Source organism: Bemisia tabaci, chromosome 3 (genome assembly GCF_918797505.1).
Source record: "Bemisia tabaci chromosome 3, PGI_BMITA_v3".
Taxonomy (NCBI): domain Eukaryota; kingdom Metazoa; phylum Arthropoda; class Insecta; order Hemiptera; family Aleyrodidae; genus Bemisia; species Bemisia tabaci.
This window is the reverse complement of record NC_092795.1, coordinates 61,701,005-61,950,009: the sequence shown is the minus strand read 5'-3', so window position 1 is coordinate 61,950,009 and position 249,005 is coordinate 61,701,005. Positions and strand designations below refer to the sequence as shown.

General features: G+C 39.1%; 10 protein-coding genes and 1 long non-coding RNA gene across 21 annotated transcripts in view; 3 read left to right on the top strand and 8 right to left on the bottom strand.

The window, feature by feature from the left end:
- Window positions 1–9,585: 9,585 nt before the first annotated feature.
- On the bottom strand, window positions 9,586–44,957 carry LOC109034484 (JNK-interacting protein syd). Of its 8 annotated transcripts, XM_019047677.2 has the most exons (24): window positions 44,813–44,957; window positions 42,431–42,588; window positions 41,748–41,839; window positions 40,418–40,453; window positions 38,896–38,940; window positions 36,769–36,786; window positions 35,935–35,992; window positions 35,003–35,059; window positions 32,167–32,314; window positions 30,436–30,626; window positions 29,748–29,930; window positions 28,534–28,780; window positions 27,371–27,544; window positions 26,820–27,003; window positions 25,404–25,607; window positions 24,018–24,179; window positions 23,005–23,164; window positions 22,409–22,625; window positions 21,661–21,832; window positions 21,086–21,199; window positions 19,885–20,064; window positions 18,901–19,032; window positions 17,828–17,888; window positions 9,586–14,209 (listed from the first exon to the last, which is right to left on the bottom strand). In XM_019047677.2, exons 1-23 carry the CDS (start codon window positions 44,912–44,914, stop codon window positions 17,830–17,832), a joined length of 3,093 nt encoding a protein of 1,030 aa, XP_018903222.2. In that variant the 5' UTR covers window positions 44,915–44,957; the 3' UTR covers window positions 9,586–14,209; window positions 17,828–17,829. The 8 variants fall into 8 exon arrangements, with proteins under 8 accessions (XP_018903222.2, XP_018903217.2, XP_018903226.2 ...); XM_019047672.2 differs by lacking the exon at window positions 17,828–17,888; XM_019047681.2 differs by lacking the exons at window positions 17,828–17,888; window positions 24,018–24,179.
- Window positions 44,958–46,275: 1,318 nt separating this feature from the next.
- LOC140223798 (JNK-interacting protein 3-like) lies at window positions 46,276–48,640 on the bottom strand. Its single transcript, XM_072298989.1, has 3 exons — window positions 47,918–48,640; window positions 47,099–47,219; window positions 46,276–46,496 (listed from the first exon to the last, which is right to left on the bottom strand). Exons 1-3 carry the CDS (start codon window positions 48,209–48,211, stop codon window positions 46,291–46,293), a joined length of 621 nt encoding a protein of 206 aa, XP_072155090.1. The 5' UTR covers window positions 48,212–48,640; the 3' UTR covers window positions 46,276–46,290.
- Window positions 48,641–50,209: 1,569 nt separating this feature from the next.
- On the bottom strand, window positions 50,210–67,059 carry smid (nuclear valosin-containing protein-like smid). Its single transcript, XM_019047689.2, has 15 exons — window positions 66,872–67,059; window positions 65,911–66,037; window positions 64,517–64,692; window positions 64,061–64,140; window positions 63,015–63,165; window positions 61,656–61,835; window positions 60,569–60,703; window positions 59,819–60,038; window positions 57,921–58,203; window positions 56,772–57,492; window positions 55,929–56,096; window positions 54,980–55,102; window positions 54,159–54,365; window positions 53,333–53,566; window positions 50,210–52,607 (listed from the first exon to the last, which is right to left on the bottom strand). The coding sequence occupies exons 1-15, from the start codon at window positions 66,956–66,958 to the stop codon at window positions 52,503–52,505; spliced, it is 2,997 nt and encodes a 998-aa protein (XP_018903234.2). The 5' UTR covers window positions 66,959–67,059; the 3' UTR covers window positions 50,210–52,502.
- A 1,114-nt stretch (window positions 67,060–68,173) lies between these two features.
- Window positions 68,174–152,493, top strand: LOC109034480 (uncharacterized). Of its 4 annotated transcripts, none has more exons than XM_019047665.2 (10): window positions 68,174–68,400; window positions 103,419–103,578; window positions 109,018–109,126; window positions 109,701–109,774; window positions 143,548–143,796; window positions 147,023–147,230; window positions 147,938–148,085; window positions 149,033–149,174; window positions 150,422–150,617; window positions 151,767–152,493. In XM_019047665.2, exons 1-10 carry the CDS (start codon window positions 68,372–68,374, stop codon window positions 151,913–151,915), a joined length of 1,464 nt encoding a protein of 487 aa, XP_018903210.2. In that variant the 5' UTR covers window positions 68,174–68,371; the 3' UTR covers window positions 151,916–152,493. The 4 variants fall into 4 exon arrangements, with proteins under 4 accessions (XP_018903210.2, XP_018903211.2, XP_018903208.2 ...); XM_019047666.2 differs by lacking the exon at window positions 68,174–68,400 and adding an exon at window positions 92,875–93,020; XM_019047663.2 differs by lacking the exon at window positions 68,174–68,400 and adding an exon at window positions 96,107–96,359 and having other exon boundaries at window positions 103,132–103,578.
- On the bottom strand, window positions 127,641–137,419 carry LOC140224340 (uncharacterized). Its single transcript, XR_011899638.1, has 2 exons — window positions 133,732–137,419; window positions 127,641–132,098 (listed from the first exon to the last, which is right to left on the bottom strand). It is a non-coding gene; the product is annotated as an uncharacterized lncRNA (long non-coding RNA).
- A 2,187-nt stretch (window positions 152,494–154,680) lies between the features above and the next one.
- Coq4 (Coenzyme Q4) lies at window positions 154,681–160,321 on the bottom strand. Its single transcript, XM_019047667.2, is given in 7 exon segments — window positions 154,681–154,998; window positions 155,469–155,562; window positions 156,724–156,802; window positions 156,804–156,854; window positions 157,631–157,733; window positions 158,286–158,382; window positions 159,970–160,321. Coding segments are annotated over 7 exon segments (816 nt in total). The 5' UTR covers window positions 160,181–160,321; the 3' UTR covers window positions 154,681–154,817.
- A 2,962-nt stretch (window positions 160,322–163,283) lies between these two features.
- Window positions 163,284–169,311, bottom strand: LOC109034477 (uncharacterized). The gene is made up of 2 exons (XM_019047661.2): window positions 169,154–169,311; window positions 163,284–166,961 (listed from the first exon to the last, which is right to left on the bottom strand). Exons 1-2 carry the CDS (start codon window positions 169,196–169,198, stop codon window positions 164,652–164,654), a joined length of 2,355 nt encoding a protein of 784 aa, XP_018903206.2. The 5' UTR covers window positions 169,199–169,311; the 3' UTR covers window positions 163,284–164,651.
- A 3,552-nt stretch (window positions 169,312–172,863) lies between these two features.
- Window positions 172,864–178,084, bottom strand: LOC109034478 (dolichyl-diphosphooligosaccharide--protein glycosyltransferase 48 kDa subunit). The gene is made up of 6 exons (XM_019047662.2): window positions 177,846–178,084; window positions 176,602–176,766; window positions 176,093–176,229; window positions 175,362–175,550; window positions 174,493–174,786; window positions 172,864–173,395 (listed from the first exon to the last, which is right to left on the bottom strand). The coding sequence occupies exons 1-6, from the start codon at window positions 178,006–178,008 to the stop codon at window positions 173,009–173,011; spliced, it is 1,335 nt and encodes a 444-aa protein (XP_018903207.1). The 5' UTR covers window positions 178,009–178,084; the 3' UTR covers window positions 172,864–173,008.
- Window positions 178,085–178,138: 54 nt separating this feature from the next.
- On the top strand, window positions 178,139–241,698 carry LOC109034472 (RNA-binding protein 42). The gene is made up of 6 exons (XM_019047643.2): window positions 178,139–178,314; window positions 179,952–180,121; window positions 180,648–180,945; window positions 182,372–182,730; window positions 183,562–183,756; window positions 240,488–241,698. Exons 1-6 carry the CDS (start codon window positions 178,262–178,264, stop codon window positions 240,610–240,612), a joined length of 1,200 nt encoding a protein of 399 aa, XP_018903188.2. The 5' UTR covers window positions 178,139–178,261; the 3' UTR covers window positions 240,613–241,698.
- LOC109034474 (retrovirus-related Pol polyprotein from type-1 retrotransposable element R2) overlaps window positions 185,722–249,005 on the bottom strand; it is a 72,069-nt gene continuing 8,785 nt past the window's right edge. The window contains exon 3 of the mRNA XM_072298984.1: window positions 185,722–186,495. The gene's annotated coding sequence lies outside the window, so the exon portion shown is untranslated. The remainder of the gene's footprint in view (window positions 186,496–249,005) is intronic.
- LOC109034473 (uncharacterized) overlaps window positions 245,512–249,005 on the top strand; it is a 22,908-nt gene continuing 19,414 nt past the window's right edge. Inside the window, exon 1 of the mRNA XM_019047645.2 lies at window positions 245,512–246,155. Coding sequence (XP_018903190.1) covers window positions 246,093–246,155 — 63 coding nt within the window. The 5' untranslated portion in view covers window positions 245,512–246,092. The remainder of the gene's footprint in view (window positions 246,156–249,005) is intronic.

Sequence of the window (249,005 nt, the reverse complement as noted above, 5' to 3'; positions counted from 1 at the left end):
TTATACGCTTCCTACCTCGGGGATTTTCTATCTCTCTCGCACTTATACGCTTGCTACTTGGGCGATTTTCTGTCTCTCTCGCACTGGAAACGGGGCAACCGAGGGTGCAACCACTCTCGGAGGGTCGCGGGGGAACGCGATGCTGCTTTGACGGAAAAACCACCCAAGTCCCGCCTGGCTATTTGCTGTCTCTCTCGCACTTATACGCTTCCTACCTCGGGGATTTTCTATCTCTCTCGCACTTATACGCTTCCTACCTGGGCGATTTTCTGTCTCTCTCGCACTGGAAACGGGGCAACCGAGGGTGCAACCACTCTCGGAGGGTCGCGGGGGAACGCGATGCTGCTTTGACGGAAAAACCACCCAAGTCCCGCCTGGCTATTTGCTGTCTCTCTCGCACTTATACGCTTCCTACCTCGGGGATTTTCTATCTCTCTCGCACTTATACGCTTCCTACCTCGGGGATTTTCTATCTCTCTCGCACTTATACGCTTGCTACCTGGGCGATTTTCTGTCTCTCTCGCACTGGAAACGGGGCAACCGAGGGTGCAACCACTCTCGGAGGGTCGCGGGGGAACGCGATGCTGCTTTGACGGAAAAACCACCCAAGTCCCGCCTGGCTATTTGCTGTCTCTCTCGCACTTATACGCTTCCTACCTCGGGGATTTTCTATCTCTCTCGCACTTATACGCTTGCTACCTGGGCGATTTTCTGTCTCTCTCGCACTGGAAACGGGGCAACCGAGGGTGCAACCACTCTCGGAGGGTCGCGGGGGAACGCGATGCTGCTTTGACGGAAAAACCACCCAAGTCCCGCCTGGCTATTTGCTGTCTCTCTCGCACTTATACGCTTCCTACCTCGGGGATTTTCTATCTCTCTCGCACTTATACGCTTCCTACCTCGGGGATTTTCTATCTCTCTCGCACTTATACGCTTCCTACCTCGGGGATTTTCTATCTCTCTCGCACTTATACGCTTGCTACCTGGGCGATTTTCTGTCTCTCTCGCACTGGAAACGGGGCAACCGAGGGTGCAACCACTCTCGGAGGGTCGCGGGGGAACGCGATGCTGCTTTGACGGAAAAACCACCCAAGTCCCGCCTGGCTATTTGCTGTCTCTCTCGCACTTATACGCTTCCTACCTCGGGGATTTTCTATCTCTCTCGCACTTATACGCTTGCTACCTGGGCGATTTTCTGTCTCTCTCGCACTGGAAACGGGGCAACCGAGGGTGCAACCACTCTCGGAGGGTCGCGGGGGAACGCGATGCTGCTTTGACGGAAAAACCACCCAAGTCCCGCCTGGCTATTTGCTGTCTCTCTCGCACTTATACGCTTCCTACCTCGGGGATTTTCTATCTCTCTCGCACTTATACGCTTCCTACCTCGGGGATTTTCTGTCTCTCTCGCACTTATACGCTTCCTACCTGGGCGATTTTCTGTCTCTCTCGCACTGGAAACGGGGCAACCGAGGGTGCAACCACTCTCGGAGGGTCGCGGGGGAACGCGATGCTGCTTTGACGGAAAAACCACCCAAGTCCCGCCTGGCTATTTGCTGTCTCTCTCGCACTTATACGCTTCCTACCTCGGGGATTTTCTATCTCTCTCGCACTTATACGCTTCCTACCTCGGGGATTTTCTATCTCTCTCGCACTTATACGCTTGCTACCTGGGCGATTTTCTGTCTCTCTCGCACTGGAAACGGGGCAACCGAGGGTGCAACCACTCTCGGAGGGTCGCGGGGGAACGCGATGCTGCTTTGACGGAAAAACCACCCAAGTCCCGCCTGGCTATTTGCTGTCTCTCTCGCACTTATACGCTTCCTACCTCGGGGATTTTCTATCTCTCTCGCACTTATACGCTTCCTACCTCGGGGATTTTCTATCTCTCTCGCACTTATACGCTTGCTACCTGGGCGATTTTCTGTCTCTCTCGCACTGGAAACGGGGCAACCGAGGGTGCAACCACTCTCGGAGGGTCGCGGGGGAACGCGATGCTGCTTTGACGGAAAAACCACCCAAGTCCCGCCTGGCTATTTGCTGTCTCTCTCGCACTTATACGCTTCCTACCTCGGGGATTTTCTATCTCTCTCGCACTTATACGCTTCCTACCTCGGGGATTTTCTATCTCTCTCGCACTTATACGCTTGCTACCTGGGCGATTTTCTGTCTCTCTCGCACTGGAAACGGGGCAACCGAGGGTGCAACCACTCTCGGAGGGTCGCGGGGGAACGCGATGCTGCTTTGACGGAAAAACCACCCAAGTCCCGCCTGGCTATTTGCTGTCTCTCTCGCACTTATACGCTTCCTACCTCGGGGATTTTCTATCTCTCTCGCACTTATACGCTTGCTACCTGGGCGATTTTCTGTCTCTCTCGCACTTAACGCTTCCTACCTCGGGGATTTTCTATCTCTCTCGCACTTATACGCTTCCTACCTCGGGGATTTTCTATCTCTCTCGCACTTATACGCTTGCTACCTGGGCGATTTTCTGTCTCTCTCGCACTGGAAACGGGGCAACCGAGGGTGCAACCACTCTCGGAGGGTCGCGGGGGAACGCGATGCTGCTTTGACGGAAAAACCACCCAAGTCCCGCCTGGCTATTTGCTGTCTCTCTCGCACTTATACGCTTCCTACCTCGGGGATTTTCTATCTCTCTCGCACTTATACGCTTCCTACCTCGGGGATTTTCTATCTCTCTCGCACTTATACGCTTGCTACCTGGGCGATTTTCTGTCTCTCTCGCACTGGAAACGGGGCAACCGAGGGTGCAACCACTCTCGGAGGGTCGCGGGGGAACGCGATGCTGCTTTGACGGAAAAACCACCCAAGTCCCGCCTGGCTATTTGCTGTCTCTCTCGCACTTATACGCTTCCTACCTCGGGGATTTTCTATCTCTCTCGCACTTATACGCTTGCTACCTGGGCGATTTTCTGTCTCTCTCGCACTGGAAACGGGGCAACCGAGGGTGCAACCACTCTCGGAGGGTCGCGGGGGAACGCGATGCTGCTTTGACGGAAAAACCACCCAAGTCCCGCCTGGCTATTTGCTGTCTCTCTCGCACTTATACGCTTCCTACCTCGGGGATTTTCTATCTCTCTCGCACTTATACGCTTCCTACCTCGGGGATTTTCTATCTCTCTCGCACTTATACGCTTGCTACCTGGGCGATTTTCTGTCTCTCTCGCACTGGAAACGGGGCAACCGAGGGTGCAACCACTCTCGGAGGGTCGCGGGGGAACGCGATGCTGCTTTGACGGAAAAACCACCCAAGTCCCGCCTGGCTATTTGCTGTCTCTCTCGCACTTATACGCTTCCTACCTCGGGGATTTTCTATCTCTCTCGCACTTATACGCTTCCTACCTCGGGGATTTTCTATCTCTCTCGCACTTATACGCTTGCTACCTGGGCGATTTTCTGTCTCTCTCGCACTGGAAACGGGGCAACCGAGGGTGCAACCACTCTCGGAGGGTCGCGGGGGAACGCGATGCTGCTTTGACGGAAAAACCACCCAAGTCCCGGCTGGCTATTTGCTGTCTCTCTCGCACTTATACGCTTCCTACCTCGGGGATTTTCTATCTCTCTCGCACTTATACGCTTCCTACCTCGGGGATTTTCTGTCTCTCTCGCACTTATACGCTTGCTACCTGGGCGATTTTCTGTCTCTCTCGCACTGGAAACGGGGCAACCGAGGGTGCAACCACTCTCGGAGGGTCGCGGGGGAACGCGATGCTGCTTTGAAGGAAAAACCACCCAAGTCCCGCCTGGCTATTTGCTGTCTCTCTCGCACTTATACGCTTCCTACCTCGGGGATTTTCTATCTCTCTCGCACTTATACGCTTCCTACCTGGGCGATTTTCTGTCTCTCTCGCACTGGAAACGGGGCAACCGAGGGTGCAACCACTCTCGGAGGGTCGCGGGGGATCGCGATGCTGCTTTGACGGAATAACCACCCAAGTCCCGGCTGGCTATTTCCTGTCTCTCTCGCACTTATACGCTTCCTATCTCGGGGATTTTCTATCTCTCTCGCACTGATACGCTTCCTACCTCGGGGGTTTACTGTCTCTCTCGCACTTATACGCTTGCTACCTGGGCGATTTTCTGTCTCTCTCGCACTGGAAACGGGGCAACCGAGGGTGCAACCACTCACGGAGGGTCGCGGGGGAACGCGATGCTGCTTTGACGGAAAAACCACCCAAGTCCCGCCTGGCTATGTGCTGTCTCTCTCGCACTTATACGCTTCCTACCTCGGGGATTTTCTATCTCTCTCGCACTTATACGCTTCCTACCTCGGGGATTTTCTATCTCTCTCGCACTTATACGCTTCCTACCTGGGCGATTTTCTGTCTCTCTCGCACTGGAAACGGGGCAACCGAGGGTGCAACCACTCTCGGAGGGTCGCGGGGAACGCGATGCTGCTTTGACGGAAAAACACCCAAGTCCCGCCTGGCTATTTGCTGTCTCTCTCGCACTTATACGCTTCCTACCTCGGGGATTTTCTATCTCTCTCGCACTTATACGCTTGCTACCTGGGCGATTTTCTGTCTCTCTCGCACTGGAAACGGGGCAACCGAGGGTGCAACCACTCTCGGAGGGTCGCGGGGGAACGCGATGCTGCTTTGACGGAAAAACCACCAAGTCCCGCCTGGCTATTTGCTGTCTCTCTCGCACTTATACGCTTCCTACCTCGGGGATTTTCTATCTCTCTCGCACTTATACGCTTCCTACCTCGGGGATTTTCTATCTCTCTCGCACTTATACGCTTGCTACCTGGGCGATTTTCTGTCTCTCTCGCACTGGAAACAGGGCAACCGAGGGTGCAACCACTCTCGGAGGGTCGCGGGGGAACGCGATGCTGCTTTGACGGAAAAACCACCCAAGTCCCGCCTGGCTATTTGCTGTCTCTCTCGCACTTATACGCTTCCTACCTCGGGGATTTTCTATCTCTCTCGCACTTATAGCTTCCTACCTCGGGGATTTTCTATCTCTCTCGCACTTATACGCTTCCTACCTCGGGGATTTTCTATCTCTCTCGCACTTATACGCTTGCTACCTGGGCGATTTTCTGTCTCTCTCGCACTGGAAACGGGGCAACCGAGGGTGCAACCACTCTCGGAGGGTCGCGGGGGAACGCGATGCTGCTTTGACGGAAAAACCACCCAAGTCCCGCCTGGCTATTTGCTGTCTCTCTCGCACTTATACGCTTCCTACCTCGGGGATTTTCTATCTCTCTCGCACTTATACGCTTCCTACCTCGGGGATTTTCTATCTCTCTCGCACTTATACGCTTCCACCTCGGGGATTTTCTATCTCTCTCGCACTTATACGCTTCCTACCTCGGGGATTTTCTATCTCTCTCGCACTTATACGCTTGCTACCTTGGGGATTTTCTATCTCTCTCGCACTTATACGCTTCCTACCTCGGGGATTTTCTATCTCTCTCGCACTTATACGCTTCCTACCTCGGGATTTTCTGTCTCTCTCGCACTTATACGCTTCCTACCTCGGGGATTTTCTATCTCTCTCGCACTTATACGCTTCCTACCTCGGGGATTTTCTGTCTCTCTCGCACTTATACGCTTCCTACCTCGGGGATTTTCTATCTCTCTCGCACTTATACGCTTCCTACCTCGGGGATTTTCTATCTCTCTCGCACTTATACGCTTCCTACCTCGGGGATTTTCTGTCTCTCTCGCACTTATACGCTTCCTACCTCGGGGATTTTCTATCTCTCTCGCACTTATACGCTTCCTACCTCGGGGATTTTCTATCTCTCTCGCACTTATACGCTTCCTACCTCGGGGATTTTCTATCTCTCTCGCACTTATACGCTTCCTACCTGGGGATTTCTATCTCTCTCGCACTTATACGCTTCCTACCTCGGGGATTTTCTATCTCTCTCGCACTTATACGCTTCCTACCTCGGGGATTTTCTATCTCTCTCGCACTTATACGCTTGCTACCTGGGCGATTTTCTGTCTCTCTCGCACTGGAAACGGGGCAACCGAGGGTGCAACCACTCTCGGAGGGTCGCGGGGGAACGCGATGCTGCTTTGACGGAAAAACCACCCAAGTCCCGCCTGGCTATTTGCTGTCTCTCTCGCACTTATACGCTTCCTACCTCGGGGATTTTCTATCTCTCTCGCACTTATACGCTTGCTACCTGGGCGATTTTCTGTCTCTCTCGCACTGGAAACGGGGCAACCGAGGGTGCAACCACTCTCGGAGGGTCGCGGGGGAACGCGATGCTGCTTTGACGGAAAAACCACCCAAGTCCCGCCTGGCTATTTGCTGTCTCTCTCGCACTTATACGCTTCCTACCTCGGGGATTTTCTATCTCTCTCGCACTTATACGCTTCCTACCTCGGGGATTTTCTATCTCTCTCGCACTTATACGCTTCCTACCTCGGGGATTTTCTATCTCTCTCGCACTTATACGCTTCCTACCTCGGGGATTTTCTATCTCTCTCGCACTTATACGCTTCCTACCTCGGGGATTCACTCTCTCGCATACGCTTCCTACCTGGGATTTTCTGTCTCTCTCGCACTTATACGCTTCCTACCTCGGGGATTTTCTATCTCTCTCGCACTTATACGCTTCCTACCTCGGGGATTTTCTGTCTCTCTCGCACTTATACGCTTCCTACCTCGGGGATTTTCTATCTCTCTCGCACTTATACGCTTCCTACCTCGGGGATTTTCTATCTCTCTCGCACTTATACGCTTCCTACCTCGGGGATTTTCTATCTCTCTCGCACTTATACGCTTCCTACCTCGGGGATTTTCTATCTCTCTCGCACTTATACGCTTCCTACCTCGGGGATTTTCTATCTCTCTCGCACTTATACGCTTGCTACCTGGGCGATTTTCTGTCTCTCTCGCACTGGAAACGGGGCAACCGAGGGTGCAACCACTCTCGGAGGGTCGCGGGGGAACGCGATGCTGCTTTGACGGAAAAACCACCCAAGTCCCGCCTGGCTATTTGCTGTCTCTCTCGCACTTATACGCTTCCTACCTCGGGGATTTTCTATCTCTCTCGCACTTATACGCTTCCTACCTCGGGGATTTTCTATCTCTCTCGCACTTATACGCTTGCTACCTGGGCGATTTTCTGTCTCTCTCGCACTGGAAACGGGGCAACCGAGGGTGCAACACTCTCGGAGGGTCGCGGGGGAACGCGATGCTGCTTTGACGGAAAAACCACCCAAGTCCCGCCTGGCTATTTGCTGTCTCTCTCGCACTTATACGCTTCCTACCTCGGGGATTTTCTATCTCTCTCGCACTTATACGCTTGCTACCTGGGCGATTTTCTGTCTCTCTCGCACTGGAAACGGGGCAACCGAGGGTGCAACCACTCTCGGAGGGTCGCGGGGGAACGCGATGCTGCTTTGACGGAAAAACCACCCAAGTCCCGCCTGGCTATTTGCTGTCTCTCTCGCACTTATACGCTTCCTACCTCGGGGATTTTCTATCTCTCTCGCACTTATACGCTTGCTACCTGGGCGATTTTCTGTCTCTCTCGCACTGGAAACGGGGCAACCGAGGGTGCAACCACTCTCGGAGGGTCGCGGGGGAACGCGATGCTGCTTTGACGGAAAAACACCCAAGTCCCGCCTGGCTATTTGCTGTCTCTCTCGCACTTATACGCTTCCTACCTGGGCGATTTTCTGTCTCTTTCGCACACTTTAGCGAGCCGCCTGGCTATTTTCTGTCTCTCTCGCACACAATCGCGTCGTACAAGGCGATTTTCTATCTCTCTCGCACTTATACGCTTGCTACCTGGGCGATTTTCTGTCTCTCTCGCACTGGAAACGGGGCAACCGCCCAGGTAGGAAGTGTATAAGTGCGAGAGAGACAGCAAATAGCCAGGCGGGACTTGAGATAGAAAATCGCCTTGCACGACGCGATTGTGTGCGAGAGAGACAGAAAATAGCCAGGCGGCTCGCTGAAGTGTGCGAGAGAGACAGAAAATCGCCCAGGTAGGAAGCGTATAAGTGCGAGAGAGACAGCAAATAGCCAGGCGGGACTTGGGTGGTTTTTCCGTCAAAGCAGCATCGCGTTCCCCCGCGACCCTCCGAGAGTGGTTGCACCCTCGGTTGCCCCGTTTCCAGTGCGAGAGAGACAGAAAATCGCCCAGGTAGCAAGCGTATAAGTGCGAGAGAGATAGAAAATCCCCGAGGTAGGAAGCGTATAAGTGTGCGAGAGAGATAGAAAATCCCCGAGGTAGGAAGCGTATAAGTGCGAGAGAGACAGCAAATAGCCAGGCGGGGCTTGGGTGGTTTTTCCGTCAAAGCAGCATCGCGTTCCCCCGCGACCCTCCGAGAGTGGTTGCACCCTCCGTTGCCCCGATTAAGGGCACCCAGTGCGAGAGATGCATAAAATCGCCGTCGCAACAAAACCCTAACACTGGTGCTTTCTCGACCGGGAGCCCGGGAGAGAACGGCGGTAAACGGTGAGAAGGGCTAAACTTGGATCGGTCAATACGCAGTTATGTCGTGCATCTCTCTCGCACTGTTTTAACAGATGCGGCACGTCAAAGGGGCTTACTGGGCTTTCAATTGCCACCGTTTCGTCGTGTATCTCTCTCGCACTAATTGATCAGGTGCGGCAATCCGCGGCTCGAAAAAAAGGTACCTGGCGCGCGCTCACACACTCGCAAAAATATGGGCTATGGCCTGTAGGTAATTGTGCAGCGTTGTTTGTGCTAATTCCTTCGCAGGAAAACCACTTGTGTAGCTTTGGAGTAGGAGCCCCGGAACGGCACGAAATGGTGGGCAGGGTCGGAACGAGGGCGGTGGCTGCAAGGACTGCAGCCAATTGTGTCGAATATGGGCGGGGGGGGGGGGGGGGGGTCTCAGTTTGCGATGTCCTTTCGTGTAGGTATCAAAAAAATATTTCAAATCCCCGCAAAAAAATTAAAAATAAAAGAGGGCAATATCTCTCATTTTTCTAGAGCATAACATCATAGTTCCTAATTTTAATTTAGATGTCCTTCGGTGTCATTATAGAGAGCATCTGTAACTTTCGTCCAATGTTCCAAGTACGTATGCTAATGTGGACACGGATTTCAAAAAAAGTGCGCCCAAGACAAGTTTATAAACGTGCATGATGCACCTGTTAGGTACCTCTTCTACGGATCTATTTGATGAATCTTATTCATGTTTCAAAACGGACGAGAAGTGGCGGCAAAGTAGATACAGGTGGCCCATGTCTGGCAAATAGGTAAATCCGCCCCTGATTGGGATGTTTGAAAATTTCTGCTCATGTTTCATTGTTTTAAAGAGAAACAGAACAACTTTATGGATTGAAATTCTTACAGAGTAGTCTGCTCAAGGAGAAAAGTCAAGAAAGATTCCAAGAAATTACATGAGTAGCATTCCAAAGAAAAAATAAAGTATGACAAGGAGTCTGCAATGTTGCCAACGGAGATGCACGATTTTGCACCTTGATCATTGATATGTTGCATTTTGCTAGGTCCGATTAAATATTTAAAAATATTCAACTTGAAAATGTTTGGTGAGGCAATGTTAGAGAGCCAGGATACTTGAAAAGAATACTTGGTCCAGATGGAAAAATAATAAGAAAAAGTTTCCTCTTCATCAGTAAATTTTAATTATATGGGTATACAACATAACAGTTACTATTATTTCTTCAATCTCATTTAGACAAATTTTGTGAATTCAATATAAAATCTATCACATTAATAATTAACCAAAGATACAAAAGACAATTTGATAAAAACATATTCACGAATCAATGTTTCATCAATATTAGGTACTGAACAAAAGCCGGCAGACTAACAACCAGGATAAGATATGAAACATTTTTTGAATGATAAGAGTATTGTTTATGATCACAAGAAAGTGATCAAGTAGTAACTGATATAGAGGCTCCACTAATCACAAGGACACTTCCGCACAAATAGTTTTCTCTATCAGTGTTCAGTAAATTTTATGAGACTTTACCCAATGCCATTCAAACATACTTTAAAATATGCTCAAAAACTAATAATTTATTCATTAAAATACTTTAAGGACATAAATGACATGATATAATAACTTAGAAACAATGAGAGAAACGGTTAAAAGTTTCTTCATTTGGCTTAGAATAATGTACAGGACAAAACTGAGAAATAAATAACAAAGAACAACAGACAACAAAAACAAAATACCTAGCCTCTCTGAAAAGATTGCAAATTATTCTTTTCAAAAATAACTTCACCTACAGAAGAGAATCAAACATGACTCAATCTGTAGTGATTAATGAAAAATAAACTATAAAGATTTTTAAAGGAAAAGGAGAAGTATTAGTTAAAACAAAACAAAAATAGTAATGAGGACTGAGGAGAGATGAAAGTAAAAACCAGTGACGATCAGACACTTATAAAAATGAAAGAAAAATGAGACGATTGAAAAAAGCTTTGGTTCAAATTCGTATAAAATTAATATAAAATAAAATAAACTTGCAAGTAACAACAGGTAGAAAAAACAATTCCAAGAAAATGTTTCTTTCTCCAAGTTCGGCATCTCTTACCTATGTATATGTAATGATAGGGTACATTAATTTCAGGTCTTTGTTTCGAAGCAACATAAAGCAGAGGGAACGATGAGTCTTTGAGCTACTTAGATATACATAAAGTGATTATTATAAAATAATAAAAATGAGACATTCTTAAAATAAAGGCAAAATCAGTGAACCATTAAGTACCTTCGAAGTATACTGATAGCGTGATGTACAAAGAATGAAATTGATAGAAAAAATTCACGTATTGCATCAGTAAAATGGTTTAAGAGAGATACAAAATAAGAATACTGATACATTTTAGAAATTTCTAAGAGTACAAATTCTATAGTTTTTGGGAAGTGGATTGTAAAGCAATTATTCCAAAAACATGAGGTGGAAACATTGATTCTAAAGTTGGACAGCATACATGATACATGCAGGAGTAGACATCCTTGAAGGGTAAAAGTCTTTGGATACACTTCTTCCTTTGTTTTTTATACTATTTTTTCAGTTGGAACGAGAAGTCGCAATTCGAGGAAAGAAATTGAAAAAATAGACTGAGATTGTCATTATTTACTAGATAATTTGGCACATTTAATTTTTTACAAATGATACATGCATTAAAAGAAATGTTGATTCTAACTTCTCATCTTAAAAAAAGTGCATTGCTTATCTCTAATTAATTTAGGCGCAAATTAACCAAGCAAAGACATAATACTTGGATAGGAGTCTTCCCGAACTAATAAGACTGCGTTTCAAACTTGTAATCTTCAGATCTTTTGATTATTACTTTTATATGAACCGACTGAATTCTCTGGCACTGAATTTCATTAAAATTGTTTCCGTTTTGAATCTTCATTTGTGTACACCCCACTTTTATAAAGCTTCTTGTAATTTTTTCTACCTGCCTGATGAGAATTATTTTTTGCAAATTCACAAACAATGGAAAAATCAGCAGGTTAGAAAAAACCTAATGTTCCAGGCGAGTTCCAAACTGAAATTATTCACACTATCTTAGTAGTCAATATATCCATGTCTTGATAATCCAGTGAGCCCGACAAAAATTGACAAATTAATGATCAGTAAGTAATCAAAAAAATTAAAAAACAGTCCTGGGTTAAAACATAAAATCCAGTACTCTTCAGCATGAAAACGTAAGGATTGGATTAGTTAATTGTTAAAGATAAAAAGAGCCAGCGCCACTTACTCGTATTGATTTGAAGCTAGCTTAACAACTTCATTCGAAGTCCAATGTGCTTCATCACCCATTTCTGCCGTTATTTTTTTCTGGAATTTGAGCGCGTCTTGAGAAAGCAAGCGTCTCTTTATTGTATTACAATTTGACTCACAAGCAAAAGAAGCCGTTTCTAAAACTTCTAAATTTGACATCTCGTTAATTAATGATATTTCTCTGGTATTGGACTGATTGATTTGAAACAAGTCTTTCTCATGAAACAAACGGCTGCAAGTGTAAGTGATCGCTGACTGACTTTGATTTTTATTCCGATTCTGATAAAATCACATGTTTATACTGATATTACTAGTTAATATGGTTTTAGAGATTCAGAGGGAAAAAATCCAGGAAATTAAAATTAATAAATAAAGAATGTTTTGAGATAAAAGCCCCTAAAAAAGCAAAATTTGTAAGATAAAATCATAAAGAACTAAAACTGAGGCACATGACAAGAAATACCTATACAGCCCTGTACACTAACGAAAAGCATAAAAAATATCTTGAGCTATGAAGGAATAATGCAAATGGTTTATACTGTACAAAACGTTTTGAACATGAGCTAGTGAAGAAAGAGAAAAACTATAAAAAAAAAATTAGTACCACATTTTTTCTACAAGTTATTCCCAAAATTGGAAACTACACCTTCAGCGTTTCATTTCTTTGGTCATTACAAGAAAAAAAACTAACAACCGACAAGTTTGAATGAGAAAAACTAATGACAGAACTGTACAAACCATTGAGGGCTCAAACTGAGTCATACTCACAGGCCACTTTGGATTCTCTTCAATCTTAGAATTTCGATTAATTTATTTCTCTAACATTTCAATGATTACACACAAAAAACTCAAAAGTATAAGACACTGAAAGCAAATGCAAACACATCGTTATTAATTACTCCTACATTCTTGGAATGTTTTTGAACAAGTTTTGACACTGACATCTAGTCTGCTCGGATTGGAAAAGTTGAGGAATAATTTCCATCTCCAGGCCTACCAAAGTGACGTACTAAAGTACTTGTTAAGAGAAGGGTCTGTAAGTTGTGAGACAGCCTTAAAATTACTCCGCCATGGACTCACATTTTGGCACTAACATCCAAATACATAAAACTTCTTTTTGTAATCTCCAATTTGAAACTTTCAGTGTCGCCTACAGGGTAATTATTGCAAAAAAATTGGCCAATTCAAACTGATTAGTGTGAAAAGAATTAGGATTTTGAAATTTTAATGGGAGTTTGACTGCCTTTCAAAGGGTTCTCACAGTTCTCCTCATTTCAGTCATTTTATTTCTAAAGCAGATCAAAAAGCAATGCAACTTAACAGGGCGTTATTGAGTAAAAGTTATCAATCCATACAAGAGATTTGAAGAGCTTTTATCTCCAGGGTGTGCTGCTTCAGTGGATACTTGTAATTTGAAAAAATCTCATCAATAGAGACTATTTTGTTTGATAGCATCGAAATAATTTCCTACTGGAATTCAAGGCAGAAACTTAAAAGCAATAGATAATAGCAAAGCATGACTTCCTGGGTGGCCAAAATCAAGGGACATGTGAAACAGTGCACAGTATCAATTGACAGCCGAGTTTAAAAATAATTATCACCTTAACAGTAAAAACTGAAAAATTTTCTTTCCGTATCTTTAAAGCCGAACTTTCAAATTTAACCATTCAAAAAACGTTTCAAATGTATTATTGATTTGGGTACACACCATGAATATTGTCAGGCGACATGTGAAGAAATTGTGAAAACTGAACTTTGGAAGGTCTTTTAGAAAACTTTGAAAACAATTAAGCACAGCCTGGGAAGTAGAAGGAAAAAAAGAGGACTAAAGAAAATGTTTTCAGCAGGTCTGTTGCTTCTTTGTATCTCATTCCTGAGGTAAAACCTTTAATTTAAATTTTTGCAAGTTCGACACGGATTACAATTACACAGTTGAAAAGTTTAAAGAAGCCAAGAACTTATTCACTGCCCTATCTTAAGTTTAGATTAACATCTAGGCCAAATTTAATGGGAATTCAGCTGTATCTTAAATGTTTATGCTAACCAAGACATTGTGCCATTTCCAATGGAATTAGGTGAATGGAACATTAATATGGTCTTCACTTCAACAAGAAAAAAAGGGTTGAACGATAAACTTGCTTTAAAACTTTTCTAGATCAAAACCAACAATTCTGCTGAATTTGATGTTCAGTAATTAACATTTTTAGCCCTTATGTTGGTACAAACAAACAACAAACAAAATAAGTAAATTTTTGGAAGCAACAATGCCTGAAGAAAATCAACAAATCAGAGCTGGACCTGTGATGTGAAATCGCAAACATGTTAAAGTTGATGACTATGTATCGTATGATTGAAAAATGGCACAGTTAAGTTCTGGCACACATCTGCCACACAATTAAGTAGCTCCGCTCCCGTTTTCCTAAAGTTGGTATTCCAGTTATTTCATCTAGTTTTTCATCCTCAGGATCATCTGTATTGCCTGAAAAATTCAAAAATAAAAATTGTCATAACTTTCAAACAGATTTTGAAGAGAGAAAGGGAGGAGCAGAAAATTAAGTGCCAAATCCGTTTTCTTTCAATTTTTGTAACAGAATTAAAAAGATTATCAGTTTCATGTTGGTTGGCTTAACTTATATTTTCCATTTCGGCCATGTCATCGAATGGACTTGTTATAAAAAATGAAAAAGGTATTTGTAAAACACAAAGTAGGAGGGTTCTACCTAAAAAAGAAGTTGAGAAAAAATGTATTTGTGATTAGTGACGATGATGGACGATGTATGTTGTTTTTCAAAACTTCCTTATTAGTAGGTACACCCTTCTGCTGGGCAACAACCCTCAAACAGTCATTAGACGTGTTTCGGCATCGACTAGCTCACCCTGCATCTACATAACTGTTAGTTGCTCCGACTTGTTGTCACCTGCTGCCGAGCAACTTTGGCTTTTGGCGTTTGCATGTTGCAAGTTTTGCATGGCGGGAAGTCATAATTTCAATTATGCCCATAAAAACCAGAAATAATTTTAGTATGTTTTCTTCTAATTCTCCAAAAATCTGAGCGAGTAGCTCGCAACTAAGACGTGCGGCAACTGAGATATTCATAGTTTTAGGCCTTGTATTAGTTTTAATTATAGAAAAAGAACAAATCTGAACTCCTCTCTCTCATGCAATATTATTATTAGGCTAAAAAATTGATGGGTAAAAGAACTGCAGGCTACATAATTACGGATCAACTTTAGTAAGTGGGTTTCATGCTTCATTATCATTATGTCTAAGACAATAAAAATAAGCAATTCAATAATTATTAATGTAATTATTGTGGAAATTCCTTTGCTTTTAATTTCTTTCACAGAATTAGTTGAAACTGTAAGAAATTAAGGGTGCACTCAATCTGTCCATCGTTTGTCGAAGCGCAACTTGCCTTACTTTTTCCAAAAATTGTTGCGAATGATTGGACTACCTTTTGTAATGAGGAACTATTAGCTCTGGCTTATTTAGGCAAATATTATTTTGAGGTACTGGACTACTTCTGCGCCTTGGCTGCTGCGGTTTAATTTGAGCTCAGAACTTCCAAATTGGAGACTTACAAATCGCAATATTGATGCATCATTTTGGTACCACCTTGCAAGGTGGTCCTAAAATAGGTTTAATCCATAGAAAATTATTAGGTCGGATTTACTGGTAACGGTGATGATGGTTCACTGGAAAAAACCTCCAGAGAAGTTCCAAACTGCAAAATATTTGCCTCTTAAGAGACAGCACATTATGTGCAATTATTTTCCCTGTGAAGGTGGGTTTACGGATAATTAGAGGTTCTTTATTGCAAAATGTGGTCCAATTGAAACTGTGGACAGTTTCGGTTCCAAATCTTAAAAGTGTCGTTTGTAGATCCTGGAATGGTAGGTGAATGAATGACTACCAAAATTTAATTAACAATGGAGAAAATGCTTATGTATGTTATTAGGAAAAAACTATAATAACAATCGATATGAAATGCACAAAATGCAAAGCAATTCTTGAAAGTTGAGGGATGAGGGTGGGAAGGGAAATTGTTAGATTGAGGAGAGACAGAGTAAGAAGTGAATTAGAGAGAGAAAATGAAAATAAAAGGGACTGGATATTATACAGAGCTCCCTTTCATTTTAGGATGCTTTGTCAACTTATATAAGAGAGTGAGATGGTGCAATGCTCATTAATGAGAAAATGGTGTTGGTACGAGAAAATTACAAGTGTTACCTCTCACAGCAGCATGGTACAACATAAGTTTGAATAGGGTACGGACTGGGTAAACTTGTGCGCAAGGATTTATTGTGTATATATATATATATATATATTTATTTTGCATGTTTTTCTTTTTCCTTTTCTTTCCTCCCTCCTATCTACTTTATATATTTCATTTACTCTTAGAGGTAGTGAGCATCAAAAAAGATGGATGGACTTGAGGTCTCATGATCCCAGACTAATGTGTTGACAAAAGGGTTAATCTCCCAAAAAATCAAAAATGCTATGGTAGTTAAAAAAATTAATTAGTTCAACACTATTTGGATTCAGAAATACAGATGAAGAGTAAAAGTTTAGAGCTGAAGAATAATTCCGCTCTTTATTCTGATGTAAAATAATAAATTTAGCCGGAAATAGATAAGATTAATGGGCTGACTTTAATGACAGCACATTAAACTGTTTGCAAAGTTAGTAGTTCTATTGTTGCTTTTTAGGGTTTTAGTTTGAGTAACAAGTAAAGAATTCACTGCAATCTGAAAAAAAAACTTTAAAGAGTAATACTAAAATTTGAGTTGCAACAGGTTTTAGAAGTTTAAAAACAGTTGCTTCGTTATTTTATCTTAATCATAGTTGTACAACTGCTGTTTTTAAAGAATAAACTAGATAAAGAGTTCTAGAAGAGAGTATACACTTTACATGACAGGCAGCCAAAGCAATAGGAAGTCAACGATGCAAACTTTTCATGACTAAACCTCAAACAAGATGTTGAACATGCGTAATAGATGCCCACAGACACATGAAATACTGAATATAGAAATGCCATACAGGGTTATTAAGACACATAGTTAAAACAATAATAAACACAACGGCTTCTAGGAAAGGGATTTCCTTTTTGCTCGAGCCAAGTGGCGAGATGAGATGGTTAGGAGAATATGCACAGGATCAACCTAAGATTTGAGATAGTAAATTGAGGAGCCATTAAAGGACGAGTAAAATAATTTACTAGAAGAGAGTGCAAGGAATCAGGGGAAGTCAGCGAAAATAAAGTGAATTTTGAAGAATTCATCTTGAATTAGTCTTAAAGAAAGGAACATTTACTAAAGCATCGCTGAAGATGGGCAAATTCCTATGAAACTGGTCATGATGAGGCTCAAGAAAAGTGGTACAGGTTTCAACAATGATGCCAAAGTAAAGCAATAGGCCAAGGGGCACAGATTTAAAGAGCTCTTTACTACACAATCCTTAAAAAGAGAATATAAATTTACTGCAAACAAGTAAGAAAACAAAGAGAAACATAAAAGAAGCTATACAGCAGAATAATAAGGAAAAGAAAAACATCATAGAGGAATGCACCTCCAACTAATCTGTGTAAGAAATAGTATTCCCCTAACTTTTAAACACCAGTTAATTTTTACAAGTGTGCAGAGACAGAATTACATGCCCCTTATAGCACTTTGCGCTATAGAATTGCTAGAGGCAAGCAATCAATTGATCATAAAAAACACTGATTAAATTCTGATCACAGATGGGCCTGCGCAAATATTAATTGACGACAAGTTGAATTCATCATGATTTAAAAATTAAAAGTAAAAATTGACAAGGATTTTACTATAAAAATGTGGTATTTTCACCTCAAATCTGACGGATTCTTACAGAGCTTTTCAAATACTTTCAAATGAAAACTAGTTTTATTTCAGATTTATGGCATTTTATGATAGATTATTTGGAAAGACCTTATAAAGCTATATTACCTTCCTTTGATTGGATAACTTAATAAAAACCAAAAAATTGAAACTGGCTGTATTAGTGTGGCAAGAAATGGTACCTACCCCAAATAAAATGGAAAAAAAAAATAAAAACTCTTAAAAGCAAATCAATTACCGTTAGACTCTCCAAACGATAAGGTGACTAGCTGCGTCTCTGGCTTCTTCTTCATCATCAACTATAGCCCCCACAAACATAAATCATTTGTGAACACAAAAGAAACTCAGAAGAGGAAATCATAATAAAAAATAAAAAAGACCAAAACATAAGAAGATTGAGAAAACTGAGAAATTTCATACAAAAATTATACTTTATGCATTGGATCTGAACATTGTAAAATGAATCGTGGCGGGCAGTGAAAAAGTGCAGTACGTAAATTTGTGCCTTTACAGACAGATAATTCCAACAAAAAGATTATTCAATGATTTCATCATCGTGGGGGTCTCTCACTAACAAGCTTGAAAATGGGTAGCCAAACTTTGCTACAGTTATACTTTCGAAAGAAAACTAGGATGAGTGTCAAACATTTAGAGACGATGAACAGGAAAAGATGTCAGCAACATGGCGATGACAAGGATTTTCATTATTGAACTTGGTTGCAGGATCAAAACTTTGTTCCTTTGAAATCTTTCTTGTAAGCTACATAACTTCATCTCAAGTTTTACAGTTTGACAAAACAATTTTGAACAAAATATTTATTGAACTTCTCAAAATTAAAGTAAAATTAAAGTTATTTAATGTGAAAACACACTTTCTAATAGGAACTAATCAAAGAGAATAAACGGATAGAAGTGAAAATTGAAGGGAAAACTGACACAGAGGAAACACATTATGAACACAAATGATGTTGAAAACACAAATGAAGCAGAACACGGGTTTGGGTAAAATCAAAACGATGAAGGACACAGGGTTTGGAACAAAAATGCATGAGATCGACAATCCAGGGCTTATATACTTTCATGCACCCAACATACTAATGAAAGATAAAAGTATTTTACAATTCACTTTGATTCTCTCGATTAGAGTGCATCCAACAGCCGAAGATGGTATTGTTCTGTTAGAAAATGAGGGTTGAATGATATTAGTCTGGGCACACGGGTTAAAAAAAAATGATGACTAATGAGGAGAGATGGTACGGCATATCGATGACAAACCACAAGGACAGCCAAAGAAAGAGCTTGAAACATTACCAATTCGGAAGTCGATGTATCCTTCACCACCAGACAAAATCAGCATGGAAGCTGGGCCATCAGGAGACGAGACATTCTTTACAATTGGCCCCTCTTCTTTCAAACTCGTGGCGGCAGAAAATCCAGCTTGGCCTGAAAAGATGAGAGAGCTTCACATTTAAAAACTTTTAAGGCAAATTATTTTAATGTACTTTAAAAAAAGTAAACATACAAAAATTTGTGATAGGAAGTACGGCTGAGAGTTGATTGAAAATAAATTACACATAATTAAGAATTGTATACAACTCATAATTGCTTTATGTGGCCATTCACATGATACGTAACGCTCTGGGAGGGATGGGTGTTGAAGAGGCCATTAAGCCCATTTGTTTTTGCCGGTTAAAAGATGGGGATCTACGCCATAAAAGCGTTGCAAGGGAGGGGGGTCGAAAAATGCAAAATTTCCTGTTACGTATTTTACGAACACCCCCTACACTTCATGAGTGTTTACTGAGTTTCGTTTCAATTTGAAACAAGAAAATAATAAGAAGTTAATAATAAGTTAAAAAGTAGTTCAGTAATAATAATTTCAAAAATGAATGCCACCAAAATAACAAACAATATTTACAACAAAATCAGAGCCTTTTATAGTCTCTTGAAAATGTATAAACAGCGACAAAAAGTACTTGGAAAAATTGTAAATTTGAGAGCAAAGATCATTGCCTCAAGACGCAGTCAGTGGCTTGGCGTGGTTTGCGATATATTGATTGATCTACCATTTAAACCTACGGAAAAGGATCAATTAAAGGGTGTTTGCAACGAACATCTTAATAATCGATTCTTTACCATAGCTTAAAATGGGGAAATATTCATGCCTCGCCACTGGATGCAGAGGCTTTTATTTTTCATTTTTTGCTTTCCACTTTTAATTTACTGGACTGCATAATTTCAGTGCAGGTTGAATTTAAAACCAAGCAAGGAGATGAAGTATGTGGTATCAATTACCGGGAACAGCAACAAAGAATTTGACAGCATCCCTATGTCCATGGAATGATAATTGAGCTTGAGACATGGAGCAATACGGTATATAACTGGCGGGAGTGACTTGAAATGTAGCAGGATCGGAGAAAACTCGCACCATTCCTCCTGGCGACCGGCTCGACACATAGTTGTTATTTCCTGCACCTAACATAATGCGAGATTTTTATAAGGTGTTAAGTGATACACTCAAATAGACAGAATAAAAAAAAATTAACAGAATATTTTCTTTTCATGATGATGGTTTATTAGGGATGATCTTTGAAATTTAATAATTCACCTTCTTTTTTCTCATTAAATCATTCACACGGAGTAGCATAAAAAAGATGAAGATAAATGAGTAGACTCCATAAAAGTACAACAATCCTAATATCACAATGAGCCAATGGCGTTTCTAAAAAGCTGGCAACACTGTTAAAACTCCATTAAAATCCATTAAATACATTGATTCTAGTTGAGACAGGCTGCCTTGCCTGGAACCAATTGTAGGAAATACATTTAAATTGAGAAAAAACAGTGTTGCCAAATTGCAAGAGTCTCCACTACAATGAGCACATCAAAAAAGTCTGAAATCCACTCGGTAAAATGCAATTAGCGTAGAGTGTATCACTCTGTCAAATTTTCTGGGTCCGCAGGTGCTTTTTTCTTCCTGACCGGCAACAGGGTTTGCCAAGAGAGATATGTTAAGAAACCTGACCTAAACACACAAACAATCTCGTAAACTGTTATCAATCTTTCTCCTGTGTGATTTCAGTCGTTCTTGGCAATCAATTTCTCCTTGAACATGGGAAAAGAATTGGGAAAAAATGCTTTAAAATGGCGGACATCATGCGTGCAAAATACTGAAAACGTTTTGTAATATTGTTCATATATTTCAGTCAGCTTTCTTTTACAACCCATTCTGGGCAGACCTACTTGCCGCCTAAACTTATTTTCATTATTCTCCCAAGCACACTTCCTAGTCACACTGTCTGTTTCTCTCTCAAATCCTTCAAAAATTTTAAGTGCTAACCAGACTATTGATACAGCTTTTTTGCTGGTGATTATGGAAAAAAGAACCAAAAGTGATTCGATGGAGAAAAAATGGCTAAAAGTTACAATTAAATTTATATTTTCTCAAATTGCTGGGGAACATACAGAAATCGATAAAAGTTATGGTAAAACTTACTTTCAGACAGAGGAACAGATATAATAACTCCATTGCCTGTTCCTATCCACAGCCTTTGAGAGGAAATTAGCAATGCTGTTATTCTTACAAGTGAAAATCCTAATTTGCCAGTACCTGCCAAAAAAGAAGAAGAAAAAACATATCTGAAATAAGGATCAACTCAAAATTTTTGCATTACTTTAAAAACAGCAGAGGAAAAAATGCAGAGAATTTTTTTAGGAAAATTTTGGTTTTCCTTAATAACTGACGGTGAGTTGATATTTCAAACAAAACCAAATGGGTTTTTTAGCTGACTAGCAAAAACAGCACTTTAGCAAGATTTGAAGTGGAGGCTCCAGCCTATGAACATTCGAGATTTATAACTTGATTAAACTGAAGATAAGCTTATTTACAGCTGCTGAAACTTAATTTTTCATCAAGTTCTTTGATTTTAGGGACTGAAAACAGCACAAAGCAAACAACACAAAGTATCCTGCCTTTACAGGGTTTTTAAATTTTTGGCTTGCTGCTTCACGACTGAGAATAAATAACTCAAGAAAAAACGATGATGAGGACAGAGAAAAGACTTCACTCACCTAGCATTTTACTAACATAAGGTTCAATGTCAACATCTTGTAAATGTTTTGTTGTGTGGGCATGATAAAGTCGTAGAGTAGAATCTAATCGGATTGAAACCCACACACCATCACCAACCCATGCCATCTGCCGCACTTGACTATCTTTTCTTGGATGCGCAACAAATGAATGCTGCAAATAAAAGCAAAAGAAAATTGACTGATAAAAATTGGAAGAAGATGGAGGTACAAGAGATAAAAACTTTGATGAGAGAAACGATCTTGATGGTTAGTCACTAGGCGGTAGAATAGTGGTCGATGGAAGGGCCCGATGCAATTCTTTTCTTTTTCTCGATTTCACAGCAAGGATGCCGAGTAGAGTCGCATGTTGTATTGACACAAATTATTGATCTCAATCTACTCGCATGTAGTACCTACTCCGTAACATTTATTTCCTTGGGAAAGAGTCTTGTTGAGAAAATGTTAGCATCAATTTCATCATGCTTTCATGCATTGCCTGTGAAATTCTTGATCTAAGCATAACATAGTTATTCAGAGGATCATTTAGTTGAACAGGTTAAACTACAGCTCATTTTGAAGTTGAAAGTATGATCAGTAAGAGAATTTTTACACTTTGGCTCTCTTCATAGTAATTTCGGAGAATAAAATAGTAAAACTTACGTATTAGGATACCCTCATAGAAACTTTCCACAGTTAGTCTTAAACACTAGCAAGAAAAAATACTGAGGAGAAAATTAAGAGGACAAACCTGAACTGAGAGTGATATTGAATCTAGTACATGTATAACATTTTTACAACCGCACCAAATTTTATTATGAACGGCAACCAAACATCTCACTGAATGTTGAGAAGGTCCCAGAACAACAGAATGATATCGACTGAGATCCCACTGACCATCTCTGCCTCTTTTGAACACTGCTACAGTTCCATCAGCAAGTGCACAAAATACGCGCCCATTCAGATGGCTAAAAACAGGATAAGAAAGATTAAAGCAAAAGAAAATTCTTAAAACTGCACTGTTTGATTAAGAGAAATGTTGTCCACCGAAAGAGTTTGATTCTAAAAAAAAAACCAAAAAAAATTGACTTCTATTCTAAAGATTGAGAATCTAGCAGCCTGATTATTGAAACCATGCCAGCACGACAAGACAAGACATAGCCCCATCTTAAAAATGCAATATATCGCATTTCAATGTCTTATCGGGCTACTTAAAACTTTCAGTAATTGACCCGCTGATCAGGAAAGCAAGGCCCTTAGGCACTATTTCTTACTATCTGCAGTCTCCTTTTTGCCCCCCACTCAAATTTATCATAATAAATTTTAGAAGCTGTGCATACAACTTACACTATGCTTAGGACAGAATCCTTCAATTTTACAGAATGCAGACAACGTCTCCACTGTGCAACTGCAGAGTGAACAAAAACACAGCCATTTTTAGAACCAAGCCAGACTGTTGGTAGAAGACTTGACATTTTTTCCATTTCTTCTGTTGCAACTTCATTATCTGAAATGAGAGAGGAAACATTCATTCAACTTTCATTCAATTTTTGGATGTGACATTAAAAATGAGAACAGTTGAGTTTACTATGGCCAATCGTTTTGTACGGTGGATCCTGGCATCTATTCAATAAATCTTCAGCTCATTTCAATTTAGGACTTCATAATATTACTTTGAGTTTTTGAAAGTAAGACACAGATGCTTGTTTCGAATGTAAATTTTCAAATTCTAAAGTCAAAAGCCCCAAGATCATGGTCAAAAAGAGGGCAGAGACAACATAAATGAACATTATTATCAATGGTAAAGCTTTTCTTCACTGTACTTGTACTCTAATTTATGAGTATTTTATCATTGGAATTTATTAATATTGGTCTGCTTCTCGTCCATTGTCTCACATAAACTTTCTCACCTGCTCAAACTCTGTTTGCATAGAAAAGTCAATTCTTGAGTTTACGAGGAAAGATAAGTGTCCTGTCTGCGGGCAGTCTTTGGTAATGTCCGTAAAATTATGATTAGAAGAAAAAGACAAGGAAAGAAATCCTGCTCTCCTTGGAAAAACAACCAAACAGTAACCACACAAATTCAAACCGATAAAAACGAAGTCAAAAAGAAGAATAAAATGTTCAGAAGTATGGGGAAAAAATAATTGTGGATGAAATTTAATTGGAATTATTATTTTCTTCTTTTTTGCAACAATTCCAAGTTTAACTACATCTTTGAAGTGGGGTGGTAGTTGGTTAAATCTGTCCCTGAAAAATAATTCGTCAAAATTGGTGTGCAGAGTTAGTAAACTCCTTAATTTTTATCCTAATAAATAAGTTAGGAGAAAGAAGCAACAAATAAGAACTAAACTACCCACCAACAGTCGATTGAGCTATTCCATCTTTAACAAGACCTTCTTTGATCTCTTTCACAAGTCTCCGGGGAGGAACAGGACTCCCGGAAACAGGATCCGGTTCTGGAATTTCAGTCTTAATTTGTTCTATAAAAATAGGATCTCCTACACCATTGCTTTCACCAGCTGAGGGAATGGATAAACATACAAAATGGTAAAATTCAATAACAAGCAGGAACGCTCACAGAGAAAAATATTTTATAGGCAGATCTGAGAAATGTAATGTAATGGAGTGAGCGGCAGTTATAACAAGACGAATAAAAGTGTAGCTAGTTTTTTTAACACATCTAAAATTCTAATGATGTCATATGGTGCAATTTTGTTTGTACATATGTCAGTCAAAGTTAACGGTGATCCTGATGAAATTTTAAAGATCAGCCAAAACAGTTATTTAAATGCTACGAAAAGTTGTTTTGATTCAATAATTATACATTCCCAAAATTCAATTCAAATATGACTGGTATATATTTCAAAATGTTTCATAGAATTACGGTTCATAATACATTGACAGAACTTGATGAACCTACCTACATACGATAAAACGCTCTTAAAAACGCTCAGTAGGAAAGGAAATTCATCAGCCTGATGAATTTTGCCGATTCTTTAAACAAAATTCATCAGTATTTTTCTCTGTGAGTTGCAAAACACTAATGGAGCAAACGTCAAATTAAGCCAAAACAAAACAAGGGCAGGTGACATTTCACTAAAGCGCAACTTTCAAGGTGAAAAATTTTGCACATTTCTTTCGATTTATGGACGTATCACAGCAAACAAGGAGACAATCAAAGCTTGACTCTGTTTTGATGTTAAACCCAAACACTTTCCATTAAACAACACTGTTTGTTATTTATTACAGTTACTTGAGATTCAAAAAATTTAAAAGTTATACATAAAGCATTTTAATTAATGCAGCCATGTTTGATTATTTGGTATTCTTCACGTGAGTTTGTAAATAATTTAAAAAGAGGCACATTCTTTGGACAATTTTTTCTGAAGGTACCTCTCATGATGGTAATTTACAGCTGTCACAATTCACTGTTTTTTCACAAGATTTCTTGGCCCTGCAGGAAAACACACAAACACACGCTCACGGGCAACATGTTAGAGACTCCATACAAAATACACAGAGTTAAATACGCTGTCTACTTGTGTGGAATTTTTGTTAATCACAACAACAACCCACCACATCTAGATATGCAATGGAAGTTTTACGATATTACTCTGTCAGAGTGGCTTGGTCGTAAATCAAGCAATCCATAAAGACAAGAACGAAATGATGAATTCATGACTTTCAGGATCACAGTTTGAGACCTTGTTCATACAAGAAAAATAAATACAAATTAAACTGACCATTTGTATCATTTTGGCTTTCTGCAATTTTAGATGAGAAGTTTTGCAAGGTATCACTACCAGTTTCACAACTAACATAGGTAACTTTTCCAACGGTTACATTATCATCGGAATCACCATTCTCCATAACCGTCGGATCATACTCTTCTGTTTCTATTTCATTTTCAGGATCATCATTGATGGAGTAATCAATCTCTTTGGCACCTGAAGAAAAACATACACCTTTAGTAACATGAAAACTTGCAAGGATTAAAAGGAATCTTTTTGAAAATAAAATTCTATTTTTATCGCTTGGAATGGTGTAATCTTATAAATCTGCAGGCAAATTTTTGATTTTCAATTTTAGGAGCCCTGTTAACTTTTGAATCAGATCTTTCTCCTGGAAAAAATTTGGCATAAAATTTAAGCTGCAACTTCAACGCACTTTCATAATTAAACTTTTACACGAGATTAAAAACTTCGAAAATGAAGATGAACAAGAAATTAGTCGCATAATAAACTCAAACTTTCAAATTACCTTGATATTTACATAAAGGGACAAATTTGTTTTGGGAGCCTGACTGCTCTCATCTTCAGCAGGTGACGACATAGCGCATAGGGCGCGACATAGGCGCACCCTTTGTCAGATTCCAAAACTAGGACAGAGAGTAGTGGATCATCCAGCCCTTCAAGATCCTCATTCATCAATCAAGCTCTCTTCTTGAAAATGAAAGTTTTCTCTTGCATTGGCAAATCAATTGGACAAATAACTTCAAAGAAAGAAACTAACTAGGAAGAACCTGTGCTTTTAAAAGAGGTTATTCGTCCAATTGATTTGCCAATGCAAGAGAAAATTTTCATTTTCAAGAAGAGAGCTAGATTGATTAATGAGGGTCTTGAAGGGCTGGACGATCCACTACTCTTTGTCCTAGTTTCAGAATCTGACGAAGGGTGCACTGTAAGCGCCTCAGTCGTCACCTGCTGAAGATGGGAGCAGTCAGACTCCCGAAACAAATTTGTCCCTTTTTGTAAATATTAAGGTAATTTGAAAGTTTGAGTTTATTATGCGACTCATTTCTCATGCACTTTCATGAGTCGGGGTTTGTCAAGAGAAACTTTGGGAATTTGGATATTTTTCGGTGTTTGAAAATGGATGAAAGTTTAATTTCATGCTGCTTGAGTAGAAATCAGTCATCCAACTCTCTTTATAAAGAAGACACTCACAAAGTTTGTTAACCTCAACTTGTAACATTCTTCATTTCTTCTACTCTTGCTTCACATGACAGAAGTGTATCTGGTAGATTAAAGGAGGAGCGTGTATCTCAAGTTGCAGAGAAAAGTTAGAAAACTACTCAAAAGTTATGACTATTGGGTTGTAAGATCACAATCTTTTTTACCCTCTTTCTACTAATAGATTTGACGAGATGACAAATATACCTGGTACAGAGGCAATGCACAAAAGATGAGATGGACAAACATTGAAAGCTTCCAGAATATCGGCTGGGTTATTTGCATCAATGATAGTTACTTTGCTAACTGAGTGTGTACTTGTACAAATCCAGACTAAAGACGATAGGATGTGATCGCGCGTCTCATTTTCATTTTGCCGCCGCTCACCTTCCTGACAAGCAAAAATAACAGAAGATTGATTAAAAAATTTAGTAACAATAAAAATATAAGTTTATACTATAATTCGTTAGGGTCTTCTCTTTCAGCCTCTTAAAACAAAAAATAAAAGAAAAAAGAAAGAAAAAATGGTCAGTCATGATGTAGAAAGGAATGTATGCTCATAGCTACCACAGGCTAATAAACTGACTACTAACAAATGTGATGTGTGATCAAAATTTTAAAATATTTATTTGTTTATCGTATTATTAAATATTGCAAACGGTAAACATGTTTTGGACTTTACAATTCCCATCTTCAATTGATTACCAACTGAGAGATAGAAAATAGGTGATGAATGTGATGATCAAGGCAATCTTTACCTTTAATTCATGATTGATTGCAGCTAAAGCTGGATCTAAATCGCTAGGTTCTGGATCAGAATCATTTTCAGAGCCATTAGCATTGTTGTAGGAGTAAAAAACACTGGCTCCGACAACCGATCCACCATCCCTTGTTACGCCACCGGTTAGATTTACACCTGTTGCACACCAAATCTAGAATAGATAGAAGAGACAAAATTATTACAAATTACACGCAAATTGTTTGAGAAAAAAAAGGAAAAACTGTTATAATAGCTGCAAATGTAAATTTTATAAAGCTTCAGATATAATTATGTAATGTTGCCCAATATTTCACTGAAAGCAGAAACTCGAAGAACCACTTATTTAACTCAATACATTCATTTAAAAATGATCTTGATTCTCTTCTGAATGCTTTTACAGTTTTCGGCAAAGCATTCAAAAATCGTCTAAAATCTCAATAAAAAAAAAGAATGACATCATTCCAATATATGATAATCAGATGGAGAATGACAGAGTAATAATAAATTAATGACCGAAAATTGCGTTTTTCTCTTTTAAATAACATTTAAAAGCACATATTCATACTATTAACGGTTTTTTTTTTCCAAAAAAATTATTTTCCAATCAAATCTGACTTCATAAAGACAGCAGCACTATTCTCAAGAAAGGGGGAATAAAATTACAAGTATCTTTGGCAGTAATGTTTCTTCTTGAAAGAACTGAGGAATGACTGTGGAAAAACTGAGGAACCTTCAACTCATCTGAAAGAAGTAGATAAGTAATTATGAATTTAATTAATTTACCTACCAAAAAAGATGGAAAGGAAAGATTTATACATGATTATAGATACTTTTATACAATTTTTGCATACAATTGCTCATAATAGAATAATTGACATTGATGGAAAAGGTTTGTAGATTAAAACTAGACTTAAACTAAAATCAGTTCACCCTAATAAACATCTGAAGAGTTCTGAATTTCCAAGATACTCTCAGCATTTTAGAGTCTTGGAAGTCTAGATTATCTTATTAGAGAGGCGATGATCATAGTATCACATAACTTGAGGGACCTATGTTTTACTTCCTAATGTTTTTAGTCACGATGCACTTGGAAACTACCCAAACAAATTTCAAAAGAAATGACACACTCGTTATAGGGGGTCCTATAAAAAGCTAGTCTACCTTCATTCCGGGTTCTTTTTCCATTAAAGGACGACAGTATACAGGAACAGGGACAGGTACTTGGGAGTTGGAAGTTGAACTAGATTGAGGAATGACTGGTGGAGTCGGGGACGGGCCTGATTGTTTCACCGGCAAACTCCACCCGTATGCGTGAACTCGTCCGTCCTCTTTCGCCACATGCGCTCGCACTTGCCGATACTGCTCTTTTCGCTCTGAGGCTCTCCTCGCACCCACTTTCTCACTGCACCTACAAATGAGAAATAGTAAGTTATAGTCATCATATTTTATTTTAACTGTAATTTTTCCATGAAAACTCCCGAGCTGTACGTGAATTGGGTACATTGATTTGCCTTAATTTTGAGATGATTCCTACAATATCTCAGATCATTGGAGCACTGGAGTACCCTTGGGAGCACTTAACTACACGGGACCTCACCTCCAAAATTACAGCCTCATTAAAGTAGAGGATGCAAGTTTCTCCCCTTCTTTTCTTTGAAGGTCGAATATCCTACTTGGAGAGCTGAGTTACTCTGACAAATTCTGGAGGCTTCATCACTATATACTGTTGGTATTGGTATTACCACTACTTGCATGCATTTTCGCATCATTATCACTTTCTACTCACTCCAGCCTTTCCTCCACTATCGTTCACCCTTCCTACGATGGCCTCCCTTCGGCCTGTCTTTCAGCCCATAATAATCCTTGTCTTTTTCATTTCTTGCATCTTCCTTGATCCTTACTTACTATCCTTTCTCCCCTTACCTCTCCACCCATCCCAGTATTTTCCCTTCTTTTTCCTCCCGCATCAATTTTGCCATTTGCATTCATTTGCAATAACATTTTAAAATTAAGTCTGCATTTTCGAAAAAAGGGACGTAAAGTAAGGGCCTGAAAGTAATGACACTTTTTGGATGCCTCCGCCTATACGGCTCGCCGCGCTGCATGACTGGAAAGAAAAGAGCGTAAAACTGAAATCCCATTTGCAGAACAGATACCTGAACATAAATAAATACAATGTAGCGGACGAAAAAAATTCTTACATCGTCCGAGGTTTAAAAAAGAAAGAACCACATCATACAAAAATTAGTCATACTTTCTAAAAATAAACCTGATCTAGAATTATATTGATAATGATGGTAAAATTTTGAAGCTAATTCATCTACTTCCTTTTGAGAGTAAGACTTTATGGAATTATTGAAAAATGGTTCACTTACAGGTCATTAGAATCGATGTAATCCAATCCTCGTTTCCGCTCTTGTATTTGCTTTTTCCTTAATGATTCCATAGCTGGACTTACATGGTGGGTTGGAACATTGAATTGAACATTAGGATATGATAAACGGCTGATTGATCCATTTCCATCCCCACCAGCACCACCACTAAATAATCGGTCGAAGCTGAAACAAAGAGAATTAATAAATGATGGATAAATCTAATGAGGGGAGCAGGAGATGACTTGACAACACATTATAATGATTTCGGTCTTAAATGAAAGTTTACGTAAAACTTAAGTAAACATGTTTCATCGTTTTTGCCGATGGGCCTTTGGGAAGCTCTCAGATGCCCCAAAAAAGTCCTGTATTGCGGACAGAAGCCATGGTGTGATACATCATGAACTGAATATTAGGTCAAGCATTCAATTCCTGTCTCGATCTATCTGTGACTCTTGAATTCTTTAATAGTAATGTGCACATTTTCATAGGTTACTCCACAAGCATCACTACTAAAGCTAAAACGGAGAAACCCTGCTAAGTACTACTATGGTGGATCAACCATATTTTTTGAAGGGCAATAAATCCCATCAACATTGGAAATACATGAAATTTTGACTGGCTTTTACAAAGCAATTGAGCAGCGGCATGTAAAGAACGTTACAGAAATGAACTGTCAGTGGGTACTTACAACCTCCAAAAAGTATGTTTATTTTTTTTATCTATACTATTTGGATCATTTTTTGAGGCTCGCAGAAGTTCTGACCACCGCACAGCTTCCTGAAGCTCCATGAATTTCTCTTTGTACTGATTCCTCTCCATGAGGACCCTAGCCATCTCTACGCGGGTGAACCTTTTTCGCTGAGCCATAGGCACATCCTCCTAAAACAAAAAAAAATGTGAAAAAATTTAACTTATCACTGAAAGTAAGAGCAAAGGGATCAAGAGAATAAAATAAAATACCAAAATCGCTTCAGTTTTCTGCGGATAAAAAAGTTTGTTTTGTTGAAGATGAGAACTGAAAATATACTTTAAGATACACTTTCACTTTCAGCTGCACTTTCTGATAGAGAAGACTGATACAATACATAGGCATGTGAGACAAATCTGGAACAGGAACTGAAGATTCCAAGAGGAAAAATAGAGTCAATTGAAATCAAAATTGTTGACTCATTTCGATGAGCTGCTGCTGGTCAGTCTTGTTAGCGTATGTGATCCACACAGGCTTCAACAATTTGGTTATAGGACTTTTGGTCCAATTTTTTTTGTCCACAAATTTTTTCGTCCAATTTATTTTGTCCACGACTTTTTGTCCTTGAAATCTGGTCCAAGTTAAATTCGTCCTGGTAAATAGTTAGTCCTTCGCATTTGTTCGTCCAGTGGTATTAGGTCACATTTCTGTGGTCCAGTAAGGTAAAAAAGTTATATCCAAAACTCACGTCCAATGAGGCCGTTTCAGCTACTTCCTTTCAGCTTTCAGCTACTTTCAGTCATCGTCTGAGTCTTCTTCGTCCGAGTCCGGTGGATCTGCGCGTGGCGTGTGAATCAATTGGCGTTAAGATCAATTTATTTCGTAGCTATGGAGACCCTTAAATTTAATCCCAACATCGAAAGAAAAAACATCGAAGAGGTTATTTTAAAATTTTCGTTTAAAATTCAATGACGGTATATATTTTTGTTTTGAAATTTTATTAGTGTGGGTGACATTTGTTGATATACCATCCCCAAATCGAAAGAAGAAACATCAAAGAGGTGATTTTAAAATTGCCAACATCGTCCGAAATTACCAACATTACAAGGACACGAACTCACTTAAGAAGTACATCCGAGCATGTGCGTACCACCTCAAGTTGCACACGCCACGCGCAGATCCACCGGACTCGGACGAAGAAGACTCAGACGATGACTGAAAGTAGCTGAAAGGAAATAGCTGAAACGGCCTCATTGGACGTGAGTTTTGGACATAACTTTTTTACCTTACTGGACCACAGAAATGTGACCTAATACCACTGGACGAACAAATGCGTAGGACTAACTATTTACCAGGACGAATTTAACTTGGACCAGATTTCAAGGACAAAAAGTCGTGGACAAAATAAATTGGACGAAAAAATTTATGGACAAAAAAATTGGACCAAAAGTCCTGTAACCAACAATTTTGTGCAAAAAACACTAATGCACTTCAATTTTTGATACATTTTTTTACCCATTTTAAAAATTATGATTCAGTCCAGAGATGACTGACTGCCCTGAAGAAACCTTTGTATCCTTTCATCCTGAGGAAACAAAACAATGAGTATTTTTTGAAGTGTGAGTGTGTAACTGAATAGACACAAATGTGATACAGTGATTGATGTTCTTGATGACCCTTATGCTTCAAATAAAAGTCATAAAACATTATTCAAATAAAAAAAATACATACCTCATCATCTGATTTGCTAGATTTGGCTAATTTATCGCATTCTTCTTTCACCCTCCTGAGTTCATCCTCTAGATCAGCTACTTTCTGCTTTAGCCTCGCTTTGACTGTGCTTATTGATTTTAGATCATCCCTGAGAATTTCTTGCTCACTGTACAAAAAAAAAAAAAAAAAAAAAAAAAAAAAAACCATTTGAAGAGATGAAAATTGCACCCAAGACAACAATTAATTTGTTTTAAATTACGACATAAAATGCTAAAAATAAGAATCTGAGACATCAAGGGAGTCTTTTAATTTAATGTTTTTCTTTATTCAAGTCAATAATATTACATTGCTAAGGTACAAATCTGTCAAACACAACTTTAGAGGATATACAGGGTGTCCCAAAGTCCCTTCCACCCCCTCTAAAATTTGGAATTGGAAAAAGGATCTGACTGACTTACCCGTTGACCACGCTCAGATTTGACTTTTTGCTGTTCCAAAACAACAAGAATTTTGCCATTCTACAATAGTTCCAAGGAGAAAAATTATGTTCCAAAGAGGGCCTGGGGAGTGGCAGGCCTCCCCCGGAAAAAAGGCAAACAATGATGTTCCAGTTTGTGCAAGTATAACCTATTTTTTGTCAAACCTTCCCGATGATATAAATAAAAAAAATTCTAAGGGCACTTTTTTTAGTCTCTTCTCCTTCCTTCCTAAATTTATAAACTCTAGGTTACTGCTTCAGTTGCTTGCCTGGTAAAAATGGGCACATTGCTAGCTATAAAAACCATGTCAGTGTATCCTAATACAGTAAGAATGCCTTTCATCACAGATTTTCCGTGTTTTTATGCGACACTCAATCAGAAAAAAGGAAGAATTTTCGTTTTTCTGCCAAAAGAAAATGAAATTTTGCACAAGAGATCGATTTTTTCATTTAATTCATTATTTTCTTGGTATTGACTATCTGTAGCTATGGCCACTGATTCAAATTGACTTAGACAAAAATATTCGAAAATAAATAGATAAATAATATCCTTCAATTTTGATGTAAGACAACACGGATTCAGAAAAGGCAAATCTACCCTGACGGCTATGGAATCAGTTAAAAGAATCTATGATTATCACATGCGTAAATCAAGAGGTAAAAGAGGATTACTATGCTTGGTCTCCTTGGACATAAAAAATGCTTTTAATAGCATAAACTGGATTGATTTTATCTCTACTCTTTGTAAAAGAAATGTACCATCATATCTCGTTAGAATATTAAAATCATATCTCTCTGATAGGTTTCTGGTCTTTCCAAATTTCAAAATTAAACTCAATTCAGGTGGTGCTCAGGGTAGTATCCTGGGCCCTCTCATATTCTTAATTATCTTTGATGAAATTGTTAGAATTAGATTTAACCAAGGAACTGATAAAAATGTGTACGCAGATGATACGCTTCTGGCCTTTGAAGTAGAAGATAGGAAAGCTCTTCTCTCCGAAACAGAGAAAACATCAAAAAAATTAAAAAGGAATCTTAGAAAGAAAGAACTATTCATGGAAGAAAGCAAAACAGAAGCTATCATTTTAGACGGTAGAAAAGAAGATACTAAAGCCAAAATTAAAATTGACGAGACTTTGATCGAATCGAGCGAGATTATGAAATATCTTGGCTTTTTTATTACAAAAAATTTAAACTTCTATAAACATTTAGAATTAACTTGCCAGAAACTTAATAAAACCGCTAGTCATTATCGACAAATTCTTCCCAACACTTTCGGCCCTTCTTTCTACAAACGCAAAATTATTTTTCAAGCATTGCTCTCTATAATCTTTTATGGAATTACAATCTGGATCACAGCCCTTCAATGGAAAAAGACCACTAAGCTATTAGAAACTTCTATTCGTCCTCTTAAAAGGACTCTGATTTGTGGATATAAGTCGGTATCTAACTTTGCTCAAGATGTCATCTCTGGGGTACCCCCAATTGATTTGTTGATTGAATTAAAATTCAGAATTGCCAAGAAAGAGGATAGATTAGTAGTTGATTCAGATATTAGAAAGAAGTGGAGAGCAAGATGGAAAGATGAAACTGGAAACAAATGGATCAAAACAGTCATTAAGGATTTAGATGCCTGGTTGGACAGAGACCACGGATTTCCGGATTTCTACGTTACACAATTTATTTCAGGTCATGGTTCCTTTGGCTATTATTTGGAAAAAAGAAAAATCATTGATTCACCCCTATGTTCTTGTGGCCAAATTGACACCCCTGCACATGCATTTTTTGACTGTTTTGTAAATAAGGACAACTTAAAGAAATTAGAAAACGAAGTTAATAATAAGATCACAAAAGATAACTTATTAGATGTAATGTTGGCAAATAAGGAATTTTGGCATAAAGGATATAATTATATAAAAAATATTTTAGATAATAAGAATAAATATTATAAAGATAAGACTAACAATGTACAAATATGTAAACCTCTCCCCGATGTAGTGTCTTCCGACGGTCCCGGGGCCTCTTCCTCGGGACTTCCGTAAACGCCTCTATTTTATGTGTGATATATATATCTGTAATGTAAACTTAATTAATACTTAGACTCTTTTTTATACATCTCTAACCTGGGCGATGGATATATCCTTGATATTTGCCGTCCTTTTATCGTATATCAAGTAATTAAGTTGTTATTTATATGCCTAAATATCTTTAACAATACTTATCTTATGTTATATACTTATCTTATGTAATATATGTAATATTTAAATACGATAATAAAGATAGAAGGGGAGTGTCCCTGATATAAAAAAAAAAAAAAAAAAAAGATAAATAATAATCCAATAATGGATGATAAAAACAATAAAATAGGGAACCTACCTAGTAAGTTCATCAACTTTAGCGATTAGATCATCCTTCACGATGTTCAGTGCATTTCTGAAATGAGAAGACAGATTTTCAGTCAAACAAGAGTAAAATGGATAACAGCAGGCCATTTTTTCTATGGAGTTTTCCTCAAAATGCAATAATTCAAAGAGGTTTGGTGCTACTATACTTCTTTTAGTTTCAACATTGCCTTGCTTTTGCAGAACTTCTTTTTTTAAAAAATTTCGATAGTAAGTTTCAACAGGCTAGGCTTGACACTTTCACATCGGACTGTACTACTATTTGAGTTTGTAATGCCTATTGCTTTTATTACTCCCGTATTCATCACTAGCCATAAAACTATATGGGCTGTGTCTATCTGGTAAGAGAAAGAGATTGAAAGTGACACCTTTTCTAGGGGCTGTCATAAAGTTTGATACAATTTGTACCAGCTCCACATGTAAAAAAGGGAAAGTCTTTTCACAGAAATTAAGATAGAAAATTTTAAAATTCTTTTAGGCTAGGCAATTTAAACACAAGTTCAATTGAGAGAAGCAAGTCATATGTGCGGAGTACAAGGAGAAAAAGCAATAAGTAACACTAAGCGTTATCAAAGTTGTGCAAGTTCTAAATTCATGAACCTTGTAAGCAGAACTTCCAAAATATTCTTGACAGAAATTTTATTACCTAGCTAGAAACAGGTATGTGTTGAAACAATTATAAACAATTTAGGCTGGAGCTCTTTGCATTAGGAAAATTTAGAGCTTGCACGATTTGGATAACACCTGATGTGACTTACTTCCTTCTTATATCCTAATACTCATGATGGAAATGATACTTCAGTTTCACTGAAAAAATTTAATTTTTGATAAAAAAAACTAATGAAAAATCCTGAGTTCTCAGTAAATTTTACAGATTTTGCAATGGGTAATAAAATTTATACTTACTTGGTAGCGAGGAGTTCATTATTTTCCATTATTAAGTTCTCTATTTCTTTACCCATACCTGAAAAGATTTTAAAAGATCAGATGCCATGTGAAAGAGCAGAGAGAGTACAGAAATAGTAAGTTGACAAAGAAGTGCTTTGTAGAGGACAATTTAAGTTAGAATTTAATAATCCTTTGTCTGTAGATTATTTTAGGCAAAATCAACAACTCATTAAACGCACTCACTGACATCCAGTTATGTTTCAAATTAGGAGCACTGTCAAACAGTACAGCAAGTGGGACTCTAAGGTACAATTTGTGAATTGAAAACGATGTTGACCAACAAGCTCGAAGTAAGAGATGAAATATATTTTATGACTTCATATATTCTTTTTTTTTAAAAAAAAGACAGAAAAAATCGATGTGTTAATTGATTTTCCTAGGTTTGATACATTTATGACATAGTAACTTTCTGCAAACTGCCTCTGACGCTTAATTCATCTTTAATGCCACAATAAAAAGGACTCATTAATTGCATCAGGAACGTATCCTGTTTAACATTTAAAAGTTTATTGCATAATAAAAATGATTCTACTGATTAGATACTTCAGATTGATAAATTGATTGTAGGTTAGCTTGCAAGATTTTTGAGAAAAAAATTGTCCTACAAAATTATGGAATAACTGATTCCACAGTTACAGAACTCTGAATAGTCTTTCAGAGCAGCTTTGTATGATCTTGAGCTTGCATGTTAATTTAATTATTATAGTGAGTAGTTAAGCTTTTAAGAGAAAAATTGAATAATTTATCATTCTACTGAGGAGAAAGAGAGTTGGTTAATTTTATAATCCTTACCGAAGAAGGTATCATTAACTATGGATTCGAACGACACAGCAGAGATGGAAGCGAGTTAGAGCATGACAAAAACAAAAGGGAAAAAATTCAACGTTAGTAAAACAGTAATGGAGACAAAGGAAGTAAAAGTTAGAGGATAAAAGAGATGAATACAATACAAGTTTGATTTCTGAAAGCAGAAAAATTAAATAAAGTGCCAAATAAACATATGGACGGTCTTCAGCGCTTTGCTCATTTCAACAAGAACAATTTTTGACTTTCCAGAAGTTCAATCTATTACTCAAACACTGGATGTTCATAAAATGGTTTCTTATTCCGTAATAGGTTGACAGTTGAAACTCAGAAACTTGCATGCATAATTGACTGTAATTATTAAATATTTTTAAAAGCAAAATATGAATTAAATAATGTCCTATATAAATAAGAAATTTCAGAAATCAAGTTTTTAATTGCACACAACTTGCCACAAAATACTGAACTATCATACTTCCTTATTAGATTCTTTGTGAAAATAATAATATTGGCTTGATAATGGCGGATATGATAAATTAATATAGCATTCAGGAGAGAACAACAAGTCTAAAATATAGATCTATGAATCGACCTCAAACAGACTATTTCAGAATTACGATCAAGCAAAAGCACTTTTATTTAATGATAATTAACAACGTATGTACAGAACTACTCAGGGCAATACAAGCAAATAAAATACTAGAAGAATTTTCAAAACTTTAGACTTGACTCCTCTTCAAAAACTATTTAACAGTGCAGATTCTTGACGAAGAATGACTTCCAAATTATCATTGTAACAGTGAGGTCCATACCATTAATAACCAATCAATAACTTCCATATCTTTCTATTTTTCCTAAAATCTAATAACGGTTAAATAAACTTGGCAATACTGAGATTTATCATGGATTGAACAATTAAAGCAAACTAGTACTCAAAAGGACAATTGAGGAGGGTTCCAAAGGCAAAGCCCATGGGAATCCAGCTAGGCTCATTTCTCCGAGGAGTGGCTGTTTGGGCGAACGGCAGTGTAGCTGAGAGCATTACTACCTGATTGTCCAGATAAAACAGATCGGAGAATTGAGCTTGCCAATGCTTCTTGGATCCTTTTGCTGGAACCCTTATCAATTTTTGTGCACAAATATTATTTATCTACAGACTAACTATAGCTGCGCAAAAGCTAAGGTAAAAAATCGAAAGCATAATCTAATTAATGGCTTGAAATTGAAAGAGTCTGCAATTTGATTTAAGTTATTCAATATTGAAGATGAGAAACAATCATAGCTCATATTTCTACTTCCAAAAAATACATATAAAATTGAAAAAAAACGAACGACACAACATTCACAAACACATCATACTGTTCAAGAAAATTCCATAGCCAGGAACAAACTCCGCTTTAAAAGTGCATCAATGTGAGAAGAAGTAACTACGGAAAAATTTGGTGCTCATTGGTGAATAAAGAAAAAAATTGAAGTATGTACCCTCTCCCTTACCGTTTGTGAAGATAAAGATAATTATAGAATTAAAAAGGATTATTGCAGCCATGGTTACTATCAAAATAAATAAAATATGTGACCTTAAAATAGACTTAAAATCACATTTAACTCTGTAATTACTCATTGTTGTATGAATGTTTGCCTTTAAGGCATAAATATGAGAGTTTGGTCTGAGTCTCGCAACTCGTTAAAATTCATCTACTGTGCTGAGTTTCATCTTATTCCTCCTGGCAGAATTTTTCAATTTCACTTGTTGAGATAACAAACAAAAGGTGCAAATAGATTCCTAAATACTGAATTCGACTTAATTCGATAGACAATTGTAACACAACTCGCTTCAGTATCATTTCATGTTATGTATCGACTCATCAAGGCTGAATAAAATCTGCTCACAAGCCATTTAATTGTAGTTCAAGTTTCATCTACTGTGAAAAAACTAAAAACAGTGGAACCACCGTGCCTTTTTGTTTGTTTTGTAGTCAGGCTTGAACTAATTTTTCACAATAAAAGAAAAACTTGAAAGAGAGACTTATGAACCATTTAGTCTTGGGAGAGAAAAAATTAGCCTTTAAAATTAGTATAAATCAAAATATAAGAGAACTAAAAGAAGAGGTTTACCAGATGAGGGTTGTGTTTCGCCTTCTGCATCACTTTCATTTTGTTCTGAAAGACACATGCAAAAAAAATGAAAAAGCTAATAGATAAACAACTTTACTCGTGCAAAATACGATACGAGAACAATAGTATCTTCAAATCTTGTTGGCTACATATGATTTCATCTCATGCTATGAGAGGAAGAGAGAGAAAAAGCGGACGGAGAGACAGACAACTAATGGATATATATAAAAATGAAGAATTCAACCAACTACTTTCAAGTTTTGCCATCCCATTGCTGACAGGTTGATGAACTCAAAAAAAAAGTATCGATATTAAAGACTCTCAAAACTACTTGTAATAAAATACAGGGTGATCCAGACCACCCGTCCACCATATTTTTCTCGAAAACGGCGGAGAAATGAGCTTCGGGACCAAAACTTTCATAGGGTAAATCGACCCCAAAGAATCGAATGAAAATATTTTCAGCCCCCCAAAATGGCCCCTTGGGGGGGTTTTGGGGGGGAGCCCCCAGTTTCTCGCAATTTTCAAATGGGAAGGGTATGTTTTGACTTTGGTTTCGGAATCTACGGTAAAAAATAAGAACATTTTGTTCTTTGCACTTTTTCCCTAAACCCCCATTTTTTGGAGTTATGGGGCATTTTTGGGGCAATTTTCAATTCGACGCTGTAAGCGGCCAAATCACCCAAATTTCAAAATCTAAAAATGCCCCATAACTCCAAAAAATGGGGGTTTAGGGAAAAAGTGCAAAGAACAAAATGTTCTTATTTTTTACCGTAGATTCCGAAACCAAAGTCAAAACATACCCTTTCCATTTGAAAATTGCGAGAAACGGGGGGGCTCCCCCCCCCAAAACCCCCCCAAGGGGCCATTTTGGGGGGCTGAAAATATTTTCATTCGATTCTTTGGGGTCGATTTACCCTATGAAAGTTTTGGTCCCGAAGCTCAATTCTCCGCCGTTTTCGAGAAAAATATGGTGGACGGGTGGTCTGGATCACCCTGTATATATGATTGAAGACATTCTAGATAGGAAAAAACACTACCAAATGATCAAATAAAAAAATAGTGAAATGAAAATTTAAAAAAATAAATAGCAACATGAGAGAATTTACAGACCAAAAATAAAAAAAATGCAGAATTATTTTGATAACTTAATAAAACCCCAAAAAAGATGCAAAAGGGATAAATGAGATCTAATGATGCTGCTACCATAAACAATCAAATTGGCAGTGATGACTTGGTTTTAAAACGGAAAAGTCATAAAATTAAGACACCAGGGCGTTTAACGGATAATTATTTTTGCAGGTTAAAACCCTCGGACCAAAATACCTAAAAACTCCCAAAAAATTTATTTTATGAAGTCTCTCGGCTTTTTAATTGCCCCTATTCAAATTCAACAAGAGAATTGCATCATTCTGATACCAATTTGTCTGTTTACAGAGAGTGCAACATTTTCCGACACAGAAATATACAGCAGGCTACAAGTGTGACTGCGTATCCCTAAGATAATTTTTAAGGTACAAACCAGATGATGCGTAATCTCCAGGATGAACCCAGTTGCCTAAACAAGACGAACAAATTATTTGTTGTAGGGCCTCCGAATGACTTATAGGTCTAGAGAAATTTCAAGATAAACCAACAAGACCCCCCTGTCTATAAGAAACACTTAACTTCAGGGCGGTTACAGTTTATTTCTTCTTCCCTCTTTAAAATGGCAAGTATATTTAGTATAAAATCAGACGCTATAATAGAGGTTTGTGTCTCATTGAGTCCCCTGTCAAATTTGTGCGTTGCAGTAAAAAAATTAATCATTCCTTGAATGAAGTATCTTCTTTCATGGTCCAACATTCTCTCATAGATTGGAATTTATGATTTTTTTGGTTGATAATTTTGCAAAAAACTGACCATAATTTTAAGGGTTTTGAACAGATTTGAAAAACAGATAATCAGCAATCTCTCTGCGATCAAACACAAAAGGGCAGCAATCAATTCATTTCATATTTCTCACATTAACAGTTTGGTTTACTCAATTAACGACTCAATACAACTTACGACACTTGCTTTAACACTGTGGATCTATTACTGAGACAATAAGATCATTTTAACACCTTTTTTCTCTTCAATTGCCGATGGTGGATTAGTTCTGTCTGAAGAGCTGGCAACCGGCCGCCAAACAAAATCAAAGCCTTTGACTCCCAGCTTTCAAGGACACTTACCGTCATTGATGAATGTTTCAAAGAAAAATCATGTTCTCTACATGAGCTTCTTCAATCTTTTCAGAAGTTTGAGCAGCTCTTAAACCTCTATAGACACAATATCGAGTGGCAAGCCACTGCTCTTCTCTCAATTCTGCAGGAGATGTGGTGCCAGTGGCCATGAAAAAGTCTTGTGGTCGCTGACTATCTACAGTGCTAATGCTTCCGGCGATTGAAGAGGAAATATGTGTTAAAAATGTCTCTCAAAGTCATGAGTAGTTAAAAATTCTAAGAGTTAAAAATCTTTGGTGCATAAACCATCAATGAGTCACCGCCTAACAGGCGGCGCACTTACATAGGGGACCAAAATTCCTATACGGGTAAAATTCACATGCTTTTGTAAAATTGTTGTAGGATCTTAAATTCTCAACAAAATTAGCTCATTTTGGTAATTTTTTGAAGCTAATAAGTTGTTCTAGAGCCTCTCTGGTAGGGCATGCTGATATTTTTTATCAAGGATAATGTTGATGGACGGTTGTTTTGGGCCAGCCGAGGTATAATTGGTTTTTTTTCCTTTTCACAACATAAGTGCGGAACATTGATGATTCTCTAATTCAAATAAATAATAAATGCTCTTCATGAAAGACAAAATGATCTTACCGGTGATTTCAGCACCGTCATCCACGTCACCGAGAGCCTCGTTATCTTGAAAACTCAGTTCTTGATAAAGTGTATTGGCACTTCTCTTTTCACTAAAACAAAGAGCATAGAGGTACTATTGATGACAGTCCAATCTGAAAATGTTTATGAATTGAAACATAGCACATAGACAGCAGGCACTCTGTCGGGAAGAGGTATTTTTAAGGAATGAAGCTTTTTTATACACATTTGACAGTTTTACGAATATTCTTTGATCCAGAAATGGCTGAGAATCACGTAAAAGTGTGATAACTACATGAAGGGAAAATTCTGAATGTTTTGGGGGACAGGGAAGCTCTGAGATTAGGCAATACTGAATTTGGCCACAATAATCCCTGACGCTACTGGTTAGCCCATGTTAGTTAACATAAGAGTGTCTCTTAGATTCAATAGGAGTGTCTATAAAGTTATACATTTGGATTTGGGCGTGAAAAATATATACAGTCAATAAAGCGAAGACGCTACGTCAATAAGCGAAAGTCAATAAAAGACTTTACTCCCTTTAAATGGATATTGATTTTTTTTCTTTGTGAAAACTTGCGGGACTCTTCCATTCTTTAAAATTGGATTACTATTTGCTCATTAATAAGAGATTGAACTAAGTATAAGGACCAATGCACCCAGTCGAGAGGGTGTGAACTCACCTCTTAGTGTGGCTGCGACTGACAGGAGTTGCAGCAGCTTTTGAAGGAGGTGGAGTATCTTCAGAAATTTCTTCCGGACTATTATCTTTACTTGCAGCACTGAGTGTCTCTGACCATCTCATCCGATTGTCACCATTGGCTTCAGATATAGAAAGATCCTACAAAATACATTGATAATATACTATTAGGAAGAAGAAAAAAAACCCTACATGTAAACCCTCCTGTCCATCAAACATACGAATAGAAAGAAATTAAGAAAATCTGATACAATTCTTCATAGACAGAATTGTCTAGTAAATTTTTAGAATCTCTTAGACTTCTTCATATGTAGAATGTTGTTACCAAAAATGATAGACTTACAAACATTTACTTTAGGGTTTAATTGATTGATTGGTTAAGGTTAAAAATTATGCTTGAAGATTAAATTTTTATTTTCTTCATTCTAAGATGTCAAATCATTTGCACTCTATGATAGGAGGTGAAAGATAAGCTATTCGCCTATCTTTCAGAGTTCTAACTTCGGGATAAAATTTTAGGAGCCATCTTGGTAGACAAGCCTAATTCTTAGGACCAAAAATCACAAAAAACAGTCCCTGTTTAAAACAGTCAACAGTATTTGGCTTAGTTCAGCTATACATACATACATTCAAGTCGCTTTTACAGCACGCCCGGGCGCTCTGCGACACCTAATCGCCACTCTTGTCTATCGACCCAGAAGTCATCTGGTAAATGGCATCTTGTAATTTCATCTTGAATGCCACCTATCCACAATTTTGCTGGACATCCCCTACGTCTCCTCCCAGGAGACAAGATATACAAGTTCAGATATACAAGAGAAGAGGAAATATGAAGTTTTAATATTATCAGCTAAGAAAAAGAAATCAGCGCAAAATAATCGAACAATTAGGTACCTAAAAAACAAAAATTCAACATACAGGGTGTTTCAGACCACCCGTACCAGGCCTTTTTCTCGGTTGGTTTAGGTCGTACGAAGTCGGAGACCGCGGGGTTGAATAGGGAATTGACCCCAAGGAATCCGAATTTCGTGGTCCCGAAACCCCCCCACCCCCCCTCGGGGGGTAAAGGGGGGGTCACGATGCTAAAAGTCACGGTTCCCGACCGAATTGCGGATAGATCGCATCAGAATTGAAAAGCACGGAAAATTTCACGTGAAATTGACCCCTAAAAATCCAAAATCGGACCATCCAAGGCCCAAAAATGACCCCTAAAGAGGGGGACAGTACCCCCCTCCATAATTTCTCTTTGGTCTCAAAATTGACGTAAATTCTCCAGAAAAAGACGGTTTCCCAGGTAATCGACCCGAGAAATCCAAATTTCATGGTCCCGAAGCTCCTCTAGTCCCCCTTGGGGGGTAAACGGGGGGGCCCAATTTTAAAAATCGGGGCTCCTTTCCGAATCGCAAATTGATTGCATCCAAATTGAGGAGCAGAACACATTTACATCTTAAGTGACTCCTAAGAGTTCTAATAGACCCCCTGAACGGCAGAAAGTAACTCCCTGAGGAGGGGGGCCTCGCCCCCGCCAAAAATTTCTCAGGATTCCTCTTTGGTCGCAAAATTGACGTCGATTCTCCAGAAAAAGACGGTTTCCTATGTAATCGACCCCGAGGAGCTCAGGGAACATGAAATTTAGAGTCCTCGGGGTCGATTACATAGGAAACCGTATTTTTCTGGAGAATCGACGTCAATTTTGCGACCAAAGAGGAATCCTGAGAAATTTTTGGCGGGGGCGAGGCCCCCCTCCTCCGGGAGTTACTTTCTGCCGTTCAGGGGGTCTATTAGAACTCTTAGGAGTCACTTAAGATGTAAATGTGTTTTGCTCTTCAATTTGGATGCAATCAATTTGCGATTCGGAAAGGAGCCCCGATTTTTAAAATTGGGCCCCCCCGTTTACCCTCCAAGGGGGGCTAGAGGAGCTTCGGGACCATGAAATTTGGATTTCTCGGGGTCGATTACCTGGGAAACCGTCTTTTTCTGGAGAATTTACGTCAATTTTGAGACCAAAGAGAAATTATGGAGGGGGGTACTGTCCCCCTCTTTAGGGGGTCATTTTTGGGCCTTGGATGGTCCGATTTTGGATTTTTAGGGGTCAATTTCACGTGAAATTTTCCGTGCTTTTCAATTCTGATGCGATCTATCCGCAATTCGGTCGGGAACCGTGACTTTTAGCATCGTGACCCCCCCTTTACCCCCCGAGGGGGGGTGGGGGGGTTTCGGGACCACGAAATTCGGATTCCTTGGGGTCAATTCCCTATTCAACCCCGCGGTCTCCGACTTCGTGCGACCTAAACCAACCGAGAAAAAGGCCTGGTACGGGTGGTCTGAAACACCCTGTATAGGGTGAACGTTCATGAAGACTTACTTGAGGTGAATTGAATTCTTGCTGTAAACTAAGTTCATTTTGAGAGGGCGAACTATCCTGCGGTGAACCAGATATAACTCCAAATTCTCCAGGATTAGGCATAGATTTTAACGCAGGCGGGCCTTGTTCTAGAGAACTGAACCCAAATGAACGGAGCGCATCGGCAAAGTCTGAAATGCACTCATAACTTCACAATCTGCGTAAGAAATTTGCGTTTTTTTAAGCTTCCCGCTTCAAAAACGATACTACGGCACAAGTGAACATTTTGTTAGAGGAGTCGCTCCATCGTCGGCGATATTCATCATGGCCGACGCTTGCGCGCAGTTCCGCGCGTAATTCGAGGAGAATTCAAGGTCAATCAATTCGGGCGTGGAAAACATGAACGTTAAAACACGCCGATTGTTATCTGGTCTAATCCAGTTCAGGTATTATCTCGTCCCATCACACGTGTTTTGGCGGATTGGCGTCGGCCATGATGAGTATTGCCGACGATGGAACGACTCCTTTTACAAAATGTTCACCTGTGCCGTAGTATCGCTTTTGAAGCGGGAAGCTCAAAAAACCGCAAATTTCTTACGCAGACTGTGAAGTTATGAGTGCATTTCAGACTTTGCCGATGCGCTCATCGTGATTTTTGAGGCATTATCTAGAAGAAACATCTCTTATTTTTGCTCTAGCAAAAGTTTGCAACAGGCTCATTGTTGCTTGAGACGTGTTAAACATTTTAAAAAGCAAATAAGAAGAATTCAACACTTCTCCCCTGACATTTCCCGGTTTTCATAGGCATATTAAAATTCTCTGACATTTCCCGGTTAGCCCTGATTGTGGCAACCCTGCTCATTTCATGGCATAAAAATATCTCATACAATGATTCACTTTCACAACCGAGTCTTGATAGATCATATCAAAGGCTGAAGTTGAAAAATGCATACCTCCGATTACAACGTTGAAAATCGCTGCACATGTTTTCTTGTTTGAAAAGAAAACTAACGGAGGGTTTTCCTTAAATTTTTTTGCGGACTAATGTATCTTCACTCATTCAAAAATATTCAAAGAAAATTTTAAGGAAATATTTTTGTTTGATTTCTTTTGAAAGAAATAAAACATACTGGAGATGTTTAAACATTACGATGGAGGTACTCATTTTTTTTTCTTAGTGATTGATATAAAATAAAATATAAAATGAGATGTGAGATAATTCATACCTAGGTTCTTTTCAATAAGATACACAGATAGATCAGGCACGAGTTTAAATGCACACATCTCATATCATTCAGAGCTGCATTCTTACCACATGCTATTCTGTTTTTCAACTCTTGTGATAATATTTTTCAGGAGAAAAAAGTTATCATACTGATGACACAAAAATTCGAACTGATGACAAATTATTGTCCCCCAGTAAAAAGAAGAGCAAAAATTCAGGGGAGCATGTGAAACAAAGATTATAGAAATTGCGTTGAAATATTAGAAAATTGACTTTAAAATTCAAGTACTAACCTGTTCAGATGCGCAAGACTCATAGGCATTCTTGTCCTTCCAGGAAGGTCAACTCTATCAGAGGAGCCCATTAAAATCTTGGTACGCTCTATGTGATCCATGTGAGTTTTAAATAATTCCGTGTACCTTTCATGGAGTTTTGAATACTCCTTTTTCATTTCTTGTTCTTTCTCTTCCAGTCTACAGACTAAAAAGGAAGAAAAAGAGAGTGATTAATTAGCATCACTAATTAGATTAATTGAATTGAATTGAGGAAAACAAAAATACAGACGAATTAAAAAAGTTAAGCGTACTTGTGCCCCATGCGTATTTTTACCGTGCATTCTTTTCGGCTGTTTGGTCGGAACCGACCAAACACCAATGAGCTTATACCCATGTCAACATTGCTAGGATTGTGCGTGTATTCAACTGTTCAAATATTTTGGCAGAGAAAGTTACAATGTGGGTGATTTTGGATAGGTACTTGAAAAAAAGCTGTTTTGTAGGAAAGATCCTCATATGTTATGTCCTACCCTGGGGACTCTACTGGCAGATTCTGTGGGTAAAACCAGACAGTTTTATAATAGAAATACTCAAGGTTTCTTATCATGATGTTACCTCATACCATCTTTAAGTTCAAGTGTTCCCATTTCTCATTTACGCTGAATATCAAGATAAGAGAGTCTCGAAGGCAAAATCATACCTCTTTGTTTTACATCTATTTTATTGGAAAAATTGTTTTGAAAAATTTACATAGAAAGAATAGGATTACGCAGTTATGAATATACTTGTTTTTACTTAGAACCTTACCATGATCTGAAGAATTTTTAAACTTTAATTCGAACATTCGAACGATTGATTCCAGACTTTCGATTTTACTTCCCATAGTTTTCTTTTCATCCTCAATGACATCTTCCATCTCCAACAATTTCTGTAATAAAGTTAGAGAATACTGATAATCATAATATTTAAAAAATAACTTTTGTAAGTACAAATGAAGACCATAGATTTAAAATTTCTTAAATCTACGGTTTGTATTTATTCTTTCAGGTTTATCCTCCTGAAACCTGCGATGATAAAGAAAAAAAACAAAACCGGATATGTAGATGCTAAATCGTCTCAATGAACTCACTGATCTTAGAGAAAAATTTACTGCTCCAACTGTGTTTAATCAATGCAGTAATTTCTTTTATGTTTGTTAACTGCTGTGCGTTCAATTAGATTGAGATCGAGTGATTCAGTAGTAAGTACTGTTTTAATGGATGATCCAATTTAAACTTTCCTTGTTAGATAGATTCTCTTGAGAGGATATAATTCTTAAATACTCTATATTCAAAGAGTGCCTCTATTAGAGAGAGTCTAAGAACCAAGTCAGCAAGGCCAAATAAAAGAAACGTTTACATAACAGTTTAGCCTATGAATTCGCATCAAAACTTGACATACCAATTGCAAAGTTTGGATGCTTGAACCATCTACAGACCAACATGTAAAAATATGATAAGTCACGAGAATGCATATGGAATACAGCAGGTATGAAATAGATTACTTTGGGATCGCAAGCGCTGGGCCATCCTTTGTTTGAGCTTCATGTTTCCAAGGACCACAGTTCGGAAAAAAATGTAAACATACCTGCTCAGCAGATCTACGTAGCTGTTTCTCTCTTTCATATTGGGTGACAAGTTGTTCATTATCTTCTCTTAAAAGTTCCAGTTCCACCTCCTGTTCTTGATTTTCTGTGTATGAGAGATCCAGACACTCCAAAACATTCACGACGAGAGGCATCAAATTTTGAACAACCTCTTCATCGTACTTGCCAATCATTCGTTCGAATTCTTGGTAGATACTGCCAGCTAAGGAGCGTACTTTTTCTGACATGACAACATGCGATTCGTCATGCGAACTAAACACAACTTCTTGCGACATATTCAGTGTGTTGTAGGCGATGACAGAGATAGAACAAATGTTTCAGGAACAGATTTGGGAGGCTATGTGCACAAGATCATGGTATCATCCTTCTTCACCAGCAAGTGGTAGGATATTCAAAATGTAAATAAAATTTCTTGTCAAATGAAGTATTTGCCAACCTTGCCATTGTTACAAATTGTGAAAGAGGGCTACTTATGACAAGGTTTATCAGGAAGGGAGAAAGTAGTTATGAATGTTGAAATTGGTGATTTCCTTCATTATCCATGAAAAACAAAACTGATCCTAGTAAAATGAATAACGAGTGCTACACAGAATGCTCAAATCTACACTTTCAAGGAAACTTAAAACACAAAACTTGACAAAATTCACAATCAGACCTTATTATCTTACATAAACAAAATACTGATATGATAAGTGAAGTCTCGTTGTCCGAATTTTCCGCACCTTAGCGCTAGTGGTGCCACCAATCATCTGCTGTGTCAGCAGTTCACAGGCGCGAAATTTAAATGAACGGAGAATCTTTCTGGACAGAATCGGTGGAATGACAGCACATCCATTATGAACAGTTCTCAAAGATATATTTTCTCATATTTTAAAGGCAAAAAAAGTCGCTAAACCGCTTTTCAAAAAATAAAGTTAAAATTCTTATGATAAGTACCTTGTCTTTATCTCTGTGAATAAAAAAAGATCTGCACCCTAAAATTCGCTGGACGCTTGATAGATAATCCTGCGTTCCATATGTATTTTGGGGCACTGAGTCCGAAAATACCCTAGAATCATCTCCCACACCGCCAATTGTCTAAAAAGACGGGCTTTTTCAGTGAAAATACGTTTATGAAAGAATTGCTGAAATACGCGGAGAAAAAAACCCAGGCCATTAATAGATTAGGCAGCCAAAAATACGTGTTGATAATAGGTATTTTGTCCCATGGAAGTGGCAGAACCTGTCCACAAATCACTATGAAAATCTACTTTGTTTGTTTTGGAATTCTTAAAATCCTGGAATGGAGACCCTGTGTGAAAAAGTGAACTGCTTTTGTACAGGTAAATATAAGTCGAAAATGTGACACGCTTCAGAAAACCACTCATGTGGGCCTAATCAGAATGCCATAGTTCTCTGAATGAGGAAAAATCTAGAATGGGACCTTTTTAATGGTACCTACGTCATTAGAGAGAGTCATTCACCCTGTGAGAATCTTCTTTTCAGCGGGAGTCAAATGTTCCTCGCAAAAACTTGGGAAATTATGATATCATTTTATTAAAAATTGAATATGATTTGACCTAAGAAAGTTAAAGTTATTGAAAGTATGAAAGTCAAGAGGCAAAAACTTATTTCTTTCCATAATTTCTCATATTTGACTTTTTTTCTTTCATTTTCCGCTATACATTCCTGAGGGCTGATTGTTGAAACTTATTGGCACAATATTCAGGCAAAGCTCAATCTGTGCCACTCACAATCAGTATGCACCACTTGAAATTCGATGTCGTGTTGTATTAGCACAAGTTTCAACGATCCACCCGCTGGAAAAAAACTAACAGTTAAATAAGTTGAACCGTTAAATTTCGCACATATTCAATACATAGGTACTCATTGAAAATTAAATTTTTCGTAACAGCTTTAAATACATATTTGAGATTATTTGATTTTTTTTGGTGTTCATTCCATCAAAAATAATCAATAGATAATCAAAGTACCTACATATGTAAGAGAGGGGGACGTCAAATTTGTGAAGCTAATGGAGAAATTTTCCTCTGCTATACTACTCTCTTTGTGCTTTAGCTACTGAAATCTATGGGAAAATTATCCAATCTAATTAAAAAAAACTCATGGTGCTATAACACCATACAAGTTAAATTCAACTTGGGAGCAACAGTATTTGACGGTTCATTAGCGTTCTCAATTTACATCAGAGTCGGTTCAATACATGTAGAACTTCAGGTACTCATGCTGAGAAAGAGAGAGAGAGAGAGAGAGATAAGAAAGATGCATATACATAGTGCTTCATGTGAAAAATTTATTTGACTGAGTATTTGAAAAAATTTACAACTGATTGTTTCCAGTAATAATCCCTCCATAAGTTCTAAGCAAACATACATTCAAACATGCTCAATTTGAATTACTTATGGTTTAAAACATGAAAATAGTTTACGTAAAACTAGTGTGGCTCACTGAGCCTGCCATCTGTACGTTTAACTGTCTGCAAATGAATATTTAAAAATAAATAAGTAAAAAAAAATATCTTACACAGTCTGTGGGCTGAAGAAATTTTTAAGGACGACAGGAGAGATTCAATATCAATTCAAGAGAGAGATCTGCAAAAGAGAGGAAGTCCACAAAGAGATGGGAACTTACGCTTTCTCAATTGCCAATGAATCTAATATTAATCACTTTATCATTCTTTTAAAGTTGATAGTTTTCCTTTAAAATAGGAAAGAGAGAAAAAAATAGGACAGCTTTCAGTAAATCTGTAAAAATAGTCAGTGCAGTGTTTCGATACTTTTTTCAATTTTCAAGAGATGGAATGAAAGAAAGGGTACCTGTAGTAAATAAATGATGGAAAACATTTTTCGATACTTTTTTTTGTTCTGTCTACATCAAAATTCTATGAGAAAACAGGTTATTAACGTATCAACAAATCGCAGCATGCAAACGAGGACTGTGCATGTGTTGTCCACCTGGCTGATCAAGCATTGGTGAATCGAAAATTATGAAAGATAAAAAGACATTCATTTCGGACATTATTCGGTTCTCGGATTCCAGTTGTTTACATCACCTTAAACAAAAGTTTTATTAAAATGTGAGCTACACACAGCACTGCCTGCTTTGCAAATTGCACAAACTCCGAACAGGTATATTGCTCTTAGAGGCTCTTGACAATGAAGAAAGAATGTATATTGGGTAGACAAAACTGAGGAAAGTGTCTATTACCTTACAGTACCAGTATCTGTTACATCAGGATAAACTACACCGAAAAAGAGAGTGCACATTATAAACATTTATAAAATAATTATGAAAAAAAAAATAAATAAAAAGAGAAAAATTGAAAAAGAGAAAATACTAAATAGTAAAAATGAAAAAGTTTTAGAATTTCATTACACACTTCATTGGTGTATTTCCCGAAGGAAAGAAATACTTATGTTTTTTTTTCCAATTTCAAAAACTCTTAGAGCTTGATAGTTTGCTTAAAATTGTGGAACAATTTATTTGCGAGTAACAAAAAATTAAAATGTAACTTGAGTTCTCCCTTCAGGGTAAAAATTACAAAAAAGTAAAAATAATCGATCAAAGACAACATATTGGAAAATCCTGGTAAAAATACATATTTCACCGGTAAAAGAATCATGAATACATATATACACGTCTGGAAACAAGAGTCATAGAAACGGCAATTTTATTACTTGATTGAAGATCATTGAGGAAAGAAATTGACTTAGGCATATTTTCTAATTTACAAATAAAATTGAAGCAATCATAAAGAAAGAAAAAATAAGAAAAAAAAAATAACCCATGAATATCCCTTACAGAGTGACAGAAAAATTTTACAGGTAATTATTTCACCAGAAAGGTGTTACATATTTAGTGGGACGGTTTTCTTCCGACTCTCCTTGGCCCCACCATTAAGTAAATTTCTTGAGAATACTTCAATTATATTAATCTGAAGTGGGAATATAAAGTTACTGAAGTAAATTGGAAACACCCTTTCTAAAAGAACTTTTGACCCTATCAATGAATTTAGGTAACACCTCTTATTTGTACATGTAACGAATGCATGTAAGTTTTGCGCGCGCATGATAAAATTAATATTTACATATTTTTTCAAGGTGATTTGCCCCTGATTCTGACATGGTCGATATATTCCTTGCTAGTTCAACCATACCAGACAAATCACCTTAACTCAGGTGATGTTTTAGCTTTTGAAACTTTACGAGAAACATTTTTTCTCACGATACATAAAACTCACATGCATACTTTGGTATTTATTGATCTTAAATCTAAATATTGAAACGGCAATTTCAAAGAGAGACTATGAAATTTAAAATTTATTTGCCACACATTTCTGACACTGGCAAAAGTAGAATTCTTTAAATTTCATTACGATATTGATACTTTTCATTTGCTCGCAATTTACCGAACAATTATTGGTACATTATTGAAGTAGTTCATAATTCTATTGTAAAAAATTAAAAATGAAGGGGAGCCAAAAATGAGAAATCTTTGGTGGATCGGAGAAATTTGAGTTCACAACAAATACTGCAAAACCATGGTATGAGGCGTCTCTTATCCAAGTCAACTTTTAGAGCTTGATGCATTGTCACTTTCGGTCACTTTCTTCTTTGAACTAGCTGATGAGGGTGAATATAGTAAGCGTAGTCTTTCATAATATATTTGATCCTGAAACAGAATATGTAAAAAATAAATTAGGCGGTGAGAATTTTGTCAACATTTTTTGCACTAAAAACTTGTGATAAAATAGATGCTCCAAATCAACTATGCATTAAATATTCGTTGGTGATATCAGCTGATCAAACAATCAGGAAAAATGTATCTCCTCTAAAATAAAAAAATTCCAGAAAATACAAAGCTCCTTAAAAGAGACAGTCCACTTGTGTCACTTTGTGCATTGAAACGGTGACGGCCTAGATAAGTGACAATATTCTTTTCTTTGCAATATTCGATCAATAAGAGATGAAGAGAACCAACCCTTGCCAGGAAAATAAAATTTGGCCTGATTCGAATTTCCCATTAATATGAGCTGGAGGTGGTAATCTATTTTTTGGTATGAAATAGAGAAGAGAATCATGATTTTATTAAATATTATTTTTAACCGTACTGCTGAAATAGTAACTATTAGATTCACCTTCATCAAATCACACTTCATCACACTAATCAAGATTGACATCACTCTTTAATACTTTGGTATACTCAGGGGCAGACAGGCAGGCGGGAAAAATCTTATATGATTTTATTTTTAGAGTAATATTGAACCACTTAATCTCCTTCCCACAGCAAATAACGACTTAATTCAGCCGATTCAAGCACCGATGAGCCAATGTTCCAGGTTACATTTTTGGCCCCAGTGCTTCCCTAAGTAAGTTCTAAGAATCATTCAAACAAACCTTATCAGATACTGATTTTCGTATTTTCTTCAATGCAGCCTCGAAATGCCTAAGGGAAATGGATTCAAGGCCTCCTAACACTGATGATGGTTCTTCTAAGTACTCCCTAAGCGCCTGGACTCCTGCTTCTCGAACAAGGGCAGCAAGATCAGCACCAGAAAACCCTTCGCACAGCTCACTGAGTCCTACTTCATTTAGGTTTACATCCGAGTGCAGAGCAGGACACGTGCCATTCTACAATCAAAACACACTATAAGGTTAATGTGGTTTTTAAAGCTTGCGAGTAGAAATCATCACTAATACACATATGACCATTCCTAAATTTTCAAACCCATTTTTTCTACATTATAGTTTTCCAATGCTTCAGAGCTCTTAACAAGGGGAGCAAGAAAGTAAAAAACACATCAAGGGGCTTGTAAAGGCCGCAAACTGGCTTCGCAAATGCATTTTGATAGCCAAGATGCAATACCACCTACTTGACTTAAATTTTGGCAAAAATGAGTTAGCGACTTTCCCACATTCTACAGTATAAAAGACAGTGAAAAAGACTAATAACATTGAGCCTAAAACCAAATTTCTTGTTCAGCACAGTGTAAGTTTAGGCCAGCTCAGACCAACCATGAGTCCAATGTGAGCTTTCTTCTTGGTTGAGCCTGTTAATATTACAGTTATATTGACTCAATTTGCAGCTGACCATAGCCAATAAGAAAAAATTGACTTTTTTGTGAATTTTTCGACTAGGTACTCACATACCAATACCAGGTGATATATAAAAAAAAAAAAAAAAAAAAACTGCTTACAGATTACTGTCAAGTGAGGTACAAACCTTAGTGAGAGCTTTTAAAATATCTACTCTTCCTTCAGGTGACGGAAGTCCTATGTACAGAATTTTGTCTAAACGTCCCGGTCTTAAGACAGCAGGATCAATCATATCAGGCCTGTTTGTTGCTGCCATTAAGAATACGCTTTGCCTTCCTTCTACGCCATCCATCTCAGTAAGAAGTTGGTTGACAACTCTCATTCCTCCTCCACTCTGGCAGAGGAAAATAAAATTGAACAGTTGTTAAATTTGTATATTGTTGCCATCGGAAAGTGGGCATATGGGTGGGGCACCACTCTTGTTATTGTTTCTCCTGATGCAAGAAATGCTAGAGATACTTTAAAAAATTTTATTTTCCAAATAAATGTTTCTGAATACATGAAGAGACAAGAGAAGAGGTCATAATATTGGCACTGGTCAAAATTTCAAAGGAATAATATACTGCCATTTAATCTCTGGGCACTTCGAAACCTTTACAGTTTACAATTAGACTACATTTTGCTATGAGGAACAATTATTTTTGGCTAATTTTAGAAACAAAATATGTGCCATTAGTTCTCTTTTGTAGATATGTGCTTTCATAGGTGAGCCACAAATAGTGGGTCCTTATTGCAACATGCACTTAGAGTTCCTTGGGGATCATCTAAAAAGTAAGTTTCAAAACTTTGTTGCTCCAGAATGAAGCAAGGTAGGGCAATTTTAAAAATTATTTATAGCTTCATACTTTCAAATAGCGTGTCTTATCTTTTGTACTTTATCAAAGTGAAAACTCAGAGCTTTTCTCTTAAAGATTTAAAAACTTAATTAGATTAATATTGTTCACTTACATCCCTGGATTCTGAACGCTTCGGACAAAGAGCATCTAATTCATCAAAGAAAATTACGCATGGCTGCGAGTTGCGGGCTCTTTCGAAACACTGTCTTACAGCACGTTCACTTTCTCCAAGATACTGAAAATATGAGGTGCAAAAAGAAGGAAAATAAAATTAATTGGAAACATTTGAACTTTTTAAAATAAAAAAAGCAACATGTCTGGTATCTATCTACAATAATTCAGTCAAAAATATATTGAGAGACAAATTGAGAGACCAAGTAACATTGAATAATGAGGATTATGTACAGATCCCCGAATTTTGAAATTCTCTATCAATTTCATATGGAAGGAATTTGAGTGTCATCAAAAGACCGCAACTAATGAAATCAAAAATGATACATACATTTAAATAATGACTTTACAGAAAAAGATAAAAGGAAGTGATATCACAGTTTCCATCAGTATTCAGATCTGAATAAATAATTAACTCCATATGTGATATGTACTAAATTCTGGAAACGAAGATATACAACATCTACAATAAGATCTAACACTATTTCAGTTGCACCAAAATGTTTTCTAACAGCAACTAAACAGGGGCTTTTAGATTAATATTAAAAAAAAAAAAAAAAAAAAAAAAAAAAACCTTCAAAATTTAGGCTAACAACCGTACTTCTGAACACGCCTTTCCAGTGGAGGTGGGTAAGAAACTTTTTATTTTGTTTTTCTCGCTTAACATACCTGACATGGCCCACCTCACCCTCTATCAGTAATTTATTAATCTGCATGTAGGTCTAAAGACGAAAAATTGTTAATGAGATGGAAAATATTAGGAATTTCATCTTTTTCAAAATGGATATTATGATCAGTTTTGATTGAAAGAATGTTAACGCATAAAATCTTCCATACATGGTGACTTTGAATAGTTTTTACAAATTATTGATAAACCCTTTCTCACTCACCATGTTCAGCAACTCAGGACCTTTTACAGATATGAAATTAATTCCAGCTTCATTAGCAACAGCCTTGGCAAGGAGCGTCTTTCCACAGCCTGGAGGACCACATAGCAACACACCAGTTGGAGCAGTTAAACCCAAACGTGTAAATAACTCAGAGTGCTGAACTGGGGCCTGAAACAAAGAGACAATAAAAATGTATCATTGGATTACTTTGAAATACATGACACTTGCATTGCACTCTTTAAAAAAGAAAAAAAGGGAAAAAAAACTTGTTCCATTCAAATTAAACGCAACATTTTGATGAAAAATGCAGTGTTTTAATTTTTGTACAACATTTTATGGCAAATCACACCGCTAGATTCAGAGAATTATTAGAAGACAGAACTAAACAATTCAGTTTCCAAAAAAGGCCAGGGATTTTGACTCTCTGAAAGCATGGTTTTCAACAAGTGTGGTAAATGTTTTTGAGCTGAAACAAAAAATTATGATGCCAAACAAACTAATTTTTCTGAGGATATGGAACATATGAGAATACGGAATGCATAAGCTTTCACAACATATGAATGAGGCTATTGGTCGTATGTTAGTGCAATCCTTGGAAGATGAGATTCTTTAAACTCATTTGGGTTCATCCTACACAGACCGGTACTCCAATATGAAGTGATTAATCAACAATGTACTTACACAATGCACTATTTTAAGTACCTTAAAGTTAATTTATTTGATTTTTACTCAAAAATATTCAAGTTCATTGAGATTCAAATGACAGGAGACAAAATTTTACTTTGCGAAAAAGCACCACCTTTTGCAATTTCAGAAATTTAAATTAATTGGGTCAAACCTTACCAGAATTGCCATTTGCAGTTCTTGTCGAATGTCATTGAGGGAGCCAACATCATTCCAGGTGACATCAGGTACGGTAGCAAAACCTTCTCTCTTCGATGATGGTTGAACTGTTTTTAAAGCTTTCTCAAAATCAGCAAATTCAACAAACAACTCCGATAGTTCTGCTTCACTCAGTGGCGTCTTGTCACGCAACCACTCCAATAGACTTTCAATTGACTCATCGATAGCTTCTTTCGAGTTTAAGCCGAAGCTGCAATAAAATTTACTTTTATCTGATTCCGGAGGAACCTTTTCAGAATCATTTGCTGGTTCTTTCATGTTTGCTTCATTGGTTTCCTCAACTTCCATTGGTTGTACTTCCTTGCTGGAATCTTCCGTTTCTTTTACATCTGACTCCTTTTTGTCGTCTCCATAATAATTGCTAATTGATTCTTTCAACCTATCTTCTGTTAAGACAAAACTTTTCTCTACAATAACATCTTCACCATTCTTTTCTTTAGTTTCACTTTTCTCGGCTTCATTGCTCTTGGATTCAACTTCCACAATATCACAGTCTGAGTTTTTGTCCGATGTTTCATTGGTCTTCTCAGGTTCCGGTAAGATTGTTATATCTTGAGAATTTTCATCGATAGTGATGTCATCATCCTTGCTCTCTTTGTTTTTAGCATTATCATTTGACTGAATCACTTTCAACCTTTTGTTCTTGACATCCTCACAAATTCTGTAAAATTATAAAAAAAAAAAATACTCCATTATAATGGTTAATAAACATTAAATGTCCTCATACGCTGAGAGCAAAACTCTGTGAGAAGACAGTATCGTTTGTGATGTAGGAACTGCAGACAACATTTGAAACTGGTTAGGAAATTAAGGAAATTGGATTCTAATTTGCCTTTATTTGGTCTGTAATTGAACTTGGTAATTGAGTATGAATGCCTACTTTAATGATGCCTGCTAATTATTGGGCCTCGAAGAGCCCGATAAAAGCCAAAAACAGCTGAGCAAATCATAAATGGATCCCCAGATGCACGTACTCTCAGTAGAATGGTCCACAATTGAATCTTTAGGTATTGACATTGAAAAATTGGAACGGAACTGAACAGTCATTTTCACTGGACACTCAAATGCAAAATACTTAAAGCAATTTACCTGCTGACAGCTGCGATAGCTGCTTCTCTTGTCAATGATTTCAGGTCTGCGCCAACGTAACCTGGTGTCAATGCTGCTAGCTGTTCAAGACTAACATTCTTGGAGAGTTTCATGTTGGTCACTAGAATTTGAAGAATTTGTAACCTTGATTTTTTGTCAGGAATTCCAAGACAGATTTCTCGATCAAATCTTCCAGCTCTCCTTAAAGCAGGATCCATACTATCATGCCGATTGGTTGCACCAATGACTAATACTTGATTTCCTTTCTCTGCATTATCTAAATCTACAGAATGAAAGAAATCTTGTTAGCGTATGAGCTCAGAATGACAAATTTAAAAAAAAAAAAAAAAAAAAAAAAAACACTTCATACAGAGATTTCCAATACCTAACTAGCTGTAATGTTTTGTTCTTTCATAAGGGGCAGATAGCTTTAGATTTTTGTTGCTTTTGAAAATCACGTGAACAGCTCTTTAGATGTGGTTGATATTATTTTTTACTTTGAAACTTCTAATTTAGAGGCTTTTCCGTATGACCTCCAACAGATCTGCCTGGCAAATAAATAGAGAGAATCTCTTTCTCCTTTTGAGTGCTAGGACTTTATGAAACCAAGCTTAGTGGTACTGGCTAAAGTAGTTGGCTAAGTAGTGGCTGAAAAGTTGAGAATACAAAGACTTTTCCTTTATAGGGGACGGCAACCCTAAAATCGAAAAAGAAATAGTATTAAAAATTGAAGCAGGAAGGTATAAGAAGCAAAATGGCTCAGTCCCGAATGAAACATTCACAAAATCGGCAGAGATATGAAAGATTGTAAGTCTGACTGGTGATGTCATGCTCTCCCCGTGCGACTGCGGCTCACATGCACACAACTCGAAGTCTGGCGCATTCGCTGTCCAGCGTCGCAAAGTTGCCTTAATAGTTACACCTAAGCAAAGAAAAAAGAGTCAGCCAGGAAAGAGCGAGATTGGGCCGAACTAATAACTTGTCGCGAACACTTGTCAGCCACTTGACACCAGAGACAGAATGCAGAGTGCAGACTGCGAAGTGCAAGACGGAGCTCATGATGTCACTTGTTCAGCTGCTTTTTTGTGACAGCAGCTCAACAAATGCAGATATTCGCAAACGGATTTCGGCATCGTTCATTGCAAACTTTTCTTCGTCGATTTCTAGCCAAACTTGTTTTTAAGGTTGCCGTTCCCTTTAAACAAGAAAAATTGCTGCCCTCACAATGTCTGTAAAATAACCCAGGTTCAGCTGCATACTAACTTCTAAGTAAAGTCTCTGCTTCCTCTCTTCATTTCTCTACTTTTTATTTTTTCTTTTCTCTTTGTGTAGGGTCCAGCGTTTGCAAGCTTTGGGTCAAGCTTTGGCAAATAATGGGTCTGTGGCATACTCGCGGTCCATGCTGTAAATATTATTTTTTTTCTTCTTGCTTTCATTTGATCCTTCGTTATTTTTTGGTATTGCTTTGCGTTACGGATTGTATTTTTCCAGGTTCTAAAGCATTTTAACCCATTCGCATGTATTGATGAGTATGCTCGTCATGGCGCGCCTGGGATGAAAATGCATTGACAAGTTAACTAGGTCCCGTTGCGCCATCTCAGGCGTTCCTAAGCCATTGTTTGTTGTGTTCCTTCAAATTTGTGATAGATAGCGCTATTACTATTGCTCTAAAAATCACCCTTGAGTATTCTGATGCTAATCTGAATGAATCTTAGTGATTTTTTTATTCATATGAAGCAAAGAAGTATATTTATTTAAAAAAATAATTGTATTGCTGTAAGGCTGCAGCATTTACAACGACATGCAAATGGGTTAAGAGACACTCAATGAAGAAAATGCGAAAAGGTTCGAACACGCTAAAAAAATTAAGGCACATTGAGACAAGGTTGAGCACTTACTATCGAGAGAGCATAAAAGTTGCGCTACTATCCTCTGTTCCATATTACGGTGGGCAGACTCTCGCCTCGAACTAATGACATCAACTTCATCAATAAACAAAATACAAGGTGCTAAGGAGACGGCTTGCTCAAACAAATCTCTTATTCTCTCTTCGCTTTCACCTGACACTCCAGCGACTAGTTCAGGTCCAGCAACTTTTAGCAATGGCAGGTCTAATTCCTAGAATAGATAGATGCTATAATTGAATCGCTTTCCTTTAGTGCATTCACTTAAGCAGGTTGGAGACACAATAATTTTCTGATTTAATTTTTGCAGGTGATAATACCTGAGTAAATCAAAAGGGAATCATGGCCAACTATAAGTTTAATTATGGATCAAAGGCAGTAAACATTTTTCAGCAGATATCCTCATGACAACATATTACTCTTGAGAGCCTTTAATCATATTCTTGAGGAAAGGTAAAGCTTTCAGAGGATCCTTCATCAAAGTTCATGATCAAGTTAAACAATAATTAAATATTGATCATGCATTTTTCAATAGCCGTTACTAAATTCAAAGCTTTAAATATGATTGAAATAAAATTTTTTGTTGTTTCAAACCAAAGGACATTTTTTGGATTGCACTTCAGCAATTTTGAATCAACAAATTCTTTCCTTTGTCCATTATTGAAGGAAGAAAGCAGAACACGTGGAATGAATGTATAATGTAAAGTATCAAAAATGGAGGGGAAAAAAAGAAAAAGGATTTACCCCAGCAATTGCATGAGCAAGAAGAGTTTTTCCACAGCCTGGAGGTCCATGAAGGAGAAACCCTCTGGGTAATGTAACTCCTATGGTTTTATACACTTCTGGATGTTTCAGATGAATTAAAAGTTTGATTACTTCCTGAAACAAAACCAAAGAGGCAGATGAAATAACAATAAATCATTTGACGACAATTTTCCGATTCAACAATTTCTACAATTCCGCCAGTACGGTGCCCAAGCTAAAAAACTACAAACCAGTGACAATCCATAGAAAAGTCCCTATCCTCGGGTAAAAATCAGGTAAATCATGATTTTGATACCCTTCAGTGGTACAAAAACCTATGAAATAAAGGCACTTTTGGTAGTATGTATCCTCAAATAATAACCAGACTATTAAGAAAAATAAACTTGGCGCAATAAAGACTGGTAAATTGAGAAATATAATCAAATAATATGCAGTTAACAGGGTCCACTTCAAAATTATAGACTAAAACTCACTTACTCAAATAAAAAGCAAATGAATGTAGCCAACACTTTTCAGGAACACTTTTCGTCTTCCTCAAGGTAGAATGGATCCCTGAATAGATTTAGAGTCTGCCCTGAGTAAGGAGATAAAAGTTCCTAAAACATGTCATCGATTGTTCATTAACCTAGCTGAGGAAATTTGAATTGGTATTTTGATTTTAATCACAATGCTGTTAATGGCTCTTGAATATGAAATGTTCTTTAGATTCAAGAGTTAAAAATTAAAGCCCCGAGGATTAAAAACTGCTTTCTCTATTCCAATATTGAAAAATTTGGGAGATGTTTTGATTTTTTAAAAAGAATAACCAACATGACTTTATGCGTGAAAGGCTGCCATAGTTCCTTGCTAATACATAGGAAAATTTCAAGAAAGGACGAACACAGAGGCTCACCGGCACTCTTTATAAGGTATTAAAAAGATTGCCAAATTTATAGACTGGAGAATAGAGATTGCAGCTTTGATCCTTGGTTTTTCAATTAAAGAGACCTAACATATTAAGAGTGCAAATTTTTGAGCTATAAAAGCTATTTTTTGGAAAGTGAATTGTAGTCATTCCTTCACTTACTTCGACAGTTTTCCGATTTCCACCGACATCTTTCAGAGTAACCGTTGATTTGGTCAGAGGGATTTCTCTCTTCTTCCTACGAAGCAACGATAAAGGTGGAATTAGAGACCCTTCGCCTGCTTTCCGTTTTTGACCTTTGGGAGCAGGAACTTCAGAACTCGGAGGAACCTGAGATGGAAGCTATTAAAAATGAGTTAATATTAATATAAAATTGAGTAAAAACTATAATGAAAGTATACTGTTCTGAATAAAAAAATACATGCTTTAAAACATAAAATTAATACATGTTCTGTTTTATGATTATATTTTTTTGTTTTCAAAATTTAGGGTAGTTTCAGTTTGAATCAGAGACAATCATAGTCATACTTACGCTCGACGCAATATCTGCTTATAAAGTATGGCAGCAGATCAGTTTTCAAAATGTGTGTTCAAAACCTACATTTATACAAAATTCCATGTTACTACAGTCCGCATCCGCAGACTTGGAAGTAAAATGTTAACTTGCAATCGAAAAGTGTTCATTTCGTGTGACTTGTAGTGTAGGACACGAAAAGTGGCCGCTGAGGGACGGAGTCGGATGAGCCGCTAAATCTATTGTTTAAACATAGATTGGCTGCCGCAAACTAGGGCCCTTTGAATGTGCCAATATACCTGCGTTTCTACCCTTAAGCGATAGATTGGGTCACTCACCTGACTCCGCCTCTCAGCCACAACTTTTCATGTTGTAGACTATTGTGAATTTCTACAGATAACCTTTGGGTAGTATATGTCCTACCAGGCAAGGAAAATGCTGCTCTTTTATGCAGGCACAAAAGAAATAGTTTGAAGTCGAGAAATTATATGAAAGCTCTTAAGACAAGAGAACTTTAAATCTGCATGGCTGGACCCAAAAAAGCAGAGTGCTCAATTTTTCAAAACTCTCTGTACTCTGGGTTGAGTTTTGCTCACGATGCCAATAACATCTCAAACTTTCAAAGATGTCACATAGCTCTTTCACCTGTGAAACTGATGGTTAAAGTGCAAGATCATGTTTCTCCATCTGCAATGTCATGGACTTTCTGTCATACTTCATTTATTGTTTTTTTTGGAGGGGGGGGGGGGGGACAAGTCAACATAATTTCTTGGAAATTGCTTTGATTTCTTTCCTCTGTTTGCAGAATATTCTGAATAAATATTGACCTGTAAAGTTGGCTTGTATCTCTTCAAAAAAATAAAATAGGAGCAGAAATGGAACATCGCGATGGAGATACAGGGTTTCGCACTTTGGCCATTGATACTCTATAAATAAAATACATTCACACTGAATTGTTCAAATTACTGGGAGTTTATATTGCTATTAATACTGCTAGAAATTTCTACCGGTTCAGTGGGCGCTGGCGATGTAACAGATATTTCAGTATCATCAGCTATTTTTGAAATTTTTGTGCGTTTCCTTGAATTCATCTGCTCTGAATTGCTTTCATCATCACTACTTAGATTGATTAATTCTTGATCAGTTTGTCCAGGTGTGCTAAAAAAACAGAAATTGTTTGAGTGCTGTTTAAATTTCAGGGAGAATGGTGAATTCTAGCATATTTTGGACAAGGAAGTAAAAAGGAATGCAATACTTTTCTCACAAGAGACAGAGATCATAGACCAACTTTAATTGCTGGATTTGAAACTAAAAATCGCTATTACCCACGGTAAAATCGCCGCCAAATAAGTTTACGCACGTTTAGACTGTGTCAAAAGATTGTCTGACGTCAGTTTAGCATTGAAAGTGAATGCAAGAATCAAGATGGCAGATCTTCTGTCCCAGTATTGAAAAAGCGAAAACTTATTTGGCAAGTACTCTATCCAAATGGTAAAAAATGAAAATAATGATCAGTAACAGGTGTTTTGACCTTGTAATCCCCAAATAAATTGATTTAAAATTAATTTTTTTTTTGAGATGACACTGCATCAGTCACTAATTATTAGCATTTTGTTGTCTCGGAAATAAGATAGAGGCATAGTAGTTTAAAATGAAAGATTCATAAAAATTTGGATTTTTTTGGGTCCAAGTCACCAGTTTCAATTGCCTACATACATAAAATTAAGAGAAATTCTTTTTGATGATGAGAAACTGACACAAAGGTTGAAAAAAATGAAAAATTACGGTGAGTTGGATGGAATTATCATCAATTATGACAAAGATATTTGCCACTAAATCTAGAAAACCAACATTCTGAACTTTTCGTCACTCAGAGAGATGTAGGTGATGGTCGAAACTTACGTCAACTAGTGTCTTAGTTCATCTAGAGACTTATCAGTGATGCTTCAAATTAATCTTGCACAGTAGAAAACAGTAACACATCAGGACCATTCCACTTTCAAAAATTTGCAATTGTAAAAGGATAGAAATACATTGTATGGTTGAATATTACCTTGTATTAGGATTGTTTTTCTTCACATTGGGAGATGATGCATAGAGGTTTGCGAGCTGTTTGTTGACTAAATTTGGTTCCTGAAATAAGGTTAAATAAAATAAAACAGAAATCAGAAACAATTGAAGTCGAAAATTGTTGAAATGAGAGGTAAAATATCATCGTTGAAGACAATGGGTCTTTTGCGATAGTGAACAGAGTTGTTGGTCCGTGCGGTAAATGGCCCTTAAAATCGCTATTAGTTGAGAAAGACTGCAATTCACTCCTCTCTTCACAATCTACATTTACATACTTTTCAGGTTCCTACTTCAAAAAGTATGCTACAGCAAACATGAAGTATACAATTTTACTTTTTACTTTCTTTTTTAAATGTGAAAATTGTTGAGAGCAAAATTACACCCGATGAGAGTTCATGTTCTATTAGTTATAGTCATAAAATAGCTGGGATGTACTCACTTTCTCTGGGACGTCTACAATGATATCATCATCATCTTGATTATCCTCTTCATCAGCTCTACTTTGCCCATTACTAGAATCATTTGTAAAAGAGGAGTTGATATTTGAATTGTTGTGGGATGAGTATGAATTATCTCTTCCGTTATAATCATTTTGTTGCAATAGGTACTGATAAGCTGAAAAAAAGGGTGAGGATTGTTAGAGTTGAGCAGACAACAAATTAAAATGGACAACTTTTTATTATATCTGAAATTACCTGTTCATTGCTTCAAAAAGTTGAAAATATTGCCATGGTTAACTTTACAGTCAAGTCTGTAGGACCTTTATACAAGGAAATAAAATGGACCCTTTTAAAAAGGAGTTTAAATAAAATAAAAATGCAATAATTTTGTATGAGGGGGGGGGGGGGGGGGGCCACCTCCATGGTATTTTGGTATGGTGAAAGGGATGAGGACATGCACTCCACTGCTGACTATGTGAACTATGTACTTTCCAGCACTTCCTCTAAGATATCAACTTTTTTGACCCATGTTGTTTGACCATTTTGAATTTGATTCTCTTTACAGCCTCATCTCTTACAAGGTAGGAAACCATGTACGCAGCTCTTCTAGGCAGCTCTATGCAGTTGTATTGATTATCATTTATTGGCTGTTTCAGAATTTTGAAAAAGTCCACGGTAGAAGTTATGAATTTCCAAAATTATGAGCTAAAGAATTAATGGAGAAAGATGGAATTTAGTCAAAGATAAAAAATAAATAAACCCTTGAGAGATCATAAACGCAACTCTTTATGATGATGAAATTGAACCGACACTGGATATATATAGCTTGTCCCCAAGACTCCGGAAAAGTAGGTTGCATCAATAACTCAACATTCTTACAAATTGCCTATAATGATGAAAAATGCCTTTCCTGAAAAAAATTGTTCTCTCTACCAGGGCCGGTCTGATACTTTAATTCATTCTCATGATGATTTCCAATTAATCACTTGACTTCACCTGACCAAACCAAGTCCACAGATTTGGACAGATATACTTTCCAAGTAACTTGCTTGCTGAGGTCCATTTCCAAAAGTTTGCAGGTCCTTCTTAGATGCTCCTAAGTTCTACTATTCCTTTGTAACCAACTATTGGAAAAGATTTGGTCATTAGAGAATTGACAGAGTTAGTAGGTACAGAAAGGATAGGATCTCTATACCTTCTGTACCCTTTCTACGAAATGTAACTAAACTCAGAGTTGGAGAAACTTTGTTAATTAGACTGCTCCATAAATGTAATCCAGATAGACTTTGGTACTTGGACTGTACTGTTGATCAACTTGTTACTTGTTGTGTGTGTTGACTTCTTTCAACTTTTTGTAGAACCATTGAATAGAAAACTGAAGTAAAGGTCTCACCTCTGCTAACCATTCCACGGAAGGCAATTCTTTTCCTCCTTGCGTAATCTCGAGGATACCTTTGCTGCAAACTATCTGCCATCATTGTAACGTCAACATACTGCCTGTTCCTATTTTCATCGATATACTGCAGAGGAGCAAAAGAGAGCAGATTTGGTTTTGAGACACAAGATTCAGGGGAGTAAACAGACAAGTTTGTAAATGATACTCTTGCATGCAAATAACATTCAAAATCTTTGACACAAGAATAATATGCTGAATGTAGCTTGAATGTGGAAGTCGTTGGTCCGATGTCTGAATTCTGCGCATGCGCGCAAAATTCAGCAACGAGGCTCAGCAACCATCGATAATGTCAGATATTTCTGAACTATTAGAATAGATTGAATACAAATCTTGATGAAAACAACTCAAATTTTTCGAAATTTCAGCCATTTAGCGATGACTGTTGACTTCCATATTCAGCTGCCAAATTCAGCGTGTGATTCAGGCAAATCAAATTCAGTATAAAGTGTAGATTGTAATGCCACAGAAGTACCAACTCAAGCTTACTTCAGGTGAAGTCCTCTTCATTTTCTGTATCATCTAAGAGACAGGGTATAGCATACAAAAAACTTAAACAAGGTACTCAACAAAGCAGGTTTAGAGCATTAATTGGCATTTTGAAGTCACCAGTGGCAAGGAATGAAAAATGATAGCAGAATGCAAACTATTGCCATTATCGTTTTAACATTCAAAATTGAAGAGCTCAGGATCTGCCCATTGGAACACATATTCCTGCGAGCATTTTATTGATAAAATGATTGCATGCATTGTCTGATATATGAGCAGGAAAGCATATTGAAGTCACTTTCGACTGTCACAAAGGCAATAACAAGTGAAACAGATAACGAAGTAAGTACTGTACACAGATCTGTCAATGGTGAATGGAGAGATTTAATACATGTATTGTGAGCAAACTAACCTGCCGCACACGTGGTACAAGTTGAGGATCCGAAAAATGAAAGGGAGGATTATTCGGATGTCTATTTTTCGTGAAATAATTCGGCATATTGCAAGAGCTCTTAACTTACGAGTTTAATTTTAAAATCACAGTCCACTAGCCGAATTCGGCGGGTAACATAACCTAAAACGATGAGGCCATTTGTTTGTTTTGGTTGTGAAAGGCCATGTGAGTCACGTGACTAAAAATACAGCATTGCCAACCAATGCAATTATCTCCGCTCACTCACAAATTCCGGTGGATCAGGAATTTTGAGATATACGCAATAATTTTTCTAATTGAGGAAAAAAAAATTGTTGAATCTGACTTTTTAAAATTGGTTTTAGATTTTTTAACACTAAAAAATTCGCCATTGCAATTTATTTACGCCTCAGTGAATCTGAGTGCCTAGTAAAAAAAGGTCCAGTACTTTTCACTCCTGACGAAGTTTGATCGACCAAATGTGAAGCGGTAAATTTAAAAGAAAATCTGTCTCTTTACGAGCGATACCTAAACTATGGTCAAAGTGCTGATAAGCCACGTATCTTAAAATGCGATGTTTCAAAATTTCCGCCCAGAAAAATAATAGCTGAAATTTTCACTAAATATTCTGCTAACAGAAAAGAAAAAGTAAGAAAGTGTTGAAGTGATTACGTTTACTATTTTCCCGAAGAAATAATAAAGTATGACCGGAAATCTGCAACGTCGCAAACGAAGATACGTGGTTTCACTTTTAAGCCATAAAAATATCTTCTTTTACGGGGCGGGGGGGGGGGGGGGGGGGGGAGCGCCATGGTCATTTTCGCTCTCAGCTGCATTAAAATACCCCCTAAAATGTAGCAGTGATTTCTAAACACAATTTTCTTTTTTTTTTGTAGCTGACCCGCGTACCTAATGAAACTGGCTTCACAACTGACAGTAAGAAAAGAGCTGAAAGTGGTGCAATCATGAAATTAAAAGGCTTCAGCAACGGCGCCTCTGAACGTTTGGAAAAAGACCGTCAATGATTCTTCAATTTACGCCTATTTTGGCGTGAAAAACGCATGGTCAATGAAAGTAATCAATGCTCCTACTAAGATTGACATTTACAGTTCAAGATTCCTTCGTTTCAAGAATTTGAGACACAGCTGCCGCCTGCCGCCGCGCATCAGATAAATCGTGTAAAAATGTGAACATATCGTCCCTACCTGCCAACCCCAGCGCATGGACGTTTGCAAAATTCGGCAACATGGTGTCTGGCCCTGCGTGATGTCAAAAGGATTCACCGCTCGATTCGTTCGGAATCGATACTCCTTCACAGCTGATAAGGTTCGCCAAGTGTAAACATAGCGTGTTTTCATGTGTTCGTGGGTGTTACACTCGATGCAATTTAAATTGTTCTAATAAGTGAAAAATACACTGGTGTTCGTTATTTTTAAACTTTTTACTGCACTGACCCTTTCACGCGAGTCAGTTAGTGTTTGTTATAGTATTGATCTTGCAATGTCTCACACCGGCACGTCTAAAAAAAGGTTAGTTCTGCAGTATTGTTTGTTCTCTCCTCTTTTGACGTTTTTATTTAGCGTGATTTAGCAAGGAGCGGTAGTTCGACTCTTTGTTTCGCCAGTATCTTATGTCAGTCAAGCAATTCGTAATAGGTATATCTTTTCGGTGCTCCATCACCTAAACACAATAAAAACTTATTGTCCAATTGGATATGTTGTATCCAAACTTTGAACCAATTTTTTTTTGTTCTGAACTGAAACTTACCTATCAAGAAACTTTGTTTGGGGGTGGATCGGTAAATTGTCAATTTTACTTATCAGTATATGTACATGTTAAATTACTGACTGCCATTTCCAATATGTTTTGCATGTTTGTTCATGAAAATAATCATGAAGCTAACTGACGCGCTTTACCCTTTAGGCATGCATCCCCCCTGCATTTTCCCGATAATTGCTTCCACAGAGTTTTGTACATGTCACTTTAATATATCATATGTGGCTTTAATATGAGTAATACAATTTATTTTGCTGAGATAGTCAGTAGCTTATCAAGAGTACCTACCCATCATCCCTCTTACAGTTTTTTAAGAGCTGTCATGCAGAGTACATACTTATGTTTGTATCGTTATGAATTTGAGGAAGAAATGTCTTTGCTGTTTTAAGAAGCATTACCTATCAAACAACTATCCAGCAACTTGATTACTACATCCAGAGGATGAGGACAAAATGACAGTCACATCAGAGTTTCAACTTAAGACTTTGAGACCTCTTGGATCAGCGAGGCCTTCCCTACCAGAAGTACAGAAATAATATGAGGAATGAAATCTTCACATATGATCCAAGGGTTATCCCTCCCGAATTTTAACATGAACTGCATGACCCTAATTTTGAGTGCGCGCTAGTTTTGACTGTTGATCACTATTAAGAGGGGGAGGGGGATGAGGAGGTGCATCTCTAATCTTTCAGATGGTAGGTAGACCTTTTGAAAACATTCCTCCTGTTAAATATGGTTGTCATTGTCAAAACGGAACTTCCTTGGTAGAGTTGCAATTATCATGAAAAATAAAATCTTGGAATATCATGTGAAATATTTCATGACCTTTCAGAAAAATATGAAAAATATTTCTCGAAATTAAATGTAATCTTAAATGAGAGGCGACTGGTTTCTACTTTTGGTGTTTTTTAGTGCGTGTTGCACACCTAGCCCCTGAAAATATGTCTCAAATTTTTCACAACTTCGCGAAATTTCATGAAATATTTCACGACAATTTTCAACATTTTATATTTCTCATTTTACCCACGTAACCCTGTTCTTTGCTGGAATGTCAGACATCTTCAAAATGTCTTGAATCGGCCCATCCGCATCGTTTATCCAGGTCTCGGTGTCAATTTTGTGACCAAACACTTTGCCCAAGGGGGGGGGGGGGGGGGGGGGGCTCTTTCCGCCAACGTCAAGGGGCAATACGTCAGACAGGGATGTGGGCTCTTGATATCGGCTTACTTAAGTCAAAATTTTCCATAGGTACTTCCCAATTTTAATTAGAAAATTTCATAATCATGATGGGAACCTCGATTTTCATAGACATGGCCCCCTTTCAGGCCCTAAGGAGGCTGGGGGTGGCATCAGGATGGTGAAAACTGGATCCCACAGGGCCCATTTTCTATTCGCCCCACCGATCCTCGACTTTTTCCGATCCAAAATAACCGAGGAAAAATCCCTGTGCGGGAGGTCTGGGACACCCTGTATGCAGAAGGACAAGGATGAGGAAAGTTTTCAAGTCGCCCCACTTCATCCCTCATCTCAAAGTTTTTCCTGAATAAAATTGATCGGCCCATAAACTCTTACAAATTACATCTCAAAATTCACCTCCTTAATTTTTCAAATAACTAATCGAACATTCATCGTGAAGTGCTGCAAATAGCCTGAATTCCATCTCGGGATCCGAAAATGTACGCATACGACCTCTCCTTGCCCTAATTTTTTTTTTTTGTAAATTACCTTGTTTCGTATTTTCAACCGTTTAAGTTTTGCCTTATCGGTTACCTTAAAACCATCTCACGACAGGTTCATTTTCTACTTGCCAGCAATATAGCGTAGGTTTGGTTCAGCATTCTCAAGTCCAGTTTTGGGTGCTCGTAATTTTTCCTTATTCCATTTATTTCCGTCTCGTATTAAAAAAAAAAAAAATTTTTGGGTTAACGCCCCCTTTAAACGGATTCTTAGCCAGGCGTGCAGAATATTCCCGATCTGTCGCTCCTGAGCAGGCGTAGTATAGGCAATTTGAGCATCGGAGTCGGAGCGTATGAGTAAAAGGTGTAGCGTTTGAAGTATTTCCACGATTTTGAAGGCGCTATATATGGTGCGCGCGGGCGCGCTGTTTAATGTCCTCACTTAATAAGTCGAATTTGCGGCGTCAGCTTTTCGGACAGCTTTGCTTTTTCCTGAAACCACTGCAAGTGCTTTGATTTTGATTAAAATGTTTAAAGTAGTGCGTTTGCGCTAGTATTTTGTCGATGTTTTCTAGGATGCGCTAATTTTTTTGCTAAAATAACCTTGACCGCACAAAGTTTCTGCTGAAATTCTTCGACTGCGCTTTGTAATAGCGCGCAAGGTTTTGTTATTTGCCGATGAAAGTGCACTCTGACCACTCTGAGGAACTTTATGCACTCCTGCAACAGAGCAGTGCTGCAGTGGCGTGGCGTGCCTTGCAATATATCGATTGATATGCCATTTAAACCTATGTAGAAGGATCGATGAACAGGGTGTTCGTTGCGAACACCCTGTTCGATCAGGTTTCGTCGATCCTTTCACAAAGAGGTTGTAGGGATCGATAAAAGGCACACACGCACTCATTGGTCAAGGGAGGAGAGGAAGACATAGGCCAAGTCACTCGTTCTCAAGGGTGGCAATGCACCCTCGCGACGACGCGACCGTGTCCAAAATCTAGATGGCTGGGCTAATGGGCCACTAGACAAGGTACGAATTTCAGCATTCTGATACATGTTTCCTGACCAAAATTTCACGTAGAACACGATACGCACAACGAAAATGATCGAAATCAACTCCTAACCAAGATATTCAATGATTCCTGATGTGTGAATTCAAACCACCCGCTCATGAAAACTCAATGCTCTGCGTGATTCACATCGCGAGCTAAAAGTTATCATGACAGTCTCTTGCGATATAAAAATCTGGCAACCTCAATCTTGACGCTTTGGCTCAGCTGTAGCAAATTGCTTATAGTTTGAACAACACATGGAGGGAAAATGAACATTGCTCGATTGAAAGGCTTGCTGAAACCGTTGTAGTGCGCGATTTGACTCACGTAGAGCTTTGAGTTTCTTGTGAGCGGGCAGTTCAAAATCCGCGTGACCATGTGAAATAAAAAGGTTAATATCTTCGTTAGGAGTTGGTTTCAGTAATTTTCGTTGTGCGAATCGTGTTTTACGTAAAATTCTGGTTAAGAAACATGATTGTATCAGAATGCTTGAATTCGGTCTAGTGGTCCATTATAGAGATGGCGCCTCCAGTAGCGTTACTCGCACTATGGAGTTACTCTGCTTTGTTGAGGAAAAAGGCCGTATGAGCCCTCGGATATTGTCACATTTCCCCTGATAAAACAGTATTCTTCGCGAAAAGTTACGAATATTTCACCTCGAAATTTTCACACACCTGCCCTAGATCAATTTGCGAATACATTTCTCGGAAAAATTAGATGGAAAATATTCCCAAGTTTTCCTAAAATTTGCATTTACCTAAGTAAATTTGGCAACATCCGGGGTTTATTTGACGTCTTTCCTCAGCACGGCAGTACTCTGGCTTATTATTCTGCCGTACCAAGGAAAAATGCCGCGCGAGAATTCGAATGCTGCCAAATTTCCTCTCGGAAAATATTTATCCTCGGAAGAAAGTCATGAATATTTTTCCTTGAAATTTTCAGATATTTTAGATTGAAGTGCGAACGATATTCTCTGAAAAATCAACAGGAGAATACTTTCAAATTTTCCCGAAATTTATCGTTTTGTCAATGGAAATTTGGCAACGGCTGAAGGTTCATACGGCGTTTTTTCCCAATAGAACGGCAGTATACTCTGGTGTCGGAAACGGGTGCAATCGACGCGCGACAGCGGTGGGAAAACGCGACGCGACAATCGCGGCGAGCGTTGCGGTTTTCCGCGCGGGGGAGGGGGGGGGGGCTGCGGTGACGCGCGGGGGTGAAGCGGGCACAGGCGACACGCTCGGGTAGCTCTCCTAAAAGCGCTATTGGTTCAGATGCACTTTCCTCTCCGTTCTCTCTCCTCCCGATGAGCGCTGCCGTGCTAAGGAAGAACGGCGTATGAGATTTCAGGCGCTGCCATATTTCTTTTAATAATTAACAAATTTATACCGGGGAAATTCTGAATATTTTTCTTCCAATTTTTCAGACAATTTCGTTCCCAATTCAATCTAAAATATCGGGAAATTTCGAGGAGAAATACGCATAACTTTCTTCAAAAATACACGTTTTACTCGGGGTAATTTGGAAACTCTCGAATGTCCATAAGGCGTTCTTCCTTAGCTCTACAGAACGGTGCTCCCGCCCTCGCTTGCCAAATCGAGCGGGAATTCCAGGATTTCCGACGGTGGAAACGCGGGTTTAACGGATGGAACTGGCGGGCTCCGCGCAGTGGATCGAGTCGATAGAAGAGGTCGGACAAAATTTGGAAACTTCAAACGCTTTTAACTCCGTTTATACAATACTTCGAGGCTCTAATATAGTGGCAGAGACAAGAGACCCTCCCCTGGCCTCCTAGCGACAGGTGGAAGTTTTTACTTTCGGGGTTTCAACAATTCCTTAAGCCGGCTCCAGACTACGCGGCATTCGCCGAATATTACTCGCCGAATACCGAATATTTGGCAAGTCCCGCGTAGTCTGGATGGAACATTCGCGTCTACTTGGCTCGTGTTGACGCGAGGCGAGTCACTCGGCTCGGCATTCGCCCCAACCCGCTAAAAGTCGGTTTTTGTGACACGAGTCAAAGGGATCGCGAGCGCGAGGCCGAGCGTCCATCGCGACATCGGGGCAACATCGGGGTGCCATCCAGACTACTCGCCCTCACTCGCCGAATGTTCGCTATAGTTTTGTAGGAAGGGGGCGAAGAGGTGCAGCGTTTTCCAGTGTATTTTCTTCACTTGGCGAACATTTGTCCTTTCCCATCAGAAATTCGTTATTTGCCAAATGACGAGCCAAGTACGACTTTCACGAGTAGTGTGGCGCTGTACACTCGTGAAAACACTGGAATCTGCCCGTCGCTTCCCGAACCCCGAATATTCGTTACTCGGCTCGGTACTCGGCGAATGCCGCGTAGTCTGGAGCCGGCTTTATGGACAATTATTAGGGAGCAACAGTCATCACCCTATTTTCGGCTGTTGACTTACCTACATGGTCGATGATGAGCTTCGGGTGACGGTGAGGTCATGAGCCAAACAAGTTTCCTAAACTTCGGCCATTTTCGGCTTGTTTGCGAAACGAAACTGCCAACACGTTGTTAAACATCAACCATGTAGGCAGAGTCGGACTGGCGTAAATAAAGTTAGGCAGCCACTAGGATTTTGGGGCCCCTGACGTAAAAACTGGGCCCTTATGGGGGGTCTGGGGGGTCGCCCCCCAGGGATTGAGGGGGGTCCGGGGGTCCTCCCCCGGAAAATTTTGAAAATTTAACCCCTGAAAATAGAAGTTTTAGGCTCTTTTCGCATTGAAATTTGATAAATAGCGCCTCCGAAAATGTCACCTATTTTTCAGATATTTTTTGAAAAATTCGGCGATTCCTCTTGTTGATAAAGAAGCACATAACCTCCTCAAACTTTTACGCAGGGGCCTCTGCTGGTATCTTTTCAGAGGCCCCGCCCCTGAAGTTACCTTCTCCCGGCTGCAGGGCCAGTAGGGGCGTCTCAAAAAAGAAGTCATTTTAAAGTGAGTAACCTTCAAAGACCGGAAAAAAGAGCTTTCGAGACCCGGAAGGGCCCCTGAAAGTGAAACTTTTTTTTCGAGCCCAGGGTCAGGGGCCCCTGCTGACATCTTTTCAAGGGCCCCAGAAGTGACCTTCTTCGGGCTATAGGGGTCTCAGAGAAAGAGTCATGCTGTTTAAAGTAAAAAACCCTTAGAGGCCGGGAAAATATAGCTTCGAGGGCCGCTCCAGGGCCCTTAAAGCTCATATTTTTCGATCGCTGAGGGGCCCTTGCTGGCATCTTTTCAGGGGCCCCTGAGGTTACCTTTTTCCGGCCGTAGGGGCCTCAGAGAAGGTGTTATGAGTTAAACCCTCAAGGACTGGAAAAAACGAGGGTTTTTCAGGGATTCATTTCATTTATTGAAGAATAAATTCAAGGATTTTTCACTTTTTCATGGATTCATTTCATTCATTGAAGAAAAAATTCAGGAATTGTCGGCTCAGGGGCCCCGTCGGGGCCCCTGAGCCGACAATTCTTAGGCAGCGATCGCTGCCTAGCTGCCTTAGCCAGTCCGGCCCTGCATGTAGGTAAGTCAACAGTAGAATGCTGAAGTCCCGAAAGTAAAAGCTTCCACCTTGACCAAGATACTAGTGGAGGGTCTCTTGTCTCTGAATAGTGGTTCCATTTGGTTTCCTCGTGAAATTTTCATCCAGGAGCACCCCTTTAAGTTTCAAATGCGGTGAAATAAACATAAAAATTTGCAGTTTTAGTGCGAAATGTAATGTCCGACCTCTCTCATTGACTGGATCCTCTGTGCGGCGTGTGATCCGAACCGCGATCATGGCAATGAAACCGATTGTTGGTCGATAAAGCGACGCGAATCCATGCTCCTCCCGACCTGGCTTCTGCCGGCCTGACCTTGAGCCTGACACAGAGGATTCGAGATCCCTGTTTATCTTGCCCCGAACATCCTAACAACGACATCGGCAGCGCATGACAATGATGTTAGCCGTAAAAAACTGTCACAATAGTGTCGGTATCGTACTCGAGTGTTAAAAGCTCAACCCAGCCTCCGTCGTTCCTCCCAGGAGCCATCGCATAGCGCTGCGGTTCAGTGGCGTGGCGTGAATTGCGATCTATCGATTGTTATGTCATTTAAACCTATGGTAAAGAATCGATTATTAAGGTGTTCGCTACGAACACCCTGTTTATCGATCCTTTTCCATAGGTTTAAATGGCATAACAATCGATACATCGCAATTCACGCCACGCCACTGCTGCGGTTCTGCTTTGAAAGGGGTGTGTACTCTACCGTGCTAAGGAAAAACGCCGTATGAGCCGTCAGACGTTGCCAAAGTTCCTCTGACCAATCACGAATACTCGGGGAAATTCGTAAATATTTTTCTTCCAATTTTTCAGAGAGTTTTCCTCTTGATTTGATCTAAATAGTGTGAAATTTTCGAGGAAAAATATTCGTAAATTTTTTCGAAAGTAGAATTTTTCTAGGGGGAAATTTGGCAACTCTAGAATGTTCGCACGGCGTTTTCCCTAGCACGGCAGTACTGCTTGTGGCGAGAAAAAAAGAGCTGTAAACCCCTAGACGCTGCAAAATGTCCCTTTATCAAATGCAAACCTCTCGGGGAAGTGAAAAAACACTAAAAATGTGGCCCGAACTGTAACTAATATGAGGATAAAACAGTGCTGAGTCTACACTATTCTGCGAAAAAATTGAGATTAAAATTTTTTTTCAGATTGAAAAAACTGACGAGTGTGATCTGCTGATGAGGTTTAATAGACCCAAATCGGTGTAGAATTGTAGATCTCTCGACCAAATCCCAGCTCAGTATTCGAATTAATAATACTGCCTGAACTAAACACTCTGCACCTCAGTCTTCCACTGAAACTCATTAGAGTTCAACTTTTTTAATGTAATGAACATTTTTTGCCTTGATTTCCCCGCTGAATAGTGCGGACCCGCCCATAGCACTATTCTACCATCCGGTCTCTCAGGGAAATTTTTGAATAATTTTTCTTTAATTTTTCAGAGAATTTCATTCGCAGTATATACTGAATCGTCTGAAAATTTGAAGGCAAAACATTCACAACCTCTCTCAAAAGTAAACTTTATATTGAAGACAATTTGGCAACATTCGAGTGCTCTTACGACGTTTTCCCTTGGCGCGGCAATGCGTGCATTTTCGCAGATCATCTTGCACGTCAGTGTAAAAACTGAATAAACTGTCTTCTCTTATTTCACCTTGATGAATTTTCAATCCATGTTCAATTCATTCTCTTCAAATATTTATTCGGATTTATTTTCTGTCAAATATTTAATTATGGAACGTGAGTAGAATGATTTCAACGCGTGGCTTCTGGAAAGGAGCTTTTTTTTGACAGCACCGGCCATTAACAGTGAGAAAAACAAATCTCATGAAAACAGACCTATGTAAGTTCAGCAAGAATTTCTATTAGATCAGAAAAATGGTTATGAGAACTGAGCTCCCGAGCTCCCAAGTCCCCCGTCCTGATGTGCTAAATATACAGTAGGGGACCTACTTGCGCGATTCGTTGAACTGAGGCGTCGATGCGCAGAACCGAACCCTTCGGTCAGTGTTGCACGGGTGAAATGAAAAATTTGAAGTATTGAAAATTTCCGTGAAATATTTCATGACATTTCACAAAGTTGTGCACAATATGAAAAATATGAAACATATTTTTAAGGACTGGGTATGCAACACGCACCAAAAAAACACCAAAAAGTAAAAACTAGTCGCCTTTCACTTAATTTTGCATGTAATTCGAATAATATTTTTCAATGTTTTTTCTGAAATTTCATGAAAAATGTTTCATGAAATACAAGATTTTATTTTTCATGAGAAATTGCAACCCTGCCTCGATCCATAATTTTTACGTTACGTTCTTCTGACCGGAGAGGTTGGGCCTTGCGACAAGGAGCTCAGTTCTCTGGAGGGAAAGCGTCTAACGAAATTTTTGATCAAAACTTGACCTATTTTGAATCGGTTAAATGGCGGTGATTGAGAGTTACAGAATGTAAAATGGGTGACCTTATAGTATTTAACTCCTCCCAACGAAGAAACAGTTCGCGTTCTCGCCAGAGACAAGCAACAAACGACGAGACGCGTCGAAGGGGCGTGGCGTGCTTTGCGATATATCGATAGATCTGCCGTTTAAACCTATGGAAAAGAATCGATGGACAGCGTGTTCGTAACATACACCCAAATAATCGATTCTTTGCCATTGCTTCACATGAGGAAACATCGATAATCGATTATTCACTCCTCGCCACCAGGGCATCGCTCGGAGGAGGAGTAGGGACTTGGACGTGAAGACCGAAACGCCTTCAATCATTTGTATATGCGACGCGAACATCCTCTGAGCACGAATAGTTGCTTCAAGACGTTGACATACACTTGGCGTCGTCGCGTCGCGTCGGACAAACGCGCACGGTTTAGTGCTTTGCCGTGCTAATTAAGAAAAACGCCGTATGAACATTTGAGAGTTGCCACATTTACCCGGTTAAAACGTGTATTTTGCAGGAAAAACTGCTTATTTTCACTTGAAATTTTCGGATTTTTAAGATTAAATTGCGGACAATTCTGTCAGAAATATTTGAAGAAAAATACCTACCGTTTTCTCGGTAAATTGGTATCTAATTGAAGAAAATATGGCAATGTTTGAGGGCTTTTGCGCCGTTTCTCCCTGGCACAGCAGCACTTAGGATGTGCCAGCATTTATTTATTTAATGAAAAAAATCCCAAGGACGTTATGCGGGCTAGAAATTCCCTAGTAAAAATTGGCAGTAGAATCTGTGTTCCAAAATACCATAGACCTACAGCCGGCTGTAAGATTTCCAATAGCTTCTATAGCCGGCAACACAATTTCTTATAGCCTTTTATAGCCGATGGCGATTAAGCAACAGCCAGACGATAAAGTGTATGCTAAACGTTACTAATTACGGATACTAGGACTTAGTGAGTTTTTGGACTACCGCTCTCTTTTTGGGCCGTAGTATCTTGATTTATTTTGCGAGGAAAGCTCCGTACTTTTGATGGATGCCTGCCATTCCTAATATATTAGAGCGCCTTCAGTTTCGTATGATACTGTGCAATACCTCTGGTGTGAAATAGTTGCTTCAAGTGCCGTGGCACGCTGCGGCGCGGCAGGCGGGCAGCCAGCGCTAAACGGGCATTGGCGCCTACAAACCTAACAGGGATACTTCACGCATTGCGCAATGCGTGAAGTATCCCTGTTAGGTTTGTAGGCGCCAGTGCGTCGCCGCTCCGCTTTGTGTTAGGCTCTAATATTTAATCTGGCGGAGTCAGCGTTATTCAACTCATGATTTTGAAATGTTTGCACATCCTGTATGGATTATTCTCATTTTAATTGATGAAAAAAAATATGTATTAAAGGAAAATATAATGTGTGTTTTGTAAATATTAAGGTGGTTCCGTATCAAACTAAGTAAATGATTTCCAAAGCACACGAATTTCTACACTATTTCTTATAGCCTTTTATAATCGATGGCGAAAAAGCAACAGCCAGGCGATGAAGTGTAAAGCCCGGCTGCATAATTTTTTATCGCTTCGTGTAGCCCGGCCGTATGATTTTCTCCGCATTCTACAACCAGCTATATGATTTTCTGTAGCCTTCTTTAGCCGGCTATAAGAATTCTTATGGTATTTTGAAACGCAGCTCTTATCGCCAATTTTTACCAGGGTTACTCTCTCTGCATTTCCTTTTCTAGCGTTTTTACAAAGTTTATCGATAGAATTTGGATTTGGTGCTTTTTGAGATTCATTGAAAAAACTGCTCGGCTAAAAGGTTCCAGCCAAACTACGCAGCGCAAATTCACTCGGATGCGATGCGAACTTACTCACTAGTGCCAGGATGTTAACAATGAGACAACACCTACTTTCCACTTAACAGGCAGTGCAAATTACGTAGGAGACCGCGTTCAACTATCAAGTGAATGAGGCACATTCAGACATTATACATATATTGCAAACCCCCATGTTCATTACAAATCCCTCTCATAGTAAAATTGTAGCTTTAAGGTCCAACTTGAATGTTTATGTACCGTACATCGACGGCGTTTAAGTGCGCAACCACGTATTTCGTTTGCGGTGTTTGAAAACGTCCACTCCCTTTTGATTTTCTTAAAAAAGAACAAATCGGCATCATTCCTCGATTAAGTTTTCGCAGAATTTTGTTCGCACAGACAAGAAAAAACACTGCAGTTTTTGAGAATTGCCGATGAGTAGTTTGCCATTCAACAAATGAAATATGAAGGGAAGTCTGCTACGTCGCGTCGCAATCCGAGATACGTGGTTGCGGACTTACAACGTCGATATGGATTATTTTTCTATTTCTTTTCAGCTGTATATTATACATTTTTCCATACTGGAGGAATTTTGAAGGGAATTAACTATGTTTTCGATTCAATCACTTGACCGTTCAGAAAGGGTGAAAAATGTTTTTAATGGCTTGGCGTGCGGTGCGGTGTGCTGACGTGTTTCTGGACGCATTTGTTCTCTTGGCACCGGGGAAAAAAACTCGAACATAGAAAAAACTGGAAGAACTGAAAAGCAGGGCAAAAAAAATTTGAGCCTACGTTTGCCATTAAATCGCAGCAGACAGTTTTTCCGTCAGTTTGCCAGTTCACAGTGTAATCAACCAATAAACGGGGTTGCCTCGTGTTTTATCTCCTATATTAACACGAGATTTTCGTTACACTGTAAAAAAAAAAAAAAAAAAAAAAAAAAAAAAAAAAAAAAAAAAAAAAAAAAAAAAAAAAAAAACACATTGGATCTAGAGTCCAGACTCTTGAAAACATTGACAAGAATAAGGACTCTTGATTCAATCAGATTTAAGCTTAAATCAAAAGGAAATCCGCTCAAATTAAGAGGCTTGGTTCTTAATATTTAAGCTTAAATCTGATCGAATCAAGAGTATTTTTTCTTGTCGATGTTTTTGAGAGTCTGGGCTGATTCAATGTGTTTTTTTTCCTGTGTATTTTATCTCACTAGATTCTTAAACGACAAGCTACCTCGCGTCATCTGATTTCGTACCCAATTCAAGGCAGATCCAAGTTTTATCTTTAATGTTTTGACTTTCTATACTCGTATCTTTGGAAACCCCCCCCCCCCCCCCCCATGCCTTAGATTGCCCACCATCCGATTTCCACGCGACAGAAGTGCGAGCGTAAATGGCCCGCGAAAAATTGGCACGCGCGGAGAGATGCTGTAAAAGCGCTGGGGGGACAAGCACATGGCGCAGGCTGGATGCATGGTGGCGGGATGAATAGCCTAGTGAAAGTTATTGCTTTGTAATTGGGATTTAATATCGGGGAAAATTCTTCTCGCGGCTCAGCACTCAGCAGTCCTAGACTACTCACACCGACGCGACGCGACGGCCCGTGAGCGTCGCGACGCGGCATTCTCCATTACAAAGCGTTGCCCAAAGCCCCCCATTTGAGAATAATTGTAGTCCACCATCGAGAAGAAACAGGTGGGAATGGATTGCTAAAGCCGTTTTCTGCGTCATTGGTTGATGTCATAGACATAACAGGGTGTCTACTAGTCCGGAAATAGTATTAATTTTTAAGGGCGGTCCGTATCAGAGTCCCTTTATAGGGGGAGAGTATGGACAACTCGAAAATATGGAGGTTAGGTTTGATCAGGTCATGTAGCTCTTGGGGTCCAAAAGGGGAGCCACAGCCAACCTATGAACTCGAGTCATCCAGTGGTACCTACTTTCAGAACTCAACTACTCACACTGATCAAAAATTGTGAAAGCGCGTTTAAAACTTTTGATTTCGCTTACATTTTCTCAGTTTTAAAGTTTTAATCCTTAAAGACGCTTGTTTGTAATGCGCTGTCAGCCATATCGAGTAATCTTCCAAATGCATAGTTTGGTCGAGGCACTTTTCTACAGTGATTTGCGTTTTTCACGTTGTCGCTCTTTTGAGCCCTAAGAGCTACATAAATCGAGTTGTTTATACTCTCCCTATGAAGGCACTCTAGTCCGTATGTGCTGAAAAAGGCGGAAATTCAGCACGGTCCGAAATTTTTTCCTCCATACCACACGTGTTTTTTCTTAAAGCCGTGATTTTTAGAGTATTACTTGCCTGCAAGATCGCGATTGTGCAGTCAGATAAAATCTTCAAGCCACCAATGAAATTTTGTGGCTACGCCATTTTTGTCGCAATTCGAGCGAGATTTTCAAATTTTTGAAATTTTTCGAATTTCGTCAAACGGAGGTACTGAAAAAATACGGCATTTACTCCAGAATAATCAACATCGCAGAGATTATTCTCGATCTTGTCGCAAGTTTATCTCTATAAAATTGCATTCGATAAAATCGAAACTCCATCTCAATTTATCAAATTTTTTCGTTCAATAATATTGCAATACATTGCCGTCGATAAAATCGCGATGCATTCTCTGATCAAATCGCAACTTATCGCGATTACTGCTTCTTGGGGAGGGGGTGAAATTGATACCTATAGATTTTAACCATTTCATACGCCAAGTCTCGCGTGAAAGTGTTCGAAAAACGAAGCTGCTATCCGCGTCCTTCGTGGATCTGTGCCTTCCAATGACGGTCATAAAATATCGTGCATCATCTCCTATCATTAAATCCGCGAAGCGTCTCGAGGACTAATAAACGACTCCAGTCACGTGGCGTGCTTTGCGATTAATCGAATGATCTGCCATTTGAACCCATGAAAAAGGCTCGATGAACAGGGTGTTCGCAACGAACGCCTATTGGACTGAGTTAAGCAGAAAGGAACCAACCCACATTTTGGAAAAAATTGAGTTATGAGTGGTTTTGAACTCAACCACTGCTCTACTATCTATCGCCAAAAGTTCAACGTTTTTGTTGGAGCAAATTTTGCAGAAATTGAACTTGAAGTTTATCTTTTACATTGAGTCTTATGCAGGAGCCAAACTTTAAACCTCTTTTTCTCGGTTCGATCCCGATGTGGCTTGGTTCCTTTCTGTTTAACTCCGTCCTATTAATAATCGATTCTTTACCATAGCTTCAAATGGGGGAAATATCGATGATCGATCATTCACGAATCGCCACTGAGCGTCTTTTAAGAATATGAACGGGTCTCCAGCGAATTGATTGTTGAAATTGGAAGACAAAGCGATGGACAAAGAAGACATAAGGAGTGTGGAACGATTCTATCGGTTGGAATGGGTGGTTCTTATAGACTAAGGGAGAAAATTATCGACTAATTAAAGGGCCTCTTGTGGATTGCCGGTAGTTAGTCTATTAACTATCTCCTTTGTCCATCGCAATCATCCGCTTCCACCAATAGGATCGCTGTATTATCAGTTTACCTTCCTTGTCTATCGCTTTGTCTATCAATTTCAATAATCAGTCCTCTCGAAAGTGCCCTCAGACCTGAAATATACGGAAAAGGCGCGTTTTAAACCACGCATGAGTGACGCTACTTGAGGAGTGGCTTTTAGACTCTTTTAGTGTGACCATCGTTATTTTTCCACCATTTTATCTCTTATACGAGTGCATTCGTACGGCTGTATGTCTAGCGTAAGCAGAGCCACTGAGATCAAATTTATCTCTCAAGGATCTCGTGTACCTATCCGAAAACTTAGTTAGTCTTTTAACTACCTCCTTTGTCCATTGCAATTCACCGAAAAAAAAACTCCGGCCGTGGAGGCTGTACTTTCGGGTTATATAGGCATACCTTCCGTGTTCATGGCTCAGAGGCCGAAAGCATCGGGCGTATAGCACCCGGAGCAATCGAAGCTACGGTTCCAGCACCCATGAACTTCCGGCATCTTAGCCCGGAACGGACGGTATGTCAATATAGCCCGTAACTTTTTTCAGTGTAACCGCCCGCTTCCACCAATAGAATCCCTCCATATCCGTTTTGTCTTCATTAAGTGAATTTTATTTGAAGTTCCGAACCTCTTTGGGAAGTTCCGCCCCGGTTTGTCTCATCGATTACCAACACTAGTGGGCACCGTTGCTACCAGATTCGACCGATCAGATAAGTTGGTTTTCGATGAGTCGAACCTTTTTTAGAACCACCTCGCGAGGCGGTACCAAAATCACGCACCAATGCTGCGATTCCCTGGTAAAAATTGGGCGATAGGAGCTGCGTTTCAAAATACCATAGGAGTTCTTATAGCCGACTAAAGAAGGCTATAGAAAATCATATAGCTGGCCGTAGAAAGCGGAGCAAATCATATAGCCGGGCTATACGAAGCTATAAAAAAGTATACAGTCGGGCTAGTTCTGTCGCCGGCTATAGTTTCTATCGCCGGGCTTTACACTTTATCGCCATTGGCTGTAAAAGGCTATAAGAAATTGTGTAGAAATTCGTGTGCTTTGGAAATCAATAAGTTTGATACGGAACTACCTTAATATTTACAAAACATACATTGTATTTTCCTTTAAAACAACATTTTTTTTCATCAATTAAAATGAGAATAATCCATACAGAGTGTGCAAACATTTCAGAATCATAAGTTGAAAAACGCTGACTCCGCGAGATTAAATATTAGAGCCTAACACATAGCGGAGCGGCGGCGACGCACTGGCGCCTACAAACCTAACAGGGATACCTCACGCATTGCGCAATGCGTGAAGTATCCTGTTAGGTTTGTAGGCGCCAATGCGCGTTTAGCGCTGGCTGCCCGCCTGCCACGCCGCAGCGTGCCACGGCGCTTGAAGCAACTATTTCACACCAGAAGTATTACACAGTATCATACGAAACTGAAGGTGCTCTAATAGATTAGGAATGGCAGGCATCCATCAAAAGTAAGGAGCTTTCCTCGCAAAATAAATCAAGATACTACGGCACAAAAAGAGAGCGGTAGTCCAAAAACTGACAAAGTCCTAGTATCCGTATTTAGTAACGTTTAGCATTTTATCGTCTGGCTGTTGCTTAATCGCCATCGGCCGTGAAGGCTATAAGAAATTGTACAGCCGGCTACAGAAGCTATGGGAAATCTTACAGCCGGCTTTAGGACGATGGTATTTTGGAACACAGATTCTACTGCCAATTTTTACCAGGGTTCGTTAGTCACCGAATTTGAAGTTCCGAGCTCTAATAAAATGGTAGCTCGGAAGTTCGGGCGCCAACGTGGTACCGAACAGTGTTCGAAACTCACACAGGTGCCTACGCGCCAAATGCGTCTAAAAAATCGGCCATGATGTCTAGAGAATGAAGGCTCTGCGCCAACGTGGCCCCAAAAATCGACCCCTAAAAATCTGAATTTTCATATCAGGTGATTATTCGAAATTTTCAGCACTACAAGTGAAAGCTTTTTCTATTCTTCACGATTTCATCCTTCAAGCTTTTGTCTTCCCCAAGTTACAGCTACTTACTAGTTCTGTTACGAAAACATCTTGCATCTAAATTTTCACTAAATGCGCCAAAATACATATGCAAAAAGTCAATTTGGCCCCAAAAAAATCTTCAATGGCGCCTAAAAATCGGGCTTGATGCGGCACTTGGCTCTTAGAACTCAAAGGTCAGTTTCGAACACCGACCGAGCCTCTAAATAAAATTCGGTTTTTGTCTATGGCTTTGTCTACGAATTTGAAGAATGAGGCTGGAGTTACTCCAGCGTGGAGCTGGAATCCAAGACGGATCCGAATGTTCCTCTCTGGTGAAGAATGGAGATGACGCGTGCGTTCAAAGCAAAGCGGATGTCGGCGCGCCCATGGAGTCCGTTTCCGGAGCCGAGTTCCGATGCGAGCCGCGCATGCTCGACGGGTTGTGTCGTGTGCGTTGGCTCCTGCCCCTTTCCTCGGCGGATTTTCTCTCACTTCCACGATCTGAAAAGCGTGAAATATTACCGCCGCCGACGCCGACGCCTTATGACGAACGAGTCTATGACCACTGTCTCCGTCGTCCGCCACGCTACCGCGACTCCCTCTCTCCCAAGCCACCGCTGCCAGCTTCTCTACACACTCGGATAATATCCACGGATGCGCTGCCATACTCCCGTGCTAAAGCCCTTGTCATGTCCCACGATCAAATGAGCTCATCAAATAGTCATCAAATGCAAGATGGCGACTGGTTTTCGCGCAAGTCTGCCATCAAAAGTTAGGGGGCCGTCAAATGTTGATGAACCCGCCATCTTGCATTTGATGAGTTCATTTGATCGTGGGACGAGGGCTTACGGAGAAACGCCCTATGAACCTTCAGGCATTGCCAAATTTCCTTCCATAAAATACGAATTTCCTGGTAAACTCATGAATGTTTCCATCCAATTTCTCACATAATTTTCTTCGCAATTTCACCTCAAGTTCCTGAAAATTTCAAGGAAATATCTTCATAACTTTCCTAAAAATAAACATTTTATGGAAGGACTTTTGGCAACTCTCGAACGTTCATACGGCGTTCTTCCTTAGCACGGCAGTATTATCCACGTATGCGTTGCGATAGTAGTGCGAGTCAGTGAATGAGAGAATTCACGAGGAAAGGATCCTTAGAGTTCACGCCAATGGGTCAATCGTGCTGGTTACAAAATCGTGTTCTGATGCTTGATTCTTGTAGATTAGCCAAAAATAATAAGATCTGTTCAAACCGCAACTTTCTACGTTAAATACTAACCGAGATATCGCCCTCTGAAAAGTCGGGTTTTTGACGTCATACACCGCGGTAGTGACACCCTTGGTTTCTTCCATTTTGCTTTCATCCGAGTTTCACGTCAAGTAACCAGTGCAAATGTGTGGTTCCTTGATCGATGAAACCACCGCGGTGGATGACGTCAAAAACTCGACTTTTCAAAGGGCGATATCTCGGTCAATATTGAACGTAGATAGTTGCGGTTTGGACAGATCTTATTACTTTTGGCTAATCTACAAGGATCAAGCATCAACTTACGATTTTGTTACCAGTGCAACTGGCCCACTTAGTAGGACGAAACTCAGCCACATCAGCAATCGTCAAATTAACCGGGCAATTTAATTTCTTACAAGGGAGCATTTGTGCGGATTTTTTAGAAAATCTTAAAGCATTTGCTTTGTTCTAAACAAAAAATTCTCTGAAATTTTCATGAAAATCCGCACAACCTTTTTTATGTAAAAATTGAACTGCCCAATTAAATTTGGCAATAGCTGATGTGGCTTGGTTTCTTTTCTGCTAAACGCGGTCCAAATTAGTTTGCGCATCGTGGACTGAGATGGAAAGTGAAATTTCAAAAGGCCCGAATAATTCCACAAAATTTGAAATTTCTTAATTTTTATCGGAAGCATGAATTAAACCGTCGGAAGTCCGGAAGCGTTTTGGATGGTCTTTCTCGGACTATTGAAACATTTTTCTTAATTTTTGGTCGTTATTTTCCTTTTTTATTTTTATAATTAAAGATATTTTATTTAAATTAATAATTACTTTCATGTTTAAAGAGTAAAGAGAGAGAAGAAGAGATAGAATGACATAATTAATAAAATTTAAGTGCCGTACCAATGAAACAGCACTTTAATATATTAAATTAATAAATATAAAGAAAAATGCCTGTTTTTTATTTTATTTTACAGGCTATATATGTATACTCCGGTGATTAGTTAATTTATCAGATAAATATAGGGTTTTTTACATGAACCAATTCCTGATGCGGCAGTATGCTGCCCTAATGAGTCGCTGTACACGAATGCGTCTATTACAAGCGTGGCAACTCCTGGTGAGTCGTGTGGCGAATGTGAAGGAAAGAAATCGGTACTGATTACCATCATCGGAGCCGAGCCCGAGCCGGGCAGATAGAGCGGACCGATTGCGCAACCGTGAAATACCTGCTGGAAAAACGCATTGCGCGACATTTTATATGATTAAAATTTGAGCCACCATTACTTTTACCATGTTGGCTCCGGGGCCGCTTCAGCAATTTTCTCGGTCCCTTGCCCGGGCGGACTGTGACGACAGAACGCAGCCAGATGCGGAAACTAACACGCATTGATTACTTTTGTAATTGCTTTTATGTGCAGCCAAGCTTTCGCCTCCCCTAATTAATTTCTCCTCTTTATTTTCCCTTCCAATCTGCTTTTCTTCTCACTATATCGGTACCCCCTCCTGGTCAATCGTCATATAATATCATCACTCTAGCTTGAGTTCGTGTCACTGGGATTGCATTTCGAAAAAAGGAACCAAGAGTAGTCCAATGTCGCTAAGATTGTGCGAATTTTTTTACCTTACAAATATGAACTGATCATATAGACAAGTTATATCTCCACTCCCAATAAACCATACATTTGAGACGAAAATTACCTTTGTAAATTTAATTTTTTCCGTGATTTCAGTAATTTAATTGCAAATAATGTATGTTGCACAATCCTAGCAACATTAGAATGCTCTTGGTTCCTTTTTGCAATAAGATGCAATCCATTTAAACTTTGACTTCGACTCTCTGCACAGTAATATAATTCATCATAATTTTCAACATGAAGTTTGGTTAGTACGGGAATTAAAACGCACAAAAAATTCTAGCATTCGGTTGATGATTTCAAGAGAAAATGCCAGCTAGTTTTCTCGAAGGAATTGAAAAAAATACGAGTAGTGGGTAACCAACGTCGCAATCAGAGGAATACATTTCGACGGCGTAAATCCGCAATCGCACATATCGACGGTGAAACTACCAAACCACGTATCTCGTTTGCGGTGTTTAAAAATCTACGCTCGCATTTTATTTTTTTGAGGTAGACCAAATCAATATCATTCCTTGAAATTTTCACAGAATTTTCTCCGCACGAAGAGGAAAAATCACAGAAATTTTCAAGACTGGACGTTAAGTAGTTTTTCATTCAAAAAATAAAGTATGACAGGAAGTCTGCGACGTCGCAAACCGAGATACGTGGTTTGGTACTTTCACCGTCGATATCTTGTTTATTACGGTGTCTGCAAATCTCCGCCTCTGTGTTATTTTTTAAAGGAGAACAAATTGTCATCATGCCTCGAAATTTTTGCAGGATTTCCTTCGTACAGAGGAGAAAAATCGCGGCAGTTTTAAAGAATTGCCGTTGAGTAGTTTTCCGTCTAAAAAATAAAGTATGACAGGAAGTCTCTGCGACGTCGCAAACCGAGTTATGTGATTGCCGACTTACACCGTCGATTTACCCTGTCTCCCATTGTTTTCTGCGCTAAATTCACCGCAAACTGTACCAATATCAACACAAAAATTGTGTTGGTTTCTTTTTCACTTCCTATGCATTAACCAAAAGTAGCACAAGAACACAAATATTTTTATCAGTGTGCAGTACTTTTTGTGATTCTGGTTTTGCATGTAGGCTCGGACTGGCCATAAGGCCAATCTGCCGTTGGCAGATACGCCCCCTTTGCGCGCCGAAAACGGGCCCCCCTGACAGATAGCAAAATAAGAAGAAAAAAAATTACGACCGAGAATATGTGAGAAAATTTTTTTAAATGAACGGAAAAAGAGACAGTTAGGAGTAAAGAAAGGTGCTTTAACGCATGATAGTGATGAACAGAGGTCGAAAAACTACTTTCTGAAGCGTAAACAATTTTCTGTGAAATTTTCACCTTCTTCTTGACATACAGGCGCTTTATCATCCCCCTCCTTCATTCGCTATGTGTTACTCCCTTAGAAGCTATGGTCGGTTCGATTTTTAGACACGCATCCTTTATAGACCTCTTAAGAGACATTTAAACATATGTCCTCCTTTTCAAATGACTGTTGATTTGGACATACCATAGCATATAGCTTTGGCAAACTTCACCTTAATTTATCTCGAAATGCAAAAATAAGAGACATTTAAAATGTAAACACAATACACCTATTCGCGCAAGTAGGATGTCCACATTGTATATGAAAAATGTAAGACGCGATGCCGTGAGTCGTGAACTCGCAATGCTCTGCTCTAGTTTGAAGCAACATTGCAAATAAGACAAACGCAAACAAACACAATATGGAAATAAATCGAGGGAAAGGATGCGCGTTAACGACGGCGCAGAGATACAACTATTCGTACTTGATGGACGTCCGTGCTGCATCTGAAAAATTGAAGGCGCGATGACGCGGAGTGTGAGCTCTCAATGCTCTGCTTTATGCTGTCAATGAAGCGTCGCTCTGATTCGGGAGAAAAGTTAAAAAAAAAAAAGGCCTGAAGGCATCTCTCCCACCTTCCGCTGTACTCACGTAGTTCTTGAAGCACCATTACGAATAAGACAAACGGAAACAAACACAATATGGAAAAAGAGGGAGGGAAAGGATACGTGTTTACGATACGGCGCAGAGATACAACTATTCGTACTTGATGGACGTCCGTGCTGCATCTGAAAAATTGAAGGCGCGATGACGCGAACCATGAGCTCTCAATGCTGTGCTTCACGTTCAATTTTGCAATTTTTACTCCGTGCGATCAATCAACTTTGAACCTGAAAATAGCGTAAACTTGTGCTGAGTTGCCAAAATTTTCTGAACCCCTCTCCACGTAGGGAATGCCCTACCAGGAAATATCACATCACGCCCCTTTAACCAGCCAAGGGTCTACGCCCTCAGATGCGAGCCAGTCCGACCCTGTTTGCATGTATTAGAATAGAGCCCGTGCATGCGTCAGGGATTCTCAACCCAAACGCTTCTTTGTGAGAAAACTTTCGCTAAAAACATGATGGTACCATTGATATCAACTTTGAGAGCATTTTTTGAGCTTAGAAGTCCGTTTCAGAGAAAATCAGTGGCACCATCGTGTTTCGCGTGAAAAAATCCCGAAGTAATGCTTAAATTGCATGTACCCTTGACGCATATAAGAGCTTTCTATTGTCGCGCGGAGCGAGTAGATTTGATGTAATCAAACTTAAGTGCAAATGTACCATACCTGCAATAATGGCGTGCGCCATAGCTCCACAAAAAAAGGAGAGAAAAAAACCGTAACAACATCCCTTGTTGTCCAACTGCCGGGATTTGGATCATCACGCATCCAAAGCTTGGTTGATACTTCGGTTGAAACTGCTGTGGAGTCGACCGAATTTTAAAAGTGCAGCCCAAACTTCCGCAATTGGACCTGAAGCTTTCGGATACACAAGATCCTTGAGGGACCATTTTGATCTCAATAAGTCTTCAACAGACTCTGCTGGGAGGGTATGAATTCGATCGACATAAATCGATCGAAAAATGAAGCGTAAATCGATCGACACCGATTTGATCGACAAATTATTAAAAAACCGGTATCGATTCGATCGACATGAATCGATCGAAAAATGAAAACGTGAATCGATCGACATGAATCAATCGACACCGATTCGATCGAATCGACACGGGTGTTTTTAAATTAACTGTCGATCGAATCGGTGTCGATCGATTCACGTTTTCATTTTTCGATCGATTCATGTCGATCGAATCGACACCGGTTTTTTAATAAATTGTCGATCGATTCACGTTTTCATTTTTCGATTGATCCGTGTCGATCGAATCTATACCCTCCACTCTGTTGTACACTAAAGATGCGCACCAAAGAATGGAAATTCTTGACTTTTTTATTTTATTGTCACCATCGTGATTTTCGCACTATTTTACCTTTCGAACGTCTATAATACACGTGCAGCTGTATCTCTTGCGTGCAATAGACCCATTGTACGTGCAGGAGTGGATTTGAGCCTTTTTTGTTGTGCTCTTCGTGCAATTTCACCTTTTGGTTCATTTATTTATCTGTATCTCTCGCATGGCAAACCTTCGTTCTGGAAAGTTCTGACGGAGGGAATTTTTTCCTCCTCTTGTCTGAGTTCAAAACCAACTTCAATGCGAAAATACATATTCATGGTAGAATTCACGAAACACATTAAAAATGTGGTGTTTTTTTGTTTGGTTTCTGTTAGAATCGCTCGATGACGCATCCTTTTGCTAACCATTTAAAGAGTGAACTGATCCGAAGATGCGCGCCTATTTTTTTTTCAAAAACTGAGGATGACTCTTTGTTCGATGCTCTGATGCAAATTCCGTTTACGCCTCGTTGGTTCCGATTAGTCACCCATCATGGCAGTGACGAGGTATGCTTTGCGATGAATCGATCGCTCCTCCGTGTAAATCTGTGGAGAAGGATCGAGTATCAGGATGTACCTCAATTATCGATTCGTTACCATAGGTTTAAATGGGGAAATATCGATTATGTTGTCAATGATTCACCCATCTTTCGTGCCCGCTCGCATGTTTTTTTGGAGACCGCTTTTTACGAGCATACAAGTATGAGAAAATTTGATGGAACTAACACAGCGGATGCAGCTATGAAATGAAATGATACTCCATTCCATGAATCAAAGGAAAAACAACGTCACTGCCTGACGCTTGCAGTCATGTGTGACAGGATTGGCAGCTGAGGCTGTGGATGCCGCACCCCATTACTGCCGTGCTAAGGAAGAACGCCGTATGAACATTCGAGAGTTGCCAAATTTCCCCTAGATAAAACGTGTTCTTTTGACGACATTCGTAAACATTCTTCTTTGAAATTTTCAGATATTTTAGATTAAATTGCGTACAAAATTGTCTGAAAATTTTAGGGAAAAAATTCACAATTTTCCCAGTATTATAAGTTTTTATCGAAGGAAACTTGGCAACATCTGAATGCTCATACGGCGCTCTTCCTTAGCACGGCAGATTACCCCCTCCCCCCACACCCACGTAAAGGTAATAACTGAAGCTCTGGGTGCAGAAAGGGCATTTCTTGGTTGCGGTGTCTCAAAATCTCCGCCAAAGTTTTATCCGTTATGATTAAAGCAAATGTATGTAATTCGTTGCAACTTTTTCCGCGGTAAAATGAATGAAGTAAAATGGTAAACGAATATTCGCGAATATTCTGTATGATTTTACGATGCTGAAAACGTGAAATTTCCGAAAATTCACCCAAAACCTCGTTTCCTCTCTGAAGTATAAATTAGCATTAGAGATTCTGCAACACCGCAACCAAGAAATGCCCTTTCTGAACCCAACGCCTCAACGTAGGGTAAACAATTTAAATGAATACTTTTGGAAATCGTTTATATTATGACAATCGTGGAAAAAAGGAGGCACAATTTAAGTCCCAACGTTCAGTTCATCGTTTACTTAGGTCCCAATTTTGACATTTCCAATTCATGGGAATTAATTAGTACCCTAACCCAATGCCAAATGTTGCGGTACTACTAAAATTAATCGGATATGTTCACATCATCTAAATAATTGAGGGTAGTACCACAATTTTTTTTCAAAATTTTCTTTTCCGTGATCGCGAAACCATTTGTTGGAGGAACAGGGTTGCCACTTTGAAAAGAACCAAAAAAGACGGAGAGTGCCGCGGAATTTTTAAAACTCATGAAAATTTTGTTAAATCATGTAAATATGCACTTCTTATTAGCACGTGTTTGACGTTTTGAGCAAAAAATATTGCGTGTATGGATATGAAAGTGGTAATTTTTACAACTTTTTAATCACTCCTTATATCTTCAAATGTCAGAGAATTTTCCGAAAACATGTTAGTGGTATCAGTAAAATACCAGAGAGTTTCATTTTCCGATTTCTGTGGCAACTCTGTCAAAAGTGCTCTGCGATGTACATATTATAAGTGCGCAAGCCTTTTGGCGCAGTATAATTCTGAGAGCTTTGAGTTGACGACCGTGCGGGCTTTATCTGTAGTCTGATTTTTAATTTTCGCTGTGTATTTTTTCTGGAATAATCTCAATCAAGTTCTCATTTCGTATCTTCAGAAACTGTCAGCGTGTATTAATAGGAAAGTATGTCTTTTGTGAAGCTTTCCATACGTATAATAAGTGTTTACATAGTGTGCAATAGAGCATTTAAATGTAGGCTGTTGCAGTTAAATGTAGCAGTTAAGACCATTCCAAAGCTGTAGAATATATATATTTTTTTAGGAGTGGCTGATTGTAAGTTAGAAGCAATTTTGTGCTGTCTGGGGGCCTTGACTGAAGGGATAAAAGTTGTACAGTTGTTTAACATAACTTTGAAATTTTTAAAAACTCACGCTTTCTTTTGGAGATAATTTATATCTTATTATCTTATTATATCTTATTTTATATATTCTTCACTGGAAAAAAAAATAAAACACACATTGGATCTAGAGGCTAGACTCTTAAAATCATCGACAAGAAAAAATACTCTTGATTCAATCAGATTTAAGCTGAAATCAAGAACCATGCCTCTTAATTTGAGCGGATTTCCTTTTGATTTAAGCTTAAATCTGATTGAATCAAGAGTCCGTTTTCTTGTCAATGTTTTCAAGAGTCTGGACTCTAGATCCAATGTGTTTTTTTCCAGTGTTATTATATTTGATTATATTTGGAGATTATTTATTATGTTTGATTATAAATAATCTCCAAGTGAAAGTGTGAGTTTTTAAATTTTTCAAAGTTTTCATACAACAGCTTTTACTGTTTTGTGAAAAATTTGATAGTTTTATTAAAATTATACATTTGTTGTTGCACTTTAAAATTTGTCCAAGTATGTGAGACATATTAAGTTTTAGCGTAAAATGTCATTTCTATTGTACGTCTAAACAGGGTAAGAATCCAAGCACACGTGCAATACTTGCTTCTCCACGAAAAGCTGGGGCTTATCGATGAGGGCCCATTTTTATGCCCAACCTAGCTGGATATCCACAACTGTACTATTTTTGCTCATTGAAGGTCTATGTTGTATGGAATACATCATAAGTTGGTCATTTACAATACATTTTTCTTCAGGTCTAATACAGGCCTAAACCGAGGCCGATTTTGGCCAAAAACGCAGATTTTTGGCTTTAGACCACAAACCCGTAAAATTTAACCCCCTGATTAAAACCTTTTATTTAAAAGCCCTGCATTTTGAGTCAAAATCAGCTCTTAGACCCATGCATGTAAAGTTCCCCTTTGACCCCTGCTCTCACCATGTCTGTATTCTGACTTCCTTTGAAGAAGATTAGCGGAGATAGCAGTTGCCCCCTCGGTTGTGGACCAGTGGCAAAGCGTGAATGATTTACTATCGATTTTTTCCCATTTAAATCTATGGTAAGGAATCGATTATTTGGGTGTATGTCGCGAACATGCTGTCTATCGATTCTTTTACAAAGATTTAAACGGCAGATCAATCGATCCATCGCAAAGCACGCCACGCCGCACTGCTGTGGACGGGGGCGGGCAGCGGGACAGACAAAGCAAATTAACGAAGCCAAATACGTTGATGCGACAGTAATTTACAAGCCGACCGCGTAAATTCCAGGGAGGAGACGTAGCGATGTGGCGCGTCTTGCGATAAGTCGATCGATGTGCCATTTAAACCTATGAGGAAAGCTCGATTATCGGGGTGTTATCACAGCCTCTGAAGGGGAAATGTTGAAAGTCGATGTATGATTATTCATTCTAGGGGAGGCGAGTCTCCCTAACGAACGCCCCCGCCTTTCTTTGGACCATATTCCTGTGATAAGGCAGGACGCCGCCGCATGAACTTTCGAATGTTGCCAAATTTCTGCTGATGAAAAATTCATTTTGGAAGAACATTATGCAATCTCTCTGAGAGGAGGGGTATCGATAAGGGCCCTTTTTGGGCCCACATTGACTGAATTTCCTCAACTCTACGATTTCCTGCTCACCGAGACTCCATATTTTACGGATCTCATCATGTCTTTTCCGGTCTCTCCATGTCTAATGCTAACCTTTGAAATGAGCCTGAAGGCCGATTTTGGCGAAAAATGCGGATTTTTTGGCATTCGACAGCGCACCTCCAAACTCGAATTTTTCTTCAAAATCTGTTTTCATACTCATGTTTTGACCAGTATCCAAACCAAACCACGATGCTCTCTGTAAAATATACGTCTTAAATGAGAAAAAAATCGCCGCGTTGAGGAAATGCAGTGTTGCTAAAGAAACGGCCGCCTTATCTATACACCTCCTTTTTCCAATCGAAAAAATAAACAAGGAAGAATTGCGAAGAAAGTTGTGCATACTTTTTTTTTAAATATGTTCAGATACTTTGGATGGAATTACGAACAAACTGTCCGAAAATTGGAAGAAAAATATTTACAACTTTTCCCAAAAAATTGTATTTCATCGAAGGAAAATTGGAACGCGCTAAGCAGGAAAGAACCGAGCCACACCAGCTATTACCAAATTTAATCGGACAATTGCATTTTTCACATAATCACGGTTCTGTGGATTTTTGTGCGAATTTCGGTAAATTTTTTGCATATTGCACGGAGAAAAAAACCTCGCGCCTGGGACCCGAAGTTTAGGTCATATGGATCTCTGAAGTGTTCAGATCTAGCTGTCGAGGTTCGGATCACACATCTGAAACTTCAGTTCTTACATCTGAAGTACTTCAGATGTGAGAACCGAAGTTTTTCGGATGAGAAAACCGAAGTACTTCAGATGTAAGAACTGAAGTTTCAGATGTGTGATCCGAACCTCGACAGCTAGATCTAAAGTGTTCAGATGCTCAATCTGAAAACTTCAGAGATCCATATTACCTAAACTTCGGGTCCCACGCACCAAGTTTTTCTCTCCGTGTACGAAGCAAATTCCCTAAAATTTTCAAAAGGATCCGCACAAAAAATGAAAAATCCCTCGTAAAAAATGAAATCGCCCAGTTAAATTTGACAATAGCTTTAGGTTCATAGGATGCTTTTCCTTAGAAAGGCAGCATGAGAGTCCTAAGCAACCGTCCGGAGGCAGGCGATGCAGCGGCGCAGCGCGTTGTCCAGTTATTAAAGGGGGAGGGGGGTCCGGCCGAGCCGGGGGGGGGGGGGGGGGCGAGTGTCCACGGGGACAACGTTGAAATTATTGCGTCGGGCATGAGCGCGCAACGCTTACCACTCGTGATTATCAAAGCGGATAACGTCAACCAACGACCAGTGCTCGCTTTTCCGCCGCCAGCGCCGGTCCGCACCCGGTCCCCGCTTTCCCGCGAGTCTCCCCGCAATTTTCCGCAGGTCGCGCGTCGAATTTTCCGGGACACGTGGCGAATGCGCACGGAGTGTGGAAATTTTTGTGCGCGGCAAATTCTGGAATTGTGAATCTTCACGAGCGCCCCGCCGCTTCCAGTAATGGCAGCGTGAAATTTTTTTGTGCAAGTTGAAACTTCAGGTGGATTTTTTTGTCACGCTCGAGCTTTTAACCGACCTTTGACATTCATTGTTTTAAGAGTGACGCAGCCTCGATAAAAAGGTGCAGCGTACTATTGGAGGCGAAACTCGTTTAATTCCGAGCGCTTGGATCTGTTTTAGTGCCTCGCAAATTTTCGGCCGGCCCCGCTGAGTAGCGGACGCCGGTTTCGTCAAAAGCGTTCGGCCTATTGTGCATGCATTCGTGATTCTAATTTGCATTCATCAGGGTTGGATGTTTCTGCCGTGTTTGGTCTCGCTGGGATCGTAAAAATTGAACAATACGGAGTAAAACAAGCACTAATTTAGCACGCACACGTTTCGGCCTCAGTTTTGTCGTCATTTATTCAACGTTTTCTGTTTTCAATGATGTCAGATGCACCAGGGCTTATATTACACGCGCGTTAATTCTCGTATTGTTCGATGGAAGTTTTATTTGCGTCTTCTTCTTTGCGCGTCTATCCACGCGAGTCTCTTTATTGGTTGGGATCAAATTTCGAAAGTTACATTATTAACTTCCCTCCAGAGGCAAACGGTTTGAGTGCGACTGTCTAATGGTTTGTTGGCGGCAGATTTTCAAAATTCTTGGGAGAACCTTGACACTGCAGAAAATTTTGCGAATTTTTTTTAAACGTTCAGGAAATGGACGTATTTTAAAGCATACACTCTCCAACCGTGAGCGAATTTCAAATTTTTCGATCTTCATGATTTCATAACGTCGCAGTTTTCCCTTAAGCAACATAGCCGGTTTGATACCCTTAAAAACGCTGCGAATGATTTTCCCTCGCATGCTCGAACTCTTGGAAAGCCAGGGAACTTCGAATTCAGGAATGCCTCTCCCCCCTGAAAAGGATTTTTCAAACACGGGTGTTTTTTACTTGTAAGGAATTATATTGATTGATTAATTTTTTAGTTAAAAATTGAAGGTTTGAGCACGCTATAAAGCCATAAGTAAAACGGACTAACCATGCTCCGTCCAAAAATTATATCTTCGACTGTTGCGATAACAATCCGCTTTTGTCTGTAGTTTGACCGGTGCATCAGAAGACCCTGAGGACATAGCGAGGAGGCCGTGGGAAAAACAACTTCCTCGTGAACTGGTTGATCAAATCTATTCAATTTACGTGCAAATTGAAATTGAGAAAGCGGAAAACCAGTTTCTTACCGCAGATTTTTCTCTAGTTTCATCAGAATTTGTGGAATGATATGGAAACGAATAGTTTCTCAATGATTCCGACGGCCGCTCCAAACCTCGGGAGATAGTTTTTGTCTCTGAGAACTAGACAATTCTGTAAACCCATCGAAAGTAATTGGAATTGAGCGCTTTGTATGTAGAGACGAGCGGTAAGGTAGGAAATATAACAGTAGTAACAAGTTGAATTTGAAATGCTTTCAAAATTAACTGGAAAAATAATAATGCTTTTGATAGAATTACACAGGAAAATATGTCCAAGGAACTAAATTGAAAAAGAAATCGATAAAAATAGAAATTTTCGATAGGCGACGATTACTGTCCCGTGTGAAGATTCTCAGTTTTCGTTCGTATCTTTAGTGTTCTTCGAAAAAAATATTTTTTTAGGAACAATGTATTACCGTGATTAACGCAAGTGGGTCATCAATGAAAGAAAAGGCTTAGAATTACTAGAGCCACTTCCTGGCGCTTCGGATGAGTTGTTTGGCGAAATCACTCAATGGAAAAGTAAGGAAGGAAGGAAAAATATCGAAGTTTAACTGATGAATCAGATAGATGCATCAGATTAATGAATAATTAATGGAATCGTGTAGATAGATGATTCTATGCATGAAATAAACTTTCTCCGGTATAAGAACAAGCTCAACACAACTCAAGCCCTCTCACCATTTCCTAACTACACGCTCCATGCTTCCTCGTGTGATGGAAATCTTTAACCGATTTCGTTTGCTCCTAAGTTTCCGTTTCGCGTATTTTTCGTTCAATGTACGTTGTGGTGTAACTCACAATTAATTGAAACGACGTTCCAGCGTCCGCGTCGGGATTATCAAAATAAAACAAGATGCTCAGTGCAGAGCCTGTTTCATTCTTTGCATAAATAAAGGCAGAGTAAGACTTAGCAGACTAAGCAAGAGGAAACTGGTTCTATTAGCAATCCCTTGTACGCAGGGCCGAGGGCCGGATCAGCGCTCAGGGACTCGCGCCCGCGGTGAAGAGGGCTAAAAGGGCCCGCACATTGCGGGTTGTATACACTGTAAATTGAAGGAGCGTTACGTTTCCAAGAAAAAACGAGTCCCAGATGCTCTCCTTTTGATCCTAGGAGATTCTTTTTTTAAAAAAAAATACTGATGAAGAAGTCTTGAGGCTCCTTTGAATAGAACTTCAGTTTTAAAAGGCCGCACAAATTATAATTCCTAAAAGCCAACAAAATTTCGACCTCAGGTTGCTGAAAGCTCATTAGGGGCCTAAAACCTGGAGTTTTATGACCCTATAACATTGGCTGGCATACAATTCTCGTATAGCCTCATCCCTTCAGAATAATATTACTACGAATCGTTTGTTATTCGAATGACAGTGATCATCGTTTAATTGGTTTTGTTCTCTCCGTGTGAGAACCTACCGATCACCTTCTTCATCACAGTAATTAAATGTCATTATGTTCTTCTACCATGATGCTGGTGCTGTTAGTGCGTTTTCCGCGTCTCTGAGTGCCGTAGTTGTCAAATATCTTTAAAATGTACGTATTTATCGTCTAATAAAAGAAAGTTAAAAAAGATACTTTCACCTCCTTTTTTTTCTTTTTTTTTTGAAAAACCACTGTGACTACAACTATCTGAACCTATTTGAGCGAGAGACCTTGATTTTGTCCTGAAGGTGCTCTCAAAATTTAATCGGAAAATTTCACAACATTAATGGCACTTTCCGCGAACGTTTTTTCAAGACTCGCTTGATGTGATGTGCTCAACGGCGTGCATCCAACGCTCCTATGTCTAATTTTCACTCAACGCTTCGCTCGAAAGACGTCACTCATCAAGGTCGTAAAGCTACACACTTTTTATCGTCTCGTTTTCTTGGAGCTTCTCTTGCGAATAATTTCATGGACTTTTTCATTTTTGATCAATGCTCATAAAGTTACTTCTTGGATTGATGTTTCAACCTTCTTGATTAAGCGTGAAAAACTGCGCTCAACATAAGAAGGATCAATCGGATCGCATTTAGTAGAAAGCAACCACCGCATTTACAGTATGTTTACAAGATCGTGCAACTTCTTATTTAATTCAAAAATATTTAATATGTGTACAATTTTAAAATTTACATAATTATTTTCCTAAAAAATTAACAGGGTTGCCAAAGTCAGGGAAAACCGGGAAATGTCTGGGAAAATCTGTTAAATCACCTTAATTTGCTTTCTAGAATGGGTTTGAGGTTTCGAACAACAAATTTTGCCGGAAAACTATTATAAATTGTGCCTTCTTAACCATCCGTCATACATATATCTTCAATTGTCAGAGAATTTCACCAAAATATGTGTCCGGGAAATCAGGGCATTTCATTTTCTAAATTCTGTGGCAACCCTGAATTAACATTTTTTTGGTGGACAGCCATTTCTATTCTAGGAAATTCTTTAGATAATCATGAAGACGCAACATTTTTACAAAACTGTAATCGAGCTGGTTATTTTTTGCTAAATGCAATCCAACTGTTCAGCCAAATTTTTCCCTAATCCCGGTCGGTGGCAATTTTTGAATCACGCGAGCCCTAAAAAAAAGGCACGCATCGTTCTTTTTAATATGAAATCATGAGAGTAACGCGTGGCGCTTAACGCCGGAAGCGCGAATGCGCTTCAAAGGGGTCGGGCCGCGAAGCGGTCAGGGGGCGCCCCCCTCGTTTTCATGAAAAGGAGGAATGCGAATTGTAATTTGCTGTCTGCTTATCCGCTACTTGCTACTTGATCATCGCGTAGACTTTGGTGCCGCGCGCCGTTCAAATGAATGCCAGGGCGAAGAAAGGCTGAACGCCTTCAATATCGTGCCTATGCAACACGGACATCCATAGAGCACGTATAGTTGCATCAAGGCGCTATTATCAATGTCGCGCTGTGTTTGTTCTACGCAGCACTTACTAGACGGGTCTTGTTGTATTGCTGCTTGCAAAATGATCGGGAATAGTCTTTAATGTCGTTATTGGTCCATATTTTGAGGATTTATAGCATTACACTTTTTAAAAACACCAGTCATTGATCTGTGAGAAGAAAATAATGGAAAACCCTGAGACACTACGAAAAAATCTATTCATTGAATTATTATAGATGGATTGAAGACAGATATAGACGGACTAATAGTTAGACGGATTTAACCACAAACAGCCTAGCTAATTCAGACGTTGTCTAATTTCCACTTGTGTTTTATTTTTTAATCAGGAAACGAAGTAACACTTGACACCTGCAATTTTGTGAGTGTGTACTTCACCGTCTAGGGTAAGTTCATCGACAATTGAGAGGCGTTGAGTAGTTTGACACACAATTAAGCTGCATCATGTTAAATCTCGGGTTTCAACAAGGACGTAGAACGTTTTTGAATGGGTTGTTCTGAATCTCTATTGTTTTCACTTTTGGTCACGCGTTTTGCTTTGAACTTTCGTTGCGCCTTTTGAGCACTCCAGTAACGTGGCGTGCTTTGCGATACGTAGATTGATCCGCCATTTAATCCTATGGGAAAGGATTGATAAGCAGGGTGTTCGTAGCGAACACCTTACTGCGTGATTCTTTACTATGACTTCAAATGGGGGAAAATATGGATAATCGATCGTTTACGCTTCGCTACTGGAGCACACACGTTTCGCGCCTCACAAATCAGATTCTGAGGAAGACTTTTAAATTCGATCCAGCAGCTCGATTTGGCATTGATGTTTCCTTTTCCGACAATTATTGGATTTAACTGTCCAGGCGCACGTAATGTAAGGAGGTTTCATAACAGTTTGACAGTAAGCAATCGTATCGGCCGGTCCGCAGACTTGTTCAGCTCTATTTCGTTTTCGTGGTGTCCATTGTAGTGCAATTATTATCACGGTATCACACTGATAAAATATTGTCCCTCGCAGTTTTTATCAGTGTGATACTGTGATACTCTAATTGATGCTCTTGTCGTTTGGCGCGTCGGGAATAATGCTGCAAGTGCGTCTTCATGATCAAAATCTTATTAAATTGAAGAATAGTTTAATAAAAAAGTCTTTAAACTTATGCTAAACTTTAAAACTAAATTCTTTTGTCAGGCATTTTATGCATCAAGATTTCAAATCAATCAATCTCAAAATTGCATTATTACTCTTGTCACAGAGATCATCGAATCTGCACATTAAGGGAGGAAAACTAATTCTAAGGCAAACAAACCCAAGATCTGATAAACCACGATTATTTGCAAATCGTTCTCTATGTGAAATTGTACAGGACTCTAAAAAGGTAGAAAAGGCTTCTTTAATAGCGGGCATACCATGTTTGCTCGGAGACAACTTCGAATTCAACATTTTGATGAACTGTTCGATTTTCAAATTCTTCGTCCTATGTTTCTGACTTTCATTCTGAGGGTTTATCATAGAGTTTTCGTCAACTGGATAGTTTTCATTAGCCGCTTTATCTGTGATAAGAATTGCTTTTACATAGGGTGATCCGCAATTATATTAGGGTGCGCATTCTGTGCAGAACTAAGTCTATCTTTAACGGTGGCGTGGCGTGAATGATCTATCATCGATATTTCCCCATTTGAAGCTATGGTAAATGATCAATTAATAAGGTGTTTCGCGGACACCCTGTTTATCGATCCTCTTCCATGGGTTTAAATGGCAGATCAGTCGATTTATCGCAAAGCACGCCAGGCCACTGGTCATTGAAGAAAAGAGGTCCAGGCTTTTTTCCGTATTTTCTCTTATCATGGAGATTTCTTGGATCTCACAGGCATTGTCTTCGATCATCATCGCGTCGGTTTTTTGTTTTGACATCGATTCCCCTCGTCGCACGATCATCGAATCATGGCTCTTCTGACGTAAGGGCGTATTTCTATTTCTACATGAGCCCCGGAAACCACGGCGTTATACGAAGATCAGGGCTCTCGTGGAAATTTGAGATACGCCCTTACGTCAGAGCGCAGAGGAACAACGAAATCTACATAACGTCGTCGTTTTACCTCACAAAAGAACATAACTACATTTCAATGTTGCCCAATTTCCCCTCGCTAATTGCATTTTTACCAGAAGAATCATGGGCTTTTCTAGCTGAAGATTCCACTGATTTTTCTTCTGATCCCATGCGGAAATCGGACACATTTTTGACGAAAATTGCATAGGCACACTCTTGTCAAATATTAAACTTGTTGAGTCAATTTTGCAACCTTGGATTGAAGTGCTCCTTCGTCCAGGAAACAACGACGCGTGCTCTGCCGTGCTAAGGAAGAACGCCGTATGAGCCCTCAGACGTTGCCAAATTTCTTTCGATAAAAACCGAAATTACCTGGGAAATTTGTGAATGTTTTTTTCAGACAATATTGTACGCAATTGAATCGTAAATATGTGAAAATTTCAAGAAAAAATGTGTATGCCTGGTCATTGAAAATACATATTTGATGAAGGGGAATTCGGCAACTCTCGAGTGTTGGCACGGCTTTCTTCGTTAGCACGGCGGTGGTGTGCAAGTGACCCATTGCACTTGATTATGTGGCGAGAGAGTGGCCGGATCCAAGCGAATCGCATCCCATTGTTAGCGGCAATTTCAAGGCTTGTTTCTGCACCTCAGGTGGAGCGTCCGCGTCGCGAAGAAGTGCTCAAAGAACCTTCGCAGTCGGAAGTCCAACGGGACGTGCGCGGTTTTGGCTGATGCGGCCGGAATCCAGGCCAGCGAATTAACTCGGCGGCACGCGCCGAACCGCGAACGTGCGCGGGTACCTCGAGCCACCCGATAAAAGACTGATTGTTTCCGATGGGCACCAAAACGGCGTCTTGGTCGTCGGTCAGCGGAGGGATGAGCGTGGGGAGCAGGTCCAATTCCAGCTCAAGCTCAAGCGAGTTCTCTCTGTCCGGCAGGTCGGCGTCGTCGGGGCTGTCCTACCCCTCGGCCTCCATGGACCTGACCAAGTTCCACGACTCGGCCCACGCCCACGACTTCCAGCAGCCCCTCAGCAGGATCGTCATGGTCCGCAAGATGGAGCAGAGGACCTACGTAGCCGCCAGCAAGCAGGGACAGGTAAATACTTTTCACCATCTCAATTCAATCACCTTCGTACATGGCAGTGGCGTGGCGTCCTTTGCGATATATCGACGGTGAAACTACCAAACCACGTATCTCGTTTGCGGTGTTTAAAAATCTACGCTCGCATTTTATTTTTCAAGTAGACCAAATCAATATCATTCCTTGAAATTTTCACAGAATTTTCTCCGCACGAAGAGGAAAAATCACAGAAATTTTCAAGACTGGACGTTAAGTAGTTTTTCATTTAAAAAATAAAGTATGACAGGAAGTCTGCGACGTCGGAAACCGAGATACGTGGTTTGGTAGTTTCACCGTCGATATCCATTGTTATGCCATTTAAACCTACGGAGAAGTATCTATAAACAGGATGCTCCCAGCCAACACCGTAATAATCGATTCTTTACCGTAGGTTAAAATGGCATAACAATCGATATATCGCAAGTCACGCCTCGCCACTGATACACGGTGTCTAAGATCGGGAAGAACGGGAATAACCAAGATCCACCAGAAGAATTTTAGGGTAGATGCTTCTCAAAATCTTCTCAGCCTCTTCAAAGAAATGTGAGGAAATTCGCTAAGTAAGTGCGTAAGACGTATTTTTCATCTATATAATTGTAATTACATCAACTTTAGGGTGGGAGCAGCTCAGAATTAATTCCTCTCAAGACCTCTTTTCAAACTTTCGGGGGAAGGCTTCCAGAAATATCGGAGACCTCTGAGTCCCCCTTTGATGCTAGAGACATCATCCAAACATTCCTTTGGTGCTAGGAAAGTTTTGTGAATTCTTTTCAGCAGAGATTATTTTTATGTCCCTAGACCCCCTTTCATGAGGTACCCTTCTGCCCCTACCACGAAAAGCACCCAGTTCCGCTCATGTCCTCTAGTGTGTGCAATTTCACGCCTCATTTTCACAGAGTATGGCACTTCTGCCTTAATCGCAGTTGTCTCGGAAACTTCAAATCCATCGAAAGCATTTGAAGAGTATGGAAATTTAAAATTTGGTCATAGAGCCACCAGCTTAAATTGGACCGCGTTCAGCAGAAAGGAACCAAGCCACATCAGTTTAATCCTTTACAAGAGAGCGTATGCGCAGATTCCTTTGAAATTTTTCAGGAATTAGCTTCGCACTGTGTAAAAAATTTACTGCATTTTGCATAAAAATCCGTACAACCCTTTTCGATTGCGCCACAGTTTTGCACAGGTTCAGTTTCGCACAAATTTTGTCAGTGCACAATCTTGCAACGTCTCAACGCAGATCAGATTTAAAATCTTTTGCCGCAGCATCTTCGATGACGTCTGTATGTTTTTAGTCCAATTATTTTTAAAGTAGTGGTTTTTAGTACCATGAGATTTTAACCAAAAGTGTTCCTAATTTTTTAAGTAGTTTTAAATGTTTTAAAATGAGTAGTAATTTTACTATAGTTAAAAATTACCGCGGCAAAGACAGCATCTCATATGAAGGCTTTAAGTATTACAAATTTCGCCCTCAAAAGTCCAGTATTCCTCTCTCATTTATTTTGTGTAGAATCGTAATATTTTTCGAATTATTTGACCGTGAAAAGTAGAGGTTCTGCAATGTTACAACATAGTGCACTAAAATATAGCAATGCTTACCTTAAAGAATCAAAAGTGTGCGAAAAAGATAGACTGCCCCCTTTTTTTGAAAGAAATTAAATTGCCCAATTTTTGGCAACAGCTGATGTGGCTTGGTTCCATTCTGCTGAACGCAGGTGGCACAATTGTGCATGGTGTCCTTCTCTGCAAAGAAACCTAGATGTTTTCGTTCTTTAGACGTTTTATTTGAAGAATTTTTCCTAACTTTGATTTTATTATCATGCAGATAGTTTTTACTCTGCATGTATCAATAAGGTAAAGTTGTATCTCGTTTTAACGTTTTTGAAGGGAATTAGAAGTAGAACGTAGTTTCTGGCGAAACTTTATTTCGAAAAACGCGACAACGATAAACGACAGGTTGGGCCTTAAAAAAGGGGAAGTGTTATTTCCGGATACACGTCATTTCGAGAAGTGTCATAACGAAATTCTATTGTAGCTGGATTTCCGTTAATTGATGGAAACGATTGCACGACTTTTGCAACGCCTGATGGTACCTATTTAAGTACCTGGTTTTGAATTTTCACTCCTCATGTATGCAACGCAAATGCTGAACAATTTTATTCTGAGAGTATATACTGAAAAAAAATGACTAAGTGCAACACTTTCGTTAATTTTAATGTGTAATTGTGTACCCCGTGACGACAGCGGGTCGATTTTTGAAAGCTATGGACAAAGCTGTAGACAAAGGAAAATGGAGCGATCCTATCGATGGAAACGAGTGAAGGTTGTAGACTAAGGGGAAAAATGATGGACTAACTGCAGTGTCTCTCGAGGGATACGTACTGTTAGTTAGTTTTATACTTACCCCTTTGCGTCCATTGCAACCAACCGCTTCCACCAATAGGATCGCTACTTTTTCCCTTTGTCTATCAATTTCAATAATCATCCTGCAGCAGTCACCAGTCGCAAAGTGTCGATAGTTGACAATCGATATTATTCCATTTGAAGCTGAGCTGCCGTGCTAAGGAAGAACGCCGTATAAACCTTCAGGCGTTGCCAAATTTCCTTTGATAAAACACGAATTTCCTTGTCAACTTCTGAATATTTTCATTCCATTTCTCAGATAATTTTTTTCGCGATTTCACCTAAAGTTCCTGAAAATTTCAGGGGAAAATATGCATCCCTGGTAAAAATTGGCAGTAGAATGTGTGTTCCAAAATACTATAGACCTAAAGCCGGCTGTAAGATTTCCAGTAGCTTCTGGAGCCGGCTGTACAATTTCTTATAGCCTTTAATAGCCGATGACGATTAAGCAACAGCCAGACGATAAAGTTCATGCTAAACGTTACTAAATACGGATACTAGGACTTAGTTAGTTTTTGGACTACCGCTCTCTTTTTGTGCCGTAGTATCTTGATTTATTTTACGAAGAAAGCTCCGTACTTTTGAAGGATGCCCGCCATTCCTAATATGTTGGAGCGCCTTCAATTTTGTGCGATACTGTGCAATACCTCTGGTGTGAAATAGTTGCTTCAAGCGCCGTGGTACGCTGCGGCGCGGCGCGGCGCGGCGCGGCGAGCGGGCAGCCAGCGCGGGAACGCGCATTGGCGCCTACAAACCTAACAGGGATACTTCACGCATTGCGCAATGCGTGAAGTATCCCTGTTAGGTTTGCAGGCACCAGTGCGCCGCCGCTCCGCTTTGTGTTAGGCTCTAATATTTAATCTCGTGGAGTCAGCGTTGTTCAACTCATGACTTCGAAATGTTTGCACACTCTGTATGGACTATTCTCATTTTAATTGATGAAAAAAATGTGTTTTAAAGGAAAATACAATGTGTGTTTTGTAAACATTAAGGTAGTTCCGTAAAAAACTTAATGATTTCTAAAGCACACGAATTTCTACACAATTTCTTATACCCTTTTATAGGCAATGGCGATAAAGTGTGAAGCCCGGCGATAGGCACTATAGCCCGACTGTATACTTTTTTATAGCTTCGTATAGCTCGGCTATATGATTTGCTCCGCTTTCTACAGCCAGCTATATGATTTTCAATAGCCTTCTTTAGTCGGCTATAAAAACTCCTATGGCATTTTGAAACGCAGCTCCTATCGCCAATTTTTACCAGGGATATCTTTACTCAAAAATAAACATTTTATCGATGGAAATTTGGCAACCCTCGAATGTTCATACGGCGTTCTTCCTTAGCACGGCAATATGGTAAAGAAGCGTTCATAGAGATGATCCTTGAAAACGCCCTGATAATCGATCTTTTTTTGTAGCTTTAAATAACAGGTCAATCGATCCATCGCAAAGCACGGCACGCCACTGATTTATTTTTTTGAAAATTTTAATGTTTTAATTTTTTTCTTTTCTTATATCCTAACTAATTTTGACATATTTGTTTTCGCCGTTATAAATGTGCATTTACAAATAAAATAAATTATTATGATTATAATGTGCAGTCTATCAGCCTCTCTTTTTCTCTACGCTCGAGGTTAACACCCGCAACAACGATGACTACGTGCAAATTTTGGGCAACTTATTTTTTTGATCATGGTTTTAGAGGTTTTTTCCCAATTTTTCATCTTGTGTCTGCTATTTTTTCGTGTGTTTTCTGGCGTCACGGACACAAATACATGAAAGCAGTTGGCATGCACGGAGCATGTTATTATCACCTAAAAGGGAACGCGATGTAGCCAAGCCGGAGAGGAATCTTGAAAGAAAGCTGGTTACAAAATTTGAAGAGAGTTAGCGCTAAAAACTCTTACGATTATTTGTGGAGATTTTGAAGTATTGTTAAGACTTCTACTCTAGGTCTAAATGAAATCTTGAAAATGGGTTGGATTAACTAAAGCTTGCACCCTCGTCGCCGGCCCGTCAATTGGACATATAAATGCGGAAAAGAACTAAGTTGCACAAAAACCCTATGCATTTAGGTACGTCCTTTTATCATAAATACGTTCAATTAGCGGGCTAGGAGAAGCATGAAGTATCCGCATTTCAAAGATCCCATTTTACCGCGTGAAGATGGCCCATTGGAGAGGAGTCATTTCTGCGCTGAGCCCTTCAATTCTAGGCGGCATGGCAGGAACAAATTGATTCCTCTAAAAGATCAAATCTGTAATCGCAAATTTTTCGCTTCTACCTTTTCTGTATTATAATACTCCAAGAGAAAAATTTTCCCCTGTGTAAAGTTTTCACCACTACAATTCATAATGCCGCATACCGCTTATACTTCTTGTGGAATGAACGTGACGTAGAATGAAGTGGCTCCAGATAGAATTGAACCATAACCATTACCAGCTGCCGGACACATGCTTGCTTCAGAGCATCATATAATACACTCAAAATTTGCCTGAAATTTGATTAAGAAGCAGCAAATGAAAATGCGCCCGTAGTTTGAATTTTATACAATTTTAGGCCCGGTTTTTTATGCCAAATTATGTTGGTATTATCAACCACCTAGGGGCCGTCCATAACCTACGTCACCCAATACTGGGGAAGGGGGGGGGGTCTAGCCGTGGATAATAATGGGTGACGGGGAGAGATGAGGGTTCAAGCCAAGGATGAAATAAGCTTTCCTGAAGGCAAAAAAGCTGATAATGTTCGTTTGAAATTTTACCGTATCTACCGATTTTTATCGATTTTCTGCGTTTTCCCCCTAAAAGGGGGAAAGAACAAAACATATATTTAATACTCAATAAAAGAAACTCATCATGTTATTAACGCTGCAGACTATATCTACTGATTTTTATCGATTTTCTGCGAAATTTGAAAAAATGGATGACGTAATTTATGGACGGCCCCCTAACGTGGTGTTGTTATTGTATCGTAGATGTGAATGTTTATCATTGATATTCTGTGTTTGTTTCATCAGGGACCCAAAATTGAAACGCTAACGAAGGAAACCGTTCAAACTTTCAGAGGCAACAAAACAGAACGGAAAGTGACAACGTCGGAAAAAAGAGACGTCTCTGCAGAAATTGGTAAATATTTATTTTAATAATTTTTCCAAGTTCCTGTTGTAGCAATTTTTAGAAAGCTTTTCTGAAGTAAACATCAGCAATGAACAGAGAATGAGGGGCTGATAGTTTCGGCGCTCATTGGGAAGTACACAATAAAAAATAAGCTTGAAATGTTTGGCTAATGCCGTAGCGGCTAGTTAATGTCCATTTCAGAGCTGTTTTCAGCCACAATTTTCAATCCTAAGAGAGCGTACCGTAATATTAATTAAGTCAATCCAACGAAATTGAAGAGGAAGAGTCTAAAAAATTGGTATGAATCTTCAGAAAGTAATATTTAATGTCATCATAAATGTGTCAGGGGAATCATGGAAATGTCAGGGAATTTCATTTTCCAAATTCTGTGGTAACCCTGATTTTTACGAGGAACCCGACTCCACAAAAAATTCCCTGACCCCCGACGAAATTCCCTGATTTTTCCCGGTCGAGTTGCATTCCCTGACTTCTCCCGATCGCCAACCATCCTGAACTTTTTCTCCGCCAGCGTTTAGAAGAGCTGGTCGCCGTGTTAAAGAGTTTCCTCTATTTCCAATTTCAGGAGACGCAGCGAAAGAACTGATCAGTCTCTCACGATCGACCTGTTCCTCCCCGGAGCTCACTGTCGACCCGAAGGTACGTAAGCTCATCATCATTCTAATTGTACTCAATGCATGCTCAATATGCACATCACTGACCGAGACCCAGCGACCGAACGGTGCTGCGGCAGACAGGTCGCCCCCGCACCTTTCCCCCTCGCACCCAGACCCCGCCGGATATCCGTGGACCAAGGGCAGGGACTCCATCCACCCGTTGGCCATTATACTCGGCCCGTACACCCAGCACAGCGTCTCAGACGCCACAGGAATGACAAAGGGCTCGCGCTGCGAAAGGGAGGTGGAAGAAGCTTCGTCGGATGCCCGGGAAACGCAACTTTTAGAGGCGAGAGCGGCCCAGAGAAACAGAGGTCCAAGAGGGAGCGCTGAGAACTTGCCAAGGCGTGTAAGCAGAACCGCAAGCGGTAGAAATAGGAGCTATTACTCGCCCATCAGGAGGAACACCAGCCCGAATAAAAATCAGGGCTTGACCAGGGCGCAGCTTGAGGCAAAACGACGAGAAAGAGAAATTTCACGCCAGCGACAAGTAAAAGAACAAGAGCAAGAAAGGGTCAAGGCATTGCTGCGCCAGAATGAGGCGAGAGAAAGGGCAAAAGCACAAAGAGAATTCGAAGAGGAATTGATCGAACGGAAAGAAAGGGTTAAAAATGCAGAATATGAACTGCTGAAGGAGCAGCAACGGATCTTTGCGGCTGAAATGGAGCGGCAACCGTCCTATCGTACCTATCACCATCAGTATTACTAGACGTCACCTAAGTCAGCATTGTGGGAGGGGTCCAAGTCCAGGAGGAGGCCTGCGCTCATGGTACAGGTGAGAAAGCCTCCCGGCGAAATAATGGACTTCTTGAGAAGTATTGAAACCAAGCATTGCGAAACATGATCAGGGTGTCTACTAGTCCGGAATTTTCGGAAAGTCTGGAAAAAGTACTGATTTTTTAAGGGCGATCCAACGGGATAGAAACTGTGGATTGATGGTCGCCTGCGAAAAGACGTAACACACATGGAGCGGTCGTTCGATTGGCGGGCAGGGTGTCCCTGCTCAAAATGGTGAATACAAATTGGTAGAAATTCAAAGTCATGTGAATAGAATTCCAATTCATATGAATAGAATTTCAACTCATATGAATAGAATTTCAACTAATATGAATAGAATTCAATTCATATGAACAGTATTTCTTCATCCAGTTTTTGCCAACTTCTATGACTAGAGATTTCAACTCACGTGAGTTCAGCGTTGAATATATCGTGTCCGATATCTCAGAAACTAGTCACCGCATCAAAAAAATCATAAGAACAAAATGTTTTTATTTTCGAAATTTACACATCATGTCAGTGCCACCTGGCGAGAAACAGCACCTCTGAGAAATGAAAAAATTGAATTCATATGAATTGAATTTTTCTTGTTTTATGAGTAGAATTTTTTCTCAAATGAGTAGAATTTCTTCTCATATGAATAGAATTTATTCTCATATGAGTAGAATTTCTACTCATGTAAGTAGGAAGTTCTACTCATGTGAGTTTGCAAATTCTGAATAGCCTATACTTGTCATTTAGGAGGGGTGGAGCTGTCCAATTGCTATTCTCGTCTTAATCTTCATATGTATTACAATAACTAAATACGGGAATGTTTACAATAAATGATTTAGAGTTGACAATTTTATCGTAAACTCACTTGAAGAATGGCTAAGTTTCATATCTGCGCGCAGATTTTCAAACAGTCGGTTCTGAACTCGATAGAAGTCCTCATTTAGCAGTCCCATAAGATACCGTGGAAACCGACTATCCTCGTCCTAACCAATTTGTTGCTCCTAGTGTGATACGAATTTCACTGTTGGCCTAGCATAGGATCACCCTATCTATAGTTTTTAGATCGTTGGGGCGTTCAAAAAGTTCTGAATTACGGAAGTTCCGCATGAAGGTCCGAGTTTTCTCCTTCATACCACAAGTTGTTTTCAATAAAGCCTGGGAAGTATGCAATTATTCCCTGCGCGTTGATTCTTAGAGTAATATTTGCCTGCAAGATTGCGACTGTGCAGTCAGTTAATCTTCAAGCACCAGTGAAATTTTTTGTCGCAATTCGAGCAAGAATTTCAAATTTTCGAAAATTTTAAAATTTCGTCAAATGAAAGTACTGAAAAATTACGGAATTTTTATTTTAAGGAGGTATTGAATTTCTGAAGAATGTATACTGAAAAGGTATTGCAAAAGTACTAATTAGCCTGTTTTAGTAGACACCCTGATAATATTGTATTCTTACGCAAAGGAGGGGCTCCTAGTTGAATTTCCTCAACTTCAGGATTTTTTGCTCATTGAGGATCATCATGACATCATCATTTGGCCATTTCCGGTCTATTTTTAGATCTAATACTGACCTGAACATGGGTCTGATGGCCGATCTTGATGGAAAATACGATTTTTTGGCATTCGACCGCAAACTGTGAAACTTGCATTTTTCACCAGGCCCATGCTTAGGCCAGTATTAGACCCGAAAAGAGATCAAATATGACCACATTACAATGTACTAGGGGCCTGTGGCCGCTGCGCGGTCGCCAACTAATGAAGGAAAACTACACGTAAAATATTGCAGAACGACCAGATTCAAGTTATTCAAAACCCGAAGCGTGCACTCGAAAGGAAGCGTATTTATCTCTAATTGCAACGTCATACATTGCAACGTTCTTTTTAATCAATGATGTCTCTAAGAAGCTACACACAGTTTCACTCAAAAGTTTCCGCGAATTTTCCTTATTGATCTCAGTTAAAGGCATTGAAAATTTTGATGCGATATTTTCGTTCGTTCTCCTTTTTTTTAAGTAATAACAAAAAAAAAAAAAAAAAAAAAAAAAAAAAAACGAAAAAAAAACTAAATAACATCCAAGTTTCTGTATTGTTACGATGAGGATATATATTTCCCCTTTAATCATGGTAAAAACCGGGGCAGAGAGTCAAAAACGATGACACTCAGTCCAAGTGGGAAAGTTAACGAAGAGCAGGCAAATATCCAGGATCCTTCCAGGATTGCAGGCTCGCGTTATACACTGGTTGGATACTGTGTCCGCCATACCGCAGGTGGTGGGTCTGAAACCTAGAAATTACAACGATTATAGCGCGCACCGTGCTGTGCATGCAATTCGTGAAGTATTCCTACAGTCTAATATGCGTATTACGCCAATTGACCTACTGCACCGCGATTGGCGCAATGCGAGAAGTATTTACGCAGTCTTGCAGGCGCCAACATACGCCCCACGCAGACTGCACTGTTTGGCGCAATGCGAGAAGTATTCCTACAGTCTTGCAGGCGTTAATATGCGTTTAACGCCGGCCGCACTGTGTTTGGCGCGATTATTCGAACTCACTTTAGGGTATTCGTGGCATCGAAAAATTAGGCTTGACCATGTTGTGTTTCGACGCTGTATGAGCATTTCAACGTTGTATCTTTTCTCCTGATGAAATAATTTTTCTGAGAATAGTTAGGAAAGTTCTCTGTAATTTTCATTTTTTTAGATTGAATGGATCATTGAATAAGGTACGAATTTAAGAACTCTGATACATGATTCTTCACCAAAATTTTACGTAAAATACGATTCCCGAAGCAAAAACTACCGAAATCAACTCTTAGCTGAGATACGAACATTTTTATTGTACGTTGGTCAGGGGAAATTTGATTTGCCCGGTCACAAGAGGAGCAGTTGTTTATCTTGTTTATCTATATTTCAATAATCAGCCCACTGGGTACCTTCAAATCCGCCTGCGCGCGGGCTGCTTGTTGAAATAGACATAGGCGAGTATGGAGCGATCCCATTGGTTAAAATGGTTGGTTCCTATAGACTGAGGGAGGAAACAGGGTCTCTCGCGGGTTGCCGTTAGTTATTAGTCTATTACACTGAAAAGAAAACTCCGGCCGCGGAAGCCGTACTTACGAGCTATACAGGGTGATCCAAAAGTCCCTTCCACCCCCGCTAACTTTTTACCTAATTGAGGTAAAGATTTAAAACTTGGGGATATTCCTAGGTCAAAGGGAGCTACTTTTTGGCCTCCCTAAAGTTTTCAGGGGGGCCCCCCTTGGGGGGGGGGGGGCAACGGCCCCCAACTTTTAATTTTAGAATGGGAAGACCCCCTTTGTGATAGCTCGTTCGAAAGAGCATAAAAAAAAGAAAACTTTTCGCGCAAACCCAAAGTCAATATCTCAAACCGTTTCAAAATGGCGGCCGGTTAAAGTTCAAAATGGCCGAAAATTCACACCGGTTATTTGTCGATGGATTTGCGCGAAAATCGGAATGTAGGGGTATTTAGACACGAGAAAAACGAATTTGACGTTAGATTTTAAAAAAAACCGAAATTTCCAAAATGGCCGCCGGTTAAAGTTCAAAATGACCAAAAATTGATTTTTTTAGAGATCTAAGTTCAAATTTGTTTATCTTATGCCAAAATACTCTCAAATTCCAAGTTTTAGGCAAATCCATCAGCAAAAATCGAGGTGACAATTTTCGGCCATTTTTAACTTTAACCGGCGGTCATTTTGGAAATTTCGGTTTCTTTTAAAATCTAACGTCAAATTCGTTTTTCTCGTGTCAAAATACCCCAACTTACCGATTTTCGCGCAAATCCATCGACAAATAACCGGTGTGAATTTTCGGCCATTTTGAACTTTAACCGGCCGCCATTTTGAAACTGTTTGAGATATTGACTTCGGGTTTGCGCGAAAAGTTTTCTTTTTTTATGCTTTTTCGAACGAGCTATCACGGAGGGGGTCTTCCCATTTGAAAATTAAAAGTTGGGGGCCGTTGCCTCCTCAAGGGGGGCCCCCTGAAAATTTTAGGGGGGCCAAAAAGTAGCTCCCTTTGACCTAGGAATATCCCCCAAGTTTCAAATCTTTACCTCAATTAGGTAAAAAGTTAGAGGGGGTGGAAGGGACTTTTGGATCACCCTGTATACATATGTATAGAAGAACTACCGGCCGCGTTCCGGACTCGGAGGCCGAAAGTTTCGGGCGTAGTAGCCGGAGTAGTCGAAGCAACGGCGCCAGCACCCGGAACTTTCAGTCTCTAAGCCCGGAACGAACGGTATGTCTACATAACCCGTAACTTTTTTTTCAGTGTATCTACCTTCTTCGTCCATTGCAACCACCTGCTTCCATCGATAGGATCCCGATCCCTCCATATCCCTTTTGTTTTCTTCGTCTATAGCCTTGTCTATTTTCAATTATCGGTCCGCAGGTTGGGGCAGCGATGTAAAACCGCTTCCACCAGTAGGATCCCCTTATATCCCTTTTGACTTCCTTTGTCTATAAATTACAACAATTTTATCTTTCTTCTTCGTCTATAGCTTTGCCTATCAATATCAGTTATCGGCCCGCAGGTTGGGGCAGCGATGTAAAACCGCTTCCACCAGTAGGATCCCTTCATATCCCTTTCGACTTCCTTCGTCTATGAATTTGAGGAATGAGCCCGGCTGATAGCCGCTGGACTCGGATGGACGTTGAGTTGCGAGCGAAGGAGGCCAACGGGTTTTTCATCGAAATTGGAGGCGAGTCACGCTCTCACCCGCCCGCGGGCGGAGTTGCTGTCGCCGGAAATCATCGGAATTTTCCCGCCTCTTGGGACGCACCCGCGGCTATCCGCGCCCAGCTCCCTGGCAAACCTGCGCGCTGCGCCTTGCGTCCGCGCTCGCATCCAGCTTCTGGAGCCGATGCAGCCGATGCAGCCGATGCAGCCGATGCACTTGCCATGTCCTTGGCTCCAGATTTCCTCGCCAAGTTTTGACGTCGTGTCGTGCCGGGGCCCCGTGAGACGGACCAGACGCCAGCCAGAGGACCGGCATTCGGCCGTCCTAACCCCTAAGTAAGGATGCCGTATGAGCCATCAGCCGTTGCCTTTCCTCAGACAAATCACGAATTTGCAGGAAAATTCGTCGACTCCGATTTCTCGGCGGACTTCCGTCGAAATTTTATCTATAAAGTCTGAAAATTGCAAGGGCCAAAAATTAATACATACACAAGAGTTGCCCTCGCAGCACTCTCTGGCGCTCTGCGACGCCTAACCGCCACAAAACTCGGTCCTCCCACAAGTCATCAGGGAGTTGGCGCTCCCTCATCTCATCCAAAACCCCCTGTCGCCACCCTTTCACCGGGTGTCCCCTTCGCGTCTCCTCCCAGGAGGAACCCAATCAAGCATCTTTTTTGGCAGCCTCTCTTCCGTCATCCTATTGACATGACTACCAGTCAAGCTGTTTAGTCTTGACATCGAAAACGATGTCGTTTTCGACCTCCATGCCAAAAATTAATAACTTTCCCTACAAATAAATATGAAAGCCCTCGTTTTTAGGGGGAATGTAATTTTTCTGAAAACCCCCATGAAATAAAGAAAGACGCTCATTGCTTTTAGATTGAGCGTAAAAGGAAACCACCCACGCCTAGGATTTGATAGTCAGCAGCCCGAACACACCGAGACCCATGCGGCATGTCGGAACTTTCCGGAAAATCGAGTTTCTCTCAGAAAGCTCTCTTTTAATTCGCAACGTAATAGAGCTCCCTCATCAATTTCGGGCTGAATGTAAAAAAAAAACACTCACAAAAAAAAACGTCCACATCAGGAATACCTACCAACCTACCACATATCGTCACTTTCCGGCCAAAGTATCACAAGCGCCATGCGACATTTAAAAATGTCCGCCTTTTTTTTTTCATCGGAGCTGTCCAAAAATTTCACTGAACTTTCTTTGTGCTACCAATAAAACTCAGTGAAATTTTCAAACAGATTCAACTAACAATTTCTCTGTAAAAAAAAAGTTTTTAAACGCCGCACGGCGCTTGCGATGCTTCGGCCGGAATGTGACGATATGTTAAGCTGACTTAGTTTCAGTAGGTTACTGCAATAAGGAAAGACTAAGAAAATTTCGACTCGGTTGAATTTGAGCCTCTCTAGAGCTACACCCATGAAATTAACATTACGTATTCACAAATTTCAGAGATGAACATTTCACCAGTTGTAATTTGGCAACATCCTATCGTTGATACTGCGTTTTTTCCCTAGCACGGCAGCTTGGTGGTACAGCAATAATTACCCGAGCAGTAAGTCCTCGGGACGGCGCGCTTCTTCCGGCGAGATGCGGTGGCGGTGCCCTCCGCCAGCCGGGCCATCAATCTCCCGTCCTAAGGAAAAACGCCGTATGTACCTTCCGTCGCTGCCAAACTTCCCTCTATAAAACGCGAATTTTCAGGAAAACTTGCCACTGTTTTTCTTCTGATGGACTACCAGATAAGGTGCAAAGTCAAGTAGTTCGACACATGTCGTCACCTTTCGGCCAAAATATCATAAGCGCCATGCGACGTTTCCAAATTTCCGCCGCCATTTTATTTTCTTACAGAGAAATTGTTCGACGAAGCTGTCCGAAAATTTCACTGAATTTTCTCTGTGTTGCCGGCAAAATTCAGTAAAAATTTTAAACAGATTTTTCTGTGCAAAATAAAATGGCGGCGGAAATTTTGAAACGTCGCATGGCGCTTATGATACTTTGGCTGAAAGGTGACGATTTCATCTTAAGCCTGTGAAAATTTCAATGTGAAATATTCACAACTTTTCTCAGAAATTTATGTTTTATCGGGGGAAATTTAGCAACATCCGGAGGGTTATACGGCGTTTTTCTGCAGAACGTCAACATTCGACAGCGGCGTCCCCTGTTGGTTTTCCGGTTCACCGACATGTTTATTGCCCCCGTCACCAGCGCCTTCATTGTCCGCGTCGCCGCAAGTGAACCGTTCGATGTTACTACCGAACAAGTTTATTTCCTCATGATCTCCGAGCTCCATAAGAATACCTGTATTACAGGGCCCTTCAGGTAAGCGAGATGCTCGGTCTCGAACATCGACCGATTCAAGTGCGAGCCTGAGCAATCGGAGTCGGAGCTCATCGCAATGCTGCTAAAGAGAACGCCGTAAGAGCCATCAAACGTTGCCATATTTCCTTCAATAAAAGCCTGATTTACTAGGAAAATTGCGAATATTTTTCTTTAATTTTCTCAGACAATTGTGTTCGCAATTTTATCTAAAATGCCTGAAAATTCCAAGGAAAATCACGCATAATTTTCTTCAAAAGTACATGTTTTATCCGGTGCAATTCGGCGACTCTCGATTATTCATACGGCGTTCTTCCTTAGCACGGCAGGATGGAACTCCCGTCTTTCACGCAGGAATGTGGCGCCCCTCGGCGCGGGGGAGTCGTTAGTTCAGTGGCGTGGCGCGAATGATCGACCATCGATATCTCTCCATTTGAAGCTATGGTAAAGAATCGATTAGTGGAGTATTCGTTGCGAATACCCTGTCTATCGATCCTTTTCCATTGGTTCAAATGGCAGATCGATCGATACATCGCAAAGCACGCCACGCCACTGAGTTCTATCGATCTTTAAAATTCTGAAATGGTATATGATCCTGTAAGAGTCGAGGATTTCCGGTTTGGTACTCTTTGCTTTTAGGCCTCGATACAAGATCAGGTTCCCGAACCAATCCCCATCCAAAAGTCGGAATTTATCAGTCCCGAAATCGTCACTTTGCTTCAATTTCAAATGCAAACTTGGCAGGTATTCAGCCCCACCTATGCGCGAAAAGTTAGACTGGATAAAGAAGAGGACTCTGTTATGGGCTTCAATCGATAAGAGATTTTTTTGGATCATGGGGTTGAACCATTGGAAAAATAGAGAAACAGTGTTTTTTGAGGAATTTCTCTTACAATCAGAAGATCAGATCGCTATCCCTGACTCTTGCAGGAAATTACTTATTTCAGTCAAAAAAGATAAAGTCAATAACTTTGAGCTTTGATGAATCTGACGATAGAATTTGGTCGATCCCAATCCCCATGTTGTTTCGGATTCTCTACTCCCTTTTTCCGAACCTTACCGCTCTGTAGGCCCGTATCACACCATCAAAGTAGAGTTCTCATAGTGACTCTAAATTTTGAATTTCTCAGCCAGTTCTACATGAAATTCTTTGAAAATTTCAAGATCTGATCTATGATGTGTCCCAAACACATTGATCACCTTCAATGATTGTCGGGCCGACGATTTTTGAGAGGCTAACAGTCAACAGTATCAACGAGGAGTCTTTTTAAGGGTTCTACTTCGACCTCTGATACGAGCAAAAATTCCTTCGGATGATCTTCCTTCGAATACTCGCAGCATACTCTGGCCTTTCTCCGTTACGTACCTATAACATCAACCGTCGAATACCCGCTTCAAGCGTCCAGCCCACGTACAAACTGGGGCTCTCAAACTGGCACTAATTCGTCTATTTCTCAGCCATTTCTGCACGGAATGCCTTGAAAATTTCAAGATCTGATCTGTGATGTATCCCGAACACATCGGTGACCCTCAAAGATCGTCGGCCCGACGATCTTTGAAAGGCAACAGTCAACAGTTCCATGGATGAGCCTCTTTGAGGCCCCTAGTTTGTAGATGGGCTGGACGCTTCAAATAAGTGGGATCACAGAAAGCGCCACAGAACCTCCTATCTGTGTGCGCAGTCCATCGAATAACCCCCGTACCCCATAAAAACTTTTTTCTGCCAGGAAACAAACCATTCTCCGAGCTCGGATGAGCGTCGAGTGAGGCCAATAAACCGGGCGCGCTCATCAATGTCTGAAGTACCCGATTCCTGATTGGGCATTGTAAAAGACTCCACTTTGAAACTTGCAGCCGGTCTGTCGTCATTATCTCTTCGAATTGGCAGGCTTAACCGTAAACCCGTAACCCATCGGAATGAACCGATCGAAAGCTCCTATCACTGTTTGGACGTTGCGTTGGTCATCGCGCCGCACGGTGGATCGAGCAGGGTTGCCAGCGACCGGGAAAACCGGGAAAAGTCAGGGGAAAAAAATCAACCGGGAAAAGTCAGGGAAAGTCAGGGAATTTCGGTGTTGGTCAGGGATTTTTCTGATTTTTCGTGGAATTAGGCGCGGGCGGTCTCGAGCTTGCGTGGCGGGATCAACTGGATCAATTTCACTTTAACACACTGCGTCAGATCCATACTTAAAAGTCAGGGAAAAGTCAGGGAATGGAAAAAAATAATTTGGCTGGCAACCCTGGACGAGTCGATGAAAGAGGTCGCACATGAATTCTTTTACTACTGCAAGAGATGTTTATATCTTCGAATTTTAAAGTTTTAGGGGTGCTTTTCAAAGTAAATTTTATGGGGAAACCTATAGGGCCACTTTTAAGACCTCGACGTTTTGTAATAGTGGAGTTATGAGCATTTAAATGTTTTCAAATTTTGTCCGACTTCTCCCATTGACTACTTCCACTGTGCGCCGTTGCGTTGTTCTTGCCTTTTCGTATTCGCTCCGCTCCCTAGCTCGCTTACTATTACTAATAACCATGGGGCTCTTTCCGTTGTCTTCCAAGAAATTCTAATCTTTCAAGATAGTTTCGATGCCGGCGTTCGTTCCTTGAAGGCTTTGAAATATTTTTTTTTTACATTAATTGGACTACATTTTGCAATTTGGAACTATACATTCTGGCTTTTCTGGAAAAACACTTATGTGCATATGGAAACTAATGTCACATACGTTGTTTTTAAACCGGGCTAGAATTTACAGTTCCAAATTGCAGAATGTAGTCCTATCAGGAACTATAGTAGAGCGCACACTGCATACTGCATAGCGTAGCACTAATATTTATTACGTTGTTTCTTAACTGAACCAGAAATCGTTGTTCTTAATTGCGAAATGTAGTCCTATTGTAATAAGATGCTTGTTCCACCTATTTTTTTTTATCAATTTATGCCCGGACCAGCGGGCTGATTATCGAAATCGATAGACAAAGCTATAGACGAAGAGGACAAAGGGAAAATGAAGCGATCCAATGGGTGTAAGCGGGTGCGGTTGCAATGAACCAAGGAGGTAAGTAATAGAATAAATGAACGGCAACCAGCGAGAGGCCGAATAGTTGGACCGCGCTAAGTAGATAGGAACCAAGCCCCATCACATCAGATATAGCCAAATTTATTCGCGCAATTTAATTTTTTTACATGAAAACGTTTGCGCAGATTTTGGTGCTTTCAGTGAATTTTCTGCTTAGTATGAAGCAAATTCCTTAAAATGTTCAAAGGAGTTCGCTTTAACGTTCTCTTGTAATAAATTGAATTAATATTAATGTAGAGACTTTATATAGTCTCTTAGTTATATTTATACATAACTAAGATTTTCGAAAATATCATTCTTTTTACTTTTCAATATATAAATTGCCCCGGTACATTCGGCAATAGCTGATGTGGCTTGGTACCTCTCTGCTAAACGCGGTCCACTTAGTCCATCATTTTCTCCGTTAGTCTATAACAACAACCAGGGCCGGATTAAGGGGGTGGCCACATGGGCCGCGGCCCATGGCGGAAACTTTAGGGGGGGGGGGGCGGCAAATTTTGCAATTTTTTTAAATGTAGGTATAAAAAAAATGGGATTCGGAAAAAAAATTATCAATGAGAGAAAAGGGGACAAAATCTCTCTTTCCTGAGAGTATAGTAATTTCCAATTTTGTTGTTTTTTGGTGATACAAGAGACATCATTTTTAATTAGTCGAGTTAAGAGAGGGACTAAACACGCAATTTGACCTGGAACTCAGCGCAGAGAAGGATGATGACGAGGACTTGAGATGAAAAGGAGAAGCCCTCGGTGCGGCGGTCGGCATGTAACACGTATTAGCGCCTACAAGATTGCATGAATACTTCACGCATTGCGTCAGATACAGTGCGGTCGGCGTGGAACGCATAGCGCCTACAAGACTGTAGGAATACTTTCCGCATTGCGCCAAATACAGTGCGGTCAGCGCCGAGCGGCGGCGGAAGTTAAAATTATTAAACCAAATTTATGTTTGTTCTTTTTTATTTTTTCGTTCAATGCTTACAAATGGAAGGCCTTGTCCACGGAGAGATAGGTTTACGGAACATAACTTTCGCGCGAAGTTCCGTAAACTTTCGCAAAAAATGTGTCTAACACGAATAAACGCGTTTTATGCACCCCTCTCCCTCCGGCACGGTCACTTGATGGTTTTATTGATGTTTCAAAACGAATGAGAAGGGGGCGACAAAATACAGGCGGCCCATGGGCGGCAAGAAGGTAAATCCGGCCCTGACAACAACCCGTTTCAACGGATAGATCCCTCCATCTTCCTTCGTCTTTTTTGTCTATAGCATTGTCTATCAATTTCAACAATCAGCCCGCAGGCTTAAATGATAATAAACCGGGCATAATTGGGGACCGGACCGCACATTGGGCAGGGTCAGGAAGCCTGGGCCTGGGCAAATCATTGTAATCCCTCGCAAGGATCCATTTCCAAAGTTTTACTAAGTTGCAATTGAGAATTTACAGGTGTCTGAAATTTGATGAATTTCGTGTTTAAGTGGAAACTACTGAGTGAACTGAACACGAGGATACCCTTGGTTCATGAACTGAACAATTATTGGAGAAGATAAGACAAAATGATCTAATCTGCTAAAATACATGTGTTTAAGGGGGAAATGCCGCCAGATGACGTTACTAGGCGGTGAATTTTCTCACTTTTAAATCGATTTTTATACTATTTTCCATATCAGAAAATTTGTTTAAAAAATACAGCGAAATCTGCTCTATAAGCACTTGCAGATGAAGCAATAAAAAATTGTCATGCAAAATCTCCATTCTCTTAATTTTCGCGGTGTCGTTCTTTAAAGACGTTCTTTGACGTTAATCAAAATGCTTCATTCTTACTCGTACAAGGAGTCCAAGGGAAGGAGCTGTTTAAGAAGCGACTACAAATACGGCCTACGTTGGGACAAGTATTTCAATAATTTCACAACACAGCTGCCTCGGTCATGTTCCAATTGAAAGTGGGGCTCGTTGAAATTGACTCAAATGAAATGGTTGCACTTCCCTCTATCGCTTGGAGGCTCTTCCCGTGGCGCATGACGCTGCGTCCTGGCGCTTGGCGTCATCAAGTCTCGCTCAGTGGCTTGATTATTCACATCGATAGACCAATGTGGGTTGATTATTGACATCGATAGACCAATATATAGACAAGAAAGCAAAAAGGAAATGGAGCGATCCTTTCGGTTGAAACACGTGGTATTGTTATCGACTCGGTGAAATATGATGGAAGCTCTGACTGCTTACCTCATTTTCCCATCAAAACCACCCGTTTCATCCGCTCCATTTCCCCTTTGCGTTTCTTTCGTTCCCTCATGAGACGTCAGTTGCACAGGTGTTGATATTGCATATCTGCCGTTTTGAAGGGGATTTTTAGACTCACGTCAAGTTGAATGACTAGCGCTGCGGGTGCAGCGAGTCGATTGTTGAATCGTTATCGAATGACCTTGATCGATATATTGCATTGTGAAGATAGGGAGTTATCGATCAAACTAATTCGATAACGATTCATCAATCGAGGCGCAGAGGGAGTTTAGAATATCCGATTTCTAGCGTTTCGCTTTTGAAAAACGGCCTCTATAGTATTATTATAGCACAAAATACAATGACATGAGCTGTCCAGGGTTTTTCCTACCTAAGAAAACCGGGAAACCCCAGGGAATGGAATTTTGACGGAAAACGCAGGAAATTTGACGCTAACTCTGAATTTTGTCCTTTTTCACATATTTTTGAACATTATTTAGGCCCAACATTTTTTTTGGAATCGGATTGTGTGGTAGTGAAGTGAAACAAGAAGTTTTAAAGTCGGAGGTTGGCTTTTTAAGGTCGTCAGCCATCAGAACTTCGGGAGGATGATTGTGTCACACCGCGAATGAGCTGCAAAAGAGTATTTTATGCAACCGATCACTGAAAGTACAGCTACAGGAAAACACAGGGAAAATTAAGTCAAAATAAATTGAAATCCTGGCTGTCATATTCCCAAGTAGCACAGATAGCAATCAATTGCTATCACAAAGTAAAATGAATGCTTGTGCATCGGAGTGTTGTGTATTTTGCCTATCTACTAATTGAAGGAGCGCCTTCTATTGAAATTTATCGCAATACAGGGTTCCCAGCGATCTGGAAAACCTGGAAAAGTCAGGGAAAAAAAATGGCCTGGAAAACATGGAAAAGTCAGGGAATATGCTCCAAAAGTCTGGAATTTTTTCAAGTACTGAGAAAAAAAATTTAATAAGTAAACAAATAAAAATAAAAGAATTGTGTGTGTGTTACTACCAAACCAGCACATATTTTGTCGGCGTTTAGCCGAGGGTAAAACCCTCGTTTCCACCGTCCACCACGAGGAGGAACCGACATCAGACGGCAACGCTTCCATCGTCCAACTTACAACTCCCATGGCATTACGTTAATTTGAAATTCAAAATTTTGAAGAAATTTTGAAGAAATTGAGAAGAAATTTTAAAAGACAAAGGCATGGGGCTCATGCCTTTGTTTCACTCGAGATCGGATACCCTATAGCCGGTCCGGACCGACCAGTTTCCTCCTTAAGATCTCTTCTCCGTTCTGCTTTTTTCACACGGACTCCCGCGCGAACGAAGCACAACGGATCTACTCAGTTCCTACGAGATCAGAGGTTTAGTCGAGTGAGATTTAGTAAGGATAACCAGTGACCTCTTCAAGATCTCATGCCATGAAGAGTTGGGTCGGCGTTCTGGGCGCACCCTCACTCACAACAGTGAACAATTCGCCAGTGACCGAATGCAGGGAACTCCTCTACCACCGTGCGATCCAGCAGTGAGACAACAAACTCGTAGCTGGATACTCTCTACAGAGATAGAGATTGCTGAAACTTTGTCCGGCTTGTTCGGCCCAGGAGAACAGAATACCCTGAGCCACGAGACCCCGGGACTCTCGTGAAGTATTCGGCTCGTCCTGCATCAAAACCTACTTCAATCTGCAACATCGCCTCAACCACCAGCCCGTTTGAGAGGTGTCCGACCCTCCGGTTCCGACTTTGCCTGGTCTAAAGTGTCCCGGGGGGGATGACGGCTTTAGACTTAATGCGCAAGCATCGGCAGATACCGGAGGTTGACCAGTACAGGATTGCCAGGCTTCGATCGGTCACCCCTGCAATTGGTCACTGACGAATCGCGCAAAGTCGGTCACAGATCGGGATTTTCAGACCACTGTGTACCGGTTGATCCTTGCACCTCGCGGTTCAAGGATATGGCCTAACTACTATCAGTGGTCTTCTGAAGATCATCGTTCCCCTCATGTTCCTAAGGTTCCGCTTGATCTCTTCCGTAAGCCAGGGATATGGACTAACAACCAAGGTGTAAACAGCCCTGCCGAAGCAGGGCCCCGAGGTTCCGCTTGATCCAAGGCTGCAATGGATATGGCCTAACATCCAAGGTGTAACAGCCCTGCTGCGCGCGAAGCAGGGCACCGAGGAAGTGGTTGATCCATGCCCGAGCGTATTAGGGATATGGGCTAACAACCAAGGTAATAACGTACCAAGGATGCGCTTGATCCTACATAGCTCGTTACGATGTGTGAAGAGATATGGGCTAACAACCAGAGGCGAGGGAGGGTGCAGAATCACAACAGGTTTGCCGGCGTTTGGCACGGGTCAGAGACCCGCTCCAGGTCCACCACGAGGAGGCTCCGGCACCAGACCCTTTTCTCTCTCTTCTCACGTTTCCTCTCGCTTTTCCTCTCGATTTTCTTCTCACTTTTCTTCTCGCTTTTCCTCTTGCTTTTCTTCTCGCTTTCCTTCTCGCTTTCCTTCACTACTATCCTTCTCGCTTTCCTTCTCGCTTTCCTTCTCAATTTCCTTCTCAATTTCCTTCTCGCTTTCCTTCTCGCTTTCCTTCTCGCTTTCCCTCTCAATTTCCTTCTCGCTTTCCATCTCGCGCTTTCCTTCTCAATTTCCTTCTCAATTTCCCTCTCACTGTTTTACTGTGTGCTTTCACTGTTTTATTCTCTTTTATTATGTTCTCTCTATTCTTCTCTTCCTCTTCTCCCATGTCTCTTCTTTTCTCTCCTCTCTTTTCTTCCTGTTCTTTCTCTTATCTTCTTCCTCTTATCTTCTTCTTCCTCCTCTTTCTATTCTTCTCCCTCTTTTCAAACTTTGATTTTACCCTATACGAAGAGGTACTTTCACGAATGAGCCGTAAATAGTAGTTTTTTTATCGTAGAATATAGTCTATTTGATCCCCAGGGAATCTAGTAGCCAGTAATAGACTTCTAACAGTGCTTCAGAAGACAAACGCACACTCCGTCACCGAGACAGAGAATTGACGAAGGAAGTGATTCGGTCACTTCATTCGAAGTTAGGAAAAGTCTCAAAATGGTGAGCATTAGAAAAATGTTGAACATCTTATTTATAATCAAGAATCTCATTCCTAGACAAAATTCCTGAGGACAGAAGAACTTGCGATCCCAGTGGCGTGGCGTGAATTGCGATATATCGATTGTTATGCCATTTAAATCCATGGTAAAAAAACCCGCTACGAACACCCTGTTTATCGATCCTTTTCCATAGGTTTAAATGGCCGATAAACCGATATATCGCAAAGCGCGCCACGCCACTGCACGAGCCGTCCATTTTTCATCATTTATTCCGGTAGAAATAACGTTGAATCAATAAGAAACTCAATGAAACACAACTACACCGAAACACACTCGTTCATCATATGTATGAACTGATATTAATCAAAATTAATCATTTATCGTCTCAAACTGTGTTTTTTGCTAAGTCCTGACGACGGCTGAGGCCGAAAAGCTTCGACTATTAAGTTCCTGAATTTCAAGTTAACGTGAGTTAACAGTTTATTTTAACCCATAGCACTGGCTACCCAACAAACCAAAAAATACACAAAAACTACTACTATAATGTTGTAAATCAACACTTTCAATACAAATTGTCATTGAAAGAGCAAAATTGACCAAGACGGATTATAAATATTAGTCGTAAAACAGTAACCTCAGGCGGAATTTTTTTCGTTTTGCAAAACAACCTCTAGTATAGCAATAATGAAAGTTTTGGTGGTTCACTTGCCTCGGCACAGCAAAACTAAACTTAAGAGAGCTCATCGTTTCCCGCATGAAAGAACGTAACTTCATTTCAATGTTGCCAAATATCCCCTCGCAAATTGCATATTAAGTAGGAGGATCTTGAACTTTGCTAACTGGAAATTTCATTGATAATTTTCCCCGAGATTTCATGCAAAATTAAAATAAAAATTACACAGGCACATTTTCATTAATTTGTTTTACAAAGTTGTGCCTGAAAATTGCACAGGCATAACTTTGTAAAATAAATTAATTGTTTGAGTCAATTTGGTGACCTTGGAATGGAGTTACATTCCTTCGTACGGGAGACAAGTTTTACATTTAAACGTCTGGTCAGTTCTACTTATATGTGACAGACGAGGGTTAAATGGACTACATTTTGCAATTAGGAACTAAAATTTCTGGCTCATCTTTAAAAACACTTTTGTGCATCGGGAAACTAATGGCTCATAAGTTATTTCTAAACTGAGTCAGAAATTATAGTTCCCAATTGCAAAATGTGGTCCAAATGAGTCTGGAGGCTATTGGAGCGGAGGAAAACTTATTATTCATGTGGAAGCTACCTTTCATAACAATATGCCGGGCCCCTTTTACTAGTGACCAGATCTGTAAGAGGAGACCTATCTTTCTGGGGACAAAATTCCTTTACTCAGGAAATTTGATCCTAAATCTCAAAAACTGTCGTGAAGCTTGAAGACAAAAATTCCTAGGTTGTAGAAAAATGTTGTTCATGTGTTCGCAAAAAGTTAAGAACAATTTTCTCCCGGAGGAGAAGCTCTTTTTACACAGATCCACACACAAATGGACTGCATTTTGCAATTGAGCACTAAAATTTGTGTCTCAAGTTTAGAAACAACGTAAGTACCCATAGTATCATATGCACATAAGTGTTTTTATAGATGAGCCAGAAATTGTAGCTCCGAATTGCAAAATTTAGTTCAAATTAAGTAACGTTGACTCAGACCGCTCTCGGCGCTCTCTGCTCAATCTTCACCAGATTGAAGGCAAGAAGGAAGTAAAGCAGTCGATAACCTAACAAGGTTTAACAGTTAATTTCCACCACGACGCACTTTTAGACCCCGGCTCGTCAAAAATTCTTCCAAAGACACGAGGCACTCTGGAAATTCATGAATAATCATCCAAAATTGTTACATATTGTTACTTTGCTCTATGATGACCCATGTCTCCAGTAAAAATCTTAGCTTGAGGATACGTCTGGTTTTAGAAATACAGCGTTGACAAGTTTCCATATTTAAGCTTTAAAGATTATCGTATTATCAAGTATCTTACTTTCTGTAAACAACTGTCATTGGATGTTTCATGATATTTTAAGACATTTTATCAACAGTCAGTGTACATTTTTCTAAAAAAATACGTTAATAATAAATAATTTTTCTACGTTAATGCTGTTAATTCTGTTGATACAACGTTGCAAACTTGACATCACAGACCTATAAAAATGCTCATTTTGTTCCGTTTTTGAATTAAAAAACGAACTTATTGACCACCTAAAGGTATGATAATGTGGTTTAGCTGAAATTCTATGATAAGATTAGTCTTGTGTAAAAGTTTTACCGCGAGTGTAAGTATAGATTTAACGATACAGCGTTGCAAAGTTTATGTATATAAGCTTTAAAAATGTTTTTATTTTTAAGTTCAGTGTTTGTTTGTTTGTTTGTTTTTTTTTTTTTTTTTTTTTTTTTTATGAAATAAACCATTTACGTTATCTGCAGATGTAAGATTGATTTGTAGTGATACAGCGTTGCCAAGCTTACAATTTTGAACTCAACGAAATATGATTTTTTTCAACATTTTTTTTCCAGTTTAAGATAAAATCAATGGGTATCATCCCTCATATCAAGCCAAAATATCAAGGTCTGATGTCTGTTCCAAGTGACAATTGGTTTTTGCAATAATACTTTCCCCAAGTTTATTCACAATTCTCTCCAAGCATAAATAATAGACGATTTTAAAATAAAGATGCTTCCAGTAGTTCTTTGATTTTGCTTATTTTTTTATTTACATTGACATTTTTTTCTTTCAATTTTATATGACTTTCTACCGTACATTATTTTTCATTTTTTTTATTTTTGTATTTTTTATAGTTTTTTATCTTCTTCCTTCAAAATATTTTATTCATGTGATGCTTCAGTATCAGTCCTGTCTTGCCTTCAAATCTATAGAAAACGCCTCAACATGATGCCAATTTTAAACTTTCACCCTCCAAAAGTCATATTTAAATAATTTTAAAATTCTTTCTTAAGGAGGCGTCTGGGTTTTTTATACATTAACGCAACAGTGATTTAAATATTCTATTTAGGTTTTAAATTATATTTTATTGTTTTGTTGGTGTATTTATTATTTTTCGTTCATTAAATTTACTTTGCATTTTTTTTTTTTTTTATTATTTTATTTCTTTAATATTTTCAAAATCTTCCATTCTTACGTTCAACATACTCAGTTTTTTAAGGCATAATGAATGTATCGTCTGTATCAAGATTTATTTCTACTTAAAAAAACCCAAACGCCTCCATATTCTATGTTAGTTTCTTCATTACACCTAAAAAAGGTTGAATTTGCAACTAAGTCTAGGCAGAATATTTCAGATCTTGAAAGCAACGCTGATGCTGAATCATCCATTGTATTCCAAAAATCCTCTGGAATTACATTTTAAAGTAAAATAACTATTGGAAGAATCCTTATTTTTAACTAATTTTATACAATCGAATGTTAAAAGAAAAGCAGATAAAATTTGCAACGATGTTATTTTAATGCAATTGTCACCCAGGATCAACATAAAGCCTCCACATTTCGCTTCACACTATTAACCATTAACTCATATTGTATCTTGTCTCCAATACAATAACAAGAAAAAGTAGACATTTTCATAGATGAAAGATGTAAACTTTGCAACGCTGTATTGCCCAAAATTATCGTATACTGATTAAATCTATGCTATACGTCTAAACTTTGCAACGCTGCATTGCCTAAAATTATCGTATACTGTTATAAATTTTACTATGAGTCTGCGAGTATCTCTAATTGTATATTTTATGTCTCAAATACTGCTACAAAATACAAAACTATAAAAAATGGGTATTTTTAAAGGGCAAGAATGTAATTTTTGCAACGTTGTACTGCTATTAACGGCTCATCCACAATTTGAAACTTTTACTACGGATTTTCTTATAATTTTTCAGTTACGCGTCATGTTTACTTGAAACTTACATTACTTGTTACTTACATTACTTTGAAATTGGCTTTTGGAAGAAATTCTTCAAAAATATGAAGATTTTTAAGACTCAAACATGCAAACTTTGCAACGCTGTAGCTCCAAAACCAATGGCGTGGCGTGAATTGCGATATATCGATTGTCATGCCATTTAAACCTATGAAAAAGGATCGATAGACAGGGTGTTCGCAGCGAACACCTTAATAATCGATTCTTTACCATAGCTTTAAATGGCATGAGAATAGATACATCGCAATTCACGCCACGCCACTGTCCAAAACCAAACGTATCCTCAAGCTAAAATTTTTACCGGAGGCTTGTCTCATCATAAGGTTTCATTTCGGTCACGTACGAATGAAATCCCCGGGTTTCAAAAAAGGTCGCTCCTCTGACATAAGGACGTATCTCACTTTTCACATGAACCGCAGAAAGCATGGATTTGAATGTGACCCAGGGCTCACGAGGAAATTGAGATTCGCCCTTTCGTCAGAGGAGCGACGAAACGGGGCCACTCATTGGGAGGCTTTTTAATCTATTTTCCTCCCTCAATTCGTCGTTACCTCCCACGAAAGAACATAACTACATTTGGATTACATTTTGCAATAAGGAACCACTATTTCTGACTCTTCCATAGAACCACCGTTTTGCACAGGGAAACCGATGGCATATGCGTTGTTTCTAAAATGAGCCAGAAATAGTGGTTCCTTTTTGCAAAATGTGGTCCATTTCATTGTTGCCAGATTTCGCCTCGTAAATTTGAATTTGTAAAGGAAAATGTTAGGTATTAATTGTACATTTCACTGATTTTTCCGCTGATCTCATGAAAAACGAAAATAAATTTTGGATAAAGATTTCGCTTTCTCGTGTTTGTGAAAAATTGAATTCTTTGAATCAATTTGACAACCTTGGAATGGAGTTACGTTTCTTCGTCCGGGAAATGACAAAAAATGAAGCTGAATCCTGTCGTAGCGAATTCAGTGAATAGTTTACTCTGCAGAATCTTGGAAAAATAAGACAGTTTCAAGGCATTATGTTCCGTAGTTCTGCAGTATTACAGAAACAGAACTTCAGGAAAAACTAAGCACCGTCAAATCGTCGCTCCTCTGACGTAAGGGCGTATCTAGATTATTGCATGAGCCTTAGAAAGCATAGAGTTATACGGAGCACAGGGGTCACGTAGAAATCAAGTTACGCCCTTACGTCAGAGGAGCGACGAAATGTAGTTAAGTTGATTCTACCTAAAATCGCCCGAATGATGACAGCGGCGATGATCAGCGTTGAGGAAGAATGAGGGGCTTGTAGGACAAAGCGCGTAAGTGCAGTTTTTGCTACCTCGAGAAATATGTGTTTGAAGTTTTGAAATTACATGGATCCTTATGGCGGAAAGAAAATTCAAACTGACTTTTTGAAGCTTAAAAATTGAAATTTGAGAGGGAATTTTTCACAAAGTATGCACTAAGACTAGTTTTACTTGAAATCATTAAAATCTGAACTTTTTCCAAAACTGCTTTTATGCGCCTTGTCCTCCAAGCCCCTCAAATATTTTAGCAGCCCATTTCAAAAATTGAAATTATTGACGGTAACCGATTCATTAGAAGTTGAGGTGATTCGATGAACGCCATATTTTGTGCCAGAACGACATGCGAAATATCGCGTCGATTAGTTTCATTTTTTCAGCTACTCGTCATTTTTCTCGAATTTTGAGATCTGAATTCTGTTGTCAGGAGACTAGAGCACTCGCTTACCAATTTTAACAATGAAATTCAACGTAATGAAGTCGTGGGTTTTTTTTATGAGACAAAATATTTCATTCGAATGCAGTATTTTTCCTCTATTTTCCTCACGCCTTTAATACTTTGAATTTGTTCATCAAAATCGGTAAGTGAATTATTTAGTCTCCTGACAATAGAATTGCGATATCAAAATTCGAGAAAAATGACGAGTCGCCGGAAAAATGGAACTAATCGATGCTATATATCGCATGCCGTTCTGTCACAAAATATGGCGTTCATCGAATCACCTTAATTTTCGAAATAGGAGGAAGCTTGAGAGATCTTACCGTGAAGAAGCGATGATCTGCAAGGTCAGGAACAGCTCTGATGCGGAGGGTGAAGATTTCCATCCTCGTTCATCCCCTTCTCGAATGTTGGCTGTAAAGAAAAAAATTAAACCCTTTTAGAGATAAATTCAACGTAACGCATTGTTGCACATTGTCTAGTATATGGAACAGCTTAACAAATAAGTTGAAATAATGTTGAAAAATAGTGGAATAAAACTGCTTTTTTTCTCACATAATGTATTCAATAATAATCAATTTTCAACGATTAAACATTTTCATATCGACGACTTAAGGAGATTTGATGGACGCCATATTTAGTGTCAGAAAGGCTTGCGATATATCGCATCTATTGGTTTCATTTTTTCATCTACTCGTCATTCCTCTCCAATTTTGAGATCGCAATTCTGTTGTCAGGAGACTAAAGCACTCGCTTACCAATTTTAACAAAGAAATTCAACGTAATAAAGGCGTGGTTTTTTTAGAGAGAAAATATCGCATTCAAGTGCAGTTTCGATATCAGTATCGAATGCGATGTTTTCTCTTTAAAAAAACCACGCCTTTAGTACGTTGAATTTCTTTGTTAAAATTGGTAAGTGAGTGCTTTAGTCTCTTGACAACAGAATCGCAATCTCAAAATTGGAGAAAAATGACGAGTAGCTGAAAAAATGGAACCAATCGATGCGATATATCGCATGCGGTTCTGACACAAAGTATCGCGTCCATCGAATCACCTTAAGTGTAGAAACACGCGTTTCCGTCTGCTACTCAACAGATTTTCTGTCATACTTCATTTTTTCTCGGGGGAACTGGTCTGCCTAATTTCTTTAAAACTTCCGTGATTTTTTTTCAATGTTTGCAGAATACTTTGTATAAATTTCAAGCTATGAAGTTTGCTTGTTTCTCTTCGAAAAAATAAAATAAAGGTGGAAATTTTATGACACCACAATAGAAATGAATGATTTTCCACTTTGGCCATCGATTTATGAAGACGTTAGGTACTTCGCAAATGCAAAAAATTGCAACACATTTCAATACGCTGAATACCTCGATAACTCCACTGATTGTGAATAAAATCTCGAGAAAATCAAAAGATTATCGCCCACAGGGATTCTCAAATTATATATCGATGGCCGAAGTGCGAAACCACCTATCTCCGTCTGCGACGTCCCGGACCTCCTGTTACACTTTATTTTTTCTTGGTAAAACTAGTCAACTTATTCCTTGAAAACTACCTCGATTTTTCCTCTCTTTTAGCAAAATATTCACGGGGAAAAAAAACACATTGGATCTAGAGTCCAGACTCTTAAAAAAACATCAACAAGAAAAAGTACTCTTGATTCAGTCAGAATCTAACTTAAATTAAAAACCAAGCCTCTTAATTTAAGCGGATTTCGTTTTGATTCAAGCAAAAATCCGATTGAATCAAGAGTATTTTTTCTTGTCAATGTTTTCAAGAGTCTGGACTCTAAATGCAATGTGGTTTTTTTCCAGTGTTCTGTGAAGATATCAAGCCCAACCGTCGACTTGATTTTCCTCGAAAAAATAAAATGGTAGCATAAATTTTACTGAAAATACGTGGTTTCACACTTAAGTCATCGATATTAAATGTACCACACTTCTCTCGTAAAAGAAGAAAAAATGAAAAAAAAAAAAAAAAAAAAAAAAAAAAAAAAAAAAAAAAAAAAAAAAAAAAAACATTTTGTTGATGACATCAAGCGACTTACCGAATCAACGCTGAGGAATATACGTGAGCAAAATGACTTCCGAAACTATATCCTCAAATCAAATTTCACAGAAATATCGATGAAAAGACACTACCTAAAATTCGCACGATGACAACCGACACGAGTGACAAATACTACTTCCACTTATTGTAAAACACGGCAAACTATTACACTGGACAGAAAAACTAGAGGCTCGCTGACGAAAACTTTCGGCGGATAGAAACTTCGGAAAGTAAGGCTGCTCAACTATTCACTGCACCTTCTATATTCACGGAATAATTCACAGAGAAAAATTTTAATAATAAAGTACCGAACACGAAAATAAATTACCGAACACGAAAATAAAGTACCGAACACGAAAATAAAGTACCGAACACGAAACTAAAGTACCGAGCACGAAACTAAAGTACCGAACACGAAACTAAAGTACCGAATACGAAACTACACTGATGGTAATACACTTGAAGCACACGACTATCACACGCGGTCCCGAGATGAATATATTTCCGATAAAATATACTTCCGATTAGATTATCCTCCTAGGGGTTGAGCTCAAGCTCAACCCCTACGGCTGCGCGACTTCGACTGACCAAAGTACCGAAAGTTCCGAGCCTTCGAGGTCTCCAACTTTTTCCTCGTTCTTCTCGAAAACAAAAGAGTGGCTTCGATTTCCAAAATATCCCTACATTTCGGGTTTCCCAGGTGAAAGGTCAGTGCAAGCACACAAAAGAAAATGTCTTCATTGAACTGAAAACTAATTGGATGTATTTCTATCAAACGGAACTATGTGCGTTAAGACATTAGCCCTGAGACCCATACGAATATGTCCATAACAGGGCTCACGTCATAATGCACATAGTTCCGTTTGATAGAAATAGTCCAATTATTACAATAATTAATGAGCTGGTACCTGGATTTCCCGGATTAATTCATCTCTCACTTTTCACAACTTTCCTTTTTTTGCTGAAAAGTAGTGCGATTTCGTCCATGAATTACAGAACCCATTTTTCCCGACCTTTGACTTCTCCTTCTCCCTTTGTCCTAGATGTCACTTACCTCCACCCCCCCCCCCCCCCGAAAAATTTTTTCATTACAAGCGTGCCTCCCTCTTTTGCGTAGGTGTGGGTCGTCACGAACCCTTGCCACGGGTGCATCACATATGAATTCAAGTGTTTAAATGACTCAAAAACAACATAAATCACATAGGAAAAATCTAGAATCCACTCCTCCTTCAAGGCAGCTCTTGATTGTAATCGACTCGGCTTGAATTCTGCCGTGCTAAGGAAGAACTCCGCATTAAAATTCGAGAGGTGCCAAGTTTCCATTTTTAAAGATTGTATTTTTTACGACATCCATGCATATTTTTCTTTTAAAATTACCGATATTTAGATTAAAGTGCGTGCAAAATCGTCTGAAAATTTCGGGGGAAAATATTCTGTATTTCGCGGTAAATAGGTCAGTCGCGTTGGTCACAAAATCGTGGTTTTATGCATGATCCTTGTAGTAGATCAGCTAAAAATAATAAGATCCGTCCAAACAGCAACTTGCTACGTTCAATATTAACCGAGATATCGCCCTTTGAAAAGTCTGGTTTTTGATGTCATCCATCGCGGTGGTGACACCCTTGGTTTTATTCACCTTGCTTTCATCCAAGTATCATGCTGAGTAAGCAGTGCATCACTGACTGATAAAAGCGAGGTGGAAGAAACCAAAGGTGTCACTACCGCGATGGATGACGTCAAAAACCGGACTTTTTAAAGGATGATACCTCGGTTAATATTGAACGTAGAAAGTTGCTGCTTAGACCGATCTTATTAATTTTAGGTGAACCGCAATAATCAAGCATCAAAACATGATTCTGTGACCATCGCAACTGAGCCAACACTGGAAAAAAACCACATTGGATCTAGAGTCCAGACTCTTGAAAACATTGACAAGAAAAAATACTTTTGATTCAATCAGATTTAAGCTTGAATCAAAACTAAATCCGCTTAAATTAAGAGGCTTGATTCTTAATTTAAGCTGGATTCTGATTGAATCAAGAGGACTTTTTCTTGTCGATGTTTTTAAGAGTCTGGACTCTAGATCCACTGTGTTTTTTTCCAGTGAATCCGGTTTTTGTCAAAAGAAACTTGGCAACATCTGAAGGCGCATACGCCGTTCTTCCTTAGCACGACAGAATTAGACACTAAGACTTGGATTTAATGTGCTAATGTCATGTTGCCTGGATTGTGCTTTGTAAAATCCTCTCGGACCCGAGCGTCCGATGCGTCTCAATCAAGATGATCAGGATGCATTTCCCCGAAAGGGCAATTGCGCCGACACGAATGCTCGAATGCACGATGCGATGACCGCCTCGATGAAGAGATTCTTTCACCTATAGCCATTCATCTCATCCTCATCTCGTACGCAGCATCCTGGGCTCCCGCCTTGCCAGATCGTCATAGACGTCGACCGTCATTTCGTCGCTCCTTTGACGTATGGGCGTATAACAATTTCCGCATGAGTCTTGGAAGCATGGATTTGTATGGAAAATAAAGCTCACGTGGAAATTGAGATGTGTCTTTTCGTCGGAGGAGCGACGATTTGATGCGTGATAATGTCTTGATTCGTCGATCCTTTGATGGAGGGACGTAAGCTCGTTTCAAGGTTGGAAAATTGATCAAGGAATTCGATTTTTCATAGAAATATGACCGGCAATGGCCTGATCATTGCAATTGATCGACAAAGTTAAAGATAAAGAAGACTAAGAAAAAATATAGCGATCCTATTGATTGAAACGGCCGATTATTGAAGACTGCGGTCCGCTGTCTAAGACAGGGAAAAAGTAGGATTCGCCAGGGAATGACAAAATGAACGTATTTCTACCAAACGGAACTATGTGCATTAAGACATGAGTCCTGAGACCCATAAGTGTATGCGCATTACAGGGCTCACGGCATAAATTCAGGGTTCCCAGCCATCTGGAAAATCTGGAAAAGTCAGGGGGGGAAAAAAGGGCCTGGAAAACATGGAAAAGTCAGGGAATTTGCTCCAAAAGTCTGGAATTTTTTCAAGTACTGAGAAAAAAAATTTAATAAGTAAACAAATAAAAATAAAAGAATTAAAATTGAAATTGCAATCCCTTCGTTGTATTTTGAATTTTCCGCCAACTCATCCTCTTTATCGGCATTCGGAACGAATCGGAACTACTCGGAAGTGTTCGGTGGCTCCCCCATATAGAGTACATAGAGTCGTAATGTAAATGGGAGAGCTGGCGCCATGTTCTGCTCGACGAATTCCGAGCCCGGTGTGCGCCGAGTTCGGGTCGCTTTTTCGATACATTTTCGATCCAAAATGGCGGTGTGGAATACGTGGTAATCCCTATCTCCTCTGTTGTTGTTGTTGTTGTTGTTGTCATCGGATGGCCGGGTACCCGTGTATCGCAAACAATCGATTATGTATCGAAAAAGTGACTCGGCGTCACACAGGAGTCTCGAAATTCGGGACATGGAAAATGCTTAAAAGTGGCGCCAGCTCTCCCACTTACATTAAGACTCTATGTACTCTATGGGCTCCCCCTGCAGGTCAGCCATAATGATGGGGGCATCTTGTGCGACCGGTTGCGTCTAATGAAAAAAGAGATCGCAGGAGCTAGCCACTCCTCTTCACTCCTCTTCGACAGAGGCGTAGGAAGGGGGGGCCAGGGGGGCCTGCCCCCCCCCCCCCTAGAATTGGAAATAGTATCCCCTCCCCCCCCCCCATCCCAGAAATTCTGGATGTTGCACAAAGACCTTCTTCAACGGTAAGTCTCTGTCGCCGTGGCCCGTGAGAGGATGCCTATAAATAGAAAAACCTGTTGAATGCAACCATTTCAAAGTATTTTAACCTTAAAATGTGAAAAACTGGGTGATTTTTAGGCAGAAATTGAAGGAAGATTAGCGCCACAAGTGCCTCGAGATGTGCTCAAGTAGAGTTAAAATTTCAAAAAATTCCGGAACCTTAAAATGCATAAAACTGGGTGATTTTTAGGCAGGAATTGAAGGAAGATTAGCGCCACAAGTGCCTCGAGATGCGCTCAAGTAGAGTTAAAATTTCAAAAATTTTCCGGAACCTTAAAATGCATAAAACTGGGTGATTTTTAGGCAGAAATTGAAGGAAGATTAGCGCCACAAGTGCCTCGAGATGCTAGAGTTAAAATTTCAAAAATTTTCCGGGGGAGGCCCCCCGAGCTGGGGCCCGGTGGTGGGAGGCCAGGCCCCCCCTAGCAAAATGACCCAGCTACGCCTATGCTCTTCGATCAGGTAACCCTCAATCTTCAATGTAAAAGTTTCAAGTACACTCACTAGGATATCTTGCGCTTAGCTGAGAACTATGTCTGCATGCTAAGGTAGAGGTTATTTTTTTTGTAACTCTGCCTTTTTTCCCTGGACAATACGCTCATTTAAAAAAATATATATGCATTTCTCAGTTTTTTTAAGAATAATTCTTAATAGTCTGCAGAACGAAGACTGCAGGTTGGATTATTTTTAAAAGAATCTGTTCAGTGCTCTTTTCCTTAGCATAGCAGCAATACCATGATGGGATTTATTTTTCAAATCCAATACTACTATGAGTAAATGAAACAAATTGAAAAATTATTTGCTTTCACCAATGCACGTATCGTTTAAGAAGGCGTTTATATTTCGGCAATTTTTTTTCCAACACATTTTAAGTTTTTTTTGTGATTTCATTCGTGTTATGATACTATCCTAGCCTGGTTCCTATAAAAAAGAAAAAAAAAGCTGAACCAGATAAAAAATTGATGAAAATAGAGGAGTTTTTACAAAAACCGAAAAATGCGCGCGCTGTCTCTTTTAGGGCAAATTATTTGAGTTTTTTCCCCGGAAAAAGGCCTGGAAAAATTTTCATTTCGGCCTGGAAAACCTGGAAAAGTCAGGGATTTTTTTTCCAAAATTGGCTGGGAACCCTGTTAATAAGTTGCAATTTTTCTTTGCATTGCAAATTGCCTACCTCTCTGTTACATAGAGCTCATCTTATTGATCATTTAAAATCTACATTTATTGACTAAATGATGTTAAAGTATTGAAATTTCATGGTAAATAATAGCAATTTTATTGCAGTAATTCGCATTTTTATTTCATTATTTTTATTACACTGTGCCACTTGGGTTCTTGGCGCGATCCATCGACCGTACGGCTCTTGGCCAAAGAGGCGTCAACAAGTTGCTTTGGGTGCGACGAGCGGTGGAGAGACGCAAGTGCAAATTGAATTAATTATTCAGTTTCCTTCTCGGATCTCAGCGACTCAGGACCGGAGCGTTTTTAAACGAAAAACGGATGCCGCGACCGCGATCGGCCGTGCATTTGCCGCCGAATTGAAGCGCAAAGAGCGCGCGTCGACCGATTCGAATCGCTCGAGTGAAAATCTGTTACATCGCTAACCGGCGACAATTCACCCGTCTAACCGTTTACCGTTTTCTCAGCGGAGGTTAAATCCGCTTTACGTAATTTGCTCCGTTGGGTGCGTTCCGAGCCGTCATAAGGTCAGTGCCAGGCACCATCCAGACGAGGATTCGTCAATCTTTACTCTCATTATGCTCATTAAAGTCGCAACTGCAAAAATTAAGTTTGAGAAAATAGGCTCGGGCTCCGTGTCGTGGCATCTGGGTAGAATCTTTGCAGAGTCTTGCACGACAACTCGTTTTAAAGCAAATCTAATGTCATTTCTAAATATCCTTTCCCTGCTCAAAATTGGCAGTAGAATCTCTGTTCCAAAATACCATAGACCTACAGCCGACTCTAAGATTTCCAACAGCTTCTATAGCCGGCAACACAATTTCTTATAGCCTTTTATAGCCGATGGCGGTTAAGCAACAGCCTGACGATAAAGTGTATGCTAAACGTTACTAATTACGGATACTAGGCCTTAGTGAGTTTTTGGACTACCGCTCTCTTTTTGGGCCCTAGTACCTTGATTTATTTTGCGAGGAAAGCTCCGTACTTTTGAAGGATCCCTGCCATTCCTAATATGTTGGAGCGCCTTCAATTTCGTACGATACTGTGCAATACCTCTGGTGTGAAATAGTTGCTTCAAGCGCCGTGGTACGCTGCGGCGCGGCGCGGCGTGGCGGGCGGGCAGCCAGCGCGAAACGCGCATTAGCGCCTACAAACCTAACAGGGATACTTCACGCATTGCGCAATGCGTGAAGTATCCCTGTTAGGTTTGTAGGCGCTAGTGCGCCGCCGCTCCGCCTTGTGTTAGGCTCTGATATTTAATCTCGTGGAGTCAGCGATGTTCAACTCATGATTTAGAAATGTTTGCACACTCTGTAAGTTATTCTCATTTTAATTGATGAAAACAAATATGTAGTAAAGGAAATTGTAATGTGCGTTTTATAAATATTATGGTGATTCCGTACAAACTTGAGGATTTCCAAAGCACACGAATTTCTACACAATTTCTTTTATAGCCGATGGCGAAAAAGCAACAGCCAGGCGATAAAGTGTAAAGCCCGGCGACAGGAACCATAGCCCGGCTATTTAATTTTTTATCGCTTCGTGTAGCCCGGCCGTATGATTTTTTCCACTTTCTACAGCCAGCTATATGATTTTCTATCGCCCTCTTCAGTCGGCTATAAGAACTCCTATGGTATTTTGAAACGCAGCTCCTATCCCCAATTTTTACCAGGGTTGCTCTTTTGGCAAAAATTGGATACTTTTTTTTTGAAAAATGCAAAAACTCTAAAAAGAATGCACATTTTTCATCCCATTTTAGCGTTTTGGGGCAATTTTCCTCCTTTCGATTGTCAAACCGTGTCGAACTTTTAGAATGTTGTTTAGGTAGTATAACCAGAAAGTTTGCCGCCAAGAAAGCTTTCAATTGATCCGGGTCAAACGCTACTTTGACCTTACAAGAAAATTTTATTGAAATCACTAAATCAGCCCCGGTTCATTGTCAAATTACCACCGATCAGCCGAATGACTCTCAAAAATCGTTTGCTCGATAAAAATCGACGATTTTTATTTTTGAGTGATAGGGGAGCACGAATAGTCGGGCTGTATTTTGCAGCAAGGAATTACAACAAGCAGGAAGCTCCAACGCATTCGCGTCGGAAAGCGGCTCTGGCGACGGTAGGTAGTTGTTAGGTACGCGTTTACGGTTTCCTTGGTAACCTTTGTTTGCTATCAGCTGATGTCGAGTAGTATGACTAGGAAGCTCCAACCACGGCATTCTTCGAAAAAACCGCGAAAACTTATAGATTTGAATTTTCAAATTTTAAACGTAAAGTACATTTTTTCCAGTGCGAGATTAAAGCACAGACCCGTTTTGAATTATTGACAGTATCACCATGATTCCAAAAATACACTACACAACATAGCATTCGCTCACAGGAAAAAGATATCAATTAAAATAAAATCAGTCCCCCCTAAACAGCAGAAAATGGCGCCGATTCCCATCAACCAACACGCGGTCTCTCCAATGTAACATGGTCCGTTGATACTCCCCAGCTGGGACCGTCCGGAATAGCAGCTCTAGTGCAAGCACCAGAGCTGCTAATACCTGTCACATCCATGGAAACACTCATGTGCATCATGAAATTAATGGCACATACGTTCTTTCTTAACTGAGCCAGAAAGAGTAGTTCCTAATTGAAAATTGACGTATTTATGCTAAAAGGAAGTATGTTGCACTCAAACCCTATGCACATAGTTCCGTTTAGCAGAAATATGTTCAAATGTAGTCCAGTTACGAGCAGTAGTTTCGTCACTCCCGCTCCGCCCCGGCAAGGAACACACGTTAATGACCTCCTGATTACTGCGTATCCCTAATTCTATCGAGTTCGCCTTCAATAACTGTGATGACTATTTGAGTGGCTTGGGAGCGCGAATAGTTGCATGCAGTAGTTTTGTTTTTTTCATTCAGTCTCGGCAAAGAAACGCACGCCTTATCACGTGTTTCTCATCATGTCGAATTCGCCTTCAAAAAGTGTGATGGCAATTAGAGCGGCTTGGAAGCGCGAATAGTTGCGCACACAGGGCTGGATTAACGATTTTGCCGCTGTGGACACGCGGAAATTTGCCGCCCCCCCCCCCCCCCCCTGAAAAATTTGGGAAATCTGACCACTGTAATATGCAATTTTAGCCCATTTTTTACTTAAAAATGTCCAAAAATGAGGCTGTAATTTTTTTAGCTTTTAATCCCAGGTGGCACGGCGCAGGGAGGTGGTGCGAAGATACAACAGTACTTGCGGTCGCAAAAATTTGCCGCTGTACGACACAGCCCTTCTCCTGCTGACGAGACTGCCTTTTCCTTTGGGGCCATCCATAAATTACGTCACCTATTTGTCCGATTTCTTGATCCCCCCCCCTCCACCCCAGGCGAGTGACGTAATGTTATGGACGGCCTCTTCTCTCTAATTTAAGTTATTTTTTCCGGTCAAATTTTCAGGGGCGGCATTTTTTTTTTTTGTTGTTTTTTTGTTTCTCGATTTCTGCCGCCCCCGAAAATTTGCCGCTGTGGGCACAGGCCCACTTTGCCCCTACGGTTAATCCAGCCCTGTGCGCACAATAGTTTTGCTACTTCGAAAGAGTTCCGGCAAGGAACACACAAAAAATATCGTGGATTTTTCACTCCCTCTTGACCTTTATGTGTTGTGATGTCATCATACTTCCGAAAATCGTGAAGAATCGTGGGTTTTCATCCTCAAAAATGTTTGATTTTTTTTTGAACTCTTGTGAAAAAGTAGACATTTTCTTTGGACGTTTTTATACGAATTACACCATGAGTTTTTAGCTTTTAAAAATAGCCAGTAAGGGTTTTCTGCAGCGAACATTTCTACATTCTTGTCGAGAGTTTTTGAAAATTGCTTTTTTACAGGTAATGAAGAATTCGTACGCAATTTTTTTATTGTCTCATCTGAAAGAGCGTAAAAAGCTGATTTCGCAGTATTTTGTAAAATTTTGTATGACATAAGAAACGCACAGCATGAACATAGATTTAAAAATGAGGAGATGTACCGACAGTGGCGTCACCTGGCGGCATGTCCCGTTTAAACAAATATATTTTAGCAGATTCGATAATATGATCATATCTCCTCCAGTAAGTGCTCAATTTTGAAACCAGAGATATTCTCGTGCTAGCTCAATTCAGTCAGTAGTTTTCCACTTGAACAGGAAATATAGCAAATTTCAGGCACCAAATTTTCTTTTGCCACTAGGGATGCCAAGCACATTTCGCATTGATCGAGTTAAGCCGCCCTTTCCGTCCTAATGGATAATTTGCATGCACATTTTTTACCTATTGCTTCATCTGAAAATGCTTAAAGAGCTGATTTCACAGTATTTTTTAAACAAATTTTCTGATATGGAAAATAGTCTAAAAATAGATTTAAAAGTGATAAAATACACCGTATAGTGCGACGTCATCTGGATGAATTTCCCATTTAAACACACGTATTTAGCAGATCAGAAAATTTTGTCATATCTTCTCCAATAATTGTTCAATTCATGAACCAAGGGTATCCTCGTGTTCAGTTCACTCAGTAGTTTCCACTTAAATACGAAATTCATCAAATTTCAGACACCTGCAAATTCTCTTTTCAGTCAGTAGTTTTCCACTTAAACAGAAAATTTTGGAAATTTCAGGCACCAGCAATTCTCTCTTGCCACTAGGGATACCTAGCATATTTGGCATTGATTAAGGGAAGCCGCTTTTTGCGTCCTAATTTCGCTTTTTGACAGAACGAAAATGTAAATGTTGGGTGCGCCGAGAAGAGGAAACACCTTGTTGACACATGGAAAGAGTGATTTTGATTTGGTGTTAATTGTTGCGCAGGGTGGGAGGCGGCCGCTGAGCAGGTGTTGGAGCAGTGGCAGTGGAAGCGGTAGCGGATCCAGCAAGTCGAGCAGTCTCAGCCGCTTGGCCACGGACACGAGCAGCACCCACAGCAGCGGCACCAACACCATAAACACCACCAACACCATAAACACCATCAACTCCAGCGAATTTGCTAAACTCTGTCTCCAGGCTCACAATGAATATCGGGCCAAACATCATGTACCACCGCTCAAGCTCAACAAAAAAGTAAGACGCGCAGTGAACGTTATTTGCACGCTTGCCACAGTCAGGGAAAACTGGGAAACGTCAGGGAAAATGATGAAAATGACGAAAATATGTCAGGGAAAATTTGTTAAATCACCTTCATTTGCTCTCTAGAATGGGTTTGACATTTTGAACAAGAAATTTTGCCTGAAAGCTATTTTCAATGATGCCTTCTTGACCATCCGTCACATCTTCAATTGTCCGGGAATTTCACAAAAATGTGTTAGGGAAATCAGGAAAATGTCAAGGAATTTCATTTTCTAAATTCTGTGGTAACCCGGTATTTGGACCGCCTGAAAGGAACCATAAACCACATCAGCTATTGCCAAATTTAACTGGGCAATTTAATTTTTTACAGGAGAATGTTCGTACGAATCCCTTTGACAATTTTAAGGAATTCGCTTCGTGCTTTGCAGGGAATTCACCGGAATTTGCATACAAATCCGCACAACCGTTCGTTTCCGCGTAAAAAATTAAATTGCCCAAATAAAGAGCCTCCCAAAAAAGAGGCTGATTTTGGCCCCTTTTTAGGTATTCGATTCGACCATCGGACCAAGGTTTAAATGGAAGCTTATAGTAACAGAAAACTCAGGAAAAAATTTCAAGATGAGTATAGGAACCGTTTTCGAGTTACGGGGGGGCAAAGGGGTCACAATCTGGCCTAATTTTTTGCTGTTTTCTTGTAGAATTGATGTATCGGCGGGGTTCTTATCGTTGTTTACGCATGTGTAGCACATGGATTCCTACGTGTTTTTACACGTAGAATCGATTTTTAACGTTGCCGAATCGATATATTGATCAGTTAAATCGATTTTGAACGATTTTTTAAGGAAAATCGATGCTATTTCAGGATCGAAATTGTTTATTTTCGATTCATGAATGAATAAATGCACCTGAAATGACTGAAGCACATGTAACCCTATGTATTTTGACACGGAGAATTGATTTTTAACATTGACGAGTCGATTTATCTACAGTTTGTATCGAATTTTTGCGACTTTTTACGGAAAATCGATGACTTAGCGGAATTAAAATCGGGTTTGCTCCATCCGAGATCGGAGATATGTACCCAACATGATTGGAGCACATCGACTCTTACGTATTTTTATACGTGGAATCGATATATAACCTCGATAAGTCGATATATCGATCAATTGTATTGAATTGATGCGATTTTTTGCGGAAAATCGATGGTTTATCGGGATTGAGATCGGTGTCTCTCCGTCCAAGATCGGAGAAATGTACCCTTCATGATTGGAGCACATCAATTCTTACGTAATTCTGCACGTAGAATCAATTTTAAACGTCGACGCGTCGATATATCGATCTGACATACACAACTCTTGCGATTTTTTACGGATATTCGATGGTTCTTTTGGATTGGCATTGGAAAAATCTAACAGATCAAATCGACTCGTGGACTTCAAAAATTGATTTTGCGAGAATAATCACAAACGAATCGATGTGCTCCAGTCATGTCTGTTAGATTTTTCCAATGCCAATCCAAAAGAACCATCGAATATCCGTAAAAAATCGCAAGAGTTGTGTATGTCAGATCGATATATCGACGCGTCGACGTTTAAAATTGATTCTACGTGCAGAATTACGTAAGAATTGATGTGCTCCAATCATGAAGGGTACATTTCTCCGATCTTGGACGGAGAGACACCGATCTCAATCCCGATAAACCATCGATTTTCCGCAAAAAATCGCATCAATTCAATACAATTGATCGATATATCGACTTATCGAGGTTATATATCGATTCCACGTATAAAAATACGTAAGAGTCGATGTGCTCCAATCATGTTGGGTACATATCTCCGATCTCGGATGGAGCAAACCCGATTTTAATTCCGCTAAGTCATCGATTTTCCGTAAAAAGTCGCAAAAATTCGATACAAACTGTAGATAAATCGACTCGTCAATGTTAAAAATCAATTCTCCGTGTCAAAATACATAGGGTTACATGTGCTTCAGTCATTTCAGGTGCATTTATTCATTCATGAATCGAAAATAAACAATTTCGATCCTGAAATAGCATCGATTTTCCTTAAAAAATCGTTCAAAATCGATTTAACTGATCAATATATCGATTCGGCAACGTTAAAAATCGATTCTACGTGTAAAAACACGTAGGAATCCATGTGCTACACATGCGTAAACAACGATAAGAACCCCGCCGATACATCAATTCTACAAGAAAACAGCAAAAAATTAGGCCAGATTGTGACCCCTTTGCCCCCCCGTAACTCGAAAACGGTTCCTATACTCATCTTGAAATTTTTTCCTGAGTTTTCTGTTACTATAAGCTTCCATTTAAACCTTGGTCCGATGGTCGAATCGAATACCTAAAAAGGGGCCAAATTTTGGGAGGCTCTTTGGCAGTAGCTGATGTGGAGTGGTTCCTCTCTGCTTAACGTGGTCCATTTTTCTTTGCCGTAGTAGAGAACATTTTTTTTGGTCACAGACATGAAATTTCAACACTTTAAAGTGTCATAAAGGATTGATTATTTGGAGTAGAAAATGTGAAAAAATCCTCGAACCCACATGGGTGATCGGAAGGAGGACTTGACCGGAAAAATCTTCATATCAGAAAATAGAGGGGAATTCTGTACACAGTATATGATTTCCTGTGTATTTTTGGCTGCTGGATCCAAAAATGCCCTCTCTATTTTGCACAGATTTCCTGCATAATTAAATTTCCTATGGAAAAGCCCGTGGGGGGGGGGGGGGGTGATCCGATTTTGCCGGGGCTAATCAAACTGATCCAGAAAAATGGAGGTCATTCGGAATCAGCACTAGAAATCTTCTCGAAAGCAGTCACAGTTTCCGGCAAACCAATTCCTGTTATATTTTCTACATTTTAGCAGCATCTATGAGGATCAAATCAAGTGCACGAAAATCGTCTATTATAAAAGTAGGTAACTTCACAGTTCTCTCATCATCATTAATACCTCAAAAAAAGGAAAAGTTCATTTCTTGGGGATATTTTCTGCACATTAATTTTACAAAATTTAATTTTGGTCTCCGAGAGGTCCAATTACTAACTGTCGAGAAAATGTTTTACAGTGGCCACTGTTGAAATATGTTCAAACCAACTATACATTGAACTTTTTTTTCAACACTTGCAATTAGTTGGAAATTGGTAAAATTGTCTCTTGAAGTCAACTTTTCTGTCTAACTGCCATAATTTTTCTTTCACCAGCTTTGCAAATATAGTGAAGAATGGGCGAAACATCTAGCTAGTAAAGGAATTTTAGAGCATCGCCAAAACTCAGCATATGGTCAAAATATCTTCTGCAGTTGGAGTTCTGCTCCAAGGCACACGGTATGTGGCCAAGAACCAGTCGATAGCTGGTATGAAGAAATCAAATTTCATCCTTTTGGAAAAGAGCCCAGCTCTCTAAAATCAGGCAAGTTTATTTTTTTCTCTCAAGGCATAAAGAAGCATTCACCAATAGCATAATTTCAATGATGCATTGACAAAAATTACCCCTATTTAAATACGTTTAGGTTTAAGTACTATGTGGGAAATAGCATAGATGCAAAAATATAAAACTCCCTCTGGCTGGACATAAAACCTGGAAAAGATGCAATTGTTCTTATTACATAATTCAAAGTGGTTAGGTTTGAGTTCAAAAAATAATTTGCTAGTTTTACAAAGGAGGGCATGTAAACTGGTACCTACATGTTTAGTCAAACCAGCCATTCATAATCAATCTATGGAAAGACATTGGTTTTATGAATAAATTCTGACAGCTTTCCTCTCGAAAACACTTAAAACATCACAAGGATTTAGAAAATCAAGTATGAAAAGAAAGCATCCTCCTGAATAGCTTGCTTTAAATGGGTGAAGATAATTTGAGGAGAGATAACTGGTGTTTTTGTGTGGGAATTTTTTTTAAGTCACCGAGGTCAGGTCATGTTTCTGTTAGATTTTTTGCCTTTCCACTAAATTTACTTTCTCTTTCACTAAAAAGAGCTAATTTCTGGAGAGAAAAATCTACGCAATACTATCAAATGCGAAAAGTGTCCAACTGTCCACCCATCAAATTATTCACAAAAGGAGGTTTTTTAGCTGTTGTAAATTAGCTTACTGTGTTCTCTAATTTTCCCATAGGTCACTTCAGTCAAGTAGTTTGGTTAACCAGTGCTGAGCTGGGAGTGGGAGTGGCAAGGAGTAGAAATGGACAAATATTTGTAGTGGCCAATTATGATCCTCCCGGGAATTTTTTGGGTCAATTCTCTGAGAACGTCCCTCCGCTTGGGTAAGTATTTTTCGTGATCAACTGAGTAATACTGATCAAGTGAGCAGTATTGTCTGTGGTCTGATTTCAAGGCCATGTCTTTCCTCCTCTTTCTTCTCTCTTCTAATTTTGAGCGATTTCCATTTTTTAGAGGTAATAACTGTGTTCTGGTACACACATTAAAAATAATCTTGAGCTCGATCATATTCATCAAAACTTTTCGTACTTGGAACAAATGTCATAAGATCTTCATGAAAGTGTTCTGAAATCCTTTGACTTCTATCAGGATGGTACTTATCTGAATTTTTGTCAGGAGTGTGCCTTGAGTAAAATAATACACCAGAATTTTTGACGAGTTTAATCACCAGAAAATTTACATTTTACTGGATTTTCCATTTGAAAACAGTTTCAACGAAATTGAAGTAATAATTGATTTATTTGATTTAAAATGCCTCGTTTTCCAATGGAAGTAAAGTTTGATCAAAAGCTGATCAGAAGTTTAACTGCAAGTTGTCACTCGAAAAAAATCTCTCCTTTCCAATTTTGATGGAACTATCTAAACAGAATTCATAAATTTACTCATACAAATTGTTTCATCACTTGTGTAGCTTTTAATAGAATTAGCTCAACCACGCTGCATTTTTTCTGATTTCTACTCTTGTCTGATTAATTTCTTCAATAGCAACTGGGCAACTTCCTGCCGCGAAATTTTGTGGAAATATTTTTTGTAATGTACTTACTGGAAATCCATATGCCTTTGCTTTAAGTTTCAAGGCTTCCTTTTTGGTTCAAATATCAATAAGGAAAAATACAAAAGGCAACAAAAAATAGTCAGGCTAATTCAGGTTGAATCATCCCATTTACATTAAGACAAAATTAACAAAAAGAATGTAGTAACTTGATTTTTTCATTAAATTGTTTTTAATAGAGAATCGAATTTTAACCGATAATATTTAATATTGTTTTAGCGGTTTTCCAAAATTCTCTGAGGATTATGAAAAAAGTCTGTTAAAACAATATGATGCCAAAACTTTCACCAAAGAAGCTCTAGACATCCATAATGAATATAGATGCAAGCATCATGTGCCAAAACTTATTTTAAGCAAAAAGGTAAGATCTTACTTATTCCAGCTTACACACAGTACCCAGCCAAAAGCAAACGGGCTGTCACTATTGGTTTTGAAAAAATCAAATTAGCTACAGCCTCAATGTAATTAGTACATTGTAACTAGATGTGCATGCATACTGACTGCCCAGTCGAAGGTGGACCACTAGCAAGAGTCTATTTTCACCACAACTGTCAAGTAGAATGTATATGTTACAACAGTGTATGAGGGGCTCTACATGTGGGAAAAATATAGTGATGATATCCACAGCCAGATGCAAGATCCAGAATTTTTAAGATTGCATATCACTTTGTTAAACCTCTTGGCAGTTTTCTTGTTATGTCTTGAAACAGCAAAAATATAGGCACAACTCTTATACTTTCACTTCTGATACTTATCATGTAAGTTGAGAGAGGAGAGACTTCTACTAATAGTTAATCTACAGTTTCAATACATTGATATTCCTTATGGTTATGTATGTTAAGTACATTCCATACTCTTCAATTTTTTAAGCAAGGCAGATGAAAGAGAATCAGTTGGAGACTTTGGAAAATGAATAAGTTAATTTCCTTAAATAACAAATTCATAAACATTCTTGTGAATCACACAAGATTAAGGATTTGTCACTTACCAAATTTTAAACATAGGACCAGTATCGATAGGGGCCATTTTTGGGCCAGCCCAGCTGAATTTCCTACACTCGTCGATTATTTGCTCATTGAAGTTCTATATTTTATGTAATAGATAATGCAGGAATGGTCATCTCCAGTTTTTTTTTCCGGTCTCTTACTAGCCTAATCATGGGTCTGAAGGCCGATTGTGGCGTAAAAGGAGGGTTTGGCGCATCGAATGGAAAACAAATCCGCATTTTCCGCCTACATCTGCCTTCAAACCCATGTTAAGGCCAGTATCAGACCTAAAAAAGGACTGGAAATGATAAAATTGTGATAAATTCTGAAGAATATAGACCTTCGATGAGCAAAAATTCGTAGATTTGAGGAAATTTAACAAAAATTAAACGAATAAAATTTAAGTAAACCTTGTAAATCCTCATCATCTTTTCAATAACAATTACCCCACATGTATGAGTTAATAAAATTACAAGTACTCTCCAGTGCTCTTAGGCCCTAGAATGGCCTGTATCGATACTCTTTCTTTGAGGGACAAAATATATGAATTCAAGCCAGCCTTCTTCAATACATATTCATCTTCTTAATTTAATAGGGACTTATTTGGTTTGTACATTTTCAGTTATGTGATTATGCCAAAGAATGGGCACTCATTTTAGTTAAAGATGAAAAACTGTCACATAGAGATAGCAGGTACGGGGAAAATATTTTCAGTATGTGGTCCTCCGGTCGAGTTACTGCCAAAGATGCCTGTGAAAAGTGGTATGAAGAAGGGAAGGACTACAACTATTCAGTAGAACCAAGGAATCTAAAATCAGGTATCTTTAAGTATTACAAATAAAATTACTTTTTTCTGCTCGAAAACAGGGCTATGAATACTTTAGCAGCTGGTGAAGAACAGCCAAGAATAGTATTTTTTTTTACTGAAAAGCACCGCAAAATCTATTGTGCAAAAAAATCAAAAGTCAAAATATAATGAATAGTAATAATGGCACTCGATTCCAATGAGTAGAGCTAAAAATTATTTTCAGATATTTCTGGAATTTTTTTCTACGAATGGTTGTAATGTCAAAATGTTGCTTGATTTTTCAAACTTTGGAGAGCTGTCTCTCCACGGTTAAGCAATGGAGCCCTTGACAGGGTACGAATTTAAGCATTCCGATACTTTATCAGAATGTCCTGTAGAACACAATTCTCGCATTGAAAATTACTGAAATTAACTTCTATCTAAGATATTAACGTTTCTATTTTACGTTGGCTATGGGAAAATTGAATTATCCAGTCAAAAGAAATGTAATACTCTTTGTGAGTCCAGTCACGTACTGCAATGATTTTGGCAGGCCTCTCAATCGAGCACTGTCCATTTCCCACCCTGTATCGTTCAAACCATAAACAACTTACTATAGCAGAGCCAAAATGTCAAGATTGAGGTTGCCAGTTTTTAATATCGCAGAGACTGTCATCATAACGTTTAATGCACAATTTGACTCAAACAAACCATTGCATTTTCATGCGCAAGAGATTTGAATTGACGGGTCAAGGAACAATAAACATCTTAGTTAGCAGTCACTTTCAGTTATTTTCGTTGCGCGAATTGTGTCCTACGTGAAATTTTGGTTAAGAAACATGTATAGAATGCTTGACTTCATACCTTGTCTAGTGGTCCATTTTGGAATCAAAATTGGAATTTGAAAATCTTATTATGACCTGAAGAATGAACTCTTGATTTTGATTAAAAATCATCTCTCTTTAACGATCGTGCTTCCATGAGCCCTTGCACTTCAGATTTACAATTGGGAATTTTTTCCCTGTAGTCTTTTTGTCTTCCTCTTTCCCTTTGTTTGGAGTAGTCAAAATAGTGATGATTTCAGGCTTCTGTTTTTAGTATGCTTAGTTTGAGTGAGAGAAGGTCTCTTCAGGAATCATTTTATATTCATATCTTATACGTGTGTGTGTGTGTTTTTCAGGTAATTTTACTCAGATGATCTGGAAAAGTAGCAAAGAAGTTGGTTTTGCAATGATCAGAGGAAAATCAGGTAGAGTTGTCATCGTCGCCAATTACCACCCTGCTGGAAACATATCTGGCCAGTTTATTGAGAATGTCCTCAAACCATGAAACTATAAAAGATACGATTCGGCATATGAGCTAACTTTCCGAGCGCCTAATCAGAAATAATGCACGCATCACATTTAATGTTCAAAGTTCTTTTACTCTTGGAAAATAATTCAGTTTTAACGTTCGCAGATTCTAACTGTGATTCGCTCATAAAAAAAATTTTCTCCTGAAGTATCACAGATAAGTGTGAGTCCTCATCTTGTGGGATAGAGAGGGGGGAAGACACTGTCCTGATTTTGACCATGTGTGAAATGTTTGGTCATGCTCTGTAGGTCTCCTTTAAAGTAATTGTTGCCTTGTTATTATCAGTTTCAAAGTTCCTCTTTCTTAATACATATTTGTGCCTAAAATTTCTTTATGTTAAGTAATGAATTATTCCATATCGAAGACGCTTAATCTTCATGCTTTATGTTATTTTAATTTTAATTCTTCTTTTTTCCCTATTATACAAATAAGGTACTGAATGTTGTTGCTTCAGCTATGTGGAACGCCATACATGTAAATATTTTCTTTTTTCTCCTCTGTTAATTTTAATTTCTTAAAAGGCTGAGTCTCATAAACCATTCCAAGGAACCTAACATTCCTCTACAGTGTACCTATCACACTTGCATCTGCATGTTTTGACTTCCAATCGCTTATCTACAATTTGTCCATTTTTCATTGATCTCAAGAAAATTAAGGAAGTAATTGATTATGTAAAAAAGATAAATGACTGAGTGATTTACTAAAGAGAGTATTTCTTTTCATAACAAATCATACATTTTTATTTATCATTATCACACTTGTTGTATGCATATAGTGTTTAAATCAATGACATCCATGGAAAACTTAAATAAAATGGAAAGTTAAAAAGAAATTCATTAAAGAAAATTTTGATAACAAATTTTAGACGAACTTAAATATACATGAACATCGTGATTTGTTACTAAACTAGATATACAAGCTCTTTGATCCTCTGAAATACTTGAATTTAGGCTGGGCCCATAAGAATCGGTAGCCTTTTAAAGTTTAGAAACGCCTTAATTTAAGGAAGAAAAGAGATGAGAAAAGAACTTTCATCTTCATTCAAGCCAAAACTGAGATTTCGATCACTCCTACAAAAATGAGACCTTTACCATGATTCCAGGACTGACATTTGGAAAAGTTCGAAGCCGTGAGGAACTTGCATTTTTTTAATAATTGAATTCTTAGAATGGAAAGGAAGAATCATAGGGCTATCAGTTAGGTCTCAAATTTCTATAGATCTTAGATATAAGTATTATACACTGATGTGTACACTTTCTGCAAATTGATCTTTGGACTTAGTAATTTAAAAAATTAAACTGATAATAATCTGCTAATGTTCCGTGCGTTGAATACATATCTGGAATGAAACTACCAGCCCACGTATGTCGGTGTGTGACGTTGCACACTTCCTGTCATAAAGTCATTTTTAAATAGAGAACTACTAAACATTAATTCTTGAAAACTTCCGTGATTATTTATCTCTATGTGGAGAAAACACTGTGAAGTCAAGGAACGAAATTTCTCCTTCAAAAAAATAAAATAGGAGTGGAATTTTTTAACCACCCCGAATGAGATGCTATGTCTGGTAGTTTCACTATCGATATTTTTAACCACCTCCTTTTATAATCGTAAAATTTTGCAGAATGCAGATGAGGCTCTTTTCTCATTTCAAGTCATGAATCAAGATTGTGGTAATAAAGCGATGACTTTTACTCTTGGAATACTTTACCATTGACTAGTAGATTAATTGATATTAGTGATTTATTTAGATATGGTGACCAATATCTTGTGATTTAATCTAGTTTTTAAGGATATTTTTTTCCTACATGATGTGACTGACTGCATTATATTGTATCAAAAGTTTTGTAATTTAACATCACAGTTTATAAATACGTGAATGGTATTTATTACAAATTTTGTTGCTTCCTCTGTTACTTATTGATACCATTTTTTTTATATTTAACGAAAATAAAGTTGATTTTCCTCCATTGAATTTGAGGTAAGATTTCTATGTAAGTAGTATTCATCATCATTTGGAGTTTCAAAGAAGTCTCATCCAGATGTAAAACGCATAGTAAAGCTCTAGTACACACAATTGACAAGTTTTACCTTTAAATGGCCGTTTATTCTTAAAACTGCAGATGCAGTGCTTCGTTTGACTAATAACCCACAGACCTAAAAATTGTTTGAACTGAGGATTGACTGCAAGTATTCTTAAGAAACTATTGTGACTTCGCCGGGAGCCATGCGTAAAATGTGCTCGGAAATCACACTCTTGCCCCTAACAGAGCTAAAATATGCTAACTTAGAAACAATTGAATTGCATTTAGCAAAAAGGAACCAGCGCTATTACAATGTTTTAAAAATACTCAGTATATTATACAGTGTTAAAATTTACATGATTATTTTCCTTCAAAATTGAGAATTTTTTGGCGGAAAGAAGAAACTATTTGTTATTCTGGGGGATTTTTTAGAAAATTATGAAGAAGCAACATTTCTACGACACTGTCGGCATAAAACATTTTTCTTCGGGGGACCACCCACCTGTCCATTGCGCTGGGCCTCTGGTTTTCCTTTTTTGCAAAATGCAATTCAATTAACCTTACTACACTATAATTCAAGTGCAGACTTTTCTTTGGCAAACAGCCTGATGTGCAGGCAAGGCACTGTCCGTGCCTTCAAACGTTAAGAAGCACCGACTTTTTCCTTGAATTTCTGGAAATCGAACCGTAGTACGTCGGTTTCATTAATATGGGAGATAATTCATGTAAAAGGTTCTTTTTTTCTTTGGAAGTGAGATGAAACACCAAGAATCTAAGTGGAAATTAGATTTAAAATGTTTGCACCTACACTTTAGAGCTACAATTAATAAAAATAAAGGCTCTTCTTACTTTCATTAATTTTTAGGGGCTGCTGAAGGTGTTTCGATTTTCAGTGGCTGAATGTTCAGTTCTTTGAGCAAATCATCTAATTTCTGCTCCCATCTTTGCTCAAAATATACATTGAGAAGGAAATGACTCGTAAGCCCAGTTTTGATGGCCCACGGCAAATTTTGTGTGACATATGCTAGCCTTTGTCTGAAAGAATAATAAGACAAACAAGAAAATTACTAAAAACCACTATTTAAAATAATATCAGAGTGAAAAAGTATCATTGGCTAGAGTCGAAAAATGCATATCTTAGCTTACGTTGACTCCCCTGGTATTTTATTTGTTAACATGGTTTCTTTCTTCCACCTTAGTTGCAACCGTATTTCACAATAAGCGACCATTGCAAATGAGTGTATCACTGATTGATGAAAAGAAGGTGGAGGAGACCATAATATGCACCACCATGGTGGATGAGTTCGTACGCCGTGTTTCTCAATAGATGATATCTCCGTTCATATTGGTCACAGAAACTGAACGTTGGAGCAGATTTTATTATTTTTGGCTAATGTACAAACTTAAACCTCAAAAACCGATTCTGAGGCTAGTGCAACTGACCGATTGTACTGGAAAATTGTATTAGAGAAGAAAAAACAAGGTATCTGATGAGAGGAACTTACTTTGGTTTTAATCTGACTGCACCAAAAAGTCCACCTCCAACGCACATCGGCAGCCCAAATTGAAGTGCCTCAACCCATTTTACAGTCACCTCACCTTCATGAAACAAAAAAGAACATATTAGCTATTTGAAACACCAATTTCACTTGGCAACAGCAGGATTGAGCAAGAAATTTCCCAAAATCCAGATTAAATTTAAGCTAAATACATCCTTAAAGTAGATAGGTTTAGTTATAAACTGCTCAATGTAGATGAGTTTGTAATGTTAAATGATGTCAGCTTCATTGTCAATTTTTTAGAGTGATTTTAAGTGATCTTGGGACAAGATTTGCCACTGCATTGCGCGGCTACACAGCCAGTGTCTTTAAGAAAAAATAATTATTATCATGCACAAAGTACCTACTGCAAGGAACTGATTCATGAAGTGTTGCAGTATTAAGAAGTGATAGTATGACATCAAACTTGTGAAGATTTATTGAAGATGTAGATGAGAAACTTCCTTAGGGGACATTGCTCATTGACTCAATATGTAAGAGAGAGAGAGAGAGATAATGTCATAATATCCAGTAAATTCTGATGCAAATTTTCCACGAACCCTCACAATTTGATGTCATGCTACTTAGTATTAATGCTGTGGCACATTATGGATCAGTTCCTTGCATTAATTAGTACAATATAATTATTGCCTCAAAAAATACAGACTGTGTGACAGGGTGTAACATAGTGGCGGATCTTGTTCCTAGAGCCCTTGCATGAACTACATGGAAAAAAAAAGAATTGCTGATTCAGCAATTCAATTGCTGAAAGAAGTGAGTGCAATGTTTCAATGTAGATTTTACAACACAAAAATGCTACTTTAACCACCTTTGTGGTTAAATTAGTTTACAATGTGGTTAAAGTAGCATTTTTGTGGTTAAATTAGTTTACAATGTGGTTAAAGTAGCATTTTTGTGTTGTAAAATCTACATTGAAAAATTGCACTCACTGCTTTTAGCAATTGAATTGCTGAATCAGCAATTCTTTTTCTTTCCGTGTAAGAAATGGAAAATGTCACAACCCAAAAATTTTCTGGTTTGTAGAAATATTTCATGCTGAGATTATATTCAACATCATCGTTATTATTTGTATGTTCATCGAAAGTAAGAGCAATGATAGTCCTTTTCTCTTCTTTTCCTCCTATCATTCTTCTTGCTTGTGAGAGTTCCTGTGCTTTGAGTTTCATCACAGCCAATAAAATAAAATAGAAAAACTGTTTACCTAACATGTTGGTGGGCATTCTGAGAATGGCGTGAATGAGATCATGAACCTCTCGATACCTCTGCATGACATATGCTAAGCTGCTCGTCATCTACAAATTGAACTGCAGGTCTCGAGTCAGGGGTAACTTTCTAGAAGGTACGGCAAGAACAACCCAGGTTAGTTTCACTTCAAAAACATGGTTTAGAACTCCATAGCTTTTATTTTTAGCTTTTGGATAGGATCTTAATTTTATTCAAGAAAAAATTATATTAGAATAAACTTAATTTTATTGGCTTTTAGCAAAGATATGAAACCTTGCTGCAGTTTTTAATTGAGTACACTTCCGTTTTGTAGAGCTATCTAAATTCAACATTTGCGTACCTAACATATCTTTTAATTGATTCAGTAATCATAAAAATGAATTGATGGCTATATTCTGAAAACAAAAGCAGGATTCAATTACAGCTTTTCAAAATTTACATTTATACTTTAATTGTTTGAAGAAAGCTGACCGATATTTTAGCTTGAAATTTTGAAATTCTTATTGTGACAAGGTGAATAAAAATTAAAGGAGACAGCTATAAATTATAGCAAGTTTTTTTTTGTAAAAAATAATAAACAAAAGGAATTTTTGGAACATTTCATTCGGAGATATGTGTTTAGAAAACCTAGCCCTTAAAACGAGGAACTGGTTGCACAGACTTGTACATCAAAGAATAGAGTGTATCATATGGAATATGAAAAAAAAAAAAAAAAAACTGTCAAAAGCTGACTAGGGAGCAAGCCTTTGCAAAACAAAGATACCCTAAATTAAAAGAATAATTTTAATAGGTATTTTCCATGCGGCCATCTAGAAAAAGAACACCACAGCATAAAAGGAAAATCAGAGAGGAAAATTGAGTTAACGCTGAGTAAAACAAATTACATTTTTCTGCAAAAAATCTATGTATACTCTTCCAACTGTGCCTTTGGGGAGTGTACTGAGACTCTGGAGATCCACAGTGGATGAATTGATGCGAGGTTGTTCCCTGAAAATAAAAACAATAGTTCAAGTAGAGTCTACACATCATAAATTTATCAACTTTTGGGTTGCAACCAAAGATCTGGGGCAGAATTTTATTGAGGAAAAAAGGCATACTAAAATATATTTTTAATGAGTATCAATTGCTAAGTCTAGTCCAGGGTTTCTAATTAGTCAGCGGAGCAGTTTCAGCTCATTTCCGGGTAAAAAGGCTGACGAAATTCGGTCCTGGCTATGTCTACTCATTACGACATTGACACAAGATGCAAGAATCAAGAGAGGGGACCTTCCCTCACTCTAAAGGTCAGTCCACCTATGTTGTTAAGAACTCTCCTGCAATTGAAATTTTTTTCATTTTTTCTTTGTGTTCTTTCTTCCTTTTGTCTATGTGGTGATTAAATTCCAATACCTGTAAAAGAAACGTCTTCGGGTGGGTAGTGTACAGGGACAGGTCGTCCGGTTTGCTCTGGGTCCCCCCTTGAAATCGACAACAGATTTTCCTAATCATGATTTGAAAAATAGAAAGAAGGCAAGTTGGGAGAGAAAGCATGTTTCTTACCTAAGAATTTGTTGGCCTTCTGAACTGCTCTGCATTTTTTGCAACATGCGCTCTAGAGCTATAGGTCCTGTTGTTTCACCTAAAACTGCAATCATGTCTGAAAAGGGAACACATATATTTCTGATTTATGTATTATTTTGTTAGGATAATAACCTGCTCCTTACGTAATGAGAATCTTTCATCAGGGGGGATACTTTACCCTTTAATTTTCTCTCTGACTTTCTATGCCCATTCTTTTTGGTTCCTCACTTAACTTTCTAATTTTCAAAACGCCAACAGTTATTCATGGAAAATCCTAAAAACAATTAATTTAACTCATCCTTCACACTTTCATATGAAGACTGCGTGAACTTGTGAAGTAATATTTTTCTGTCTATGTCAGGAGAGAGGTGCATAACTACCTACTGCAATTTCATCAACGGTATTGAGATGGCGATGAAGATCCAAATAGAACTTGGACAACATGCTTTCAGTGAAATTAAGTGGGAAGAATTTAAAAAACCACCACCGAACTACTCTCTTGGTGTGATTGGAAATGATTACTGAGGGCAAGGTGCCAGCAGACCTATGCTGCCACTTTATAATTTTTAAAATTCCTCAGCTCCTGATACACAAAAAAGTTTGTACAGACTTTCAGCTCAGTAACCTTGAGTTACTCATGTCTGTGCTGAACCTAAGGTTTGACTTGATGCACCTATTTTCGGTAAAATAATTTGAATGAAAATTAACCGTAAATCAGTAGATGCTAATGAAAAACAGAGGCATTGGCTGCAGAAAAGGCATTTCTTGGTTGCGGTGTTTCAGATCTCCAATGCTGATTTTTATTTTACCTAGAGAGGAAACTATTGGGTAAATTTTCTAAAATTTGTAGTTTTCAGCATTTTAAAATCATATGAAGAATTCAATGAGAGTTTTAACGAATTCCATGCATTTGCTTTAATCATAGTGGATGAAACAGTAACAGAGATCCTAAGACAGCGCACCCAAGAAATGCCCTTTCTACACCCAGTGCTTCAAATATCAGCATTATTAAACAAAAGCTTCGGTCGTTACCTAAGAGAATGGAGAGGCCGTAACTAGTCAGTTTTGTGACGTCAAGCTGGTAGATATTTACCGAAAACAAGAAGCATCTCCAGGTCATCGGTGCATCGATGAATGAGGCAGTCACTGCATTGACCAATCAGAGTGGCCCTTGATAGGCCGAAGTTGCGTAAGCGGCACGTTTGAATCTGAGAGGAGTAACGATTTTCGGTATTAAGCTTTCATTTCCTCAATTATCAGACGATGTCACATATGGGTTAGTTACTTATCTGAAGTAAAATTTGATCTTCTTTCGAAAAGGTTCTTAAGAATTTTTGCATCAAATCAACCCCCAAGACGATATCGGCACGAAAGAAACACTCATCAGGCGTTCTCCTATAAGAACACATATTAAACGGCAGCCGAGTTTCATCTACTAGCGTGACATCACAGGAGCGTAGTTAAGGCCTCTCCATTCTCGTGGGCAACGCTTCAGTATTCACTGTCAATACTATCACATTGCTTACCATATTGTTATACTTACTATGACATTGTTAACTATATCTGCATTGTGATCAAAAATAAATCTGGAATAAATTTACAGCGTTATTGCTGTGGGCAGCACAATACATGCCTAAATCTTGAAATCTCTTGAATTACTTACCGCCTCTACTTGGGTCCAGTAAGGAGACAGATGCGGAGCCAACTGACAACAATAATTTTTGAAAAAGGGTTGTCTGTCTGTGATTTTGGATGAAAGCATGATGAAAGTTTGAATTGATTTCTGTGTGTGGACCACCAGTAGTTGTGGAGCAGAAATGAGCAACGTTCGAGAATTTTTTACTGACAACAAATGATCTCGGCAGAAATGACATGATAAATATCTACTCTTAAAATGAATGTAAAGTCCTTTGAAAGGAACTTCTTTTTAAATTCGAATTTTCGTATTACACAACTGAACACAACAACACTTATCCGAACTAACCTTAAAAATACCTCGCCCTATTTGTTTTGAACGAATAGATCAGCTGAGATCGATCGAGAAGGTTGTAGAACCCGCCACTAGAGCTGTAGCGCGAAATTTGAATTTCAATAACTTTGGAGGCGCGCGTTAGTGATCGGTGGGGGGGGGGGGCTTTTTTTATTTAATTAATTTTATTCATTTTCTCAATTTTATTTTTTTTTTCAATTTCTTCGTTTATTTTTTGCCTCGGGAATGGTTAGAGAACGGTGTACCGGCATTTACTGCTATTGCGTGCCGGAAACAAGCCGACAGCCCCCCCCCCCCCCCCCCCTCCTGGGGGTACGGCCGGGCTACACGCACCCAGCTCAATGAGTGTTAAAATTGTTTGAAAGTATAAATACGAAAAACCACGATTTTCGGTCATCAAAGGGCATTGCGCACCTTCCAAAACTTAAGGGGATGACCCAAATTTCTTTCAGTCTATTCTCGTCACCAATCTTACAGAATTTCTACGAGGAGCCAAAATCCAATACCAAAATTTTTATCTTGATCATTCTAACCGCCCACCGTAACCAGTAGATTAGAGCTGTATAAAATTTCTTGCCAACTTTTCCTCTTTTCAAGGGGGGTTAAACAAATATTTTGACAAATGAAATTTTTAAATCTTTGGTTCCTAACTTATTTCTATCCCAAAAGATAGGAGGAGATCCCCTTTAGCTTCTCACTATTTGGACCACATTTTGTAATAAGGAGCCACATTTCTAACTCATTTTAGAAACAGCATATCGACGGTGTAAGTCGGCAATCACATAACTCGTTTGCAGTGTCTGAAAATCTCCGCCTCTATGTTATTTTTTAAAGGAGAACAAATTGACATCACTCCATGAAGTTTTTGCAGAATTTTCTTCGCACAGAGAAGAAAAATCACGGCAGTTTTAAAGAATTGCCGTTGAGTAGTTTTCCATTTAAAAAATAAAGTATGATAGGAAGTCTGCGACGTCGCAAACCGAGTTATGTGATTGCCGACTTACACCGCCGATATATGCCATTGGTTTCCCTGTGTAGAGAGGTGCTTTTATGAAAGAGGCAGAGATTGTGGCTCCTTGTTGCAAAATGCAATCCATTTCATGACAATACGCTCAGTGTGTGTATCTAGAATTTGATGACAGCAGCAGTTGCAATAGGTTTCCTGTGTTTCGATTGTGCCTTTACCTTTTATTGAATAAGGGTTCTTCACAGGGTCTTCTTCTTTCACAAAAAGTATATTGAATAATCTTTTCCTCTTATTTGAGGTATATTTACAAAGTGTGTGAGGACCAGTTGAGCTAAATTGCAACTTTGTAGAACGTTTAGTTCAATATTGGCAAGACTTTGCGCATGCAGTGTCTGGCGATTGGGTTGAAAGTGATTTTCATGAGCATCAAGTGCTCCAGTTTGGTAACCTAATTGATAGAAATGTGACCGACTGCTCTTTCAACTCTTTATGTAATGTTCATGAACAACATTTTTCATCAAAAACTCAATAAGGTACATGATTTTTTCCCCCTGAAAGAGATAGGTAGGTAATTTATTGCTTGAAAGTTGCGGCCAGACTCTGGGTTCATGGTAAAAAAAAGTTAACAACCGCTTACATATTTTGATAACAAATTCTGCATTAGTACGATGAAACTTTTTTCATAAGTTTTATAATAAATCTATATTTTCTATTACTTGATAAGAATTTGATGTTTTCTAATGTGAATAAACTTGAATAAATACCAAATTTTTGTTGCCTTTCTACAATTTCAAATTCAGATCCAATTTAAATTTCTATTCAATTTTTTGTGTTAATTTTGACTCTTGAGTAATCTGGTATATTGCTCTCATCATTGAGTTTGCTTATAATTTATTTTACAGATCTGTATTGAACCTCAGGTTCAAATTCATTGCTCAGTCGTTTTTATTCTCAATATTAAATGTGATCCTCTGTACTAAGATCCTTGTATTTTATCTCATTAACTCAATTGATTTCTTTGTATTTTTAAAATTTCAAATTCAGATCCAATTCTTAAAAGCTTTTTTGCTGTAGGGAGAGTAATTGCTTACGCAAGGGGGACAAAAACCCCGAAATTTTGCTGTTACGTAGCAATGAATCAAAATTTTAAGTTCTACTGCTTCGAGGCAAAACAAAGTGAAACCTATGTTGAGTACCTATTTGGGTTAAATGGCTACATTTTAGCACATCGAGTTTTGTTTCCCCAAAACTTGTAGGAAGCTGTGTATGGCGACGGCAACATTTTTTAAAATGGACAATTTTCACAAGCAACATGTAGTGCTCGAGTTTTCTATTTTTCTATTTGAAAAAAGTATGGAGAACGCTGCTATTCTTCTATTTTTGTTTTATAAAGAAAATGCTCAGTCAAAAACTTGATGTTGCAAAGGTTTTACTCGCTTTAAAAATTGTGATCTATTGCTCAAAAGTCAGCCATACTCTTTAAAGCTGTTAATAGTTTGAACCGATGGAAATCTGTATAAAAATCTACATATCTATATGCAAAGATCATTTGCAAAAATTTATTACACTTGCAGAGTTGACCCGTGGGTCATGGAACAATGTTGAATGCATTAGTGCAACAAGAGTTGAATATGAGATACACTGCAGCCTAATTTGTCCCTAACTTCAAAATGAAGCCGAACTGTCAATGAATTACTATTCTCCAGTTCACTTTTGAAATAATGTTCATGAGATCCCTGTTACAATGAATTTTGTAGTAATCACACGAGCAATTACTTTTAAATTAGATAAGACCAATAGCTATGAGATTCTGAGAGCAATTGATAAATTAAAAAATAAGGTATCAGTTGGTCATGATGGTAAGAACAACTGGCTTTTGAAAGAATGAAAAGAAGAACTAGTTCTTCGCCCAGTCTAGTTCGCTTATTAAATTTCTCATTGACATCCTGTGATTTCCCAGCCCATTAAAGTATGCCCTCTTTAGAAAAGGTGATTGTAGGATCTTAAGTAACTAAAGGCCTCTGTCTCTTGTTTCATCTATTTCCAAAGTTTTTGAAATTGTCATCAGCAATAAACTAATTACATAAGTACCTGCAGGCAAACAATTACCTTCATAACATTCAGATTTTATTTCAGACAGAATATCGACGGTGAAACTACCAAACCACGTATCTCGGTTTGCGACGTCGCAGACTTCCTGTCATACTTTATTTTTTAAATGAAAAACTACTTAACATCCAGTCTTGAAAATTTCTGTGATTTTTCCTCTTTGTGCGGAGAAAATTCCGTGAAAATTTCAAGGAATGATATTGATTTGGTCTACTTCAAAAAAATAAAATGTTAGCATAGATTTTTAAACACCGCAAACGAGATACGTGGTTTGGTAGTTTCACCGTCGATATGTCCAGTGACGTGGCTATAAAAACAGCAGTTGAGAAAATTGCTGAAAACAATAAAATTAATTGGAGTATTCGATCTTTCAAAGGATCTTGATCCCATTAACTTTTAGTGCTTGAGGTTGCTAAGGCTTAGACTTGATAAGTTTACAGCGAGAGAGAAATAAAAAATAATGCGTTGTAATAAATAGTAAAATTTAGGAATATATTTCCTCTTAGATGGAAGTTCTTTTTGGAGTATTTCAGGGGTCAGTCTTTGGCCCTGTTTTATTTCTTATATTTGTGAAAGATTTCATTTTCCCTTTGAAACTTAAAGTTAGCATGAACAAAATTTTGTCTTCATTTGCTGATGATATTCTTTATGTTATTAGGGACAAACTCCTTGAAATTCTCGAGATTGATTCGTACATTATACTTAACTGTATACCTACTCAACAATAAAACTGACAAACTCTGATAAAATTAACTTCCTTGTTTTTCACAGTGTTTCCTACTTTGATGCAATAAGACAAAATCATTGAAGAAGCTACCTCATTGAAATACTTTGGCATTATGTTAGATAAAAATCTTAAAATGACTGAACACATTAAAAATTAAAAAACTAATCTCAACCTTTAAAAATTAAACTTACTAATAGAGCATTAATTGGACCGCGTTAAACAGGAAGGAACCAAGCCACATCAGCTATTGCCAAATTTGATCGGGCAATTTAATTTTTGACATGAAAACGGTTGTGCGGATTTTCGTGCAAATTTCAGTGAAAATTCTCCATGGTACGAAGCAAATTCCTTAAAATTTTCAAAGAAATCCGAACAAACGTTCTCTCGTAAAAAATTTAATTGCCCAGTTAAACTTGGCAATAGCTGATGTGGCTTGGTTCCTTTCTGTTAAACTCGGTCCAATTATCCTAAATTATTTATCCTAAATTTTTTTATTGTGCGGGGATTTTGCATGAAAGATGACTTACTGACAATGTCTATTTCAGTCTTTTTTCAGTCTTCAGATAAACGAGGGGGCTGGTTTTCCCGGATGGGCCGGCGGCGTTTTGGCCATCCCCAAATAGGCTTTCTCTTCAAAACAGCACTTAAAGCTGCCGTCTGTTCAGCAGAAGAAGAAGTTTCCTCGCTCACGCAGACAGTAGTGGTAGTTTGGACGTTTCTCACTGAAGTGGACACAGGAGAATGAAAATTCGAACTTTTGAGAGGGCTAACCCCACTTGTAACGAGCGGACTAATTGAGGCCAGTGTGGACAAATCTTCTGCGCTTTTGCTCCTCCTTTGCTTGAAGAGATAAGGAAACAGCGATTTGATACCTTTCTTGGCGAATCCTATGAGACCTGTTTGACATGGATTTCCTGAGTCAGACAGACTCCTGTTGAAGGAGACGGACTCATCCAAAGATGTATTCAATCGCAGTAAAGCTGGCACCATTGGAGTGCTATGACAATTGACAAGTTTAAATTGAGAGTCATCAAGATAAAAGTGCGACACATGAGCAGGGTTTGACTTTAGTTCCATCACCTTATTTTCATCTGTACAAAGCACGCTGCCAGCCGCATGATCAGCATTGCAAGATTCAGTGACACATCTGACACTGCTGCTGATTTGATTGCTGTTTGATTTATCTGCCATTGAGACACCTCCTCTTGTCTTTAAAGGATCACTGGAAGCAATCTCATAATCTTGAATATTAGTTATTGGAACATGAATATCAGGTTTTGGCTCCCCATTGTTGTTGACGTTCGGAAGAATCTGGTTCTCTGCTGGTTCAATGTCAGAGATTTGCACTGAATGGTTCTTGACCAATCCTGGGATTTGGGCTGGAGACGGAGTTTTCTCTGCCACAAAAAAGGATTTCCCCTCTAACTCTGAGTCCAAAGGAGATAAATTAAATTCTTGCTCAGAATTTGGATGAATAGGTACATCAGGTTTGATGCGATCACTGGAGGCAACCTCATAATTTTGAATGTTGGGTACTGGAACATGATCAGGTTTTGGCTCTCCATTGCTGTCGACTTTCGGAAAAATCTGGTTCTCTACAGGATCAATGTCAGAAATTTGCACTGAATGATTTTTAACATGTCCTGGGATTTGAGTAGGTGACGGAGTTTTCTCTACCGCAAAAAAGGATTGCCACTCTAACTCTGATTCCGAAGGAGATAAATTAAATTCTTGCCTGTAATTCTGATGGATAGGTAGATCAGCTTTGATGGGATGAGGTGAAAAAAATACTGTGTGATCTGGTGTTCTAGTGTGGGTGTGAGCATTGGTGGAAGGTGATGAGTTCAAAGAATCTTGCCTGTGATTTGATTCCAAAGAGTCCTTAGCTAGAGCAACTACGTTATTGGAGACGTCTATACTTGTATCCATGCATTGAAGGTTAGCTGTTGGCTGTGGGTTGTTTCTGGAAATACTTTCAACAGCTGTGTGATTGGCGTCTATTAGTTGGTCTCTCGAATGAACAAACGCACCGCATTCATTTTCCGCTTCTCCAGCAACATTGATGTCTTCGTTTGAAAAGTTGTCACTTAAGTTAATGCTAGCAAAAGTTGAAGAGTCCCTTGACTTTGTTGCTTCATAAATAGAGACGTGAGTAAAATGAACGTTGTGTTTTTTGGGACAGTGAAATGAAGTGACTGCTTCGGCACAAGGAGTTCCATAGACAGAAATATCCATTGTGTTTTGTGGAGGAGATTTAGAGACAGCATTTTTTACTTCACTTGAAATTAGACAACTTTTTTCAATAGACAAGTTTGGTCTTTTACGCTGAGGTGATAGTGACAGAGTCCGTGAACTCACATTTAGAGTCTGTCTTGGGACCTCAATTTTACTTTTCAGTAATTTCACCCGCAAAGGATCATTCTGGCTGCGAATTGGTGTGCTACTGGATTTGATTTCTTCAAATCGAGGACTTGTTTCAGAGGAATTTTCCTTCATTACTTCTTTTGTGGAGGTTTCTTTGGACTTGAAATCTTTCCTCTTCGCAGTTCTTTTTGCTCGCAAAGGATGAGCATTGGTTGGCATTGGTGTTGGACGCCGTTCTTTGGCTATGTTCATTTGAGCATAGGTTCTCTTATGTACACGATTGATTATTGGTGTGTTTGGATTGATACTTGTTAATGGAACACTTACAATTTTGACACATTCACTTTTAAGGTCTTTGCAGTTACTCACAAGGACATGACATTTCTGGCATATTTCTGGTAACGATTCAACTTCGGATAATTGACTCGGGTGTACTTCAGTCTCGTGAGCATTCCGATGTTGTTTACAGCAGAAAGATTTGACGCAAACTCTACAAGACTGAAACAAAAGAAATCACTGTTGATAGTAAAAATCTCATAGAATGTGAAAATAACATGATATAACACTCCATCACAAAATCAGTAATTAACTGTATAATTTTTCCCTTGCAGCTTCTTTCATTTTGGCAGAAAATTATTACTGGACATGTAGTCGCTAAATTACAAGGCAGGCTTCAAATTTACAATTGAAGGGTATAGCAGTTAAAGGATTTCAATGACATTTCTTTGATTTTCAGAAAACTATAATTAAAGTTGAAAAATTTGAATGGAAGCTTGTGACACAAGCTTCTAACTTAAATACAGAAACATAAAAATAAGCTCTAGTGTTCAATTTACTAACCAAGTATACCCTGAGATGAGTTTTACTCAAAATAATCATTACATCAGTTTTTGTTATTTAAGGTTTTTTTTTTTGGAAGTTCTACTCAACTTGTTTATCCAAGTTACCCTTGAATTAAGCGAATAAGGTATGCACTTAAATTACAGCGCTCCAAAACTTCTGAGGCAGTTTCTTTTTCTTAAAACATTTTTTTTTAAAAAGTAACATGAATACTCTGTTAGCATTCAATTTTTGGGAATATTCTTCGTTGGTAAAGGCCTATCAAAATTGTATGCAAAGGCAGCAATTTGAAAACAGACAACGTTACATTATAACGATAAGTAGAAGAGTTTTGAATTGAGATACATAAATGTCTCTCTAGTTTCATGCCAGATATTTGCATTTTCATATTCGTAAATTTGAACTTTTCGTTGTTGATGTATAATGAGTTGCCGTCAAGGAGGTTTATGTACCTACTTTCAGACTGCAACAGAAAGTGTGCCCTCTGCCATCTTGATTCTGGCATTTATTTTCCATGCTAAAATGACGTCAGACGATCTTCTGGCGTAGTCTAAAAGTTCTTAAACCTATTTGGCATGGACTCATGCATATTGTTTACCAATGATGAATTACTTGCAGTCATAAACGGCATCTCCGTTGTTTATTGACGGAGAGGTATAAAATTTCAGATTTTAATGGGACAGGAGAAGTGATTTCGCTATTTCTTTTCCAAATTACTATTAACTTCTCAAACATGCAATCAAAAGTGGGAATAGCAGACATTTGGGCTAATTGGACGTATTTCTGCCAAACGGAACTATGCGCATTAAGACATGAGCCCTGCAACCCATAAGAATACATCCATAACAGGGCTCACGTCATAGCGCACATAGTTCCGTTTGGCAGAAATACGTCCAATTATCAATGGATTTGGATTGAACTCGATATTTTGGTATGAGAAAATGAATCTTTCATAGGATTTTTGAAATGACAAATCTCCTCAACGTAGAAGCAGGAAAATTGAGGAAAATTTCAACCATTCATCGATGCATTAGCATGAATAACGTAAAGCTCAAAAATTCAATGCAACCTGCAGTTTCAGTTTTGTTGAAGCGGAAGCCCTCCAGCTACTGAGTCTCATGCAAATCAATTAGTAAGTGGCCATAACACCGAATTTACGCCAATATATCAATGGGATTTTGCAGTTCCAAAATCCGTTGAAAGATTCATTTTCCTTCAAGAGCTCCCAAGTGTATACAAATCCAGATCCAGTAAGTTTAATACAAATCCACTGATGCATGGATTTTATTTCCAAATCGAATCTCATCTCCGTTATTTTTTTTTGCATGCAAGAAGGTCGAACGAAAAACTGTTAAACCAATCTAATACACAATTGCATGACTTTAAAAATGTTTAATGGCTATAGTGTCAGCTCCGTACATGTCACCATGGGTAAGGGTGTAAAAGTTTAAACAGTTTCTCTCGCTAGTCAGGAAGATTTCTAAGAATACTATGGTCGCATTTTCAAATTTTAAAGTATCACGTTTTCTAAAAAAATGTGAAATGGCTTGAAACCTTTAATCAATTCAATTATAGTGACTCTATAAGAGAGTGGCGATGCCTATCGCACACATATTCATATTGAGCATCACTTCAGGGTAGACCGTTACAGACAATTAATAAATTCGAGGAAAACAAAGGAAATGGCTACTGCTATATATGTCTCTCTTCGGTTTGTTCCACGATAGTTTTACTCCCAGGATTGGGAGTTGATTAGAGAAGAAAGCAGGAACAGAGAATCAATTCTGGTGAAAAAGAATAACTTAATTCAAATAAGTTCTTACTGTCATTTTAAGTATGAAAAAACTTACACTGAGGGGAATAGCATCTTTCCAAAAAGGTTCTTTGAACTCCATAATGACCACCTTCTTCACACTTGAACTGACAATGAGCACGGGAACAGGTTACAGAGTCCTCATTCCACCTGATTGCAAGAGTAGATGAGAGAGATAACAAATCTGGTATCTGACCTTGCTGGAAACAAGAAAACCCTCTCTTCAGATGTGTGTTTATCAGTAGCTTGATGCCCATCATTTTCTATCAAAACATCTTCTTGAAATGGTGATGAATTGAGGAGATAACTCCAGTATCTCTCTAATCTGAGCAGTGTAATATGCAATGTGGAATTCCTGCCAAGAACACCGTATGAATATTCAAGAGTTGCCAATTTTTCCCTCAAAAACGTGTGTTTGAGGAAAGTTGTTCATATTTTTCCTTAAAATTTTCAGACATGCAAGATTAAATTGCGAAGAAAATTGTCAGAAAATTTTAGAGAAAAATATTCACAATTTTCCAGTGAGTCCAGTTTCATGGAGGGAAATATGGCAACGTCTGAAAGCTCATGTGCCGTTCTTCCTTAGTACTGCAAATTTAGAGAAGTTTCTTTGCCGCTCATTGTTAGTGTAAGTACTAGGTTACACAAAAAAGCACTCGATACGTTGTAGCTTTCTTTAATTAATAGGTAAGTTAAACCTTTCCAATTTGGATTGTTGCTCCAAAAAATTTTCATGAGACTGCAATACCTCTCCCCCCCTCCCCCTAGCAGGCTCAAAGAGGGGGAAGCACATCACCAAAATAATAAAAATTTTAAATGGAGCCCTCCCCTCCACCCATTGTAGCTTTATGAGTAAAAAGAACAAGAAAAAAGAAAACTTTACGGAAAAGTTGCTGGTCTCTTCCTGTCACTGTTTAAAAAATGGCGGTTATAGTCATAAAAGTAGAGGGAAAATCTTGAGGTACCTTCAAGTGCAATAGAGATAAGACAGGATGCATCTATAATATAGCTTGCTTCACCATCATCAATGATTCTACTGACTGCTGGGCTCCAAATGGAAATCACTCGCCACTGGAAATTGTTGGAAGGCTTCATCACTAGTTCCGAAAGCCTGCAACATTATGAGAAGATATTAGGGAGTGAGGTCCCAAAAGGGCCTCTTGGAAAAAGCTTGACAAATAAAACCAACTTATTTTCATTTGTTTCCAGTGATGTCTCTTTAATGATTTTTTTTTAAAATGAAATTTAAAATAGAAAGATGCCTAGAGTTTCTGATAAAAGCATTCTAAAAATTCAAATGAAAAATGGGTAGTGGAGCAAAAACATGTTTTCTTTTCTCTTAAAAAATACACAATTTTTTGCAACACAATCATCACTGGGTATTTGTGGGAATGGGGGAAAGGACATTTGTGACGATTGCCAAAATCAAAAGAGTGATCTACCACTGCACAAAGGTTTGGTCTTAGAATATAGAGAGCAATTTGGCTTGAAATTGGCGAACCAAACTGAAGTTATGACAGTCTGAAGTTGGGAACTGATGACAGTTTTTTTGAGAGGAGGTGATTTAAAGTTTTATTCTGCCATGTCCAGGCTAAGGTAGCCTAAAATCAAAGCGGCTATTAACATTGCCAAAAATGAACTATCCGCTTGGCCACATCGTTCAAAATTATGTGTGTTTAAATGAAAGATGCCAACACTGTGAATCTATTTTTCCATGAATTTCAGTTGGTTTTTCAAAGTTTTATTGATTTAATCAGCATTTTGGTGCTCTGATTTTTGGATTTTCAAAGTTTTGGTAATATAATATTGGTAGGTTTTCCATAAATTTACCTCTAAAATCTGATCAAATTCCTCCAATGCTTCGCTTATGGACTTGTTTTCATGTGATTCAAATCGCAGAGCCAATTACAAAATTGACCATACAGCCCCAATACTTTTTGCCCGGCCATTTGTGGACTGACCATTTTTAGATTGGTCGATGGCTTCTCTGCGTAAGATGCGAATGCGAGTACCCGCTTTGATTCTAGGTCACCCTAGTCCAGGCCTTCAAATAGTCAAATTGTAAAGCTATTTCACTACATCTATGGGTAAAAAATTGTTTAAACCACTTACAGCTCACACCTTTGGGTCTTAGAAAGTGTTATCCATTAAAGCTCAACACTGACTGAAGTCAGCGTTGAGCCAATTTGCTTCCGGACAGACTGTAGTGGCAAAAATTCATATCATCCAGCTTGATAAAAATTAATCCTCTGAAAACATAGGTAGTATCTTGGCACTAGAGGCCATTCTCTTATGGATAGTCATTTAATCTGATTTCTCATCATTCTTATCTGCAGCTGCAAGATTTACATGGGCCACTCTATCTCCTGGACACTCCATAATCAATTATATCTGAAAAAATTAAGAGGAGTACAAATTAAATTGTTCGATTTAAAATTGAAACAAGAATGCTTTGAAAGAAAGAGGTAACCACATTTTGCTGTTGAATTGAACGATAATATGGATTGAAAATTAAGCATAAGTGAGAAGGTTAGAGAGGATGCATTTCTTCACTTACAAGCCAATTCGCCTCCGGATAGACTATGGTATCAAAAATTCCACAAAAAAAAATCAGATTTACTTAAATCACTTCACTGAGTGAAAATCTATAGAGAATCAGGATCTCATAAAAAATATTTACTTGATAAATTGTGCTGCCAAGTTGGAAATATGAGAAATGACAAGCCTCCAAAATAAGTAGTGACATCAGTTTATATAATCACTTCGTTATTTCAAGGTTACAAACAAGGTTTTATTCTGTAAAAATTATTCAAAATATTTTTGTCATTCGAACATACCAAAAATATATCAGAATTTTGAAATAATAAAACTTTATGGAATGACAAGGCAATTATTTAAGCTGATAGGTACTCTGCAGGGACATTGAATAATGAAATAACACTTAAGATCCTCTTAAACCTCACCAATTTCTGTTCGCAAACTTTCAGCTTCGTTAAATTTAGCAATGCAATTGTCATGATCTTGGGTTCAAAATAGAAGCTCTAAACTCTGAAAATATCTGAATACTTACATAATCTAAAGCACTGGATCCCCACGTTGTTTGTAAATTTACATTCTATGAATTTGTGAAGCAAACAATGTAAGATTAGAACACATTTTTTCTCAAAGTTGCTACAGATCGTTTGATAAAGAAATGACAGGAAGTCTGCATTTGAATTCAGAAAACAAACATTTTCTCAATCTGGGCATTACCTTCCGCTTGGAAAAATATATTATCATTAAGAACACATTTTCATGCATTTGGATATTTTGACACAATTTGGCAAAAATATTTAATTCAGAAAAAAAAAATAAGTATTAGATACGTGACAACAATATGACATGTACGCCAATACATGCACTGCTCAGTTTGCGACATCGCAAATTTTTTATTGTACATAATTGAATTTTCTACAGGATGATTAGGTATTTTATCATTATGATTGCAAAAAATATTTATTGATTTTTCTTTGCCTTATGTAAAATATTTTTGTAGTAAATATCTATGAAATTTTCTTACCACAATATTCCAGTGTTTTGAGATAACCTATCGGTAAAATGAAGGAGGAGCGGAAATTTCAAAACATCACAATGCAGAGACATATTTTTGCAGTTTCATTGTAAATGTATCAAATTATTTAGTATTGTTGAGTATGTAAAGTATTGTTAAGTATGTAAAGTATTCTTAACTACATATGTAAATTTGTTTCAAAATTGTTCAGTATGTAAATTTAAAAAAATTAAAAAGAACACACATTTTTTTTAAAAACTTTTAATTACAAAATTTACAAACTTAAAAAAAGTGGTTGCGATTCAAAATTAAAAAATATACAAATATGTGAGACCAATTAGCTTACTCCTTTTTGGATTTGATTTCATCCCTGTGATGTAAGAAAACAATACTAAAGAGGAACACACCGACCATCATAGAAAACGCTGACGTGTAGTAGGGATAGGCACTTGGTATGAAGCGCTCGTATTGTGTATGTTCTAAGGGCCGCACAGAGACAAGGGTTGAATTATGGATGAAAGTGTAGCCCACCCGAACATAGTTCACCTTGAACTGGAAAACTCCATAAATATCAGGAATCTTGAAGACAACTTCGTACTTTCCATCAGCTTTGAGAGGCAGAGATGTCCTGATGAAAGGATCAATGCGGACAAACTCCAGTTGAACATCTTTGGCATTGTGTGGCACCCATTTGTCTCCACTTTTCCTCTCCAATTCCAAAGTGAATACCTGGTTCGTAAAAAAATAATGGTTAAAGAGGCAAAAAATCGAGATAAGATATAAAAAAAAAACAATGAAGGAGGTCACAGGTTGAAACAACCCCAGTAGTACATGACATATTTTACGAAAAAAACATTGTAAGAAACTCGTAAAAAAAGTGGGAAGTAATGTAGAACAAAAAATAAATACATATGCAGTACTTTTTACAAGAAAATTATGTACGGAGTATAAATGACCTCTCTCTATTTCTTAAATCACAAATTTTTTATGTAAAATTCTTAAACTCTTGACGATTAACGACTCATTCACAAGTTTTTTTCGCGTACAATTTTCAAACTTATAAAAAATACCAGTAATATATTTTTTCTCCAAGTTAATTTATGAAGTGTGCTGCTAGGGAAGACAATATTTGTTTCATGATGTATTACATTGTAATATATATACATCATTATTTCAATGAGCCCTCCTACCTTTTTCCTGCTGTCAAAAAATAACTATCGGCAGAGAGCATTTGGGGTTGGACCCAAGTCAAAAAAAAAACCTGAAAATGAAAGGGAGGTTGGGTACATACCTTTTAGTGTCTACACCTGTAGTATTACATTAGCTTTTCCCACAATTTGGTGATTGGGAGAACGAACGAACTACGAATGCAGGCAAACTTTTTAGCCATTTTGCACACATGCTAATAACTTTTGCTTAAGTTCTCCCCCGCAGCATAAAGTCTCTATTTCTCTGTAGTTTGTAGTCATAGAGTACGCAAGGAATATGGTTTACGTTGCTCCTCTTCTTTTGAGAGAGAATCTCTTCTTACCAGGTATCTCCATTTCACTGCTCCCTTATGATGCAATTTTAGATTAGGTTGGTAGTTCTCAAAATCAACAATCAACACAGATGTCGTGATGTCTTGTCTTGTCACAGATGTTCTTTCAGATATCTTCTATTCATAAAATTGTTTTCTTAGAGATTGTTCTGATTCCTTGAATGAGAGTAAAAAAAAACAGGCAGTTGAAGGTGTCAACCTCCTGTCATTTTACAAAAAAAGGGGGGGAAAATAAAACTTAAGAAACTCCTAAAAGAAAAACACTTAAAAAACTAAAAACAATTACCGCTGTATCCATGATAGTATAGGCTGGCGGAGGAGCAGTCTCGCCCAATTTATGATGAGAGACTGACTTGACTCGCAGAACACCAGACTCAGCAAAGACCCACTTGCTTATCGCTTCAGCAACTTGAGCATTTCCAGATACTTCATGGCGCTGCTTGCTTTGAGCTTTCTGTACAGGTGAAGTGAATGCTTCATCGGAGAAGAAATACAGAGATCCAGAGAAGACAACTCTAGCATTGTTTCTTGCTTGCAAGGCAGCAATCAATAAAGTATTCTTTCCAATGGCATGAGGATACTGAAAAAATAAGAGGACAAATGGTGGTAAAATTGGTTAAATCACACGGGAAATTATAAAGGCTATTACAACCTCACTATAAGTCTCTTGATTTATGTATTACTTGTGATTGCACTACATGAAATGTTTAATTATGATACTACTAACTTATTCTACAACCTGAGAATTTTTATCTTGAAACTTCAAGACTCATACCACTTTCAATTATTGAGCTTTTGGGGTCAAACTTGCTCTAAAATTTCCAGCTTTTCTCCTGGAAGTTAAGATCCCTTCTCACAGAACCAGCCACATATCGACATTCAATGTCTCGCCTCACTAATTAAAGTTTTAAAAACCTGCCTGTAGAAAGTGAGGGCTTTCAAACATGACAAAAGATTCATGGTATAGGATACTCAATAAAGAATTTACTAAATACTTAGGTACCTTAAATATTTTTAAAGTCAATGGGAAAAAAAGGTCTTCAATTTTTCAAAAATTTGCTTTCTTTTCAAGGTCTTAGGATGGGTACAATTTCCATCCTTGGCTATAAATTATGCATACTAAAGCTGATATCTGATAACTGCAGTGTTACTTACATCTTTGATAGGCTGCGAGGGATTGTGACAATATGCAGTGCTATCAGCAGTGAGAAGATGAAGAATCAAAGGGTTCTCAGAGTCTGCGATTAAGCCAGTACCTTCGTACAGAAGTGGAGGAATATCACGAGATCCGATGATTACGGGAGAGTCAATTAAGTTCTTCGGATCAGCAACAATCAAAGAATGCTAGAAAAGGAAAGACAAAGAAGAAAGTAATACGTCATCCTAGATAAAAGCACTAGAATGTTGGGATGGCATCTCGCAATTGTAGAAACATACATTTTCAGTTATTAGTTTGTTCCAGTCTCTTCCAGAAATCAAAGAAATAAATTAAAATATGAAATTAAAAATTAACAAAAAAAGGCTGAGACAATTTTGAGAATTGGATCAATAGGTAGTATGATAAATTTTTACGAGTCTGCAAAAATAACTTGATGTTAAGTTGACATCGAGGATGGAACCAAGTTCCACTAGTATTTAATTTGATTATGCGTCTGACTTGTGGATCAAACTTCAGATTTGATTGATGTCCTTGACGAAAACTGGCACTTTTCTTAAATTTTATTTGTCGGAGAATATTTTGCGAAAAGCCTGAGCAATCAAATTGAATAGTTCTTGCCTTAAAAAAAGGCAGCATCATTGCATTGGGCAAAGCAGTGGGAAGTTTCTTCATCTAGCCATACAAGTAAGCAAAATTTATTAAAAAAAAATTAGGCCTGTCATCTTACTTTTCCAGAATCTTTGATGTCATAATTAAGATGGTCTATCACAGCAGAGCCTTCTTCATCAATTTCAAATCCACATTCAGAGGCTAGTTCTCTTAGTAGATCACCAGTTGATGAGCTGCCAGCCACCAACACATTACCTAGCATAAAAAACAAACAAAATAATAAAAAAAAAAAAAAACAAAAATCAAAAAGAGATGCAGGAAGACAACTCTACAAAAATCTCTCATTACAAGAGAAAATCACTATCATTTTAGAAAATTGGTTACCTACTTTTCAAATCTCAGTACCTAAATGCACCAATGAAAGGTTAATTATTTTTGTGTGTTTGCTGATAGTATGTGCATGACTCCTTAATTTTCCTTTATCTACAAAAAACATCTGTAGATGTGCGTGCCCGGTTTATCTTCCATCCGGTTTCCTTGACATCTTCCATGCTACGCCAAGCTCATGGACTTGACATAAATAAAAAATGGAACTTAAGTAGGGGAATGAAAAAAATAAGAACTTACCTCCATTATCAATAAATTCTGTGATTGTTTCAACGCTCAATAAACCACCAAATTCTTCAACTGTAGGAGAAAATATGATGAGATTTTGATACAAAAACTCTCCATATTTTGACAAGACTAAATTTTGATCATCAGCAGATTTGAATGTCAATGAATATCCTCTGTCTATTGAGAGGAAAAAAAAGAACAAGAAAGAGCAAACTTCAATTATATTGATGATGGTTTGGTAAACGGGTATAACTAGCAAAGCAGATGTATTTAATGGTAAGTAATGAAACTATAGGTATTTTAGCAAGAAAAATGATTGAAAGCATAGGGGATGCAAGTAGTTCAAGGCCTCAGAAAATTCTGAAACACCTCGGATCTTTGCAGGAAGGTCAACACAATGCGCTGATTAGAGTTTTCTCTGGTCTTTTCCTTGATTTGCAATTTTCACTGAGATATTTGTGTAAATTTCTATGTTTTACTATTTTTACCACACAAAGTTAGGCCTCTTAGCAAGTTTGTTGTAGTGACTTTAATTTAAATACTGATACATGTATTTTCTCTTATTAATAAATGAATCTGATGATGATAAATTGTATTGCCTCTGTAGTGCTGTATTTTTGTTGCAACAGAGAAAGCGTTCTCTTGCAGTATGTTTACCCTTCAGGCCCCTATAACTAGATTTATATTTCACCTTGTGGAATTCTGGCTAAAGTCATCACTAGCAATCTAGCTAAAGTTTCTTTCACAACAAAGCCACTGTATGAACAGAAAATGGAAAAGTGTATTCTGACTTGCATCTTTAGGACGACAAAGACGAGAGGTTTGAATCCTATGAAGAACTTCCCTGCAGGCATATCGACAGTGTAAGTCGGCAATCACATAACTCGTTTGCGGTGTCTGAAAATTTCCGCCTCTAAGTTATTTTTTTCAAGTAGAGCAAATTAACATCATGCCTTGAAGTGTTTACAGAATTTTCTTCGCACAGAGAAGAAAAATCAAGTCAGTTTTAAAGAATTTCTGTTGAGTAGTTCACCGTTTAAAAAATAAATTATGACAGGAAGTCTGCGACGTCGCAAACCGAGTTATGTGATTGCCGACTTACACCGTCAATATAGTAAGAAACAATACTTGTAATTTATTATAAGATGAAAGGAATAGGGACAAGTAGCATTAATTTAAATCATTAATTAGATTAACAGCATTAATTTAATTAAAGTGTTACCGGCGAGAAAATTGAAAAATCGATGCTTACTTACCTTTGAGAGACTTGAAGAATATTGAGTGAGTTTCTCGAATTGAAAGAGTATCCAGCAAGACGAGAGTCTTGCCGTTGTTGGCTTGAGCAGAGCATGAAGTAGTGATAAAAATACTAATAATAAAACCGATAAATACAATAATATTTGAAGTCATTTTCGGCATTTTTATCACAGACAACTGATATCGGCAGAATTGCTCGCGTGGAGGTTATGGTTGTTGTTGATAGTGACGTGTAATGACGTCTGACGTCTAACGAGTCGGCTGGCCAATCAGAACAGACTCAGAAGCCGGTGTTGTTTATTTACGTTTTTGAGTGAGTTTTGAGGTTAAGAAAGCATTTCCCAAGTGAATTTTTTTAAAAAAACTGTTTGTGTATTTTGTGCGTCTTTTCCCCCTAAAAGTTCTACTTGCCACCATGGCGGGCGTAAATAATGATAAACTGAAAATGATGGAGGATGAAATGAACAGGTTAGTATCTTAATTTTGTAACCTTGTCCTTGCACGAAAGATTTATCTTAGTGCGCCCCTCAATTATTCGCATGTTTTGGTTACCGGATCCTATTATAAGGGGTGTAACTCGATTCTTATGAATGTGAGAGATAAGTGGTGCGTTGTGAAACTCACCGTGAGCTCGTCGGAGGATCGTTGAGCAGAAAGCACGGAGGATTAACCCATTCGTCTCCTATGACGAGTATACTCTTCAGCGCATGCCTCTGACATATCTCAGCTGGCGAGTTAACTTGCGTCATCTGTTTGCGTTGCGATGCTTGAAATGCCATCTATAGGAAAAGTGAAAAAACACGACCAAGAAAATTACGTAGCAATGCTGACAGATGCTACGAATTAACTCGTCAACTGAGATTTGTCCCATGCATGCGCTGACGAGTATACTTGTCAAATGAGGCGAATGGGTTATTCGATGATTTGTCACCACTTAGCTGCATTGTCGCAGTAATCCGCCAGATATTCTTGATTATGTTGCCTCCGATAAAAGGTGAGAAGTGAGGATGTAAGTTACGCAGACCTCACCTCTGTGTAGTCACAGGTATGCTCTGCAGCTGCATGACTGCGAGAAAACAGAGACTTGGAAACCAGTTTGGAGAGTAATGTAGCAGGTCTCGGGGTTATTATTCCAGAGTTTAATAACATTTGTCAAAGAACCCCGCACAGAGGATGGGGTCAGCGGCTCTCTATGAAAGTCAATGAAACTTTAATAGATTGATATAAAGTCATAACTAAGGGAAAGCCAAAAAATTAGCTCACTTTTGCGAGTAGAAGCCGAGATATTCGCGATTGAACCCGAACTATTTTCTGTACGGAGGAGGTAAATTCTCCGTGTCGCCTTACCTTGCTTGAGCACTTCGACCAGGAAACCCCCTCTCCCCACCAGGTAATTACGATGTCGCATTGTTTACACTCGCTCCTTTCATTAGGACGCTCCGTTCGGGCTGTGCGACATGGGGTTCCCTGCTTCTCGCACCTCTACTGTGCCGGCGCCGCCGGCAAGTTTAATCTGAAATGTAGTTGCTGAAACAGATCTGACAGATGCGGGGAGAGGGAGGAAGTACGGTATTCGCACCGGCCGGGCGCATAAGCACCTATCTTCACGTGAGTGACGAGAGGTCTGATCGAGAACACCGAACAACGAGAGGAGAGGGGACTCGGAATTCTCCCGCCATGCTGCGGCATGATAGAAAATAGTCCTGATTCAATTGTGAATATCTCGGCTTCTGCTCGCAAAAGTGAGCTAATTTTTTGGCTTTCCCTTCATTATGAACTTTATATCAATCTATTAAAGTTTCACTGACTTTCATAGATAGCCGCTAACCCCATGCTCTGTGCGGGGTTCTTTGCCCGAACACAGGACTTCATAATTTTACTAAATGTTTTGCCTTTGAAGCTGAAGTGGCGATTCTCTGAGACTTCATCTCAATGATGAGCATTTGCGAGTCACATTTAAGTTTGTTGCGGGAATTTTAAGAAAATACTGGTATCCAATTCTTCACTTTACTGCAAGAAGTACTTTCGCCCCAAAATTATAAAATAATTTATCATGGATTTAAGCTTTTTTGCGACCTAATTCAATTCATTTTGTATTTTTCTAGGTTTGAAGAGGAAATATCAATAGTTCCTCCTCCACCACCTCCTCCACCATTCATTCCTGCTGCTGTAGCCAATCGCATGGTTATTGGAACCAATACTTATAACCAAGTTCAAAATCAACTGGATGCTATGCCACCGAGAATGCCTTTTCCCGGGCCAATGGATCCAATGAGTAAGTGTCGCAAATTTTTTATCTTTTATCTCAATAATTGAAACTAATACTTAAACTTATACTGGTACCTACCCTTCGTAGAGTCTATTCTGACGAATGAATACTGAATCTCATGCAGAGTTTTTCAATAGAAGAAAAACAAAAAATTGAAGGTTTGTGTCAAATTTACTCAGCGATGCACTGCTAATTTGTCTGATCTAATTTATCGACACTAAATTTTCATGTGGATAGAGCACCCCGGGAAAGGGTAGAATCCAACTAAAATATAGTGAAATAATCCATCTGAACAAAAATAAGGCTGGTAGGTAAGCTGCATTTTTTACCTTTAATTTTCAAAAATGCCAATATTTTAATAATCTAATGTCTTGAAGTCAGCCATCTTGCCTGAGCAACATTTATTAAGGAAGTACTCCCCATCCTCTATAGTCTTTAAAATTGAACCGATTTGAAAAAGCTTTAAGCTTGATCTTCCTCAGAATATATCAAATTCATAACACTAAGCATTTAATTTTTCTGATGCCCTCAGGTTTACCACCTGGACCACCTGGGCCACCGAGACCTCCTATGGCAGGTAATTTTGGTCCTGGTCCTCCGCCGCTTTTTCCACCGGGGCCTGGTCCCATGGGTTTCCCTCCTAATTTTCCAGAAGGACCTCCAATGATGCCTCCAAACATGCCTCCCAACATGATGGGTCCGAATCATGGACTCCCTGATATGATGGGACCACCCGGTTTTGGCAATGGACCCCCTGGTTTCTTCCCTCCTCCTCCTCCTGCTTTTGTCAAGTCTCAGATTGAAGAAAAGAAAGCTCCAGTAGTACTAAGGTAAGGGTTTTCATGATTCTTAATTCGAGTTTATTGAAGAAATTCATAGAAGTGGCATTTTTTTTTATTATTATTATAATTTGTTAGGTACTGTAGAATTTTTATTTAGCATCATTCAGACAGAAGATACAATTGGATTAAGAGACTTATGAACCTAAGTGTTTCTGACTTGACAAGATTAGCCTGCATGCATCTAGGCTAATCTAATCAAGTCATATCTAATAGATGCAATAATGCCGAATTACTAGTTCTAGCTTAATTAAATTGTCTGGAATGGATTTACTTTTTTCATAAATGTGAATGTTATTAGAGATATATTTTATTTCACATTGTTTAGTTTGTAGGCATTTAAAATTTTCTAGGATAAATCAATAGGAAAAATAAACTTTTGAAGTACGACACGTCATTCCTCAGTAAACGCTACAGTTTAAGATAATGAAAGCTGAGAAATTCCTGGAAAAGGCCAAAATTTACTGAAGCAAATGTAATTTCCTATTTGTAGGTAGTAGTTTGAATCAAGAGAATAGAGTATTTTGTAGGACAGAAATGTCTTTTAAAATGTATCAACAGCCTATTGGATTTTTTTAAAAGTTAATAATTTATTTTTCTTTTTTTTTTAAAAAAAAATTATGTTCTGTTTAACACTGTCTCAAAATATTATCTCTGGCAAGCCACTATTTGGTGTTTTTGAAATTTGAAAAACTGGTCATAGCCTCCTGTCAAGCTTCAAAGTCTAGATTAGGTGAAGAGAAATTTTTTGATGGTCCACTCCACAAAAAGCTGGGGGTGAGGGTTAAAGTTACGTCAGTGCCTCAGTCTATTATTTAAGAGTAGATTAGCTTTGGCAAGCCTGGGTCATTTGAATGAGCTAATATGCTGGCACCCATGTTTCAACCCCTCAACAACATCCCAAGTCAGCCACTAACTCCAACTCTCACCCACCACTTTTTATGACGTGGACTACAGGTAGACTTTGGTTTGTTTTAATGTCTTGTGGTAATCTCCAAGTAAAGATAGAAGGATCTCATGTGAAATGGGAAACTATTTTTGAGGCTAAGTTGTTCTCATAGAGTCATGCTGGTTGGTGGAAAACCAGTAAGGATCAATCAGGAAGGCCACTGTGGTCATCTTTCTGGACTATTTCGTTCCATTTATGCCCGCTCAGTGCGGACGCCTAATTTTTCTGTCAGGTACCTTGATAAGAACAAAACAATCCATATTTAAAGCAGAGAACTCATGCATTTAACCAGTCATTCTTTTAGAAATGTGTTACTGTGATGTGTAATGTAGGACCACAAGTTAACCTGAATCACTCTGATTTAACTGCAACCTGGAAGTATATGCAGCTGATGGTTATCTTATTTATTTTTTTCTTTCCATGCGCCCTATATTTTTGATCGAAAATAATTATCTTTTTTTCCCACAGTGGCGCACCAAAACTGTACAATGCTAAGTCCAAAGAGACAGACAAAAAAGACTCAGCGGAAAAAAAACGAGCAGGACCAGCCATCGTCCCTAGTCAAGTCATAAAAAGTGATATTGATGGCAAAAAACCGATGAAAAGTGTTCCAAAAACGTCTGCTAAAGAAATGGCAGCTGCTGTGCAAGCAAGTCAAACTGTTGTCACTCAACAAGCTGTGGATGTGCCTGCAGCTACCCCTGCAGCACCCGGCCCTAGTGCAGCTCCGAAGAAAAAAGAGAAAGATAATAAAAAGCAGAAGAAAGTAATTCGCACTGCCGGGGGTGTAACTTGGGAAGATAACACTCTGACTGATTGGCCTGATGGTAAGTTTGTCAATCTTCAATGCAGCATTTCATTACCACAATATTCTATTTTTCCCAGTCAAAGACAGCTTTTCTATAATAAATAATGGAAAAATCTTCCTTAAATCTTTGAGAAAAGTCCAGGAAAGTTGAATCAGTTTAAAAGCATTTTCGGTAAAATGTGTATGAAATGAGTATTTTTCTGCTCATTTTTTTTTTTTTTAATATAGTTCTTTTTTTCATCTTTTTAATCATGTCACCAAGTTAGGGTGTCAACCGTACAGAAAAAGTATAAGTACATTGAAAAAGTACCGATTTTGAAAACTTGATTTGAAGCATGGCAAGCGTAAAAAATTTTCCTAGTAAGGCACAAATATTATAGAAATTTGTGTTAAGCTTAACGAAAGATCGGTGGAAGTACGCAATTTTCATACTCAGTCAATGTCATCATATACCTGCAAAATCTCAGCTAAACTCTGCATAAATTAGTTCATTTCTCTTAACTTTCCTCTCTCCTTGAGTTCTAAATGCGTGTCCAATGAGGAAAAAATTAAGGGAAAGGGCAATGAAAAAGCAAGGGTTTAAGGAAACCTCTGGAAAGAACAATCTTTCGGGAAGTATGGAAAAGTGAAGAAAATGTCATGAAGAAGGAAAGATTACAGATGATGATGTAACAATGATCACGCTGCAAGTCCACAAGCTGTTGAATTTCTCATTTCGGAATCAGTTTCCAGTTTGTGGACAGGTACTAGCTATCTGCAAAGTAAGCTGATTGATTCCCTTCACATTTGCTGTATTTATATAAGTAAGCACTCTAATTAAATCCCTTTAACTTAATGTTTTTGGTTTCAGATGACTTCAGATTATTCTGTGGTGATCTCGGAAACGACGTAACCGATGAAGTCCTCATTCGGGCTTTTAGTAAATATCCCTCTTTTCAACGAGCGAGAGTAGTCAGAGATAGGAGAACAAACAAAACAAAAGGATTTGGTTTTGTAAGTTTCGCAGATCCTCAAGATTTCATCAAAGCCACAAAAGAAATGAATGGTAAGTTTCTTAGAAAATATTTTTATTTTTTGCCCTTCCTAATTGGTACTATGCATCAAAATGAAAACATACAGTGCTTGGGGTTTGCCAAGAAAGGAATTGTGCACTCAAAAGTGGAACAGCATAATTGAATCGACGTATGCAAAAACGTCCGTTGTCCAATATAGGGTTTCATAATTGCGGGGGGTTTCTTTTGTCCCTCGACTTTGATGAATAGGATCGATCTCTTTTGTAAACGTTTAATTACACTTAGGAGATTATTTACACGATTTTTCTACATTCCTAACGTCTTAAACCATCTTGTGTTGTTAATTTACAACAAAATTGTCCACTCAAACTCTAGAACACTGTCTTGGACATCGGACGTTTTCGCATACGTTGATTTAAGTGAAAAGTCTTTAGGTGGATTTTTTACAAATACTTAAGTTGAATTTCTTATTTTTTAGTAGGTACTTATTGTTCTTGGCAGCAGCTGGAAAGAATTTTTACTTTTTAGGACACAAACCACAATTTTTGTGGACAAACTTTGTAAGTCAATATTTAGCAGCGAATACGTAAATTCTGCAAATATTCTGGCAAGGCATGCTCTAGGCATGCATAAATAAATTGTATTAATTGAGTTTGGTAAATTTTGCATAAATTTGATGATATTTAAGAGCAGTATGAATGGAACAAAAATTATATATTGACAAATGGTGAGATAATACACATTTGTGATCATTCATGGAGATGAGTTTTTGACAGAAAACTTCCAAAAGTTTACACAAAAACCATGGTATCATGTTTTTTTCATGCATGTGTCAATTTTTTAATTGAAAAATTCGTGCTGTAGACTTAAAAGCTCAAATGGTTTTTTCGAAGAATTGTGTTTTCTGAACTGCAAAGTTCCAACTTCAGTTGGTCAGAATTTTTATTTAGCTCTACATTTTTTAGTTTTTTTGTGCCCAAATGTTCGCAAAACTTTTGACAAAACTTTAACAAAAAGAGGCCTAGAAATGGCCATCTTCGATTTTGCTGCAGTTTGTAACAATGTATAGCTCAAGCATAGCCAGGCTGCCCCTCAGCTTTTACTAATGGGCTCCTGCTACTGAACCCTCCAAATAATTGTCAGGAAAAGCCTACTGATTAACATCAGCGGTATTAGAAGTAATCATCAGCGAAATGCTTATCCTAGTGGTGGCGCAATGACCCAGTACTCGTCTGTCAGCAGAGAGGTCGTAGGTTCTAGTCTGCGGCTTGGTTCTTATTTCAAAGGCCCTTCTCTTCTTTGATTTCTAACCCTCTCTCTTAGAACTCGGTCCCAGGAAGAGTAGAACTCTATGAAATTATTACATAAGATAGGCTGTCACTGATGAGAAAAAAACTAAACAAAAAATTGATGAATTCTATAATTTTTTTACTAAGTATTTGTTTTACTCAGCAAAAGCCCATTTTTCGTAATAATTTCATGGAAATCTGTTTATTTAGATGGCTGATAGACTTGACTGCTACTGGTATAATTAGTGAAATTTTTTTTATTGGTTCCATTCAGTGAACATTTAAATCAGATGAGTTTAAGTTGGATTTACCAAAAAGGCGATCCTCTTTTTCATGAATTAATTAATAATGAAAAATCTTTCGCTTTCAAAGCTGACTGAGGTCTATAGCAGTGGTGGAACTGAGAAACTGTGTAACTAGGCCTGCGACCTCTAGATTCTCTGTCATATTTTATTTTTTGACGGAAGACAGATCATCGTTATCATACAAAATTTTGTGTGATTTTTCATTTTCTCTTAGCAGTGTTCAAATAATCAAACTACTCAGTAGGAACAATATGATTTACTTTGTTCAGTCAAAACACTTTATTTACAAGATTGCTCCAGAATTTTGGATCTTTCTTGTTCATAAATTAAGCAGCTTCAGTAAGGGTAGGAAATTTTGAAAGGCGGAATTTGCTCGTGCTGAGGAGAATAACTTGATCATGAATTCAAAATACTCAACAATGTTCTTAATGGTAAGAGAGTTTCAATCAATATAATCACAGTACAAATAGGTGGTGAGCTTTTGCCTTTTAGACAATAGAACATAATTTAATTATAAATACAATTTAATTGAGAGATCATACACGGTTTGAGTTCCAACCATAAGAGAGGAAAAGTTGAGGAAGAGTAAGAAACCTTCTGGATGAGCCTTTCTGTTTGACTGGAGGCTGAATTGGTTTATATCCCCTGAGTTCCTCAATATGTGGTGCTGATGGAGGCATGATTTCGCCTCTCGGTTGATCTTGAGAAGAGAGAGGAAGAGCGTAAATTTGCTCTGAGCGAGTGGATACTGGCTTGAAGGAGTTGGACATGTACAGAGCATTGAAAGGGAGACCTCCAGCTCCCCATCCACGTTGGACTTGATTTTCATCTCGTTTGTGAGTTTTTAAGTATTTAGGGTAGTAGACTGGTTCCTCCAGCAGTAACTCTCTATCGAGGTTTGCCAGTAGATCCAGAGGACTATTTTCCTCATCGATCGAGTATTTGTACTTCAGAGCCATGTCCAAGTCTCGATCTCTATCGAGGAGGTTCTCATTCTCTTGTTTCTTACTCATCAGCGTCTGTTTATGTTGCTCTTGCAAAAAGTGATTTGCTTGAGGGAAACATTTAACAAGAGTGACTAATTCTGGAATGAGGATTATCAAGTATATGCTGTAGGTATACAGGATTCGCAGATCGTTTTTCATCTTATTTAAATACGCGAGTGGTTAGGCAGGATCTGAAACAGACAAGAAGAGAGAGACATTAGTCATCAATCGTGGGACCTAGGTTATCAATCTTTCTGCAGATCATCTACAGAATACATTCTTTATTTTGATCTTTTGAATGTGTAATTTTAACATTATTTATTCTCTCCTAAAGATGAGTCTCTAATCGATTTTCTCTATAATCATCCCAAGTGATTCAGTTAAGAACATGGTAGTTAAGTTGGTGTGCTCTGAAAATGTCTCAGTGAAAGATTTTTAGTCAGGGCAAGGTTAGTGGTGAGGCGTGAATTATCGATATTTTCCCATCTGAAGCTGTAGTGAAGAGTCAATCATTAAGGTGTTCGTTGGGAACACCCTGTCTGTCGATCCTTTTCCATAGGTTTGAATGACAGATCAATCAATGTACCGCAAAGCACACCACGCCACTGGGCAAGGTGCTCAAAAATCTATGAAAATGTGTGAATTAAAAATTTGATTCCTAAAGCATTTTCAAAAGTGGGGTATAAATCGCCCGGTCTCGGGCCTCTCTTTTCTTCGGTCTAGTCAAGCTCTAAAGCAACTTCTCATGTACTGAAATATCTCAAGTACATTGGCAGATCAAGCAAATCGGCAACATTGTTTTTCTCCATTTAAACCTATCGAAATGTATCGATTCTTGGAGGGGCCAGGTGCTCTGACAAGAATCGATTATTTAACATAGGTTTAAATGGAGAGAATCCGATGTTGCTAAATTACTGGATCCGCCTCTGAATAAGTATGCATTCACGAGTAGGATGGACACAATTCTACTCGCAGACTTCGATAGCATAAATAAATAAAAAGAGGTATTTGAGACACGGAACATCAAGGCGAAATATTCAACTACTTTCTTACGTAAAAATTTTCAAGATTTTCACGTTTATTTGAGGTTCGGATTTCTAGACGGTCCATGTTGGTAGTATCTGTAATTGACATTACGTACGTCGCATCGCACATCCGCCAAATAATTAAAAAAAAGAAAACAAGGAAGAAGAAAACTGACTTAACACGTTTAAACCGTAAACTCTAAGTATCTCCGAGGTTTCAGATATCTTAATACAAGATTCGTGCACCTCGATAAGGGTCAAAGTAAAAAATGTTGAGGAATGTTGCAAAGCGGCACTACTCAATACGCCCCGGGGAGTGTGCATCGATACCACTATTGCGACCTTCAAGGACGCATATTGCATACCCATCCAAATGAAGGAGCGATCATATTTATTTCAGGAAGAGAGACATTCATTAAAAATTTCCCGACAAAATGGACAAATGAGGGGCCTGGAGGACAAGCAGGGTTGCCACAGTCAGGGAATACCGGGAAAACCGGGAAATATCAGGGAATTTAAAAAGTCAGAAAAAACCGAAAATGTCAAGGAAAATGACAAAAGTGTCCGGGAAGATTTGTTAAATCATCCTTATATGTTTTTTAGAGTGGGTTCAAGGTTTCGAACAACAAATTTTGCCTGAAAACCATTTTCAATTATGTCTCCTTGACCATCTGTCATATCTTCAATTTTAAAGGAATTTCACCAAAATCTGTCAGGGAAATGTCATGGAATTTCATTTTCCAAATTCTGTGGCAATCCTAGACAAGGCGCACAAGTGCAGTTTTTGCTATTTCGAGAAATGCGTTTCGGAAGTTTCAAAATTACATGGATCCATATGGTAGAAAGAAAGTTCATACTGACTTTTTGGTGCTTAAAAATTTGAAATTGGGAGTGATTTTTTCATAGAATATGCATTAAGACTAGTTGTACTTGAAATTATTAATATTTCATTTTCTTCAAAAACTGCTTTTATGCGCCTTGTCCTCCGAGCCCCTCAAATACTCTTACGGGCAAAAATCCTAAAATTTCTCGTTGAATCAGAAATGCACAATGACAATGTTCCTCAGCATATCTTCACCTTACGGCCAAGGTATGACAAGCGCCATGCGACGTTTCAAAATTTCCGCCGTCATTCTATTTTTTACCGAGAAATTGTTGGTTGAATCTGTTTGAAAATTTCACTGAATTTTATCGGCAGCACCAAGAAAATAAAGTGAAATTTTCGGACAGCTGCATTGAATAATTTTTCTGTAAAAAAAAAGAAAAAAAAAAAAAAAAACAAATGGCGACGGAAAACTCAAAACGTCACCTGCAGCCCGATTGTTGAAATTTATGTCGGCACGACAAGAATCGAATATCGATATATTACACAGCGCAGATAGGGCCATGTCTTGTCTTATCTTGCCGACATAGTTAAAGTTTCAACAATCAGGCCGCTGCGCGCTGGCGTTTGTGGTACTTTGGCCGGGAGGTGGCGATTTGCATTGGATACAATGCATATGCGGAAGGAAGAGTCAAATTTTCTTTGCAACATGCGCGTAAGGGCGGGTCCATTTTCAGTCCCTCCATAGAACCCTGCGCTGGTACTGTGTCATGTTTCGAACAAATCTGTTCGGAAGATGGGCCGATTACGAGCGTTCTTTTTACTTACTCGCTCCCTCTGCGGCTAGAGAGAGTTATCTACGTTTTATGATTCCTTTTCACCCAGTCTCCCAACAGTACCCCCAGCGCGGTCTTGGACTCCCATAAAAATCGTCCGATGAAACCACCCTCGATCCAAAAATGACTGAAAATATATTCTTCTTAGCGGGCTGAGCCTCGAATGAAAGAGCTCTAAATTGTTTTGTGAAGGATGTCAGCCTCTCATCCTTCCATGCCTCCCCTCTCCGTTTACCAACTCCACGAGGTTTCAGCCGCTCCTCTATGCTCGGAATTCTGTTAATCTTTGCTTTAATTTCATATCTCAATGAAAGTGTTTCAACTCGTAAGTGGATTACTTCCATTGCCGGCATTCAGTTCTATGTTCACTGCATTTGAAAGAGAACAAATTTAATTTCAGCGTGCAGTATCTATTGATTCCGAAAGTATTTTAGGACTGACATGTCTATGATCCTTTCAATTTATCCGAGGGTAGGATGTGTATCCTTATACATATTTCATCGAGGAACGATTCACCGAACTACGCTATTTTTGCAGTCATGTTCAACTTCCCGCAGTGCCTTGGCGTGCTTCGCAATTTATCGATATTTCCTCATTTGAAGTCATGGTGAAAAATCGATTGTTAAGGTGTTCCTTGCGAACACCCTGTTTATCGATCCTTTTCCAAGGGTTTAAATGGCAGATCAATCGATGCATCGCAAAGCACGCCACGCCAATGACTTCCCGGATTCCCACGCGTGAGTTCAGTATCCTCAGAAGATCTCCGACCGGTGAAAAAACACGTATCTCGGTCCGCGGAGTTGCAAACTCGTCTTATTTTATTTTTGCAAAGAGAAATCCATAAAAATAATCCGTCTGAATTTTTACTGTCGTTCTTTTACCCTGCGCAGTATTTAATATAAATTAAAACGACGAGTTCAGCTCGTATCTCTTTAAAAAATGGGAGAAAATTGGTCGAATTTTTAATACGCTGCATTCGAGAAGCATTTTTCTCAACTTTTTTCTCCGTCGAAGATAAAAAATATAAAAATATCTACGTAGCTAGAGTGCGATTTTCTTCCAAACTTTCCTTAATATTCTAAGTTATTTATCTTTCAAAATTCACATCTGTTAATCCTGTAAGAAATTTTTGTAGAATTTTCTTGAAACTGCTGAAACAATTGACTCGAATTTTCTTAGCAACATAGTTGCTCCTCAAAAATTTATATTATGACAGGAAATATGCAACATGGGGAACTAAGGCACGTGGTATCGTTACCTCACCATTGGATTTGAAATGAAGGGATACGTACAAGGTTCCCAGAATATTTTGTTCAGTAGGCGCAGATTAAATAAATGTCTATTTTTGGAGCGATAAAGTCTCGTTCTCTCAGCAGCGTTATCGACATCATTCGCCTTCATCTCGTAAAGTATGCAACACGGGCTACTTCACGCGTTGAAATATTGTTAGTCAGGCCTTGCAGGGACTGCCATTAGTTTTGGCGTTACAGTCGCGTAGTTAATGGTAATCTCGACAGACGCCTTCATCTCGTTGAGTTTGCAACTTGGGCTGTCTCATGTGTCGAAACAGTGGTATCTAGACATCAGCACTTGCACTACGTAGCGTAAGGAGGATTTGCACATCAAAACTTCAAAACTAGTGGTCATACTGGTCATATGATTAAATCGCAATTTATCGCAATTTTTTATCCGCTAATATTGCAATAAATCGCGTTACATTCGACGTACAATGCATCACGTACAATCGGAACGTCCAATCAAATCGCAACTTATCGTGATCACTGCTACTTGGGACTCGATATACAGACACAGCTTCTCTATATTATAGATGTATTTCTGCTAAACGGAACCAGAGACAGGTGTGCTCGTTCGTTGAGGGCCGTAAGAACGAATGGGAATTCTAAAGCGCCAGTGACGTCAGCGATGACGGATTTGGGATCGGGGACGAGGCTCTTTAATTCATGAGCCCTGTCCACAACGCTGTTGCTTATGCCCACGGCTCATGAGCTAGCACACAGTTAGCGCTTAGTTCCGTCTAAAAGAATACTAATTCCCGCTTTGCCATTTCCCCAAAAGGAATCACACCCACTTTTTCATCGTTCCGTATGCAGCTCACCATGAGCATACGCCATCTTTCTTACACGTCTCCAGTTCCGTCCAGTAGAAATACGTCCATACGATACAGTGCTCTCATTTTCTGGAACTAGCACCGAATTTCAGAACTTTTTTTTTTGTTTTTTTTTTTTGCCTCTATTCCTGTTTATTCAGTATCTTAGGAATCTACAGCCATCTGTAGACATGAGTTTTAACATAGAGATTATTTTATTGTCAGTAGACATCAGGGGGATTTCGGCACATCCTTGCTCCGGCTTTCAAATTTTCAGGGATCAAGGTCGAGTAAAATTTGTTTCTGCAGATCCGCTCGTCAGATCCGTGAAAATTTGTCGCCACTATCGGGATTAGAACCGGGACCTATCGGTCTAGAGTCAGATGCGCTGACCGGTAGGCCAACCTGGCCGGCTTTTTCGGAACCCTCGAGATGTTCCTGAATTTTTCCCGAAACTTTCGAAAACATCTAAAAAGAATCCTGGAACTTGTGCCGGTCAGGGAGCGGTAGAAATTCGACGAAAAAGTTCCTAATCCCGGAACTTTCGACGAACGTAGAACGGGAGAACTGCTACGATAGTGAGATTTCAAGCTCTCCGGATTGTGTTTTCGCTTCTCGTTTAATTCGAAGCTTTTTTTAAATTCAATCAAGGAGTCGGCAATGTGCCCCGCATCGCGTGTTTCCGTTCATTGATAGGATTCGGGTCCGGGCCGGGGCTGACCTTTCATCTCATGAATGAAATTTGTGGCCGAGCCATTCCCGCGTTATTTTTGAACGGCGCGTCTATTTATCTTGCAAAAATATTTGCCGTCCCCCGCCCAAAGGCACATGTGAGAGTCCGAGTGTAGATCGGAGTGACACCGCTCGCCTCGCCATCGCGCCGCGGAGGACGCTAGTTTGTTTTGCTTCGGAAATTGAAAGGTCTCCTCCGATCAGAGAGCTCACTTCCGCCTCCCTCCCGCCTCCTCATTGTTATTTTCAATTTTCTCCCGACTCCTGGACTCGGACTCCCACTCCAGACCAATGACGTGGCGGGCTTTGCGATATATCCATTGAGCTCCCCTTTAAACCCATGGAAAAGGATCGATAGACAGGGCATACCTTAATAATCGATTCTTTAGCATAGCTTCAAATGGGGAAATATCGATAATCGATCATCCACGTCTCGCCACTGCTGCGGACCGTCCAGTGTCCTGTCCTGTCCCTCGTGCCTCATTTCCCGCTCAAATCCCCGCGACACCCGCCTCCTCATGTTTCTCCACCTGTTTCTCCTCTTCGCGACGAGTCAACTGTCTTCGGGAAGTTGAGTGAGTTATCTCCAGAGCATAGAATAAAAGCCACCAGAAAGGTAATTGGCAGATTCTCCCGTAAGATTGCGTATAGTCACTTTTTCGAAGCAGACTTTGATTCGATTCCCCGCGAAAGAAACTGGGGAGAGACGTATCGTCGATTGAGGACAGCGAGAATTTGATGAGCTACCGCCCGCGGCGCCTTATGGTCCAAAACTCAAGAATAGGAAGAAATAAGTTGGATAATGACTGGAAGATCACGAAAGTTTCGCTTCCGATGTTCTTTAAGTCGCTAATTTCGAATTCGATATCGAATTGCCAAGATTCTGACACCCTGACCTATAAATTGTGCGCAAGTTTATGGCACGCTGCGGCGCGGCGTGCTGCCAGCTCGAAATGGCGCCTACAAACCTAAGGGGATACTTCAAGCATCGCGCAATGCGTGAAGTAGCCCCTTAGGTTTGTAGGCGTCAGTGCGCGTCTCGCGCTGGCAGCACGCCGCGCCGCGGCGCCTCCGGCGGGCGAGTGGTGAACGATTTCTGGCGGGGAGAGCTCCCTAGCGGAGAAACTCGTTTATGGTATAATTTTTTTTTTATCTTCGAATTTTAAATTACAACATGTCCCAGTTGACGAGTTCCGAGCGCCGTGTGCGCCGAGTTACGGTCACCCTTTCGGTTCAAAATGGCGATTTATAACACGTAATAATTCTTAGCCTATTTGTTTATATCGGATGCTTATCGCCCGTGTATCGCGAGTAATCGATAATGTATCGACTGGTGACGCCTACGTCGAACGGATAACGCACAAAGTGCGCAGCGCTTCCGGGGATCGGGCCGCGAAGCTGTTAGAGGCGCTACGACCCCCCTAATGACCAAATATTCCATTAGGTTTTAAGTTTTGATGTGCAAATCCTCCTCACTATCTTATGTAGTGCAAGTGCTGACGTCTGGATACCACTATTTCGACACATGAGACAGCCTAAGTTGCATACCCAACGAGATGAAGGCGTCTGTCGAGATTACCATTAACTACGCAATTTTAACGCCAATACTGATGACAGCACCTGCAAGGCCTGGCTACCATTATATCAACACGCGAAGCCCGTGTTGCATACTTTACGGGATGAAGGCGAATTTTGTCGATATCGCTACTGAGAGTCTAGTTATAACTTGTTCCGCGAAACCCCAGTTTGTGGAACTGATTCGCTGAAACTGCACTCGTAACGGTCTTAAAATTGAAAGATTATCTGGACCGCGTTTAGCAGAAAGGAGCCAAGCCACATCAGTAATTGCAAAATTTAATTGAGCAATTCAATTTTTTACAAGAGAACATTTGTGCGGAATCCTTTTGAAGTCGTTAGGAATTCGCTTCACATCGTACCTTGCAGAAAATTCACCGAAATTTGCACAAAAATCCGCACAACATTTTTCATCTAAATAATTAAATCGCCCAATAAAAAAAGCTTATATGGTAACAGGAATAGTTAAAATGTGAAATACCTGAGAAATAAAAGTGCACCAATTTTAACAGGATTTCATTACCTCATTCTAAAGGTATTAAACTTCCTTTTTCCAGCTTTGGCACGCTCTATTTTGATTCAGTGCAAAGTTAAAGTGATTGATAAACAAGCCATTGAATCAGGTATCAGCGCTTTCCGCGGGACTGCTGGAGGTCCACGCAAACATGGCGGCCCTGCCAAATTGTGTCGGTTACGTAACAGACACAGCGTAACCGACACTCAAAAATGTGAGATTAAAGATGATACAAAAGATGAAACTTGGCAATTCTTGAGTTATGAGGTGGAATTAATGCTGCCTTAAAAGTTTTCTAAACTTTGGAGACTTCGTTTTAGTTTAATACTATTAAATTGAGGTTTTTGCGTAGTGAGGAATTAGTGCTACACACGTAAAAATCACTGGTTTTCATAATAATTTAAGTTTTCATTGTAAAAAAAACTGACTTATCAGTAATGGTCTTGGTTCCTTTCTACTAACACGGTCCATTTATCAACCTCCAGTGAATTTCAAGGCTCTGGATTTTCTTTTTTTTTTCGTAAGTTTTTATAAGGAACCACTTGAAGAAATCAACGGCTGATCCACTGAAAAAATAAACGTAAAATTGACGAACTTAGTCGTGCTATTTGCAGTTCGGAAACCTAAAGAGTTGTCAAAAAACGTGATAACGCGAGGAGTTTTATCATGCCACCTACAGGCGAAAACGCACAGGCATGTGTGTGAACGCTACACAAATGAAGCTTTATTGCTTTCATCATGGTTGCTTGCAAGAAAATGAAGGTTAGGGTGCGTTATTTCTGAATAATATTCTGTCAAAAAATCCTCCCACAAGAGATTACGTAGCTCAACGGCCTCCGAACTCATTCCTCATATCTCTTTATTCAAACTCAACGGTAAATCATGTTTAACACGTTTATCATATTGAAAGTCAGTATCCTACAATTTGTTTCGTTTTTTTTATCCAAAATGTTTTAAATAGTTCAAAACTCCTCTAAGAGAGATGACTAATGATTGAAGAACCTTTTCTTTCAAATTTGCTGTCTCCCAAACATTTTTGTCTTCGTCCTTTGAGCTAATTGACGCCGAAACTCCCAAACCATGTATCTCGGTTTGCGACGTTGCAGACTTCCTGTCATACTTAATGTTTTAAAAGAATGGATGTGTCGCAGGCAATCAGTCACATCAGGCGTTTCATCAAATGCCTAGGCAAATAGTCAAATTTTGCCGGATTACGAAATTTTGTAAACTTACAGCGGAAAACTCAAGAATGTTCAATATTTTGGGAATCACGACTCATCAAATCTGTAACCTCTTCTTCTTCCTTCCTTTACAAATGCTTTTCATATATTTTAATGTTAATTTTTTAAAAATCCTGTATTTTACGACATGCTGAAGATTTTAAGATGAATGTTCGTTCAGGAGCTAAAAATCCTTCAAAATACTTTTGTATGATGCACATTTTTACAGAGCATTCATTCTCTCAGGCGTGTGAATTTTTTATCTGTAATTAGGAAAGGAATCTGAGATTATTTTGCAAGTGAGAATATTTGACTATTTGCCTAGGCATTTGACAAAATGCTTGATTTTACTATTTGCCTTCGAAGGATGGATTTCTTAAAACCTTCTGCGATCGTTCCTATCCGTAGACAGTTTTTGAAGTAAATTCAAGGAATGAAGTTGACTCGTGCTCCTTTACAAAAACATAAAAGGAGCCGAGATTTTTAAACGTCGCAAACGAGATACGTGGTTTGGGAACTTTATCGTCGTTATGATTCTCCTGCTTACGTGTGTATCGTATTTGTAGACTTTCGGATGAGCACCTAATTCTAATAAATTGATGAAAAATATTCAATCTTTATAAGGCCAACTTTTCGAATTCTTATATTTTAAAATTGCCTGGAAAGTAGGAAAACAGCGGGAGGAAAATCAATTAACTTTTCTAACGCGGGGCTTATCTGCCTTCTTTTTCAATGCACCGTAGGCTTTGTCTGGTTCGAGCCTTGATCTCGCTTGAATCCTTCTTTCACGCGGCCTCTCACATGGCCCTTGTCATGCAATAAACGTGCGTTTCGAATGAGACACCATACTCATCCTATCAGGGGGGCTTTACATGGGAAAACGACGGCTTGAAATTTTCACTGCGGAGATTTCGCGCCAGGGAACGTGGGCGTGACTTTTAAAGTGAAAATTAGTGGGAGAAAACGATAAAAGTCTATGAATGAATAAATAGCAGCTGACAACTTAGCTTTTTAGGTTCAAATATTCACACCCCCGAATGAGATTTGCAGTTTTTGTGGGAGTTTTCTAGCCTGTCGGATGACGTTAAATTTAGGAACATCAAGTTGGCTCTAACTCAGAATGAATCTTTCAAAACCCTGGCCACCACCTATTTCTTCTCTTTTGGCCTGTAGGTACATAGTTTTACCTGTTTAAGGAACGACTGTTCCTTAAGCAGCTCCTTGTCTTAAAGAAGCCCCATGTGGTTTACCATGTGACTTGAGGAGATCTGAGGAGTTTGCGAAACATTACTTTCTAAAATAATACTTTTTGCGAATTGCCAGTGTAGTTCAACAGTTTAACTCACGATGGAAACAGATTCTTGCAAAAATTTTGCGTGTTTGGCAAGTTGTAATGTAGGTCCATATTCACCTTGAAATTTGTCAAAATTATACAATTTTTTTCTCGCATTTTGCAAATTTCGTAGCAAATCATTGTAATTGAGGCGCTGGGTGTAGAAAGGGCATTTCTTGGTTGCGGTGTCTCAGAGCCTCCACTAACGCTTCATCCACTATAATTAAAGGAAATCGAATCGGATTCGTTGAAACTTTTACTGAATTTTCTTTATTATTTTTCAATGCTGAAAACGAAAAATTTCAGAAAATTCATCGAATAGTTTCCTCTCTAAAATATAAATTAGCAGTGAAAATTTTGAGACACCGCAATCAAGAAATGCTCTTTCTGCACTTAACGCCTCAATTTCTTAAGAGGATCCATCTCCGAAGTTATTCTATTGAATTTTGCTCGAGATTTGCAACTATAATTTCCCCATTTATATCGACGTTTTCCTCACGAAGGAACGTAACTTAAGGACCTCATTCAAAATCGGCCATTACCAACCTCGGTCAAATCTTCGTAATATTTTCATGGTTGATAGAGGACTACTTCCCAAGTCCAAAACACTGACGGTTTTTGAATTTGGATAATTAGGGCGGGAGGGGGAGGGGGTTAAAGTTAAAACTTTAAACGCGCATATCTCGTGAACGGTTTGTCGTAGAGAGATGGTCTTGGTCTCAAAATTTAGAGAAAATTATCAGATTTTAGCTGGTATTCACGAAATTGGTCCATTCTGAAATTTTCATCCATTGTTGCCACGTTGCCGTAGCTCAGATTTTCAATTTTTTACATTTTGAGCCGCAGCGTTGAAGGATTATTTTATGAAAGTAGACCGTCTGAGCTTTAGAAAAAAGCTCAAGATCATCCCGGGGAAACGATTTGGACCGGAGTTATGATTTTTCAAAGTTGACTTGTCGCGCGCAAACCTTGTATGTTCGGCGCCCTGAGATTACCGGCACCTCTGCCATGACAATTTTCTGCGACTTTTCGCATATTCACGCACTGCTGTATCCTTAACAGTAAAAAATAACCCACGAATAAAAAAAACTTACGTCACGGAAAATCTTTCATGGCATTACATCAGTGAGAAAACCACTGTATTTTTCCGCCAGCGACGAACCAATAATCTCTATCTTTTTAACTAGGATGCTAGAAAAACTTAATGCGCCCAATATCATTCAGTCAAGTGTCGAAAAGGAACACTTACTCCGGAGAAATGTTTCATTTGAGCCGATTATTGCCGATAATTTCCAACATCTTCCCGCATGGACTGCGGAAGATTTTCTAGCATTTTGTGGAGCATACCTATTTAGTATTGTAAATACCAGCGATGTTACTTGATGTAACTGATGTATACTGAGTTATGTGATTGCCGACTTACACAGTTTATATCGACGGTGAAACTACCAAACCACGTATCTCGTTTGCGGTGTTTAAAAATCCACGCTCACATTTTATTTTTTTGAGGTAGACCAAATCAATATCATTCCTTGAAATTTTCACAGAATTTTCTCCGCACGAGAAGGAAAAATCGCAGAAATTTTCAAGACTGGACGTCATGTAGTTTTTCATTTAAAAAATAAAGTATGACAGGAAGTCTGCGACGTCGCAAACCGAGATACGTGGTTTGGTAGTTTCACCGTCGATATGTTTCGTGTCCTTCTTACACCCATACATCACAATAAGAGCCATACGGGACCTCTTCGAGAAAAGGAGCGGCAATGCAAACGGATTTACGAGCTGTGAGAGTTTTAGATCTTGGTTCCCTGTAGGAATGAGAGCGGTGTCGTGACGTTGCAAAAATTCCAGGCTCGGAGATTTTCGGTAAAGGCGGGAGTTATCAGCGGTGGAATGTCGCGGCCTCTGTATCGTTCTTTTGTGCGCGATGTATCATGCACTCGGCCATTGTGGAGTGACGCAAAGTTGAAACTTAAGCTCCGATCGCTTCGATTAGCCTCCATGGCAATTACTGCCCAATAACTCTCATTCCTTCAGGAGGAATCATTCCAACACGCTGCGCAGCGCCGATCCATGGCTCCGATCCATGATCCATTTTCGAGAGGAAAAGTAAAGGTGATCGCCATTCAGAAGTCTGTACCCATTACCCTTAACAAGTAAACAAGGGTACTTAGTCTCCTTTTTTTAGATCATATGGACTACATTTTGCAATTTGGAACTACTAATTCTAGCCCGGTTTAAAAACAACGTACGTGCCATTAGTTTCCCTATGCACATGAGTGTTTTTCCAGAAAAACCAGAATTTATAGTTCCAAATTGCAAAATGCAGTCCATTTGATCTTCAAGTTTTATCATTTTTTTAGTGCAACATATCAGTCTGTGGTAGTAACGGTCTGTATACGTTTCCTCTTTGAGTGCATAAACCTTAGTTAGTTAGTTAGTTATAGTTAGTTAGTTAATTTAATCATAGACATTCAGCATCTTAGGCTATTAACATCTTTAAAAAGAAATTGGCAGACGGGTGCATATACAAAAATTCAGATGTTTAAATTAAGGGAGGCAAAAAGTTTCAGACCTTAAAATGTTACATGTATTTATAGAATCACTGTCTCCGAGATATTTGCGATCAAAGCAGTAACTTTAGTGACGTGCAGAGTAACCGCGAGACTTAACTCGTAATAACCTTCTGTTTTTTCTTCGCCATCACGTTATCGATCGTTACGTCGGGAAATATCAGGGAGGAGAAAAGGTTACGGAAATCCGTCGAGATGCTTGAAGAGGTCTCCGCCCTCTCAGAATTTAATGCGGAGGTAATTGACCACTAGAGAAGGCAATAGTGGAAAGCGCAACAAAGAGAGTATTAATACAATCAACATCAGGACCGTTGGAAGGGTAAAATGTCACCCACGCCAACAACAAATTCTATCCCCCCCCCCCGCCCCGCCCCTTCAGTTGACGAGTTAAGTGGTATATTGTAAAGCATGACAGGTGGGTATAATCATCTATACCGAAGACTGTAGGATTGTGAAAAAAAACCTGTCGAAAAAAAGGGCCCTTTCATGCCCCTTTTTGGGAGGGACCAAGGGTTTTGTTTCAAATGTGGTCTGAACGAAACCCTTTGATGAGGAAATCCTCCACTGAAAGTTTTACCTTGAGCTCAAAGCTCGTTTTGGCAAAGTAGCGTTGCGAAGTTTACTTTTCCACCATTGGGGACTGTAAACTTTGGAACGCTGTTTTGCCAAAACGAGCTTCAAGCTCAAGGGGCCGTCTCTATATAGCCGTCTGACAGAAGCCGATTCAATTTTTCTTCTTAATCGCCCTTTGAATTAAAGAGAGAGAAAGAGGGGGTGAGAGAGAAGAGTTGGCGCGAGGAATTGTGGCACCCCTTTAAAGCTAGCACCCTGTGCAATTGCGTACTTTTTGTGTCCCTCGTGACGGGCCTGATAGTGCGGCGAGGCGTGAATGATCGATTATCGATATTCCCCCATTTGAAGCTATGGTAAAAAATCGATTAACAAGGTGTTCATTGCGAACACCCTGTACATCGATCTATTTTCATAGATTTAAAAGGCTGAGCAATCGATAATCACAAAGCACGTCACACTGCTGATCAGGTTTAGTCCGTGCGTGTAAGAACTGCCAGTTCGAGTTTACGCTCCTCAAACGTACAAGTTAACCCGCATCCTTTTTTAACAAGCTTTTCAGCTTCTAAAAATTGATATGAGGGTTCGTAAGCAAAGCCATTCTTACCGAGACTATACGCCTCTCTCCTCTGCTTTGCCGTGCCCAGGAAAAACGCCGTACGAAGATTCGAGGGATGCCAAATCTCCTGCGATAAAATGTCTATTTTTGGGGCACGTTATGAATATTTTTCTTTGAAAATTTCGGGAATTTTAGGCGAAATTGCGAAAAAAATTACCTGAGGGATTTGAAACAGAATGGTCGTAAGTTAACCAAGAAATTCGTATTTTACCGAAGTAAATTTGGCAACGCCTGAAGGTTCATATGGCGTTTTTCCTCAGCACGGAAGTGTTGGCCCCCACCTCACGTAGCGGACGGAGGTGTAGGCGTTTCCTTAGCTTTCCTCGTAACTCGTTCATCCCTCTGTCTTGTCTTTTGCACCTTGATCCCTCGCACGATGCGGTTCATGATAAAAAGATGGATGTCGATATCTGTCATTTTTAGGCAACGGCTTTTTACCTTCTTCGGACCCACAAGCGTGTTTGTACCCAGTTGAAACTCTTGAAATGGGCCAGAAATTGTAGTTCTCAATGGGTCAGTTGCGCTGCTCGTAGAATCGTGTTTTGATGCTTGATTCTTGCATAGATCAGCTAAAAAAATGAGAGCTTTTCAAACAGCAACTGTCTACGTTCAATAGTAACAGAGATATCGCCCTTTGAAAAGTCGGGTTTTTGACGTCATCCGCCGTGGTAGTGGCGCCCTTGGTTTCTTCCAACTTGCTTTCATCTGTCTATGTGAGGTACATCTGCACTGGTTACTTAATGTAAAACTCGGATGAAGGCGGAAGAAACCAAGGGCGCCACTACCGCGGTGGATGACGTCAAAAACCGGACTTTTCAAATGGCGATATCTCGGTTCATATTGAACGTAGAAAGTTTCTGTTTGGACGGATCTTATTATTTTTAGCTGACCCACTAGCAACAAACATCAAAACACAATTTTGTGCCCAGCGCAAATGACCCATTCTAAAATGTAGTTTTGATTAAACGTAGATAGACGAGATCATGATGAGAGATTCTATCGTTCACGCGAACGCGGAGGCGATGTCACGTGTAGCATTTTTCAAAAGAAAATGATCTGTGTTTCTGTTGTGGGATGTAGGAACGCACTTATTATTTTCAGTTTCAATTTGAAAATCAACCATCAAAAAGCCATTCTATGGTACGGAATGCCTGCTGCCAGATTCTTTGGCCAAACTCTTTTGGAAAAACTATCAATAAATGAAAATTAGTCCAATCATTACTGAATATCGAGGTGAAAACAGCAGATTTTTTCCCTCACCATTTAGGAGGTGAATACGATGGGTTGGAATACTGCCGTGGTTAGGAAAAACACTGTATGAACCCTCTGGCGCAGCTACATTTGTTTTGATAAAACACGAATTTCCTGGTAAACGTTTATGGTTATTTTTTTTCAAATTCCTCTGGTAACCTTGTTCGCAATTTCACCTTAGGTTCCTGAAAATTTCAAGGAAAAACATTCATACTTTGCCTCACAAATGAACATTTTATCGAAGGAAATTTTGCAACTCTCGAATGTTCATCCCTGGTAAAAATTGGCAGTAGAATCTGTGTTCCAAAATTCCATAGACCTACAGCCGGCTGTAAGATTTCCAATAGCTTCTATAGCCGGCAACACAATTTCTTATAGCCTTTTATAGCCGATGACGATTAAGCAACAGCCTGGCGATAAAGTGTATGCTAAACGTCACTAATTACGGATGCTAGGACTTAGTTAGTTTTTGGACTACCGCTCTCCTTTTGGGCCGTAGTATCTTGATTTATTTTTCGAGGAAAGCTCCGTACTTTTGAAGGATGCCTGCCATTCCTAATATGTTGGAGCGCCTTCAATTTTGTATGATACCGTGCAATACCTCTGGTGTGAAATAGTTGCTTCAAGCGCCGTGGTACGCTGCGGCACGGCGCGGCGGGCGGGCAGCCAGCGCGAAACGCGCATTGGCGCCTACAAACCTAACAGGGATACTTCACGCATTGCGCAATGCGTGAAGTATCCCTGTTAGGTTTGTAGGCGCCAGTGCGCCGTCGCTCCGCTTTGTGTTAGGCTCTAATATTTAATCTCGTAGAGTCAGCGTTTTTCAACTCATGACTTTGAAACGTTTGCACACTCTGTATGGTTTATTCTCATTTTAATTGATGAAAAAGAATATATAGTAAAGGAAAATATAATGTGCGTTTTGTAAATATATTAAGGTGATTCCGTACAAACTTGAGGATTTACAAACCACACGAATTTCTACACAATTTCTTATAGCCTTTTATAGCCGATGGCGAAAAAGCAACAGCCAGGCGATAAAGTGTAAAGCCCGGCGATAGGAACAATAGCCCGGCTGTATAATTTTTTATCGCTTCGTGTAGCCCGGCCGTATGATTTTTTCCACTTTCCACAGACAGCCATATGATTTTCTATCGCCTTCTTCAGTCGGCTATAAGAACTCCTTTGGTATTTTGAAACGCAGGTCCTATGGCCAATTTTTACCAGGGATACTGGGGTTTTTCTTGGCATGGCAGAATATGCATGAAAATGCCTCCACACCTGCACAGTTTCCAAAATTTTTAGCTCGTTTAGAAGATGAGAGCTTGTCAAGGAAAGCTCAATTTACAGAACCCTTTTACCCCACTCCGAATTGCGGACGCTGGAGAGGAAAATTGGAAACTCAACTTTCCGGATGCCCAGAAACAGTCGCTCATGCTCGTTTGAGTGATTTCCGACCGGTTAAAGAACTTTGATCTATGAGACGGAAAATGTATTTACGTTCCTCTCGAGTTACGGTCTCTTACGGTCCTCTTGAAAAAGAGGAATCTTCTTAAAGATCAACTTCACTCACAACTTCGCCGCTTGGCTCGTGGTCTAGTCAAATTCTGCCGTGCCATGGAAAAACGCCATATGAATCTTCTGCCGTTGCGAAATTTCCCTCGATAAAACAAGAATTTTTAGGTTAACATATATATATTTTTATTCTAATTTTTAACATATTTTTTGTTCGCAATTTCACCTAAAGTTCCTGAAAATTTCAAGGACAAATATTCCTAATTTTTGTTCAAAATGAATGTTTTATCGTAAGAGATTTGGCAACTCTCGAATGATCATACGGCGTTCTTCCTTAGCACGGCAGAATTCAGTCGCATACAAAAACTTTGACGTGCGATTTTTCGCTTGACTCGTCGTGTACTTTTGAAAAGTAAATAATTCAAAATAGACGTACACAGATTATGTAAGTAGTGACAAGCCCGTGTTATAAATGGAACCGTTGCACGGACTGTCTTTGTACATTGATTTTTTTTTTTTTTTTTTTTTTTTTTTTGCAGAGATAGGATGAGTTGGAGCTTTTTATAAAGTTTTATTTATGTTTCTCATTTAAATTAGCTGCCTACACCGCCTCGAGGCTTGCGTTTTATCGTAAATCCCATCTTACGGGCAATTTTTTTCGCTTTTCTTCGGCAGTTCTCAGATGAACTCAGTAGTGCATTCCGCGTAGCACAATTTAATTTTGTTTCTCCCTTCATTTTTATTAACGTTGATCGTATTTGTATCAAGGTTTGTTTCACGTCGAGTCATTTTCCGCGCCACCCGCTATCAGAAAATCCCTGTCGGGCGCGCGCTCCTGAAAAGACCCTGCACGTTTTTTATTGGTGGATGGTCCTTGCACCTTTTCGTGAAGCTGGAATTCACCTGCTTTTCCTCATATTGTCACCTACTGTGTGATGCGTAATAAATTTCCGTTCGTGAGATACAAAATTAATTTTAAGGCTCCATAAAACTTGCGAGGTGTCGTCATGATCGTTTCGAATCTCATCGGGGCTTCCTTTTCGCTTCTCGCGTGAGAAACCTTTTCTAAACCTCCAGGTCTCGCCGTGCGGAGGTTCTATTATTTTCCAGTGTGATTTTTTTTTCATTTTTATATCTGAGGCTCACAAATAAAAAGGTTTCAATTCCGATCATTTTATCGTCAGATAAACTCATGAAGCCATCCATCCCCACTCCGATAGAGCTAAAAATGTTCAAATCAATGATTTTGAATCACTCTCTTTTTTTCTCATGTGTATACACTCACAATAAGACCACTTGACCTTTCGAGCTATCCTGCATTCAACATAACGCATCCTTATTACCGTTTCTAGTCAGAGAATGTAATGCAGATTCGCGAAATTGGATTTCCGGAGGAATAGGAAAGATGGAAAGATAGTACAACTGAGGAGGAAAAAGTTAAGGTCGGTCAGCTATGAGAGAGAAGAGAAAGGATTTTATAGAGATCGCTGATTTGAAACACTGCATCAAATCAGTCTCAATCGAGCAGTTTTTTCTCGCTTGATTTTGAAATATGATTTGTTCAAAGTCAAAATTTAAAGTATACAGCTTTTGAAAAGAGTATGTCATCAATTTTGTTTTTAATTTCGTACTTTTATTCATTTCATTATTTTTTCGCTTCGAAATTGTGGAGTCGGAAAAAGAGAGACTCCTTCGAGAAACAGGTTTCGCACAGCAAATTATTGTTTTCAAGAATTTCGTTTTTTTCTTTGGACTCATATTAGGCTCATCGTTGAACTTACATACCGATCACGTATTATATTTAATCCATAACTTTAGAGCGGTGGTAAATTCTTTTCTTTTCTATCTAAGTTCAGCCAAACTTAAACTCAAAATGGCTGGCTAAGTCTGTAGTTTTATCTTCTAAGCCGTAAATTATATATTCACGAACACTGGCGTGGCGTGATTTGTGATTTATCGATTAATCTGCCATTTAAACCTATGGAAAAGGATCGATAGACAGGGTGTTCGCAACGAACACCTTAATAATCGATTCTTCACCGTAGCTTCAAACGGGGAAATATCGATAATTGATCATTCACGTTTCGTCACTGATCATGAACCATAGGCGATTTTCAATCCCGCAACTTTGCAACTCATAATGACACAATTGGAACTTTATTTTTACGTGAGATGTTACGCAACGAAAAATTTCCTCACATGACAATCATGGTGGAAGACTACTCAATATGCAAATGAAACCCTCCCGGAATGAAGGTGTAAGTGGCTGAAAAGCGAGGGGAAAATGAACATCGATCGGAACACGTTGGATTTTTAACACGCGTAAAATTGAACGCGTGGGGGAGAAAATTTAATAATCATGGACGATTAATCAGTTAAAAATAGCGGTATCGCCGCGTTTTCCCTGTTTGACATTTCTCTCGAATCCGCATTGAAACTGGCCTGCTGATCACGTTGCGCACTGTAAGCAATAAGCATCGAAGTCACCGTCGCGTCGCGGCGCCACCCGGCCCTCACAATTATTCGATTAATTATTATTATTGTGATTCGCTCATCATAATGCTTACTCAATGGGTCACTCGTCATGCTCCTAGACTTGTGTTTTGATGGTTGAGCAATGACACATCAGTACTCCCGTGATAACCAAGAGAGAAGTAAGTGTCAAATTTTCGAAATCGAGTTTCCTTCAAAATTCGCCTAGTCTCTTCGAGGTGAAATCACTGAAGTAGCTAAAACAGCAAAATTCGTCTTAATCATGAATATCGATGACTCGCGGTTGAATGAACTAGAGAACCGATGTAGGGAGAGTATTGCCATGCCTGTGCCGCTCTCTGATTGGTTCATCAGTCGTAGGCTTCCCTCAGGGCTCTGATGGCCCGAACGTAACAAAAACGATAAAATACTCTGCCGTGATAACGAAGAGAGAAGTAAGTGTCAAATTTTCGAAATCGAGTTTCCTTCAAAATTCGTCTTATCTATTTCAGATGCAATCACTGAAACAGCTGAAACAGCAAAATTTATCTTACAGCTGAAAAGGAGACTTATGAGAAAACCATTAGTATGCGCAAAAAATGACGTAGTTTCAGTTAAGACAGCCGTAACTAGCATTATTTCTCTAGGGAGCCAATAAAAACAAAGCTTTTAAGTAAAATACCGCCCTTTCCTGCAAATTTCTACCCGGAACATGTGTTCGTTGTGTGTCCAAAACGCAACCACAAAAGCATGCAGAAGAGAGCGCTTACGGCTGTCTTGCCTAACACAACCTAACACAAGCCTAACATGAAAATGAATATTACCCTTTTTATGTACTTGGAATAAAATCGGTTGAGTTATAATCATCCAAACGATTTCGAAGAGTCTTTCGCTTGATTGGTGGCAATTTTACAACGAAGAAAGGTCTCTTTCATAAAAATTCTCCGCTCCGAACCTACTGGGCCCATTTTCTCAAAACTTCATTTTTGCACTTACAGCTCCCACCAGTCCCCCCCCCCCCCCTCAATATGCGACTTGCTGTGTTTCAGTTGAACTTGGTCCAATCGCTTTAGGTAATTGGAAAGGAGATGTGAGATGAAGACTCGAAAGTCTTGATGTTCCTAAAATATCTCGTTTCTGATTCAGCCACAGCCGTAATTGATCCTTACATTAGTTACCTGTCCCACGGTTTAGCAGTTGGTAATCCGATCACAAAATCTGTGCTGGAGTTAAATTGACGTGGTCGTGCCGCCCACCTCTAGCTCACTTCGATCATGAAATTTGTTCACCTTAGATGTGCATCTTGCTAATTTTATAATGTTTTAGGAGGGATTTTCAATTTCAATTTAGAGCCCCTTCATAGACTTTCCGCAATTTTTTTCCCATGACTAATTTTTGATGAATTCTATTAAATTGTTTTGTACATTGAACATTTTCAAATCAATTTAAATTTTTTATTGAAAATTTTAAAATTGTTCAATCTTAAATTGGTCTTTCTTTTCCTTCCACAAATATACAGAACAGAACAGATTTTCATTAGTTTTATACCACGAGAAAATTGCAATTTCCCAAAGTGTTTTTCCTTTCTTATAGAATCTTCATCTCCTCAGTCAGTTTTTACCTTGACAGTACGCGTAAGCTCAAAAACCAGGCAAGGAGTTCTTTGTTGTGCTAAGGAATACTGCCGTGTGAACATTCGAGAATTGCCAAATTTCCTGGGATGAAACATGTATACCTGAGAAATATGCATATTTTTGCCTGGAATTCTCAGATTTTATAGCTAAAATTGCGAATAAATGGTCTAAAAAATTTGAAGAAAAATATTCAAAATTTTTCCAGTACTTTCTTTTTTTACTGGAAGAAATTTGACAGTGTCTGAAGGCTCATACGGCGTTCTTCCTTAGCACGGCAGTCCTATGGGTGCATTATTACTTTTCAACGAAGGTAAAAAAGAGAAAAAGATGAGAAAAAAGTGAGATTTCAAGCAGACGCTCACGAATCATGATGATGGTCAGGTTTATATCGATCAGTGGCGGAGCGTGAATGATCGCTTATCGATGTTTCCCAGTTTGAAGCTATGGTGAAGAATCGATTTTTAAGGTGTTAGATGTGAACACCCTGTTTATCGATCCTTTTCCATAGGTTTAAACGACAGACCAATCAACGTATCGCAAAGCACACCCCGTCACTGATATCGAGCCGTTTCTTTTTCCTCGGTCGCGATTTCTGAAGGGTATACCGAAAAAGCATCCGTCCCGACAAGCCCATAAAACATGTGTCAAGCTCTGACCACTTCCTTGCAGTTTCCGACAGATTTCGGCCTCAAGAATGCATTTGATGCTGTCAGTGATGCGCGCTATCTCAGCGTCGTATCTCTCAGTACTCCCACGCAACGGTTTGCTGTTTCGGGATTGACACTGTCCAATCTCGTTACTATGTTCTGAATTCGGGAGAAAAAGTGTGATCAGTGGCTTTTTATGGATAGCGTTTACGTAACGTAACGGAAAATAATGTTTCTTCCAAAATTTTGAAAAGCAACCTTAACTAAACTTGTCTAACTTTTTTGGTGTGCTTCCGCCTTAAAATTATTTACACTACGTCGGAGAAAAAATACTTCTTTTACAGGGAATGAAATTCGACTCATATCAGACACCAGAGTTTTTCAATTTAGGTAACCGAACTTTCTAGTCGCAGGAACTGAATTTCGATTCGAGGAACCAGAGTTCAGCTCTGAGATTGAAAATTTCGGTCACTGGAACCGAAGAACTTTGGCGTTCAATATCAACATCAGTCCGAGAGCTGGACGGCCTTTTGTGTCTAACTGGGCACACAAGTTTTGACCACTCACATCTGAACTGACACGGAAAATGGTTATCTGCCACGTTTTCGCACACACTTCAACGTTGCCAATGATCATTTTCAGTGTCAGTGCATGTAAGGCAGAATGCTATCGATTTAACTTGTCAAAACTTGTGTCATCAGCTTCGCATCACAAAATGTCATCGGGTTCTCGGACTATAAAATATGTTTCTCCTTGTAGGAAAAAAGTCATCACCCGAACTGGTTTGTCGCATCAGACTTTCTGTCGGTGTGAATGATCATTTTTCCGTATATCTGCAGTGTGTATGATTGTGCATTTTTCATTTGGAAATCATTAATGGTCGTTCCTTAGTCAGCTTTTTTCCTTAGGAAGTTCAATAAGCTTTACATTGTGATTAAGGGAGGCTCAGCTTTCAGGACTTTATGTCCACCTACCTTTCGTCCATTAAATAAATGTCCACCGCTATTTATGTCCACTAAACGTTAAGTACAGTCTTTATTAAGTCCACATGATTTAATGTCCAACCATGAATATGTCCAAAATTGTGGACATGTTATGTCCACATTTTTTTCTTCTCATTTAAATGACAGGAACCACCTCAAAAATAAATGCATACTGCTACTACCTTCATTCTTAAAAACATTTAATTCATGAATCAAATCATAAAAGAGAACAGACTCAAAGAGCAGATAAAAACATATATTCATGTGTACACTGTACGGATATGATAAGATGAAAACCAAAGCGGGAGCTTAGGAAACGCTCCAATGCCAAATTAAACATTTTTCAGTAACAGATGCAGTCAAAATTGAAATTCCTCTTTAACTAGTTATTTCGTGCGCCTTCAATCTTGTAGGGTACTGTGCAACGCCTCTGACGCGAAATAGTCGCTTAAAGCGTTGCGGCGCGGCAGGCATCCAGCGTGACACGCGCACAGGCGCCTACAAACCTAACGGGATACTTCACGCGTTGCGCAATGCGTGAAGTATCCCATTAGGTTTGTAGGCGCCAGTGCGCATTCTGCGCTGCTAACACGCCGCTCCGCTCTGTGTTAGGCTCTAATTATTTAAACTCGCGGAGTCAGCGTTTTTCAACTCATGATTTTGAAATGTTTGCACTCTCTGCATTGATTATTCCCTTTTATACTGATGGAAAAGAAATATGTACTACTAGAAAATATAATGTATTTTTTGTAAATATAATGGTGGTTCTGTGTCAAATTTAATGATTTCCAAAGCCTTCAAATTTATTCTTTTATTTTTTGGGCTTTTACTGTGCTGCAGCGTGGTGTAAGCGCAACCAAACGCTCAAAATTGGACGTATTTGACTCAAGGAGGTCGATTTACAAATAAGTTAAAAACAAAAAATTGCGTGCTTCTTAATTTTTTCCTCTTTTATTAATTTGTGTATAGTTTCTTTACAAACTGATTGCGGTAGACGCACTCAACGATAGAATGTTGGAGTTTTTTTGGCAACGTGCGATTCTTTCATCACAGCTACGGCTCATTGAGATTCATATAGATGCCATTGCTTGGAAAAGGTTTTACAAATATTTACCACGTTTTAAAAATGTAAATGTTTTTAAAATGAAGTAATCAATTTCATTAAAAAAAAAAAGAATGTACATTTAAGGCATATTTCATATTGGAAATTTTAAGGATAGAAATGAAACCAAGTATTTACCAAAGACAATTTGAAAAGATGAATCAAAAGAAGAAATTAACATTTCATTTAAAATATGAGTTACGATAACAACACCTCATTCTCTCTTAATTTTCTCATTTCGATATTGTCAATCTAATTTTACACACGGACTAAAATATGACGCTTGAATTTGATTTTCGTGGACTTTACATTTGTGGACTTAATTTAGTGGACGTTTAAGTAATGGACTTAACAATAGTGTGGGCTTCAGATCTGTGGACGTAAAAATTGTGGACGAAAAGTCTGTGGATGTAAAAAGAAGTGGACATAAAGTCCGTGTACCGAGGCTCAATTAGATTCTCAACACAGCATCATGCAAGGGACAATCTTTCCAAGTTCTAGTAAAATTCCGTAGTATAACTCTGGAACCGAATCCGTAAGAGAGATTGCAATGCCTTGAAATCGCAACAAGCACAAAATACAGAAGAAAATATATTGCGAGTTTCGTAAATTTTAGGGTAGGTTCGCACTTACCTTAAAGTTTATCAAAATCAAAGAATTTTTTCTATTATATTTTTTACTTTTTGCAATGGGTAATCATTGTAAGGGTTCATATCCTGAGTTTTACTACTGAAACTTACTCGAAGTTTGCAAAAACTGTCCTTTTTATGATGCTATGGTAAGAATCACACCAAGCCTTCCATAATCACAGTGTAAAGAATATGGGTTTTCTGAAGGAGAGGAGATTTCCCTACCCACGTAGTTTTGAAAAATCGCGTATTTACTCAAACACCATTATAGACTATAAGTTATTTTTCTTCACCGATCAGATCCTGTCTACTAAGAATGTCAAGTGCGAGAGTGGTACGGGAAAGTATGCATTCAGGTTAAGTTAATCACACAACGATCAGATCCTGTCTACTAAGAATGTCAAGTGCGAGAGTGGTACGGGAAAGTATGCATTCAGGTTAAGTTAATCACACAACATCAAGACTTCTGTCAATCCGAATATTTATCACAACGCCCTTTACTATAAATCGTGACCAGATCCCGGTTTTCCGGTCGAAAATTATTTCATCGTAGTAGATGACCTCCAACTCCGGGCAGTGAATAGTCGCTCCTGTGACGTTAGGGCGTATCTCTATGTCTACGTGAACCCTATTTTCCGTATGATCCTATGCTCTCCGGGGTTCATGCGGAAATAGAGATGCGTCCTCAGGCCTTGTCTTCACGAGCCTTTTCACGAGATTTGTCCCAGGGAAAAATCCCACTTACGAAGTTGGGAAAAATATTGAGTTAATCAATATTTTCCCCAGTACCAAGTATGGTACTTGTACCCCTAGGATCCACTGAGAGAAGAAGAAGAAGTGAAAACGAATCGTGCGATATTTTATTCATTACTACATTGTTAATGTTTGTTTAGTTAAAAAATATGTCTAATTGTCATTTGAGTGCAATTATTATTGTAATCCCGGTAAAATACTCGACTTTAACTAATTTATCTTCCCGCGCAAACTAGTCGCAGGACTGTATGAGCCCCGTCCCGTGGAGACTGTAACTGGGAAAAATCCCAGAAGTTTCATTCCTGCGATTCGAACTTGGGACAAATCCCATGAAAACGTCCCGTGGAGACAAGGCCTTACGTCAGAAGAGCGGCGAAATGTGGGATTGGAGTGGGTGCCCACGAGGGAACGAATTTGAGGCCTGCTCCGGTTATTTTGAAATAGTCGTGTCACTCGGAAAATATGCTAGGTATGAATCAACATTCCTTTCATGCTGTTAAACGTTCCTCGAGCGTCGCAGGCTCCCAGGGGGTCATTTCGTCGTTTTCGCACCAATGAACGTAACTCCCTTTAAGGTTGCAAAATTGACGGGAACAATTACATGTTTTAAATTGGATTGCATTTTGCAATAAAGAACCACTATTTCTGGCCCATTTTAGAAACAACATACATGCCATTGGTTTCCCTATGCAGATATGTGCTTCTATAGGAGAGCCAGAGATAGTGGTTCCTTTTTGCAAAATGTAATCCAATTAGTGTTGAACCTTTTTCCCCCGATTTTTCAAACATGGATTGCACTTTGCAAAAAGGAACCACTAGCATTGCAATGTTGCTAAGATTGTGCAACTTCTCTTGTCTTGGAGGAAAAACCCGATTATCCATTGATAGTTTCTATTTTACTCGCTAAAAACTGTGAATTTAAGACAAAAATTACAATATAAATTTCATAGTTTTTCACGATTTCCGCAATTTTATTGCAAAGGATGAAATTGCACAATCTTAGCATCATTGCAATGCTAGTGGTTCCTTTTTGCAAAATGCAATCCACATCATTGATTTTTTTACACCACGGCCGTCTCGAGCAACCGCTCATCGTCAGATGTTTAAAAAGTCTAAAAAAAACTAAAATTATGATCGCGATAAACGTATCATGATTTTAGTTTTTTCAAGACTTTTTTAAACACCTGACGATGAGCGGTCGCTCGAAACGACCGTAGTGTAAAAATATCAACAATTTTTGAAAAGTCGGTAAGAAAAAGGTTTTACACTAATTTGATAAGTATGACCGATAAAGTTAATTGAAGAAGTGAATTAAATGTTTCACAAGAACGAGCCTTGTCTGAGATTTGTCTGATTTTTGCATCAGATTAGAAAATTAATAAGTGCAATCTTCAGTTGAAAATAGCCGAAATTCTCCACGTAAAAATGCAGTTCTCGAGGGGAAGTTTGGCAACTTTGAAATGAAGCTACGTTGTTTCATGATGGGGACGATGATATTTTATAGGCTTGCGAATGTTTTCCTTCTCGCGTCACAACGGGCATCACTGATACTTATCCAATTTGCATAAGTGAGGAATGCAGTGGCGCAACTAGAAATTTTACACGGGGTGGGGAGGGGTAGGAGGTCTACAGTCAAATATTTTATTCTAGAGGGTGTTGGGCCAAAAAATGAAAATTTCCGAAAATCGCAATAATTACGTTTTCATGGTTATGAGGGGTACAGACATCCTCTCCCGTTGGCTACGCCATTACTATAAAATCGTGCCTTTCTCTATCAAGCAGATCCAACTGTGCGCGCCTTTGTATGGAGATGAAGAGGAGATACACTTTAAAATCTGGTAATCCCGGCATCAATTTTGGTCCGGGCGATGCACTCAAAGCAGGGCTTAAGGTTAATCCCCTGGCTCATTTTCCTCCCGTAACTTTATATTTTCTTACGTGGATCCCCGCACACCAAGTTTTTGTCAAATGTGCGTATGGAGACTCCTACGCATCGTTTACTTCGACCAGTGGCGTGGCGTGCTTTGCGATTTACCGATTTATCGATCATTTAAACCTATGGAAAAGGATCGATAAACAGGGTTTTCGCAACGAACTTCTCAATAATCGATTCTTTACCATAGTGTCAAACGGGGAATTATCGATAGTCAATAATTCTCGCCTCGCTTCTGACTTCGACGACAGTGATTTTCGTATCAATGATAACCTTTTTCGATCATTCGGAGCTCTATAAGACTCCAAGAAAGCGAGGGATGCATACGCCCATTCATACAGACCTCTTTTCTCATCGTCCTTCATACATAGTAAGAAAATGTAACCGACATTGTGTAGTAGAAATTTCGTACGGCATTGTGTGGTGTGTCCTGTCATATGGGAAGTAGAACGAATTAAACGAGCGGTAAATTTTTTGGGCTTATTTTTCTATGGGTTAGATTAACCAAATCTTCTGGCTGAAATGCGGCGCATGAAGAAAGAGAAAGCGCCTTCACATTTTGGCTATGCAATATGGGCATCCATCAAGTACGAATAGTTGTATCACGGGGTTTGAACTACCGGCGCGGCGTACCTTCGCGTTGTTGGGATAAAAAAAGAGTAAGCGCATTCAATTTTTGGCCATGCAGCATGGATATCCATCAATGCGTTTGACCCAACAGCGCGGCATTCCATCCACCTAATTTTCTGGGTTAAATTGATCAAATGTGTGGGTTGAAAAGTTGCAACGTCGTTAATTATCAGGTGTGAGCCACCAGGATCAAACCTGGATCGCATTTGTGACATTCCAACGCGCTAGCCACTCGCAAGTCGCAACTTCTAAATTACATGAAGGAAACAAGAACGGCTTAGTTCAGCAGGACATTTTCTTTATCCCCAAACGTCTCAGAATAATCTACGGTTTGGTCGATTTAACCAAAAATTTGTTCGATCAACCAAGTACGTTCGGTTGATTTGACGCCCGAAATTTTCACAAAAATGAACACAGTAGCTCGGTACTTATTTCTCAATTCGTGCGAGAGCTTTTTCCACCAAGAATTCCACATCCAATTTCTCGAATCAACCCGACGAAAAATGTTCTACTGAAAATTTGGCATCAGAGTGGACCACGAGGTTCCTTTCCGCGAGGACGGTCTTATCTTCGGTTAATTGACAAAAAGGCATAAGTGTATTTTGAGATGAGTGCGGGAACGTAATGAGTTATACGGACGGCAGGATTCATCTCGAAGTGTAGTTAAGTCCATACGGAAAGTCGACAACTTATCAGTGGCGCGGCATGCTTAGCAATACATCGATTGACCTGCCATTTAAACCTATGGAAAAGTATCGATAAACAGGGTGTTCGCAACGAACACCTTAATAATCGATTCCTTACCATAGCTTCTAATAGGGAAATATCGATAATCGATCATTCACCCCTCGCCACTGCAACATATGAAAAGTTTTGAGGCCTCTGAGTGATACTCATAAGTGCTTCCCACAAGAGCGGCAAACACGCATTCCCCACTTATAACTCCTCAAAGAATTATCCTTCGTTGATCTTGATTTTGGGCCAGTTCTTTCCGGGTTGACTTTTTCCCGCATAGAATCACACGTCGCAGCAATACAATGCCCCATGAAAAGCGAAATGGGTCACTGTGTGCTGGTTCAAAATTTTCCATCGAAACATAAATAAAAATAATAAAAAAAGACATGTTTGAACATTTTCCTTCCCCGTGCGTGCATGCTCTCCATTAGAAAAAATACGTCGGAGCCACGGCAGCTGTGCTAAGAAAAAACGCCGTATGAACCTTTAGGCGTTGCCAAATTTCCTTAAGTAATTCGAGAATTTTTGGGAACATGTGTAAATATTTTTCATCAAATTTTTCCGATAATTGTTCGCAATTTCACCTGAAGTTCCTGAAAATGTGAAGGAAAAATGTTCACAATTTTCCTCAAAAAACAAACATTTTATCGAAGAAAATTTGGCAACTCTCGAATGTTCATACGGCGTTCTTCCTTAGCACGGCATAACCTTGCATCGTTTTTTAAATTAACGCATTTCTGTAGTACGTACAGAAAGAGGCGTAACTTTTCCGGAAGTTAACAGGTCTTAAAGTTTGACTCAGCCAAAACTCCCATTGCACTAACAAGTGTGACTCCTTTTTGACAAAGAAAAGAAAAACACCGCTTCCTCAGCGCCCACGCTAACAAACCCACGGAACGCCATTGGCATTTTCCGAAGGTTTTAAATATAATCGCAAAAAAATATCTTATTCACACCAACGCAGCGCAATCTCTCTTTACCGAATGCCACACAGCGCAATGAAACGCGCCGCGAAATCGCTTTGGGCAGCTTTTCGGGGCAAATAATCGACGCTTTCAATAACTGAAACAATTTCGCCTCGCTTTTGTGAGATTTATGGCCTGACCTCTCTTTAATTTATAGAGGAAAGTAATTTTTTCTGTCGTAGATTTGAAGATTCCTCACGAAATATTTCTATCCTCCATGAGAGCAGTTACCCGAAATAGTTTTTGGGCGTGTTTCTCTACTCCTTGTGCGCCGGTACAATTTTACCGCGTACGAAGGCTCATGAGATTTAGATTTTTAACTTGTGAACGAAGTTAGTGAGTAGTTAGGATTTTTACGAACGTTGCGCTTTATAACTTTCCATGGTACTTTAAATATCTTTTTAATGTGAGTGGTTTTAGTGCGTTGCGGACCTGGAGGCCTAGGGTGATGGCGAGAAAACCGTGGATTCAAAATTTGATGATTTTTTTTCTTAGTTTTAATACTCTTACGACACACATTTTGGGGTTATTGTAACTTGTCATCGTGCCAAAAAAGTTTTTTTTTTTTTTGGCCTAACTGGCCCTCGCGCTGCTATTCCACTAGTTTTAACCTCGCGTGGTTCTAGATAATGAAAGTATCCAGGATGAAAGGGCTAAAAGACATTTTTTCCTCCCCCTTTCGCCCAAAAAACCCTTTAAAATTGAAAATTACACATACATTAACACGCGTGCCTATTACACGGATCAACTTTAAATCCGATCATAGAGGCGAAAAATTGAGCTTTTAAGTTCAATTAATCACAAGACAAGTGTCACACGAAATAACCTACATCTCAATTTCCTCAGGAACGTCACATCTCATGTCACACATGCTGTATCTTCATCTTTAGTGTGTTCGATTGTGTTTCTCGGGACGTTTTCCTCCCGCGGGGGAAAGAAGAGTCCAGCCAGCCGCAGCTATTCGGTCTGAAAGTTTGAAGATGGCCGAGTCGTTCCGGAAAATTACGAGTTCCTCCCTCATCAGAGCCGCTCCACTCAACTGCGAAAGACAACGCATGCAAAGTAGACCCGCCTGTGTTAAGATTCCCCGTTTCCGGGTAAAAGTCGGGGGGAGGGGTCAGTCTCCTCTCTATCAGAGGAATTGGGGCATGGTTATTGGGTCATTTTTTAAACGTCAATAAAGTTAACTTTTTTACACGTTCCCAGAATATTATACGCCGTTCGCTTGTCGAAGGGCCGTCGCGGTAAAGAGGGATGAATGCGGGGGAGGAGGGTGAGGGGCTAATGATGTGAGATGAATTTCCGGTCTGGAAATGTAAAATCACCTCACCTGTAAAAGAAAGGCATTAATCAGGACATGCAAGCTTCAAGACGAGGGCTCAGTTTAAGAAGGCAAATAAGCGTGTCCGATCAGGAGTCCTCTTTATGTAAGTCAATGGCTAAAGTGCGAAACCACGTATCTCCATTCAGTGTTTCAAAATGTCTGCTCTTTTGTTATTTTTTCGAGGAGAAAAAAGCTAACTTTATAGCTTGAAATTTTTACAGAATACTCTGCAAATGGAGAGGAAGAATCTAGGAATTTTTCTTGAAATTACTATTTACTAGTTTTCCGAGGAAATAATGATAAGTATGATGGGAAGTCTGCAACGTCGCAAACGAAGATACGTGGTTTCTTACTTTGGTTATCGAAGTAAGCTTAAATTTTTGCGGACCAAATTGTCGTTGCTGTCTTTGAAGCTAATTTCTCTCCATGAATAGTTGACAATTTTTCTTTATTTATTTTTCAAGCATTCAAAAATTTTCCTGAAAATTAGTGATGTGCCAGGGGAAATTTGGCAACACCTGAAGCTCAAACGGCGTTTCTCCTCAGCACGGCAGTATAATGCTCCAGATTTTTCCCGAGACCAAGTAAACTTGACCTCAAACAGAGATATCTAGATGAGGGAGGGAATTTTAACTTGAAAACAATGTGGGATGCAGGAAAGTGATCCGCTGCCGAGAAATAGAGATTTCGCACTTGGCAGCGTTCAAATGCTTCGGCTTAGAACTTGAAGTTGGTCTTGGTGTCATCGGACAGCTGGAGCTTTGTGACCCTATTCCGGCGGCGAGAAAGTCGGAGGGGAATTAGTGAATGCAAAGCTTCAGCTGCTTTTGACTTGCTCTTATTTACGACGGCTCCGTCTTAAAGTCATCGCCGTTGGTCGGGGGAGCGCGCATCCTGCACCGATGTCGCCTGCCAGGTTACGAAATTATCGTCCGTTAACAAGGTATACGGATCTTCGGCTTCATGGCGTTAATTAATTCATAGCTTAGGGACTACACGGAACTGAGCCAACTTGAAATGTCAACTTGGAAATTGAAAATAGTCTCATCCAGAACCGGGGGTGGAGGAACTTCTCGACCACAGGACTGGCGAGGCGCCATCGATTGCGTTATAAGATGGGGTTTGAAACTGGGAAAGTCGGTTAAAAAAATAAAAAAGTCCTCACTTTAAAACTCTTGGGAAAAAGAGGTTTAAATAGAATGGAGAGTTTGAAATGAATATTTGGGAGTTTCTCTGACCAAGGATGGAAGATTGGACTTGGCCATCAAGAACAGAAATATGCAGGGTAGGAGAGCAATTTTCATGTCAAATGGAGTCCTTTGGGACTCAGAGAATCTCCAAAGAGAACAAGAGAAATATTTAAAAAACGATTGTCAAGGGTCTAGTAAACTACGACTGTGAGGTATGGCCGATGAAACAGCGGATCCGAGAGGTTTTAGCTGTTGTTTGGCTTCAAAAATAAAATAAATAAACTAAAATGGAACATAAAGACGGTGTGCAACGTTACAATCGGAGGAGAAGCGGGGTTTTTGCGCGCATTTCATCAATATTTGACTCCGATCGTGGAAGGCGCTCTTGATACAACTATTTCACCACGGGGGATGTCCACATTGCCGCTCGCTAGATTGAAGGCGTTCTGCACTGTGATGACGTCTCGGTCAAACTGCGCCTGCAGACGCGATGCTGACAGTAGAGCAAAACTAGAACATCGCTTCAACATTCTCCACCTGCTTTCTGTTTCTATCATAGTTTACCGAAACACATGAGTCATACTTGCAAAATTTTGGATCATCGCTCATGTTTTTTTTTCTTTTTTTTTCTTAATTTCAAAGCATTAAATCTTATATAAGGAAACCGATGGTTATATCCCATAGTTCTCGTGAAATCGAGATTGGATTTTTGCAAATCACTTTTAACAAGCAGAAATGAAGCGAGCAACTATTTGAACTCCGGAGTGGGTATGTGGTATCATACAAAATTGAAGGAAAATCATACGTTTTCGCCCATCCTAAGTAACAGATGTTTATGAGTTTTACGCGCACATTTACGTAGTCTTAATTGAGTAAGAAATTCGCGTGTATGCCACGATATTGATTTGAATAACGCCGCAATTACAATAATCTTAGAAATTCGCTAGGAACACGACGTATTTGCCGTGATATCGTGGTGATTATCGTGTAATTTCTAATTTGTTTCAAAAAATCCCTGGAAAAATCACGTTTTCTGCGTGATGTCGATGACAAACCCGCCGTTGCTGAGAATTAAACGAAACCGCTGGTTAAATCCCGTAATTTTCGCGGCTGAAACTCACCAGCTGTAACTTCAATTAAACATTGAACTGAAAAAGTAACAAATCTTTATGAAAATAACCAACTTTTGATTGGGTATTTTTGATTATTATAATTATCATATGAGCTTACTGCAGAACAGACCAAAATAGCAGCTTTAATCAGCATACTACTAATCTCTGCATTTTTATCAAACCAGTGCGTCTCGCCAACTTTGAAATAGGAAATAATAATTCAGAAACACAATTAGTAACTGATCACTAATCACAGTGATTGCTGATGGTGGGGGTTTCCTGCTAGTTTTTCCCTAAAACGAAGAATAGATAAACGAAAGACGATAACGATGGATAAAACGAGATAAACGAAAAACAAGCAGTGAACTCCAACACAATGTGTTGATAAGGCGCGTCATTAACTCGCACATATCAACCCCTTTAGTTTTCATTTACAGAGATTTCAAAATAGGCAACTAGCACAACAAGAGAATTCATACGATCCAACACTGAGAGGTCAACCACGCACCTTGACGAGACCGTGTATTGTGAATGTAAAAAGCCATTCGAACGAGTTTAAGTTTTTTGATCTGCCCCAAGCAAGACCTTATCAGATTCTTAAAGAAAAGTGCTAAGTAATAATTTAAGCGAAGAAAGAAAAAATTTTGTCGAACTCCTGAAAGATAAAGTCGATTTAAAGGTATTTTGGGGCTAAAATACCTAAATCACCGGTATTATAAATCCCGTTATATTATTGAAAAGAAATTGACTCGATATAAATGCAATTGCATTAGATATGTTTTGATTTTGTTATTTTAAACGTATTTCCATGCAAAGAAGTTCAACCATGACCATGCTTTATTCATTCATGAATTGAAAGTAAGCAATCTACATCCCGAAAATCTACCAATTTGCCGTAAAAAATTGCAGAAACTTGATGTACCAAGTCGATGCACCCACTCGTTGAATTTACCAACCAATTTCGTGAGTGCAAATATGTAAAAATCAATATGCTATAGTCATTTTGGGTGCATTTACTTTTCATGAAACAATAATTTCAATCCCGAAAAACCATCAATTTTCCGTATAAAATCGAAAAAATCGAAATGTGTCGACTCCCTGACGTGAACATTGGATTCTACGTGTAAAAATACTCACGTATCGATATGCATATCAGAAAACCAGAACCAGAACAGAAACCATGTGTGGACACAGTTAGCAGTCCGCGGCAACATTCATTCAACAGAATAATGGTAAAAATTAGATAGGATTTTAGCCGCTTTGCCCGCCTCTCCTCGTTATTTACAAACCGTTCCTATACTCATCTCAAAATTTTCCTCAGAGCTTTGTGTTATTATCAGCTTCCATTTAAATCCCGGTTCGATGACCGAATCGGCTGCCCAAAAAGCAAGCCATTTTTGAAAGGTTCTAAGAGAAATTCGTGATATTATCGGCTCTCAGGAAATCACCCCATGCCTATAATTGGTGGTATAAATGTTTGAGTGCTTAAAATAATCGTATTCAAGAAACTAAGGCATTAAACTATGGAGTCAGTTTCTTTTTAATAATATAACGGAATTTACTCCCGGTGACTTAGCTATTATAGCCCCAGAATACTTTTAAAGCGCCTTTACTTTCCAGAATCTTGACGGAATTTTTTTTTAGCTTAAACGACTTAAGAGACACTGTAGTTAAAAAATATAAAGAATTTTCGATTTTGACAAAAAAAAAATGTTCGTTCAGGCACACCGTGTATTGTACAGAGTACTGCTGCTATTCAAACCTTATCTTCAGGTCAAAATTCTTACAAGGAAGCCCCTTGCAAGAGGCGAATTTTTTGTAATTTCTCCCAATTTTTTCTCCGTTATATAATTGAATTGCTTGTCAAATTCTGAGGTCAATTATACTTAATTGTAATTTATACATTTCTTTTTTTCCCTTCATTTTATTTTTTTTGTCTGGAGAAGTTTCGTCGATTTCTTCGGATTTCGAATACTGTAACTTCTCTTCTATTCGGCCGATTTTTATGAATGAGACCTCTCTTAATTCGTCTTTTAACGGAGAGTAAGAAAAAAATTGCTAAGTACACGCGAAACAATTTTTTTTGAAAATTGGACGAATCCTAGCGTGACGGTGAAATGGTTAATCAAGCGTAAAATCAAGGGTGAGGGTCCGGGTCGGGTCGCTCGGGAGGACAAAAGACACTGCCTCGGTGTCGGGACAGAGGTCCGGTGTGCGGGGAGGAAAAGGGTAAGTGGTTTTCTGTAAAAGCAAACTGATTTCTGTATGTGTTATGGTTAGCACATGGTCTAATGAGTTTTGAGGCTCATCACAGATTGCACTTACGTCTATCCTGGGTGGCCTTCGCTATCAGAGGAAAGGTACCAACTTTTGAAAAGCCTAACAGTGGTGTGGAGATCTGTCAAAGCAACGTTATGAACGAAACGGAGGAGTAAAATTCTCATTCCTAGAGTGCCGGCCTGGTCAGCCATCCTCGAATCAGTTAGCTTGTTTCTGCTTATATATGCATATTTTAAATCAGCGCGCCCCATTCTAAGGTTTTTTTAAAAAAAACCAAGAAACGTAGACTCTTGGTATTCATTACACATAAACTAGCGAGCCCCAGAATGAGAAACAAATTTTAATCATTATTATTGACGGATTAGTAAACTTTTTACACGCTTTGGAAAATCTCAAAAGTTCGCGCCAGTCACTTTTCGGTAAGGCACTAGGGGACTCGGTTATTGTATCGAGGGGGGGGTCGAAACGATCGCAAAGGCGGTATACTACGTATACGCGCCAAAAACCGAAAAATTCCCTCAAATGCTGTTCGAATTCCGCTTAAAAACGTATAAAAAAGAGGGAGAAACTGACGACTTTTGTTGAAAATTAGATCAAACTAGCAGAATTGCCTGTGCTTTGCACGTCCTTCAGATTATGAACTTTCGTTGAATAAAAAACATGAAGTATTAAATTAATGACAACAATGAACTAACATAATAAAAAAAACAACAATTAGACACCATGGTGTATACAAAAGAGTCAAGTGAGAGTGTGTTTCTGTGTTCCTTGCCGGAACCGTGCAATAATGGCAAAACTACTGCGCGCAACTATTCGTGCTTCCAAGCCGCTCATATTGCCGTCACGGTTTTTGAAGGCGAACATGACAGAATGAGAGACACGTAGTAAGCGGTAGATTGACGCGTATATTGATTATAAATTTATTTAATATGTAAGTGACCGAAGTTGCCGCTCTATCTCTAAAGACTGTTCATATGTGACACAAAATAAGGCGAGCAAAATCTCGGTCATAAAATAATAGGAGCGTCGGTTTATATTTGCCGAAATGAATGATATTGATTGCAGCAAATAAAATCTTTTCATAGGAACAAAACATGCCCTCATTCATTGTCATAGACTCAAATTGAGAATTCTTCGCACTAATTAATGAGCAAATCTCTTGTTGTCCAAAAAAAACATTGATTCCGTGTTAATGAATGTAGCTCAAATAACATTGGCACAGTTGTGGTGTCATCTAGAAAGCCTCAATGACCACCCTTGAATCGTCAAGAGCTATTGATCAAAAAACACAGAGTTAGAGTATGAAAAGAATGGTAGAGTTCAAAAATTAATAGTACTATTTCACCGACTATTTCACTGGCATTCATCCACAGGACATAGTGAGCCAGGATCGTGTTTCGTGATCTGCATTGAATATTGTCTCGCCTGCGACGTGAGCGCCCCAGGCTAGGTTTTATTTACGCAAAAGTTCATGTTTCACATACGTTAGCCAAGTATTTAGGACACTAACTTCTGTGCGTGGGCATAGGACGCAGAGAATCGAGAATTGATTTACCTAACTTTCGTGTCCCACCGCATGACTGTTTTTTTACCGTGATGGGCCGCCAGTATTTACACGGAGGAGGGGTATTGATAAAGGCCGATTTCAAACGCTCTTTGAAGTTCCGATGAGCCCCTCTTTCAAAATACCTTTCTGAAATATGTCAATTCCTGTCACTGATATCCTACTGATATCCTACATTGATATCCTAGGAAGAAGTTTACTGTGATGATAATGACCAATTACATTCCTAAGGGATGACGCGTAACTTTAGCTGTGATCTAATGATCACCAACTTTGCGTCTAATCAAACTCTCTTTCCACCCGATACCTCTGCAGGACTACCCGAATCTTTTAGACTATATATCTTGCTACTTGGGACCGCTATTTCTAGCTCATTTGAGAAACAACACATGTTCCGTAAGTCTCTTTAAACAGATGAGTGCTTCGATGGATGAGCTGTAGAAAGTGGTTTCATGCTGCAAAAAGTCCTTTGAGGGTGCCAACAAAGAATTCACGTCTCTGACACCAACAATTTTTCTTCTTTAGACTGAGCGCATGATTTCTAACAGAAGAAAAGTAGGTCTAAAACAATGGGCGCAAATAGGAATCCGAGGAAAGTCTACCTTCCGCGTCGAATGCTTGCCCCCCCCCCCCTCCCGAATTGATAAAATGTGGCTGAATTTCTGATCGATGAATGGTTCCATGGATTTTCAGCTTTTCCCGCGCTTAGTACACATCATGCTTAGAAGTTAATTTCAGTAATACTTGTTGCGCAAACTGTGTGCTGTGTGAAATTTTGATCAGAACACATGTAACAGATGGTATAAATTCGCACTTGGTTCAATGGTCCATTTAGTATCGAAGCCACAAGATCCCCAAAGACAGTAACCAAAGTTTAGTTTCGTCGTGTCAAGAGGTGGTAGAAACGAACGTAAGAGTGGAATGCGAGGAAAGATAGGTGCCAAGGCGCCGCGCCACAATGGAGATGCAAATCAACGAGCTCCGAAGTCGAGAAATTGCCTATCTGTGCACAATGAAGGCGCACTTGTGAATGCTTTGAGGAAGACACGCCGGCGTGATTCAGTGCAAAGTGACCCAAAACGTCACCTGGCCATTGGAAGGTGCATGCCACATTGCCACTGCGATGCGCTTCATTCGCACTTACGGATCTATTTATTAAGTACACGCTAGTGAAGAATACAAACAGGATTGCATTATGCAATAAGAAACCACTATCTCTGGCTCTACCATAAAACCAACTTTCTCCAATAGCATATATGTTATTTCTAAAATGAGCCAAAAATAGTGGTTCCTTATTGCAAAAATGTGGTCCAATATATGTTTTAGAGGGCCATGCGCTGCGCGTGTATTAAAAGCTCATGCAAACAAATTTGCCTGTTTTGCTGATATGTGCTGTAACATTCAGTGTGCCTGTAAATGTACTCTCAAAGTCCATTTGACTCGTTTCAAGTGACTTCTCGCAACATGTTTATTTTCCGCACATTATCAATGCTTAAAGCGCAAAATCTACTGGAATTTCATTAGATTCCAGGAGGCACCCAAAGTCAACCAAATATGCATAGAATAGTTTTTCACTAGTTTGATAACTTCAAAAATAGAAACGCCGCTTTAAGCGCGCATTTTATATCTTCTAATACGACCATCATGTAAAAATTACGCATATCGCCGCGCACAAAAAGGACTCCAGTCACACGCGATGCGACCTGTCAGACCCCTTTTTTCTTGATTAAAAATTTACATTTCAGCCCTTGACTAATTTTCCACGGACACGATTATATTTTAAGCACCCCATCAGTGTCAGGATTTATTTATGACCTTTTTGGCCTTTGCAGGGATTCTGAAAACTAAAACAACGTCGCTAGTCTGAGATTTTGTCTTATTTTCTGCTACACTCTGAAACCGCTCGTTTAACATTCGTCGCCGTATTAAATCATCCAAAACGCATAATGTGAGCTTTTTCATGATCTCATCAAAGGTGTATACAAACTAGTCTTGGAATAAGTAACGATAATAGTCTATTCGGCCTTAAGAACGTCCTTTAACGTGAAGGTAATTTAGAATTACAAAAATTGCTCAAGAGATGAGCAACAGGAGTCTAAAGTTTGATAAGTTTCAAAGTCAAGATTATTTACATTTAAAAGAAGAAGAAGAAAAAATGCAATCACTCACGTGCGTTAAAAGTGTCGGGTTCGGACAAGTTTTGGCCATTCATTGCCCGGCTGACACCTTTTTACACGCGAGTGATTATAGTTTTTAAAAAAGTTTGATCATGCACCTTGACAAATCCGTAGGTTTTTGTCCTTTTCTTCGTATTTCTTGATATCAGTTTATAAATTATCAACGCTTAAGTCAATAAAATCAATAATTGCAATAAAATTCAATTTTTCTCAACTTTCTTACGGTGGAAGGAGGGGAGGTAAACTTCCGTATTATGCATATTACTTCCTTTTTACGTCGAATGATAACGCAACTTTTTGAATGGCGGCCCTTGACTAACTTTGCGTCTCAATTGGATCGCGTTTAGCAGAAAAGAAACCAAGCCACATCAGCTATTGCCAAATTTAATTAGGCATTTTCATGTTTTACGAGAGAACGTTTGTGCGGATGCCTTTACAAATTTTAAGGAATTTGCTTTATAATTTGCAGAAAATTCACTAAAATTTGCACAGTCCGCACAACCGTTTTTATGTTAAACATTTATTTGTCCAATTAAATTTGGCAATAGCTAATGTGGCTTGGTTCCTTTCTGCCACACGCGATCCAATTGAGACGCAAAGTCAGTCAAGGGCCGCCATTAAAAAAAGTTGCGTTATCATTCTATACTAAAAGGAAGTAACATGCATACGGATTCAGACCCCCCCCCCCTCTCCTTCCACCACAAGAATGTTGAGGAAAATTAATTTAATTGCACCGATTTCATGTGAAAAAATAAAATCGCCCAATTAAATTTGACAATGGCTGATGTGGCTTGGTACCTTTCTGCTGAAGGCGGTTCAATTTCCCTTAATAGACAATATATTGGTTTTTTTCGAGTCTCGTTCAAGGGCTAGGTGTTGCGGCAATTTGTGACAAGATCACACGTCTCGCTATGAATTTTTTCCGCGTGATCTATTATTATCATGAGAGAGGTGGCCGTATAGCTCAACGGCACTATGTCATCGAATCACATTCCACTGATTACGAGTTATATTTAACATTTTAATAACGACTGTCGGAACCGGTCGCGAATAAAGTCCAGTCAGTCTCGTGCGCTTAGTTTCCAGGTCAGTTACGTGATGTGACTCATGGTGCGTTATTTGCCATTTTCCACGCTAAAATTCATGACGTTTTTTCGGCTCAGCCTTGCGTGAAAGTTGTTAGCCCATGTGATCCAATCCCCGTGTCACGTGTTCCGCGCCATGACCTACCTCAAAACCCTTCAATTTAGGATCCGACCCTTCCTAAAATGTTAAAGGATAATTTACATTTTTGAAACGTTTCTCGGGGCCTACCTCTAAACCCTTCAATTTAAAATCCGACCTTTCCTAAAATTTTCAAGGATAATTTACTTTTTTGAAAAATTTCCTGGGACCTACATCAAAACTCTTGAATTTAAAATCCGACTCTTTCTAAAATTTTAAGGATATTTTACTTTTTTGAAAAATTTCCCGGGACATACCTCTAAACCCTTCAATTTAAAATCCGACCTTTCCTAAAATTTTCAAGGATAATTTACTTTTTTGAAAAATTTCCTGGGACCTACATCAAAACATTTGAATTTAAAATCCGACATTTTCTAAAATTTTAAGGAAAATTTGCATTTTTGAAAAATTTCCTGGAGGCAGAACTTTCATTAAAATTGTGTTGAAATCACTGTCAAGGTTTTTCTACAGTTTGTTCCCTTCCAGTTTATTGTTGGTGTTTGCAAGTGTGAAACGACTCAGTGTACCATTATTAATAAAAGCGCAAAGTTTAAAAGAGCAATCTAACTGTAGGTTTAGTGTTCTGTGTCATTAAGTTATGGACTATCAAGGTGAAAAGCATTATAGATAAAACCGAGAAGTAATAAGAATTTCAGATAATCAGGAAATCGCAGAGAAAATCTTAGAAACCGGGCGGAGAGTCAGGATTTTCTACCCGTTCGATCTTATAACACGCGGAAAAAGTATTTTTAGGAATTTTAGATCTAAAAAATCAGATCATTTTTCTAGGATATATTTTCACCCCGGCAATTGATTCAAAATGAACAGAATCAGTGGTGGACGGATTAACAGTTTGTCATAAATTTTAATCATCGGATGTTCTCATTGCGACCACCTTATTTCAGGAACCCAGTCTCCAAATTGGTCATATTTTTAGTTTCCAAGAAAGTTTCAAGGAGATGATTTTGTTAATTCCTTGAATTTATTCCTTCGTTTTCCTTTCGTTTGGAGGAGAGTAAGCGATCTCATTTCTGTTCTCTTCACCAAAGATGTCAAGTTCGAAGACCTCTCCACGCGACCAGGTTCTTTCCTCCGGTCTAGAGGAGCTATCAGTTAAAAAGCAGGACATCGCTTGCGAACAAGAACGTCACAACGGTATCGAATAGGATAAGGAATTCATCGTCATGGAAAATCTCCACTAATCTCGTGTTTAAATACAATTTTGAACTTTGGTAATTCTGCACGACAATGTTTAGACATGTGTCTCTCTCGTGCACTTCTATTTCGTACGAAAGTGCAGTAAAATCTATTTAAATGGACACTTTGCGTCACGCGATTTTAAGAGAAAGTCGAGCGTCTTAAATTTTTCATTCTCGTCAATATTCACACGATGACCAGTCATTAAAAACCACCCCAATTACCGAATTTAGCATGGATGAAGTGCTGCATCTAAATAACTCACCCCACTAAATTTTTATATTTTTTTGCGATTTATCAGTCGTAACGAAAGACAATTGTTTCTGAACGCGACTCTTGAGACTTTCAATCTGTTCATTTGCAAAAAATTCTAGTCTTATTTTCGCACGCATTCGTTGTAAGCAAATAATAAAGCAGTTACGCGTTCTCATAGTATGAAAAAACTACTCTTTCTGCTTCATGGGATAAATACGCTATAAAATAAAGTTATAATCTTACTGAGCAAGTATTTAAAAACTACTTTTTTCGGTGAAGAAAAGGGAAGAAACGTAAATAAAGATGAAAATATATAGACTTGTGGATCAGTTTTGAAAAGTTACTTTTTCTTCTGGGAGGAAAATGATAAAGAAAGCCGGAGAAAATGCATTAAAAATAGGTACAGGGTGTCTATCGTCAGTTAAAACTAAAAAAAACCGAAAAACTTTAGGAAAACTTTCGGAAAATCGGTAATGGATCAAGAAATCCAAATGAGTTAAGCATTTTTCAATCGCATGCAGTTTAGCACATGCAAAAGAGAAACACTTTACCTTAATTCATTGAATATGTTGGCTTGTAAAATCAAACAAGTGTCATTTTTTTTAGCAAAAAATCTGAAAATTTCATTCAAAATATCAGGGAAACTCAGGACAATCCAGCAAAGTCCAAAATGAAATTAAAGTGGAAACTCTGAATCTTAATGAAGAACTAAATTATGTGACCACCTGTGGAGCTGCGACAAAGGAACACCCAGCAAAGGAACCGACTAGATGAAAAGATATTAATTCAGTGAATCGGTCTGAAAGGCCTCTTTCCCTCGGGGAGAAAAAAAAATGAGGAGAAGACGGAGAAAACCCATGAAAATGTACAATCTCAACGAAAAATAAAATTATGGCGCCACCCGTGGAGCTGCATGAAAGACGAGTAAAAATGAAAAACGGATATAAGTAAGTTACACATTTCTCGGTAGCCTTTGTAATCATCATTATTTAATACTTAATATCAATGTGTAAAATTCTCATGGAATAATGTTCACAATAAGCAGGGTTGCCACAGTCGGGGAACACCGGGAAGTGTTAGGGAAAATGACGAAAATGTCAGGGAAAATTTGTTAAACCACCTTTATTTGCTTTCTAAAATACATCTGAGGTTTCGAACAATAAATTTTGCCTGAAAAATATTTTCAATTCTGTCTTCTTAACCATCTGTCATAATCTTCAATTGTCAGGGAATTTCACCAAAATTTGTCAGGGAAATTCATTTCCCAAATTCTGTGGCAACCCTGAATAAAATACCAATATTTTTTAAAAAAATGGGGGAAAAAGAAAAAATGAAAAGGAGTTGGGTAGGGAGAAATTAGATGAAGGGAAGAAACTAACCAGAAACACGGTAACCACGATGACAGCGGAGAGGACGCTCTCAGCAGAGCATGGATCTCGGAGTGCCCGGCGAATGCGTGTCAGTGCTCGTCACTGTAACTTATGGTTCCCCAAACCGGAGCCGTAAGGTCTTTTATGCCGCGTCTTGCACCAACCCCTAAGCGACGGGGCACAGGGGGCAAGGAGCTCATATCGCGACCGCGCATCGGTGACGCTTTCCACCCCCGCAGGCCCACCCCCTCCCCTCACTCACCCCGAGCCGCGCCGCCGGATCGCCGCAGATCACGCGGATGTCGCCGTGGGTTTCGCAAAAACGCCGTATGAGCATTCGAACGTTGCCAAATCGCCTCTCAGGAAATATTTATTTTTTTAAGAACTGTATGCATATTTTTCTTAAAATGCTCAGACACTTTAGGTGAAATTGCGAACATAATTCCCCGAAAAATTTCACTAAAATTGTTTACACATTTTCTCGAAAATTCGTGATTTATCGAAGGAGGTTTGGCAACGCTTGAAGGTTCTTACGGCGTTTTTCCTTAGCGTGGTAGGTTTAACGGGTTCGCGGGCGCGATTTGGACGCGAGCCGCGTTTCCTCGCGGCAGGATTTAATTTTCGCCGAATTTCCCGTGCGTTTTTCGGATCCGAATCAGCCTCGGGTCCCGACGCGTCTCCGTGCGCCGCGGCGAATATCTGAACTTCGGTTCTCGAGAATGCTACAGTTTTGAGGAAAAACGCCCTGTGAAGATTCTGCCGTTGCCAAATTTCCCCCGACAAGGTATTTATCTTTAAGGAAAACTAGGTTTATTTTTTTGTTGCAATTTGTAGATATTTTAGATTAAATTGTGAAACAAATCGCCTGAAAAATTGGAGGGCAAATATTCAGAATATCCTTGGTGAATTCGTTTTTTTTTTAAGGAAATAGGGCAACGTCTAAAGGCTCATAGGACGTTTTTCCTTAGCGCAGCGGTATGGATGCGATGTGTTTAGTTGTTGCTATTCGAACTTTCGGGTTTCTCCTCTGGCGGTAAAGCAGCGGTTAGAAGGTTTCGTTCGTAAAATACCTAACGCTTTAGCGGGGTGTCTACCGTCAGTCCAAAATCTGGAAAATCCGGGAAATGTGATATTAGGAAATCAGGAAAATATCGAGAAAATTGGTCGTGGATCAGGCAATTCCGAGTTCGTCAAACATTTTTCAACCACTTGTAGCTCGGCCGCGCTAACCAAGTACGCCGTAAATCCATCAAGATTTTCCCGCGTTTTTTGGAACTTAACACTTCATAAAATAAAAACTATTTTACCAATGCATTTCAAATTTTCAAGTTAAGTTTTTGACAGTATTTGAAAAAGAATTCTGTAAAAAAATTGTCCCAAGGTATACAAGTTTTCTGCTATGATACATTGATTCCAAAAAATTTAAAATAACGTTTACGACATTTTTGCGTTGCACGGCAGAGCTAGCGTATGGGTCCTAAAGCCCTCTCTCCCTCTCTTTCCTCCTCATCTGTGCAGCTGATGGACCGAAAAAGTTATTTCTATCTGGTGTGAATCAACCAAAGAGTGAAAAAATAAGTGAATAAATGCATTATTTAATGAACCAACTAAAATAAACATAGGGCAGCTTTCAGCGCCTCTTCCTCCCTTCACTTTTCCACCCCCCTCCTCTTGGCACGGGGTGCGCTGCGTCACGGACGTCGCCCATTATTGATGACGTCATCAAAGAATGACAGCTTTTCCAGCACCTGCATTTACATTCCTACGATGACAAAAAAAGCTCCTCCGTTTCAGTTTCAGCGGTTCGAAATTAAATTGAAATAAATCTAGATGCATTTTAAAAAAGTCTAAAAAAAACTCTTAAATATTACTCGAACACTGTGAGTAACGGGCAATGAAATGGCGTGCTTTGCGATGTATCGATTGATCTGCCTTTTAGGACCTATGTCTAATGGACGGATACGGATCGGTAAACAGGGTGTTCGTAACGAACCCATTAAGAGGCCAAATGAGACTAAACGCCAAAAATCGCATTCGATTAGTCAAATCGAACTGGCATTTTTGCTGTAAAGTCTCATTCGCTTTTAATTTAGGGGTTTTGGAAGAGATTTTTCACCAATAAATAGCTGAAGTATGCTTCTACACTATTTCAGCTCTTTTTTCACTAGGAGTAACAAGAGGAGTGAGAAAGTTAAAAGTAAAACTCGTATTTTAGCAAATTTTTTTCGATATATCGGTGTTTGTTTACTCTCTGGGGGAATCACCGTAAGTCAGACTTTGAAAGTATTGAATAGTTTTACTACGAAATTGAATATTTAGTTTTTAGTGCATCATTAGTTTGCATGGACCGCGTTTAGCAGAAAGGAACCAGCCACAATTGCTATTGGCAACTTTAACTGGACACTTTGATTTTTTACAGGAGAACGTTTTTTTGGATTTCTACGGAAATTTCGAGAAATTTGCTTCGCGCTAAGCAAAAAATTCACTGAAATTTGTACACAAATCTGCACAGTTGTTTTCATGTGAAAAATGAAATTTCCCAATTGACAATAGCTGATGTGGCTTGGTTCCTTTCTGCTTAACGTGGCTCACATACATTGGAAAAAAAACACATTGGATCTAGAGTCCAGACTCTTAAAAACATCGACAAGAAAAAATACTCTTGATTCAATCGGATTTTTGCTTAAATCAAGAACCAAGCCTCTTAATTTGAGCGGGTTTCCTTTTGATTTAAGCTTAAATCTGATTGAATCAAGAGCATTTTTTTTCTTGTCAATGTTTTCAAGAGTCTGGACTCTAGATCCTATGTGTTTTTTTTCCAGTGTATGGCGAGTTCCTGAAAATGATAAATTGTGGGATTCCCAAACGGTGGAAATTTTAATGGAAGCTGCGGGTTTTTTTATTGTGTGGTAGCTTACCTTCCTTGCACGGTGGATTATCAAGTGACGTCGTGGACACAATTTGAATGGATGCTCGCGGCGGCGGATAAATTTTTTGTGCACATCACCGAGTCACTGACTGAGACCCTCTGATTAGCGACTCCCTCTGCACACGGCTTCATCTTTAGCCGAGGGTATCGGGGTCGACCTTCCTCTCGTTTCAACGAATTTTTACAACTCCTATCTCAACTAGCCGTCTCTGAAGAGGGAACGTGTCCATTTTTGGATGAGCTTTAGAACACTAACATTATCATGTAGCCCAAGGTTCATCTAGAAATAGACATGGCCCCTCTTAGAAATGACTCGTTCTCTTAATTGTGACCGAAGCGGATTCAGCAATTTGGCAACACCGGCTTTTCTCCATTTCAACCTATGTCAAATGATCGATTCTTGTCGGAGCTCCAGGCCCCTCCAATAATCGATACATTTCCATAGATTCAAATGGAGAAAAACAATGTTGTCAATTTGCTGGATTCACCAATGATTTGTGAGGAGACCACTGTACCGCACCTCTTTGCTGCCGTGCTAAGGAAAAACGACGTATGAACCTTCATACGTTTCCAAATTTCCTTTGATAAAACATGAATTTCTTGCTTACTTTCCCGCCTGAAAATTTTAAGGAAAAATATTCATAAATATCCTCATCAATAAGCATTTCATTGAAGGAAATTTGGCAACTCTCGAATGTCCATATGGCGTATTTCCTCAGCACGGCAGAGTAGCGCTGTAAGGTGGAGGAATAGTTAAGGGGGAGAGAGTGGTTCCTGGGGATTGAAATCAAATGGACATTAAATCAATGTGTTCTAGTGTAATTTCTCCCCCTCGTATTCGGCATTATTTTTACGCGAGTCCGCAATGGAAGTAAAGTACAATCATTATTCCTAATCCTTCTTATCAGGAAACTGTTTCTTTTCTATTTTTTTTTTTTTTTTTTTTTTTTTTTTTTTTTTTTTTTTTTTAACATTTTTGGTAAAATGAAGTACGGACAAAAGTGCGAAGGTGCCTATTTCAGCTGTCTCTCATCTCAGTGAAAAAAGTAAATTGAAGCCAAATGAGATTGACGTAAAAATTCGTTGAGTGCAATCATACCTTCCTGCTCACCATGTTCCCGCACTGAAAAAATAAGTTTCGGGCTATATAGACATACCGTCCGTTTCGAGCTCTGAGGCCGAAACTTCCGGGTGCTGGAGCCGTAGCTTCGATTGCTCCGAGTGCTACGCCCGGAACTATCAGCCTCTGAGCCCGGAACGCGGACGTATGTATATGTATATAGTCCGTAAGCACGGCTTCCAAGGCCGGAGTTCTTTTTCAGTGTGTAGAATAGTGAGCGAGATTGAGAAGCGAAGGAGTGTGCTACGTTACCGTACGGGGGAAATTAGGTCCCGGTCCCTTTTTATGTGCCACTTTTAGGATATCACGTCAAACTGATTTTATCAGTCTACTGTTCCTTGTCACTTTGGAGAGTGAGGGTCAGTAATGCGGTCATTGTAATAGACAAATAACGCATCATTGATACGATGTTGTTATTTACTAGGATCGCGGTAAGACGAGATCGCTCTGATCATGCTGACAACAGCGAGCCGCGCCGTAAATACTTGTGCAATCCGTCTGCACAGGAAACGGGAAACGCCAGAACTCAATCCAAAGAATTTTCCGAGTTATAACTAGGCCGTTGACCCCTTCTATTTTACCTTTGAGAAGAAGAATGGAAAAGTTCAGTCGAAGAAAATTCGTCCTCAAGAGACAGCTGTCTCTGTCATGGAATCGTGCTATGCCGCATTGAAGATAAAGAGCAAAAATGTGTTGGAGGACAAGGCGCATAAGTGCGGTTTTTCCTATTTCGAGAAATATGTGTTCGGAGTTTCAAAATTACGTGGATTCTTATGGCGGAAAGAAAGTTCAAACTGACTTTTTAATGCTTTAAAATCGGAATTTGGGAGCGAATTTTTTACAGAATATGCATTAAGACTAGTTTTACTTGAAATCATTAATGGCTCAATTTTTCCAAAAACAGCACTTATGCTCCTTGTCCTCCAAGCCCCTCAAATAGGGTTTAAGGTACCGCCGTGCTAAGGAAAAACGTCATATGAACATTCGAAGATTGTCAGATTTCCGGGGGTGAAGTAATTGTTTTTGAGGAAATTAAGAGCATCTTTCCTCGAAGTGACTTATGTGAGTATTTTTATACTTTAGAATAAACTGCGAATAAAGTCCTTTGAAAAATTAGAAGGAAACTGTTCTCAAATTTTTATTTTATCTAGGGAAATTTGGCAACGCCTGAAGGCTCATACAGCGTTTTTCCTTAGCATTGCATAGTTAGTGCCATGCACGAAGATATTGTGTGTTTTAAACTAAATATTTGGTGCTGCGCACTGACCTTTTTTCCAATGCGGTCGAATTTCACAAACTAGCAATATGTACAAAATGAGCTTTATTTAAACGGCAGAGTGCGACCGCAAAACTGAGTGCGATGTGAGTACAGTCTACTGAAGTACTCGCGTTCAAAACAAACATGAAACATGTGAAAGGTATAAACTTTACTCATCACTGATTGGACGATTCTTTCCAGAATCGGCTTAACTCCATCTCAGGTAGCCTAACTTCAACTCTTATTTCATTTTTACAGCTCAAAAAAAGGCGACACAGTGCCTTGAAACTCTCTGTACGTCATTAACGCACTTCCTGTGTGTATCATACACGCTGTGTTTGTGCGTTTATTATAAAATGTGCACCCACAAAATTTCAGTGTACAATGTTGTTTATTTCCCAATAAGAAATTAACACTCAAGTGGACATTAGGCAATCATGTAGTTAGACTGATTCTGGTTGAATCCTTTCAACGGATCAGGTGAAATTATGTAAGGTGATTTTATAAGGTAATTATATAAGTTAATTATATAAGGTAAAAGTAAGAGGAGAAATGAACCCCAGTGTGTCGCAACATAGTGTCATCCGTTGTTTTGTTCAAATCTTCAAGGCGAAAAATTAACGTTTCGATCATTATTTGTGATGGAGTTGAGTAAAATGTGTATCAAGCTGGGGAAAAAGAAAAGCGAGATCTTATCACAAACTATACCACAGCTTGAAGGGGTTGGTTTGGAACCCTTCGGTGCAAACATCCAATAATTCCAAAAATTGTTCGTTCGGTCACGATTCGAGGCTAGAGGAATGATGAACGGAGATAACGAGAAAAACGCCGTTAAACTTTTCCGGCGCGCGGCGCTGTTCCCAGCTTTAGCAACTGTTAATTTCAAAAGTATATATCCACGACCGAGTGCGAAGCCACGTATTTCCAATGCGACGTTTCAAAATCTCCGCTCTATTTTATTCTTTCGAAGGGAAATAAGCCAACATAGCTTGAAACTCATACAGAATACTCTGCTACCAGAGAAACATAATCAAGGAATTTTCCAAGAAATTACGTTGTCTTGCTTTCTTTAGAAAAAATAAAAATATGACATGAAGTTTACAACGTCGCAAAGCAGATACGTGGTTCTGCACTCTAGCCATTGATATGCATATGAAACCATTAATAACGCAAATTATTGATTGAAACTTTGACCTAATAGAGAATTTGCAGGTGTCTGAAATTTGATGGATTTCGTGTTTAAGTGGAAACTACTGAGTGAACTGAACACGAGGATCGATACACCCTTTGTTCATGAATTGAACAATTATTGGAGAAGATATGACAAAATGGATCTAATCTGCTAAAATACGTGTGTTTAAATGAGAAATGCCGCCGAATGACGTCACTAGGTGGTCCATTTTCTCACTTTTAAATCTATTTTTATACTATTCCCTTTATCAGAAAAAAAAAATATGAAAAATACTGTGAATTCAGCTCTTTAAGCACTTTCAGACGAAGCAATAAAAATATGCATGCAGATTCTCCATTGTTTGAACGGTATCAGGAATTTTTTATAGTCTTGAAAACTGAAAATTGATACATTTTATCCCAAACTGCGATTTTTTTCGCTGTGCTGAACAAGTTGAGTTTCCATCTGAAGGCTTATTGTGACTTACTCCGCGTTATATTTTTTATTCTTCAACATTCGGCCGTGAAAAGAAATCTAGTGGCATGCGTGTAACTGGCCCATTTTGACGAGACTTATTAGCTGAACTGTGTGAAGTAAATCACGTGTCTAATTACATGGTTTCTTCAAACTCGGCCAAACCAGGCCACTGAGCTCGTTGAAATTCACTCCAAATGTTGCGGTTTGCGCTAAAAAACGTCAAAAAATATTCTCTACAAGAATATTAATGCTGTTTGCAAGGTTGCGTAATTTATCGCGGTCATAAATCGATTTTTTCGATTTTGAAGGTTCGACTTTTTTTCGTTTTTCGTCTCTCCTCTCTTTGGAATCGTTGCTACGTGAATAAAAACCTGTTGAGGTGATTCTCCATGAAATTCTGCATCTACCACACTTTGTTTGATCTTGGGGAAACGATTCGTTCGTGAGTTATAGCGATTTTTCTGCGCGTTATCGGTTACGCGCGGGCGGCTTATCGGCGGCGCTCCATCCCGCGCGGGCAAGGCAGAGGTTGTTTCACCCCTAGGGCCTTATATTCATGCTGTAGGCTGTAATTATCGATATTTTCTCCTCCCCCCACCCTTCCCCTGCAATAAATATTTGTTTAATACTTCGTTATACAGGGTATCCCAGACCACCCGTAACAGGTCTTTTTCTCGGTTGGTTTAGGTAGTACGAAGTGGGGGGCCGCGGGATTGAATAGGGAATTGACCCCAAGGAATCCGAATTTCATGGTCCCGATGCCCCCCTAGCCACCCTCGGGGGGTAAAAGGGGAGGCACAATGTCTCCCGACTTTGGGGATCGTGACCCCCTCTTTACCTCACAAGGGGGGCATGGGGGGTTTCGGGACCGTGAAATTCGGATTCCTTGGGGTCAATTCCCTATTCAATCCCGCGGCCCCCCACTTCGTACTACCTAAACCAACCGAGAAAAAGACCTGTTACGGGTGGTCTGGGATACCCTGTATAACGAAGTATTAAACAAATATTTATTGCAGGGGAAGGGTGGGGGGAGGAGAAAATATCGATAATTACAGCCTACAGCATGAATATAAGGCCCTAGGGGTGAAACAACCTCTGCCTTGCCCGCGCGGGATGGAGCGCCGCCGATAAGCCGCCCGCGCGTAACCGATAACGCGCAGAAAAATCGCTATAACTCATTTGCTGAAGCGGGCTCCTTAAGTAAGTTCTGGGGAAGTTTACCCGCGTAAACTCAGCCTCAGTGGCGGAGCGTGCTTCGCGATTTATCGATCGATCTGTCATTTAAACCTATGGAAAAGGATCGAAAAAAAGGGTGTTCGCAACGAACACCTTAATCATCGATACTTTAGCATAGCTTCGAATGGGCGAAACATCGATAATCGAATTATTCACGCCTCGCTACTGGCCTTGAACTTATCATTTCGGGTCCTCGATCATCAACTTGAATTTTTGGTTGTTTGGCACTCTGCCAGACTGCAACTCCACGCTCAGAAAAATAGGGGAACTTGTTGGAAAAAGTTGACACTGTTCCGCGGGCAATCCTTAGAACGCTCATTTACGCCCACTCACTACACCTGCTGTTCGTGCCGTAAAGAATATGAGGCTTTGGTGGAACATTTTTATCGCTGATTTCTTCGGTTAATTGCAGTGTCAGAAGGTGCGTCGATTTACCCCCTCTTTCATCTGCCGGGCTATTATTTCACGATACAATTCTAATACCTACCCTTTTCAACTTCACAAAATGGCGCTTTCGGTAAAGTATTTCGATATTTAGTTTAATGTAAAACATTATATTTGCAATATATGAATAAAATGAAATCTAATAATTGGTAAATAAAAACTATGTAAGATACAGCTTCTACCTGCATAAAAGTAGCACCAGTTTACTAAGGTTTATCAATTTGCGCGGTCGCTAGACAAGGCGCGAACTAAATAACATCCTGTTACATGATCTCTCCTAATTTTTTTTTTTTTTTAAAAACTAATTTTCGATTTGGTTAGCTTTGAGTATGAACTGAGAAAAAAAGTTCGGTCATATGAACCGAATGTACGGTGTTCAATATCGGCCGTATTGTTCGGTTCATATAACCGCTTTCTCGGTTCATGGAACCGAGCTTTTTCGTTAGTTCTGTTCGGTGTGAAGAGCGTTACACCATCTTGTTTTTACGTGTCGAAGGATAGAGATCTACGTCAAAAAGCTGTAGGAGGGGGTCAAAAATGCCGATTAAGTGCGTCACGTAAGTTATGAACGCCCCCAAAGTAACATTTGAATAAGAGAAAATTCTTTTACTGCGCTACGGATTTTAACACGTAGCGTTATCACACTGCAAAACGCTTGTGACGAGCCATGTAGTTTCCCGCTTCAAGCTCGCGGCGAATACTACAATATTCGCTGCTATTCCTGGATCGAGTGAGAAAATTGCGTTACTTGCGTTAGCTTAGCTCCGATGTTTTTAATAGAGTCGACGTATATCGTAACCTATAAGGATGGCGCTAGGCGGCGCCTCAGATGCCGTAAAATGTAAATCATGTTAATTAGCCGCATCTCGGGTAAACGGCCTGGGAACGCCGCTTTCTCGCGGATAATCAGCACCGCGCGCTACGGTCGTTATCATTTTCCCCATACACGCATGCATACGCGTTAACTCCTCAAACCTGCCCCGCAATCTCTGCTATATCCCTGTCTTAAGGGTTCTCAAAGGATGTTGTTGTTCAAAGGACCCTAACTCAATTTCAAGGTTCATCAAAGCTACGCTGCCGTGGTAAGGAAGAACGCCGTACGTAATGAACATTCGATAGTCGCCAAATTTTCGCGGATAAAATGTTCATTTTAGAGGAATCTTATGAATATTTTTTCTGGACATTTTCAAACACTTTAGATCAAATTATAAACAAAATTATCTGAGAAATTGGCAAATAAATATTCAAAAATTTTCCTGAAAATCAGTGATTTGCCAGAAAAAATTTGGCAACGCCTGAAGGCTAATAATACGGCGTTTTTCCTTAGCACGGCAGTACGCTACTTTCACGTAAGGGCGTGTCTTCGTCTCCCCATGAGATCCAGAAAGCATGGTGTTATAAGAAGATTGGGGCTTGCGCCTGTAGCACAGAATGAAATAAATTGCAATTACATGGTAAAATTATTGCCATTTCATTGGAGTGTTGTGTATGTTGCCTATCTACCGATCGAAGGATAACTTGTTTATGAAATTTATTGCGATAAAATTGAAGCAAGTTGCATTTTCTTATTGTATTGCATATTCCCATCTTTCTGACACCTGGAACTCATTTTGTCGATTTTTCAAAATCGGCATTTACTGATAAAATGATATAAAAATATTGCAATTTTATTGCTGTAAATCGCAGTATCATTTCGATATTTTCGTCGCACCGTGCGTTTTGGGGGATTGTGATACGCCTAAGTCAGACCCTAGGAGCATTTTTCAACGGACGAATCGCGGTACCTATTTTGAAATTAAGTTGTGATTTTTTTTCAGGATGTTTGTAGCAGCAATTTCGCCAGGATCATCCACATCCGAGCGGTTATCCGCAATCTCGTAGGGATTTTATCTCTATAAAATCGGGCTGTATAAAATCGAAATTTTATCTCAATTTTTCAGGATTCCTTGTTCGATAGTATTGCAATAAATCGCCTTAGATAAACTCCCGAATTAATCCCGAAAAATACTACAGTGAAATCGCAATTTTTTTCTGAAAACATTGCAGTAAATCGACCTCGATAAAATTTCGATACATTCTCCCATCAAAGCGCAACTTATCGCTATCGTTGCAACCTGGGGAGGGGCAAAGAAATGGTCACTCTGCCGAAGGCTTGAAATGTCGCGCTGCTGCCGCAATTCCACTGCGCGAGTTTGTATGCGCACGAAGCGTGCTTAAACGCCTTCAATTTGTCGTTTATACTCCATGGACAACCGTAGAGTACGAATAGTTGCATCAGTGCGTTTGTATCAAAATCGCGTTGCGCCGTGCCCGATAAAATGCAACGACCACCTGTAGGTTGACGGTGAAAATTCCGGACCAAGTATGTCCATTGCGGTGTTTTAAAATATTCGCTCCCATTTTATTTTTCTAAATGAGGACAGATCAACATCATTCCTTTGAGTTCTCACAGAATTTTCCTCCAGTATCGAAGTATCGAACTTGCGAGTGTTGTGTTAACAGTGTAATTTTATCGAAGGTTTACGATATCAGACGCCCAATATGCTTCAAATATGTCTGTAAAAAGGATCTAGGAAAACATGGAATTTGTTACTCGCATCGTGTCTTTTTATAAATGAAATACACCCAACATTTTCGCCGACTTTATTCTAAACATCGAATTAATGTCTTCTGTTTCAGGTCGGTATGTCGGCAGTCGACCCATTAAGCTGAGGAAGAGCACGTGGAGGAATAGAAATCTTGATATCGCTAGGAAAAAGGAAAAAGAAAAGCAAGCTTTAATAGGTCTTCTAACTGGGCATTGATTCTTGTCGTTTGACCTCTTTATTGGTGGTGCCCTGGCAAGAATGAGCCTTGGGGACCGTTTGTGATTGGGTCTTGATTGTACCCCGATTGTTCTGTGGAAAAGGGATCAACAAGGGTCTCATCAAGATTCAATCTTGAACGGTCCCCATATTTGTTTTGTTTTAAGTGCAGCCAGAACAAAAAATCATGATGCATGTGATGGAGTCAAGCGAAAAGGGTCTTAAGGTGGAAAAAGTGTTCAGAACAGGTAATAAAACTGATTTGCAGTGGAAACATTTTCCGTCTCAGGTGCTAAACGCTTTCTACTTCTCCCAAGATCATTTGATCATTTCAGTTAATAATTATCATTATTAATGACGCCATAAGCGTTTAAAATCAATCTTTCCTTCAGCTGGCCACAGCTCCGGAAAATTTCAACTGCCTTTTTATTGCTTCTGCAATTTAAAGCTAATTTTGAAATACTTTCAAAGGACTAGTTTCTCTCATTTTTGGGGGTTCTTCGCGCCAAATACGGTAAAATTAAACTCTCAAAAACGTGATGCCGTTACCTCATTTTTTTTCCTTTTCACCTCAAAGGTCCTTTTGCCTAACCTTATCACATCTTCTCAGGCAGTGAGACAAATTTAGGAAGAATGGGATTTATTCAGGTTTTTTGACTTGTTTTAAGTGTGTGTGTTCTTTTAAGTCAGACGTTCTGTCGAGATTACTGTAATTCTACAGTGCTCCTTCAATTTCTGTGATTTAATTAAGTAGGCTCTCATAATGTGATGGAACTTCTGCAGAAGTCTAAAACATTTTCAATGGGTAATTAAACGACAATATCCGTCTAGGTTGGCAAACGAAAAATTATTGTAGAAATTTATATTGTTCATAGATCCTTGATAGTTTGTCGTCAGAAGAAAATATCAAACTATTATTGTTTCGGTTGGTCGCCTATAGTTTGAAATCAAGACCTTATTAAATTCAGACTTTTGCAAACGTTCCATTAAATTCATAGATTTGTATTATTTTCGTAGATTTTATATGATTAAGAAAACAAATCTTGAAGAGAACAAAGAATATCTCAATAAAAAATTAATTTTCAACTTGGTTTTTTATTTTATCTTCATGGTTATTTTCCACCTTTTAAATATTCCATCCATAACTCCGACATTTTATAATATTTTCTGAGATTGTTTTCGAACTGTATAAAACAACCGAAGTCAATTATTTCCAGTATAGCATGACGAATATTTTAAAAATTATTTTTTATTATATTGCTGTAAAATTCAATCGTAACATTTCTAGATTTTTAATATGAAGCTCATTGTATATATGTAACCATATTTTTCGGCCGAACGATGCACCAATTAAAATTAGTGAAAGCAGGAGTGTAGCGTAAGAATCTCGAGTAGAATCTGTCTACAACTCCAGGGTTACGATTAAGGCTTAAAATAATCGATTTGGCATTTGGAATTGGCTGTTGGCAATTCTAATATCCAGGTGAAATAAAAAAAAAAAAAAAAAAAGATATGTTCCTTTCTAAGAAACCTTGCAGATTTCTCATCATATTATTTTAAAAGTGCCAGTAGGGTTTGCTTTTTGAAATCACTCGGATGTACCACAGTACAGCACACCAATAAACCTGTGCTATTCATTGGGCGGTCCAATTTTTTTTTTGTCGGATCCGTTTTTTCGTGTTTGAACCGTTATACTGCCATGCCCTGATAGTCATTCGCCGAAAAACTGAATCGACTTCTCAGGGGAAACCCTTTAGAACATTTTCCTGTCAAAAGTGTATTATTTCCATTTGACAGAAACTTCAAAAAACCTTATTTAAGCCGGAACGATTTGAATCGAGAATAGTTTTCCCATAAGCAAGTCCAAAGCCCCGATGCCCAAAGCAAGAAAACTTAAAAACCACAATCTGAACCGAGCGTTTGAGCTCTCTTCTTTCAAATAAGACTAACGGACAAAAAAAAAATTTTGAACGCAAAAAAATGTTCTTCGGGCATTTTTCAAAATTACGGCTCGATTAAAAACTCATAAATCATGAACATTTTTGGTCAACATCATTGTACAGGGCCAGTCAGATAAGATACAGAAGAGCGCCTTCAATCCACTGCGTAATCATAATGCGAAATTCTGATACCACTATTCGTTCGTCACCACAGTCATTTTGCATATCCAGCTAATTGAAGGCAAATCATACGCCCGGGCAACAGCGCACGAATTTCAACAATGTAATGCGTGTTATGTGGGGAGTAGAACACCCAGGGATGCCCCAACTGACATCCAAGGAACCCAACCCCCAGGGGCTGCGGATGCCCCATCTGACGTCGAAGGCCTCTGCAGGCTTAAACATGAGCTGATAGTCTGAACCACACCAATTGTGGTAATATTTTCTCATGTTTCACCCTTCGCATCCCTATATTGAGTCCTACCTGTACACATAGAAATTGCTATCAATCTCAAGCTTTACTTCCCAATTGTTGTAGAACAATGTGCGATTACTGCTAATGCTTCAACTGTGAGTGCTTAAGAGTGGTCTTTTGGTAGAAGCAATTGAACCCTCGTGTTTCTTGCAGAGGTGTACGTGAAATCAATGAACAAGGGTATGCAACGTGGAGTTGTAGATGTCGCAGCAAAAAGTAATATCGGGCATTCTTTTCATAGAATTTTTAAAACTTTAATATTTAAATGTACGAGAGGCATGTGGGGAGGAAGGAGCAAGGAGAGTTCGTATAGATTTGAAGAGATATTCTTCCCAAAATATTAAAAACTCGTAAATTCTTCGCCGTAAATAAATAGAATTCCGTAAACTTTCAAAATTTGATTACCTGATAAAGTGCCTGATTTGACTAATTGCCTGCGACAGATACACCACATTTTCAAAATCTAGCGAATTTTAGGGGTTTTTAAAATTTCGAAATCAATATGAAATGATGCCTTAATGAATTCATAATGCCGAGGACTAACGACGCACTATGTCGTCCCTCTGACGCAAGTGCGTATCTCAAATTGCACGTGAGCCCTGTTTTACAAATAAATCAATGCTTTTGGGGGCTCTTACGGAAACTGAGATACGCTCTTCCGTCAGAGGAGTGAAGACTACTAAAACACAAAAAATCCACTCTCTCTCTTTTCTCCCGAAGACCGAAGCACAGATTGCAATAAGTAGCAATGACACCTTAACAATATTGCAAATCCACTGAGTGTTATGTATGTTGCCTAGCTCCTATTTGAAGGGGCCCCGTTTATTGAAACTTATTGCAATAAAATTGAAATAAGTTGCAATTTTTCAATGCATTGCGTATTGCCCATCTTTCTGACACATGGAGCTTATTTTGTTGATTGTTTAAAATCTGCATAAATCGACTGAATGATGTAAACATATCGCAATTTAATGGTAAAAAAAATCACAGTTGTATCGAAATCAAATCTCATTTTAATTTCAATATTTTCGTCGCACTGTGCTACTTGGGGAGAGGGGTATGTAGAAAAATGAAATTTTGTGAAAGAGTACACTATCTTATTTCTAAAGGATTCCAGGTTGCAATAACATGGTAAAATTATTTCCATCGTATCGGAGTTTTGTGCAAGTTGTCTATTCACCAATTGAAAGGGCCCCTCTAATTGACTCTGATTGCAATATAAGGAAAGGATATTTACAACAGTTTTTGCTTTGAAAATTGCTAACTTTTCTCACACATGAAACCCATTTTATTGGTGGTTTAATTTTTTTTTCTCCTTCGTTCAAAGAAGACACATTTAGCCGTTTTAAGCGAAATAAATCGAATCCCAATTCTTAAATTAAACAGATTTTGAAAAATTTCGAAAATTCAGTCGTGGTTTGGATTTTTTTTAGTGGCGCTACAGCTTTACCGGTTTTTCTGACAAGACGCGTGTGATCTTAGCTAGCTAAGAAGCACTAAGCTAAGAAGCACTCAGCGAAGAAAATCAACTCCTAGATCTTATGTTTAACAAACTTTGAAAATTTCGAAAATTCTGTCGCGTTTCGGCCAGGGCCGGATTTACCTACTTGCCGCCTGTATTTTGCCGCCCCCCTCTCATTCATTTTGAAACATCAATAAAAACCATCAAATAAAAGTGCCGGAGGGGAGGGGTGCATGAGGCGCGTTTACTCGTGTTGGACACAGTTTTTTTGCGAAAGTCCTGTCAACACTACTAGCAAATGTTCATGGAACTTTGCGCGAAAGTCAAGTTCTGTAAACCTATCTCTCCGTGGTTAAGGCCTTCCATCCATAAGAAATGAACAAAAAAATTATGAAAGAACGAACATAAATGTGGTTTAATGATTTTGACTTCCACCTCCGCGCCGCGCAGACCACGCTGTGTTCGGCGCAATGCGTGAAGTATTCCTACAGTATTGTAGGCGCTGTGCGTTTCACGCCGACCGCTGCTGAAAGCAGTGTATTAACGCAATGCGTGAAGTATTTACGCAGGCTTGTAGGCGCTATGCCTTTCACGCTGACCGCAGTGACCGCACTGTGTTTAATGCAATGCGTGAAGTATTAATGTAGTCTTGTAGGCGCTTATACGTGTTATATACTGACCGCCGCGCCAAGGGCTTCATCTCCTTTTCATCTCAATTCCTCGTCATCAAATGATGACGAGGGAGAAATTAGAGAGAAATCTCTCTAAGCAAAATTGCGTGTTTGGTTTCTCTCTTAACTCGACTAAAGGTGCTGTCTCTTGTATTACTGAAATACGACAAAATTAGAAATTACTATACTCTCAGGAAATGAGAGATATTGTCGCCTTTTCTCGTGTGTAATTTTTTTTTCTAAATCCGATTTTTTTATACTTACATTTAAAAAAATTGCAAAATTTGCCGCTTTCTAGATTTTCCGCCATGTGCCGCGGCCCATGTGGCCACCCCCTAAATCTGGCTCTGGTTTCGGCCTTTTTTAGTGACGCTACAGCTATTCTGGTGTTTCTCTCCGGAAGCGCATGATCCTAGCTAACACTCGTGAGGAAATTGAGAAGAGGATTAGCATTTCAATGCTCAGCCAGCGATAAATGGCTCCAGCCCAAGGAGCCAATATCTATGGGAGTCGGCGTCAAAAGAGGAAATATCGATAAAAAAAATTCTTGTGATAAAGCATGGGTGCTAAGAATGGCGTTGGCCCAGGTAAGCGCCGAGATGTCGAGATTACAGTAGCGCCCGTAATCAGTTGCCTGGCGCGCTCGAGTGGTCTCGGATTATCCAAACTCGAGTTGTTCAAATTTTACAATTTCGCTGCCGCCCGAAGATTCCAATCCCTGCTTTTCTTGGATCTTTGTTTTCGTCACGGTTTCCCAGGAATTTCTTGTGCTCCTTCATTACCTCACCCCTCGCTGAAAGTGCATTAAGGCAGTGTGCGAATTATTCCACGTGCATTAAATCACCCATGATACAAAATTCGGAAGCTATCGTGATATAGGTGCCGCGGCTACTCGCAGAACTTTTCGAACCCAGCTTTATTTTTTCGTCACAATGATGGTACAAAACTCCAATCAGCTGATCATATTCTTCGTCGCCGTCCTTTCCGGCTATGCAGTGAGTACTCTCCATAATGTATTTTTCACTGAAAAAAAGATGGTAGATTTTACCAAACTCTGACATAGTGATACGAGAATGGTAATAAACACCAGACTCTATGGTAGCATTTACCATATCATGATTAGTATCAGCAAAGTTCTTGTGAATACTACCACAATTTTGGTTATTTTTACTAAATGGTATCACTGTGTAAAAAAAAGTAGACTTATGGTAGATGTCACCATATTCTTTTTTCAATATTCATATTAAATTTTGCGTCCAAAAAGCAACATGGTCCGATTGAAGCCATTCACAATCCGAAGTATGAAGGTAAATGAATAAAAAGGTGCCAAAGCACTTTAATTCATCTCCTGGTTTCAAAAAATGATTCAAACGCGCTATTTATGCCGTCTTTACAATGATCAGTTTATGCATCATCCGCTCACTGATAACGGTAATGCTATAGTAGTCTACTGGATCGGAAAGAATTTGTTGATTTCTGTCTTTGCGAAATTGCAGTAGACTTAAGAAGTTTCAACAGCTGAGCTCAGTGATTTTCAAATGTCCGAGAGGGCACACTGACCAATCTTGAGTATCATCATTTCCTATGAAGCATAAAAAGTATATGTATATTTTTTACAACGATGTGCACCAACTAAATTACTCATGAGTTTTTAGAGAAGATCGTTCCAAAGTTTATTTAAAAATTGATAAATTTTCAACTTTTTTTAAAACATGTTTTTCGGTATTTAATTTAAATTTGAATTATTGTGTCGGACGTGATTTGATGCCTTTTCCAAAGGCTCTTGTCATAGTTGCATGCTCATCTGAGGAACACCTCATTCCTTATTTTGAAGACTAATAGGTCCCAGCGTGTGTTCAAGAACGAGGATAGGTTGAGCGCCTTCATTTTTGAATACGCAATCAGGACATCCATCAAGTACGAATAGTTGCATCAATGCGCCTTTATAAGTTTCGCTCATCTGTCGCTGAAATACCGACTGTAAACTATTGACATGAGACTGAAGGACCCTTGTTCATGTTTTAATTCCTCTTAAATGATTTTTTACTTCTATTTCATTTTAATTTATCCAGTGTCTAATTTTTTTTTATTTGTTTCATTTTTATTTTAAATATCAGGTATCTATAAGATACGTCAAAGTGCAGTCGGCTCTAATATTTTTTGGAAGAATAGGAGGGGCGTGGCCGGTGTCTTTTAAGATATTTCCATTCGATATTTGGTAGTGAAAGTGCGGTGAAACTTACAAGGGGAGTCTACGAAGTGACATCCTGGGATTGGGTTCATTTTGCTTGTACATGAAGAAGAGACAAATCTAAGGTTGACGTATTTTTTTTTAGCCGCCACCTCCCAACCGTTCTCGAGATATCGATTTTTAAAGTTACGATTTTTGCACGTTTCCGCGCGGAGTTCCGGCGAGTCAACTGAGCGCCGGCAAGCTGCACGAAGCGCGTTTCTTATCAGCGCTGCAGACCGGCCGACGTTATCAACTGTTCCGTGGCCGAGTGGTAGAGTGTTCGCCTACCGTTCCATCGATCGCTGGTTCGAGTCCCGCTTCGTACGATAGCTTTCGGGGTCTGCCGCAATGCATTTTTACAAGTTTCCTTTATTTTTATCACACACCAAGGGGTCCGCCCCCTGGCCGCTCCGCGGCACAAACCCCGCGGCGAAAAGGCCCGCTTCGCGGCAAGCGAAATCATCGATATCGACCGTTGCCGGTTGCAAATTCAGAGTAAGGAAAAAGTCATTAAGAATATTGTGTGGTGGGAAATTTTTATTTGAAACATCATTTTATCATTCAATTCAAATTATTTACCCAGTAACCGTCAACGGTTGATTTCGATGATTTCGCTTGCCGCGATGCGGGCCTTTTCGCCCCGAGGGTTGTGCCGCGTAGCGGCCAGGGGGCGGACCCCTTGGTGTGTGATAAAAATAAAGGAAACTTGTAAAAACGCATTGCGGCGGACCCCAAAAGCTACGATACGAAGCGGGACTCGAACCCGCGATCGATGGAACGGTAGGCGAACACTCTACCACTCGGCCACGGAACAGTTGATAACGTCGGCCGGTCTGCAGCGCTGATAAGAAACGCGCTTCGTGCAGCTTGCCGGCGCTCAGTTGACTCGCCGGAACTCCGCGCGGAAACGTGCAAAAATCGTAACTTTAAAAATCGATATCTCGAGAACGGTTGGGAGGTGGCGGCTAAAAAAAAATACGTCAACCTTAGATTTGTCTCTTCTTCATGTACAAGCAAAATGAACCCAATCCCAGGATGTCACTTCGTAGACTCCCCTTGTTAGTTGAAGTTTCCTCTGAAAGAGTTGTGAGGGGATGAAAGTGGACAAGGGCTGAATTGGCTCATGACTCATAGTCGCGGCTCTTCAATGTGTGTGGGGCATTTTTATGTGTTTCCCAAGAAAGGTAGAAAGTAAAATAAATTGTGTCTAAAAGGATTTTGGTCCAAAATATAAAGGTATATGGCTGTTATTTAATCCTTGTAATGTGGGCGTCACTAACGATAGTTTTGGAACACTCTTATTGTACTTACCTCTCTCGTAAGGAATGAATATAATATTAATAAATTAAATCGTATTTTCGTAGGCAATTAAACAATTTTTTGATTTTTTTTATTCCTAAAATTATGCACATTCCCTATTATATGAGCAACAGGTGGAAGAGTTTCGATTTATGCGTTTGGAATGTGTCTGTCGTTGGCATATATTAAATCAGGCATCTTGTCAGTACCCAGGCAAATAGTCAAATATTTATGCTTATATTGAAATTCTGAAAAGTTTCCTAATTTTAGGCAAAATAGTTCACTGCTATTACAAGTCACAAATTGTGCATCA

Bases quoted from the DNA above. Each gene is read 5' to 3' on its own strand.
- LOC109034484 (XM_019047672.2), bottom strand. From the start codon at position 44,914: ATGCCTAATCCTGGAGAATTTGGAGTTATATCTGGTTCACCGCAGGAT. The intron at 40,454-41,747 runs GTAAGATCATTT...CGTCTTGTTTAG, and splicing joins TGACGGTGCTGAAATCACCG to GCAACTGGGTTCATCCTGGA. The intron at 30,627-32,166 runs GTATGTATTTTT...TTTTTGTTTTAG, and splicing joins CTAGCAAATCAGATGATGAG to GAGGATGTGCCTATGGCTCA.
- LOC140223798 (XM_072298989.1), bottom strand. From the start codon at position 48,211: ATGTCGCAAGAAGTTGTGTTTAGTTCGCATGACGAATCGCATGTTGTC. The intron at 47,220-47,917 runs GTATGTTTACAT...ACTTTATTACAG, and splicing joins TACGTAGATCTGCTGAGCAG to AAATTGTTGGAGATGGAAGA. The intron at 46,497-47,098 runs GTAAGGTTCTAA...CTTCCTTTTTAG, and splicing joins TAAAAATTCTTCAGATCATG to TCTGTAGACTGGAAGAGAAA.
- smid (XM_019047689.2), bottom strand. From the start codon at position 66,958: ATGCCGAATTATTTCACGAAAAATAGACATCCGAATAATCCTCCCTTT. The intron at 63,166-64,060 runs GTAATATTCAAC...CTGTTTTTTTAG, and splicing joins AAAAACAATCCTAATACAAG to CACACCTGGACAAACTGATC. The intron at 55,103-55,928 runs GTGAGTGAGAAA...TCATATTTTCAG, and splicing joins GTCCTGAGTTGCTGAACATG to TATCTTGGAGAAAGTGAACG.
- LOC109034480 (XM_019047663.2), top strand. From the start codon at position 103,315: ATGGGCACCAAAACGGCGTCTTGGTCGTCGGTCAGCGGAGGGATGAGC. The intron at 103,579-109,017 runs GTAAATACTTTT...TTGTTTCATCAG, and splicing joins CCGCCAGCAAGCAGGGACAG to GGACCCAAAATTGAAACGCT. The intron at 143,797-147,022 runs GTAAGACGCGCA...TTCTTTCACCAG, and splicing joins CGCTCAAGCTCAACAAAAAA to CTTTGCAAATATAGTGAAGA.
- LOC109034477 (XM_019047661.2), bottom strand. From the start codon at position 169,198: ATGGAGTTCAAAGAACCTTTTTGGAAAGATGCTATTCCCCTCAGT. The intron at 166,962-169,153 runs GTAAGTTTTTTC...CTTTTGTTTCAG, and splicing joins AAGATGCTATTCCCCTCAGT to TCTTGTAGAGTTTGCGTCAA.
- LOC109034478 (XM_019047662.2), bottom strand. From the start codon at position 178,008: ATGCCGAAAATGACTTCAAATATTATTGTATTTATCGGTTTTATTATT. The intron at 175,551-176,092 runs GTAAGATGACAG...TTCCTTTTCTAG, and splicing joins ACATCAAAGATTCTGGAAAA to CATTCTTTGATTGTTGCTGA. The intron at 173,396-174,492 runs GTAATTGTTTTT...TTTACGAACCAG, and splicing joins ATACTATCATGGATACAGCG to GTATTCACTTTGGAATTGGA.
- LOC109034472 (XM_019047643.2), top strand. From the start codon at position 178,262: ATGGCGGGCGTAAATAATGATAAACTGAAAATGATGGAGGATGAAATG. The intron at 180,946-182,371 runs GTAAGGGTTTTC...TTTTTCCCACAG, and splicing joins AAAGCTCCAGTAGTACTAAG to TGGCGCACCAAAACTGTACA. The intron at 182,731-183,561 runs GTAAGTTTGTCA...TTTTGGTTTCAG, and splicing joins TCTGACTGATTGGCCTGATG to ATGACTTCAGATTATTCTGT.